General features: G+C 42.1%; 1 protein-coding gene across 1 annotated transcript; it reads right to left on the reverse strand.

Annotated features, from left to right (window-relative positions):
- Positions 1–13236: 13236 nt before the first annotated feature.
- LOC147445102 (methionine aminopeptidase 2B-like) lies at positions 13237–155893 on the reverse strand. Its single transcript, XM_086527581.1, has 12 exons — positions 155714–155893; positions 114881–115037; positions 44319–44355; positions 44114–44221; positions 43921–44020; positions 43663–43808; positions 43376–43467; positions 43219–43313; positions 43010–43106; positions 42355–42498; positions 42041–42258; positions 13237–14116 (listed from the first exon to the last, which is right to left on the reverse strand). The coding sequence occupies exons 1-12, from the start codon at positions 155813–155815 to the stop codon at positions 14006–14008; spliced, it is 1407 nt and encodes a 468-aa protein (XP_086383707.1). The 5' UTR covers positions 155816–155893; the 3' UTR covers positions 13237–14005.
- Between the last annotated feature and the right edge of the window lie 132465 nt (positions 155894–288358).

Here is a 288358-nt window from a genome sequence, read left to right on the forward strand (position 1 = left end):
AAAGCAATGGGATTTCAGCACGCTTTCATGCTTTCATGCTCGTTACTAGCACTTGCAATTATAGTGGTGCACCAGTTACCTCATTGCAAGCAGTAAACAAACGACCAGTCAGATAGGGAGTGAGCCATATTTTCGATGTGGACACTCTCCTCTTTGCCCGGCCGGTTGCAATGATGACTGCGCATCACGGCTGCGAATGAAGCGAATCGGTGAGGCAAGGGAGGCACGCCGCCGGATGTATGACGCTGCCGTCCGGGCATATGCAGCTTCCCACCGCACATCTCTACACAGCAATGACAGTGTGGTTGCTAATGCCACGTCGACCGGTGGCCACTTGGACTCTACAGTGAGAGAGAAACGTAGAGAGAGAGGGAGAGAGGGAGGAGGCAAGTTGGCAACTTATATGGGCGAGCAATCAGCAGGGGGGAAGAGGGTGAAAACTAGATTAAATGACACTGGTAACTTGGTAGCTATAGCGTCTTATAATAAATGCAGCTACTTGTGAGATAGACTCCAAGCAATGTCCTAATCCACAGCCTGCTCTGCACCGTCGCTATCAGCAAGACGTAGTCTCTATCACTTGCGCTCTTTCCCTCTCTCTCTCTCTCTCTCTCTCTCTCTCTCTCTCTCTCTCTCTCTCTCTCTCTAGCACCGTGCGCTGGCGCGCGCACCTTAAGGTAGTTCAAAACTTCAAGGGCAGGTTCTCTTCAACTTCTCTCTCTCTCTCTCTCTCTCTCTCTCTCTCTCTCTCTCTCTCTCTCTCTCTCTCTCTCAGTTTATGGCCATTCAGTGCAAGTTCAACCCTCCTCGTCTTTAGGTCTCTTGGGATAGTTTCCTACGACATTAAAATTCTCTTCTTTTTAGCTTTTCAATCACTCAAGTGTGGTAGATTGATTATGCCATTTCCCTCTTGAATAAAAGTCTTGAGTTCAACTCTCCTTGTCGATTCCGAAAAATGTGTCTCAACTTAAAATCGTGCCGTTTTCAATTTCAAAAATGTCGGTTGAGAGCAAGAGGAAAAGGAAAAATTCCGCCTCAAAATAGAGAAAAATAGTGCAAAAACCCAAAAAAGATAACCTAATTTGCTAAAATCTCTTGGCAAATTCAAGGAAACACATTTTGTATGTTTGAAAAAATGATTTTCACTGAACACTGGTGAGCATTTACAAGCCTAAATATGGTGCCTATGGCCATCAAGTCCCTAATAACTTTGCAAGGAAGTGACCCATTCATCCTTAGTCGGTTTGAGAGGATGGATGGGGTAATAAGTTTGTACTTTGGAGCCTCAGAAAGAATCTTATCTTAAGTAACCTCATCAAAGAAAACCATAATGTTGTGGGCCTGCTTCTTTTGCTTTCCCTTGCTTCATTTCTTCTACTTCTTCTTGCCCAATGCCGCCTCCTCCGTTCTTTTTTTCTCTTTCTACCGTTGCACGCTGACGTGCATTCTTGAAGGCAATTTAGATGGCAACCAAGTTGTTAGGAAATAAGACGTAGCTAAATAGATAATCGAGTAGATTGCTTAATGGAGAGAGACAGATTTATATACACGAGATTATAGAGTAGAGAGAGAGAGAGAGTACACACAATATACGTGGTTCACCCAATGTGGGCTACGTCCACGGGAAAGCAGCCACTCAATGGCTTTAGTACTTCAAAACAAGAAGTAGTTTACAAAGGGATTATACCCTTAATGGAGCTCCCGCCTTGCTTCACTCTCACCGCCTCACACTCACCTTGTTGCATCAACTTCACACTATGAAATGTGTGTAGAAATGGCCTCCTTTTATAGGCCAAAAGGGCTGCCCTCTCTTATGAGAGACAGCCATGTGTAGCCGCCCTTGTGCGAATATGTCCAAATCGGACCCTCCAATCCGCCCATGTGTGGCCGCCCTTGAGAAGACAAGTCCGCTTTTGAATTCGGCCACCGGCCACCGGCCATTGACTTCCGACCACCGGCCACCGGCCATTGACTTCCGACCACCGGCCAACCGACCGGTTGTTTTCTGACCACTTTCCGGCCGCCGGCCGGCCATAATATTCCGGCGAAAAAGAATATTCTGGCGAAAAAAAAGTCTCGGGGGCCTCCGCCCCCGAGGCCTTTAAAGTTGCCCCTGATTCTTGTCCGTGAAAATTTTGGTTTCCGGTGAGTGATTTTCCTTCACGCACGACGGCTTCTCCTCATAATGGGGGCCTTACAAATGTGCGCTTTTACCACAGAAAATTACAAGGGTAAATCAGGCTCCATACTTAACACAAGTGTTGCGGCAAAAAGGTTGCCGAACACACAAACCGCCATGAGAGCCTCTCTCTCTCTCTCTCTCTCTCTCTCTCTCTCTCTCTCTCTCTAGCACCACATGTCAACGTGCACCCTTGAAGGCAGTTATTTCAATTATGATGATGTCTTTCTAGAAAATTTTAGACATAGGACTCTATTAATTTTGATGGTTGTTTTTGTAAACTGATTAAAAAAGACATATATTGGTCAATTAAAGAAAAACATGATCTTATTATAACAAAAGAAGTCTTTCATAATTATTGGTGTTTGTTGGGCATGTGTCATGTAAAAAGGGTGCCCTTGTATGAAGATGACAACCTTGTAGTATGGGCAGGGCAAGATGACATGGAAGGGACGATTGGTGTATAAATGAACTAATGAGGTGCAATAAATTGCTATCAAATTGATGTGGCTAAGAGAAGGAAGGATGCACATGCTCTCAAGTATAAATGACAATCACGAGCCAAAAAACTAGACAAGAGAGTACTTACCTTACAAAAGGAACATAGGATGACTTGAGCATTAAGTAAAGATCTACAGCTCTTATTAGTCTACCAATCTTACTTCACGCTCAAACATGTGAAGCCCAAGTGAGAAAAATCCAAGCCAAAGAAGAGTAGAAGCAGAGGAGATTACAATTAGATAAATAGAGATTGAGCCAAAAGATAGTATTTTCAAATATTGTGTTACTTTTTTCAAAAGTAAACTTTGATCTTTTGGAATTTAGGAGGTAGTCTATCCATTGAAAGCTCTTTCTGTTGTAGTGCATTAATATATAACAAACAATAAATATATTGTTGATAATAAAATTTACTATATTGCGTACAAACACTTGCTCGGGTTTGTCTTTGCTCGAAAAAACTCGCTCGGTGCATGGTAAGACTCTTCAATTAACAACTTGGAAAAACTACATAGAAGGGAACATTTGCTATATTTAAAGGTGTTTACATTCAATTTCTCTCAATTTTGTAGATTTTCTCAATATCAACTTTAAAATTTGGAGGTAAACCTCAAACTTTGTAGGTGGGACTGTACTAAACCTAGGTTTTTTTCAAGCACCGGTGCATCTTTTCTATAATTAAAAAGACAGAGGTCGTTGGCCATATGCAAATATATAATTGCATTGCAAACATACATACATACATACATACATAGGTCACTTCATTTAATCAAATCTTCGCACGTTACATTTGGTAAAAAGGTTTTAAGGCATGATCTCACCCTTTTCGTGAACACAACATTCCATGTGTAAAGTGTCATTATCATGCTATGTTTCAATGGAAAAGTAACGGCATCTAAATTTGCATTGTAAGTTCATCACAAGCATTTAACAGAGTTTATTTATTTTCCAAACCTTGCAAAATTGGAGAAGTACAGAGTTACTAGATGTTGATAGGAACAAAAAATTTACAGACATAGATTACCAGATGATGAAGAAGAAGAAGAAGAAGAAGAAGATGATGAGAAATGCATTATGTGATCGTTTGTTGTGCCCATTAAATATGAGAAAACCGTACGTGTGTATGGTGAGGAGGTGGCACCATCCTCACCCACTTGTTATAAACCATAGGGAACATGCCCTTCCCCCGTATAATTGTTATCTCCTCCAATGTTGAATGGTCATGATTGGAGGGTCACTTTGATTTTGGATGTGAGTGATCTTGGTAAAAAGTCATAATCTTTGAAATTACATAAATGTGTCGAGTCATCCATCCTCAATCCAAGCTGGTCAAGCCACCACACTTGCAATCAACCATCCTTCAACTTTTCCAAGCCAGCTCTATAAGGCATCGTCATTTCTATCCTTACCTCTCTCATCACATGCAATGTACAAAACTATGAGCATATTTATGTGTAGTGTTGCAATAGCGAGCCTCGAATCCTTTCTCTTCACCATGCCTAGGCATTCACCCAGTCTTGTACAACAAACAAAAAATTAACACACTAGATGTATTTGTTTGCAACATCACACTTGTGCAATACCAAGCAATCCCTAGCATACCAATGCACCTCCTACAAGGACACTTAATTGGATATTCTACACCTTCGCTTCCTCCATAATGTGACATTGAATTATGTGCACCAACCTACCGCACCAAGTCCACACCCAATTATGTGTACTGCTCTGCGCAACAATTACCAATACATCCTCAAGTTTCCTGTTTGTTATACTCTCTCTCTCTCTCTCTCTCTCTCTCTCTCTCTCTCTCTCTCTCTCTCTCTCTCTCTCTCTCTCTCTCTCTCTCTCTCAATCAATCAATCGGCCCATTGTTGAGATACCAAGTTCAAATGGTACACCTGGATGACTTCTTGCTTACATTGTCATTGACATGAGGTAGTGGACATGCGAATCGTCGCTACTGATTCTACAACTTGACTCATCGACATGGTTTACCTACAATGGGTGATGGCCTCTTATCTTTTTGCTCACTGACTATCAATTTCACATTGATCATTGTACATAGTTCTTATTTTGTTGTATTTTCCACTTATATTCTGTAGAATTCATCATTCTAGTGAAGAAGAAGTAACAACTCAAGCTCCCTCCTTCTCTATCTCTTATCATGGTATCATAGCCTAGTTGTGGCTAAGGAGTTATGGGCAGCAAGCAAGAGCAATAGAAGAATCAATTGGGGGTAAGGGTGTTTTCATTCTCCTTCCTCGTTTTCATAGGTACTACACCCACCCTTGGGATTTTCAGGAGGCAGTTGCAACGATCTTTGATTTCGGTATTTATATGGGAGATCATGTGGCTCGAGGTTTTGTGTCATCTTTAGGAATGAACTTTTGCAAGTAGCTTTTGGTTTTGAGCACGCTTTGGTCTCTTCTCAAGATTTAGAGTGGGCTCAAGTGCAAGAATGCGAAGGTATGGTTTTCTATAGGTCTCCCACTTTGGTGTAGCACAAAGCTTGGCAGGTGATACAGTTTTCACAACTACTCTATAGTAGTGTGGAGTGATACATTGGGTGCATATACGCATAGTGTAGCCATAGATTGTGACAAATACATGCTACTATTGGGTTATGTGCAAAATTTTGATTTTCTTCAAAAAAATACATTGGGTGCATGTACACATAGTGTGGCCATAGGTTGTGGCAAATACATGATACTTTTGGGTTTTGTGCAAAATTTTGATTTTCTCCAAACAAATCAAACAATGATGGAATCAATGGTAATGTCAGTGAGAAGCTAACCAAGAACAACTTCCATGCTTAGAATTTTTGAATGACCAATTTCCTAATAGGTAAAGGTTATAGAGAGTACATCAAAGGTGAGCATGAAGATGCACCAATGTTTCTCGAGGAGAATCCTACTCCTCAGTAGGTGAAAGCATTCAAGCATTGGAACCAGGGAGCGCATAAGGTTAAATCAGCAGACTTTTCTTGTTTCAAAACGTTGTAAGTTGAAAAGCACTTCAAGCTCACAATGGAAATCCACACATCTACATTGGTGCTCTGCTTCGAGAATTTTGGCTGCATCCTATCCATTTTTGACAAAACAAAGATCGGCGACATCAAGATCCCATCCCCTTGATCTTGCATGTGTTGATGAGAAGAGTGATAATCAACAAAATCTTCTTTGAAAATTTGGCTTTCTTCAATGATGAGGGTGGTAGTTGGTTTATATACATGAATTCTTATCAAGGAGATTATCATCATCGTCGCCTTGTTGCTAAGGCAAGGGACATTTGGCTAACTTTGCCGTGGAGACATATGTAGGAGTAGAGGGTGAAGGTGCCACTGTTGCCATTGGAATGAGGGTTCAAAAGATGAGGAAGACGTAGCCGAAGATGTCATGGTGGGAGGGGAGGAGGCCATTGCGGAAGCTACTATTGACGACATAGAGAATATAAGTACCCACATCAACACACACAATTCCAATGGTTTGAAAGGGGAGATACCAAACCTGCAACTTTGTGTCCATGTTGTGACTCTAGTAGCAACTTCATCCACATTGTGTTAGCTTATGCGTTGTGTATGTTATCATCTTATATATGTTGTTGGGATGCTGATGCACGATGCGAAAAGAAATCAAAAGTTGCTTGCATTGGGACATTGCTAGAAGGTGTAACAACAAAGAATTAAAGCTGCCTCCAAAACCTTTTGTTGAGTTGGTGTCTGATAGTGTTTATCAACGGTTTCCATACTATCAATCTTTTGGCCGTTTTAAGAAAAAAAACATGATTGTACAATATGCCACTTCTCCTTAGGAGACATGGAAGAATTTGATCTCGCTAAATGTGACCAACAATAAAGCAATAAAGCTGCAATTGAAAATAGATCTCAACACTGTGGAGAAGATACGCATGTCCAAGAATGACTATGTGTTGAAGATAAATAACATATGTGAATCCCTCGGATCCAATGGTGCTACGATTGATGATGATGACAAGATGGAAGCATACTTGTGTGGTTTAGGGCCATCGTATAGGTAGTTCAAGACCTCTATTCACACTTGAGAAAACATTTTGAGTTTTCCACATCTTGCATCATCATTTATTGTGGAAGAGAAAACACAATTGAAGATTCATATTTACAAAATGCAGGTAAGATTGATGGGGTCTTCTACTACAACAACAAATGTAGAGATAGAGGACATGATGCAGACCAAGGAATTGGCCATGGTCGTGGAAATTAGGATCAAGGCAGTCAAAGAGACTGTGGAAATTTTCACAGCATTCATGTGCATAATAATATAGGGGATGTTGGAAGTAGTCAAGAAAGGCTACTTCGAGTGCGACTGTCCACAAACAAGGCAACAAAACAACCTTTGTAGGTACTATTAGAGGTATGGATGATCCAAAGACATTGTTCGTTATGCAGCTTGTGGTCAACATGATGTCTGCAAATGTATCAAGATATGGTGATAATGTATGGTATGTGGAAAAGTGCATCAAATCATAGACCAACCATGGCGAATGGTTTTGAGACATGCAAACCTTGGTCAATCTTGGTTATGTTGAAACTAGGGATGATACGGCTCTACTTGTTATGAGGATACTATTGGAGATCCTAAGTGGATCAAGCTATGGATGAAAATATCAAAGCTATGGATGAAAATATTACTGACCTTGATGCTAATGACACATGGGAGGCAGTGACATTGCCAAAAAATAAGAAAGTGATTGAAAGTAAGTAGGTCTGCAAGGTAAAACACGATGCAAATGGCACAATGAGTAAGCACAAGGCTAGATTAGTAGCCAAAGGTTATGCATAGACTTATGGAATTGATTATGAGGGGACTTTGAGCGTTGTATCTAAGATAGCTATTGTATGTACCATTATTGTAGTGGTCGTAGCAACAGATTGGGTGCTAAGTTGGATGAGAAGAATACATTACTTCACAATGACTTGCAAGAAGGGGTGTATATGGAGCAACCAAAGAGATATGAGGATGTGAGACATCTCCGATCTGTATGCAAGCTTAGAAAAGCACTTTATGGATTGAAACAAGCACCAAGAACTTGGCACAAGAGGATTGCAACCTATTCTCACTATTGGTTTTTATATGGCTGATGCAGATCACTCCTTGTATGTATGGGAGAATGAGGTAGGTAATGTGGTCATATGCATTTATGTGTGATCTGATTTTTGGTGGCAATCATGAGGTTGAAGTTGAGCATGTAGAGAGCATCTTGAGGCATGAGTTTGACATGAAGGATTTGGGTGAGCTACTCTACGTCTTGGGCATTGAGACTATACACACAATAGAGGACTCATGGCTATCCCATAGGCAATATGCATTGGATATGATGTTAAATTATGGTATGGTTGATTGGCCTATTCATATGCCCTTGAACCAAATTTTGAAGGTGTGAGCTGATGTGGGTAATGTGCTTGAGAATGCTACCACGTATAGGAAGACAGTGGGTTGATTAATCTACTTGACAATCTCACAGGTTGATCAATCTACTTGACAATCTCACAACCAGATTAAAGTTACACGGTTGGGTATAAAAGTCAATTTTTGTAGCTTCACTTGGATGCGATGAGGTGCACATTGCACTATTAAAGTGCTACCTTGGATTATGCACTCTGTTATGGGGCTTGCATGAAGCCCTAGTGTCCACCATGGAAAACTTATGGTACCTTGTAAGGGTGGGGAATGGGGGGTTTTATAAAAAAAGGCTAGATAAGCATATAAGTTAGGGATAGTCCCCCAATGATTTCCCTTCTAAACTTATGAGGAAAGGGGGTGGATACAAGTTCAATTGAAGGGGGGAGAGGGAGAGGGGGAGAAGAAGAGATAGAGATATATTGAAAAGAAAAATGTATACTCTCTATGACCAATATCTCATTTGATATAAATAGATAGTTTGATAAATATATTAGGTGCATAATATTTGTAATTTTTGTGTCCCTACTCACATGCTACCATCAAGGATTTTCTATGGAGTGCTTCTTCATTTTTTCCTCACTTATGGTCTTAAGAAGAATAAGAAGAATCCTATCAAGGTGTATTGTCAAAAACTAATTTTAGTTGTAATGTGTTTTGAAAAAACTACACAAAACCTTACATGTAAGATAGGGATATAATTATTTTTTCACTACACAGAATCCCTAAGGTCATGGAGGTATAGTTGCATGGTGACACGGATGCAAATTGGGCTGGTATATCTAATTGACAATTTACCTAGCGGGTTCATGTTTTCACTTGTGACTGTTGCTATCACATGGAACATCAAGAAGCAACCTATGATAGTTTTCCCGAGCATACAAGCAGAGTATGGGGGTGTTGCAATGGTTGCTTTTGAAATAGTATTGCTGAAGATGCTACTTGGAGAGTTGGGTGTATAGATTTAGAGGCCGCTTGTTATTTACTACGACAATCTTAGCACCATACAATTTGCGTAGAACCCAATTTTCCATGCGAGAATGACGCACATTGAGGTACACTATCACTTCATCAAAGATGGGGTCTTGGCTGGAGGCATTGACCCTAGGTACGTGAGGACAAATGAGAAAGTTATAAGCACCTTCACAGAGGCCCTGGGAGCAGAGAAGATGAGGTGATTTCAAGCTATGCTTGTACAAGAGATGATGTTGAGCTTGAAGGGGAGTGTTAAGATATCAAGCTTAACACCACTTGGATGACTTCTCACCTACATTATCGCTCGCACGAGGTAGAAAACACGAGGACCATTCGAGTAGTACTACAACTGGACTTCACGGGCATGGTCTACCTACCACAAGTATTTCCATTTCACTAAGTGGCGGTTTCACATTGACCCTTATATTTCTATTTCACTCACTGGCAGTTTCACATTGACCGTTGTACATAGTTCTTTTTATGTTGTATTTCCCACACATGTTTTATAAACCTATCATTGTTTTAAGTAGTAAAGAAGAAGAACCAGTAGCTTTGTACCTCAATCTCCATTATGTGCTCTCTTAGTAGTGTGGGCGTGTGCTTGCAAGGCTCAAGCTCTCTCCTTCTCTATCTCTTTCAACCCACGTCCTCAAAAACACTCATAAGAAACACCTACTCATCCCATGCGCTTGTTTGTCCTCCCTTTGTCCTGCATAATGCATTTTGGCTCGAAAATCTTTAACGCACACCCGCATACCACTATTTGCTAGCCACATTTTCACTACTCAGCAAGACCATGCACTCATGGTGGACTTTCCTACTACCTTGCATTGTTCTGCACCAACTTGTGATCCTCTCTATTGCTTTATAAGGATTCAATATTAGGCATATATGAGAATCAAAATATTCCAAAGAAATGCACTCCCCGACCTTGCGGTTTTTAGTGCATTAACATCTTGCATAATTCCCTTAAGGCGTAACCATGGGTTATTTGATTAAGTAAGAGTCCTTGACTCTACATCTATTGCACATAGTCCATACCGTCTAAACTCCGCAAGACAATAGCCTGAACAAAAACCTTAGCAAGAACTTTTGCAAGATCAAAGCTTTGCAAAGCATGTCATGATTGACACGTCATACCATTTTACTCATCACAAAGCACTACATCTACTTTCTGCAATGACAAATGATACCAATATTCAGGGCTAGAAAAATACATTTTCCACAAGCACAAAAAATAAAGAAAAACTTGAAATTCTTCTTATTTTTAGGTCAAAATTTGAAGCTTTCATGGGTATTTACACTAAGACTTGTGTAAATTTCTTGGATTTCTTCAAGGCAAGCTCAAAATCTAACTGAGATTTTACAATTTCAATCGGTTAAAATACATTGGACCATAGTTCTTTTCCTAACACTGCCAATATTCTCATTCCAAAGCAGTACATCTACTTTGTGAGGATTCCACACAAGTTTTCATCATCTTGTAATTTCATCTAGGCTTCTCTGCTTTGTGGATGCTGACTCTTCCTCATGTGTCAATCCACCAACAATTGCGGCGCTACAACTTCCAAGCGGCATTCCTAACTCTTTGATGTTTTTGAGTGCCATTCTTGATTGTCATGCATTTAACATTTTGTGTGTCCTCTTGCATGCCATCAGATGCATACATGTTTTTGATTAATGTATATGCATCCCATTTATCAAATTAAACTGTACACTCGATGGCAAATTTGTCCAAGCTCCACATTTCCCCATTTTTGACAAGTATCTAGAAGAGCACATTGAATCAAACAATAATTAGATATTGTTGTCTTTTTCCTTCCATAACTTTGCAAGTTTGCCTTGCAAGCCCACAATAACTTTTTGGGCTTTTGTGATGCCACTGCATTCGGCATACATGTTGTAGATAAAACAATATCTGGTTCTACAAGAGCCCTCGACTAGCAATCTCATGGTGAATTCCACCCGATGTCAACGTGTTGCACAATTCCATAAGCCATCAGGTTGCATGCATAGGTGATTGCATTTGAGAAACACAGTTTGCATCTACTCAAAAGAGCTCGAAGAATTCTTGGCATAACCATGTTGGACATTTCTTAGAGTCAACACGCTCCGAGAGATGACAAGTCACTAGCAAAAAAGAGGTTCTCTCCCTCTATGTCCTTTTGGTTCAACAAAAACATGTTCATTCTCGCAATTTTTGCTAGTGTGTAATAACAAGTTCTTTCCCTCGCTTTTTACATCATGGTGCATCTCACTCTACCACTTATCTCTCTCCTACTCTCTACCAATGTGATCACTGCTCAAGCATGGCACTTTTCCTAGAGTTGTTACTTATTTTTTTACCCTTTTTCTTTAAATTTCTATTGGAAAAAATTGGGCATGAAATTACTTCAAAACGGTATATAAAAATTGTGGTAATTAGAAATGCATGGGATTCTAAAATCTCTTTGTGGTGGGGGATTGTAGACCCTTTCTAGGAATTCAGGAGGCAACATCATGATGTGGTTTGTGAGGATATGTGTACAAAGTACTTGGCAGAGAAAACCAAATATCAAAGCATTGTTAGGTAATGGCATCATCATGATTGTTTCGACAACATGATAAAAAAATTCCAAGGTCTATCTAATAAAATAAAGGGTGCCGTATGTATATTGCCCATACTTGGAATTGAATGCATTTGAAGAGATGTAACAACTTCCATAGAAGGCTTGCAAATCACCTATATGCTATGAACAATGTGTTGCTCTGAAATATATGTATACTAGCATCATTCCATCTAAGTTCATGTATGTTGTCCTAGTCTTTCACGCTTGCCAATGATATGTTCGCTATTCTCTCGTATTACTAAACCCACAAAAAGCTACTCTCTCCTTTTCGGAAGTGCAGGGACTCCTAGTATTAGGAATTGACTTTGGGTTTCCAATATTGGTCTCGAGGAGAAATATAAAATGGTTACGTGTAATATCAAATGCTTCTCTTGATTTGGTAGATAAATGCAATAGTGATCAACATGGTTAACCAAGAATATAACAGTCAAACAAGAATCTTGATTCTTGAAGCCAAGAAAGATAGTGGCACGGACAATAGATGGTTCAAGCTCGTAGTTACGAAGTTCAAAGACAACCTTGCATAATTTACACCATAGTTCCACATTATGAACTTGCCACAAAGCCATTCTTTGTAAGTAATGAAAAGGCCGCTTTTCTATGATGAAGGATAAGGTGCTCACTTCCAATGGAGAGTCACAAGTATCCTCCAAGTTGGGCCCTTACCGTTTCAATAGGATGTCAATTAGTTCCGTTGTGTAACATGTCCTTAGTATACAATCTCAAAACCTTCTTCTTCAAGGATTTATAATTTCAGTTAAGTGATGGGAAATAGATTTCTTCATTAGAAATCCCAAATCCAAGGTCACAAATAGAGATTACTATTCATATGGGGGGGGGGGGGAGAGCCTCTAACCATCCCTAGCAATGATCAACACGGCTCTTAACATTTCAACACAAAAACTGTCCAAATCCTAAGGCAAGGCAAAAACCGCACAGGCTACCCACACCCACCAAACCAATTCCAAACCTGAATCACCCATCAAACACAAGAATAAACAAAAAAAGAACAAATAAACAAGCAAACATACAAGCGCACATACCTCAACCGCAAGCAATCATGCAAAACATACTCACCCCAAGCACACGTGTACAATCTTCTTGCGGTGGTGATGTCTTAAGCCTGTCGAGTTTTCTCTAACCCAATGGAGCCCATACCACTGGAAAAGTGATGGTTATAAGTTGCTAAACTCATGCAAAAACCACTGCCGTTTGAATGAACATGCAGCTCATAAACTAGGATTGCCACGAAAGCTATCAGTGTGCTTCATTTTCTTGACTCCCCAAAAAAATGATAGCAGCGCTTTGCAAGGGGTCCAATTACAGTAACAAAATCTGAGAGGAAAAACATCTAATATCTGCTATAGGTCACAAATCCTTCAAACCATGCATGTATTTGTCCCAAGCAGATTCCTTAAGCAGGCCAGCAGTAACAGAGTTTAAAATAGTAGTATTAGCGATTCAAGTATGCTGTGCTCACAGAAATGCAACAGTTAGTCTTCTTTGAGCCAGATTCCCAGTTGAGAAATAGATGAACGTATTAGGAGGCACCTTATGCAACCAAGCTATTAATTCTATACCAGCAGCAAAGAGCAATATTTCTATCGTCTCCACAGAGGGCAATCCCAACAATAAAAATCATACATAAATTTATCATAAATAAAACCTGATGACAATACTGAACCTTCTAATGCACAAAGACACACCGCTACATTTCGTTATGTCGATCCAACTCCTTGCTAGTCCAATGAGGATTGTTGCAGTTGCAATAAAAGAAGATAGCTATCCACCCAGCAGAGGAGAAGAGGCACCACCATTGGCTTATGCCCGTGTCTGTGGGTACTTGCAATCTACTGGTGACACAGAAATATATAAAGAGCTCCTGGAGTCTTAAGAGCTCAAGGGTTTGTAATCACTGAATATATAAAGAGCTCCTGGAGCATACTGTAAGCACTGGTTTAAGAGTTGCTAGCGTAAGACATTGATACAAAATCTGCTGATCACCACATTCCGTAAGCACTGGTTTAAGAGTTGCTAGCGTGAGACATTGAAACAAAATCCGCAGATTGAATTTTTCCACAGATGCATCACTGAATGACACTGATCATTAAACAGGCCAACCAAGATGAGTTTTTCCATAAGACTCAACTATATTTACAGTCCCCGCCACAATACAGCTCGTCACCTGCCCGATAACCTACAAATTCAGCCCAAATTTGCACTCAATCAGCAGGTGCAGTTAAGGACACAAGTCGTCAACTTTCTGACTTCCAGGTTCAGATTTCCCGTTGGAACTTGTTAGAAGTGCTTCAAAAGTCATCCCCTCTTGACAAGACTTCTTTACAAGTTGGTCGAAGATATATTGTATGTTCAAATTGGGCCACATAGCTTCCCTTGATATCACATAATGGAGGAATTCGCTGCAAAAATTGACAATTTCATCTCTCTCTCTCTCTCTCTCTCTCTCTCTCTCACAGACATTGGTTCTCTTTGAGGGGGGAGCCACTATGTGTCAGCATGTTTCTCCTGTAGTTCTTAGGAGGATGCCACATTTTCCTGGTCCAGAGAGAGCTCCCATGATCAGGTTAAGAGTGCAGATTTTACATTAGGATTCCTTTTGGATGAGGGAGGCTGTTTATGATACCATACACGAGATGAACTACTTTATGGATATCGGACACTATTGAGGGTGAGTAGGAGAGCTCCGTTTGCAAAGAAGTTTGACTATTCAATAGGTTTTGCATCACAGCAGATGTCGTGATATCTGAGCTCTTACTTGCACAGTTCTTTGCAGTTGGTCCATGGAGATTTCCAGATGTTTCTTTGAGGAAGGAGCCACTATGTGTCAGCATGTTTCTCTTGTAGTTCTTAGGAGGATGTCACATTTTCCTTGGTCTAGAGAGAGCTCCCATGATCAGGTTAAGAGTGTCGATTTTACATCAGGATTCCTTTTGGATGAGGGAGTCTGTTTATGTACCATATACGCGATGAACTACTTTATGGATATCGGACAGTTTCCAGATTTGTTTGAGAGTCATTTTAGTACGGCTATGGGGAAGTTGCCAATGTTGCTTGCTATCTGTACTCGCGCCAGATCTGCCTGGGCCGACAACAACAAAATTCCAGCTTATTGGGCCACATAGCTTCCCTTGAAATCACATAATGGAGGAATTGGCTGCAAATATTACCATACATGGGGTTTGGTATCATGCCTTGCATAACCCCGAAGACTGTTCCTGGCATATATTGCTCGTTCTAAGCGCATAACCAGCCATGCTCTGAAACACAAATCCGCCCTAGAAATATCCCAGATATACCGTGGGTGGTGAAAGAACTTGTTGCATAGTCTGGAAACTAGTTCCTTGTCCATTTAATGCAACATTTGGCTGAAAGGTCCTTTTGTCCACGAACAGGTGGTTAGGACGCCGATTCCACACGCTTTACCAGTTCAGCCAACCAACCTCAACTGACTACGCAACATGCGAGTGCTCCCTATCTCTCCCCTGTTAGGGTACCAGGGCTTGAGCCTCAACGGGCTCTGTTACATGTGAAAGTTGCCTTGTCTGTTGTGACACTGGTGGCGCTTGCAGAAATTCCATAAACCTAGGATTCTGCACCAACCGAGAAAACACATTCACAGCAACAACCAACTGTGTCCTGATCGCATCCTCGTCTAGTTGCCCAATCGTAAACCCTTGACCTTGTGGAGCATTCACATCAACAAAAGGTACAGACAAGGGTGGCCGCAAATTTTCGCCACACTCGAACACTAGAGGAGGAACAACCTGTTTGTCCTGTGAAGAGGAACCCTCTTCCTTGGTGTCATTCAATCTATCATCCATAGTATAATTCCAAGTTGCTGTGCTCTGTGTCCTCGCCAAAAACTGACCAAGTGTAAGGTGCAGCGGAATAAATGTTGTGCCCACCCGTGAGAGAAGTCATGTGCATCATGCAATATGGCTGGCCTGAGAGAGGGCAACACACATAGACGCTGACGAAAAAATAACAATCCATCACGAATGAGATAGTTGCTGGGCCCTTGGGAAGCAAGAGCCTGCAACCAATACTTACCAAACTCCGAATCTGCATACTGATTCTTCATGCTGTTAAAAGACTCACCCTGTATAGAAAATGTGGTTCTTGACTCAAGAGCCAAAATCTGTCCTTTGCGACTCAACGCATCTGCAATAGGGTTAGCTTTTCCAGGCACATACTCAATCAAACCTCCAAATTGCTCAAAAAATTGTGACCACCGCGCTTGGCGATCACTCCAATGTGCACTAGGCATAGACTGTAGCCACTTGAGGGCTTGATGATCTGTGCGCACTGTAAACTCTCTACCATACAAAAAATGCTTCCAATGCTTAAGAGAGTGAATGACAGACAAAAGTTCTTTATCATAAACTGAATAATTCTTTTCCGCACTATTGAGCTTCCGGCTAAAGAAAGCTACTGGGCGACCATGCTGCTGGAGCACAGCGCCTATGGCGACATTGCTAGCATCCGTCCATACCTCAAAGGGATCATCCCAAGAAGCAAGGATAAGACACGGAACTTCCGTCACCGCAACCTTGAGAGTTACGAAAGCCTCTCTGGCTGCCTCGGGCAAGTCTACGCGCTGACGGCGAGTCTTTACCCCTTTCAAAACATCAGTCATAGGTGCAGCAATGCGTGCAAAATTCTCTATGTGCGAACTATATGCTTGACATAACCCAAGAAAAGAACACACATCATATGTAGTTTTGGGCAATTCCCAATTACGAACCTATTCCACCTTCGCGGGGTCTAGCTTGACGCCTTCTGCAGAAATGATATAACCCAAATAAGTGACTTCAGTAAGAAAAAATTCAGACTTCTTATCTGCAATGTACAACTGACACTCATCCAAACGAGTTAGTACCCTTTCAACATCTCTTTCATGTTGTTCCCACGATGCAGAAAAAATGAGAATATCATCTAAAAAGATGAACACACATACACCTACCATGTCGCCGAAACGACCTACCATGAGACGATTGAATGTACCCACGGCTCCTGTCAATCCAAAAGGCATAACAATATACTCCCATTGCCCTCGCTCGGTGCGAAAGGCAGTCTTGAAAATATCGCCTTTGAATACCCGTACCTGATGGTATCCACTTTTGAGATCGAACTTGCTGAAAACCTTTGCCCCATTGAGCCTATCCAAGATATACTCAATGCGAGGCATCGGAAACTTGTTCTTGACGGTCATCTTGTTTAATGCCCTGTAATCAACACAAAAACGAGACGAACCATTCTTCTTGCGAACGAACAAAATAGGGGCAGCAAAAGGACTTACACTAGGACGTATGAATCCTCTAGCCACCAACTCCGTGAGTTGTCGTTCTAACTCTTCCTCCTGTGACTTGTTCAAACGGTAGGGAGCCTTACTGACCGGCTGCGCTCCCTCCATAAGCTCAATGCGATGGTCCTTCGGCCGCTCCGGTGGGAGACGAGGTGGAAGATCATCCTGCAAAAAGAGATGTTTAAATTTCGTAAACAACTCCGAATACTTACCTGGAGCCTGAATGCTCTGGGAAACTGGGACAGCATATATGAATGCCGCTTGTGCTCCTCGTCGTAATTCACGCTTTACCTGCACATGCGAGATGAGAGGCAAAGAATGCAAGCCCTCCTCAGCACGAATGATGAGGAGGGAATCTGTTTTGTCATGCAAAGTGAGAGTTAGAGCTTCCCAATCAACGAGAGGGTTCAGTTCACGAAACCACTTCCTGCCTAAAATCATATCACATCCTGAGAGAGGAGACACAAGAAATTTCCTACGAAAAGAAGCTTGCTGAACGGTAAACATCACATCAAGGCACTCCTTCGTGATGAGAGAGTCCATACCGGGAGCGAAGCCAGAAACCTCGATAGGAGATTTCTGACTAACCTCTAGGTGGGCTCTCTCAACAAGAGGGGGACTAATCACATCATGCATACTGCCTGGATCAAACAATATGATAAAACGCTGTCCTTTTACATGACCATAACACTTCATGAGAGATTCGTCAATGTGTGTGTCAGAGTCATGAGAAGATGCAGGTTGTGTTGTGACAGAGTTTGTGGTAGTTGTGGGTGCCTTTGGTTCTTTAGGTGGGATTGTCTTAGGACAGTTTTTCTTAATGTGACCCTTAATGTGACATTGAAAATATCTACCTTCTTTAGCATAAATCACTTGTTCTTCAGCCGTGATGTATCCTCCTATAATTCCTTGTGAAGCTTTTTCATCAGGGGTTAGCTTAGGTTTTGCAGGTGCTTTAGCTTTACCCTTAGATTCATTGTTAGAGTTCTTTTTCGAGGAATTAGATGAAGAAGGGCTAGAAGAATTACCATTCTTACCATTCTTTTCGTTCTTACCATTCTGTGTGTTCTGAGAATTCTGCGGGGTTCCTTGAGAAGTCTTGTTTTCCTTAGGCTTTCCTTTGTTGTGCTTCATCTCGTGGACGAGAGCAATTGCTACCGCTTTGTTGAGATCGATGGGATCGAGTACCTCGACATCATACTTGATATACTCGTCCAAGCCGTAAAGAAATGCCTCCTTGCGCTTCGCATCCGATTTGCGTAATTGAGTGCCAAGCTGCAAAACACGATTAGAGAAAGACATAACCGGCATATCATTTTGCTTGAGAGCTCGCCAATCGTCCTTAAATCGTGCAAGGTACTGAGGTGGCATAAACCGTGCCTTGAGCTTGTCTTGGAAATCAGCCCAACTAAAAGAGAGGGGCGTAAGATTGTCGGCTGCCTCTAGGTGCGCGGCTAGCTGTGCCTCTTGCCATGCCTGGTACCAATTTATGGCATCACCGGCAAGGTACATAGCTGCCGTCAAAACTTTGCTATTGCCTGTTTTCTTAGTTGTCGCAAAATAAGCATTAAATTGATGCAACCAAGAAAACAGTAGCATCCATCTTACCGTCATACTTACTGAAAGTCAACTTCTCTGTGACTGGATTGTGTGAATCCACATCGTGGCTTGCGCCACTTGACGAACTCCCACGATCTTTGGGTGGTTCGGTCTTCAAGGCGAGGAGTTGGGCAATAAATTCTTGATTGCGAAGCTCCCTTTGAGCTTCACCCTCTGCCTCCTTTTCTGCTTTTCGTTTATTTCGTTCAGCGCGCTCTCGTTCGAGAGCAAGCCGATTTTCTTCTTGTTGTGCGGCAAATCTTGCGTTTCTGTCGTCGCGCTCGTGGTCCTTGGTTGCTTGATCTGTGGAGCCATTCTTGCAATTCTGTCGTCGCGCTCACGGTCCTGAGCAAGGCGCTCATGTTCCTGAGCAAGTCGATTTTCTTCTTGTTTTGTAGCAAGTTTGTCGTTTCTTTCATCGCGCTCGCGTTCTAAAGCAAGGCGCTTGTCTTCTTGTCTATCCATCATGGCCATCGTTTGCTTCATCATTGCCTCCATAGGGTCTGGCGTAGATGGCGAAGGGGGAGGGTTGGAAAAATCTCCTGGTGGGGAAAATCCTTCGTCGCCTCTCTCATGCTCATCACCTGAATGCGAAGTATCCATGCCACTTCGGGTGACGATCATGCACTATGATCTTGGGGCCTGAAGCTCGCGAGGAACTTGGGTTCTTGAGGGTCTTGAGGTGGTTTGCTTATAAATTATCTTACCCAATTTGCCCTACTGAGTACCCAACAAAAGTCACTTAATAAATAAGTGAAAAATGTTAAATATAGCGAAAACTAGGCTAAAGTCACTTGAAAAATCCCAAAACTGTCTCTGATGGAATCTGATGGAAATGCTTATGCTTATGCTTATGCAACCAGAGGATATGCATCTACTCTAAGTGACTGGGCATGCACGGTCTACGAATAGACTCACAAAAGTGCCAGATCACTTCTAATCTAACTTGACTGGACTTGACGGAAACCCTGCTATGGTGTAGCTTGTCCACGGACACATAGGGTTGGGATGTGTCACGTGACACCAAGGCTCACTTCTTAAGGAAAAAAGTGACCTGTCCTGGCAATAGAACCATGAAACCGGCCCGTAGACTCGCTAGAGGGCGATAGACTTTAGCTTTCACCTGCATCTTTACTTGAACTTTACGACACAAAGCAACTCCACAAATAAACCTGTGATTAAAATTTAACACTGCAAACAAAAACGCAGCTTGGCAGCTAGAGTGCTTCCAAGCAGACATCAACACCTTGTAGGGCCCCAAAGACTGGCACCCCTTTCGGTATTTCTTTATTCCTATTGCAAATAGACGATTCAAACGCTTTCACCTAACTCTCACCAAGCTGTCCAAACCTGTCCATGGCTGTAATTGCAGGTTTTTGACCCAATTTCGCTAGCATAACGACTCAAAACCCCTGTAGGTCAAAAGTACGTACACGTCAAGGACACTTTCCCTTGCATTTTGGAAGGTTTCTGGTGAGCTGCAGGTCAATTTCAGCGTACTTTACTTCTGTGTTTTGTGACTGTCAAGTGCCCAAAACCCTGCAAACGCATCCCAAGGCTTTCCTGACGATTTCACCCTAAACCTGCAGAAAAACATAGCAGGCTGTAATTTTCACGCCTACGTGTGTTCCAAGTGCTCTCGCAATGGGATAGTTCCCCTCTAAATCCGACGATTTTCACACGAGACAACTCTCCGTTTTTGCAGTCTTTCCCGATGGAACCGTGCATACCTGTGGGGGATTAGCAATTAGCTAATCCAGTTCCTATACAGAAGGCTCTTGCCTTGGCAAACGCGCATAAAACCCCCATAATTGTACATGGTCATCTGAGAAGCCCAAGTTCCAACTAGTCTTCTCCCTTGTCTCATGTAGCACGATTATCTCCTCTCGTGCATCTCTCTCTCCCCTTTGCACATACGGTAGTGCCCCCCTAAATGACTTTGAAATGAGCCTAGCCACCCTTTTATTGCTCGGATTTCAGTGCCGATCGGCCCGACCATCTCGTGGCGACCTGCCCTTCACTGTTGCAGGTGAAACTCTAGACCATTAGCCGTTTCACACTGGCCACACAATGTCCAACCATTTGTGATTGCAAAAGAAGGGTCCCAAAAATTAAATAAAAATCAAGGGAAAAAAACCAACAACTAAGGTTAGTGGTTGCCACAGCCTCCTGACATCCACCCCAAGAGAGCATTGGCCCCAAACCTTAGCGCTCCTTTCGGTATTTCTTTATATTGCTTCAACTCAGTACAAGGTGGTACTCTGTCCTTTGCACTCCTACGCGGAGACGTGCCAGAGACCGAGCCCATGGCACATATTTAAAGGCCCTTGGTACATGAAAGCATATGGTCCCAAAAGCTGACATCCAAAGCTACTAGCGCAAATCACGGAAAACTTGGCGAAAACTTCCTCTACTGTTGCTTCTTCTTAGGGCTTGGGCCCCTCAATTGAGATCTGCATGTCGGCTAGGATTGGCACGTCATCAGTTTGTGACACTGGATCTTTCTCCTCTTCTTGCCCTTTCTTCCCTTGTCACTGGACTCGGAGGTCAAAGAACTATCAAAGCTATCAGAAGAAGATGATGACGAATTGAAAACATCCTCGAATCTCTCTCGTTTCTTTGCCTTCTTGACGGTTTGAAAAGTAGATCTCCGACCCAAGTAGCCTGGATAGTCTGTTGGTGGACTCTGCTTTCCTGGCGCCTTCTTGGTCTTCATGAGTTTGCTGACTTGTCGTTCTACTGCTTCTTTGAACTCATTGTTTGAGTACACCTCCTGAGCAGGAGTCCTAGGTGTGATCAACTTCTTCAGTGTTGACTTCAGAGGTGATTTGATGGCGCAGCGCCATATGCAATGCTCGGCCAAAAATCTTGCATACTGAGGATCCTTGGAGTACTGAAGCATCTGCTAGGAACAAGCGTCAACCTGCTGTTGCTACTGCATCTCCATCCTTTCGTACTCAATAGGTGGAGACGGTCCATACTGATCCGAATCTTCAGAAGATGGACAATGTCCGTTGGAATCTTCATTGTTCTTGCCTGAGCCGGAATGGTGGTCGGGTGCTACAATTTCCTCCTGGCGGGATTCGTCGACTCAATCCATGTGTGTTGTGAGTAAAGGGATCAAATCCTTCCTAGAAGAAGAATGGACTGAGCTATGAGACCACTATAACAAACTTAGACACCCCAAGTCGAGAATCTACAACAACACACGAGAGAAAATTGAAAGAACTGAACAAACTAAGAGAGACGACACGGCACAACGTAGTTCCACACCCAGAGAGATTGGCCCCAAAAATTGGCGCCCCTTTCAGTAGTTCTTTATTTTATTGCTTCACAAAGTACAATGTCCGAGGGTCCTTGTCTCGTTTGAGGGTCTTCGTCTTAGCAGTGATCCCAAGCGTATCTGCTTGAGAGAGGGGGCCTAGGCCTTTCAAAAGCAGTGTACATGAAAAGCTTTAAGTCTAAAAGCATCTGAGTTCCAAAAGCTAGCGCTAATGCTACCACCGCAAATCTCGGAAATTTGTACAGGTGCCATGTCAGCAGCCACCGCGAATCGTGGAACGTCCATACAACTCTGTCACGTTAGCATCTCCAGGCGATTTGGGGGTTCCAACTTTATTTTAACCTTTAGTGTCCCTCTAGGCCTTGTCGAACGGGAGCCCATAAGTTGGAACAACTTTAAAATCGTTGGTCTTTATTTTCAAGTTTCTCGGCAAGTTGGTAGCACTTCTCTGCATCTTTCAACAAGGCTCTAACCTCTTTGCGTTCGGAGTGTGTCCTTTAGGTTATGCCATGCCATCACTTTGTGACATAACCTATTTAGCAATCACATCCAAACGGCACTGATCTTTTCACGGATGTCTTGATCTAATAAATCTTGTTACTATCACAGATTTTGTCACGCGGACGGACACCACGTGCCAACGGAAAAGAACAGACTGAACAATTTTAAGCACTTCAAATAACAACTGAAATGAAAGAGATACACGACACACGAGACGGGGAGTGGTGGAGTTTCACCCCGAGAGAGCACTGGCCCCCAACCTTGGCTCCCCTTTCGGTATTTCTTTATATTGCTTTAATTGAGTACAACTCCCATGGCTCTGCTCTGCATCCCCCACAGGTCGACTGTCAGAGTGAGAGCCCATGGGCCATATTTAAAGGCCCTTGGCCTCTTAAAGCAGTTTACATGAAAAGTATTCAAGTTCCAAAAGCATCTGGCCTCCCAAAAGCAACCGGCACAAAATAAGGGATATTCGTACAGCCTGCCACGTCACGAGTTAGCAGCGTAAATCGTAGGATTCCGTATAGCTGCCACGTGGCACGGTTAGCGCAATTTGCGGGCAACCATACAGCTATCGCCACGTCATCAGTTCTCCACGCTATCTTCTTTGTACATGGGTTCAACTTTATTTATTGTCTTGGTGTCACTTGGGCCCCATCGGATGGGGTCTCTTAATTTGGTGGGAACTCTTCTTTAAAAATAGGTCACTTGGCAAGACTTGGTAAAACTTCTTCTGCTTCTCCTTAGGGTTTAGGTCTCTCGCTTGGAATCTACAGGTTGGCTCCGCTCTTCAGTGGCTTGACATGTCAGCAGTTTGTGACATATTCATATCCTTTCTTTTCACATTTCAATGAAGCAAACCATGCCCATGATTATCCGCACAAGATAGTACATGCACATAGCATGCAGTTCCCACAATCACACACTAGTTCACTCTGAACATCGTGTTTCCATCATTCAATCTAGCCATCTCATTCCGTCCACAACTCTTGATGCACCTAGATCACTGTGCACTCATCAATCCTTCCGGAACTCTTGATGCACTCACAACAGTATCCAGTCATCTCATCCACATCGACACCTTGATGCACTAGAATCTCATTCAGTTCACGTTCAGTTCTTAGTCACTTAGCCATCACATCCATAGCTCACTGATCTCTAAGAGATCTGTAGATGCACTAAGTTCGAATCATTCATCAGACAAAATGTTGCAGACATTTCATCTTTCTCTACATGTCTCTAACAATACACACATGAAAGAGCACATGTCTTCAATTCAATCAAGAAAATTTCCAATTCATTGCACATATTTTCATACAATCATTCCGCAAAATACTGTAAGCCCGTCAGTATCCCTAAATTCTCAAAGAGAAATTAGTGAGTTTATTCAATCTAAGCAATCTATGACAAAGGAGCAAAGGGGCTCCCCTCTTGTGCAGACCTCACCATCAGATTCAACCTGCTGATTCATCGGTAATTTTTGGCATAGACACTACTAGTGACCCAAAAGCTTCAAGGTACAACTCTCTCTAAAGAGACTTTGCGATGTTCTCCTCCATCCACTTGGCATCGAGGGCCAAAAAGTACCCTTGACCAAATTATCGGGTGGAACTAGCTTACCTTTCTATTCTTTTCCTTGTATCCTATGACCTGTTGGTAGCCCCGCTCGCCTCCCCTGTCCTTGGCACCACAATCTGGATCTTTGGAATTCTTTGATCCACCAGTTGACTCCCTTTATGTTCTTTTGTTGTGCCCTGGGACCTGTTGGTAACCTCCCTAGCCTCCCTTGTCCACTAGCACTTCAATCTCAATCGTCGGAATTCTCGGATGAACCATCAACTGATTCCCCTGCTTCTTCGAAACCCTTGGATGCACTATCATTTGATTCCCTTCCTTCTTTGAAATCCTCTGATGAACTTGCATCTGGTTCCCTTGGTTCGTCGGAACTCTCGACTGCACTATCATCTGATTCCCTTTCGTCTATGAAATCCTCTAATGAGCTGTCATCCGGTTCCCTTGGTTCATTCTCTTCACTAGTAGACTCTTGCCCGGTTGAGGTCGACACTAACCTGTACATAGGATAAGTCAATGAGCTGGCATGCATTTCAAAACCTTGCTTGGCATGTCCCATAAGCCTCTGGATAGAATTACGCTTTTGTTGCAAAGATTACTGTCGAATCTCTTTTGGCAAGCCATAGCAAAACCGCTCAATCTGGTCTGTCAAAGTAATCCTTCAAAACGAGGACACTCACAAATAAGTATCCCAAAACCTCTGGCAGTAGTCATCCAACCTATCTTTCTCAGTCATTCTCAAACGATGCCAAGCCGTGATGACATCTTCATATTCTTATGGTATCCAAGTTAACGTGAAAATTCTCTTGAATTTTACCCACGTTGTAGGTGCTTGTCTGCATAATAATAGAGTAGACCACCATGTCTGTGCATTTCCTTTTAGGTAAGATGCCGCCCTTTGCACCTTGGAGCGATCCAAAAACCAACCTCCCCTAAAGGCAACGTCAAACTGCTGTATGAACTCAAGCGCTCGATGGGCGTCTTGGTAGCTTGAAAACGTGTCAAACCTAACTACCTGAAGCTCTTCCTTGAACTCCTTGGTCTTCTTGTTCTTTCTCAGATGTCACGTGCGCACTTCACTTGCGCTACGTGGACATGCTTCTGCTACAGCCTAGCATGAGTCTTAGTTTAGGACCTGGAATGGCACCTTTGTGCGCCCCTAACAGGACGTGCATATCGAGGCCAGTCACAGTTGCATACCCTCTCTTGCACAGAAATAGCATTTTAGCATGTAGGTGTTTTGCTGCATGAGAACCATCTCTAAACTGGCAATTTATTATTAAGTGAATTTTCAGCCTATTTTTACAAGGTCGTGGGGCTGCCTTTTTGCCTGCTCAACCCAACCCTCCGCACCTATATAAGGAGCCCTATGGGCGCTAGTTGGACACAGAAGACGCACGGAAAGCAGAACACCAAGCGGGGCCGCATGACCTAGTAGAAGCCCAACGTTTTCTCAGCATGGCCAGCCCTTGAAGACCAGCGTTTTTCAGCCAAAAGACCACTGTTTTTCAGCCTTCATGATCAGCGCGTTTTTCAGCCAGAACGGCCAGCGTTTTTCACTTTGAAGACCCACAGATTTCAGCCCTAGCCTCGTCATTGGTTGCACTCCCTTGACCATCGGCATCCCTAGCAGCTTCCGGCATTCAGTCGTCGTCGACACAGTACCCCAGCACCCAGTACCCCTTGTGCCTTGGCTCGGCGTAAGGATCCACAGAACCTCGTCATCATCGTCGTGGGCATAGACCCATCAATACCCATCGTCGACACAAAACCCATCAATGCCCCGTCGTCGACATCATCATCGTCGACACAAAACCCATCAGTACCTCGTTGTCGTCGCCGTCGTCGACATAGAACCCATCAATACCTCGTCGTCATTGTCATCGTCGTCAACGCAGGACCCATCAGTACCACCTCGTCATCGTCGTCATCGACACAGAACTTATCAGTACCTCAACACCTGTCACGAGGACGTGGCAACTACTAATTACTGTCACCAGGACGTGGCAACTGCTAACTTTAGTTGTTGGTTTCTTTTCGATGATTTTTATTTGATTTTTGGGACCCTCTTTTTGAAGTAACAAATGGCCGGACATTGCGTGGCCAGAGTGAAACGACCGATGGTTGAGAGTTTCACCCGCAGTTGGGAAGGGCAAGTCGCTACAGGATGGTAGTAAAAGGGTGTCTAGGCTCAATTCCAAATCATTTTGGCCTCCTCGCTACACTTATAAGTCGGTGGGTACTAGGAATTAACTCTAAAGAGGCAAACTGGACACATGGAGGCTCCAGAGAGATTTGCCAGAAGCATCAGCAAGAGGGGGCGTCCAAATTGAGACAGGAGGCTGATTTGCAACTTATTGTGACTTATAGTGTGGGTGAGTAGTGGGTGCAGGTGATCACAGCTTTAATGGAAAGCTTGCCTTCTCCCTTGTCTCATGCAATGCGATGACTGGCTCTCGCATATCTCTCTCTCCCCTTTGGCACTATGGTAATGCCCCACTAGATGGGCTACTCAGTTGACTATGTACAGTTCTGTGGGTGTATGCACGTTTGCCAATGCAAGAGCCTTATGAACAGGAAGTGGATTAGCTAATTGCTAATCCCCCACATGTATGCACACTTCCATCGCGAATGATTGCGAAAATGGAGAGTTTTCTTGCATGAAAACTCGTCCATTTCAAAGGGGAACTCTTCCATTGCGTGCGGGAGCACGTGAGACACACGTAGGCGTGCTCGCTCCGCTCGAAACGGTCCAAAACAGAGAACTACAGCCTGCTGTGTTTTTCTGCAGGTTTAGGGTTTCGCACCTAAACTGCAGGGAATCGCCAGGGGAGCCTCGAAAATGCCTTGGGATGCGTGTACAGGGCTGTAGGCACCTAACAATGGCCCTGACATTGCAAACGAAGTTTGCCAATGATCGGTATAATGGCAACATCCTGTCCGGGTGCCGCTAGAACTGCCTTCGCCTATGGCCTCAGCGCGTCGGGCGTAATTCCAAGTTGAGCCGCCAATTCAAGTGAAAAAAAGTTGACCTTGGCTCCTCCATCAAAGAAAATGAGGGCTTCTTCATCTTTCACTTTGCCCCAAGTGTGGCAAAGTTTTGTACTTTCGTTCATTTGATCGGTTCGGGCCCCACGCAATATGGTACCAGTTTTGCTTTCATCTGCCTTTTCTGCCACGTTCCTCTGTTGCTCTAGAACTCTCTTGCCTGTCTTCAGTCTGTTCTTGTAGTGCCTTTTTGGGGCACTTTGCGGAGATGTGTCCAAATTCCCCGCCACCAAAACACTTCCCCTCTTTGAGATAGATAGCCCTTTCTCTAAGAGTCTATCGGGGACGTGTGTCTTTCTTTTCTTTGTCTTGGGAACTCTTTCTCTTTCTACTTTCATTGTGAGAAGTCTGTGGGTTCTCTCAGTCAAGATCTCATCAGTGGGGTAAGCCAAATTTCCGGAATGTATCACAAAACCCCGTTTCGCATGACTTATCAATTCTTGAATAGAATTCGACTTTTGTTCCAGGTGTAGTCTCGGATCGCTGTAGGGAGTCCCCAACAAAACCGCTCAATCTGTTCCTTAAAAGAGACCTTCATAAATGAAGAGGTTGGTAGAAAAGAGTTCCAAAATCTCTCGCAATAAGCATCAAAAGAATCTCCCTTGGTCATTCGAAGACGATTCCAAGCAGTTTGTATATCTCGTTCGTACTCACGAGTCAGGCAAGAAGAAAATAAAGAGTCTTTTAAATTTCAACCATTTAACTGGAGCTTCCTTCCTCAAAAGAAGAGTGGACCACCATGTTCGAGCATTTCCCTTGAAGAAAGAAGTAGCCCTCCGAATCTTGGAGTGCTCTGAGTAATGCTCTCCAGAGAATGAAGTGTCAAACTGCTAATGAAGGCCAAAGCCCTCGGAGCATCTCGGAACCCAGAAAAGGATTCAAACTTAGCCAAGTGTCCACTTCTTTGAATTCTTTTGTTTTCTTGCTCTAGTCTTCGAGGAAGTCATATTGGTTGGCTCAGTAGAAGTGCTTTTCAAGAGTGCTTGTCCATGTCTTTCTGCGAGTACAGGTTCCGCTTTTCTGCACTCGTCTGCCTTTTCGGCTTTCCTCCCTACATGAGAGGAGAAGTGATGGCCACACGCCATCTCGAGTAAATCTTATCAATCGGGTAATTCTTCAGGTGTTTCGCCAATCTCGGGTCCCTAGAGTACTTAATCAATTTGTTCACATATATGCCAATCTGCTGACGTTTGTACTCCTTTCTAGCAAACTTGTCTGAATTTTTTTTGCCAAAATCTTCTTTCTTTTCTTCAGTTCCCGCGCCAGATTTTCAACTTTTTCTTGCCTTCCCACTAAGAGGTGTCATCTCTGTCAGATTCTTCACGAGAACTCATGTGTAATCTGGGATTCTTTATGGCTTTATGCTTTGTAAGACAGAGCGACGAAGACGGGAGCGCGCCCGATGTGCGATGTATAAAGGGTGGGAGTGGTTAATAAGTCTGGGGTCGGGACACGAAGATTCTTTCTGAAAAGCTGTGCGCTGCAAAAAGGATCGGATCCTCCGTAGAAGAAGAATCTTTCTGTGCTCTGATACCACTGTAACAAACTTGGACATCCCAAGTCAAGATTCTATCACGACACAACAGAGATTCACTTCAAAACAGTTCACAATTTACACTTGAGTCGACACGGCCCGTTGTAGTTCCATGCCTAGAGATATTGGCCCCCAAAGACTGGTGCCCTTTTCGGTATTTCTTTTATTATTAATCTTTGTTCGAAGTACAAGAGAGTGGGTAGGTGCTCACTCTCAAACTCTGCGTCCAGATGCTCTGAGAAGTGAGGCCTTGCCCACTTATTTATTGGTACAAGGGATGCCTGAAAGAAGAGCCCCAAAAGCATTAAACTCAAAAGCTTCCAATTCAGAAGCATCTGTCTCAAAAGCTTTTTAAATTAAAGCATCCAATCCCAAAAGCTCGCGTAAATCAGCCAACAGATTTTCAAGAAATCCGTACGCACTGCCACGTCATCAAATCTGCGAATTCCGCCGCAAATCCTGGAAACCCGTACAGTGGCCACGTCAGCTTCCAGCGCATTATGCGGGGGTCTGTACTGCTGCCACGTGTCACTGTGTGTCCGGGGTCTGTGCCACGTCAGGGGTCTATGACAGTCTTTGGGGCCAAGAGGTGTCGGCGTCTGCTTGGTAGCGCTCTAGCTTCCAAGTCGTGTGTGTTTGAAGAGTCAATTCTCGTTACAGGTTTTTATTTGCAAAGTTTCTCTGTGTCCTAAAGTCTAAAGTAATGTTTCGGGTGAAAGCCAGAGTGCCCTACGGGCCGGTCTCATGGTTCCGTCGCCGGGACAAAATCACTTTTTCCTCAAGAAAGCCTCAGTCGGTTTGCGACGAAGACACAGAGTACAGGAACGCGGGATTACACTATGGCCGACAAAGGGAAAGTCATCATGGAAGAGGGTTCCTCTTCACAAGACAGGCAGGCAATTCCTACAGTGAGGTTGCGAGAGTTCACGCCCCGTCTGTCTGTACCTCTTGTTGATGTGAATGCTCCACCAGTGCAGGGCTTTATGACTAGGCAACTTGAAGTTGATGCGTTCAGGACTCACCTGGTTGCCTCTGTGAATGTGTTTTCTTGACTGGTGCAAAACACAAGGTTTATGGAGTTTTTGCAAATGCTACCAATGCCACTGCAGACAAGGCAACTCACACTGGCAGTAGAGCCCGATGAGGCACAAGCCCGAGTACTTCATGCGTCCCAACAGGATGGGGAGCACTCGCACGTTGCGGAGTCAGGGGCTCCAAGACAGGTTCCTTCCGTCCATGAACAGGTAGTTAGGACGCCAATTCCACAAGTTTTGCCAGTTCAACTTGCCACCTTTCAGAGTCCACATGTTGCACTAAATGGACAGGGAACCCGAAAGACTTTGGCTTTCACCCGAAACTTTACTTTAGACTTTAGGACATAGAGAAACTTTGCAAATAAAAACCTGTAACGAGAATTGACCCTTCAAGCACACACGGCTTGGAAGCTAGAGCACTACCAAGCAGACGCTGACACCTGTTGGTCCCAAAGACTGGCGTCTTTTTCGGTATTTTTGTTTTCGTAGTGCAAAAAAACGACCCGATCACTCCTAACTCCCACCAAGCTGTCCGGACCTGTCCATGGCTGTAATCGCAAGTTTTTGACCCAATTTCGCCAACATAACGACGCAAAATCCATGCAGGTCAAAAGTGCACGCCTAGAACGCTTTGCCCGATTCTGGACGCTTTACGATGTTTCGCCACTGTTAGGTGCCTACAGCCCTGTACACGCATCCCAAGGCCTTTTCGAGGCTCCCCTGGCGATTCCTTGCAGTTTAGGTGCGAAACCCTAAACCTGCATAAAAACATAGCAGGTTAAAATTCTCTGTTTTGGCCCATTTCGAGCGGAGCGAGCACGCCTACGCATGTCTTAGGTGCTCCCGCACGCAATGGGACAGTTCCCCTTTGAAACGGACGAGTTTTCACGCGAGAAAACTCTCTGTTTTCGCTATCATTCGTGATGGAACTATGTGTACGAGTGGGGGATTAGCAATTAGCTAATCCGATTCCTGTTCAGAAGGCTCTTGCCTTGGCAAACGCGCATAAACCCACAGAATTGTACATGGTCAACTGAGTAGCCCATCTAGTGGGGCATTACCATATGTGCCAAAGGGGAGAGAGCGATACGCGAGAGCCAGTCATCGCGTTGCATGAGACAAGGAAGAAGGCAAGATTTCCATTTAAGCTGTGATCACCTGCACCCACTACAGTGAGTTGCAAATAAGCCTCCTCTCTCAATTTGGGCACCCCCTCGTGCTGATGCTTCTGGCAAATCGCTCTGGAGCCGCCATGTGTCCAGTTTGCCTCTTTAGAGTTAATTCCTAGTACCCACCGACTTATAAGTGTAGTGAGGGGGCCTAAATTACTTTGAACTGAGCCTAGACACTGTTCTACTCCTTGGATTCCAGTGCTGACTGGCCAGTCCATCTCGTAGCGATCTGCCCTTCCCAACTGTGGGTGAAACTCTCGGCCATTTGTGACTTCAAAAAGAGGGTCTCAAAAACTAAATAAAAATCATTGAAAAGAACCAACAACTAAGGTTAGTAGTTGCCACGTCCTCGTGACAGTAATTAGCAGTTGCCACAACCTCGTGACATAGCCCCCTCTTGAAATCGCAAACGTTCTCGATTGCATACTATATATACATGCCAGTTATGATCTTGTGTTGTCAGCACGCTTTTATCATTGGATGTACCTGCAAGAAAGATCATGACACATAGATACAAATGACTTAATGAGACCTTCATACTTTTGTCATTTCCATCTATGATAGAAGTGAGCATAATACCTTTAACACTTGAAGAGCGATGCGCACTTCTATTGCACTGAATCCGTATGTACATTTGATGTGGTAGCTCCATCATTACCCCTGCACGTTGGGTTGGGACATACGTATGCTGTAACCCAAAGGCCTCAAGGTAAAGCTGCAATACAATTGGTGACTCTGACAATTCATGCTGTTCCATCCACTTTGCATCCATAGGTGGATAGTTTTTGAACTTCACCAAATAGCGTCTTGCAACCTGTCCCTTAACTTTTTTCTTTATGTGCCAAAATCTGCTCAGGTACCAAGATCTCATCAAGTTCATCGACTTTTGGCTGATCTTCCTGTGGCATCTATTCTGGCACATCACCCACAAAAGATCTTAAAAGACTCACGTGAAACGCATTATGAATTTTCCAAGCGTCAGGCAATTTCAGCATATAAGCAACATCACCGATCTCATCAAGCACTTGAAAATGTAAGGATTCTAGTTGCTAATCCTTGATCAATTACTTAAACTCATGATTAAGACTTGAGGAACTTGAACTGTACTCAGAAACAAGACTTAGAAGACTCTGTGTTGATTGATTGAATGAATGCCTGAAACTGAATACAATAGGCTCCTTATATAGGAGACAAAGAGACACAAATGAAAAGACACGTCTCCTGGTGAAGAGACATGACTTTAGACGTAAAGACACATCCTTTGGGCGAAGAGCTGCAACCATTGGGCGAAGAGTCGCACCCGTAGAGCGAAGGGGTGTGACCAGTCGTCAAAGGAGTGTGGCTTTTGGCGAAGAGGCACGTCTCTTGAGCGAAGGGTCGTGACCATCCAAGAGTAGGGATTCTCCTTGGCATGGCACTTTGGGTATCTGCAACTAGGAGTGTATGTAATACTGCAATATAGTCGCAATTGTGACATTCCCTCCCTCTTTAAATAAAACCCAGGGTAGTTGTAGAAACTCCGGGAGAAGGAAATGTATTGTTGTTGTGCTTCTGCATCCAAAGCTCTTTCTGTTAAGTCACATGTCATGGCACTGTTATTGACCATGACTATTTTGCCAAACTGAAAACTGATCATATGTGCAACTTGATAAGTGCCTTTGTCAAAGTCTTTTGTAACTTCGAGTTTTGTCCAATAAAATATTGAATCTGTATCTACTTCGAGTGAAATTATTGGTAAATTGACTTGAGTTTTCTGTTGAGTAAATTGACTTGAGTTTGGAAGCTGATGATCTTATTATTCCACTGCTGATGATCCTTTGGAAGCTTCATGTTTATGCTTTTGTTGCTGATGATTCCGATAAGAAGTTGGTTGCTTAGAACTATAGCATTTCCAAGAATATTCATGTTGAGACTTTTGTTGCTCGCATGAAGGTACTTTGTGTCTAGTTGTCTCTGAGAAATCATGCTTTGGGTGAGAAAATTTGAGTTCCGAAGCCTTTGGTATGAGTGGTTCTTCCTGATCGACCACTGAAGCGTCGGAAGAAGATGGTAGAGAAACTGCATGTGTAGTCCGGGAAGCAATTGGGTGACTCCGAGAAGAAGTTTGCGTCTACATTTGCTCCAAGTGAGTGTGAATTGATGCGAGGCTCCAGGAAAGTGCTGCCATCTGCGCTTTGAGAACTGCTATCGGGTCCTTAGGTATAATATGGTCGACGTCTTCTCCGGACATATTGACAGCTCATAGGGAATATCGTCCACGTAACTCAGTTACGTGATGAATGCGAAGCCTTTGAACCCATCTGGAGAATTGGCCATGGCACATTCACATGAGTTGCAGTTCCATCGTCGGCTGCTGAAATTTGATCACCAAGGGAAAGGGGGTGTCCACACGAGCGGGCAGTCCCCAGGAAATGTACAACATTGCCTTGATCTTCATTGTCTTCACCATCACTTTCATAAGAGGATGAGGATGAAGAAGATGGAGAGGAGGGTGTCCTCTTTCTCGCCTTTTTCTTCTCTTGCTTTTTGTCATCCCTCTTTGAAGTATGGTGTGGAGAAGTATGCGATGGTCTTCTCCGTTTGGGAGGCGATGGAGAGCGTTTAGCCTGCCGTCTTCGTGGAGCCATCTCCGTCGAGGTGGCGGGAGACTCACTTCTTTCTCGTTCCTTCGGTGGAGGCTCTTGAATTCTCCTTTGAGAAGGAGATGCGTCATCAAGGAGCAAATTTCTGAGCCCTTCATAGGGATCCTCTTCTTCTTCCTGAATCGGAGAGAGGCCTCTTTTGGAAGTCTCGCAAGGAGGCTTTCTAAGTGCTCTCTCGTCATGGTGGGGAGCTTGGAGAATCCCATGAGCACGAAGCTGCCGTTGCACTTCACTTTGGAGGGATGGATTGGCCATGGCTTGTTGAAGTCTAGAAACAAGATAGTTAACAAGCATCGGGGCATCATTAGTAGCTTCCTCATTAGCAAAATCAAAGTTATCAACATTAATTTCACTCTCTTTACTATTGTCAGCCATTCTAACAACTTTTTAGGTGTACTTTGGCACTTCAAGCCCTAGTTGCTACTCCTCTTTACCCCTTTAGAAAAAGCACTCAAGCTACTGTACCCGTGGCTCGAATACCATTAATTGCAAGGAATAGAAGAGAGGGTCGTTCAACACCAAAACAGCACCGGCTCCTGTCAAGCTTCTAATAGCTCAATAGTGGTTAAGCCGTAGGCAAGCCTCGTAGGACTCCACTATTAAGACCATAGCTCTCGACGGTGATGCCCCGTTAATTGCACAAAGGCAGCTGCACTGCAAGGCTGAAAAATCCCTATTCTACTTACTCACATGCAATTAATAGTACCAACCATTTATAGCTAGCTTGATGACCTCCCATCTTGAGCAAGAATAGAGAAACCTTGTGCTCTGATACCAATGTTACATTTAATGGTCTAGTAACTTGTGTGTAGCGGAAAATAGCATGAACATAGTGAGCATTTCATTAGAATAGCTTCCTAATGAGAATAACAAGAGTGCTTGGGTGGAGAGAGCAACAAAAAGCATAACACCTAGTTAGATAGCATAAACTATTCTTCAAGAGAGAGAAATTAAGCAATTGACAACAATTGAAGACTGGATTTGCATGGAGCCGGTCCCCCCTCCAAAAGGCTTTGTATTATGGTTTCTCCCATCAAGAGAGGCATTTTACAATACAATTCTTTGTGTTCCTTCAATACTAGCTAGTGCAATGAAGATGGAACTTTATGCACTAAGCAAAACACTTATCAAACACAACATCAATTCCCTCACGGTCTCAGACCCAAGACCTCACACACCTTCGAAGATGGTGAGAGCTAGCGGGGTATGAGAGTAGATTGAGAGGAAGGAGGAGTATTCTTACGAGAAAGATGTACATATCCTCACATAATCACTCATATTAGCATAGCTTAGCTTAGTAATTAGCATGGTAGAGGATATGAGCATGCATTGAAGCTTGGCTCTTGGTTGGATTTGCATCACAAAGCCAAGAGTTGTTGGTGTAGGCATCCCTTCTCACAAGGTTGGAGTAGATGGTAAGTTTTCCATTAAAGCTTGAGAAGGAGAGAAAGTCTTCTTTGCTTCACACATGAGATTGTGTGAGTGTGTGTGTGATAATGCCTTGCAAAAATCAGCCCCCTCTCTCTCTTGGTCGACCCCCCTTGCTAAATGCTCATGCTACAACCCTATTGGACCTCCCCAGGCCTAGCCAATAGAAATTAAGCAGCATAAGTGATAGCCTTCTGACATGTGTCCCCCTTTCCCCTTTTGTGAGAGCTTTAGGTAATTAATAAATGCAACTAAACTCTCATTGGACCCCTTTGCCTCCTGGCCAATAGGAATCAAGCAAGCCATTGGGCTGCTGAATGCTCATTGGTCCCCTTGGGAGACTGTCCAATAGTCTTCTAGAGAGCTTAATTCTTATTGGTTCTTTTATTAAGTGTTTTTAAATTAATTAAACTAGATTTACTCTAGCCTAATTCTCATTGGTCCACCTCCATGGCCATCTAGCTTAGGGAGCTGACATGTGTCCCTCTTTCCCCTTGTGTACAAACCAAGCTTGTGAGTGTGTGTGGGTGTTTCTCTCTCATCCCCTACTTCTTGGGCTCTCCCTTCTATGTAGGGCTTGACAAAGACTTTTTGCGACACACACAAAGCATCCAATTCCCCTAATGTTTGACCTTTGGACACAACCTTTGAATTTTGGAACCTTAGCATTTTGGAAGTCTTAATGGGCTGAACCTTAAGGTCTTTTGAGCCCATTGTTGCACATAGCTCTTTTGCAGATGGGCCCCCCTTTGGATCCCTACTGTGGCCGGTCTGCTAGCTTAACCAATATTCTAGCTTTTTCTCCCCTGTCACTTCCCCATATTAAATGATCAGTTTAACATGAGAAAATCATTTAGGAGAATTAGATATTGATTATTATGACAACATAACTACACATAGGGGAGAGAGAGAGCAGTGTGTGATGTGCAGATTATCACTCCTAGCACCACACTGTACATAGAGTGAAAACCTGTTGACAGGTTCTCAATGAGGCATCCCCCCAACATAAATCGAGTGCCCCCTCTTCTGCGCTTGACCTGTAATGCATCTGTGAACAGATAGATGCAAAAGGGGAAGATTTCCATGGCTGCCAAAAGCTGCGTATCGCTGAGAACGCAGCAAATCAGCCCTATAAACACGCATCTGATGCCTTCCAATGCTGAAAATGCTCCTTGGTCCTAGGTAAAGTCATGGGAAGCTCAAAAATGGAGAGAAATGGCTGAAAATCAGAGTTATTAGCCTCCAAAACTGCTCCAAAAAGTCAGTTACGTGTTCAGTTTTCCCAGACTTGGTAAATTGGCCAAAAAGTGCCACTTGGCACTCGTACATGCAATTTCCCCGCATTGGGCTTCCCGCTTAAAAATCTCTTAACTGGTGCTTCAGTTGACTTTGCAGCAGAGTAATAAAATGTTACCCTAATAAAATGTTACCCTTGTCATACCGGAGTGAATGACGCGAACACATTTCATGGCCCAAAATAGCAGTTCCCTAATTTTTAGGAGATGCTTCCGTTGGGCTCCCATTGGTCATCTGACCATCAATGCCCCCTGGGACCGCATCCAAAAATGCAATGTAGCCGAGCTGTCGGGTACTTTCCTTTGGTGACCCCACCTTGACATTGTACCTTTATTGAGTTCACTTCCTAGTATCCACCAACTTGCTAAGTGCGACGGGGGGACCTACATGATCTTGAACTGAGCCTAGGCATCCTTTTACTATACGAATTCTAGTACCGACCAACTTCCTGTCTGTGGGTGAAACTACCGTTCACATTGGCCATACAATGTCCAACCATTCACAACTTCAAAAAGAGGGTCTCAAAATTAAAACAAAAATCATTGGAAAGAAACCAACAACTAAGGTTAGCAATTGCCACGTCCTCGTGACAGTGGGACATGACTTTCTACCGTGACATTATGTCGCAATGGCCTAGTGACACAAAGTCTACCATGCATCTTCATAAAACCGTCTCTGAGCAGGTAGTGCTCATGACGTTGCCCATCTTGCAATTGTTCAAAGATCCTTGCAAAATCTTCATCAGTAGCATACTGTTCCTTCATGTCGTCAAGCTCATGATGATAAAGAATTGACACGGCTGAAATTTGTGGCTTCCTTGATAACGCATCAGCCACCACATTCTTCTTGCCTTCCACATGCATAAACTTGAAGTGGAACATAGAAAGAATGTTTGCCCATCGCATATGCTTTTTGGATAACTTTGACTATGTCAAGAAGTATTGCAAGGTCTGATGATTTGTCTAGACAACAAAATTAGCACCTAGCAGGTAGTTCTTCCAGCTAGAGAGTGCATGAATGACGGCCAAAATCTCTTTCTCGTAGATTTGCATAGTCTTCTCTGGCCCTTGCAAGATTCTTCTCTCATAAGCTACTACTACTTCCATTATGCATCAACACTGCTCCGATGCTATTGCCACACACGTCATGCCGCAAATGACTTCCTCAGATCTGGTAAAACAATTACGGTATCTGAAGTCAACTTTTCCTTTAAGAGACTGAAAGCTAAAATCTCTTTTTGGGTCCATCTGAAAGTGACCTCTTTCTTTTGGAAAGCGTGAAGAGGTGAAGCTATCTTTGCAAAATTCTTGATGAACCTTCTATAGTATGAGCACAATCCCAAGAAGCTTCGGACATTGTGCACAGCCTTTAAGTCTGGCCATGTCTTAATAGCTTCATCCTTTGCGGGATCCATTCGAACACCATCCTTTGACACTATGTGGCTAAGAAAGTGAATCTTCCAAGAAAAACTCACTTTTCTTAGGATTGAGATAAGTTTGTTACTGCGCAGCTCTTCGAACACAATGGTGAAGTGACGCCTATGCTCCTATTCATTCTTCGAATAGACTATCATGTCATCAAAGAATGTGCCAACAAACTTCTGATGCGAGCGGAAAATCCGGTCCATCATCCTATTGAACGTAGCAGGAGCATATGTAAGACCAAATGGCATCACTAGACCAGTCTCCTTTGTTCACAGCTTGTGGGGATACTACTAGAGACAGATATGCTAGACTAGCCCTTGAGTCTTCCAAACAGTTAGCTCTTCAGGGGGACACTTCATGCTGGTATGCATAGATGACATCATGGTTTCAGATGCATGGCTTCACCATGGTGGACAGGCTGCCCCCTTTTCATTACTCTCTTTAGACACCCTCGATGTCTCTTACACGGGTGGAGATTACTAGACTCATTCCTCAGGACCTGATCCAACTGGATACTAGGAGGACATGGATAGAGCCGCCACAGGAGTTGGGCATGAAGATGGCTTTCTATAGAGAGCACCTTCTCCACCTCACAGGAGATGGGTTTGTGATTCGAACCAGCTACATGGATACACATGTCTCATGGTTTGCGGTGTGCCATTGGTCAGATACACACATCCTCGCATCAGCTGGACTGGTAGATTTAGAGGGATATCAGCAGACAGCAGGATATGCCGCTTATGCCGCAACATTACATATGTCATTGCACAGTGTACTATGAGATTCGGGGCCGTTTCCACCGCTTATTCAGAGAGGGTTTCAGTCCCTTCTCTAGGGTCATGAGTTATGAGGATAAGAGATGTCTTGGGCTATATCTACTTGAGTTACACAGATATAGAGACCCTTTATTGGGGAGAGCTAGAGAGAGACAGTCCCAGAGACGGACTACAGATTTATTTTCACTAGAGCCAGAGGAGCAGTCATCACTGCAGAGCTCGGCCCACACTCATTCAACCACTACCAACACTGTCAATTTAGAGTATTAGAGTCAAAGGATCCCTCAATTTGAAGAGTCTCTGTAGCACTAAATACATATAAGCAAATCTGGTCTTTGAGGGTCACACCATATCAAGTGTACTGTGGCTCCTGAAGATAGCTAAAGCTTGATGTTTCTTGTGGAAAAAGGTGGTCATCTTAGTGGCATCTGTAACAATAGGCAATACCCAAGGCAACTTGCCTATATCCTCCATAAGTAAGTCAAGACAATGCGCAGCACATGGAGTCCAAGAAATCCGAGGGTAAGCTGCCTCGACCATTTCACCCATAAGTTTACAATTTGAGGCATTGTCAGTCACAACCTGTACCACATTATCCTTCCCAACCTCATCAATAGCTTTCTTGATGTGACCAAAGATAAACTCACCACTGATGTGCTCTCCGGCCATGCTGCATCCACAGCGCACAAGAAGTATGTGCCAAGACAAGACGACACAAGAATATTAATGATGTGCCGCCTACGAACATCACTCCAGCCATCTGATATGACAAGACGACACAAGAATATTAATGATGTGCCGCCTACGAACATCACTCCAGCCATCTGATATGATGGTGCACCCAAACTGCTGCCAACCGGCCTTGATCGGGACCAAAGCCTTATCTATCAAAGCCTTCTGCTCATCAAGCATTGTAGTGCGCATCTTCTTATACTCCACCCCTGACCATGAATCTGTGTGACCAACATCAGCTATAGCCCGGACCATCCTCTTCCATTGCTCAGTCCTCAAAACATTAAAGGAGATGTTGCACTCAATGAGAGTACGCGCAATCTCCATCTCAGCCACCTTTTGACGCTCCTTCACCCAAGAGAGAGAGTTCACACACGAAGGCAAGGTGCTTTGCCTACGTGCATCCATATCACCTCGATCTTCCTCCTCCTGCACAACTCGAGCCCTCTTTCTACTAGAACCAGCAGTGGGATGATCCTCTTGAACCTCGGAAGATGAACCACCAAAATCCCCAATAAGAGCATCATGAAGAGCATCCTGTGTGTGCTGGCTACCTGTATTTTTTTTTGGTGTTGGTACTTCGAGAAAATTCTCCGCAATCAGCTTGTCCCTAATATCCTGTGGAACCTTTTTGCACCCTCCACAATTGTTGGTCGTGCCAATGCCCGTCAGATGCTTGACGACACGAGAAATTGTACTCGTGAGCTCAAAATTACAGTACTTGCATTGCCATCGTCGAGTGCCGGAACCCGCCTGGCCTGGAGTGTTGATAATGCGGATGACATTGGTATGCTCCTTCCAGTACGGGTTGCATGGCTTAGGCATGATGAATCTGTCGCAAACAATAAGACACACGCGACATGAGTGAGACAAAGAGACAGAGAGACAGAGAGGGGGAGCCCCGGAGCCTGCAATAAGAACTTGGAGAAGAGAGAGAGAGAGAGAGAGAGAGAGAGAGAGAGAGAGAGAGAGAGAGAGAGAGAGAGAGAGAGAGAGAGACTTTACCTGCACAGTGACACTTTGTTTCTCTGCAGAGATAATTGACAGCGTTACTGGTTTTCTGCAACCCAATGCAAGCGCCTAAAAAATAAGGCCAAAAAACTCGTCGCCTGGGCCTAGCGAAACCCTCAGGCTGGAAAGGGGACAGAATTTTTTTAAAAAAAAAACCAGCACCATACGGATCGATCCGTGCGGTACGGATCCGTACAGATCACCCGTACGGTACGGAAAGGATCCGGACGTACGTGTTGATCCTACCTTGCTCTAACACTACTTGTTTTAAATCACTCAAAGCTAAAAATTGCATTATTTGGGTGTTTTTATGCCTCCCGTTCCGCGCCATTCCCGTTTGGACCCCTCCCCGTTCCCCTGTTCCGCAGGGAGGCCCGTCGCCGTTCCCGTTTTGCGTTCCGAGTAACTCTAGTCTACAAAGCCATGCAAAGCAATAGGGTAAGTGAGGGATCAAGAAATCTTGATCTTCTTTGACGACTGTGTCAAGGCCAACAATATTTTATCAAGGATGGCCACTTAGTTGGGAGAGATCCTGAGGAAATGGGACTGCCACACTGGCGGAGCCACAGAATGTGGTTGAAGTGACAACTTTGATAGGCAAACTCTATTTGCATGTTCAAGGGTATGTTCGATAGGAGAACTTTAACATCGTGCCTTCGAAGGGTGGTGATGTTTTCCTGGGGATGCTATGGCACCATAAGAACCATGTGATAGAGCATCCTCAAGCTCGAAAGATCATGTTAAAAAATGCAAGGACCTTGTCATTGATGTAAAGCTCAAAGGGAGGTGAAAATCATGTTAAAGAGGCTAAAGACCTTTTCATTGATGTGAAACTCAAAGATGAGTTTAGTGCCGTTGTATCTCCAACTGCAATAAAAAAAACACATATTTTTGCTTGATCTCTATTGGAGAGAGGAATCCAAATTTCATATGAGTGTACCTAATTCAGAGTCTGGGCGTTTGAATTTTCTCAAGTCTCATGAAGATTGATTTCGAAGAGTCTCGGCGAGATTCCTCTTCAGCAACCAGAGACCATATACTCAGGACTCTCGTCTAGCCCACCAGCACAGCAGGAAGAGTTATGAGCCAAGTGGACAAGCTTTTGGCCATGGGTTTTATCCAACCAGGTTCTTTTCTGTCGAAAAGACAGCCACGACATCCTCCGGATCGTATAAGTTTGTAGTAATGATTTATTGATCTTACCAAATGCTCTTGCAGCATTCACCAGGATAATGGACATGATGTTTTAGAGAGCACATGAAGTCTGAGGCACATACTTTGACCATATCATTGTTTTCTCCAAGTCCGAGACCGAGCATTGAGGGCATTAGCGTACGTATTACGGACATTGAAATGCCGAGGCTAGTTATCAATGGGAAGAAGAACGAGTTCTTCATGCGAGAGATACATTTCTTGGGACACCATATATCTCCTAAGGGTATTTGTATGGATCCAGCTAAGGTTGAGGCTGTTCGGAATTGCCCTCATTCGCGGAATGTGCATTAAGTGTGTAGATACAAGAGTATATGGACAAGATGCTTCATGCTTATGTTTTCCATTGTCAACCTTATTGGCAGTGTTACCTTCTGCAAATTGACCTCAATTACAACGATACTAAACACTCGCTACCCTACTATGCCTCTCCGTCTTTGCCTGCCCTTCTTGTCCCCTCTACAAAAAGGAAGAAAGCTCACATGAACATAGGAGAACTAACTTCCTTAGAAACAATACTCTACAGACCCCGCTGAGCAATAATATCTTAAGCTCCTGATAACAAAGAGGCAAACACATACTCTATCAAAACCTCACAAATCAAAACTCGAGCAAATAAAAGAGCCACAATACTTATACTTGCACTTGGACCATGCCCTCATAAAATCAAAAACTTGAGCAAATAAAAGAGCCCCAATATTTAAACTTGTGCTTGTCCTAACCAAATTGTTGTATCGAACTGTAAACCAGATACCTGAACAATCCCAGCATCACACAAGTTCTTCAATGCCATCAAGTATTTTGTTTCTCCAATATGGTCTAGATATCGACGGCAAAATGCCAAGGTAGAGAATTTTTTGTCAATGGTAGCAAGAAGTTGTTTTGCACGTGGCAGCCTTAATGGCACATGACCCACATCAAAATTCTTCATGTAATGACTGCACTCCAAGTCTTCCCTGACATAACCTTTACCTATTCGCATAAAGAGCACAAGAAGCGACATGAGCTTTCTTACAATCAATCCATGAGCCATTAAACTTCCAAAGGATACTTAATTTCAAAGCAGACCTGTAGATGCAAATGTCTCAATGGCAAAAAACTCCCCTTCCTCCATCTTTGTTTGTTCACCACCTTTAACAATTGGAACAGATTTCGATGCATGGATCTGATAGGGGCCAATACTGTGGCCATTCAAGTTCCTTACACTTTTCACTGCACAAGACCAAAACTTTGAAGATAACTGCTTAGCAGTGTTCAATGAATCATTCAAAGATATAACATCAGACTTACTGCCATTTGACGCTTCAAAACTAGGAAAACAAATACAGAGGATATTCAAGTTTCAAACACCCTTTACTGCACAACCTAAATGTTACAGAGAATCGGAGGACTCCAACAACATAATTAGCAGATTGTTATTATGCAGCCTTGGATAACTTCTTCAAGCTAACAGACAGACTTTTTCAATGAGCATAATTAGCAGATTGTTATTATGCAGCCTTGGATAACTTCTTCAAGCTAACAGACAGACTTTTTCAATGAACAGTAACATAAGGTTTCATGACCAGAGGTTTGTCTGGCAAGCTCTTAGTCTATCTGCAAACTTCCAATCAGTTGTGAATCTCACAAAATTGACTTTAAAATTTAAACAAATATTTGGAACTTGACCGAGCGAAAATGCAGAGCAGATAGCACTACATTTACCATCATTAAGCAAGCACACCTTGAAAATTTTTGCCATTTATCTCAACCTCATAGGACTCCATGACCTCTTGAATGGCCGCCCCAATATCCCCAAGCCTAACATCAATGCCTGCTTCCTGCAATCACAAATTATCATGAACAGCAGTGCAAAAACGAAAGCTCTTTGTCCATGAGTCCATCTACAATTTTAAGAACCCAAAAATTGCCACAGGGCAATAAAATTCATACTCGAATGCCTGTATTCGTGGCTTCTCTAGATGCTTCCAACAAAGGATCAAACATAGGATTGAATGCCACAGTGAAGGCACAGTCAATAATGCGACCTGCAACACAGTTTGGCCTTCAAGCTGCTAATAGATCCACATTTGAATATGTACTTAATTACCTTCTATGTGAGTTCCAAAATCAAGTTTCATCACATCATCATACTGAAGTACAGTTTTGTCCCCTCCATTGGGAGTCCAGTGAGCTGCAACCCTGTTGGGATCAACAGAAATTGAATGAGCCATTTTGGCTATTCGAGTAGCCAGTTTAAACAACGAAAACACAGTTGCTATGTGCTTCAGCTATTCAACAGGCCATATCTGACATCACAGTGCAACTCTATCGGTTGATTTAAAGATGTGTCTACATGTAAATTCTTAAAATCAGTCACTGCAAATTCATACTTACCAATTCAACGAGCAACCAGTAGGAAAGGCAATGCCAGCTCGCAGCCCATTTTCCGCAATCAGTTTGCGCACCATGTTTTCAAGTGTCTCACAAATATCAACCATGGCTAACCCTGGCTTTACATACTTTCTAATGTATTTCCTCACCTGCAAGTCATCACACAGAGAATGGATCCTCCCATCAAAAGCAAATGAATGCTGTTTTTTCAGGCGATAGATCTAGTAAAGCTTTAAATTATAAACCATAGCACAAGCCTACCTGTCTATGCACCTCTGCAGCTTGCCGCACATCATTATACAGAGGCTTTTCTAGCCTCTCTTGCTCTCTTTTTTCCTCTGAAGTCGTTCTCCACAAATTACTGCAGGCAACCAAACATAATTTTTTTTTGAGAGTGGGTTGGGCAGAAGTTTTGGAGACTGCAAGATGTTTTAATCAGCAACAACGAACATACTCATTTTTGTATTCTTGAACTTCTCCTTCAGGGAAGTCTCCAGAAGGGAAAAGATCCTTGACAGGTATTGATGATGGATCAGTCTGTTCCAGTGGTTCCTTTTTTTTCCTGTGAATTGTCAGATAACAGCATGTATTGAGTACCGATAGTTAATAAAGATAGTGCCAACCAGAGTGAAACAACAGACTACTTGGCTCAGTCTTACTTGTTTTTGCTCTTTTTCTTCTTCTTCTTTGTAGAATCTGCACACAAATTCCAAAACTTAAAATAACCGCACAAGCAGCTCAAAAATTAGAAAAAAAACAAACAAACAAACAAATTGTTTCATGTGGTGCTGATCATCCTCCATTTCACTGGGCTGTGCACATGTTACGAATAGGATCTCGCAGCAATACTAGAATACTAAATCCTGAATAAACTTGCTTATTTTGTTTGTTTGTGTGTGTGTGTGTGTGTATGTGTGTGTGTGTGTGTGTGTGTGTGTGTGAGAGAGAGAGAGAGAGAGAGAGAGAGAGAGAGAGAGAGAGAGATGAAATGAAATGAAATGTTATATTAACGTCTTCAAAAGGCCAAAGTGACCTATGAGACCAGGAAGTTGCAATTTGGTGGATCATATACAAAGTCAGAGTAACAAAATAACAACATAACAAAAAAAAAAACTATGGAACCCTAAGCCGCTCTATGTGAACTAAGCATGAACTAAGCAAAGTAAGCAGCTGGCTGGGATAGCTAAATAGCTAAATTACAACAGATCCAGCATCGGTAGCTAGCGAATCTTATCAATATCCTCCATGGTCAGTAGTCTGACCGCGTGTCGTGTATGCCTGGCCAAAGTGATCCGAATCCTCTGATGCAACCTCCGTTGATGCTGTGTAGTCCTCTGCAGTCGTGGGCGTCTAGATCTCCCCAACTCAATCGCTCAGTCCATCAGTGTGTCTCTGGTGCGAGACAAATGTGAGCTCTGCTGTGGTAGTAGCTCCTCCGGCTGTCCAGTGTCTGCTCTAAAGAAATCTGTGATCCGTCTCTGAGACTGGCTAGCCTCTCCTCTCATCACGCTCTCCCTATGTCTGCGCAGCTCGAGCAAAAACAAACCCAGGCATCTCTGATCTTCGTACCCCATAACTATGGAGAGTGGTCCAAAACCCTCACTCAACAAGCAATGGAAGCGACCTCTTATCTCGTAGTAGACAGGGCAGCAGCATGTGTGGTGCAACTCTGTCTCAGGCTCCATGTCACACAAGGGCCATGTCCTGGCCTCTGCTGGTACTCCGCTGTATCTCCTAGTCTCAATCCGCTGCTAGTGTGAAGATGTGCGTATCTGGCCAATAGTACATCATATCCCAGGAGACAGGTGGGTGTCCATGTATCTGGGTCTCATCACAAAACCGTCCTCTGTAAGTTGGCGAAGATGCTCTCTATAGAAAGCCATCTTCGTGCCAAGCTCCTGTGCTGGCTGTATCCATGTCCTCTTGGTGTCTAGCTAAGTCAAGTCTTGGCGGATGCCATGAGTTCTTTTACCTCTTCGTCCATATTATCTTTGTCTTTAAGGCCGCAAATTCTCACATGTAAAGCGCGCACACGTCTTCTTTGCTCCTTCTCTAGTGTACGATTAATAATAGTGGGTGTGGACGTGGACGTTATTTCCTTGCCTTTTCCTTTCTTGGCAACCTCGATCCATTTCTCGGCTTCATCCGCCTTCTGTTGAGTCTTTGTAATAACATCCACCCAAGAAGTCCTCATTTCTTTGTGCTACTCTTCTCCCTCTTTGAAAGCTTGTACTTGCTCCTTGATCGTGTTGAGTTCTTCTATTACTGAGGGTTGCATGTAAGGTGCAGCGGACGTGAATGTTGAACTTTGCTCAAGATGAGTGCTCCGAACTGTGCTCAAGGGTTCATTTTACTTACGAAAGGGAGAGCCTTTCGTTCCTTTAGTGAGAGAGTGCAATGGACACAAACAAAGTGGTGAACACTGTGAATGAAGGTGCTAAGATTGAGAGATAGAGAGAGAAGAATACGACACCAAGAATGTTGTCAAACCCTCCTCCAAAGGCCCCACTCTCTATGGCGAGAGCGGTCTACTATTGATTGCACAAATCTCTACAATGCTTGGACTTGCCGACGATGTCAAGGACGATGAGGATGACGACGAGACGGGCTGAAATCTGAAAATGCGAAGGGCTGAAATTTGCAAATCTTTATCTGCTAAATTCTGACTCTATGTCGATGACGACGATACGACGACGATGCGCTGAAATCGCAGACGCTGAAATCGCCGTTTTCCGGGCTGAATCTGCAAACTTCGCGGGATCTGACCGTGCGGTGAGGATCTGCTGCGGGAAGGTGAGATCTGCGAGGTTCGGGGGTCGTTCTGTTGTGCCTAAGTGCTGAAAACTGAAAACGCTGATGCCTTTAACTATTCCGTCGCGAAGGATTTGCAAAACTCTAGGATGGTACACTGATCCAAAAACGCTAGGGCTGAAAATGGGTCCTGCTTCAAAAACACTGTGAATCTGCTGGTGCAAACCACTAACGCTAGTGCTGATCTGTGTTCTGCTGCTTCCGGCTGATCTGCAATGCAAAGACGCCAGGCTGTTGGTCTTGTCCAAAAACGCTAGCTTTGCAGATGGCTGAAAACGCTAGGTCTTGGGGGTCCTGCTGAGAAGGTGCCTGTTGAACCGGAGTTCCTGCTGCCTCTTCTGCCAGAAAGTGCTAGTGCTAGGTTGCTATATATGCAAACTTAGCAAAATTGCCCTACCTAGTTCCCAACAAAAGTCGCTTAAAAATAATAAGTGAAAATTGACTAAAATAGGGAAAATAGGTCTATGCACTGTAAAAATGCTCCTGATGGTTTCTGATGGTACTGTTGATGATCATGTTGTGTGCAAGTAGAGGATATGCATCTATTCTAAGTGTCTGGACATGCACGGGAGACTCACAAAAGTGCCATATCACTTCCTATTCTAGACTGACTTGACTTGTCATGCTGTAGCTTGTCCACGGACACATAGGGTTAGATGTGTCACATGACATTGCAATTCTTCCTCTTCAAGTGTGTTTCTTGATCGTGCTTCAGTGAGATCCTTCTTGAGTGACGCAATCACCTCATCCTGACCCGTCACACGACCTTCCAATGCATTTATCTTGCTTTCTTGGATCAACGCGCATCCTTCGAGCATTTTTATTGTGCCCAATAGATTGCGGTTCATCTTGCTAATGGTTTCCGTCATTTCTTCTTTGCACTTTTGGATGGCATCCTGTAAGGAATCGATCTTATCATTCTGCTTCCTCATGCTTAATGGCCGCCAAAACTAGAGCCACTATGCGCACATATAGTTCCACATTATGAATACAATTTCTCCCGCATGAAGTATACATTTTCTTAATTTCTTTTTTTAATTTTTATTTGTTTCCTCTCTATGCGTGCAGGTTTTCCCTCTCTACGCTTTCTTTTCCTCCACTTTTTCTCTCTACGCACGGGGCAGCAAGGGGGGGGGGAGCGCGTGGTGGCAAGGGGAGCGCGGGGGGAGCAAGGGGAGCGCGAGGGGGGCGGGGGCTTGGAAGCTAGAATGCTCCGAGTAGACGCCGACAACCTGTAGGCCCCAAAATTGGCACCCCTTTTGTTATTTCTTTATACTTTGAGAGGGTAAATTACAAAGTACAGTCCTGCGAATCCTTTACCTGTATCCAACTAGATACCATCTGTTTTGGCCAAATTTCGGCAACATAACAACCCTAAAACTTGTGCGAAGCCAATTCCCCTGTTGGAACTCACTTTCACTGGCATAAACCCTCTGATTCCTGCCCAAAAACAGTAAATTCAGCATGCTGTATTTACTGGTTTTTGCCTTGCTTTCAGCCCCAAACAGTCCCCTAACTGTCCTCTGCCAGTGGGGCACTATTCCCAATGGTTCTGGCGTCCGTATGGCTGAAAAACAGTCAATTTACAACACATACACAACGCTGAAAACGCACCTGTACAGTGAGGTTATAACCCTCACCGGTGCCTGCTTTGGAGTAGCAGTTAGCTACCCCTGTTCCTGCTCAAGGAGGCTCTTGCCTCAGCACAAAAGCATGAAACCACACAGCTGTACATCAGTCAAATGAAGAGCCCTCTTGTGGGGCATCACATAACTGCACGTAGGGGAGAGAGAGAGCAGTGTGTAGTGTGCAGGTCATCACTCCTAGCACCACACTATACATAGAGAGGGAGTTGCATGCAAGCAAAAGAAAGGTGGTACACACACCGAAATGAGAATGAGGTAACTTGAATTTGTTCTGCTTAATACTTTACATATGACAATAGCGATGTGTACGTCGTATCCGGAGAATTCTGTGCACCCTTTCCTCGGGTTGTACCTCTTCGCCCTCAGCGCTCGCACCCTTTCTAGTGGAAGGCCATCACGATCGGACACTTTCCCAAGGGCAGGTTGCACCGCTTGGGCAACAAATTACCTGGAAGCACACCTTTTCCCAAGCAATGTCTGTTGGAACGAATTCTGCAAACGCTTGATTGATTCGTTGGCTGCCCCTTCGTACAACCTTTCGCTTGCTGATTACGTCAAATAAAAACCACATAAAAACCACACCAGCAGCGTAGAGTTTTTACATTAATCGATTGCCCTCAGTTTTAATGCCAACAGCCCCAAATTTTTTAAATGTCATGTAGCTCGCTCCTTCAACTCACGCAAAGATGCCTGCAAGGCAGCGATACCAAAAATTGTACGCCGCTCTCCCTCCCAGTGCTGGACTTCTAGGGCTTCTCTGAGCGCGAGCCACATGGCCAATGGAGAGTTCAACGTACCCATCCCATTCCTCTCGTACATAGACAAGATTCCCGCAGAGGTTCTGCAGGTACGCGAAGTGATAGTTGTCCCAAATTCTTCTACCCCAAAGTTGGAGTCTCTTCCCGAGGTGGAACCCGCTCCAAAAACAGTTCTTGCTCTCAAAGTATCAGTTCGTGATCTTATTCCAAGTTATCACTTACTTTCTATAAGCAGTCAATATAACTGGATCACAAGATGGCAACAACTCTATTCCACCCGAGGACCCGATAGCAATTCTCAAAGACCAGTTGGCCGCACTTTCCACAAGCCTCACAAAAATTCACACTCGCTTGGAGCAAATGCAGCAGCAAACCTCTTCCCGGAGTCATACTACTACTTCTCGGACTATTCATGCTGCTTCTCCGCCATCTTCTTTTTGAAGCTTCAGTGGTCGACCAAGAAGAACCACTCAAACCAAAGGCTTCGGAACTCAAAATTTCTCACCCAAAGCATAGTTTCTCAGAGACAACTAGACAGAAAGTACTTTCGTGTGAGCAGTAAAAGTCTCACCATGAATATTCTTGGAAATGTTACAGCTCTCAGCAACCAACTTCTTATTCGAGTCGTGCCCTACATTTAAGTCTTTCTTGTCTGATGGTGGTAAAGTTGAAGATTTATTCATCCTTTCCTTGTGCAAGAGGATTTTTCAAAGCTCTAAGAGGCAACAACTCTCTCAACCTCTCCCTTCTCAACCGGAAGCCTTAATACACGTTGAAACAGCTGAAGATTCAGAAGATTCTGGTTCTTGTGTGACAACAAAGAAGCACAAGACCCCTTCTTTGGCCGTGATCCAGGCAGAAAAACACACCTCGTCACCGCCCTTGCAGAATAAAGAGTCTCTCTCAGAACAGATACCAAATGCAGTGGTGAATGATAATTCTTCAAACTTGAAGACTCGAGTCCTTACCTTCAACGATGCATAGGATCAATCAGATGCAGACTCTTGCATCACGACTATAGTCGCTGCAATTGAATCTTTGGACACAGCTTGTTCCACAAGTAAACCTTTACGGATGGATATACCTTCAAACACTACTCTGTCTCAGTCTATGACATCCCTTCAGGAGGATTTTATTGTTTCAGACAAACCAATGGAATACCTTGCACATCTCCAACCAGTGGTCGTCACTCAACTGAAAACTTAAGTCAATTTACCAATAGTTTCACTTGATGCTGATAAAGATTCAATCTTTTCTTGGACAAGGCACGAAGTTACAAACGACTTTCACAAAGGCACTAATCAAGTTGCAAATATGATCAGTTTCAAATTTGGCAAAATAGTTGTGGTCAATAATAGTGCCATGATCAAAAGCCACACTCCTTCGACAGCTAGTCACACTCCTTCGCTCTACGCTTGCCACTCTTCGCCCCATGGTTGCAGCTCTTCGTCCAATGGTTGCAGCTCTTCGTCCAAAGGATGTGTCTATACGCCTAGAGTCATGTCTATTCTCCATGAGACGTCTTTTCATTTGTGACTCTTTGTCTCCTATAAAAGGACCCCATTGTACTCAGTTTCAATCAATCAATCAAACACAATCTCTTAAGTCTCTTGTCAGAGTTGTCTTTCTAGTTCTGTTCAGAAATATAGTAGACACATATGAAGTAATAGTACAGTTCTTCACATTATTATAGCTCTTCACAAGTACAACTATCGAGGAGAGCCACTGGGTGGGACATAAGAGTCAAAATAACTCCCACTTGCTTTTACACGTTTAAAATCCCTCAAATTTTGATAGCGGATAAGCTACAAAAGTCAACAACTACCACGTCAATTGCCATACCACCAGAAAGTGATGATGTGGCAAATCGAATAGCCAACAAGAGAGACACCCAACTATACGGTCCGAAAAAAGTGCCCGGAATCACGTCGGGATTTTCGATTGATTATTATTGCCAATCACGGGCTCACATGGCAGTCTGTAGGGCTTTCCGGCATTGGTTATGAAAGGAATTGACAGTGCATCCTTGCACAGTTGCAAAGAGACTCCTTGGCAATTGTACTCTATGATTGCTAATAAAAAAAGAAGTACCAAAAGGGGCGCCAGCGCGAAACTTTGGGATCGATACATCTGGGAGTTTTGAAGACTAGTTTTGAAGTTCAAGTCTTAAAAATTTCCAGTTTTGTTCATGTGTTGTTGTGCAATTATCGTCTTGTCACTGCCAAGCCAAACTCTACCGCTTCGTGTCACGACTACTTAGAGTTTTGAAGTTTAAGTTTTAAAAATTTCCAGTTCTATTCGTGTGTTGCTATAAGATTATCATCTTGCCAGTGCAATTACATACTATTTCTGGATAACTAGTCCATTGGTACACCTTGATGGGTTTGATGTGAATTGCCAAACTAAGGTGTGATGACTAGTGATTGACCTTTGAATAAGTGTAGTGTGAAATGTTGGTCCAGGAGGTGAAATCCAATAAGAATGCTGGATCAGGATGTAAAGAAGGTAGGACTAGCATAAAGTCAATGTGAAATGCTGAATCAATATCTATGCAAATATGATCTGTGCTGGTGAATGCTTCATGGGGTATGTCGGCCATATTGCATTGTGATGCATTGACAGGATGATTTGCATACATGCTCCCAATGATTAATAAACTATTAATTTATCCCTACAAGTGTAATTGGGGACAATTACTCCTCTTTTAAGGAGAGGAACGGAGGGCAGATCATCCTGTTGAATGCATTTGAATTTGCTTGCTGAATTTTTGCAGGAGTAGCTTGAGGAGCTTCTCAAAGAGTATCTAATGCTTGTGAAGCCTCAGGAGATGGAGGTGCTTGATAGGCGCCTAGGGGAGAATAGCTTCTAGTGCTCACCAATCCAAAATAGCAACAGGGAAACTGTCACGTGACACATCCAACCCTATGCGTCCGTGGACAAGCTACAGCATGACCAGGGTTCAGTTCAATCAAGTCAGTCTAGAATAGGCAGTGATCTGGCACTTTTGTGAGTCTGTTCGTAGACCGTGCATGTCCAAGCACTTAGATTAGATGCATTTCCTCTAGTTGCACACAGCATGACCATCAAAAGTCCATCAGAACCCATCATGAGCATTTTTATAGTGCATAGACCTATTTTTCCCATTTTTCACATATTATTTTTAAGTGACTTTTGTTGGGAACTGGGTAGAGAAATTTGCATAAGAGGAAACCAGAGCTAGCACTTTCTGGCAGAAGAGACAGCAGGAGCACCTTGCTCAACAGGCAACTTCTCAGCAAGACCCCCCACAGAGGCCTAGCGTTTTTGCAAGAGACAGCAGAACCTAGCGTTTTTGCATCAGATCAGCCAGCATTTTTGCACTTGCAGATTCTCGGCGATAGTAGACAGCAGATCAGCCCTAGCGTTATAGCAGATTCCCCACAGATAGCAGATTCCCAGTGTTAGCAGATTTCCACCGTAGGAACCAAATCAGCCCTAGCGTTTTTGGTTTGCAGATCAGCCTTGACGTTTTGCAAATCCATCGCGACAGATTCAGCCCTAGAACCAGCGTTTTCAGTTTTCAGCAGTCAGTTACCGCAGAAGAAGTCCTGAACCTCGCAGATCTCACCTTCCCGCAGCAGATCCTCGCCGCACGGTCAGATCCCGCGAAGTTTGCAGATTCAGCCCGGAAAACGCAGATTTCAGCATCTGCGTTCTCAGCGCGTCGTCGTTGCATCGTCGTCATCGACATAGAGTCAGAATTCAACACATAAAGATTTGCAGATTTCAGCCCTTAGCATTTTCAGATTTCAGCCCGTCTCGTCGTCATCCTCATCGTCGTCGACATCGTCAGTAAGTCCAAGCATTGTAAAGATTTGTGCAATCAATAGTAGACCGCTATCGCCATAGAGAGTGGGGCCTTCGGAGGAGGGTTTGACAACATTCTGGTGTCGTATTCTCTTCTCTCTATCTCTCAGTCTCATCACCTTCATTCACAGTGTTCACCACTTTGTTTGTGTCCATTGCACTCTCTCATTAAAGGAACGGAAGGCTCTCCCTTCTGTAGGTAAAAGGAACCCTTGCGCACAATTCGGAGCACTCATCTTGAGCAAAGTTCAACATTCACTTCCGCTACACCTAACAGGAACACACTAACCCTTCATGCAGAGCAGGAGACCAGGCAACTCTCTAAAACATAGCATATAGGGAATGTGGACACTTGGTGACACAGGCAAGGCTACTAGAGCTCATGCACGGCAGGTGCTGACATGTGCAAGGTAATTGGAGCTCATGCATGACGTGTGTCGACTCATGTAAGGAAATTGAACTTTCAGGCTCATGCACAGCAAGTGGTGACTCATGCAAGAAAAGTGGAGTTTGTGCATGGCAGGTGGTGGCTCATGCAAGGCAAAGTGGACACTAGGCCATCCATGCATCGCAGGTGGCCACACATGCAAGGTAAGTGCACCAGGCGAGCGCACACAAGAGTCTTCAGCACGAGCAACCCATTTTCAGCCATATCTTGCCATTTTCAGACAAGGGTGACTGCATGCGCGCGCGCGCGCGCACACACACACACACACACACACACACACACACACACACACACACACACACTAGTAGACGGGCAGAAAGCCACGTTTTCACACTTGCCCATTCCAAGATCCGTTAGAGGGTCTTTTTGCACTCTCTCTCTCTCCCGATTTGTTTTCTCATAAGCAGAGCACCGTATCTCTGAGAAGTCTTGTACTATTATATCATTGATAAAATAGAAAAATATTGAAATAGGTGCCTATTCAAGGGCTAGTGCTGTGTAGGAGAGGAACTCTACCTCGCCATCTCTCCCCATCCCATCTCTATCTCTTAGTCTTTCTATTATTCTGTCTCAAAATCTCTTGTACCTATTATATGTTAATTCTTTATTAGATTCATAGAGTTCTAGTGGCCTGAAGATTCAGTTCTTCTTATCCATTATTGCTTGGGCAGTAGACCAATCAGTTACACTGTGACTATCCACAATAGTCCAAACATCATCATGCCCACTCTGAATCTTGGAGAGATCAAAGATGAAGTCCATCGCTATAATCTATAACCGGCCAAAACACAATAGAGGATGGTACTAATTCAATCACCTGTTAATTTCACAAAGAGAATTGAGAAGAAGAGAGAACACAAATGCGCCCAGCAGCTAGAATCTCACTGCGCACACAAAGACTGACAACCTGGAGGCCCCAAAGACTAGCCCCCCTTTGGCTATTTCTTTATTCAATTGAAAACAAACGACCCCCACACTTAGACCAAACTCTCACCTAGTTGTCCAAAATTGTCAAGGGCAAAAATTGCAGGTTTTCAACCCCATTTGCGTAGCATAACGGCGCCAAAATCTATGTAGGTCAAAAGTACAAGCATAGGACGCATTCCCTTGCATTTTAGAAGATTCCCGGTGAGTTGTAAGTAGCTGTAATTTCCTGTTTTGGTCACTCACAGGTGCCCAAACTCCTGTATAAGCACCCCAAGGCTTCCCTGAAGCTTTCCAGGTGTTATCTTGCACAAACCCTAAAGCTGGAAATAAACGCAGCAAGCTAAAATTCTCTGTTTTGGATCGTTTTGAGCGGAGCAAACACGTTTTTGAGTGTTTTAAGAGCTTCCGTGCGCAATGGGACACTTCCCCTTTGATTTGGACGAGTTTTCATGCGAGAAAAATCTCTTGTTTCACAATCTATCGCGATGTAACTGTGCGTACGTAAGGGGGATTAGCAATTAGCTAATTTGATTCTTGTTCAGAAGGCTCTTGCCTTGGTAAACGCGCATAAAACCACAAGACTGTACACAGTCATTAGAGGAGCCCAACTAGTGGGGCATTAACATATGTGTAAGGGGGGGAGAGATGCACGAGAGCGGAATCATCACACTACATGAGACAAGGGAAAAGGCAAGCTTTCCATTAAAGCCGTGAACCAGAAAATCCACTCACAAATGAAAAAGCAGCCTCCACTCTCATATTTGGGCGCCCTCAATTGGGAAGAGACCTTCTAGAATGTGTGTTGACTAGCAGGTTGATCTCTTACTGACGTGTGTCCACTACGCCCCTTATGGTTCAGTTTCCTAACCCCTCCCAACTTGTAAAGTTGTCAGTGACTGCAGCGTGGCCCAAATTCTATGTAACATTCAATCACTGATTGACCGACCTAGATTCGCCATGTGAGAATCCCGTTTGGCTGCAGTTGTTTCACATTAGCCATGCAATGTCCAATTGCACCTTTTCAAGGGTTCTGGGGAAAAAGAAGTAAATAAAATGTGTAATATATATTTAGAGAAGGCAACAACAAAAACACGCCTCCTCGTTATATACTCTTTTCATAGTCAATCTCGAATCAGTAAGGGTTGAAGGAGTCTTGTCACTTTGTGTCTATCATACTTCACTTTCTAACATGGTAAACAAGTACGCACAAACTCATCCACATCCTTCTTGAGCACGTGGCCAATAGAAGTATTGCTCGACACCTCTTCAGTATCGCCTTTGTGCCCAACAAAAGGAGGATTGTGACATTCCATCAACACCTTCTACCTTCACACACAACATTGTCTTTGACATCGAAAACCCTTCCTAAAGAAAATATCCTGAAACTGTCTCCTCTTTCTCTACCCTGTCAAGATCTTACCAGAATCCGGGTCTATAGCATATTGCTCCCGCATTGTATGAAATTCCTGACGATGCAGCGGACATATGTTGCTTGCAAGACAATGCACATGCCACTATATTATTCTCTCCCTTCAATCTAGAAATGAAATTGTGACAAAATGTTCCCCCGTCTCATATGTTTATCTAAAAGCTTATTCTCCGTCAAGAAGTATTGTAAACTCTAATGATCCGTGTATACTGTAGTAAAGTCTACACTGACCAAGCAATGCCGCTAGTAAGTCAAAGTATAAATGACTACTAAGGGCTCTGTTTCATTGCATTAAGACCACTCCCAAACTTATTCAACAAGCGTCACAGTAAACCTCAAAAGATTTTGGCAAGTCTGGTAGCTTCAATGAAATTGTGACAAAATGTTCCCCCATCTCATATGTTTATCTAAAAGCTTATTTTGCGACAAGAAGTATTGTAAACTCTAATGATCCATGTATACTGTAGTAAAGTCTGCACTGACCAAGCAATGCCGCCACTAAGTCAAAGTATAAATGACTACTAAGGGCTCCGTTTCATTGCATTAAGACCACTCCCAAACTTCTTCAACAAGCGTCATAGTAAACCTCAAAAGATTTTTGCAAGTCTGGTAACTTCAACCTTGGCCCGTAGTCAACTTCTCCTCAAGTCTCTCAAAAGCTATAATCAGTAAAGGTCCCCAAGTGACTGGCACCCCTTTCTAAATCAAGGTATGCAATGCCGAAGCAATATCCGCAAATAATCAAATGAACCGCATGCAGTAAGAGAAAAATCCCAAAAAGCTTCTTTACATCATGTAATTTCCTCAAAGAAGGCCAATCTCAAATAGCCGCCACCTTAGCCTACTCCATACTAACACCTTTGGATGAAACAATGTCTCAAAAAGTGTACCTCTAATAAAAAGAAGTCACTTTTCTTCCTATCAATAACCAATCTATGTTCTTGCAAGGCTTTGAATACTTGCAAAAATGCTCTCGATGTTCTTCGGATTTGGAGAAAACAATGATTGTCGACGAAAAATATTCACACGAGTTGTCTATGCTCTCTAAAGATCTGATCGGTCAGCCGGTTGAATTTGCAAAATCATTGTAGATGCTACAAGCTTTGACACTCCAAGCGAGGAATCAATAGCAACACATGAACAGAAACTTCAAAATCACTAAACTTTAGTAGAGATGGAGAGAGTCGACACGGCGTGGCGGACTTCCGTGCCCAGAAGCACTGGCCCCAAAGATCGGCACCCCGTTTGGTATTTCTTTATAATTCCTCACAGCAAAGTACAACTTGCAAGGGTTCTCCGCTCTCAGACTCTGCGTCCAGATGCTCTGCAAAGTGAGAGGTCCAAGGGCTCTTTTAAATTTACAAGGGATGCCCAAGAGCAGAGCCCCAAAAGCATCAATTCAAAAAGCACTAAACCCCAAAAGCTAGTGCTGAAAGTTGCAAAAGCTACCAACGTAATTTGCCAGAATTCATACAGCATGTAACGTCAGCACAGCAAGGCAATTTCTAGAATTCCGTACACTTTGCCACGCAAGCTGTCCGTACAGCCCTGTCACATCAGCAGTGTTTTATGAGTGTCCGCCAGAGTTCAAGCCTTTTGAGTTTTCTTTAAGGGTTGCATGTCATCACTTTGTAACATTCCCCCCTCTTGAAAGAACTATAATCACCCTCGATTACGCCTACAAAAAACAATCAAAGGAGAGAAACTTTCTTCAGTAGAGACTGACTCTATGTACTCACGCACTAGACTACATGTAACAATATCGGTCTTTGTAAATAATAAGTTTATTTACTAGAAAAATAATTATTCTGTAAATAATAAATTTATTTGAGAGAAATAGTTATCTAAATAGTTGTGTGCACATCAAAATAGAACTAGTAGTTCTAGGGACTAAGGTGTGCCTAAATGCGTTTGCTCCGTTTTTGTGCTCGTAAAGATTCTCCCTTAGTAATAAAGATATTCTCTTTATGGAGGGGGGACCAAAAGATTGTGCTCATAAAGATTCTCCCTTAGTAATAAAGATATTCTCTTTATGGAGGGGGGACCAACCCATCTTTTGGTCCCCAATGATGTGTCAAACATTTCCCTCACTTCTCAGTTTTCTTGAATATATGAATTTCATTTAAATGTTAGTTTACGCTTCCGTCCATGTGACAGTGGTATCAGAGCAAGGTCGTCTCTCTCTTTCTTAAGAGACTGACAACTCTTGGCAGACTGCAAAAATGGAAGGACGTGAGATAGAGTTCACTCTCCTCCATAAGCAGGCGGCACAGTTGCACAAAGCTAAAGATAGACAACTACAAAGATCAAGAATCTTTCTTATTAGCTTTACTTGAGGGATGTGATCATTGATGTAATCTTGGGAATGCCTTGGCACTACAAGATGCATCCCTGATTATGTTCAGAAAACCCTGTCCTTTGATCATAAAAGAAAGCATTATGTTATAACTGTTGATACAAGTGATTGGCGTATTCTCATCGCCAACCACATTGCAATTAAGAAGGAAATGAAAAAGTGTGTTTCAACGTACTTAATTTTTGCAAGAGAGAGAGATGTGTCTTCTTCACACTTTCTCCCTCGTTAGAGCAAAATAGAATTTAGTTGTTAGAAGCATAGTCACATGGGGACAGGGATGGGTCTCGGGGACATGACAGGTCCGGGGGACGGAGACGTGGCAAAACAGGGAAGGGAGGATGTCACAAGACGGGCACCATGTGCCAATAGAAAAGAACAGACTGAACAGACTTTAAGCACTTCAATAACAACTGAACTGAGAGAGATAGACGACACGGGGAGTGGCGAAGCTCCACCCCAGAGAGTATTGGCCCCAAACCTTGGCGCCCCTTTCGGTATTTCTTTTTATTACTTGAACTCAGTATAGTGCCGGTACTCGCGCTCTGCACCTTCACACTGAAGAGTGCCAAAGACTGAACCCTCTGCACTTATTTCTGCACTTATTTAAAGGCCCTTGGCCTTGAAAAGCAGTTTACATGAAAAGCTTGAAACTCAAAAGCAATTGGTTCAAAAACAGGTGCCCAAAAGCTGCCAACGCAAAAGCTAAAATCCGTAGAGCTCTGCCACGTCAACAGTCAACGTAAAACGCGAAAATCCGTACAACTCTGCCACGTCAGCAGGCCAACGCAAAATCCAGAAATATGTACTTCTCTGCCACGTCAACAGGCCAGCACAAAATCCGGAAATCCATACTTCTCTGCGTCATCTGCTGGTTACGCGTGTGAGTGGGTCCAGCTTTATTTTAATGCCTTAATGTCCTCTGGCCCCCATCGAACGGGGTCCCAAAAGTTGGAGGAACTTCTTCTTTAAAAATAGGCCACTCGGCAAAACTTTGTAAGTCAATAAATTATAAAACTTCTTCAGCTGCTTCTGCTTCTTCATTTAGGGTTTAGGCCCCTCGGCCAGGATCTGCAGGTTGGCTCTGTTTTTCAGTGGCTTGATACATCAGCAGTTTGTGACATCCCCCCTTCTTGAAAGAAAATAATCGTCCGCGATTACAGCATATCTGCAAAACAACTCAAGTTAGCTCAAAAATTTCCGAGGGTCATTCCAAGGGACAATCAATTTTCTCATTCCAAATCGGAGCTCTTGATTTCCTAGGTCGTTGGCTTCCCAGAAGAATCTCATCCAATAAGGAATCACATTCCAGATCGGGACTCTTGATATCCTGGGTCGTTGACTTCCCAGAAGTATCCCATCCAATAAGAAATATTCAATGGGTGGCACATCACACTGCAACACAAATGCTCACATATGCATATTACAAGACATAGAAACATAAAGTCGCCGATAAACACCCCCTCCGCAACTAACCATCTAGGTCCGGAGTCCTGTGAAACCCCAAAACCGCGAAACGGTCAAAACGTTTCGACGAAACGAGCAAAACGAGTTGATTTTTTTTTTGGCTCCCTTTTGACCAGTTGACCTCAAACCACCCGTTTGGGGATTTTTTAAGCCATGTACAAAGGCTGTCTCATGATTCAAGTTCACTCTTGACTCAGTCTCACATCTGGATTTTGGTATTTCACATGTCTTGACAGGTGAAATTGTATGTATATTCAATGTATAATTATAGATATATACATGTAAAATGAAACCTGTGTTTTGCTTTCTTTGAGCTCCGAAACGAAACGTTTCAAAAACCTTGAAACCCCGAAACACACGAAACCCCGAAACGTTTCATGTCACACTGGCTCCGGACCATGAGCTGTTCAACGACTCCCTCGTCACTCCTCCCAGAATTACCTCAAAAGGTCCGGGCCATGAGATATAGAGGGCTTTTACAACCAAACGTCCCCCAGACCGCAGCCTGGTGCTCAAAGTAACAACTACTCAAGATTCTTAATACTCCCCTCGTAAATAACCATCCAGGTCCGGGCCAGAGAATATGCTTGATGAGGAACAACCCGAAGTGGAAGAATTGGATGAGATCCTTGTTCCTGAACAAATATTGGCACATAAAGAAAGAAAGGTTAGAGGAAAGGTTGCAAGACGCTATTTAGTGAAGTTCAAGAATTATCCATCGTTGGATGCCAAATGGATGGAAGAGTCTGAATTGGTTGATTCACCTCAGCTATTGCAATTGTATCTTGAAGCCTTTCAGATGGAACCCACAGTGACTTGATGTAGCCTTTTTGGAGCAAGGCAAGAGCATGGTTCATGTTGCTCAATAGAGTAGTTTATCAATTGTATCTACTCTTTCCATACAGAATTTAGCTAGAGAAGTTTGTGCTCGAGCGTACACTAGAAGACTTATATGCTTGATATATGTGTCGTAGCCAGGTTGGTGGGATTGTTTAATCGTCCAACGCTACATTGCCGGTAGCATGTATTATTGGCATGCAAGCCAGGTCGCTTGCAGTATTTCAAGGGTGGGGTGTGTCACCAGGAGGTGTATTTTTCCTGTTGCCTTCCGTAAATAAGTACTATAAATTTTATTTATTGTTATTTCTACTTGTTTTCCCCGGAACCCTTGAAAAGGTGCAAGTGGACATTGCATGGCCAGTGTGAAACGGTCGTGGCCGAATAGGTTTCTCACATCGGGAGTCTGGGTTGGTCAGTCTGGGACTAGTCGGGCAAGTTAGCACTGAATTTTGATGAGTATGGAAGCCTCTGTGCGCCAAATGAAGTCTGGGCCACTCGGAAAGTCACCTATAACTTTATAAGTCAGTGGGAACTAGGGAATTAACTCAAAGGGGCAAACTGGACACTTGGCAAGAGGAGAGCAGCCTAGCAAGAGGAGGCACCCATTTGAGGCTGGGGACTGGTTTTTGACTCGTAAGTGACCTACAGTGTGTGTGTGAGTAGTGGGTGCACGTCTACAGCTCTAATGGAAAGCTTGCCTTCTCCTCTGTCTCATGTAGCACAATGACCTGCTCTCGTGCATCTCTCTCTTCCCTTTGGCATATATGGTAATGCCCCACTAGTTGGGCTACTCAGATGAACATGTATAGTTCTGGGGGTTTATGCGCGTTTGCCAAGGCAAGAGCCTTCTGAACAAGAACCGGATTCGCTAATTGCTAATCCCCCACAGGTACGCACAATTCCGTCGCGAAAGATTGCGAGTTTTGAGATTTTTCTCACGTGAAAACTCGTCTAATTCACAGGAGAACTGTCCCATTGCGTGCGGGAGCCCTTGGGACACGCGTAGGCGTGTTTGCTCCGCTAAAAACGATCCGAAACAGGGAATTACAGCCTGCTGTGTTTTTCTGCAGGTTTAGGGTTTTGCACCTAAACTGCCAGGGAACACCAGGGGAGCCTTGTGAGAGCCTTGGGATGCGTGTACAGGCTTTTGGGCACCCGATAGTGTAAAACAGAGAATTACATCCCGCTGAATTTCTGTGACAGCTCACCAGAAAGCTTCCAGATAGCGAGGGAATCCGCCCTAGACAGCAACTGTTGACCTACAGGGGTTTTGCGCCATTATGCTACTGAAATCAGGTCGGAAACCTGCGTTTTCAGCCCTCGCCAGGTTTGGACAGCTTTATGACAACGTGTACTATGTGGTCGGATCGTCTACCTTAAATTGAATAAAGGGGCGCCAATCTTTGGGGCCTACACGGTGTCGGTCTCGTGTGAGTAGTGACATTCTAGTCGCTAGACGCAACTATGTTCTCTTTCCTTCTCAGTGCTCTGTGTAAAGTTAACAGGTAATTGAAATAGTACCGCCCTCTACGTTGTACAGGCCGGTTATATGGTTTTATTAACGGGATAGTCACTTTTTCTTCAAAAAGTGCAACGTGGATTGTTGTGGGTGAAAGCAAAACACAGAGCTTGTCGTTATGGCAGAGAAGAGAGACAAAGTACCTGAAGAGGGATCTTCCTCACATGGCACAGAGAAAGTTCCTTCAACTCTTCAAGAAGAGGATAGGTTGTTTAGAGCTCAACTGCGTTGCTGCATGGACATGTTTCAGCAGTTGGCTAACAACCCAAGGATGCAGGAGTTCTTACAAGCTCCGACACACGGTTTTTAGCCTCCTACACAGAGCATGACTGAGCCGTTGCAGGAAAAGGAGATTTCCAATGCGCAAAAAGACTCATGATGCTCGAGGAAAATCCCATGTGGTTGAGCAACTAGCGGTGTCCAATGATCCAAAGCAACTTGCTTTAGCTAGATAGGAACCGTTTGTGAATGGTCAAGGGACTAACGAACAGGCTATGCATCAGACCCTTTCATTACCTAATACCTATCCTAGTTATATTGGAGGTGGTTCAGTGTTTCAAGCTATGGCTCGACCTTCCACAGGTTATATGCCAGGAAATGTGTTCGAGACAATGCAAACAGGCATGGGTAACCCTATGTACGCAAACATGGGTGTTCAACCAGGTTTTCAGGGTGCCTATGGCCAATTTCGAGTGCCAGGAACACAATTTGGTATGGCTGGTTTTTCGCAGTTATACGTACAAAATGCAGATACGACATGTAAAACAGTTGATGCGAGTGCTGGAATGAACAATCATGGAGTACCACTGTTACAGGCACCTGTTTATGATAATGTGGCTCCTTTGAGTCAGCCTAAGGATTACAAGGAAGGTGGGCAGGAAGTGAAGTTTGAAACTTTCAGAGGAACTTAGGATCAATTGAAGGCTTTGACCTTCATACAGCAGTTCGATGCAGCGTATGAAGGAAACTTCACGGAATCTTCAGAGATACGCAAGGCTACCACTTACTTGAAAGGAAATGCGCTTCAATGGTGGACCGCATTGTTGAACCAGGGTCAAGCCCCAACAACGTGGGTCCAATTCAAACAGCTTTTTGCGCCTACATGGTTGACAAACACTTTTGAAGTGGATGCGATGACAGAATGGCACGAGCTGAATGCTAAACAGTGTGCAAATATGGAAGAGTACAATAAACAGTTTTGGGCCACACTGTTGCCAGTCACCTCTTATAGGTTTGTGCCATTGTCAGAACAGATTGAGAAGTACTGTTGCGGATTGCCCAAGAAAATCACGGACTACTGCACAAAGATTACTGTCATGAATATGTTTCAGTTGATAGAGAATGCAAGAGTGGCCAGCAATCTGTCAAAGGGAGATTCCAATGGATTTAATAGCCACAAGAAAGGGTCCCAAGGTAAACAGTTTTCAGCCAAGGGCAATGTTGCAGCAAAGCCTTCTGACCCTCCCATAAAGAAGCCCTCCACTGAAGAAGTTGATACGTCCAGGAAGCAGTCTAAGTCTTCTTCGGAACGAGGACAAGGACAAAAAAGGCATTTTTCTGGCAAAACCTTGGAAGAAAGGAAAGCTACATTTGTGAAGAGGAAGGACATTTTGCAAATGAATGCCCACAGAAGAAGTCACAGGATAAGGATGACAAGTCAGACCATAAAGGGAAGAAGCCAAAGCCAAGTGCAGGACTTGTTCCAAATTTGGTTGGAGACCAGCCAAACACAGATGCCACGGAGCTGTGCAAAGCTTGGGGCAAAGTTAGAGATCAGACAGTGCTGGTTTTCTTTGATCCAGGAGCCCGTGCAAATTTCATATCACCAGAATTGGCATCAAAGTTGGGCATTCGTGCAGAGGAGATGGGTATGACAGGGGAAGCAGGTTTGGCATGCCCAGGTCATTCAGAGCCAGTTACTCCCATTTTGAGGAAGCTTCGTCTACACATTCAGAGCTATGTGGATGTGGAACATATTCATATTATGCCACTTGAGGGCTGTGATGTCTTATTGGGTATCCCATGGTGTTACAGGTTACATGCTATGGTGGATACTTGCAACAAAAAGATTACCCTTGTACATAGAGGAAAGACTCATGTCCTTGATGTAAAGCTTAAAGGCGAGTCTGTTCGAGTTGTTTGTGCTTCTGCTATTTCATCTGTAATAAAGAATCATCTTTCTGCGTACTTGATCTTTGCAAAAGAAGTACCTGAAGTTGTATCTAATTTGTCTACCTTAGATAAAGACAGGTCAACTTTTTTGAGTGGTTTCAGTGATTGTTTTTCGGACTCTTTGCCAGGGGAATTACCTCCTGAGAGACCTGAGGATCATACCATAGATCTTGTACCAGGTTCTAGTCCACCGAATAGACCACCATACAGGGTGTCAGTCATATGTGCGCAGTGACATTCTAGTCGCTGGACGCAACTGTGTTCTCTTTCCTTCTCAGTGCTCTGTGTAAAGTTAACAGGTAATTGAAATAGTACCGCCCTCTATGTTGTACAGGCCGGTTATATGGTTCCATTGCCGGGAACACCATCTCACTAGTTGGAAACACTATCGGCTAGCGGCTGATTTTGTTGTCCAAACAGATCATCAAACCTTGCGATATTTTCTCACACGAACGAAGTTGTCTGAGAAGCACATGCGATGGGGAAACATCTTGTCAATGTTCCATTTTCAGATTGTGCATGTGCAAGGGAAAAAGAACGTGGTGGCTAATGCTTTGTCACGAAAGCCCCAAATTTTTAGCCCTGTCAATTCCGTACCATTGTGAACTAGACGAAATGAAGACACAATATGTTGAAGATTCAGATTTTGCAAGGATTTATGACCACCTTCTTGATGGCCAACATCATGAGCACTATATGCTTAAGAATGACTTTCTCATGATGCATCGAAAGTTATGCGTTACTAAACAGTTACGGCCAAAGATTTTGATGGAAAGTCACCACCTTATGCTGGGTATCGTGGAATTGATGCGACAGTGAAAGGGGTTGAGGCATTCTTCTACTGGCCAGCTTTGCGTCAAGATGTTGACACATTTGTAAGATCACGCTTAGTTTGCCAAAAAGTCAAATATGACAGACAAAAGCAATCAGGATTGTTGCAGCCATTGCCGATCCCTAATAGGCCATGGGAAAGCATAGCGATGGACTTTATCTTTGATCTTCTGAAGACGCAAACAGGCAATGATGGGATTTGGACTATCATTTGTAGGTTCAGTAAGCAGGCCCATTTCATTCCTGTGAGGAAGAAGATAAAGCCAGAACACATGGTCAAGATATTCATGAGCAATATCTTTAAATATCACGGGATGCCTCAATCAATTGTCAGTGACAGGGATCCACGTATGACGAGTCTTTTCTGGAACGCATTGTTTGAGAACATGGGCACTACGGTAAAGTTCTCTTCTTCGTTTCATCCTCAAACTGATGGGCAGTCAGAAGAGGCAAATCCTATTGTCCTAGATCTGCTCAAATGTTATGTGTCAGAGCACAAGGCAACTTGAGAACACCATCTCCCATTTGTTGAATATGCTTACAATAACACGTGCATACGTCAAGAGGTAAGGCACCATTTGAGATAGTGGAAGGAGGAAAGAAAGTCCCACCCATTTTGCAGACTAAGGACAAGATATTTGAGGCGGACAAGTATGTGCAAGATATGGATGAAACATACAGGAAGATAAAGATTGCTCTTAAGAAGACTCAGGCTAAGCAAAAGAAGCTGTTGATCATCACCGTCTGAACTCGTATTTTCACTTGGTGATTGGGTGCTTTTGCGCTTTGAAAAGGCCAGGTTAAGGAAAAGGAAAGGCAAGGAACGTTTGTTTCCTAAGCTCAGTATGCGATAATATGGTCCTTCTCAGATTTCAGAAAAGATCAGCGATGTAGTTTACAGGTTGAAGCTACCAGAAGGCTTGAAAATACATAATGCTTTTCATGTCAGCCTTCTAAGACCCTTTGTTGGTGATGTGCTAGAGAATATGCTTGATGAGGAACAACCCAAAGTGGAAGAATTGGATGAGATCCTTGTTCCTGAACAGATATTGGCACATAAAGAAAGAAAGGTTAGAAGAAAGGTTGCAAGACGCTATTTGGTGAAGTTCAAGAACTATCCATCGTTGGATGCCAAATGGATGGAAGAGTCTGAATTGCTTGATTCACCTCAGCTATTGCAATTGTATCTTGAAGCCTTTCAGATGGAACCACAGTGACTTGATGTAACCTTTTTGGAGCAAGGCAAGAGCATGGTTCATGATGCTCAACAAGGTAGTTAAGCAATTGTATCTACTCTTTCCATACAGAATTTAGCTAGAGAAGTTTGTGCTCGAGCGTACACTAGAAGACTTCTATGCTTGATATATGTGTCGTAGCCAGGTTGGTGGGATTTTTTAATCGTCCAACGCTACATTTCCGGAAGCATGTATATGTTGGATTCCCATCATAGAATATATGTGATATCAGAGATATTCGCATGTATTATTGTCATGCAAGCGAGGTCGCTTGCAGTATTTCAAGGGTGTGGTGTGTCACCAGGAGGTGTATTTTTCCTGTTGCCTTTCATAAATAAGTACTAGATATTTTTATTTATTGTTATTTCTACTTGTTTTCCCCGGAACCCTTGAAAAGGTGAAAGTGGACATTGCATGGCCAATGTGAAACGGCCGTGGCCGAATAGGTTTCTCACATCGAGAGTCTGGGTCGATCAGTCTGGGACTAGTCGGGCCAGTTAGCACTGAATTCTGATGAGTTTGGAAGCCTGTGTGTGCCAAATGAAGTCTGGGCCACTCGGAAAGTCACCTATAACTTTATAAGTCAGTGGGAACTAGGGAATTAACTCAAAGGGGCAAATTGGACACTTGGCAGGAGGAGAGCAGCCTGTAGGACACCTCAGCAAGAGGAGACGCCCATTTGAGGCTGGGAGCTGGTTTCTGACTCATAAGTGACCTACACTGTGTGTGTGAGTAGTGGGTGCACGTCTACAGCTTTAATGGAAAGCTTGCCTTCTCCTCTGTCTCATGTAGCGCGATGACTTGCTCTCGTGCATCCCTCTCCCCTTTGGCACATATGGTAATGCCCCACTAGTTGGGCTACTCAGATAAACATGTACAGTTCTGGGGGTTTATGCGCGTTTGCCAAGGCAAGAGCCTTTTGAACAAGAACCGGATTAGCTAATTGCTAATCCCTCACAAGTACGCACACTTCCGTCGCGATTGGAGAGTTTTCTCGCGTGAAAACTCGTCCAATTCACAGGAGAACTGTCCCATTGCGTGTGGGAGCCCTTGGGACACGCGTAGGTGTTCGCTCCGCTAAAAACGATCCGAAACAGGGAATTACAGCCTGCTGTGTTTTTCTGCACGTTTAAGGTTTCGCACCTAAACTGCAAGGGAGCACCAGGGGAGCCTCGTGAGAGCCTTGGGATGTGTGTACAGGCTTTAGGGCACCCGGTAGTAAAAAACAAAGAATTACAGCCCGCTGAATTTCTGTGACAGCTCACCAGAAAGCTTCCAGATAGCGAGGGAATCCGCCCTAGACAGGTACTTTTGACCTATAGGGGTTTTTGAGCCGTTATGCTGCCAAAATCAGGTCGGAAACCTGCGTTTTCAGCCCTCGCCAGGTTTGGACAGCTTTGTGACAGCATGTACTAAGTGGTCGGATCGTCTACCTTAAATTGAATAAAGAAATACCGAAAGGGGCGCCAATCTTTGGGGCCTACAGGGTGTCGGTCTCGTGTGCGCAGTGACATTCTAGTCGCTGGACGCAACTGTGTTCTCTTTCCTTCTCAGTGCTCTGTGTAAAGTTAACAAGTAATTGAAATAGTACCGTCCTCTACGTTGTACAGGCCGGTTATAGTTTGGTATGTCAAAAAGTGAAATATAACAGATATCAACTCTAAGGCAAGCTTCAGCCACTCCCATGTGCCTAACATGCCATGGGAAAGTATTGCCATGGATTTTATCACGAATCTTCCTTAATCAAAGAATAGAAATGATGCAATCTGGACTATTATAGACACATTCAGTAAGCAAGGCTCAAGCACATTTCCTTCCAATTAGGAAAACAATCAAAGCTGATCACATGGCTAGACTATTTCTACCTCAATTTTTTTAACATCATGGAATGTCAAAAAGTATTATCAACGATAGAGATCCTCGCATGACTAGTTTATTTTGGCAAGCACTATTTGAGAATTTGGGAACTAAGCTTGATTTTTCATCAATTTATCATCCACAATCAGATTGTCAAAGCAAAATCGCTAATGCCACTGTTTTAGACATTCTCAAGTGCTATTTTTTAGAAAGACAATCTCAATGGGAACAGTACTTACCATTTACTGAGTTTGCGTACAATAATACCATGCATTTCTCAACTGGTAAAGCTCCCTTCGAAATTATCTATAAGAAGCCACTTTTACTTCTATTTAGTCAAGTTTAAAAATAACAACCCCTTTAGATGCAAAGTGGATGACTCAGTCAGATCTCAAGGATTACCCAGACATCTTACACGGTTATGTTGACGCTCTACATTGAGGTCAACTATTTAGAACCAAGAGGGATGTGACAATATCAGTCTTTGTAAATAATTTATTTATTTACAAGAATATACTCATTTTGTAAATAATATATTTATTTACCAAAAATAATTATCTAATTAGTTGTGTGCACATCAGAATAAAACTAGTAGTTCTAGGGCCTCATGTGTGCCTAAATGCAAGCTAGAACACCTCAGGGAGACCCTAGCAGAAAATACCCCTAGTCATTGGGAAATCGGGCCTTCAAAAGAGGTAGACAGTAGCCTCAAATTTTAGGCTCAGAAAAATTGCACGGGTCGATGCGTGCACATGAATGAGACGGGGTCCTTAGAACAGTAATCCTAAGGCCTCCTATTTTTAATAAAGCCTTAGGATTCGCAAGTTAAATTAACTTTAACTATTTGTGCTCGGGCAATTGGCCAAACAAGTGTGAACAGGTAATGCAAGAGAAGTGCTAGTGCGGGATTGTGTTGAGGAACCTTTGATGTTCCCGTGGGAACAATTAATGTTAACATTTGTGAGTTAGTTGCACATTGTTTAACTGACTTGGGAACTTTTAATATTTGAAAGTTTAAGGGTTTTAAAGTTTAAAAGGTAAGTGTGCCAAGTAGCACACTTACTCATGAAATCTTTTTCTTTCTCTCTCCCTCATCTTCTAGCGTCCCCTTCTCTTCCTCTTGTCTATTTGAGAGCAGCACCCCTCCCTCTTGGGAGGTTGGCAGTGCTCCAAGAGGTCAAGATACTTTGATTGCGAGACGAGGCAAGAACAAAGAAATGTGAGTGTGCTCTACGCGATGGAGGCTAGAGCTCTCCATTAGAGCTTGGGAGCAGCCTCTTGTGACATGTGGTAGCTCTGAGCTCCCATTGTCTAGAACAAGGGCTCTCACAAACATAGCCACCTTCTTGACAAGTTTTGTCGCGAGAAGTTGGAGAAAACGCTCTCTTCCTAGAGTGTAGTGGTTGTAATTTCTCTGTTTTCAGCCGGCGGTTTTCAATAGAGCACTCATAGAATTTCAGTTTTCTCTATTTATCCTACACATACACAAAGTTTGGGGCAATTCCATCACAAAAAGAGGCCTCCATTTCAACATTAGAACGTGCACATGTAAGAATTTCAGGTTATGTGCACAAAATTATAGCGAGCGTATGCTTGTTTTCTCTCTTGTGTTCAATGCATGAATGATTAAGTATGAAGGGCAAAAGTTAGCGGAAGATAGACTCTTTGCTATGAGAGCTTCCAAGAAAGGTTTTTGGAAGATGAGACTCTCGTATATAGGAGCTTCCAAGGGTATTCTAGAAGGTAGACTCTTTTAATTAAGAACTTCCAAAAGGTCTCACAAAAGAGGAGAAATCCTCTTAGAAGATAGAGAGTGGGTACACTTTCTCAGTCGGTAGCAAGAATAGAACAAGAAAGAATTGAGGACGGGCGTTTGCCCCGTTCCTATGCTCGTAAAGATTCTCCCTTAGTTATAAAGATATTCTCTTTACGGGGGGGGGGACCAGCCCATCATCTGGTCCCCAATGATGTGTCAAACTTTTCCCTCACTTCTCGATTCTCTTGAGTATATGAATTTCATTTAAATGTTGTAACAAACTTGGACACTCCAAGTCAAGATTCTACCGCGACACAGCAGAGATTTACTTCAAAACAATTCACAGTTCACAGTTGATTCGACACGGCCCGACAGAATTCCGTGCCTAGAGATATTGGCCCCTGAGACTGGCGCCCCTTTCGGTATTTCTTTTTGTATTAATCTGTGTTCAAAGTACAAGAGAGTGGGAGGGGTCTCACTCTCAGACTCTGCGTGCAATGCTCTGAGTTGTGAGGCGTTGCCCACCAATTTAAAGATTACAAGGGATGCCCAAAAGCATAAATAAAGCAACTTTCCCCAAAAAGCCTCTAGAATTTTTGCATAGATTTCAGCTGGCACAAAAGACGGAATTCCGTACAGCTGCCGTACGCATTGCCACGTCACCCTGCTTTTCCGCATTCTATGCCGCAAATTGCAGGTCTCCGTACATTACTGCCACGTCAGCACTGCAGCACGTTTTCCGGGTTTCTACAACCAGTCAGCCAAGGTGTGTGTGTTCTGCTGCCCAAATGGCCATGCCACGTCACCGGTTTGTGACATACCCCCCTCTTGAAAGCATTGTAATCGCCCTTGACTACGCCTGCAAAACAAACAGAAGCCATAAACTGTCTTAGCAGACACTGACTGTTAGTACCGATGCACTAGGAACACACATCTAGCACATGTACCAATCGACACTCACATCACAGGACATCACATGACAAATCACATTCAAAATTCAATCGGATCTCAGACCATGATTAATCTGCAACGTATTTAGTAATCGCATCTAGATCCACTCAAGACCTCATAGATGCCCGATTAACTAATCCTTATTGCAATCACGTCTATCGAGATCGTATCAGACCAAAATGCTGCAGTCATTTCGTCTAACAGTTCCTGCACTTAGACAAGTCAAGAACAAATCAATATCATATTATCGGGAATTCCAATTCATAAAGTCATACAACAGAATACTGTCATCTTAGAGATCCCTGAAACTCAAGGAGACATCAATGACTTTAGTAATAAAAATCGGGGCAATCTGTTGACAAAGGAGTGGAGCGACTCCCCTCTTGTGCATACCCGCTGCACCAAATTCCGCCCAGCTGAGTTCAAGGTTCAATTTGGAATAGACTATGCTAAACCAAATGCTTCAAGGTAAAGGTTCACAATCTGAGGAGTATCTGCCAGGTCCTCTTGCTCCATCCACTTCGCATCCAATGCGGGACAGTTCTTAAATTTAACCAAGAACCGCCTTATCATTTTACCTTTTACCTTTCTATCTTTATGTGCCAAAATTTGTTCTAGGACGAGTATCTCCTCGTTTTCCTCCACTTCGGGTTGCTCATCTAGCTCCCCATCATCGGGCACATCGCCTTTAAAAGGCTACAGGAGGCTGACATGAAAAGCATTGTGAATCCTCCAAGTATCGGGCAGCTTCAGTCTATAGGAGACATCATTTATCTTTTCGGAAATCCGGAAAGGTCCATAGCTTTGGAGAAGGCCGCCCCTTTCCCTTTTTCTTTCTCAGGCGTGCCTTCTCAAAACGTAAGAGCACCCAATCGTTCTCCTTTAATTTCAAATCGCGACGATGTCAATCTGCTGCCTTTTTGTGTCTTTCTTGAGATTTTTGCAAAGCCTCCCGGACCTTGGCAAAAGCCGTGTCCAAGTCTCGTGTGTACTCGTCGGCTTCAAAAATCTTCTCTTTCGTGCTTAGGAAGGGTGGAACCTTCGTAGCACCTTCAATAATCTCAAATGGCGCCTTCCCCGTCGAAAAGTGAATCGTGTTATTGTAGGCAAATTCCACCAAAGGCAAATACTTTTCCCATTTGAGTCTTCTGATCCGAGATGTAAGACTTCAATAAATCTAGTACGATTGAATTTGCAATTTCCGATTGCCCATTGTCTGCGGGTGGAAAGATGACGAAAACTGCAACCGCGTGCCAATGTTTTCCCAAATAGCCTTCCAAAACAAACTCGTGAATCTGGGGTCTCTGTCAGAGACAACTGTCTCAGGCATGCCATGTAATCTGAAGATCTGGGCCACAAACAGTCTCGCTAAGTGATCCGGCTTGACTGTCTTCTTCACTGGAATGAAATGAGCTTGCTTGCTAAATCTGTCAATAACAGTCCAGATACCATCGTGCCCACTTTGTGTTCTCGGAAGATAAAAAATGCAATCCATTGCAATACTTTCCCAAGGGCGGGTGGGTATGGGTAAAGGCTGTAATAATCCCTGTGCTTTATGCCTGTCAAACTTGACCTTCTGGCATACCAAGCAACTGCGTACAAAATCGTCCACGTCCTCCTTGAGTCTCGGCCAAAAGAAGTATCTCTCTACACCTTTCAGATGCCGTGGTGACCCGTAAATGGTAGACAATTATATTCGGTTAGAACCTTTTCCCTCAACGGCTGTGTAACGCACAACATCGTTTTCTTCATTAAGTAGCCATCCCGAATGGAGTATCCCACTACTACCTCCCCAATCCGTATCCGAGTGAAAATATCTGCAAAATCTGTATTTGTGGCAACCATATCCTCGAAGCTCCTATGATGTATCACAGAAATAGCCAGAACCAACGACTTCCGGGTCAAAGCATACGCCACCAAGTTCTTTTGTCCCTGCAAATGGACAATCTGGAAGTGAAACTGTGATAAGATGTTCGCCCACCGCATCTGCTTTTCCGATAGCTGCTTTTGTGACAAGAAGTAGCATAAACTCTGGTGATCTGTGAAGACCATAAAATCGGCTCCGAGTAGGTAATGTCGCCACTGAGTAAGAGCATGGATAACCGCCAAAAGCTCTTTCTCATATATCTGTGCTATCAATTCTCGCCTTGAGAACAATCGGTTCTCGTAGGCAATGACATGGCAATCGACCACAAGCATCACAATATACTTCAAATGACTTCTACAAATCTACAAAGTCAAAACTGGTCCTGTAGTCAATTTCTCGTAGGCAATCGACCACAAGCATCACAATATACTTCAAATGACTTCTGTAAATCCGGCAAAGTCAAAATTGGTCCTCTAGTGAATTTCTCTTTCAATGTCTAAAAGGCAGTCACCTCTGTGGGTCCCCACGCGAAAGGGACTCCTTTCTGTGTCAAGATATGCAAAGGGGAAGCCACCTCTAGAAACTTTCTAATGAACCGCCGGTAGTAAGAACATAAGCCAAAGAAGCTTCGAACTTCATGGACATTCTTCAAATTGGGCCAATCACGGATATAGTCTCTATCTTGGCCGGGTCCATCTGCACTCCTACTACTGAGATAATGTGTCCCAAAAAGTGTATCTCGGGCTCGGTTCACACGGTAAGGTGGCCGGTTCGGTGGTGTGCTTCTAGGTATTAAATCAATGGTATGATCCTCAGGATGAGCTTATAGCAACTCGCCTAGCAGGCCTTCTAAAAAGCAATCGGTATGAGTGTTGAGAAAATCTTGGCGTTCTCTATCCAGGTCAAAACATATTTGACCTTCAATCATCATTCAGTTCTCTCCAGAAAATCGAGTAAAGAAACTCAATTTTATCAAGTACAATCTCTGTGCCCTTCATTTGTCAAAGTCGCTTTCTCAGCCCGATAGTCAACCACGGCATTGTTCTTGTCGAGCAGGACGTCACAACCTCCCAAGGGAATTATGTAGAAGTCCTCATGCCCTTAAACACCCCTGGCATTGCAAACGGAGTTTTCCAATGATCGGTGTAATGGCAACATCTCGTCCGGGTGCCAGTAGAACTACGTCCGCCAGTGGCCTCAGCCTGCCAGGCGTAATGCTAAATCGCCGCCAATTCAAGTGAAAAGAAGTTGGTCTTGGCTCCTCCATCAAATAAAATGAGGGCTTCCTGATCTTTCACCTTTGCCCTAAATGCGGCAAAGTTTTGTATTTTCATTCATCTAATTCGGTTCGGGCCCCACGCAATGTGGTACCAATTTTTGCTTTCATCTGCCTTTTCTGCCACGTTCCTCAGCTGCTTTCGAACTCTCTAACCTTTCATCATCCTGTTCTTTTAGCGCCTGTTTAGGGCACTTCACGAAGATGTGTCCTGTTTCCCCGCATCCAAAACACTTCCCCTCTTCGATGTAGCTGGCTCTTTCTCGAGGGGGTCGTGCATCCTTATCTTTCTGATCTTGGGGACTCTTCTTCTTTCTACTTTCATTGTTAGAAGTCTGTTCTGTTCTTTGCGTCATGATGTCATCTGTGGGGTAAGTCAAACTGCCTGAGTGTATGGCAAAGCCCCGTTTCGCATGACTCATCAGTTCTTGAATAGAATCTGACTTTTGCTCTAAGCAATGATCTCGGATCTCCGTAGGAAGTCCCAGGGTAAACCACTCAAACTGTTCTTTAAACAAGATCTTCTTAAATGAAGAAGCGGGCAGAAAAGAGCTCCAAGTTCTCTCGCAATATGCGTCCAAGATATCGTTCTTGGTCATCCGGAGATGATTCCAAGCAGTTCGTATGTCACGTTCGTACTCCCAAGTCAACCAAGAAGAAATAAAAAGCCTCTTAAATTTTAGTCATTTAATTGGCGCTTTCTTGTTCAATAGAAGAGTGGACCACCATGTTCGAGCATTTCCCTTGAAGTAAGAGGTAGCCCTCCGAATCTTGGAGTGCTCAGAGTAATGCCCTCCTGGGAAAGCTATATCAAACTGCTGTATGAAGGCCAAAGCCCTCGAAGCATTCGGAATCCAAAAAAAGTGTCAAATTTAATTGACTATCCACCTTCTTTAAATTCTCGAACTTTCTTGCTTTTATTCTCCAAAAAGTCATACTGGTTGGCTTTATAGAAATTCTTCTTATTTGCATAAAATCTGTGATCATCGAAGTCCGAACTGTCTGAAGACGAGTCCTCTGTAGAACAGTCAAAAACTTGGCGAAACTTAGGATTCTTTGCCTTTTTCTGGCCCTTTCCAAAGCTTTGCTTTTTGCTTCGCTTTTTCCCTTTCCTGTCTTCTTCGCTCGAGTCAGAACAGCTAGTAGGACTGTCAGATGAAGAAGAAGAACTGGATACTCCTTCAAATCTGACACGCTTATATATATATATATATATATATATATGTATGTATGTATGTATGTATATGTATGTATATGTATGTATGTATGTATATCTATATGTATGTATGTATATATGTGTGTGTGTGTGTGTGTATATATATATATATATATATATATATATATATATATATATATATATATACATATGTATACATATATGTATATATATATATATATATATATATATATGTATATATGTATATATGTATGTATATATGTATATATGTATCTATATATGTATATATGTATATATATATATATATATATATGTTTTCTTGCCGAGGCAAAAGCAGATTGACGACCCAAATAACCTGGAAACTCAGTTCCTTTCTTCTGCTTTTTGTCGTGCTTTTTGGCTTTGTTGGTTGCGTCAAAAAGCTGGGTAATCCGTGTATCAACCACCTTTTCTAATTCTTGCTCTGTAAACATCATCGGAGTAGGAGGTTTCTTGAGTGCCGATTTGACACCGACCTAAGGGCTGAAATCTGCAATCTTTTATCTGTTGTTCAAAAACGCAAATGGGCTGAAATCTGTTGTTGTTGAAAACGCTATGGAAAACGCTGATTTTGCTGGTCTTTAGGGCTGAAAATCTGCATCTATTGTGGGGCTGAAAACTGATGTTCTTTGGGCTGAATCTGCTGGTCTTTTAGGGCTGAATTTGCAGTTGCTTCATTGCTGCAAAACTCTGCATGGCTGAGGTTGTATCTGCTGAAAACGCTAGGCCAGAAGGGAGGGCGATCTGGGAAATCTGGAAAACGCTAGGTATGGAGATCTGCTTGCAGTGGAGATCTGCTGAAAAACGCCAAGCACTGAGAGGGCTGGGCAATGAGGGATCAAAAACGCTAGGAGACTCTGGAGGTGGAATCGCCTAGCGTTGGGAGTCTTGCTTGAGGGGTTCTTGCTTGAGAAGTTGCCTGTTGAGCGGTGGAGCTCCTGCTGCCTCTTTTGCCATTTAGTGCTAGTCTAGGTTTGCTTATATACAAACTTACTCAATTTGCCCTACCTACTTTCAACAAAAGTGACTTATAAATAATAAGTGAAAAATGTCAAAAATAGGTAAAATAGGCTAAATGCAATGGAAAATTCCCCTGAAGGATTTTGATGGGAATGCTTATGATCATGCTGTGTGCAACCAGAGGATATGCATCTACACTAAGTGACTGGGCATGCACGGTCTACGAATAGACTCACAAAAGTGCCAGATCACTTCTAATCTAGAAAGACTGAATTGACTGAACCCTTGTCGTGCTGTAGCTTGTCCACGGACACATAGGGTTGGATGTGTCACGTGACAGAAGTTTTCTAGAGGAGGTTGTCTAGTAAGTTTTTGTTTCACGAAGCATAATTGGATTTCCTTTAGTAGACCGCAAAAGTATATTTCCATTTTTTCTTGAAAGACACTTTCCAAAAAGAAGCAACCAATAGGAAAGTATTTCATTATCCCTAACTACAAGTAGAAAGGGTATCTTTCTTGTTTATTCTCAGGAGGTTCCATGACGTCAAAACATTCGCCTCAAACTGGGGAGTCAATCGAATAGACGAACATAGCCTTTTGAACTTGACTCACTTTTGTGGCGCTTTTCCATGCATTAAAAGCATAGACCACTATGTCTTACATTCTCTTTGAGGTGGGCTGCCGTCTTTTAAACCTTGAAGGCTTCAGTAAAGTTGCCTGCTAAGAAAGCGGTGAGGAACTAACGAATATAAGTCAAGACCTTTTGAACCTTGCAAGCTTCAATAAAGTTGCCTCCTAAGAAAGCGGTGAGGAACTATTGAATAAAAGACAGAACCTTGTGAGTATCCTTGTGGCCCGAAAAGTTGTCAAACTTGACACTTTGACCAGCATCCTTGAATTATTGTAAGGTGCAGCGGAAGTGAATGTTGAACTTTGCTCAAGATGAGTGCTCCAAACTGTGCTCAAGGGTTCCTTTTACTTACGGAAGGGAGAGCCTTCCATTCCTTTAGTGAGAGAGTGCAATGGACTTAAACAAAGTGGATACACACTGTGAATGAAGGTGCTGAGACTGAGAGATAGAGAGAGAAGAGAATACGACACCACAGATGTTGTAAAACCCTCCTCCGAAGACCCCACTCTCTATGGCGAGAGCAGTCTACTTATGATTGCACAAATCTCTACAATGCTTGGACTTGCCGACGATGTCGACAATGATGAGGATGACGACGAGACGGGCTGAAATCTGAGAATGCTAAGGGCTGAAATCTGCAAATCTTTATCTGCTGAATTCTGACTATATGTCGGTGACGATGTCGATGATGATGATGCGACGACGACGCACTGAAAACGCAGATGCTGAAATCTGCGTTTTCCGGGCTGAAACTGCAAACTTCGCGGAATCTGACCGTGCGGCGAGGATCTGCTACGGGAAGGTGAGATCTGCGAGGTTCGGGACTTCTACTGTGGAGTCTGACCGCTGAAAATTGAAAACGCTGGTGCTTGTGTTGGTTCCGTCGCGATAGATCTGCAAAACGCTGAAATGCCTGGCAGATGCAAAACGCTAGGGCTGAAAATGGTATAGCTGTGGGTAATCTGCTAACGCTGGGAGTCTTCTGCTATTGCCAATCCAAAAATGCTGGCTGATCTGGTCCAGCAACGCCAGCCTTCTGCTGTGATGCAAAAACGCTAGGCCTCTTGGGGGTTCTGCTGAGAAGTTGCCTGTTAAGCGTGTGCTCCTGTTGCCTCTTCTGCCAGAAAGTGCTAGCTCTAGGTTTGCTTGTATACAAACTTAGCAAAATTGCCCTACCTACTTTCCAACAAAAGTCACTTAAAAATAATAAGTGAGAAATGTCAAAAATAGGGAAAATAGGTTTAATGCACTGGAAAATTTTCTAATGGATTCGGATGAATTCTGATGGGAATGCTGATGATCATGTTGTGTACAACCGGAGGATATGCATCTAATCTAAGTGACTGGTCATGCACGATCTGCGAACAGACTCACAAACGTGCTAGATCACTTCCTATTCTAGACTGACTTGACTGAACTGAACCCTTGTCATGCTGTAGCTTGTCCACGGACACATAGGGTTGAATGTGTCGCGTGACATCCCCTCCTTTTCAAAGTGAGGTATTGGTACCGAACTGTACGGCGTCGAGGGAGATCGCCAATATCATCCGGAGTCCTGGAAGGGACTCTTCGCCGGCACACTCTGATGTGTGGGTCATGCGGTACTTGAACTTCATAAAGGTCTGCAACGCTTGCTTCTTTGGGCTGCGCCGAAAGCGACACAAAGTCTTCTGTAGTTCCTTCAATGCTTCTATTTTGTCTATGGACATAGGTCCATCTTCTTCAAGAATCTCCGATGTTGAAAATTCCTGAAACCACTTCCAACACAAAAACATGAACATACCTATTCCATGTAAAGTGAATGGAAAATTACTAACTCTTCTATAGAGCCTGTGCATGCAATGTAGATGAACATAGAGACAGAATATCAAACCGTTCATCAAACACACGCAAACAATGAGATCGAATCTTGTCTTTTTGATCTAAATCAATCAACTGTGGCAAATCACAATGGAAATGCCGATGCTTGATGCTCAATCTTTCTTGTGCTCTTTCTACGACTGTGGCATGCTAAGGAAGATACATAGAATGTGAATTCCTTGAATGCAAACTTTTCAGCTTTTTATGAGAAATCCGCATACATCCATGCTCATTCATGAATGAAACGTGCTCAACGTACAATATGTCATGCCTAGGAAAAGGGATCACATAAAGACGCTAACTAAAATACAGGAAACGATCACAAATGAAACACTCGAACAATGCGTGCTGACAAATCATTCGAACATATAGTACTTCCTGTAAGGGTTCTTTGGACCTAAGCTCGAGAGCCAAGATCGGTTCGTCGTGTTTGATTGAATCTTCCTGTGGGGGTGCTGTGGACCTCGACTCGAAAGCCAAGATCGATTCTTCGTGATTGATCGAATCTGCAACGAGGTTAGCTTCACTAGAAAAAGCATCAACTAAACCATCATTCTTGTGAACAATCACATCATCGTCATGCAAACCATCATGCTTGTGAGAAATCACATCTTGATCATCATGCAAATCATCATGCTTGTCATTCAAATCACCATGCATATCCTGTGTGTCATGCTTCGAAGAAGAAGAGACTAAGAGTCTCCTTTTTCCGAATCTCTTCAATCTTCGCCTGCACATTAGAAATGAGAGAGAAAGAATGAACAACGTTCTTGCGATCCAATTCTGTTTTTCTTTCTGCGTACTTGCGATCAAATTCTTTGGCCTCCAAGCGTAATTGCTCGCGCTCACGCTCCATGGCTACCATTCTTGCTTCGTGCCACGTTGTCATCATGTCCATCATCGTCTTGCACCAAGCCTCCATAGGATCTGGTGCAATCCTTGGCGTAGATGGGGAAGGGGGAGGGTCAAAAAAACCTCCTGGTGGAGACAATTCTTCTTCGCCACTCCCATGCTCACCACCTCCAAGCGAAGTATCCATTCCGCTTCGAGTGATGACCATCTACTGAAGTCGTGGGTTCTTGTGGGTTCTTGTGGTCTTGGGTTCTTAAGTTCACGAGGAACTTGGGTTATTGGGGGTCTTGGTTCTTGCGTTCTTAAGGGTCTTGAGGTTCTTGAGTTCTTGCGGTCCTTCCGGTTCTTCTTTCGCTTGCAATCTGTGTTAGAGAAGGATCTTCTCTTCACCTCTTCACCCGAGTTCTGCTCTTTTCCGTGGGCTCACCCCTTGGCGGCCTTGCGCTCACACCAAGGTTGCTTTTTCCCACCTCACGTCGATTGGCCAGCCGCTAAGTGCACGGTCCGCTCTCAATGAGTGAAAAGAGGCCCAAGGGAAGGCTGGACAAGCCCTTCTTTCTTGGATTTCCTGTCACTCTTCAAAACACGATTAGGAATCGACACGCCCAAGAGGTCTTGGGTTACGTGCGACCGCAACAAGCAAAAAAAAATTATGTGGTTCTTGTGGTTCTTTCCTTGAGTGATACAGAACACTGCCAAAGCTCTGATACCAATGTAAGGTGTAGCGGAATGAATGTTGAACTTTGCTCAAGATGAGTGCTCCGAACTATGCTCAAGGGTTCCTTTTCCTTACAGAAGGGAGAGCCTTCTGTTCCTTTAGTGAGAGAGTGCACTGGACACAAACAAAGTGGATACACATTGTGAATGAAGGTGCTGAGACTGAGAGATAGAGAGAGAAGAGAATACGACACCAGAGACGTTGTAAAACCCTCCTCCGAAGGCCCCACTCTCTATGGAGAGAGCGGTCTACTTATGATTGCACAAATCTCTACAATGCTTGGACTTGCGGACGATGTCGACAACGATGAGGATGACGATGAGACGGGCTGAAATCTAAGAATGCTAAGGGCTGAAATCTGCAAATCTTTATCTGCTGAATTCTGACTCTATGTCGGTGACGATGTTGATGACGACAATGTGACAACACGCTGAAAACGCAGATGCTGAAATCTGCGTTTTCCGGGCTGAAACTGCAAACTTCACGGAATCTGACCGTTCGGCGAGGATCTGCTGCGGGAAGGTGAGATCTGCGAGGTTCGGGACTTCTACTGCGGAGTCTGACCGCTGAAAACTGAAAACGCTTGTGCTTGTGTTGGTTCTGTCGCGATAGATCTGCAAAACGCTAGGGCTGAAAATGGTCTGGCTGTGGGTAATCTGCTAACGCTGGGAGTCTTCTCCTTCTTGTTGTCGCCAAGCTGTTGCCAATGAAAAAACGCTGGTTGATCTGGTCCAAAAATGCCAGCCTTCTGCTGTGATGCAAAAACGCTAGGCCTCTTGGGGGTTCTGCTGAGAAGTTGCCTGTTGAGCGTGTGCTCCTGCTGCCTCTTCTGCCAGAAAGTGCTAGCGCTAGGTTTGCTTATATACAAACTTAGCAAAATTGCCCTACCTACTTTCCAACAAAAGTCACTTAAAAATAATAAGTGAAAAATGTCAAAAATAGGAAAAATAGGTTTAATGCACTGGAAAATTTCCCTAATGGATACTGATGAATTCTGATGGGAATGTTGATGATCATGCTGTGTGCAACCGGAGGATATGCATCTAATCTAAGTGACTGGTCATGCACGGTCTGCGAACAGACTCACAAAAGTGCCAGATCACTTCCTATTCTAGACTGACTTGACTGAACTGAACCCTTGTCATGTTGTAGTTTGTCCACGGACACACAGGGTTGGATGTGTCACGTGACGATTCTTTATTGTCCTTTCTCCGTCCCAAGTTGTCGTACTTCGGTTCCCCAATCAAGTGATTTCTCTTTTTGCCAAAAGTGGTTCCAAAGGTGTAAGAGTCATCAATCATCATCAAAGTTGTCAGAAGGCCTATCTGTGTCTGAACCGCGTGATTTCTTGTGGTCCTGTTTTTATTTGCTTTTCCGGTATTTTTGCTTCCTCTACTTCCGCCTTTCTTCCTCACTGCAACTAGAACTAGAAAGAGGAGGACGACGACGACAACTCGAGTAGTACTCATTGTGAACACGTGGGCGCCAAATCCTTGAAAGTTATTTGTCGATCGAGAGAGCCAAGAATCTGAATTGATTGATTCACCTCAGTTATTGCAAACATATCTTGAAGCCTTTCAAATGAAACCCATAGAGACTTGATTTTAGCTCTATGGAGCATTGTGAGAGCATGGTTCATGATGCTCAAAGGAGTAGTTAAGCAATTGTTATCTACTATTTCCATACAAAATTTGAGTGCACAAGTTTGCACTTGAGAGTGAACCAAAAGACTTCTATGTTTGATATATGTGTGGTAGCAAGGTTGGTGGGATTGTTTAATTGTCCAACGCTACATTTCCGGAAGCATGTATATCTTTGACTCCCATCATAGAGTATATGTGATAGCAAGAGATATAAGCATGTATTATCGGCATGCAAGTGTGTCATGTGCACATCTAACCCTATGTGCATGTGGACAAGTTGTTCCTACTCCTAGGCTTTAGGTAGCCTAGGAAGTGTTATGGCACCCTTGTGAGCATGTAGGCAAGCCGTGCATGTCCAAGCACTTGAATAGTTGCATACCCTCTGATTGCACAACCCAGGATCATTAGCATCATTAGCATTTTCAACCGCATGACACAGTTTGCAGTTGTATGTGAACACCCCTTATAAAGTCATTTGATAATAATTGACTTTATTAATTAATCCAAATCGTGGGAGCAAGGAGGAGGCTGCTCGACCCATATCTTGGGAGCTAAAAAAGGGAACCAAGGGCGCCAGCAAAGAGCAGAAGAAGGCTGAGACACAAGCACGCAGGCACCCAGCAAACCGGCAGCACCTCAGGCATCTCCTCTCCAGAACCCAGCCTAGCGTTTTGCATCAGCAAGACCTACGTTTTCAGCCCATTAGACCAGCGTTTTCAGATCAGCCCTCAGATCCTTGCCGCAATTCACCGATTGTTGCAGATCTACCAGTACTCAGTTTTCAGCCATAAACAACCAATGTTTTGGCAGCTTCAGCCTCAAATAGCCAACGTCTTTGCATCCTCAGCCTTGCTTGCATTGGCGATTGCAGATCAGCCCCGTAGAACCACCGCAATTGCTGATCTCCGGCAGAACACATAGCGTTTTCAGATTTCAGCCCTTTGACAACGCCGTCGGCGTCGTCGTCGTCAAGTAACACAGCATCTAGAATCATTGTACCAGACTTTGTGCAATCTAAAGCAAATACCTTTCTAGCAATAGAGAGGGGGGCCCTTGGAGGGGGGTTTGGGACCCCATCTGGTGTCGTCTCTTCTCTCTCTCTCTCTAGCACTCTCTTGCACTCTCACTCACAGTTTGCATTCCACTCTCTTGTTTTCGTCATTGCACATTCTCTCATTAAGTCAAGGAAGGCTCTCCCTTCTCGTCATAAAGGAACCTTGAGCACCCACTGATCACTCATCTTGAGCCATACACCATCATTCACTTCCGCTGCACACTACATTGGTATCAGAGCTCTTTGGCAGCATTCGGTATCATCACTCAAGGAAAGAACCACAAGAATTTATTTTTATTTTTTTTGCTGGTTGTGGTTGCACGTAACGAAAGACCGCTTGGCGTGTTGATCCCTAATCTGTGCTTTTGAAGAGTGGCAAGTAACCCAAAAAAGAAGGGCTTGTCCAGTCTCCCCTGGTTCCTCTTTTCCACTCATTGAAAACGGACCTTGCACTTAGCGGCAGGCCAATCGACGGGAGGTGGGAAAAAGAAACCTTGATGTGAGCGCAAGGCCGCTAAGGGGTGCACCCGTAGGAAGGAGTTGAGAATGGGTAAGAGCAAAGCCTTCTTAAACACAGGTCGCAAGCCAAGAATCCCGAGTACTCAAGAACCCATAGAACCCCAAGTACTCAAGAACCCGAAGAACCCCAAGTACCAGGGTTAGACAACTTCCTGGTGTCGTATTCTTCTCTCTCTATCTCTCAGTCTCAGCACCTTCATTCACAGTGTTTATCCACTTTGTTTGTGATATATTGCACTCTCTCATTAAAGAACGGAAGGCTCTCCCTTCCCTAAGTAAAAGGAACCTTGAGCACAACAAAGTTCAACATTCACTTCCGTTGCACCTTACAGAGTGGAGTTGGAGAAGAGGAAGTTTCTACACCAGGAGGATTGTTCCCCGATCCTCACCCATCCCCATCTACGCCACGGATTGCACCAAACCCTATGGAGGCTTTGGTCAAGACAATGATGGAGATGATGCTACGACAAGAGGCTCACGTGCCGCCATATCGAGATCGTGAAGAAAGAAGGGCACCTATGGAGCTCAAGTATCAGCAAGCACGCGAGGCTCAACGCATAGCGGCCGAAGAGATACGAGCCGCTATGGAGTTAGAGCGAGAGGCGCAAAGAGACCAATGCATGCAGTAGTTGGTCCTACAGCTACTCTCCTCGCAGACCAAGCCACTCAAGGAGATTGGCGAGTCATCCAGTAGCACAGGTAGAGGCGAAGATTCCAACAATCCAGTCACTGAGAAGATGAGTATGATGGTAAGATGAATGCATCTGTGATTCACTCTTGGTTGCATCAATTTAATGCTTACTTTGCGATTAACAAGAAAACCAGCAACAATAAAGTGTTGACTGCTGCCATGTATCTAGCAGGTGATGCCATGAATTGGTATCAAGCTTGGCAGGAGTCACAGTTGGCTGAGCATCTTGAGCATGCCGAGGAAGGCATACCCTCTCTTTCAGTTGGGGCCACTTCCAAGACAAGCTCAAGACTCGCTTCATGGCAACGCATTACCTCGATCAATTAAAAGAAGATTGGCGTGGTCTTAAGCAAAATGGATCCCCTGTTATGTCTTTTTCTAACTGTGTTTTGCAGATTGGCGTTCAATTGTGTAAGTCGGATGAGCATCGCAAGGAGGTTTTTTCTTTGGGTTAGACGAGCGCATCAAGTTTGATGTGCAAGCTTTCAACCCTAAGAACTATATGTCACAAGACACATCCAACCCTATGTGTCCGTGGACAAGCTACAGCACGACAGGGGTTCAGTCAGTCTAGATTTAGAAGTGATCTGGCACTTTTGTGAGTCTGTTCGCAGACCGTGCATGCCCAGGCACTTAATGTAGATGCATATCCTCTGGTTGCACACAGCATGATCATAAGCATTCCCATCAGAATCCTTCAGGGGAATTTTCTAGTGCATTTAGCCTATTTTCCCTATTTTTGACATTTTCACTTATTATTTTTAAGTGACTTTTGTTGGAAAGTAGGTAGGGCAAATTGAGTAAGTTTGTATATAAGCAAACCTAGACTAGCACTAAATGGCAGAAGAGGCAGCAGGAGCACAACGCTCAACAGGCACCTTCTCAGCAGAAACCCCCCCAAGAGACCTAGCCTTTTTGGAGCAGAGCCAAGACCTAGCGTTTTCATCACCAGATCAGCCAGCGATTTGCTTTGCAGATTCTGGCGACAGCAGAACCTCAGATCAACCTAACGTTTTGCATATTGCAGAGCAACCAGCGATAGCAACAGAATTTCAGCCCTAGCGTTTTTGGTTTGCAGATCAGCCCCGGCGTTTTAAGGATTTACCGCGACGGAACATCAAGGAACATCAGCGTTTTCAGTTTTCGGCAGTTAGCACCCACAGATCAAGTCCCGAACATCGCAGATCTCACCTTCTTGTAGATTTCAGCCCATAGCGTTTTTGGACAACAAATAAAAGATTGCAGATTTCAGCCCTTAGGTCGGTCTCGTCATCCCCGTCGTCGTCGTCGTCGTCGTCGTCGACATAGCCTAGACTTGCATCAATCACATGCATTCAGTTTGTACCAGTTTGTGCAATCATAAGTAGACCACTCTCGCCGACAAGAGTGGGGCCTTCGGACGAGGGTTTTACAACATCTCTGATGTCGTATCTCTCTTCTCTCTATATCTCTCAGTCTCATACACTTGCACGCACAGTGTCCATTCACTTTGTTTGTGATCATAGCATTCTCTCATTAAGAACGCAAGGCTCTCCCTTCCATAAGAACAAAAGGAACCTTGAGCACAGTTCGGAGCACTCATCTTGAGCAAAGCGCAAACATTCATTCCGTTGCACCTACATTGGTATCAGAGCTTTGGCAGTGTTCTGTATCACTCAAGGAAAGAACCACAAGAACCACAGAAATTTTTTTTGCTTGTTGAGGTCGCACGAACCCAAGTTTGCTTGGGCGTGTCGATTCCTGATCGTGTTTTTGAAGAGTGATAGGAATCCCAGGAAAGAAGGGCTTGTCCAGCCTCCCCTTGTGCCTCTTTTCACTCATTGAGAACGGACCGTGCACTTAGCGTCCGGCCAATCGACGTGAGGTGGGAAAAAGCAACCTTGGTGTGAGCGCAAGACCGCAAAGAGGTGCGCCCGCGGAAAAGAGCAGAACTCGGGTGAAGAGAAGATCCTTCTCTAACACAGATTGCAAGCGAAAGAAGAACCTCAAGAACTCAAGACCCCCAAGAACCCAACAACCCAAGACCCACAAAAACCCCAAGTTCCTCGTGAACTTAAGAACCCAAGACCCACAAGAACCCAAGACTTTAGTGGATGGTCATCACTCGAAGCGGAGTAATGAGCATGAGAGAGGCGAAGAAGAATTTTCCCCACCAGGAGGTTTTTCCGACCCTCCCTTCCCTATCTACGACAAGGATTGCACTAACTCCTATGGAGACTTTGGACCAAATGTTTATGGAAAGGAAGTTAGAACGCGAAGCAAGAAATGCAGAAAGAATGGCAGAATTTGATCGTGAATGCAAAGAAAGAAAAGCAAAAATGGATCGCAGACACGCAGAAAGCAAAGTGGAAAGAAAGGTAGCCATAGAGCGTAAGCAAGAGTTCTAGTGACTCTTTTCTCAAGTTCAGGCACAGATGCAAGAGATTTGGGGAAAGGAGACTCTCTCAGTCTCTGCCAAAGCATGACACACATGATTTGCATGATGATTTGAATGACAATGATTTGCATGATGATTTGGATGACAATGAGAAGCATGATGATTTGCATGATCAAGATGTGATTTCTCACAAACATGATGATTTGCATGAAGATGACGTGATTGTTCACAAGGATAATGAGTTAGTTGATGCTTTTTCTAGCGAAGCTAACCTCGTTGCAGATTCGATCAATCACGAAGGATCGATCATGGCTCTCGAGCCTAGGTCTAGAGAACACTTTCAGGAAGTACTATGTGTTCGCATGATTAGTCAGCACGCATTGTACGAGTGTTTCATTCGTGATCGTTTCCTGTATTTTCGTCAACGTCTTTATGTGATCCCTTTTACTAGGCATGACATATTGTACGTTGAGCACGTTTCACTCATGAATGAGCACAAATGCATGGGGATTGTTCATGAAAAGCTGAAAAGTATGCATTCAAGGAAGTCGCATTCCATGTCTCTTCCTTGACATGACACATTTGTAGAAAGAGCACATGAAAGTATGAGCACCAAGCATGGGCATTTTCGTTGCGAATTGCCACAATTGATTGCTTTAGATCATAGGAGAAAGATTCAATCTTATTGTTTGCGTATGTGTGGTGAACGGTTTAGCACTCTGTCTCTTTGTTCATCTACATTGCATGCACAGTCTTCGAGCAAGACAATATTTTTTCCACTCACTTTACATGGAATAGGTATGTTCATGGTTTTGTGTTGAAAGTGGTTTCAGGAATTTTCAGCCATGGAGATTCTTGAAGAAGAAAGAAGCATGACTATGAACGAAGTTGAAGCATTGAAGGATCCACAGAGGACTTTGTGTCGCTTTTGGCGCGGCCCAAAGAAGAAGGCATTGCAGACCTTTATGAAGTTCAAGTACCGCACGACCCACACATCAGAGTGGGCCGGTGAAGAGTCCCTTCCAGGATTCCGGATGCTATTGGCGATCTCCCTCGACGCCATACAATTCGGTACCAGTACCTCACTTTAAAAAGGAGGGGATGTCATGTGACACATCCAACCCTATGTGTCCGTGGACAAGCTACAGCATGACAGGGATTCAGTCAGTCCAGTCAGTCTAGATTTAGAAGTGATCTGACACTTTTGTGAGTCTGTTCGCAGACCGTGCATGCCCGGGCACTTAGTGTAGATGCATATCCTCTGGTTGCACACAGCATGATCATAAGCATTCCCATCAAAATCCATCAGAAACCTTTAGGGGAATTTTCCAGTGCATTTAGCCTATTTTTGACATTTTTCACTTATTATTTTTAAGTGACTTTTGTTGGAAAGTAGGTAGGGCAAATTGAGTAAGTTTGTATATAAGCAAACCTAGACTAGCACTAAATGGCAGAAGAGGCAGCAGGAGCTCCACGCTCAACAGGCACCTTCTCAGCAGAATCCCCCCCAAGAGACCTAGCGTTTTTGGAGCAGAGCCAAGACCTAGCGTTTTTATCACCAGATCAGCCAGCAATTTGCTTTGTAGATTCTGGCGACAGCAGAACCTCAGATCAGCCTAGCGTTTTGCATATTGCAGAGCAACCAGCGACAGCAACAGAATTTCAGCCCTAGCGTTTTTGGTTTGCAGATCAGCCCCAGCGTTTTGCATATTTACAGCGACGGAACATCAAGGAACATCAGCGTTTTCAGTTTTCAGCAGTTAGCACCCGCAGATCAAGTCCCGAACCTCGCAGATCTCACCTTCCTACAGTAGTTCCTCGCCGCACGGTCAGTTTCTGCAAGGTTTACAGTTTCAGCCCGGAAAACACAGATTTCAGCATCTGCGTTCTCAGCGTGTCGTCGTCGCATCGTCGTCATCGACATAGAGTCAAAATTCAGCAGATAGAAGATTTGCAGATTTCAATCCATAGCGTTTTTGGACAGCAGATAAAAGATTGCAGATTTCAGCCCTTAGGTCGGTCTCGTCATCCCCGTCGTCGTTGTTGACATAGCCTAGACTTGCATCAGTCAATGCATTCAGTTTGTACCAATTTGTGCAATCATAAGTAGACCACTCTCGCTGACGAGAGTTGAGGCTTCGGAGGAGGGTTTTACAACGTCGCTGGTGTCGTATCTCTCTTCTCTCGCTATCTCTCAATCTCATACACTTGCACGCACAGTGTCCATTCACTTTGTTTGTGATCATAGCATTCTCTCATTAAGAACGGAAGTCTCTCCCTTCCATAAGAACAAAAGGAACCTTGAGCACAGTTCGGAGCACTCATCTTGAGCAAAGCGCAAACATTCATTCCGCTGCACCTGACACTATAATGACATCGTCAGAATTGGCTTAGCACAAGAAATGAAGCACAACAAAGGCAAGCCGAAGGAGAACAAGTCGAGTACTTCTAAAGACCAACCAAATGGTAAGCACGGTAAGACCATTGGTAAGCATGACGGTAATTCTTCTTCTCAATCTTCTTCTACACCTAGAGCACATAATTCTCACAATGATGATAAAGGAAAGGTTAAAACTCAGGAGACCCCTAAGTTGACACCTAATGAAAAATCTGCTCAAGGAATCGTAGGAGGTACGTTAACTCTTGAAGAACGAGCCGAATATACACGCAACAAAAGATGTTTTAAGTGTCACACTAGAGGTCACATTAAACGAGATTGTCCTAAGGAAGCACCTAAAGAACCCACACAAGAACCCACAGAATCCTTATCATCTATGAATGCACTCAGTGAGAACACTAATGTGTCTGAAGTTTCTCATGATCATGTAGATGAGTCTCTCATGCAGTGTTATGGTCATGTGAATAGTACCCGCATTGTGATCTTGTTTGATTCGGGTAGCATGCATGATGTGATTAGTGACTCTCTCGTGAAGAGCGCACGTTTAGAGGCTCTTCCCATAGATCCCATTGTGATCTTTGGTTTTGCTCCTGGCATGCACTCTTCTTTCACGCATGAATGTCTTGTTATGACAGTGTTAGTTAAAAATGTCGGTTTTTATCATAGATTTGGGGTTCTCCACTCAAAGGATGTGATTTGATTTTTGGCCTTAAGTGGTTTAAAGGTTATAATCCATGCATTGATTGGAGAGAAAACACTCTCTCTGTCACACAGTTGAAGGAGCACCTCTCGTGGTCCTTCGTTGTGACAAGAACATTCCATCTTTGCCACTAGTCTCTCACACTCATGATTCGAAAGAGGATAAAACATGTAGTATGATTGTTTCTCTCAGTTCACAATCCCATAGTCTAGAAAAGCATAAGTCATTGCTTGAAAAGAACTCTCTTGCTATCATGTCTTCTCCAAAGCACGACACGCGTTTTTTGCATCATAGAGATGTGATTGTTCGTAAGGATCATCAAGTCTTCAAGTTGCTCTAGTCTATACCGAGTACACCTTGGGGTTACCGTCTAGCTAGATGGTTCCACTCTTGTGAGCAATTTGGTGGTTTGGATGATGATGTTTCTAGCAAAGCTAACCACATTGCAGATACGATCAGTCACACAGGACCGATCTTGATTCTCAAGTCAAGGTCCAAAGACCCATTCAAAAAGTATTTTTCTTCACATGACTAGTCAATACGCAATTGTTCGAGTTCCTCATTTGTGACGGTCTCTTGTATTTTTGTCACCGTCTTTATGTGTTCCCTTTTCGCAAGCATGTCGTATTGCACGACGCACATGATTCACACATGGATGAGCACAGATGTATGCAAATCACTCTCAAAAAGAAAGAAAACTTGCTTTCAAGGAATTCACAATGTCTCACAATTGTCCGTTTTGTCAATCGCTTTTGCATGTTCATTCCTTGGCATGATGCAATCACATAAAAAGCATTTCCATTGTGATTTGCCACAGTTGATAGGTTTAGGACGACAAGTATTTGGTGAACGGTTGGACACTCCATCACATTTGGATCTCAGTTTTGGCATGTATTTGGTGAACGGTTGGACACTCCATCACGTTGTTCATTTGCATTGCATGTATAGTCATTAGTCTTTTTCCCGTCACTCCACATGGAACGGATATGTTTATGGTTTTGTGTTTCAAGTGGTTTCAAGGATATTCCTCAGTAGAGATTCTTGAAGAAGGTGAACCACGCGACCATAGAACGAACTTAGAGCATTGGAGTTGTAGCAGGTCATTCTGTGTCGCTTTCGACCCGGCCCAAAGAAGCACGCATTGCAGACTTTCATGAAGTTCAAGTATCGCTTGACCCACGTAGCAAAGTGGTCCGACGAGGAGCGCTTCGAGGATCCCAAGAGTTCTTGGCGAACTCTACGGACGCCTTCAGCTCGGTACCAGTACCTCACCTTGAAAAGGGGGGATGTCACATGCACATCTAACCCTATGTGCATGTGGACAAGCTGTTCCTACTTATAGGGTTTAGGTTGCCTAGGAAGTGTTCTGGCACCCTTGTGAGCCTGCACGCAGGCCATGCATGTCCAGGCACTTAAGAGTAGTTGCATACCCTCTAATTGCACAACCCAGGATCATTAGCATCATGAGCATTTTCAACCGTATGACACAGTTTGCAGTTGCATGTGAACACCCCTTATAAAGTCATTTGATGATAAGTGACTTTACTAATTAATCCAAATCGTGGGAGCAAGGAGGAGGCTACTCGACCGTTTTCAGCCATAAACAGCCAGCGTTATTGCAGATTCAGCCTTAGATAGCCAACGTTTTTGCATCCTCATCCTTGCTTGCATTGATGGTTACAGATCAGCGCCGTAGTTGCTGATCTCCAACAAAACACATAGCGTTTCCATATTTCAGCCCTTTGACAACGTCGTGGTCGTGGTCGTGGTCGTCAAGTACCACAGCATCTAGAAGCATTGTACTAAACTTTGTGCAATCTAAAGCAAATACCCTCTAGCAATAGAGAGGGGGACACTTGGAGGGGGGTTTGGGACCCCATTTGGTATCCTCTCTCTCTCTCTCTCTCTCTCTCTCTCTCTCTCTCTCTCTCTCTCTCTCTTGCACTCTCACTACAGTTTGCATTCCACTCTCTTGTTTTGGTCATTGTTGTCCCCAGGAGGTGTATTTTTCCTGTTGCCTTCCGTAAATAAGTACTAGATATTTTTATTTATTTTATTTTTACTTGTTTTCCCCGGAACCCTTGAAAAGGTGCAAGTGGATATTGCATGGCCAGTGTGAAACAGCTGCGGCCGAATAGGTTTCTCACAGCGGGAGTCTGGGTCGGTCAGTCTGGGACTGGTCGGGCCAATTAGCGCTGAATTCTGATGAGTATGGATGCCTATGTGCACCAAATGAAGTCTGGGCCACTCGGAAAGTCACTTATAACTTTATAAGTCAATGGGAACTAGAGAATTAACTCAGAAGGGGCAAACTGGACACATGGCGGCTCCACGCAGTTTTGCCACTTCCAGCATGAAGAGGGGGTGCCCAATTTGAGAGAGGAGGCTGATTTTTGAACAAAAGTGACCTACAGTGTGTGTGTGAGTAGTGGGTGCAGGTCTACAGCTTTAATGGAAAGCTTGCCTTCTCCTCTGTCTCATGTAGCGCGATGACTTGCTCTCGTGCATCTCTCTCTCCCCTTTGGCACATATGGTAATGCCCCACTAGTTGGGCTATTCAGATGAACATGTACAATTCTGGGGGTTTATGCGCGTTTGCCAAGGTAAGAGCCTTCTAAACAGGAACCGGATTAGCTAATTGCTCATTCCCCACAGGTACGCACAGTTCCATCGCAAAAGATTGCGAGTTCGGAGAGTTTTCTCGCGTGAAAACTCGTCCAATTCACAGGGGAACTATCCCATTGCCTGCGGGAGCCCTTGGGACACGCATAGGCGTGTTCGCTCCACTAAAAACGATCCGAAACAGCGTATTACAGCCTGCTGTGTTTTTTTGCAGGTTTAGGGTTTCGCACCTAAACTGCAAGGGAACCCCGGGGGAGCCTCGTGAGAGCCTTGGGATGCGTGTACAGGCTTTTCGGCACCCCGCAGTGAAAAACAGGGAATTACAGCCCGCTGAATTTCTGTGACAGCTCACCAGAAAGCTTCCAGATAGCCAGGGAGTCCGTCCTAGACAGGTGCTTTTGACCTACAAGGGTTTTTGCGCCGTTATGCTGCCAAAATCAAGTCGAAAACCTGCATTTTCAGCCCTCGCCAGGTTTGGACAGCTTTGTGAAAGCTTGTGCTAAGTGGTCGGATCGTCTACCTTAATTTGAATAAAGGAATACCGAAAGGGGCGCCAGTCTTTGGGGCCTACAGGGTGTCGGTCTCGTGTACGCAGTGACATTCTAGTCGCTGGACACAACTGTGTTCTCTTCCCTTCTCAGTGCTCTGTGTAAAGTTAACAGGTAATTGAAATAGTACCGTCCTCTACATTGTACAGGCTGGTTATATGGTTCCATCGACGGGATAGTCACTTATTCTTCAAAAAGTGTAGCGTGGATTCTTGTGGGTGAAAGCAACGCAGAGCTTGTCGATATGGCAGAGAAGAGAGACCAAGTACCTGAAGAGGGATCTTCCTCACATGGCACAGAGAAAATTCCTTCAACTCTTCAAGAAGAGGACAAGTTGTTTAGAACTCAATTGCGTTGCTGTATGGACATGTTTCAGCAGTTGGCTAACAACCCAAGGATGCAGGAGTTCTTACAGGCTCCAACACAGGGTTTTCAACCTCCTACACAGGGCATGACTGAGCTGTTGCAATAAAAGGAGATTTCCAATGCGCAGAGGACTCATAATGCTCGAGGGAAAGCCCATGTGGTTGAGCAACTAGCGGTGTCCAATGATCCAAAGCAACTTGCTTTAGCTGGACAGGAACCGTTTGTGAATGGTCAAGGGAGTAATGAACACGCTATGCATCAGACCCTTCCATTACCTATTACTTATCCTGGTTATTTTGGAGGTGGTTCAGTGTTTCAAGCTATGGCTGGACCTTCCACAGGTTATATGCCAGGGAATGTGTTCGGGACAATGCAAACAGGCATGGGTGTTGGGTTCAAGCCCTCGGTCAGTTATCTGAAGTGTCTAGCCTATGGGAAATTCCCTTTATGGAGCATGCAGGTGACTTCACTTGGACTCCGAGTTATGCATGGCAAGGCTACCCTTTATATGTAAGGCTATAGATCAATTAAAAATAGCGTTTTTACATGTGTGTCGAGATCTCTCTTCTCATCTCGTTCTTCTTCTTCCTCTGCACGCTGCACCTCTAGCCATGGATCCTCACCGCTTGCATCCTCCATAGCCGCTACGACCCAACAGCTGGTATCAGAGCCTTGGCGGCCTCGGATGGACCTGGCTTGCGAGAACCGTCGCCTCTAGAAGCGAGGAAAAGCTTAACGCTAGCAAGGGAAGGTTTCGACACAACCGGAAGCTGTAGATAGGCAGGCAAGGACTGCAGCCCAAGGTTTGGCAGTAAACCAAAAACTCCATTTTTGGTAGCTAACTTTTTTTGACCTACACCCTATCTGTTCAAGGGGGGGTTATTGATCTAGCACCAAGTTATGGATACACCAGAAATCCTTTGGTTGTGAGAAAACCTAAAACTCACGGTTGACGAGTACACCAAAAACTCGAGGTATCATGAGTTGCTTGTCCAGTTCTGGCTTGAGGGGGGGATTGTTGGGTTCAAGCCCTCGGTCAGTTATCTTAAGTGTCTAGCCTATGGGAAATTCCCTTTATGGAGCATGCAGGTGACTTCACTTGGACTCCAAGTTATGCATGGCAAGGCTACCCTTTATACCTCTGCACGCTGCACCTCTAGCCATGGATCCTCACCGCTTGCATCCTCCATAGCCGCTGCGACCCAACAATGGGTAACCCTATGTACGCGAACATGGGTGTCCAACCAGGTTTTCAGGGTGCCTACGGCCAGTTTCGAGTGCTTGGAACACAATTTGGTATGGCTGGTTTTTCGCAGCCATACGTACAAAATGCAGATACGACAGGTAAAACAGTTGATGCGAGTGCTGGAATGAACAATCATGGAGCACCACTCTTACAGGCACCTGTTTATGATAATGTGGCTCCTATGAGTCAGCTGAAGGATTACAAAGAAGGTGGGCAGGGAGTGAAGTTTGAAACTTTCAGAGGAACTGAGCACCAATTGAAGGCTTTGACCTTCATACAGCAGTTCGATGCAGCGTATGAAGGAAACTTCACGGAATCTTCAAAGATACGCAAGGCTGCCACTTACTTGAAAGGAAATGCGCTTCAATGGTGGACCGCATTGTTGAACCAGGGTCAAGCCCCAACAACGTGGGTCCAATTCAAACAGCTTTTTGCGCCTACATGGTTGACAAACACTTTTGAAGTGGATGCGATGACAGAATGGCACGAGTTGAATGCTAAACAGTGTGCAAATATGGAAGAGTACAATAAACAGTTTTGGGCCACACTGTTGCCAGTCACCTCTTACAGGTTTGTGCCATTGTCAGAACAGATTGAGAAGTACTGTTGCGGATTTCCCAAGAAAATCACGGACTACTACACAAAGATTACTGTCATGAATATGTTTCAGTTGATAGAGAATGCAAGAGTGGCCAGCAATCTGTCGAAGGGAGATTTCGATGGATTTAATAGCCACAAGAAAGGGGCCCAAGGCAAACAGTTTTCAACGAAGGGCAATGTTGCAGCAAAGCCTTCTGAGCCTCTCACAAAGAAGCCCTCCACTGAAGAAGGTGATACGTCCAAGAAGCAGTCTAAGTCTTCTTCGAGACAAGGACAAGGACAAAAGAGGCATTTTTCTGGCAAAACTTTTGAAGAACGGAAAGCTCTAAGGGAGGCCAAGAAATGCTACATTTGTGAACAGGAAGGACATTTTGCAAATGAATGCCCACAGAAGAAGTCACAGGATAAGGATGACAAGTCAGACCATAAAGGGAAGAAGCCAAAGCCAAGTGCAGGACTTGTTCTAGATTTGGTTGGAGACCAGCCAAACACAGATGCCACAGAGCTGTGCAGAGCTTGGGGCAAAGTTAGAGACCAGACAGTGCTGGTTTTCTTTGATCCAGGAGCCCGTACAAATTTCATATCACCAGAATTGGCATCAAAGTTGGGCATTCGTGCAGAGAAGATGGGTATGACAGGGGAAGCAGGTTTGGCATGCCTAGGTTATTCACAGCCCGTTACTCCCATTTTCGGGAAGCTTCGTCTGCACATTCAGAGCTATGTGGATGCGGAAGAATTTCATATTATGCCACTTGAGGGCTGTGATGTGTTACTGGGTATCCCATGGTGTTACAGGTTGCATGCTATGGTGGATACTTATAACAAAAAGATTACCCTTGTACATAGAGGAAAGACTCATGTACTTGATGTAAAGCTTAAAGGCGAAACTGTTCCAGTTGTTTCTGCTTCTACTATTTCATCTGTGATAAAGAATCATCTTTCTGCGTACTTGATCTTCGCAAAAGAAGTACCTCAAGTTGTATCTAATTTGTCTACCTTAGATAAATACAGGTCAATTTTTTTGAGTGGTTTCAGTGATTGTTTTTCGGACTCTTTGCCAAGGGAGTTACCTCCTGAGAGACCTGAGGATCATACCATAGATCTTGTGCCAGGTTCTAGTCCACCGAATAGACCACCATACAGGGTTAGTGCAGCACAGCAGAAAGAGATTATGGGTCAGGTCAACGAGCTTTTAGAGAAGGGGCTGATTCAGCCCAGTTCATCCCCTTTTTGTTCGCCTGTACTCTTAGTGTAGAAGAAGGATGGTTCATGGCGCATGTCATTGACTATCGCGCCTTGAATAAGAATACCATCAAGAACAGGTTCCCCATACCGAGGATAGATGCCATTCTTGATCGGCTTGAGGGAGTGTCATTGTTTACAAGAATAGACCTAAAGAGTAGGTATCATCAGATACGCATTAGGCCAGAAGATGTCCATAAGACTGCGTTCAGGACAACATTTGGTCTCTATGAGTTTCTTGTTATGCCATTTGGTCTCACAAATGCTCCTGCCACGTTTAATAGAATGATGGACAGAATTTTTAGACCACATAGAAACTTCGTGGGTACCTTTTTTGATGACATGATTGTCTATTCGAAGTCTGAAGAGGAGCATAGGGATCACTTGACCGCAGTTTTCAATGAGTTACGTACGAACAGGCTACTCATTAATGCGAAGAAGAGTGAATTCTTTTTGCAAGAGATTCACTTCCTTGGGCACATTGTTTCAAAGGATGGGGTACGCATGGATCCCGCTAAAGTGGAAGCAATTAGGTCATGGCCAGACTTGAAGTCCGTACATGACATTCGAAGCTTTCTAGGCTTATGTTCCTACTACAGGAGGTTCATCCGAAATTTTGCTGAGATTGCTTCTCCACTCCATGCACTACAAGGAAAAGGAGTTACTTTCAAGTGGATAGCCAAGGAAATTTTAGCGTTCAAACACTTGAAACAGAAGCTGACTTCAGATCCGGTAATCATTTTGTCAGATCTTTTGAAACCTTTTGTGGTTCAGTGTGATGCGTGTGGCCATAGTCTTGGTGCAGTTCTAATGCAGAATGGCCGAGTAGTCGCATATGAGAGCAGAATTCTTTTGAAGACTGAAAGGAACTTGCAAGTCTATGAGAAAGAATTGTTGGCAGTAATTCATGCTCTCACTAGTTGGAAACAATATCTACTAGGGGCTGATTTTGTTGTCCAAACGGATCATCAAACCTTGCGATATTTTCTCACACAGACGAAGTTGTCTCAAAAGCACATGCGATGGGCAAACATCTTGTCAATGTTCCATTTTCAGATTGTGCATGTGCAAGGGAAAAAGAACGTGGTGGCTGATGCGTTGTCACGAAAGCCCCAAATTTCAGCAGTGTCAATTCCGTACCATTGTGAACTAGACGAAATGAAGACCAGCTTGTCGATGGGCAACATCATGAGCACTACATGCTTAAGAATGACTTTCTCATGATGCATGGAAAGTTATGCGTTACTAAACAGTTACAGCCAAAGATTTTGATGGAAAGTCATGCACCACCTTATGCTGGGCACCATGGAATTGATGCGACAGTGAAAGGGGTTGAGGCATTCTTCTATTGGCCAGCTTTGCGTCAACATGTTGACACATTTGTAAGATCATGCTTAGTATGCAAGGATCTATGACCAGCTTGTTGATGGGCAACATCATGAGCACTATATGCTTAAGAATGACTTTTTGTCACCACGAGATGTATTTTTCCTGTTGCCTTCCGTAAATAAGTATTAGATATATTTATTTTATTTTTACTTGTTTGTCCCAAAACCCTTGAAAAGGTGCAAGTGGACATTGCATGGCCAGTGTGAAACGGTTGGAGCCAAATGGGTTTCTCACATCGGGGATCTAGGTCGGTCAGACAGGGACTGCCTGGGCCAGTTAGCACTGAATTCTGATGAGTATGGAAGCTCGTGTGCGCCAAACTGGAATTTGGGCCACTCGTCAAGTCACTGCAACTTTATAAGTTGAAAGGGGCCACTAAATTAACCCACATTGTAGATGGTGGTCAAATGGTAGTCTTCAATGATGGTCAGGAGACCGATAGGGACGCCATGGAAGCAACTCCTAAAATTTAGGGAACTGCTATTTTTGACCGGAAAATGTGTTCGCGTCATTAGCTCTAGAATGACAAGGGGAACATTCTATTGCTCTGCTGCCAAGTCAACTGACGCACCAGTTGAGATATTTTTAGCAGGGAAAGCCCAAACTCGGAAACTGGGCGACGTGTCAGCCTGTGAGCCATTCTGCCACTCTGGGAGGCAAAAACGAGCTGCATATCAACAAAGGGGGCGCCATTTTCAGCCTCAGGTGGATTGTAGCAGGTACAGAAGCTATGGAATGCTTACCTTGCCCTCTATGTACAGTATGGTGACGGGAGTGATGCCCCGCACGCTACATACTGCTCTCTTTCTCCCCTACATACAGTATGTAAAACCCCACTAGTGGGCTTCTCATTTGACCTATGTACAGTTCTGGGGGTTTATGCGCGTTTGCCAAGGTAAGAGCCTTCTAAACAGGAACCGGATTAGCTAATTGCTAATCCCCCACAGGTACGCACAGTTCCATCACGAAAGATTGCGAGTTTGGAGAGTTTTCTTGCGTGAAAACTCGTCCAATTCACAGGGGAACTGTCCCATTGCGTGAGGGAGCCCTTGGGACACGCGTAGGCGTGTTCGCTCCGCTAAAAACGATCCGAAACAGGGAATTACAGCCTGCTGTGTTTTTCTGCAGGTTTAGGGTTTCGCACCTAAACTGCAAGGGAACATCGGGGGAGCCTCGTGAGAGCATTGGGATGCGTGTACAGGCTTTTGGGCTCCCGGCAGTGAAAAACAGAGAATTACAGCCCGCTGAATTTCTGTGACAGCTCACCAGAAAGCTTCCAGATATCGAGGGAATCCGTCCTAGACAAGTGTTTTTGACCTACAGGGGTTTTTGCGCCGTTATGCTGTCGAAATCCGGTCGAAAACCTGCGTTTTCAGCCCTCGCCAGGTTTGGACAGCTTTGTGAAAGCTTGTGCTAAGTGGTCGGATCGTCTACCTTAATTTGAATAAAGAAATACCAAAAGGGGCGCCAGTCTTTGGGGCCTACAGGGTGTCGGTCTCGTGTGCGCAGTGACATTCTAGTCGCTGGACGCAACTGTGTTCTCTTCCCTTCTCAATGCTCTGTGTAAAGTTAACAGGTAATTGAAATAGTACCGCCCTCTACGTTGTACGGGCCGGTTATATGGTTCCATCGACGGGATAGTCACTTTTTCTTCAAAAAGTGCAGCGTGGATTGTTGTGGGTGAAAGCAACACAGAGGTTGTCGATATGGCAGAGAAGAGAGACCAAGTACCTGAAGAGGGATCTTCCTCACATGGCACAGAGAAAATTCAACTCTTCAAGAAGAGGACAGGTTGTTTAGAACTCAACTACGTTGTTGCATGGACATGTTTCAGCAATTGGCTAACAACCCAAGGATGCAGGAATTCTTACAGGCTCCGACACAGGGTTTTCAGCCTCCTACACAGGGCATGACTAAGCCATTGCAGGAAAAGGAGATTTCCAATGCGCAGAGGACTCATGATGCTCAAGGGAAAGCCCATGTGGTTGAGCAACTAGCGGTGTCCAATGATCCAAAGCAACTTGCTTCAGCTGGACAGGAACCGTTTGTGAATGGTCAAGGGAGCAATGAACAAGCTATGCGTCAGACCCTTCCATTATCTAATACTTATCCAGGTTATTTTGGAGGTGGTTCAATGTTTCAAGCTATGGTTGGACCTTCCACAGGTTATATGCCAGGGAATGTGTTCGGGACAATGCAAACAGGCATGGGTAACCCTATGTACTCGAACATGGGTGTCCAACCAGGTTTTCAGGGTGCCTATGGCCAGTTTCGAGTGCCTAGAACACAATTTGGTATGGCTGGTTTTTCGCAGCCATACGTACAAAATGAAGATATGACAGGGAAAACAGTTGATGCGAGTGCTGGAATGAACACTCATGGAGCACCACTATTACAGGCACCTGTTTATGATAATGTGGCTCCTTTGAGTCAGCCTAAGGATTACAAGGAAGGTGGGCAGGGAGTGAAGTTTGAAACTTTCAGAGCAACTGAGGACCAATTAAAGGCTTTGACCTTTATACAGCAGTTCGATGCGGCTTATGCTGGAGGCAACTTCACGGAATCTTCAAAGATACGCAAGGCTGCAACTTTCTTGAAAGGGAATGCGCTTCAATGGTGGACCGCATTGTTGAACCAAGGTCAAGCCCCAACAACATGGGTCCAATTCAAACAGCTTTTTGCGCCTGCATGGTTGACAAACACTTTTGAAGTGGATGTGATGACAGAATGGCACGAGTTGAATGCTAAACAGTGTGCGAATTTGGAAGAGTACAATAAACAGTTTTAGACCGCACTGTTGCCAATCACCTCTTACAGGTTTGTGCCATTGTCAGAACAGATTGAGAAGTACTGTTGCGGATTGCCCAAGAAAATCAGGGACTACTGCACAAAGACTACTGTCATGAATATGTTTCAGTTGATAGAGAATGCAAGAGTGGCCAGCAATCTGTCGAAGGGAGATTCCGATGGATTTAATAGCCACAAGAGAGGGTCCCAGGGCAAACAGTTTTCAGCCAAGGGCAATGTTGCAGCAAAGCCTTCTGAGCCTCCCGCAAAGAAGCCCTCCACTGAAGAAGGTGATACGTCCAAGAAGCAGTCTAAGTCTTCTTCGGGACGAGGACGAGGACAAAAGAGGCATTTTTCTGGCAAAACTTTTGAAGAACAGAAAGCTCTTAGGGAGGCCAAGAAATGCTACATTTGTGAACAGGAAGGACACTTTGCAAATGAGTGCCCACAGAAGAAGTCACGGGATAAGGATGACAAGTCAGACCATAAAGGGAAGAAGCCAAAGCCGAGTGCAGGACTTGTTTCAGATTTGGTTGGAGATCAGCCAAACACAGATGCCACGGAGCTGTGCAGAGCTTGGGGCAAAGTTAGAGACCAGACACTGCTTGTTTTCTTTGATCCAGGAGCCCGTGCAAATTTCATATCATCAGAATTGGCATCAGAGTTGGGCATTCGTGCAAAGGAGATGGGTATGACAGGCGAAGCAGGTTTGGCATGCCCAGGTCATTCAGAGCCTGTTACTCCCATTCTGGGAAACCTTCGTCTACACATTCAGAGCTATGTGGATGCGGAAGAATTTCATATTATGCCGCTTGAGGGCTGTGATGTGTTATTGGGTATCCCATGGTGTTACAGGTTGCATGCTATGGTGGATACTTACAACAAAAAGATTACCCTTGTACATAGAGGAAAGACTCATGTCCTTGATGTAAAGCTTAAAGGCGAGTCTGTTCCAGTTGTTTCTGCTTCTACTATTTCATCTGTAATAAAGAATCATCTTTCTGCGTACTTGATCTTCGCAAAAGAAGTACCTCAAGTTGTATCTAATTTGTCTACCTTAGATAAAGACGGGTCAACTTTTTTGAGTGGTTTCAATGATTGTTTTTCGGACTCTTTGCCAAGGGAGTTACCTCCTGAGAGACCTGAGGATCATACCATAGATCTTGTGCCAGGTTCTAGTCCACCGAATAGACCACCATACAGGGTTAGTGCAGCACAGCAGAAAGAGATTATGGGTCAGGTCAACGAGCTTTTAGAGAAGGGGCTGATTCAGCCCAGTTCATCCCCTTTTTGTTCGCCTGTACTCTTAGTGCAGAAGAAGGATGGTTCATGGCGCATGTGCATTGACTATCGCGCCTTGAATAAGAATACTATCAAGAACAGGTTCCCCATACCGAGGATAGATGACATTCTTGATAAGCTTGAGGGAGCGTCATTGTTTACAAGAATAGACCTAAAGAGCGGGTATCATCAGATACGCATTAGACCAGAAGATGTCCATAAGACTGCGTTCAGGACAACATTTGGTCTCTATGAGTTTCTTGTCATGCCATTTGGTCTCACAAATGCTCCTGCCACGTTTAATAGAATGATGGACAGAATTTTTAGACCACATAGAAACTTCGTGGGTACCTTTTTTGATGACATGATTGTCTATTCGAAGTCTGAAGAGGAGCATAGGGATCACTTGACCGCAGTTTTCAATGAGTTACGTACGAACAGGCTACTCATTAATGCGAAGAAGAGTGACTTCTTTTTGCAAGAGATTCACTTCCTTGGGCACATTGTTTCAAAGGATGGGGTACGCATGGATCCCGCTAAAGTGGAAGCAATTAGGTCATGGCCAGACTTGAAGTCCGTACATGACATTCGAAGCTTTCTAGGCTTATGTTCCTACTACAGGAGGTTCATCCGAAATTTTGCTGAGATTGCTTCTCCACTCCATGCACTGCAAGGAAAAGGAGTTACTTTCAAGTGGACAACCAAGGAAATTTTAGCGTTCAAACACTTGAAACAGAAGCTGACTTCAGATCCGGTAATTATTTTGCCAGATCTTTCTAAACCTTTTGTGGTTCAATGTGATGTGTGTGGCCATAGTCTTGGTGCAGTTCTAATGCAGAATGGCCGAGTAGTCGCATATGAGAGCAGAATTCTTTTGAAGACTGAAAGGAGCTTGCAAGTCTATGAGAAAGAATTGCTGGCAGTAATTCATGCTCTCACTAGTTGGAAACACTATTTGCTAGGGGCTGATTTTGTTGTCCAAACGGATCATCAAACCTTGCGATATTTTCTTACACAAACGAAGTTGTCTAAGAAGCACATGCGATGGACAAACATCTTGTCAATGTTCCATTTTCAGATTGTGCATGTGCAAGGGAAAAAGAACGTGGTGGCTGATGCGTTGTCACGAAAGCCCCAAATTTCAGCAGTGTCAATTCCGTACCATTGTAAACTAGACGAAATGAAGACACAATATGCTGAAGATTCAGATTTTGCAAGGATCTATGACCAGCTTGTTGATGGGCAACATCATGAGCACTATATGCTTAAGAATGACTTTCTCATGATGCATGGAAAGTTATGCGTTACTAAACAGTTACGGCCAAAGATTTTGATGGAAAGTCATGCTCCACCTTATGCTGGGCATCGTGGAATTGATGCGACAGTGAAAGGGGTTGAGGCATTCTTCTATTGGCCAGTTTTGCATCAAGATGTTGACACATTTGTAAGATCATGCTTAGTATGCCAAAAAGTCAAATTTGACAGACAAAAGCAACAGGGATTGTTGCAGCCATTGCCGATCCCTGATAGGCCATGGGAAAGTATAGCAATGGACTTTATCTTTGACCTTCCAAGGACGCAAACAGGAAATAATGGGATTTGGAATATCATTTGTAGGTTCAGTAAGCAGGCCCATTTCATTCCTGTTAGGAAGAAGATAAAGCCAGAACACATGGTCAAGATATTCATGAGCAATATCTTTAAATATCATGGGATGCCTCAGTCAATTGTCAGTGATAGGGATCCACGTATGACGAGTCTTTTCTGGAAGGCATTGTTTGAGAACATGGGCACTACGCTCAAGTTCTCTTCTTCGTTTCATCCGCAAACTGATGAACAGTCACAAAAGGCAAATTCTACTGTCTTGGACCTACTCAAATGTTATGTCTCAGAGCACAAGGCAACTTGGGCACACCATCTCCCATTGGTTGAATATGCTTACAATAACACTGTGCATACATCAACAGGTAAGGCACCATTTGAGATAGTGGAAGGAGGAAAGAAAGTCCCACCCATTTTGCAGACTAAGGACAAGATATTTGAGGCAGACAAGTATGTGCAAGATATGGATGAAACATACAGGAAGATAAAGATTGCTCTTGAGAAGACTCAGGCTACGCAAAAGAAAGCTGCTGATCGTCACCGTCGTGAACTTGTATTTTCACTTGGTGATTGGGTACTTTTGCGCTTTGAAAAGGCCAGGTTAAAGAAAAGGAAAGGCAAGGAACGCTTGTTTCCTAAGCTCAGTATGCGATATTATGGTCCTTTTCAGATTTCAGAAAAGATCAGCGATGTAGCTTACAGGTTAAAGCTACCAGAAGGCTGGAAAATACATAATGCTTTTCATGTCAGCCTTCTAAGACCCTTTGTTGGTGATGTGCCAGAGAATATGCTTGATGAGGAACAACCCGAAGTGGAAGAATTGGATGAAATCCTTGTTCCTAAACAAATATTTGCACATAAAGAAAGAAAGGTTAGAAGAAAGGTTGCAAGACGCTATTTGGTGAAGTTCAAGAACTATCCATCGTTGGATGCCAAATGGATGGAAGAGTCTGAATTGCTGGATTCACCTCAGCTATGGCAATTGTATCTTGAAGCCTTTCAGATGGAACCCACAGTGACTTAATGTAGCCTTTTTGGAGCAAGGCAAGAGCATGGTTCATGATGCTCAAGAGAGTAGTTAAGCAATTGTATCTACTCTTTCCATACAGAATTTAGCTAGAGAAATTTGTGCTTCAGAGTACACTAGAAGGCTTCTATGCTTGATATATGTGTCGTAGCCAGGTTGGTGGGATTGTTTAATCGTCCAACGCTACATTTCCGGAAGCATGTATATCTTGGATTCCCATCATAGAATATGTGTGATATCAACAGATACCGCATGTATTATTGGCATGCAAGCAAGGTCGCTTGCAGTATTTCAAGGGTGGGGTGTGTCACCAGGAGGTGTATTTTTCCTGTTGCCTTCCGTAAATAAGTATTAGATATATTTATTTTATTTTTACTTGTTTGTCCTAAAACCCTTGAAAAGGTGCAAGTGGACATTGCATGGCCAGTGGGAAACGGCTGCAACCAAATGGGTTTCTCACATCGGGGATCTAGGTCGGTCAGACAGGGACTGCCCGGGCCAGTTAGCACTGAATTCTGATGAGTATGGAAGCTCGTGTGCGCCAAACTGGAATTTGGGCCACTCGTCAAGTCACTGCAACTTTATAAGTTGAAAGGGGCCACTAAATTAACCCACATTGTAGATGGTGGTCAAATGGTAGTCTTCAATGATGGTCAAGAGACCGATAGGGACGCCATGGAAGCATCTCCTAAAATTTAGGGAACTGCTATTTTTGACCGGAAAATGTGTTCGCGTCATTAGCTCTAGAATGACAAGGGGAACATTCTATTGCTCTGCTGCCAAGTCAACTGACGCACCAGTTGAGATATTTTTAGCAGGGAAAGCCCAAACTCGGAAACTGGGCGACGTGTCAGCCTGTGAGCCATTCTGCCACTCTGGGAGGCAAAAACGAGCTGCATATCAACAAAGGGGGCGCCATTTTCAGCCTCAGGTGGATTGTAGCAGGTACAGAAGCTATGGAATGCTTACCTTGCCCTCTATGTACAGTATGGTGACGGGAGTGATGCCCCGCACGCTACATACTGCTCTCTTTCTCCCCTACATACAGTATGTAAAACCCCACTAGTGGGCTTCTCATTTGACCTATGTACAGTTCTGGGGGTTTATGCGCGTTTGCCAAGGTAAGAGCCTTCTAAACAGGAACCGGATTAGCTAATTGCTAATCCCCCACAGGTACGCACAGTTCCATCACGAAAGATTGCGAGTTTGGAGAGTTTTCTTGCGTGAAAACTCGTCCAATTCACAGGGGAACTGTCCCATTGCGTGAGGGAGCCCTTGGGACACGCGTAGGCGTGTTCGCTCCGCTAAAAACGATCCGAAACAGGGAATTACAGCCTGCTGTGTTTTTCTGCAGGTTTAGGGTTTCGCACCTAAACTGCAAGGGAACATCGGGGGAGCCTCGTGAGAGCATTGGGATGCGTGTACAGGCTTTTGGGCTCCCGGCAGTGAAAAACAGAGAATTACAGCCCGCTGAATTTCTGTGACAGCTCACCAGAAAGCTTCCAGATATCGAGGGAATCCGTCCTAGACAAGTGTTTTTGACCTACAGGGGTTTTTGCGCCGTTATGCTGTCGAAATCCGGTCGAAAACCTGCGTTTTCAGCCCTCGCCAGGTTTGGACAGCTTTGTGAAAGCTTGTGCTAAGTGGTCGGATCGTCTACCTTAATTTGAATAAAGAAATACCAAAAGGGGCGCCAGTCTTTGGGGCCTACAGGGTGTCGGTCTCGTGTGCGCAGTGACATTCTAGTCGCTGGACGCAACTGTGTTCTCTTCCCTTCTCAATGCTCTGTGTAAAGTTAACAGGTAATTGAAATAGTACCGCCCTCTACGTTGTACGGGCCGGTTATACTTTCTCATGATGCATGGAAAGTTATGCGTTACTAAACAGTTACGGCCAAAGATTTCGATGGAAAGTCATGCTCCACCTTATGCTGGGCACAAGGCACAAGGTAACTTGGGAACACCATCTTCCATTGGTTGAATATGCTTACAATAACACTGTGCATACGTCAACAGGTAAGGCACCATTTGAGATAGTGGAAGGAGGGAAGAAAGTCCCACCCATTTTGCAGACTAAGGACAAGATTTTTGAGGCAGACAAGTATGTGCAAGATATGGATGAAACATACAAGAAGATAAAGATTGCTCTTGAGAAGACTCAGGCTAAGCAAAACAAAGCTGTTGATCGTCACCGTCGTGAACTTGTATTTTCACTTGGTGATTGGGTACTTTTGCGCTTTGAAAAGGCCAGGTTAAAGAAAAGGAAAGGCAAGGAACGCTTGTTTCCTAAGCTCAGTATGCGATATTATGGTCCTTTTCAAATTTCAGAAAAGATCAGCGATGTAGCTTACAGGTTAAAGCTACCAGAAGGCTGGAAAATACATAATGCTTTTCATGTCAGCCTTCTAAGACCCTTTGTTGGTGATGTGCCAGAGAATATGCTTGATGAAGAACAACCCGAAGTGGAAGAATTGGATGAAATCCTTGTTCCTAAACAAATATTTGCACATAAAGAAAGAAAGGTTAGAAGAAAGGTTACAAGACGCTATTTGGTGAAGTTCAAGAACTATCCATCGTTGGATGCCAAATGGATGGAAGAGTCTGAATTGCTGGATTCACCTCAGCTATTGCAATTGTATCTTGAAGCCTTTCAGATGGAACCCACAGTGACTTGATGTAGCCTTTTTGGAGCAAGGCAAGAGCATGGTTCATGATGCTCAAGAGAGTAGTTAAGCAATTGTATCTACTCTTTCCATACAGAATTTAGCTAGAGAAATTTGTGCTTCAGAGTACACTAGAAGGCTTCTATGCTTGATATATGTGTCGTAGCCAGGTTGGTGGGATTGTTTAATCGTCCAACGCTACATTTCCGGAAGCATGTATATCTTGGATTCCCATCATAGAATATGTGTGATATCAACAGATACCGCATGTATTATTGGCATGCAAGCAAGGTCGCTTGCAGTATTTCAAGGGTGGGGTGTGTCACCAGGAGGTGTATTTTTCTTGTTGCCTTCCGTAAATAAGTACTAGATATTTGTATCTATTTTATTTTTACTTGTTTTTCCCAGAACCCTTGAAAAGGTGCAAGTGGACATTGCATGGCCAATGTGAAACGGCTGCGGCCGAATAGGTTTCTCACAGCGGGAGTCTGGGTCGGTCGGTCTGAGTATGGAAGCCTGTGTGCGCCGAATGAAGTTTGGGCCACTCGGAAAGTCACTTGTAACTTTATAAGTCAGTGGGAACTAGAGAATTAACTCAAATGTTGTGTGTCAGAGCACAAGGCAACATGGGAACACCATCTTCCATTGGTTGAATATGCTTACAATAACACTAAGCATACGTCAACAACTAAGGCACCATTTGTGATAGTGGAAGGAGGGAAGAAAGTCCCGCCTATTTTGCAGACTAAGGACAAGATTTTTGAGGCAGACAAGTATGTGCAAGAATGGATGAAACATACAGGAAGATAAAGATTGCTTTTGAGAAGACTCAGGAAAGCTGTTGATCGTCACTGTCGTAAACTTGTATTTTCACTTGGTGATTGGGTGCTTTTGCGCTTTGAAAAGGCCAGGTTAAAGAAAAGGAAAGGCAAGGGACGCTTGTTTCCTAAGCTTAGTATGCGATACTATGGTCCTTTTCAGATTTCAGAAAAGATCAGCGATGTAGCTTACAGGTTAAAGCTACCAGAAGGCTGGAAAATACATAATGCTTTTCATATCAGCCTTCTAAGACCCTTTGTTGGTGATGTGCCAGAGAATATGCTTGATGAGGAACAACCCGAAGTGGAAGAATTGGATGAAATCCTTGTTCCTAAACAAATATTTGCACATAAAGAAAGAAAGGTTGCAAGACGCTATTTGGTGAAGTTCAAGAACTATCCATCGTTGGATGCCAAATGGATGGAAGCGTTTGAATTGCTTGATTCACCTCAGCTATTGCAATTGTATCTTGAAGCCTTTCAGATGGAACCCACAGTGACCTGATGTAGCCTTTTTGGAGCAAGGCAAGAGCATGGTTCATGATGCTCAAGAGAGTAGTTAAGCAATTGTATCTACTCTTTCCATACAGAATATAGCTAGAGAAGTTTGTGCTTCAGAGTACACTAGAAGGCTTCTATGCTTGATATATGTGTCATAGCCAGGTTGGTGGGATTGTTTAATCGTCCAACGCTACATTTCCGGAGGCATGTATATCTTGGATTCCCATCATAGAATATGTGTGATATCAACAGATACCGCATGTATTATTGGCATGCAAGCGAGGTCGCTTGCAGTATTTCAAGGGTGCGGTGTGTCACCAAGAGGTGTATTTTTCCTGTTGCCTTCCGTAAATAAGTACTAGATATTTTTATTTATTTTATTTTTACTTGTTTTCCCCGGAACCCTTGAAAAGGTGCAAGTGGACATTGCATGGCCAATGTGAAACGGCTGCGGCCGAATGGGTTTCTCACAGCGGGAGTCTAGGTCGATCAACTGAGTATGGAAGCGTGTGTGCGCCGAATGAAGTCTAGGCCACTCGGAAAGTCACTTATAACTTTATAAGTCAATGGGAACTAGAGAATTAACTCAAATGTTGTGTGTCAGAGCACAAGGCAACATGGGAACACCATCTTCCATTGGTTGAATATGCTTACAATAACACTGTGCATACGTCAATAGGTAAGGCACCATTTGAGATAGTGGAAGGAGGGAAATAAGTCCCGCCCATTTTGCAGACTAAGGACAAGATTTTTGAGGCAGACAAGTATGTGCAAGATATGGATGAAACATACAAGAAGATAAAGATTGCTCTTGAGAAGACTCAGGCTAAGCAAAAGAAAGCTGTTGATCGTCACCGTCGTGAACTTGTATTTTCACTTGGTGATTGGGTGCTTTTGCGCTTTGAAAAGGCCAGGTTAAGGAAAAGGAAAGGCAAGGAACGCTTGTTTCCTAAGCTTAGTATGCGATATTATGGTCCTTTTCAGATTTCAGAAAAGATCAGCGATGTAGCTTACAGGTTAAAGCTACCAGAAGGCTGGAAAATACATAATGCTTTTCATGTCAGCCTTCTAAGACCCTTTGTTGGTGATGTGCCAGAGAATATGCTTGATGAGGAACAAGCCGAAGTGGAAGAATTGGATGAAATCCTTGTTCCTAAACAAATATTTGCACATAAAGAAAGAAAGGTTAGAAGAAAGGTTGCAAGACGCTATTTGGTGAAGTTCAAGAACTATCCATCATTGGATGCCAAATGGATGGAAGAGTCTGAATTGCTTGATTCACCTCAGCTATCGCAATTGTATCTTGAAGCCTTTCAGATGGAACCCACAGTGACTTGATGTAGCCTTTGTGGAGCAAGGCAAGAGCATGGTTCATGATGCTCAAGAGAGTAGTTAAGCAATTGTATCTACTCTTTCCTTACAGAATTTAGCTAGAGAAGTTTGTGCTTCAGAGTACACTAGAAGGCTTCTATGCTTGATATATGTGTTGTAGCCAGGTTGGTGGGATTGTTTAATCGTCCAACGCTGCATTTCGGGAAGCATGTATATCTTGGATTCCCATCATAGAATATGTGTGATATCAACAGATACCGCATGTATTATTGGCATGCCAGCGAGGTCGCTTGCAGTATTTCAAGGGTGGGGTGTGTCACCAGGAGGTGTATTTTTCCTGTTGTCTTCCGTAAATAAGTACTAGATATTTTTATTTATTTTATTTTTATTTGTTTTCCCCGGAACCCTTGAAAAGGCGCAAGTGGACATTGCATGGCCAATGTGAAACGGCTGCGGCCGAATAGGTTTCTCACAGCGGGAGTCTGGGTCGTTCGGTCTGAGTATGGAAGCCTGTGTGCGCCGAATGAAGTCTGGGCCACTCGGAAAGTCACTTACAACTTTATAAGTCAGTGGGAACTAGAGAATTAACTCAAATGTTATGTGTCAGAGCACAAGGCAACATGGGAACACCATCTTCCATTGGTTGAATATGCTTACACTAACATTGTGCATACGTCAACAGGTAAGGCACCATTTGAGATAGTGGAAGGAGGGAAGAAAGTCCCGCCGATTTTGCAGACTAAGGACAAGATTTTTGAGGCAGACAAGTATGTGCAAGATATGGATGAAACATACAGGGAGATAAAGATTGCTCTTGAGAAGACTCAGGCTAAGCAAAAGAAAGCTGCTGATCGTCCCCGTCGTGAACTTGTATTTTCACTTGGTGATTGGGTGCTTTTGCGCTTTGAAAAGGCCAGGTTAAGGAAAAGGAAAGGCAAAGAACGCTTGTTTCCTAAGCTTAGTATGCGATATTATGGTCCTTTTCAGATTTCAGAAAAGATCAGGGATGTAGCTTACAGGTTAAAGCTACCAGAAGGCTGGAAAATACATAATGCTTTTCATGTCAGCCTTCTAAGGCCCTTTGTTGGTGATGTGCCAGAGAATATGCTTAATGAGGAACAACCCGAAGTGGAAGAATTCGATGAAATCCTTGTTCCTGAACAAACATTGGCACATAAAGAAAGAAAGGTTAGAAGAAAGGTTGGAAGAATTGGATGAAATCCTTGTTCCTGAACAAATATTGGCACATAAAGAAAGAAAGGTTAGAAGAAAGGTTGCAAGACGCTATTTGGTGAAGTTCAAGAACTATCCATCTTTGGATGCCAAATGGATAGAAGAGTCTGAATTGCTCGATTCACCTCAGCTATTGCAATTGTATCTTGAAGCCTTTCAGATGGAACCCACAGTGACTTGATGTAGCCTTTGTGGAGCAAGGCAACAGCATGGTTCATGATGCTCAAGAGAGTAGTTAAGCAATTGTATCTACTCTTTCCATACAGAATTTAGCTAGAGAAGTTTGTGCTCAAGAGTACACTAGAAGGCTTCTATGCTTGATATATGTGTCGTAGCCAGGTTGGTGGGATTGTTTAATCATCCAACGCTACATTTCCGGAAGCAGGTATATCTTGGATTCCAATCATAGAATATGTGTGATATCAACAGATACCGCATGTATTATTGGCATGCAAGCGAGGTCGCTTGCAGTATTTCAAGGGTGGGGTGTGTCACCAGGAGGTGTATTTTTCCTATTGCCTTCCGTAAATAAGTACTAGATATTTTTATTTATTTTATTTTTACTTGTTTTCCCCGGAACCCTTGAAAAGGTGCAAGTGGACATTGCATGGCCAATGTGAAACGGCTGCGGCCGAATAGGTTTCTCACAGCGGGAGTTTGGGTCGGTCAGTCTAGGACTGGTCTGGCCAGTTAGCACTGAATTCTGATGAGTATGGAAGCCTGTGTGCGCCAAATGAAGTCTGGGCCACTCGGAAAGTCGCTTATAACTTTATAAGTCAGTGGGAACTAGAGAATTAACTCAGAAGGGGCAAACTGGACACATGGCGGCTCCACGCAGTTTTGCCACTTCCAACATGAAAAGGGGGCGCCCAATTTGAGAGAGGAGGCTGATTTTTGAACACAAGTGACCTACAGTGTGTGTGTGTGTGTGTGTGAGTAGTGGGTGCAGGTCTACAGCTTTAATGGAAAGCTTGCCTTCTCCTCTGTCTCATGTAGCACGATGACTTGCTCTCGTGCATCTCTCTCCCCCCTTTGGCACATATGGTAATGGCCCACTAGTTGGGTTACTGAGATGAACATGTACAGTTCTGGGGGTTTATGCGCGTTTGAAAAGGCAAGAGCCTTCTGAACAGGAACCGGATTAGCTGATTGCTAATCCCCCACAGGTACGTACACTTCCATCGCGAAAGATTGCGAGTTCGGAGAGTTTTCTCGCGTGAAAACTCGTCCAATTCACAGGGGAAATGTCCCATTGCGTGCGGGAGCCCTTGGGACACGCGTAGGCGTGTTCGCTCCGCTAAAAACGATCCGAAACAGCGAATTACAGCCTGCTGTGTTTTTCTGTAGGTTTAGGGTTTCGCACCTAAACTGCAAGGGAACATTGGGGGAGCCTTGTGAGAGCCTTCGGATGCGTGTACAGGCTTTTGGGCACCCGATAGTGAAAAACAGGGAATTACAGCCCGCTGAATTTCTGTGACAGCTCACCAGAAAGCTTCCAGATAGCGAGGGAATCCGTCCTAGACAGGTGCTTTTGACCTGCAGGGGTTTTTGCACCGTTATGCTGCCAAAATCAGGTCGAAAACCTGCGTTTTCAGCCCTCGCCAGGTTCGGACAGCTTTGTGAAAGCTTGTGCTAAGTGGTCGGATCGTCTACCTTAATTTGAATAAAGAAATACCGAAAGGGGCGCCAGTCTTTGGGGCCTACAGGGTGTCGGTCTCGTGTGCGCAGTGACATTCTAGTCGCTGGACGCAACTGTGTTCTCTTCCCTTCTCAGTGCTCTGTGTAAAGTTAACAGGTAATTGAAATAGTACCGCCCTCTACATTGTACAGGCCGGTTATAATTGCACATTAAGTCAAGGAATGCTCTCCCTTCCCGTCAGTAAAGGAACCTTGAGCACCCATTGATCACTCATCTTGAGCCATACACCATCATTCACTTCCGTTGCACACTACAAAGCGACTTTGCTTGTAGTATTTCAAGGGTTGGGTATGTCACCAAGAGGGATATTTTTCCAGTTTCCTTCTCTAAATATGTATTAACATATTTTTGTTTATTTTATTTTTGCTTCTTTTTCCCCAAAACCCTTGAAAAGGTGCAAGTGGACATTGCATGGCCATTGTGAAACGGCTACAGCCAAACAAGTTTCTCACATCAGGAATCTAGATCGATCAAACGATGACTCATGGGGCTAGTTAGCACTAGATTTTGATGAGTATGGAAGCATGTGTGCACCTAAATGGAATTTGGGCCACGCGGCAAGTCACTCATAACTTTATAAGTTTGGAGGAGTTAGGAAACTAAACCATAAGGGGCATAGTGGACACATGTCAATAGCAGAGCAACCCACTAGACAACACACACTCCGGAAGCTCTTTCCGAACTTGGGGACGTCCAAAAGAGGGTGGGGGGCTGATTTTCATTTTTGTGAGTGGATTTTCAAGTTCACACCTTAAATGGAAAGCTTTCCTTCTCCCTTGTCTCATGTAGCGCAATGATTCCACTCTCGTGCATCCCCCCCCCCCCCCCTTACAATTATGGTAATGCCCCACTAGTTGGGCTCCTCAGATGACCGTACTATCTTGTGGATTTTATGCACTTTTGCCAAGGCAAGAACCTTCTCAACAAGAACCGGATTAGCTAATTGCCAAACCCCCACAGGCATGCACAATTCCATCACGAAAGAATGCAAAACAAGAGAGTTTCTCGCATGAAAACTCGCCCAAATCAAAAGGGAAGTGTTCCATTGCATGTGGGAGCTCCTAAGACACTCATAGACGTGTTTGCTCCACTCAAAACGATCCAAAACAGAGAATTTCAGCTTGCAGCGTTTATTTGCAAGTTTAAGATTTCGTACTTTAACTGTAAAATAACACCTAGGAAGCTTCGGGAAAGCCTTGGGGTGGTTATACAAGAGTTTGGTGTCAATGACCAAATAGTGAATAACAGCATGAAGAAAATTTACTTACAGCTCACCGGAAAGCTTCTAAAATGCACGGGAATCCATCTTAGACTTGTACTTTTGACCTAGAGAGATTTTGGCGCCGTTGTGCTGCCAAATTTGGTTCGAAAACCTGCAATTTTAGCCCTTGACAGGTTTGGACAGCTTGGTGGGAGTTTAAATTAAGTGTTCATTTGTTTTCAATTGAATTAAAAAATACAAAAAGGGGCGCGAGTCTACGGGACCTACAGGGTGTCGGTCTTTGTGTGCGCAGTGACAATCTAGTTGATGGACGCATCTAAGTTCTCTCTTCTTCTCAATCCTCTGTGTGAAATAAACAGGTAATTGAATTAGTACCACCCTCTAGTGTGTACTTGCCGGTTATAAATATTCCCTCCAAGATGCTGGAGCCACCCATCCTATGATGAGTCATGAACAACAATATTGTTGTATCATCTTCATGCGCCTTTGATGATAAATTTGGCACATTAAATGGGCCTCCTCCCCTAATGGCTGCCCATCCTCTTCATAACTAACTTTTCAGTATCAAACACTTTTTGACTTCAATAAACACATGCAAATACACAACTTTTTGATGAACAAGTCTGTGCCCCTAACGAACCTTCATAAACCCCATTTTGCACATGATATGCTCCTTGAGTTAATGACATCCACTTCGTCAGCCTAGGCGTGGGACTTGTTACTTGAATCATTTAAGCACCTCACATGACCCTCTTTGAAATAGAACGTAAATGTTGGTTTACAAGGAGTTTTGCCATTGAATGGATTGGTCAAATCAGTAACATGTACCAAGCCCTTAACTAGAATATTGATAATCTAGCAAATGAAGGTTGTCCTCTACATAGCAGTAGCGGTTATCAAAGTTCAAACAGCACAAATCGATAAAGTAGAATTGTTTTTAAAAATGAATGGCAGTGTTAGCTATTTAGCACCTCTACTGTATGTATTTTGTGAGGATCATCTTTATGTCCCTTTGTTTTACCAAGTTGACCTTCCAAGAAGAAGGATGCTTCTCTCTTATAACACCCTTTAGTTATGTATTAATAACCTTCTTGAAAAAGCGTTGCAAGCGTAGCACCCATAAAGTGTATAAAAATCTTCACAAAACAGCTTCTTTGTGCAGGAAGTTGACATTAAATACACCATACCAAGCAAAAGGTAAGCTTATGTACAGGCCTAGGACTAATCAAGGATAAAGTTACTTCCAAAAGGACTAGAATACATTCAATTTATTTATGGTAGATAATTCTGAAGCGCCCAAAAAAAAAAAAAAAACTGGTACAATTTATATGACATCAAATATACGGCATCTCTTGCAAGTACTTAAACAAATTGGAAGTCTTTCTCAATGAAGCCTATCAATTGAGTTACTTGTTCGACAATACAAATCACTGTACCTGCAGTTGCATCCCCAGCTTCCAAATCATCCTCATCGTCTTCAAGAGTGGTTGCACTTTCCGTCACTCCATTCGACACAGCATTAATTTGAACAGCCTCCTCAACAGGGCTAGCTTTCTTTTTTTTCTTCTTCTTTTTTTTTGCCTGTACAGTCTCCTGAAATCATGGACAATAGTTCACGGAGCAGAAAGAAAGACTCCTGATGCTGTTAAATCATTTCAACCCTCAAAACCAGAATCCGTTAACTTAAACAAGACAAAAACCCTCTAAAAAGGCCCTCAGTCCAAATAGAACAGCATTGTTTATAGCACACAAAACTATTAAGTGGTTTTCAATCCATTCAAACATTTAACAACCTAAACTTTTCCCTTGTAAAAGATATCTGGCATATAACATCTCACTTGTATCCAGGTAGATGTGGCATACATTGACAAGCCCCATCTCACAATATATATATGACCTCTCCCATGCTCATTGCAAATCAAGCCTAAGGCCAAACAGAAGGACCAGTAAAATATTTGCCGAGCTGACTTGCACATTCAAAAGGCCAATTTCCAATTTTTCCAGTGGGCAGGGCATGGCTACTCATCCACTAACACCTTCATCTTAGAACTCCCTTGGCTTCTTTTGCAACCTCCGTGCACAAAAGCTAACATAGTACCTTTTAACCAAAAGAAAAAAAAATATTACCACAAAACAAGGTGTAAGACTTGAGGAAAGTCTTTGAACAAATTAAACCCCACACAGCACTTTTGGCATCTCTGCAATGCAGGCTAATCACACCCTGAAAGTGGTAAACAATGCGCAAACTCCCCAATGGTAAATACTTATCCCACTGAGACTTATTTTCAAACAAATAACACTTTGACAAGTCTAAAACCATTGAGTTGGGTATCTCAAACTATCCATGGGTCTGTGGATGAAGCAAATATGAGAATTTGAGCAACATTCTCACACATTGCTCTCCAAAACAAACTATAAATCAAGAGTCTCTATCTGACACAATAGATTTAGGCATCCCATGCAACTGAAAGATGGACAAACAGCTTTGCCAAACAATCGGCCTTTACTTTCTCTTCAGTAGTACAAAATGAGTCTGCCTGCTAAACCTATCCACAATAGTGCTATGGAACTCCACCACTGCATAGCAATATCTTTGAGAAAACCGGCAGCTTGAGAGATCTTTAATTCTTATGTGGAGTTCCCCACGGCATCAATGTTGTCAACCTGATGAAGGAACTGTAAAGCTTTCTTTCTATCTTTCACACTTGGAGAGGTGCAATAGATCCACCATCCTTGAAGTCCTTTGGCTGATTTGGTGCAAATCCAAGATAGGGATAGTAGGGATATGCATACTGACTCCAACCATTGTATCCAGTGGACGGTGGGGAAGGTCGTGCCATCGGCGGAGGCAGAGGCGGTTGCATGGTGTAAACATCAGATGGCTGCACCATATTTCTGAGAACTCCCCCAATTGGAATAGAGGATTGAGTAGGTTGTCGGTTAGAAGCCCTTGTGCTTTCTCCTACTAGAGGAGGAACAGCCTCCTAACGCAATAGAGGAGGTAACATGTAGTTCAAAAACTACCAAAAGCTCTACTAAATCTCGAGATTCTGTTGAGGATACCTCCAGAGGTATAGAGGCGACACTCAAGGGTCTTGAGATATACTTCTAAGGCCACAGCTCAAGAAGGACGTTGAAGAGTTTGTGCGTACTTGTTTGGTATATCAGATAGCGAAGTACGATAGGCAGAGAGCAACGGGACTCCTCAATCCTTTACCGATGTTAGGTGCAGCGGAATGATTGTTTACGCTTTGCTCAAGATGAGTGCTCCGAATTGTGCTCAAGGTTCCTTTTAGTTCTTATGGAAGGGAGAGCCTTCCGTTCTTTAATGGAAAGTGCTATGATCACGAACAAAGTGAATGGACAATGTGCGTGCAAGTGAATGAGACTGAGAGATAGAGAGAGAAGAGAGATACGACACCAGAGACGTTGTAAAACCCTCCTCCGAAGGCCCCACTCTCGTCGGCGAGAGTGGTCTACTTATTGATTGCACAAAGTGGTACAATGACGATGCAATGGACTGATGCAACCTGGGACTATGCCGATGACGTCGACGGTGATGACGAAGTCAACCTAAGGGCTGAAATCTGCAATCTTTCTACTACTGTCCAAAATCGCTATGGGCTGAAATCTGCTAATCTTCTATCTGCTGAATTCTGACTCTATGTCGGTGACGATGTCGATGACGATGATGCGACGACGACGCACTGAAAACGTAGCTGCTGAAGTCTGCGTTTTCCGGGCTGAAACTGTAAACCTTGCGGAAACTGACCGTGCGGCGAGGAACTGCTGCGGGAGGGTGAGATCTGCGAGGTTCGGGACTTGATCTGTGATATCTAACTGCTGAAAACTGAAAACGCTGATCCTAGGGCTGATTCTGTCACGATAGATCTGCAAAACGCTGAGGTTGCTGGCAGATGCAAAAACGCTAGGGCTGAAAATGGAGTTTTTGTCGCCGGGATTCTGCAAATGCAAAAACGCTAGGCTGATCTGCTGTGGTCTTGTCGCCGTGGCTCTGCAAATGCAAAACGCTGGCTGATCTGTGGTCTTCTAATGCTTGCTGAAAACGCTGAACCAACTACTGCATTTACGGCTGAAAACCAAAAACGCTGCTGCATCTGCTAGCGTTAGAGAAAACGCTGAGGTCCTGGGGGTGATGGCGATGCATTCACAGATGAAAACGCCAGGCTCGCTGATGGATCTGGTAGCGCTATCAAAACGCTAGGAATGGGGAGGTACTGCTGAGGATGTCCAAAAATGCCAGGGCTTGGAGAGGGAATCTGCAAACGCTAGGGTTGATGGGTTCTTGCTGAGAAGGTGCCTGTTGAGCGTGGAGCTCCTTCTGCCAGAAAGTGCTAACTTGGGTTTGCTTATATATTAACTTAGCAAAATTGCCCTACCTACTTTTGTTGGAAAGTCACTTAAAAATAATAAGTGAAAAATGTCAAAAATAGGAAAAATAGGCTAAAATCACTGGAAAATTCCCCTAACTGATTCTAATGAATTCTGATGGGAATTCTGATGATCATGCTATGTGCAACCAGAGGATATGCATCTATGCTAAGTGACTGGGCATGCACGGTCTACGAATAGACTCACAAAAGTGCCAGATCACTTCTAGTCTAGACTAACTGGACTGACTGAACCTTGATCATGCTGTAGCTTGTCCACGGACACATAGGGTTGGATGTGTCATGTGACATCCCCTCCTTTTCAAAGTGAGGTACTGGTACCGAACTGTATGGCGTCGGGGAGATCGCCAATAGCATCCGGAATCCAGGAAGGGACGCTTCGCCGGCCCACTCTGATGTGTGGGTCGTGCGGTACTTGAACTTCATAAAGGTCTGCAACGCTTGCTTCTTTGGGCCGCGCCGAAAGCGACACAAAGTCATCTTCAATGCTTCAACTTCGTCGAGAGTCATGCTTCCTTCTTCTTCAAGAATCTCCATGGCTGAAAATTCCTGAAGCCATTTCCAACACAAAAACATGAACATATCCATTCCATGTAAAGTGACTGGAAAAAATCTCGTCTTCCTCAAAGACTGTGCATGCAATGTAGATGAACCAATAGACGGAGTGACAACCCGTTCATCAAACACAGTCAAACAATGAGATCGAATCTTTCTCTTTTGTTCTAAAGCAATCAACTGTAACGGAAATGCCCATGCTTAGTGCTCATACTTTCATGTGCTCGTTCGGAAACTGTGTCATGCCAAGGAAGAGACATAGAATGTGACTTCCTGACATACATACTTTTCAACTTTTCATGAAAAATTTGCATACATTCGTGCTCACCCATGAGAGAAACGTGCTCAACATACAATATGTCATTCCTAGGAAAAGGGATCACATAAAGATGCTGACTAAAATACAGAAAACGATCACGAATGAAACATTCGAATAATGCGTGCGTATCAATCATGCGAACACATAATACTTCCTGTGAGGGTTCTTTGGACCTAGGCTCGAGAGCCAAGATCGGTTCTTCCTGAATGCTCGAATCGTCCTGTGGGGGTTCTTTGGACCTCGACTCGAAAGCCAAGATCGGTTCTTCGTGATTCATCGAATCTACAACGAGGTTAGCTTCGCTAGAAAAAGCATCCACCAACACATCATTTCTGTGAACAATCACATCATCTTCATGCAACTCATCATGCTCGTGAGAAATCACGTCTTGATCATGCAAATCATCATGCTTGTCATTGTCATCCAAATCATCATGCTTAGCAATATCATTCAAATCAATGTCATTCAAATCATCAAGCAAATCATTGTCGTTCAAAACATCATGCAAGTCATTGTCAATCAAATCATCATCATGCTTCACACAATCATGCAAATCCTGTGTATCATGCGTTGGAGAAGAAGAGACTGAGAGAGTCTCCTTTTCCCGAATCTCTTGCAGCTGTGCCTGAGCTTGAGAAACGAGTTGCAAGAACTCTTTCATGTGTTGGTCGCTCATTCCTTTGACGACGGCTGCAATTCTTTCTATGTCTGCGCTCCATTTCTGCTTTTCTTTCTGCTCTTCTTTTTGCGTTTCTTGCTTCGCGTTCTAAATTCCTTTTCATAAACATCTGCTCCAACTCCTCCATCGGAGTTAGTGCAATCGGTGTCGTAGATAGGGAAGGGTCAGAAAAACCTCCTGGTGGGAAAAATTATTCTTCACCTCTCTCATGCTCATCACCTCCAAGCGAAGTATCCATTCCGCTTCGAGATGACCATTCTGCAATCGTGGGTTCTTGTGGTCTTGGGTTCTTAAGTTCACGAGGAACTTGGGTTCTTGGGGGTCTTGGTTCTTGAGGTTCTTGATGTTTTCTTTCGCTTGCAAATCGCGTTTAAGAAGGATCTTCTCTTCACCCGAGTTCTACTCTTTTCTACGGGCGCACCCCTTGGCGGCCTTGCGCTCACACCAAGGTTGCTTTTTTCCCCCTCACGTCGATTGGCCGGCCGCTAAGTGCACGGTCCGCTCTCAATGAGTAAAAAGAGACACAAGGGAAGGTTGGACAAGCCCTTCTTTCTTGGGTTTCCTGTCACTCTTCAAAAACACGATTAGGAATCGACACGCCTAAGCGAACTTGGGTTCGTGCGACCGCAACAAGCAAAAAAAAATTCTTATGATTCTTGTGGTTCTCTCCTTGAGTGATATAGAACACTGCCAAAGCTCTGATACCAATGTTAGGTGCAACGGAGTGATTGTTTGCGCTTTGCTCAAGATGAGTGCTCCAAACTGTGCTCAAGGTTCCTTTTAGTTCTTATGGAAGGGAGAGCCTTCCGTTCTTTAATGGGAAGTGCTATGACCATGAACAAAGTGAATGGACAATGTGCGTGCAAGTGAATGAGACTGAGAGATAGAGAGAGAAGAGAGATACGACACCAGAGACGTTGTAAAACCCTCCTCCGAAGGCCCCACTCTCGTCGGCGAGAGTGGTCTACTTATTGATTGCACAAAGTGGTACAATGACGATGCAATGGACTGATGCAACCTGAGACTATGCCGATGACGACGACAGTGATGACGAAGTCAACCTAAGGGCTGAAATCTGCAATCTTTCTACTGCTGTCCAAAATCGCTATGGGCTGAAATCTGCTAATCTTCTATCTGCTGTATTCTGACTCTATGTCGGTGACAATGTCGATGACGACGATGCGACAACGACGCACTGAAAACGCAGCTGCTGAAATCTGCGTTTTCCGGGCTGAAACTGCAAACCTTGCGGAAACTGACCGTGCGGCGAGGAACTGCTGCGGGAGGGTGAGATCTGCGAGGTTCGGGACTTGATCTGCAATGTCTGACTGCTGAAAACTGAAAACACTGATCCTAGGGCTGATTTTGTCGCGATAGATCTGCAAAACGCTGAGGTTGCTGGCAGATGCAAAAACGCTAGGCTGATCTGCTGTGGTCTTGTCGCCGTGGCTCTGCAAATGCAAAACGCTAGCTGATCTGTGGTCTTCTAATGCTTGCTGAAAACACTGAACCAACTGCTGCATTTACGACTGAAAACCAAAACGCTGCTGCATCTGCTAGCGTTAGTGAAAACGCTGAGGTCCTGGGGGTGATGGCGATGCATTCAAAGATGAAAACGCTAGGCTTGCTGATGGATCTGGTAGCGCTATCAAAACGCTAGGAATGGGGAGGTACTGCTGAGGATTGTCCAAAAACGCCAGGGCTTGGAGAGGGAATCTGCAAACGCTAGGGTTAATGGGTTCTTACTGAGAAGGTGTCTGTTGAGCGTGGAGCTCCTGCTGCCTCTTCTGCCAGAAAGTGCTAACTTGGGTTTGCTTATATATTAACTTAGCAAAATTGCCCTACCTACTTTTGTTGGAAAGTCACTTAAAAATAATAAGTGAAAAATGTCAAAAATAGGGAAAATAGGCTAAAATCACTGGAAAATTCTCCTAACTGATGGATTCTGATGGGAATTCTAATGATCATGCTATGTGCAACCAGAGGATATGCATCTATGCTAAGTGACTGGGCATACACGGTCTACGAATAGACTCACAAAAGTGCCAGATCACTTCTAATCTAGACTAATTGGACTGACTGAACCCTGATCATGCTGTAGCTTGTCCACGGACACATAGGGTTGGATGTGTCACGTGACAGATTCTAGACCATGGGAGAGTATAGCAATGGACCCTTTTTTATCTTCCCAAGACTTAGAGTGGGCATGTTGGCATTTGGTACCAAGTCGCACGATCCAAGGACTTGGCAAGCTTTCAAGAATATTTTCGCCCGGAGCCACATGACATCCTACTTTGAAGTACAGCTTTTGGCAGATTGGGGTAACTTGAAACCATGGAAGACTACAACCAAAGTTTCCTCGACCTTTACCTTCCAGTGTCTTTCTTCAAGGTAATTGTCACAATGTAAGATACAACGGAAGTGTGAGAATTATATGTACTAATCCTTTATTAAGTACTTAAACTCATGATTAAGACTTAAGAAACTGAACTAAACTCAAAGAAAGACTCAGAAGACTCTCTGTTTTGATTGATTGAAGTGTGAAACAAGGGCTCCTTATATAGGAGACGAAGAGACACAAATGAAAAGACACATCTCTTGGTGAAGAGACATGACTTTAGATGTAAAGACACATCCTTTCAGTGAAGAGCTGCAACCATTGGGCGAAGAGTCGCACCCGTAGAGCGAAGGGGTGTGACCAGTCGTTGAAGGAGTGTGGCTTTTGGTGAAGAGGCACGTCTTTTGGGCGAAGGGGTGTGACCATCCAAGCGTAGGGGTTCTGGTTGGCATGGCACTTCGCATATCTGCATCAATGAGTAACTATGTAATTTAACTAAGTCACAAACGTAACATTCCCTCCCTCTTAAAATAAAACCCATGTGTCCAATGAAAGTCTGTCGTTTGTCGAAGAATTCTTGGAGGAGGTGAGGGTATTGTTGCATTTCTTCGTGACGACTGGTTCCCGCTCGCTGCTGCTGTTTCCCCTTCGCTGCGCCATCGCCCCCCTTCCCCCCCCCCCCCCCCAGCGCTGCCCGCCTGCCCTCTCTACCCCCCCGCCAGCCCTCGCTGCCCCCCTTGTTGCCCTGCTTGTCCGCGCGCTGCCCCACCCCTGCTGTAGCAGCTCGCGACACTGCCGCTGCTGCAACCCTGCCCGCCCCTGCCGCCCGATGCCGACCCCCTGTTGCAGCCGCTCCCACCATTGCCGCCCCCGCCCGCTGCTGCTAGCGCTCCCGCATTAGCCGTCCCCGCCCGTTGCCCCCCCCCCCCCCCCCCCCCCCCCCCAAGTTGCCTGCTCTTTTTCCTCCGAGTTGCATCCTGCAAATCGGTACATTCAGCATTGACTCCGTTTTGGGGCAGTGCTTTGCGTGCCTAGTTGCAGATTCCGCCCGCCATCCTCTTCTTACGCCACAGCAGTAGACACAAATGGAGGCTCCAGCTTCGCCACAGAGGGACTCACCTGAAGCCCCCTCGCCCGACCCCGCTGAGCCCACCATTCGACTTGCTCTTTCGCCGACAGAGCAAGCGAGCCTTGCCACAGAGGTAGAGCGTTTGCAGGCGACTTAGGTCATTTGCAAGGTTCTCGGCACCCGACCTAGCAGAGGAGAGCTGCGAGACCTTCTCCAGGCCCGCCTTCTCGCAGAGGTGGGCAAGATCTTGGATGTCCAGATTCTCGGACGGGGGTACTACCAGATCGAGTTCGAGACCTCCGAGATGGCCTCCAAGGTCATAGCTATGAGTCCACTGGCCATCCGAGCATCACGCGCCCACTTTCGACAGTGGCGACATGGTTTTGACCCGACTTCGGATGTGCTAGTAGAGGAGGCAGACATCCCCATCTCAGTCTGCTTTCCGGGTTTACGGAGGGAGTACCTTCCACTTCTCTCCAGGATTGGCTCCGCCATTGGACTGTCCTGGAGACACCTCGTACGGCAGCATCAGTAGCTGCCAAGGCGGCTGGCATCCCTTCAGTTCGAGTTTTGGTCAGGGATACCCACACGCTCCCGAAGGTCATCCTTCTGCCTCGGGTGAGTGGGGGTTGGTTTAGACAGAGTGTGGAGTACTCGGGTCTCCCGAACCAGTGCTTCATTTGCAGACAGATGGGCCACCTAGCGAAGGCCTATCCACGGAGGAGGCCACGACCTGCACCTCAGCCTCAGCCCCAGCCTGCAAAGGCTGGGCCGCAGCCCACAGCCAACGGCACAGCGCACAGATTCAGAGCCACCCTCCGAGCCTGGGGCTCCAGCGGAGAAGGGGTGGCAGCAGGCCCGTGGCCGTCGACGCCAGGGGCCACAGCGACAGCCTGGCACTCAGAGTGGCCCTCAGGTGCCTACTCAACAGCAGTGGGTTCCCACGGGGAACCGCTTTGGTCCTCTTGAGCAGGAGGAGCCACCTACGCCAGCCTCCACCTCCGCTTCACCCTCGCCAGCCGCCCCACCTTCAGAGTTCCCCTCCTCCTCCTCATCCTCCCCCCCGCCCTCTGCTCCCGTCCACTCCCCACCTCGCCCCCCTGCCTCTGTCGCCCCACCCCGCTTCTCTTCCTCTCCGTCCCCCCCCCCCCCCCCCCCCCCCCAGCTCCTTCTCCCCCTCCTCCTGCTTCAGTACCACAGTCGACTCAGGAGACCGGTCCCTCGCGGCGGCTAGGAGATCTCTTGGCAACGCTTTTGCCACGAGTCGCCTAGCGAGAGAGGGTCAGCCCTTCTTGCGGACCCCTCTGTAGATTCAAACATCTTCCCTTGCAGCTATCCCTCGTGGTCTGACGAGCATTGACCTCCGACGCAGCTGGGATTTCTTCGATTACGGGTTCACTCGCTTTCTCGGCGATTCCGCAGCAGACCACGAGGTAGCCTGCTTCAGGGTCCATGCTTTGTTCCTCGCCGCTAGGGGGACAGAGGCCTTGGACTCAACAGTTGGTTTCTCCTTCCCCCTCTGTGGGGTAGGACCGAGACAGAGTGGTCCCTCGACTCAGTGGTGGGATGGTTGCATACACAGGTTCTCGAGTTCTCTCACCACATGGGAGAACTTGGAGTTACAGATTTGCTGCAGACTTTGTGGCCACTGGCCAAGTTTGCGGTGATACCCCCAGACTCAGCAGGATGTAGACACATTGTGGTGTACTTTTTTGCTGATACGCAGTGTTTGCCTTGCTATGTATACATTCATGAGGACTCCTGGACAGAGGAGGTTGCTTTACGCACGGCTCGCTCTACTTGGGCTTGGGCTAGGCACTCACTGCAGTCTTGCCTATCTAGAGGACGCTCGGATGCGGATTACTCCCCATCCAAGCCAGCCTCGAAGATAGCCCGTCTTGCTGCTGCTAGAGCATCTGTTCTCTCTCGCTCCCCATGAGGATCGTCTCGTGGAACGTGCAGGGACTAGGTGGGCCCCAGTTTCAGCGCAACAACGGGGCCGATTGCGGCAGGAGCTTCAGCGTTGCCTTGTGGGAGGAGAGATTGATCTCCTTATGCTTCAGGAGCACCATTTGTCTGAGAGCCGCATTCGGCGATGTGGTCAGATTTTGCGTGGACGATATGATACCTTTTGGTCAGCTGCTTTTGGACCTAGAGGCATCCAAGGTGGGGTATGTATGACTATTGCGGACTCATTACAGCAGGCCACTGTGGGTAGAGGGATTATTGTGCTAGGCAGGGCTCAGTGGATTACTATGCAGGTTCAGGGTGGCCTTGTGGGCTTCCTGAACATCTATGCGCCCAATGTGGCGAGTGCTCGTATAGAGTTTTGGTCACAGATTGTTGAGTCTTTGCCACAGGTTGACCATTGGTGTGTAGGAGGGGACTTCAACATGTTGGAGGACCCTTCTGACAGGATCGGAGGCAGCCATGCTACTGTGCATGGAGTCGAGTTAGCAGCTTGGGAGAGGTTGTGTATGACTTTGAGGGTCTCGGATACATGGCAGCATTCTGGCTTTGTGAGGCCTCCAGAGAGTCTTGCTTTCTCTAGATCGGACCGCAGAGTGGGAGGAGTGAATCTATCGCGGATAGATCGCTTCTACACTAGTGACCACTTTAGTGACTTGGGGGGATCAGTGGGCATCCTGGCAGGGATATCCTTCTCGGACCATGCACCAGTGATCCTCACAGTGGCAGACAGGCAGAGGAGTGGGAGCACGATGCTTCGCATCCCAGAGCGGGTCTTGTTGGACTCAGCACTCAGAGAGAGGGTAGAGGCTCTCTGGACAGAGGGCATGGACAGCCAGGCTCTACCTGCAGACAGAGTGGCCTTAGGCCTAGCTCAGCTTAGCCACTTTTTTCTCCAGGAGTCTCTGGCTCGACGGCAGCGAGAGAGGAGCAGCAGCGTCTCAGACGAGGCATTGCTTCACTACAAAGGATGCAAGAGCAGCATCCAGACAGTCCATGGTTGGAGGAGCAGTTACAGCAGGCTCGACAGGAGCTTGCTTGCACAGAGGAGAGGCGTCATGAGTTTGCCTTTCACCAACAGGCATCTCAGTGGACTCAAGTGGGTGACAGAGTGACAGGTGCTTTTTTTGAGACAATGGGACCTCGGCACTCGCATGCCAAGGTCAATCAGTTGAGGAGACCCGATGGGTCAGTTGTTTGAGAGCCCGAGGATATGCGTGCAGTTGCTACTGACTTTTACCGTGAGTTACTGTCGGCTGAGCCCCAGTCAGAGCGACAGGATGCATGCAGGGGGCAGGTTTGGGCACAGATGCCTTGTCTTGTGACTGAGGAGATGCGCCAGAGGCTAGAGATGCCTCCTTAGCTTGAGGAGCTGTACACAGCTCTTAGGGCCCTTCCTCGTGGTAGCTGTCCAGGTGAGGATGGGCTGACTCCCAGCTTTTTCTTGGAGTATTGGGACCTGCTTGGCCCAGATCTTTGTAGTGCCTTTCAGTACATTCTGCACACAGGCGTGATGCCGGATAGCGTGAGTGAGGGCCTCATTTACCTCATTCCAAAGGAGGGTGGCTCCTTGGACGAGATTCGACAGTGGCGTCCCATCACCATCCTCAACTCAGCCTACAAAATTCTTGCCAAGGCTTTGAGTTTGAGGATTCAGCCACTTTTGGAGAGCCTTATACATGGGACTCAGACAGGTTTTGTCAAGGAACGTAGTATCCTTGACAACATCTTCACTTTCTGGGAGGCTTCTGCCCTGGCACGGCTCCGTGGGGAGGACCTTGTGATTCTTCTTCTCGGTTTTGAGAAGGCATACGACAGAGTTGACTGGGACTTTCTAGAGGGCACTCTACGCAGGATGGGCTTCTCGGATGCTTGGATCAGAGGGGTGTCAGCTTTGTACAGACAGGCTCACAGTCGGGTGCTTTTGGCAGGAGGTAGAGGTGAGCGCTTCATGCTCACACGATCGGTCAGACGGGGTTGTCCTCTTGCCCCCTTTCTCTTTCTGTTCTATGCGGAGGCAATGAGCAGATTTTTGGTGTCACAGCAGGTTGGTCTGAGGGGCTTAGCACTCCCTATACGGGGGGATGAGCTTCTGGACGCTGAGTTTGCCGACGACTCGGCCTTGTACTTAGAGGGCTAGGAGGCCAATCTACACAAATGTGAGCAGGCTTTCGAGACCTTCTGTTGTGCATCGGGCACACTGATCAACTGGAGAAAGACAGTGGCTTTCTCGGTTGGCAGTGCTCCTGTGCCAGATTGGATGCCAGGAGAGGGTTTCAGGTGGATTCCCCCAGGGACTGCAGTTCGGTACTTGGGTTGTCAGGTTGGTTTGGACTTGTCCCCCGAGCAGCAGATTGCTCCTCTTCTCCTGTCCATCAGGAGAAAGCTGTTGCATTGGAGCTCAACACGACTTTCGTTGGCTGGTAGAGTAGTAGTTGCAAACCAGGTGCTGTTGGCGACTATGTGGTACATCACTTCTTGCTGGATCTTCTCGAGTTCTTGTCTCAGCCAGGTTGAGAGGCTGATCAGGAACTTCCTTTGGTCAGGTCGTGACACTCTGATTGCCCGAGCCAAGGTGGCTTGGTCGGTCATCACACTTCCTTGTTCTCAGGGAGGGCTTGGGATCATTGATCCAGCATAGCAGAGCAGAGCCCTTCTTGGGAAGTTCGTCGTCAGAGGACTTCTTCCAGGCGAGGAGCCCTGGAAGGAGTTCTTGCTGCAGAGGCTTCGTGCCAGGAGGCCCTTGGCAACCTTCGACCAGATGGATCTTTACAGAGTTGCGCCGAGTTGGTTTGAGCAGGAGACTAGAGGACCGTTTCGTTGTGAGTTTGCTTCGATCTTGGGAGCTCTTACGGCGTGGCCTAGAGCAGAGACAGCCGACGTGCACGGAGGAGCGCCTACGGCAGCCCCTCGTCTGGAACCCCATGGTTAGCACTCAGAGAGGCCACTTGGTTGGGAGTCGGCCTCATGTTTCTTGGGGTCCCATGGCAGCAGGTCCAGCGCGCTCTCTAGGTGACTGGCTAGAGTTCACAGGTTTGTCAGAGGAGGTGCAGGGTTTCCAGCTATAGGGCATGAGAGGGGTGCAGAGCATGTGTCAGGACATCTCAGAGTCAGTTCCAGTTGAGTGGCTCACGCCTCTCGAGCCAGTAGCACCCAGGTGGATGGGAGCCTTCACGCGACTGGAGGTTCTCATTTCAGTCAGGGCCTGCTCAGAGACTGTCCCAGTCCTGTTCTTCGAGCTTCAGGGTGGGGGACGATTACAACGAGTTGCAATAGAGGCCCCGCAGGTAGCAGAGTGCTGTTTCCAGAGGATCCGAGTTGTGGGCATCTATGGGAGGAATTGCGTCATAGACCCTGACCCAGCAGCTCTTGAGACTAGACACTGGAGGCTATGGGCTTGGGAGTGTTGTCCACTGGCACGAGTACAGTGGGATCCTGGTGAGTGGCTATGGAGGGACCCCCTCTCTTCTGCAGACAACCCAGGAGTCCCCTTCTTTCAGTACACTGTTCGGCTTGGACGTCATATACTTGCAGCACAGAGAGAGGCCCGCCCCGCTGCAGCACGTCATTGGCAGGAGGAGGGCCTCACAGTCGAGTTCTTGGCAACCTTTTGGCAGAGGCTGTGGGACTCCAGACAGCCGAGGCGCGTCACTTTGTTTCAGTGGTTGGTTGCACACAGAGCCACGGCAGTAGGGAGTTGGCTTGTGCATGGTGGTCTCTCGGCCGCATGTGCAGCCTGTGACCAGTTGATGGAGAGTCAGCGTCATTGTCTTTGGGACTGTCCCTCAGCCCAGCAGGTGTGGCTACGAGTTCTTCGGCTGATGCCTGCTCTCTCCACGGCTCAACAGTACACTTGGGGGGCAGCGGCCTGGTCCACACTCACCGGCCCGGCACTTCAGTTTGAGCTATCTTCCACCAGCAAGATGATAGTGATGCAGGGGGGGCGACCTACACTCCAGCCTGCTACAGAGCTTACTCCACAGGAGTGGTGCAGTGAGAGAGAGGAGTGTTGGGAGCTCATCAGTGGCCTGACACTGTGGTTCATCTGGCGGGCCCGCTGTTTCCGCATCTTTGAGGCTCGCCCTGTGCCACCAGCAGAGACTGTTCGTGACTTTTGGCTAGAGCTGATCCATACTCTCAGAGGACAGCTTGAGGGACTACAGGGTAGCTCTGACCGCATGCGGGAGCGCCGCGAGGCTTTCCTTCGTCTCTGGCGCCCTGGGCCTTTTTACACCATAGTCCAGGGGGTGCTCAGATGGCACTACTGTCCACTTGTGTGGCTCTTCCCTCCTCCCATCTCTTGATTTAGCCTCATTGTATATATGCTGTTTTTTTTCATTGGGAGAGTCTCCCCATCAAGCGTGTTGTAGCCCTCTCTTGCAGAGGAGGATGTAGCCCTATGGGCAGTTTTCATTAACTAATAGAAGGATCTCTTTCTCGGAAAAAAAAAAATTGTTGCATTTCTTCATCACTTTGCCAAGTAGAATCTGACTCATCCAAGTCCATCCACTTAACAAGAAACTTGGTTATGATCTTTTGTCTTGTTTCTTTTCTACAAACGTTGAGAATCTTTTCTGGGACAAGAACGACGTGTTCATCTTCAATTTCTCGCACATAGAAAGATAAGTCTTCAACAACAGGCGAATCTCCTTGAATATACTGTTTGAGCCAGGAAATGTGAAAAGTAGGATGAATTTTTCCCCATGAAGGCGAAAGTTCCAAATTGTAGCTAAGAACTGAATTCTTCTTGATGATCTTGAAAGGTCCATAGAAGCGAGGTCGCCATTTTGGGAAGACTGACTTCAATGTTTTGTAGCAATGAGGTGCTACATACAATAAAACCAAGTCACCTTCTTTGGATTCTGCATATCGACGATGCTTATTTGCCTGCTTCTGATAACTTTGTTGAACATGTAGCAATTTATCTCGAATCTGTAGAAGGACATCTTGCATTTCTTGAACCAATTGATCTGCTAAAGCTACTTTGTGTTGAAGAACAAAGTTCGTAGGCACAAGAGGAGTATGTCCATATGCTGCTTGAAATGGTGTCATTTGAGTTACCAAATGAGGAGAGTTATTATAAGCAAACTCTACAAGTGGCAAATAATCCTCCCAAGATGCTAATCGAGTCTGAATGTAATGTCGAAGCATCTCTTCTAAAATTTGGTTCACTCGTTCTGTTTGACCATCTGTTTGAGGATGGTAGGCTGAACTGAACAATAGATTGGTGCCAAGAGACTTAAATAAAGATGTCCAGTAAACTTTGAATCTCGATCAAACATGATGGATTTTGGTAATCCATGCAATCTGAAAATATTTTGGACGAACAGTGTTGCAACATCCGGGGCAGAAACTATTTTCTTGCAAGGGATAAAATGCGCCATTTTGGAAAATCGATCAACTACCACAAGAATTTGAGCATTGCCTTTAGGTGATCGAGGGAAAGTGGTAATAAAATCCATGCTGATACTTTCCCATCTTTCGTTAGGCACGGGTAAAGGTTGAAGTAAACGTTGAGGTAACTGTCGAGAAGCTTTCATAATCTGACATGAGTGACAAGCTTTCACAAACTTCATAACATCTGCTTGCATCTGCGGCCAAAAATATGTTGCTGACAAAATCCGATATGTTTTGTTAACTCCAGGATGTGCAGCAAAAGGTACTTCATGATGTTCCTGTATCAAAATCTTCCTCAAAGATCCTTTGTGTGGAACACAAATACGATCATTATAGTAGAATAACTTATCCACAATTGTATATGCTGCAAACATATTCATCTGTGAAGGAGTGGGACTTAGAGATTTGAGGGCTTGAAAAACATCTCCAAAGTCTTTATCTGTCAAATATTCATTCTTGAACCATGCAGGAATTTCCATCTGCACATTTGTTATGGCAATATTTGTTGCGTGAGGCATGCGGCTCAAAGCATCTACGACCACATTTTGTAGACCAGGCGTATACTGAATCACCATGTGAAAATTTGCCAAAAATTCAACCCATCTTCCTTGACGAGGATTCATCACTAGTTGAGTAAAAATATACGTCAAAGACTAATGATCTGTTTTAACCATTGAATCTGCGCCAAGAAGGTAAGTATGTAATGTAACTAAGTCACAAACGTGACAGGAAGTGAATGTTGACTTTGCTCAAGATGAGTGCTCCGAATTGTGCTCAAGGGTTCCTTTTACTTACAGAAGGGAGAGCCTTCTGTTCCTTTAGTCAAAAAATGCAATGATCACAAACAAAGTGAATGACACTGTGAATGAAGGTACTAAGACTGAGAGAGAGAGAGAGAGAGAGAGAGAGAGAGAGAGAGAGAAGAATACGACACCAGACGGTCCTCAAACCCTCCTCCAAGGGCCCCTCTCTCGATGGCGAGAGAGGTCTATGCTATTGATTGCACAAATCTGGTACAATGGTGTTGATGCAAAGTACTTGATGATATGATGCAATGATAGTCTAAGTCGATGATGACGGCAACGATGTCGCTGTAGGCTAGAAAACGCTACTGAATCTGGCTAAAAAACGCTACTCTTGTAGGCTGAAAACGCTACTGCTGTGGATTGAAAACGTTGGACTATCTGGCTTAAAAACGCTGGTGTAGATAGCAGAAACACTGGCCCTCGACGCTTGTGCTCTCTTGGTTTCTTCTGCTTCTATTGAGTGACTGCTAGGTTTCTTTTATAGTAACTTAGCTACCCAGTTTTCCAACAAAACTCACTTATTAAGTAATAAGTGAAAAATGGATAAATTGGGAAAATGGGTTCTCTGCACTGTAAAATGCTCATGATGGGTACTGATGTCATGCTGATGATCATGATGTGTGCAACCAGAGGATATGCAACTACTCTAAGTGCCTGGACATGCACGGCTTGCACACAGGCTCACAAAGGTGCCAGAACACTTCCTAAGCTGACTTGAACCCTAGACCTGAGATAGCTTGTCCACATGCACATAGAGGGAGTGCACCAGCAACTCTTGGAATCCTATGAAGAACACTTCGCCAGCCCACTATGATGCGTGGGTTGTGCGATACTTGAACTTCATGAAGGTCTGCAATGCTTGCTTCTTTGGGCCGCGCCGAAAGCGACAAAGTGATATGTGGCGGCTTCAATGCTCCAACTGCGTCTATGGACGCAGGTCCACCTTCTTCAAGAATCTCAGAGGAGGAAAATTCCTAAAACCATTTCCAACACAAAATCATAATCATACCCATTCCATGTAGAGTAACTGGAAAAATACTATTCTTCCTAAATGACTATTCTTCCTAAATGACAATGCATGCAATGCAGATGAACAAAGTGACGCAGTGTCAAACCGCTAATCAAACACACGCAAAAAGTGGGATCGAATCTTGACTTGTTGACCTAAACCTATCAATTGTGGCAAATCACAATGGAAATGCCGATGCTTGATGGACAATCTTTCTTGTGCTCTTGCTAAGATTGTGTTATGCCAAGGAAGAGACATGTAAAAGCGATTGACAAAACGGACAATCGGTAAACAATGTGTATTCCTTGAATGAAAACTTTTTTCCTTTTCGTGAGTGATCCGCATACATCCTGCTCATCCGTGCGTGAATCATGTGCATCGTACAATACGGCATTGCCTATGAAAAGGGAACACATAAAGACGGTGACGAAAATACAAGAAACCGTCACGAATGAGAAACTCGAACAATGCGTGCTGACTAATCATGCGAACACACAATACTTCCTGAGTGGGTTCTTTGGACCTAGACTCGAGAGCCAAGATTAGTTTTGCGTGATTGATCGTATTTGTAATGAGGTTAGCTTCACTAGAAAAAGCATCATCTAAACCATCATCCTTCTGAACAATCACATCTCTATCATGCAAAACATGTGTGTCATGCTTTGGAAAAGGAATGACTGAGACAGTCTCCTTTTTTTTTTCTTTTTCTTTTTCGTGTTCCGTTTCATGTGTCTTGTCATGTTCTTTGTCATGCAACAAATCATGCTTCTCTAGAATGAGAATACGTGTTTTATCCTCGTCCAAAACATGAGTGAGAGATTAGTGACATAGATGGAGTCTTAGTGTCACATTGAAGAACCACGAGAGGTGCTCCTTCAACTGCGAGACTGAGAGTGTTTTCTTTCCAACAAACTTGTGGATTATGACCTTTAAAGTAAGTTTAAACCACTTAATGCCAAAAATCAAATCGTATCCTGAGAGAGGAGAAATCACAAACTTTCGACGAAAACGGACATTTTGAATGGACACGGTCACATCAAGACATTCATGCATAAAAGAAGAATGCATGCCGGGAGTAAACCCAGAGGCCGCAATGGAATCAATGGGTCGAGCTTCTAGACGTGTACTCTTCACGAGAGAGTCGCTAATCACATCATGCATACTACCAGAATCAAAGAAGACCACAATGCGTTGACCATTCACATAACCATAACAATGCATGAGAGATGCATCAGCATGATCGTGAGAAACTTGGGACACGTTTGTGTGCTCTCCGATTGCATTAATAGAAGATGTGAATTATGTGGGTTCTTTAGGACCTAGGTGCGTTCTTAGGACAATCTCGTCTTGTGTGACCCTTAGTGTGACATTGATAACATCGACCTACATTAGTATAAATGACTTGTTCTTCTGTCATTATGTATCCTCCTAGAATTCCTTGTGCAGCATTTTCATACGGGGTTAGCTTAGGTGTAGCAGGTGTTTTAGCTTTACCCTTAGATTCATTTTGAGAGTTCTTTTCCGAAGGATTAGAGGAAGATTGGCTAGAAGAGTTACCGTTCTGACCATTCTTACCGTTCTGTGAGTTTTGAGGAGTCTGAGAGGTACTCTGACAAGACTTGTTCTCCTTAGGCTTTCCTTTGTTGTGCTTCATCTCCTGTGAGAGAGCAATTGCTACCGCCTTGTTGAGATCCACAGGGTCGAAGACTTTTACATCAAACTTCATATACTCGTCCAACCCGGAAAGGAATGCCTCTTTGCGTTCATCATCCGCTTTGCGTAATTGAATGCCGAGCTGTAAAACACGGTTAGAGAAAGACATGACTGGCATACCATTTTGCTTGAGATTGTGCCAATCGTCTTTCAAGCACACTAACTACTGAGGTGACATAAACCGCGCCTTGAGCTTGTCTTGAAAGTAGGCCCAATTGAAGAAAAGGGGCATGCCTTCTTCGGCTTCCTCTAGGTGCGTAGTCAACTGTGCCTCTTGCCATGCGTGATTAACAAACTTGGACACTCCAAGTCGAGAATCTACCACGACACCACAATAATTCACTTCAAAACAGTTCACAGTTCACAATTGATTCGACACTGGCCCGGCGGAGTTCCGTGCCTAGAGATATTGGCCCCAAAGACTAGCGCCCCTTTCGGTATTTTCGTTTTGTATTAATCAGCAACTCAAAATACAAGCAAGTAGTCGGGACTCACTCTAAGACTCTGCGTCCAGATGCTCTAAGAAGTGAGAGCCCAAACTACCAATTTAAAGAGTTTACAAGGGATGCTAAAAGCAGAGCCCAAAAGTTTCGAAATTTAAAAGCACTTTAAATATAAAGCTCTATCTCTCTCTCTTGCTTAGTGGAAAATAAAGCAAGCCCCAAAAAGCTTCAACGTAGGATTTTCAGCCAATATCGCGTGGCCAAAAATCCGCCCTCAGCTTCCTTAAAAAGAGGGCGTCCATACATGCTGCCACGTGTCATCCATTCCGCAATTTCCAGGTTCTGCGCCGCATTTTGCAGGGGCTGTGCCACGTCATCTTTTTACCTGTCCACCGGGACTATCCCAGGCCAAAGGGAATGTGTGAGTGTACTGCGTGTAACGGACTTGGACACTCCAAGTCAAGAATCTACCGCGACAGCACCAAATAACCACTTCAAAACAGTTCACAATTCACAATTTATTCGACACTGGCCCAGCGGAGTTCCGTGCCTAGAGATATTGGCCCCAAAGACCGGCGCCCATTTCGGTATTTCTTTTTGTATTAATCTGAGTTCAAAGTACAAGAGTGCGGGCAGGCGCTCACACTCAGACTCTGCATCCAAATGCTCTGAGTTGTGAGAGGCCAGCCCGCTTATTTAAAAGTACAAGGGATGCCAAAAGCAGAGCCCCAAAAGCTTCAAAAGCTGAAAAATTAAAAGCTTATGTTTTTTTCTCTCTCAAGTTCTCTCTCTGGGAAGTGAGGCCCCCACCGCGCAGCCCCTGCACCCCCTGTAGCTGCCCACGCGCCACCCCTGTGGCTGCCTGCGCGCTGCTGCTGCTCTCACCCACTGCTGCTGTTTCATCCCCTGCGCGCGCCACTGCTGCGGCTGCGGCTGCTGCTGCTGCTGCTGCACCCGTGTGGCTGACCTGCTGCAATTGCACAGTGCCAAGAGTGTAGCACCTGCCGCTGCCTCACTGCACCAGGCCTGCTGTCTCACTGCTACATGTAGCCACTGCCGCATGATTCCCCACCTATGCAATCAGCGCACATTAATCAAAGGGTATCCAGAAGCGGTCGAACAGTGAGCTCATCGCCTTTTAAATCAATGCCGAAGGACACGCCCCCCAAGGATTCAAGGGACACGACGATCACATGTACTACACAAGACATTTGGGGACTGCTACTGTCTATCCAAGAACAGATACGACAATAGAATGAGGTTATTTCATGCCAAAATGAAGACATCAAGAACCTAACACTACACAACCAAGAGTTGGATCATACCATTGCACTGCAAGCTCTGAAGCTTCAACAACAAGAAGACACCCTGAAAACACTGCAAACTCAAGTACTGGAACAAGGCAGTCACATAACACAGGTCACCAATAATGCAATCGATGCACCCGAGGGGTCTCCTCCATCTTGGGCACAGATAGTGAAACAAGAGAGGACCATGGGACACAAGACAGGAGAGATGTATACGTATGAGAGTATGTATACGCATGAGGATTCTACCGAATACAAGGAAAGGGAGAAAAGATCCCAAAACATTGTGATACGAGGCATGCCAGAACCTGAGGGGGAAACAGTCATGTCATTGAACGTAGATGTTACCACCCTGTTAGCAAAAAAGCTTGATATGCAAGATGCAGGGGTATATGGGGCATATAGAGTGGGTCAGAAGAAGACTGATGCTCATAGGGCAGTTTTATGCACAATGTTGGATGCTCACAAAAGGGCCATAATTTTGGAAACTGCACGCCTCTACTTGAAAGGCACTCAATACTATATAAGTGAAGATAGAACACCGACACAACAGGCAGCAAGACGGAAAGCATATGAGGAATGCCTCAAGGAGAAAAAACCAGCATCACCGCCTAAAAATGCATAGGGGCACGCGACCCATGGGATCACGACCATACAGGTTACAAGCTAGAATTGTAGAGGTTTCCCATGGCATAAGGGAGAAGGGCTGGTGGATATTCCACCACAAGCTGACATACTCTTCCTATTGGAAACATGGGAACAAAACACATGCAGGCTGCCAGACATTAGTGGATATATCAAGCACTCCGTATGGTGGAATGGTACCAAAATGCGAGGACAAGGAGGTGTAGCTGTAATGTATAAGGAAGAGCTTCAAACTATGGTTGAGGTATGCAAGATCGATGACCACAAGCGCTATATATGGGTTAAGGTTTGCTCATCACAAGGATTGATCTTTGTTGCAGGATGCTATATCCCGCATCGAGAGTCACCTTTTTATGACACAAACCAGCTATCCAAAAATGACCCCTTTGCTGACCTATGTACAGACATTGCAATGTATGCACAAGAGGGAGCAGTTGTCCTTCTTGGGGATTTGAATGCCCGGATTGGAAACACACAGGTACAATTGACAGACCATTCAATGCACCGTGCGGATGAGAATGGGGAACTTATACTTGGTTCTATGTGGGATAGATGTTCAAGTGATAACATCATGAATGCACAGGGGTCAGCCATGATAAGTATGATGAACTCAATGCAGCTTGTAGCCATGAATGGTGCGGATAAGTTCGTACACTCTGGATCATACACTTGCTACACGGCAAATCATGGGAGGAGTACAAATGATTATAGCCTTGGTGAGATACGATGCATTGGACTTGGTCCATAGTTTTGAAGTGGGTAGCAGGCTACCGACCTCCGACCATACCCCAATTCATATATGCCTACACACGCCCAGTATGCCTATTGTCAACACAATGAATACACCGAATTGGTCATACAAAATGCAACTCACAAAGAAAGAGGACTATGCTAGTCTCTTAGATAGCTTACTGTTTGACCGGAACATGCCTTGTGACATTGAAGAGATGTGGAAGATCTTCCGACATGCAATGGAGGAAGCGGCAAAAATTACTATGGGCAAGTATCAAAATGGTAAACAGACTAGGAAGGGTTTACCTCATAATCCTTGGTTTGATGCAGAATGCGAGGAGGCCAAACGCAAGATGAGAGGCTTAGCACAACACTCAACTGAATGGGAATGGGCTGCTAGAGAATACAATACACTCAAGAGGAAAAAGAGACGCATGTATGAACTCTCAAAAGAACAACTAGACCTCAGCAGGTTCAAGAAAGAGCCAAAGAAGGCTTGGCGTAACATGAAGGGGAAGAAAGGGGATGTGATGGGAGATTTCAGCCTAAACGAAATGTATGCTTATGTACAAACTTTGTATGCCCCGTCGGGGACTCAAGAGGCGATATACACAGGGGCTCAGGCCGAACATCCAAAGCCCATCACCTTCTAGGCAGTCATTAAAGGCCTCTAAAGCCTGGCGAATGGGAAAGCAGCTGACACATTACATCTTACCTTTGAAATGCTGAAATGGTCAGGTATTGAGGCTAAGAAATGGATACACCATATGATGAATCAAGCAATCAACCAATACTTACCCCAAGATTGGCAAGAAAACTGGGTGAAAACGCTCTTTAAAGGAGGTGACCACAATTTGCTCACTAATTATCGCACCATCATGGTGAGCTCATGTATGGCAAAACTATTCGGAAGCATTACTGAGAAAGATCTTAGCACATGGGCTGAAAAAAAAGAATTACAAGAGTAAATTTCTCACATCCAATCTCGTAGAAGACATACGGAAATGGTTCTCTAGATGGAATGTGGGAGACCATGTGGACATGCACATAGAGGAAGGCACTGAACATGAGCATGGGTTGAATTTTGACAGAAGCATACTTGAAGCCCTACACACTAGATGGAGTACAACAGTACACAGGTCCAAATTTGAATACTACGGCAAACACATCAATACACGATATTGGGAGACGTACAAGACTGGGGACACCCAGATGCATATCAGGACACCTATGTCCCACCAGGCAAGACGGGCCATTACTTTGATGCGGACCCGATCACACATGCTCAAGATTGAAACGGGAGGGTGGTTGAATATTAAGGAAAATAGAAGGACATGCACACAATGCAATTTAAACAAAGTGGAAAGCGAGGCCCATGTCACCATCGAGTGCCCAGCATACGCACACATCCGTGCTGATTTCCCATTGCTATTGCAAGGAGATGTCACCTTTGAGGAGCTTCTCTCTCGGACACACCCCTCCCCAGTAGCTTTAGGCATCTACTTTGCCAAAGTATTGGATCATCACACAACACTAACACACAAGAAAGCTACTAGCCCACTACCCCCTCTAAACACATGAGGGGAGCCTCTTGTAGATTTTTTTTGTGGTCCCATGGGTCATTTTGGCCCCCCGAGGACGTAAATACAACATCATCATCATCTCTCTTGTCCTACAAATAAAGCAAAAGAGTTCTCCTTCTCTCTCTTTCAATTTGCGTAGAAAAAGCAAGGCCAAAAAACTGCCAAAAAGCAAAAACTGCCGCAGCCCTTCGCTTCCGCAAATTCCGCCGCAAAACGCGGGCTGCCACGTCAGCATTGTATGGAATGCCTGCCACGCCAACATGTAGTGTACTTTTCGGGAATTCCAACCACGTCAAGCCTTTCGGCGGGTCCATTTGCCAGGGAAAGTGTGTGTGTGTATGGGCAGCCACGTCACCAGTTTGTGACATACCCCCTCTTGAAATCATTGTAATCGCCCTCGATTACGCCTGCAAAACTAACAGAGGCCATAAACTGTCTTAGCAGACACTGACTGTTAGTACCTACGCACTAGGAGCACACATCTAGCACATGTACCAATCGACAGTCACATCACACGACATCACTCGACATCACAGGACATCACATGACATTCAACATTCATTCAGATCTTAGACCATGATGTATCGGCAATGCAGTTAGCAATCGCATCTAGATCCACTCAGGAATCTCATAGATGCCCGATTGACTAACCCCTATTGCAACCATGTCTATTCGAGATCAATTAGACCAAAATGCTGCAGTCATTTCGTCTATCAGTTCCTGCACTTAAAAACAAGTCAAGAAAAAATCAGTTTCATATTCAAGAATTCTATTTCATAAAGTCATACAGCAGAATACCGTCAGCTCTCAGTATCCCTGAAGCTCAAAGAGACATCAGTGACTCTAGTATTCAAAAATCAAGGCATCTACTGACAAAGGAGCGGAGTAACTCCCCTCTTGTGCATCCCACTGCACCAGATCTGCGGCCAAGCTGAATTATGGGTTCCATTAGGAGTAGACTATACTAAACCAAATGCTTCAAGGTAAAGGTTCACAATCTGAGTATCTACTAGGTCCTCCTCCTCCATCCACTTCGCATCCAATGCAGGATAGTCCTTGAATTTAACCAAGAACAGCCTTCTTACTTTACCCTTATTCTTTGTGTCCTTATGTGCCGAAATCTCTTCAGGAACAAGGATCTCCTCGTTTTCCTCCACTTCGGGTTGCTCATCGGGCTCCCCATCATCAGGCACATCACCTTTAAAAGGTTTCAAGAGACTCACATGGAATGCATTGTGAATCCTCCAAGTGTCAGGCAGTTTCAGTCGGAAGGAGACATCATTGATCTTTTCGGAGATCTAGAAAGGTCCGTAGTATCTCATACTAAGCTTTGGAAAAAGCCTCTCCTCTCTCTTTTTCTTTCTCAAGCATGCCTTCTCAAAACATAAGAGCAGCAAATTATCCTCCTTCGATTTCAAATCGCGACGATGGCAATTTGCTGACTTTTTCTGTCGTTCTTGAGATTTCTGCAAAGCCTCGCAGACCTTGGCAAAAGCCATGTCCAAGTCGCGTGTGTACTCGGCTCGGCGGCTTCAAAAATCATATCTTTCGTGCTTAGGAAGGGTGGAACCTTCGCAACACCTTCAACAATCTCAAATGGCGCCTTCCCCATCGAAGAGTGTATCGTGTTGTTGTAGGCAAATTCCACCAAAGGTAGATACTTTTTTTTTTTCCCATTGAGACTGCTGATCCAAGATATAAGACTTCAATAAATCTAAAACCGCTGAATTGGCAAATCTCAAATTGCCCATCAATCTGCGGGTGAAAAGATGACGAGAACTGCAACCGCGTGCCAATGTTCTCCCAAATTGCCTTCCAAAACAAACTCGTAAATCTGGGTCCCCTGTCTGAGACAATCGTCTCAGGCATGCCATGTAACCTGAAAATCTGGGCCACAAACAATCTCGCTAAGTGATCCGGCTTGACTCTTTTCTTCATTGGAATGAAATGAGCCTATTTGCTAAATCTGTCAATAACAGTCCAGATACCATCGTGACCACTCTGTGTTCTCGGGAGATCAAAAATGAAATCCATTGCAATACTTTCCCAAGGGTGGGTGGGTATGGGTAAAGGCTGTAACAATCCCTGTGCTTTATGCCCGTCAAACTTGACCTTCTCGCATACCAAGCAACTGCGCACAAACTCGTCCACATCCTTCTTGAGTCTCGGCCAAAAGAAGTATCTCTCTGCCGCTTTCATGGTGGTAGCAATGCCGCGATGACTCGTAAAAGGCGGACAGTGGCATTCAATCATAACCTTTTCCCTCAACGGCTGTGTAACGCACAACATGGTTTTCCTCATCAAGTACCCATCCCGAATGGAATATCCCGAGTACTGTCTCTCCATCCCATATCCGTGTGAAAACGTCTGCAAAATCTGGATCTGTGGCATACTGGTCGACCATATCCTCGAAGCTCCTATGATGTATCGCGGACATAGCTAGAACCAACATCTTCCGAGACAAAGCATCTGCCACCAAATTCTTTTGTCCATGCACATGGACAATCTAGAAGCGAAACTGTGACAAGATGTTCGCCCACCGCATCTGCGTTTCCGATAGCTGCTTCTGTGACAAGAAGTAGCGTAAACTCTGATGGCCTGTAAAGACAGTAAAATCCGCTCCGAGTAGGTAATGACGCCATTGAGTAAGAGCATGGATAACCGCCAAAAGCTCTTTCTTATAAATCTGTGATGTCAATTCCGGCCTTGAGAACAATCGGCTCTCGTAAGCAATGACATGGCCTTCTTGCATTAAGACCGCACCCAGACTACGACCACAAGCATCACAATATACTTCAAATGACTTCTGCAAGTCCGGCAAAGTCAAAACTGGTCCCGTAGACAATTTCTCTTTCAATGTTTGAAAGGCAGTCACCTCTATGGATTCCCACGAGAAAGGGACTCCTTTCTGTGTCAAGATATGCAAAGGGGAAGTAACCTCTGTAAACTTTCGAATGAACCGCTTGTAGTACGAACACAATCCCAAGAAGCTTCTAACTTCATGGACATTCTTCAAATCGGGCCAATCACGGATAGTCTCTATCTTGGCCGGATCCACTTGCACTCCTGTTACTGACACAATGCGTCCCAAAAAGTGTATCTCTGGTAGGAAAAATTACTTTTCTTTGCATTAATCACCAACTTGTGATCTCGTAATGCCTGAAAGACCTGAAGCAGATGATCTCTATGTTCTGCCTCATTCTTGGAGAAAACAATGATATCGTCAAAGAAAGTGCCAACAAATAGCCTGTACTCACAAAAAATCTTGTCCATCATCCGGTTAAATGTCGTAGGAGCATTGGTTAAGCCAAAAGGCATCACCAAAAACTCAAATAACCCAAAAGTCGTCCGAGAGGCTGTCTTGTAGACGTCTCCCCGCGCGATTCGAATCGGATGATATCCACTCTTCAAATCAATCCTGCTAAAACACGAGGATCCCTGTAATCTGTCGAGTATATCATCGATCCTCGGAATCGGAAATCTGTTCTTGATGGTGATTTTATTGAGAGCTCTATAATCGATGCACATTCTCCAAGATCCGTCTTTCTTCAAAACCAGCAACACGGGAGAGCAATACGGTGAAGTACTAGGTTGAACAAGACCCTTTTCCAAGAGGTCTTTCACTTGGTTCTAATCTTTTCATTATGGGCTCAGCTCACACGGTAAGGTGGCCGGTTCGGTGGTGTGCTTCCAGGTATCAGATCAATGGTATGATCTTCAGGACGAGCAGGTGGTAACTCGCCTAGCAGGCCCTCTGAGAAGCAATCGGCATGAGAGTAGAGAAAATCTTGGCGTTCTTTATCAAGCTCAGACATATTTGTCCTATCCTCATCACTCAACTCTTTCATAAAGATCGAGTAAACAAACAGACTGGATTTCATTAACTTTAAAATGGCCGAAGCCGATACAATCGGGACAGACTCGCCCTTAAGTTTAATATCAAGTACAATGGTTCTGCCCTTCTTTGCAGTCAATGTCGCTTTCCTCGCCCGATAATCGACCGCGGCGTTGTTCTTGTGGTACCAAGGAATTCCCAAGAGAACATCACAACCTTCCAAAGGCATTATGTAAAAGTCCTCATGCCCCAAATACCCCTGACAATGCAACCGAAGTTTGCCAATGACAATGTAATGGCTGCGTCTCTACCGGGTGCCGCTAGAACTGCCTCTGCAAGTGGTCCCATCCGATCGGGTGTGATCTCGAGCCGCGCCGCCAATTCCAGTGAAATGAAGTTGGCCTTGGCTCCTCCATCAAAGAAGATCGGGCTTCTTGGTCTTTCACTTTGCCCCAACCTCGGCAAAGTTCTGTACTCTTGTCCACCATGCTGGGATCGGTACCCACACAATCTGGAACCACTCCTGTTTTCATCTTGCCTTTTCTTCCACGTTCCTCAGCTGCTCTCGAACTCTCAGGCCTTTTGTCGTCCTTGTCATTCTGTCCTTTTTGTGCCTTCTTAGGGCACTTCGCGGAGATATGTCCAGTTTCCTCGCATCCAAAGCACTTCCCTTCCTTGATGTAGCGAGCCCGCTCCTGAGGAGTAAGCTTGGGTCATGCATCTTTCTTTTCTGGGTTGCTCTTCCTCTTTCTACCTTCATTTGTCGAAGTCTGTTCGGCTCTTTGTGTCATGATCTCATCGGTGGGGTAGGTCAAACTGCCAGAGTGAATGGCAAAACCCCATTTCGCATGACTCATCAACTCCTAAATGGAAGCTCACTTCTGTTCCAAGCAGTGATCTCGGATCTCTGTAGGTAGACCCAAGGTAAACCGCTCAATCTGTTCCTTGAACGGGATCTTCTTAAATGAAGAGGCAGGTAGAAAAGAGCTCCAGATCTCTCGCAATAAGCGTCCACTGTATCCTTCTTGGTCATCCGAAGATGGTTCCAAGCAGTTCGTATATCGATTTCATACTCTCGAGTCAGCCAAGAAGAAATAAAAAGCCTCTTGAATTTCAGCCATTTAACTGGCGCAGTCTTGTTTAATAGAAGCGTGGACCACCAAGTTCGAACATTCCCCTTAAAGTAACAGGGAGCTCTCCGAATCTTAGAGTGCTCTGAGTAACGCCCTCCCGCGAAAGTGATGTCAAACTGCTGTACAATAGACAAAGCCTTTGAAGCATCTCTATAACCAGAAAAAGTGTCAAATTTAATTGACTGTCCACCTTCCTTAAACTCTCGAACTTTCTTGCTTTTATCTTCCAGATAGTCATACTGGTTGGCTTTATAAAAATTCTTCTTCTTTGCATAAAAGTTGTTGTCGTCAGAGTCTGAACTGTCTGTAGACGAGTCCTCTATAGAACTGTCACTCACGGAATAAGATTTAGACTTCTTCGTCTTTTTCTTGCCCTTTCCGAAGCGTTGCTTTTTGCTTCGCTTTTTGCCTTTTCGGTCTTCTTCGCTCGAGTCGGATGAGCTAGAAGAACTATCAGAAGAAGAAGAAGAAGAAGAACTGGGTACTCCTTCAAATTCAACACGCTTCTTCTGTTTTCTTGCCTTTTCAAAGGTAGACTGACGACCCAAATAACCCGGGAAGTCAACACCTTTCTTCTGCTTTTTGCCGTGCTTTTATAGCTGTGTTCTGCGCGTCACAAAGTTGAGCAATCCATGCATCAACCACCTCTTCTAATTCTTTCTCTGTATACTTCTTGGGAGTAGGAGGTTTCTTGAGAGTGGGTTTTCGGGGTGGTTTTGTGGTTTTCTGCCACTGCGTGTGCACCTCCCTCAAAGAGGTCTTGCTCATATATTTTGCCATTTTCTAGTCCTTGGCAAAACTAAGCATCATCTCTGTTGCGTCGTCGATCAATCGTTGACGCTCCATCTCTCGACGCTCCACCTAAGTAGGCCGAGGCGGGCCATACTCCTTGCCTGAATCGTCGTTGTGATCCCTTCCCGCATCTCCGGATACAGAGGGAGTCGACTGATCTGTGCCTGGAGCCAATGGTGCCGCGGAAAAAAAAAATTGGGATCGGATTTCCCGTGGAAGAGAAATCGGTCGTGCTCTGATACCACTGTAACGTACTTGGACACTCCAAGTCAAGAATCTACCGCGATAGCACCAAATAACCACTTCAAAACAGTTTACAGTTCACAATTTATTCGACACTGGCCCGGCGGAGTTCCGTGCCTAGAGATATTGGCCCCAAAGACTGGCGCCCCTTTTGGTATTTCTTTTTGTATTAATTTGAGTTCAAAGTACAAGAGTGCGGGCAGGCGCTCACACTCAGACTCTGCGTCCAGATGCTCTGAGTTGTAAGAGGCCAGCCCGCTTATTTAAAAGTACAAGGGATGCCAAAAGCAGAGCCCCAAAAGCTTCAAAAGCTGAAAAATTAAAAGCTTATGCTTTTTTCTCTCTCAAGCTCTCTCTCTCTTGCCCTAAAAATAAAGCAAAAGAGTTCTCCTTCTCTCTCTTTCAATTTGCGTAGAAAAAGCAAGGCCAAAAAGCAAAAACTGCCGCAGCCCTTTGCTTCCGCAAATTCCGCCGCAAAACGCGGGCTGCCATGTCAGCATTGTACGGAATTCCTACCCTGTCAGCATGTAGCGTACTTTTCGGAAATTCCTGCCACGTCAACCTTTCGGCGGGTCCATTTGCCAGGGAAAGTGTGTGTATGGGCAGCCACGTCACCAGTTTGTGACACGTGATACCAATTAATGGCATCACCGGCAAGATACATGGTTGCCTTCAAAACTTTGCTATTTCCTGTTTTCTTAGTTGTCGCAAAGTAAGCATTAAATTGATGCAACCAAGAATGAATAACATTAGCATCCATCTTACTGTCATACTTACTGAAAGTCAACTTCTCGTGACGGGGTTGTTGGAATCCGCTTCTCGACTTGTGCTACCTGATGATTTGCCCACGTCCTTGAGTGGCTCGGACTTCGAGGTGAGTACCTGTAGGACCAACTCTTGCATGCGTTAGTCTCTTTGCGCCTCACGTTCTAATTCCAAGGCCGCTATGTGTTGGGCTTCGCCTGCTTGCTCATGCTTGAGCTCAATAGCTGCCTTTCTTTCTTCGGCCGCCAAGCGCGCTTGCTCACGCTCACGCTCCAAGGCTGCCTTTCTTTCTTTGGCCGCCAAGCGCGCTTGCTCACGCTCACACTTTTAAGGCTTCCTTTCTTTTTTCGCGGTCGCGATCCAAGGCGGCGTGTTGCGCCTTGTTGTAGCATCATGTCCATCATCGTCTTGACCAAAGCCTCCATAGGGTTTGGCACAACCCATGGCGTAGATGGGGAAGGGGGAGGGTCGGAAAATCCTCCTGGTGGGGAAAATTCTTCTTCACCACATCACCTTCACGCAAAGTATCCATTCCGCTTCGGGTGATGACCATACACTGCGATCTGGGGTACTTAAGTTCGCGAGGAACTTTGGGTCTTGAGGTTCTTGGGTTCTTGAGGTTCTTGCGTTCTTGAGATTCTTAAGGTTCTTAAGTTCTTTAGCTGGCAATCGGTGTTTAAGAAGGCTTTTCTCTTACCCGAGCTCGACTCTTCCCTGCGGACGCACCCCTTGGCGGCCTTGAGCTCACACCAAAGTTGCTTTTTCCCACCTCACATCGATTGGCCAGCCGCTAAGTGCACAGACCGCTCTGAATGAGTGAGAAGAGGAACAAGGGGAAGCTGGACAAGCCCTTCGTTCTTGGATTACCTGGCACTCTTCAAAAAACACGATTAGTAATTGACACGCCCAAGTGGACTTGGGTTACGTGCGACCGCAACAAGCAAAAAATTTCTTGTGGTTCTTTCCTTGTGTGATACAGAACACTGCCAAAGCTCTGATACCAATGTAAGGTACAACGGAAGTGAATGTTGATTTTGCTCGAGATGAGTGCTCCGAATTGTGCTCAAGGGTTCCTTTTACTTATGGAAGGGAGAGCCTTCCGTTCCTTTAGTCAGAAAATGTAATGATCACAAACAAAGCGAATGACACTGTGAATGAAGGTGTTGAGACTGTGAGAGAGAGAGAGAGAGAGAAGAATACCACACCATACGGTTTTCAAACCCTCCTCCAAGGGCCCCTCTCTCGATGGCGTGAGAGGTCTATGCTATTGATTGCACAAATCTGGTACAATGGTGTTGATGCAAAGTACTTGATGCTATGATGCAATGATAGTCTAAGTCGATGATGACGGCGACGACGAAGGCGACGAAGGCGATGACGACTGGTGGCTAAAACTGACGCTCTCCGGCTGAAAACGCCGTCTTCAGAGGGCTGAAAACACTGTCGCTGTAGGCTGGAAAACGCTGCTGAATCTGGGCTAAAAAATGCTACTGCTGTAGGCTGAAAACGCTATTGGGCTGAAAACGCTATTGTTGTGGGCTGAGATCGCTGGACTATCTGGCTGAAAAACGCTGGACTGGCTGGCTGAAAAACGCTGGTGTAGTATAGACAGCAGAAACACTGGCGCTGAATGTTGAAAACTCTAGCGACGAAGGGGCTGATGGTACTTGCTGAAAATGTTGGGTCTTGCTAAGGGTTCTTGCTGAGGAGAAACGCTAGAGGGCCTGCAGCAGAGGTTGCCTGTGCTCTCTTGGTTTCTTCTGCTTCTACTAAGTGACTGCCAGGTTTCTTTTATAGTAACTTAGCTACCCAGTTTTCCAACAAAAGTCACTTATTAAGTAATAAGTGAAAAATGGATAAATTGGGAAAATGGGTTCTGTGCACTGTAAAATGCTCATGATGGGTACTAAATGTCATGCTGATGATCATGTTGTGTGCAACCAGAGGATATGCAACTACTCTAAGTGCCTGGACATGCACAGCCTGCGCACAGGCTCACAAAGGCGCCAGAACACTTCCCTAAGCTGACCTAAACCCTAAACCTGAGATAGCTTGTCCACATGCACATAGGGTTAGATGTGCACGTGACACACAAAATGATGGCATCGCAATATTGCTCGGACAGAGCACAAATGATGTGGCAGCAGGCGATATGGACAGGTACTGCAAATTGCGCTGATTGCTGCTGACGTGGCTGCCGTACGAAGGTCTGCAAAAAGCACTAACATGCTGACGTGGCTACTGTACGCATTTCCACCTTTTGCACTGGCTCCTTTTTGGGACACCTTTTGGGACATTTGCTTTTGAGTTTAACTGCTTTTGGGGCATCCCTTGTAAGAATAAATAGACCCTAGGGGCCTCACTCTGCAAAGCATCTGGACACAGAGTCTGAGAGAGAAGGCATTGCGGGTGTTGTACTTTGCTCAAGCATTAATATAAAAATAAATACCAAAAGGGGCGCCAGCTTTTGGGGCCAATACCTCTGGGCACGGAACTATGCGGGGCCGTGTCGACTCCAATTATTGAAGTGTGATAAAGTTGTGAAGTATTTTAAGTGATTCTCTCGTGTGTTGTGTTGTGGTGTCCAAGTCTGTAATAGTGGTATCAGAGCACAGTCGATTTCTCTTCTACCAGGAAATCCGATCTTACCGCAACACACATGGATTCAAAAGACGAATCCCGCAAGAATCAAGCGAACCCACCCGACAACTCCGAATTGGGTGGAAGTACAGAAAATCCGAATGGATCAGCAGATCAAGAGTACGTGCCTCCACGGCCTACGGAGTATCATCAATTGATGGAGATGCAGTGTCAACAGCAGGTTGATGATTGTGCAAAGCAGATGCTTCAGTTTGCAAAGGATCCCCAATATGCTAAGTTTTTTATCCGGCACTCGATCGATGAGGTGCATTCCCATTGGGAGAAAGTCATCGACTCCCCAATAAAGTCAGCCCTCAAGAAACCTCCTGTCCCACGGATGTTTATTTAAGATGAACTTGAGGACGTTGTCAAAAGACGAGTAAACCAGCTTTTGGGGGGCAAAGAAGAAGCAAATGAAGAAACGCAACAAGGGAACTGATTACCCTGGTTATTTGGGCCGAAAATCCTCTTTTGCGAATGCAAAAAAACAGAAGAAGCATGTACACTTCGAAGGATAGTCCAGTTCGTCCTCATCTTCTTCTAGCAGCTCGAACAGCTCATCCTCTTCTGACTCGAGTGATGAGGATGAAAAGAGCAAGAAACGACGAAAAAACTGGAGATTTGGAAAGAACAAGAAGGCGGCCAAGAAAAGCGGATCCCGACACTTTTTTCACAGTTCGAATGAGGATTCATTCTCTTCTGAGAGTTCGGACTCCAATGACCATACGTTTTATTCAAGAAGGAAGCACTTCTACAGAGCCAACCAATATGATGGACAAAAAGACCAAGGAATTCAAAGAGGGTAGACAGGCAGTAAAGTTTGAAACCTTTTCAGGGTTTCGAAATGCTCCTAAGGCTTTAGCCTTTATTCAATAGTTTGACATAGCATTTTCTAGAGGCCGCTATACAGAGCATTCCAAGCTTAGACGGGCAGCATCGTTTTTGAAAGGCAATGGACGGACATGGTAGTCCACTCTTCTGTTAAGAAAAGAATCACCGACAAAGTGGCCGAAGTTCAAGAGACTCTTTATTTCTTCGTGGCTCACTCAAGAATACGAACAAGACGTGAAACTGATTGGAATCATCTTCGGATGGTCAAAGCAGAAACTTTGGATACTTACTATGAGAGATTTTGGATGTTTTTCTACCTGCTTCATTCTTTAAGAAGATCAGTTTCAAGTAGCAAATCGAGCGATTCTGTTGTGGACTGCCCAAAGAGATACAAGACTACTGCTTGTTACAGAAATCTCAGTCCATACAGCAATTGATGGGACATGCTAAGCAAGGCTTTGCTATGCATTCAAGTAACTTGACTTATCCATCAGACGAACCTTCAACAAGTCATAACAGAAGCAGACGACAGAAAGATACACGACCTCGACTGACAGAAGAACAGAAAGACCGATATTTCAAAGCATGTAATTGTTTTGAATGTGGAGAAGAAGGACATATATCTGCATTGTGCCCCAAAAAGGCATAAAAGTAAGAATGACTGACAGATTGAAAATAGAACTGGGCGAGGAGATACTCGTTCGAGAACAGATATTAGATAGAAAATTATAAATGAAACTGGCATTAGTTTGCTTTGTGAATTTATGAATGAATAGTTTTGAAGTAGAGCTTTTTGAAGATGACTTTGATTTACGTATGAAACTAATGTTCTATGAAAGATCCTGCTATTTGTGAACACATAACAGGATCGAGAATGAGATGATGATGAATCTGGAGCAACGACAGCTCTAGAATGAACCTGATAACGATAAGAATCATGAATTTTGAATCATGATCAAAGATTGAATGGAATTGCCGTGAGCGCGTCAAGAGTTCTCGAGGGATGAGATGGCCACACAGCTAGGACTAAATGATTGAAACACTCAGTTCAGTAAGAACTCAGTGTTTGATTGATGGATTGGAATTCTCGGAAATGATTACTGGCACATGATTGTGTTTGAGTGCAAATGGAATGATTGACAAAATGACTGCAGCATTTCGGTCTCGAGAAAGCTATGGACATGATCGCAATATAGGATTAGTTGATCCGACATCAATGAGGTCCGGTGCGGGTCTGAATGCGATTGCTAAACGTTGCCAAAAATCTTGGCCAAAAATCATGGTCCTAGATCTAAATGGATTCTATGTGATATGACTTGAATGTGATGTGATGTGACTGTCGTCTTTGTACAAGTGCTGGATTTGTGTCGTCTAGTGCGTCGGTACTTAAGAGTCAATGTCTATTGAACTGGTTTATGGCTTATGTTTGATTTTGTAGGCGTAATCGATGGCGATTACAATTCTTTATGTCACGATTGTAACTAAGTTACATCATGTATACTTGCTCATGGATGCAGATACGCGAAGTGCCATGCCAAGGAGGAACCCTACGCTTGGATGGTCACAAACCTTCGCACAAGAGACATGCCTCTTCACCAAAAGCCACACTCCTTCGACGATTGGTCACACCCCTTCGCTCTACGGGTGCGACTCTTCGCCCAATGGTTGCAACTCTTCGTCCAAAGGATGTGTCTCTACACCTAGAGTCATGTCTATTCACCATGAGATGTGTCTTTTCATTTGTGACTCTTCATCTCCTATACTCAGTTTCAAATCAATCAAACACAGTCTTTTAAGTTTTATCTCTGAGTCAAGTTCAAGTTTCTTAAGTCTTAATCATGAGTTTAAGTACTTAAGGATTAGTAACTAGAATTCTCACAGTGGTATCAGAGCAAAAAAATTCCCGAAACCGAAGGTTGTGAGTCTCTCACCCTCGCCTCTACCCTATCCTCCCTTCTTCCCCTTACCGGAGTTGTATGGAAGCCGACGTTCGATGGTACACAAGGAGGACGAGCTGTCCGATGAGGTAATTCTATTTTCCCCCTATCTGTAACACATAAATTATACAGATATCGGGTGGCATGGAGTACCCACAAAGTGTGCGGGAATTAAGTGTTGGAGATCGATTCACGCACCTCTTTGGCGGGATGTGTCTCTTCGTCCCGGGTCCATGCCCCTTGATGTGAGCGGCCACCACCTTGCGGCGGCTGCACCTCGCACCTCTGCGCTAGTACAATTTTCCCCAAGGCACACACCTTCTTGGCGCCTCCATAGCGTTTCAGCATTTCAATTCTTACGCTGGAAATTTTTACGATGGCAGCCAGCCTCAGTTTCGCTTTGCAAATTACCTTATTAAAATTTTTACAAATTGGCCAGCCAATTCGCTACAGTGTGGACACCTTCAAAATCCCAAAACCATTAAAAAAATTAACCCAACCACTCCAGCAAATGGCCCCTTTTCACGATCTGCAGTGTGGGTGCTCTCCGCCAACCAGTTCGAATGTTCTTCAGCATTTCTCCAACGCTAAAGCTTCTGGCAGCCTCCTTTTGTGCGCACGATGGCTAACAACGGACTCCCTACACTTACTCTCTACATCTCGTACATAGACGAGGTCCCGGAAGAACTCTTGCCGGAAAATCCCCCTTCTGCACACGACGTGATCGTCATTCCCGATACTCCATCACCAAATACAGCACCTGTCAGGTTGCAGAGCCAAACCCTGAAACGAAATATATCCGCATTTTCGATTCTCTTGAACCAATTGCTGCTCCCGAACCGGTACCTGCTCCAGAACCGGTACCCGTTCCTGCACCTCAGGTTGTGCCGGTCCCACTGGATTACTTGATTTACGTCACCCATCGACACACAACTCAGTTACAAGTGTGGGTGGTGTGGCACATCTTCCTCACGTGCGAGCCTCGACATCTTCAGCATTTCGAGTTTATCCTTGGGCAGTACCCCCATCTCGCCTATTCCCTGACAGAGTGCAGAGTGGACGCAGTTAACCATATTATTTCGCTCCAACCCTTGGTGCATGTTCATAACGAGCTCCTAGTCCCAGATTACACGTCGTTATCTTCAGCCCCGGCAGAAACACCTCCCATCGACGAGGTTGAAGATCTAGAATCCGATCTGGGTTCCGATTTTCTGGCAGAGCTTGGTTGGTGAGGCCTCGGCAACGGCATCACCTGTCTATCTTCCCCACTTTTCTCCAACTTCTCCTCGTTATTCGCTCTGAGGTTGGAAAATGTCAACGTCCCAGGATGAAGATGGTCACGTCACAACTCCTTGCCCTTCTTAAAGCTCAAATGGAAGCTCTGCAACAGCCTTTCACGACAAGTCTTGCTTCCATTAACACTCATTTGGAGCAGATGCAGCAGACACACACATCTTCTCAAGGAAACCCTACGGCTGCCCCATCTTCAGAAGCATCGATCAATGGACAAGAAGAAGAACCAGATCCTACAGCAGAGGTAGATAATCGTGAATTACAACTTCTTTACAAAATCTTTAATTCGGCACAAAAAAAGAAATTGGATGTTAAGCTGCCCAAACCATACAATGGTCGCCACGACAAGCACGTGCTGGACCAATGGTTGTTTAAGATGGACGTCTACTTGTCCAACACGGATTTGGTAGAAAGCAAGAAGGTTGCACTTGCCAGTTCAATGTTAAAAGATACAACATTCCTTTGGTGGCAACGACGAGTTGCTGATGGGAAACACACCCCTTCATGGGATAAATTCCGACGCTCTGTTCGTAAAGCATTGAGCCTGCTAATGCGGATTTTCATGCCCGGTCCGCTCTCCGCCGCCGGAGCCAAACATGTTCCTTGGCCACATATATCACAGAGTTCCAAAGGCTAACTCTAGAGATAGAGACTCTCAGCCCCTCCGACAAACTACACGGTTTCATCGACGGGCTTGAACCAAACTTGAAGGACGATGTACAGAAGTTTAACCCTACTACACTGGATGCTACAATTGCCTATGTGGAGTGGCTTGGAGACAATCGACGTCCAACACGGACCTTGTTTTCTGGTGATCGGTCTTCAACCAGTGGTCGCTTCTTACAGCGGGGTCACAGAAGCAACTTTAACCCTCCTCAACGCTTCTCACAAACTTTTCAATCTTCTGGACAACAATTTTCCAAGCAACAGTCTTTTCGGCCCCGCTTCTCTAGACAAGCAACAGCTTCAAATGTCGGATCCTCTTCCAATAACCTTAACCGTAATCGAGGACAATCACGGCCAAATCGCAACCGCAATGGCTGCCGATTCCGACGAGATGTCCCAGCAGGGCAACCAACCTTGTCATCGGCTCCCTCCACCTCTCAGCACAACCGCACAGGGTTATGCACAATTTGTGATGGTCCGCACAAGTGCTACGACTACCCGAAGTGCCCCAATCCTTCCAACATTTGGCAAAATTCAAATATGGAGCCATGTACAGATACAGAACAATGTCCTCCTCGTGTGATGGACAAAGGCAAATAGGCTATTCGTGCAATTCACGTTTCCAAGGTGGTCAGCGCTTTGATGCTTAATGCTCACAATCGCGCCTCGGTTCCTATTGATCTTTCCAACCAAGTTCTCAGTCTTCTTGGTTTCATTGGTAAACATCCAATCAATGTGCTTGTGGATAGTGGATGCTCTACAAATTTCGTAAGCACTTCGTTAGTGAGCAAGCTTCGCTTACAACCCAACACAGTTTGGAGACCTTTCAAGTGGAACTTGCAGATGGTTTATTTTTTGAGTGCAATAGAAAGCTTCAACAATTACAGTTCCAGATTCAGGATTACCAGGATCAATTGAATTTTTCAGTGATGCCATTATCACATTATGATATGATTCTTGGTCAATTGTCGTTGTACCAGCATTATCCTGTCATCAGCTTTCGAGATCATTCCATTCGGCTTTATCATGATCATCGTAAAGTGGAACTCCGTGATCTTATTACTACAAAGCCTATTACATTGGTCTCAGCTTTACACGTTAAGCGTCTGGTACGCAAGCGTGATTGTGCAACGGCCTTGGTTATGTTGCACGAAAAGGAAGCAGAAATAGAAGACAAATCAACATCCTCAACATCAACCACTGCTTACTTGCGACAACCCTTCTTTCAACCATTTTTAGACTTGTTTCTTGATGAGCTCCCAACCACACTGCCTCCTCCTCGTCCTGTGGATCACGCCATTGATTTAATTCCAGGACAACCTCCACCAATTCAAGCCCCTTATCGAGTTTCGTATTCAGAATCTCAAGAAATACAGCGGCAATTGGAACAGTTATTGGATAAGGGTCACATTCATCCTAGCAAAAGTCCTTTTGGAGCCCCAGTTTTATTGGTCAAGAAAAAAGATGGTTCTATGCGCCTTTGCATTATCGTTCTCTCAATAAGCTGACGATCAAAAACAAATTTCCTTTGCCTCGCATCAACGAACTCTTTGATCAGTTATTGGGTTTCAAGGTGTTTTCAAAGATTGATCTAAAGTCGGGTTATCACCAGATTCGCATTCGAATTAGAGATGAGTACAAAACAGCTTTTGGTACAAAATACGGCCATTATGAGTTTCTAGTCAAACCTTTTGGGTTAACCAATGCCCCAGCTACCTTTATGACTTTGATGAACGAGATTTTTGGCTCTCATTTGAATAAATTTGTGATCGTGTATCTCGACGATTCGTCTTCAGCAAAACCATGGCAGAGCACAAAGAACACTTGCAGATTGTTTTTGAGATATTACTTACAAATATGTTGTACATTAACAAGAAAAAGAGCGAGTTTTTTAAGGATCACGTGGAGTACCTTAGACATGCGATTTCTTCGACAAGCATTGCAGTGGACCCCACAAAAATTTAGGTCATTGTAGATTGGCCTCTCCCTCTCACTATTTCAGATCTGGGTTCTTTCTTGGGTCTTGCAATTTTTTATCACACCAAAGTTCACAAGTTTTCGGATATTGCTTCTCTTTTGACAGAATTGACAAAGAAGGATAAGCTGCATTGGACTCCTAAAGCAGACAAATCGTTCAATGATATCAAGCATACTTTGACAACCACACCTGTCTTAGTAATAGTAGATCCTACCCAACCATTTGAAGTAATGACAGATGCTTCTGATCGAGCGTCTGGTGGCGTTCTTATGCAAAATGATCGTGTCATAGCTTTTGACAGTCGGAAACTTTCAGCGATTCAGATGCGATATCCATTGTATGACAAGGAATTTTTGGCTATCATACATGCTTATTACACTTGGAAACATTACCTTCTTGGCGCAGATTCAATGGTTAAAACAGACCATCTATCTTTTACGTATATTTTCTCTCAACCAATGACGAATCCTTGTCAAGGAAGATGGGTTGAATTTTTGGCAAATTTCCATATGATGATTCAATATGTGTTCGGTCTTCTAAATGTGGTCGCAGATGCTTTGAGCCGCACACCTCAAGCAACAAATTACGTCATAAGTGATACACAGATGGAAATTCTTGCGTGTTTCAAGCATGAATATTTAACAAATCGAGACTTTGGAGAGGCTTTCCGAGCTCTCAAGTCGTCTTGTCCAACTCCTGCAGAGGTGAACATGTTTGCAGCTTATACAATTGTGGATGAGTTGTTGTATTATGCTGATCATATTTGTGTACCTCACAATACACAATTGAGGAAGATTTTGATACAAGAACATCACGAAGTCCCTTTTGCTGCACACTCTAGGGTTAACAAAACATATCGGCTTCTGTCAACAACGTATTTTTGGCCACAGATGCAATCCAATGTGATCAAGTTTGCAAAGGCTTGTCACTCATGTAAGATCGTGAAAGCTTCTCGACAGGTTCCTCAAGGTCTACTTCAACCGTTGCCAGTACCTAAAGAAAGATAGGAAAGTATCACCACTTTGCCTCGCTCATCTAAAGGCAATGCTCAAATTTTTATGGTCACCTGTGATGACATCCTTATAAGAAGGGTAGCTAGCAACAAAATCCAAAGTGCTTAACCCACACAAAATCTCTCTCTCTCTCTCTCTCTCTCTCTCACATTCATAAAGCAAACTTACTCCCTGCTGTGGGTCATCGGAAGGCTTGAGATTCTGGAGCTGCTCGTCGCGGATGCTCACATCCTCCAGCGCCTCTGCCACTGTATCGTGAGTCCCCGCCATGCTTCGAAGTTTAATGGACTTTGCTGATGTGGCTTTGAGAGGATCGAGAGATAGCACTTGTTCCTACGCGACGACCTCTTCTTCATGTGCATAGGTTCATAAAAAAGTCTCCTTGGTCGGTTGTTTCTACGGGATGCTAAGGCCCCTGTCACACACAGGCAGCGGACAAGGCCAAAAAGGACTCATTTGGGTGCACTGTGTGTCACACAGGGCGGACATCCTCTAAGATTTTTCTTTTCGCAGCCACTGTCTTCAAACGTGCTTAGTCCAAGTGCTTATGAAGGGACACGTGAAGCGCTCACCTTCCCACAACTACTTTTGCAAATGTCAGCCATTTAGCATAGATGGGTGAGGGGTTCGCCCTTGTTCATTTTGCAAAGTAGGAGACACCTTCTCAAGAGTTGTTATGAGCGGCTCTCGACCATTGTTTTGATCCTTGATGTGGCCGTCCACTAGTCTTGTAAAGGTAAATCTTCCACCCAAACTTTGAGAGAAAGGGCTTAATAACCAAAAAACATAAAAATCCAAGAAAAATGTAATGGGGGTTTGCAAAAAGCTTAGAGATAAAAGACCACATGTTAGCTGCTCAGCTAACAGGAACATCCTTTTTACCTAATGAGCCATCTATTTTTTATAACAAAACTTCATTTATTAAATGCAAGAACCACAACACCAAAGGAAAGAAAACATCTTAGAAATTTACAAGTCTTCCCCCACCCAAGAGATCACCACAAAGGCAAAGAAACACTTGTCCAAGCATGGATTTATGGCACAAGCCAACCAATCCACTTGAGGAAAGAAGCCTCTCCCTTCACAAAAATCCTTTTCTCAAACTACAATTTTAAGTATACATAGCCTACAACACAAGTAGGCCACAATTCATCCTAAATGAAACTGCCTGCAAGCTTCCATAACCTATGCATTGCTGGAAACTGGCCATATCTCCCAAACCGCAACTCCAAATGGAGTTCCTTAAGGCTTCCAAAAATATTTTCAAATTTTTCAACAAAAGTTCTGAACATCATATATTGTCAAATTGCATGCAGCTATGAACAAAATTGAGGTGAACAACAAGCTTTCCTGAGAAGACTAGGTGTAGAGAGAGCTAGGCAAGAGCAAAAACAAACATAGAAGAGCATGTAGAAGCCCCAACGACCCAAAACCTGAAGCTTTGCTGAACTTTTTTGAGTTTTAACCTGAGTTTTACTTATATACAATTACCACCTCAAACAGCACACAGAGAGGCACTTAAAGTAACCCGATAATTGGTTCTACATTAGTGACTTGCATTGCATGTACATGTGCTTGTAAAACAAGCTAAAAAGACCACAATAAATGAATCCCACACTCCTGTTAGACAGGAGATGTCATGTCCATATGTACAAATTTAAAGAATACAGGATGTCAAAAAAACGTACAACATAGTTTGCCACACCCCAAGCCTACTAGATCATTCATGATCAATAATAGAAAAGAGAACCTGTAAACCCAGTGATGGAGTATTCATTTCATCTTCATAATCAACCAAATGATCAAAAATTCCTTCAAAGGAAGACTCATCCTTAACCATAGTCGTTGGTCTTGCAAAGTACTTCTTCAATCTGTAGCAATTCACATGCACTTTATGTGGAGTACCATACAAGTCATCAAGTTGATAAGTTCCATTCAAAAAACTTTCTAGAGCCAAGAAAGGACCTTGTCACTTAATTTGATTTATTTTTTTTAAGAGCTATCAAGCTTGCTATTGTAGCGAAGAACCCTATGTCAGCGTGCATTGTACGCTAAGAGGAGCAAGGGTGAATGTGATAGATCCCATCCGTAAGGTCTACATAAAAGTTATATATTTTCAACTTTCAACAAAACAAAGAAACTTAAGCAGTTTACAATTTTCAACGGTTGAAAATATATTCACTATAGGAGAATTTTTGCGCTCAGCTTGTTTGCTAACTTTAAGAGAACTAGCTCAAGAATGTTCAACCCCTACTACTATCTTTGGGGTGAGACATGGACAAGAGACATGACAATAGAGAATCAAAAGAAGAAGATGAGAATATAAATACAAGTATATCTTTGGGGTTAGACATGGAAGAGAGAGACAACAATAGAGAACCAAAAGAAGAAGATGAGAATATACAATACAAGTATGATGAGAGGATGAGCTCTAGATGAGTCATATAGTCTTTTGATTATCTCAAATCAAAACAAAAGTAACTTAATGTACTAAAAAATCATAGTACAAGCAATGGTTTATGTACTTGTATAGTGGAGCTCCATACCATTTAAGGATAATCCAAGCTATCCATCTAGTTGTATAGTGGAGCTCCATACCATTTAAGGATAATCCAAGCTATCCGTCTAGTTTTCTCCCCTACAAACAAAGAAAATCTCACTTTACTATGAGTGACCTAGTACACCACCTATTCCAACATGGATGATAAAGGTCACTTTGCCTTCGTCCATTAGACTGTACCTTGAGTCAAGACAAGGGTCCGGTGGGCTAGAAGCTAATTTCCAAGGGAAAAGTGGTATGCATTCCTTGCATGCAAGCAAATGCAAGTGGATTGAAGATTATTGGTGTAAATACATTACCTTAAAATTTGACATACAAAGTGCTTTCAATTGGATTGTTACAAAATCCTTATTTAAACAAATGAGTGTCAGCTTTCTCATACTAAGCATGAAGAGACTACTTCAACCCATATAAATCTTTCTTGCATTTTCACACTTTTATTTCTTGTCCTTTCTTGACAAAACCGTGAAGTTTTATTACATATGCTTCCCAAAATATATCACGATTCATGAAAGTAGTAACAATGTCTGATTAATTTCTAACTTTCTAAATTTATTTTCCATCTTAAATTGGTCACTTAAGTGTAGGAAGAATTAAAGAGAGCAAGTAAATTTAGTTAAGTGCCTAAGAGTTAATTCAATCAAAGGCTTGGTACCAAAGAAAAAAAGTCTATAAAAGAGCAAGGACAATTTCTAGTTAGTTACCTCAGTCAAAGGTATAGATCAAGAGAGGATATTTTTATCACGGGCAACCTTGATCAAAGGTACAGGACAAAGGGGGTTGATTAGATCAATTAATGAGTCTAAAAATAGAATCTAGATATGTCAATTTCAAGTAATAAAATTTACATTTTAGACTCTAAGTATGAAGCTTGGGAAGTCTTGGGATAGTATTAAAATTTTCCAAAAATAGATTAAATTTAACAGGTCTAAATTTAGCAAAATTTGAGACCAGTGTTGAAGCACCTCCAAAAGACTCTGCTAAGAGTTTGCACAGGATGTCAATCTCATGAGCCCAAGGGCAAGTTTTACCTTTACCAAAGTGTCCAATTTAGCAGGTCCCAAATTAGTAGATTGACTCTAGTCCAGGTCAGCTTCATACAGCCTCCATAGGTACACAGGTCTTGCAAATGAGTTAGTCAATTTAAAGGTAGGACTATTTTTTTAAGGGAAAACCAAAATACTAAGATTATATCAGCCCTTCCATTATTAGAAAGTTGACTCTAGTCCTTCTTTTCCAAGTTTTGCTAGCACACATGTCCAAAATAGCTTCCAAATGCTTAATTGATAATTAGGGCAAGTGTGTATGTGTTTTAGTCTTGCAAAAGTCAAAATATGAGGAGGGAGGGTGAGCTTTTCAAGTATTAAATAATGTAGAAGTGTCCAAGCATGCACCAAGTTTTCCCTTAGGTCCTTTCATTTGATTGGTGCATGCACTAGGCACCCAATTTTGGGCTTTTGGCAAGTGGGGGGGGAAGGGATAAAAGAGAATAGCTCGTGGGGTTTTTGCTCTCTCTTTCAAGTGCCCGAGTTGATAGAGCAATCTCTCTCTCTCTCTCTCTCTCTCTCTCTCTCTCTCTCTCTCTCTCTCTCTCTCTCTCTCTCTCTCTCTCTCTCTCTCTCTCTCTCTCTCTCTCTCAAGCTCAAGAGGTGACCATCTTGCTCAAGAACTTGGCTATGGATGCAAATACAGGCACGTAGATGCTTGAAAGATCTTCTTCTTCTCTACTATTCCAGATATGCTTAAAGCTTTCTCATAGAGTAAGCATACTAAAAATTTCTCTCTTTGCTTAAAAAGTATTTCACTTCACCCTCATCTTCCTCCATCCCTGCAGTTCTTTCTCCCCCATAGGGTGTTTAGGGCTTGGAAAGGAGAGTGGTTACACCATGTGCTAACTAAGTAATTGATTGAATCATGAAGCTTTTCATCTTCATTAGCTCAAAGAAATCTCTACAAGAGCACAAGTATGTATTGTAATCAAAGCTCTCTTTGAGAGAAATATAATACAAAGACCATTTTGGAGGGAGGATTGGCTCCAAGCAATTGCGGTCCTCTTTAAGTCGTTGATCTTAATTGTTTCTTTGTTTTCATGTGTAAATGATGCTATTAACTCAGCCTTGCACTACCTACAGATCTCCTCTAAAGAATACTCTTAAGGGAAACACTCTCTTTTCACCAATTAATTCTGTTGTGGTTGAATGAAGAATTGGATTCTCTGACATTGGTATCAAAGCTATTGGTTTCTCTTTTCTTACCTAAGAAGAGAGGTCCTTGAGTAATCTATGAAAGTTTGGAGTTGTTCATTGCGATAGCATAACTGGAACATGGATTTATTATCTATATTGGCATGCCTATTTAAGGGGGGTTCGTGGTACACCATTGGGAAATAAGGTCTTAGTAATGGAGTCCTTTTAGAATTACCTATGGCTTAACCATTACTGAGCTATTAGCAAGCTTGGGAGGAACTGGTGTCAACTTAGCAATGTTAAATTGTCTCCACTAATCGTTGCAATTAACAATATTCTAAACCATGTGCTGGATACTTGAGTGCTAATCTTCAAGGGTTGAGAGAAGTAGAAACTAAGTTTTTGAAGGTGTCAAGAAAAGAGCTAGAATACACATAAAGGAACACTAATCATGGCACAACATAGCCAAGAGAGTAGGATTAATATTGACAACTTGAATTCAACACATGATGTAACCATTGATAGTGGTCAAAGAATTATCAACTATCTTGTTGGCAAGCTTCCCAAAAAGAGGAGACTATGTGGGTTATGAAGAGGAAATATAGGAAGAACCTTCACAAAAAGCTATCAAAGAAGATGCATCATGTCAATAACTTTCAAAGGAGACGTATGGTAGTGATACTACCATTACCTCTAAAAGTGATGCATCCCCAAGAAGGCAGAGAGCAAAGCAGTCACCAAGTCCTATCAAGAAGAAGAAGTCATCAATCACCCCATCCCATACTAATCCTAAGAAGGAGGAAGACAACCCAAGAAGGAGGAAGCAAAAAAATCAATCAATCACCATCTTCTTCTTCCTCCTCCTCTTCATCACCACAATCTTTCTATGATGAGAGTAGCAACTCTTCATCAAAGAAAGACAAAGGGAGAGGTAAACAAAGTAGCTATGCAACATGCACGAGGTCTTGCAAGCTTAAGAAGTTAAAAAAGGAAGGAAAGAACATCACTTTCCTTACCTATGATGGTATCTTTGGATCAACTGACAAAGTGTTGGCTTTTATCCAACAATTTGATGCGACTTTTGCAGATGAAGATTTCTTGGAATCTTCAAAGCTATGAAATTTTTCTATATATTTTCTAAAATCAACCCATCAATTGTGGGCAATTCTTCACCCCAATGTAAGCTCCAAAAGCGTGGAATGTTTTGAGGATTGCAATCATAAAGAAACTTCTCGCAAGTGATGCCAAAGATAAAGTCCCGATGGAATGACAAAGTTTGGAGATGGCACTATATGAGTCTATTCAAAAGTATGTGGATAAGTTTTGGGAGTTACATCTTAGAGCCATTGTCTCCAAGAAGATAGACTTTACAAAACAAAAACAACAATTTTGTGCCGATGTAACTGAGGAAATGAGCGAGTATGTTAACTCACAAAGACATAAAACCATCTTGGCTCGCATACATCATAGGATGGTCACCTCAAGGATTCACTTCCATCAAGGAAGTAAGAAGGGTTCCTAACCTGTGGAAGCCAAGGAGCAAAATGAGCCAAAGGGGAAGAATAATGTTGCGTAAAACTCTTCCAAATCTCCTAATAACAAGTACAACTCATTCAAGATTGGGGAAATAATTACTTGTATTTGAAGCAAGTGGGATCAATCACAAGGGTTAATCTAAAAGATCACACTTATAGAGGTGTAATGAAAACACCCATTCAAGATTTTGACTCGGTCTCTTCGGCTGAATCAAAGCTTTTGTCTTAAAGCAAAGGTGAAGGACAAAGACGACAAAGGTAAAAGTAAGATGTCACTGGAAGAGATAGAGCATTATTGTAAGGATAACAAGTGCTTCAAGTGTGGGGAGGAAGGACATGTTTCACGTGTATGTTTTAAGAGAAGTGAACATAATGACCCTTCTAGAACAACTATGGTGGAAGCTCTAAAAGAGGAAGGCCATTACAAAGGATCACCGCTCTCTTATGCTTGGGGAAAACTAAGAGAGCATTTTATGCACTCATACTCCTTCATCTTGGCTCCACCCATAAGTTTTTCTCTTCCAAGCTAGCTACTAAGCTAGAAAATACATGATTTTGAGATGGGAAATGTTGTAAAATTTGATGAAGCTTTTAAAGGGTAAGAGGTCTTAGTCACTCCATTGATTGGGAAGCTAAGGCTCCATGTACAAAGGTATGTACATAAAAAAGATTTATCTTATCTCCCCACTCAAAGATGGAGGATTATATGTCTTGATATGCTTCTTAAGCTCAGGATGTGGGCCTCAAATAAACCTCAAAATTTTTGAAATTCATCATGACCATCAAGCTTGATAATTAGATCCCAATAATGAGATATATATTATATTAATGTTTTATGATGAGTCATAGAATATCCCAATGGTCCAATTTTAATCCTCCTCATTAGTGTAAAGGAACATCTTATGGAACGAGGTTTCAAAATCAATCCACCTTTGAGGGACTTGCCCTCAAAAGAGACATCTTTGTGTATATGACATCCACCATTCATGGGACTTGCCCTCCAAAGAGATACTTGTTTGCAGTACCTTAACTGGATCATGAGTGCATCTCAAGTGATGAAGACGCCCTTACTTATTATCAAGGAAAGTACTAAATGAATCCTTGTTGTGGTCTTTCTCCCTCTTTCCAAAAAAATAAGTGGTTTAGTATTTCTTTAATATTTCATCTACCTCTTTTAGGGTGAGAGAGTTCAATGAATCTTGTCTAGTTCCCTGCTCAATGGCTATGTCGCTTGTGTTAACTAGTGGCAACATTATAGAACTGGTGGCAGCTTGTTGATTTATAAAGTTCACAAGTAATTCAATGAGAGGTGTGAAAATTATAGTGATTGTATTGATTTGAAGATCATTGCTTTTGTGCATGTTTGCAACAATTTGAACTCATTTAAATCAAGCAGCTTGATTTGATCCTTCGTAGTGGTATCCTATTTTGTACTCTCCATATGGGTATCCAAGAAGTGCACATGCTCAAAATTGAATGTGCTATGAGAGGAACATTTGAAGCCATAATTTATGTGCTAAGTGCAAAATTTAGAGACTTTACCTCAAAATTCTTTGTAGGTAGTTGAGAGTTGCATTGGTATCAACAAAAAATGGTTTCCAATTGTCAGAGGATCTAATATTTCATGCAACCACAAAACATAATTAATTTGTGAAACGAGAGTGTGTGCCTTAAGAATATTCTTTAGAGGAGATCTGTAGGTAGTGCAAGCTGAGTCATAGCATCATTTACACATTAAAATAGTCATGAAACATAACTTGAAGTGAAAGAAACAAATTAAGATTGACAACTTATAGAGGAAAGGATTTGCTTTAAGTCGGTCCCCCCTCCAAAAGGTCTTTTGTATTATAATTCTCTCAAAGAGTGCTTTGATTCCAATACATACTTGTGCTCTTGCAGAGATTTCTTTGAACCAATGAAGATGAAAAGCTTCATGATTCAATTAGTTGCTTAGTTAGCGCAAGGTGTAACCACTCTCTTTCTCAAGCCCTAAACACAATAGCGGGGAGAAAGAACTGCGGGGAAGGAGGAAGATGAGGTAAAGGGAAGTTATTTTTTAGAAAAGAGAGAGTGATTCCTAGTATTCTTACTCTATGAGAAAGCTTTAAGCATGTCTATAATAGTAGAGAAGAAGAAGAAGATTGTTCATGTATCTACTTCCTTGGATTTGCATCCATAGCCAAGTTCTTGAGCAAGATGGCCACCTCTTGAGCTCCCATGAGAGCATGAGAGAGAGAGAGAGAGAGAGAGAGAGAGAGAGAGAGAGAGAGAGAGAGCTTTCTTGGCTAACTTGGGCACTTGAAAGAGAGAAAAAAACCCAATTTTCCATGAGCTACTCTTGTTTATCCCTTCCCCCACTTGCCAAAAGCCCAAAATTTAGGGCCTAGTGCATGGACAAATCAAATGAAAGGACCTAAGGGGCAACTTGGTGCATGCTTTGACACTTGTACTTCATTCCATACTTGAATAACTCACCCCCCTCCTTATCTTTTGACTTGAGCAATACTAGAACACAATTGCCCTTATTACCAATTAAGCATTTGGAGGCTACTTTGGACATGTGTCCTGGCCAAACTTGGAGAAGAAGGACTAGAGTCAACTTTCTAAAAACGGAAGGTTTGATCTAACCTTAGTCTTTTTTCCTTTTTCTTTCAATAATTAAAAACCATAGTCCTGCCTTTAAATTGACTAGCTCATGTGCAATACCTTTGCACTATCCTATGGAGGTCGTATGAAGCTGACCTTGACTAGAGTCAACCTGTTAATTTAGGGCCTACTAAATTAGGATAAACTCTAGCAAAGATAAAACTTACCCTTGGGCTCTTGAGCTTCACCTCCTGTGCAAATCCTTAGCACAGTCCTTTGGAGGCGCTTCGAAGCTAGTCCCAAAATCTGCTAAATTAGATTATTTTTGGCAAATTTTAATATTACCCTAAGACTTCTCAAGCTTCATACTTAGACTCTAAATGTAAATTTCATTACTTGAAATTTACATAGCTAGATTCTATTTTTAGACTCATTTAATTGCTCCAATCAACCCCCTTTGTCTTGTACCTTTGATCAATGTTACTCATGATAAGATTATCCTCTCTTGATCTGTACCTTTGATTGAGGTAACTAAATAGCAAGTATCTTTGCTCTTTTATAGACTTTTTTTCTTTGGTCCCAAGCATTTGATTGAATTAACGCTTAAGCATCCAATAAACTTCACTTGTTCTCTTTTATTTTTCCCACACTTAAGAGGCCAATTTAAGGTAGAAAATACTTTTAGAAAGTTAGAAATTATTTTCATGATATTTTCTCTCCCTTGAAATCATAGTCATCCTTGAGTATGGAGTAGGCAAAATAAAGTCATACTAGTCCTTTTACTTTGGGTAGAGGAACCCTTTTTACCCGTCGACATCCTTCCACAATAGTGACTAATTCCACTCGGTGCTTTGGAAGACTTAGTTGTCGTAAGCATGTCCTAGATTAGCCCTTACATGTTCCAGTGTAGATTGGAAAAATCTACTTGGCACTTGAGAGACCGAGCTAGAGCAAGCTTGTAATCTACTTAGCCACTAATCTTCTTCCATAGTAGATTGGAAAAGTCTACTTGGTGCTTGAGAGAAACATGTCTGTCGCTGCAAGCACAATTCATTGTATGCGTACACTTAAAAATTTATAAACACTTAAAAAGAAATCTTAGAGTCAAAACAAGACAAAGTTCTTTATGAAAACACGTTTATTTGTACTTGGTTCTTACCTTTGACATGGCTCATTGTAAGCATTTACAAGGTTTACATTATCTATCAACTTGATGCATTGCATCGTAAACATCCGCAGATAGTATGCACAATGTGAGAGGATCAACTATACAAAATTAGAATCTCTCATGCAATTGGCCACTAGAGGCAGTTCCCATAGCTAAGGCTCTTAGTTTAGCCTATGTACAATACATCAATCGGATTGCAAAATATGGTGGCTATGTACAAAGTATCATTCCAAAATTGTCAAGATAACATTAGACAAAAATATTATGGCTGCAAATAATGTGACTGCTCTACAAGCCTCCGCTGCTATCTCCAATCTACAATAAATCAGTCACATGTTAACCATAAGAATAGTAAATCAATAAAAATGAAAATATAGCTATCCTGATTATGTGCTAATGCTAAATAGCAACACGGTGATTCTTGAGGCATCGCTAAGTCATCACACAGGAGGGCGAACAGTATCATAACAATCTCTCAAGTTATTCAATAGAGAGCTTGTTATTACCTTTGTAGAATCCCTTTCCTCTTCTTATTAGTGTTGCTATTATTCATACTCTTGAAATTTGCATCATATTTCATCCTCCTCGAGGCTTATCCTCCTTAACGATTATCTTGCTTCTCAAGAAACTTGTGTATAAAATTTTTAAAAGGATAAAAGATCTTTGAGGCTAAGATAGTCGATGGATAATTTGTTATATGTTGTTTTGCCTTATGCAAAATAAGCAATAAAAAAAAGCTTTTGTCTCTTGGCTCTCTCAAATTCTTTATTGGAGAGAGTTCCTCTTGGCCCCCTCAAGCTTCTTTGATGACCCTACAATCATAGAAATGAACTTTCTTTGATTTCCATCCATGAAGTGTTTTTAGAAACATGCAAGGTGTGTTGTGGTTTGTATAGTGGCTTATCCTCCATAGGATCATCATAAACTTGTGATTGAACTATAACGTCTTCAAGTATATGGGTGTTATCTTCGGAGCACCATGGTTTGATCACATGGATGCCACTATGAAGTTTCCTAAAAGACAAGTTCTCTTTTCTTATAGAGACAGTGATGTTGCACTTGATGTAAATAGTGCGGGTAGCACTATACTTGTATAGAATCAATCTTTTGAAAACGTAATGAAAAGTTTGTTTTCTTGTTACATTGTTGTTATCAAAGAGTCTAAGGAAGATGCATGTGTTCTTAAAAAGACAAGAAGTGAAACTAAAAAGGAGCCCGTTTAAACTTCTACCTGGTAGTTCACCTCCTAATAAGACTCCTTATCAAGTCTCATGGGCTCAACAAGAGGAGATTATGAGGCAAGTAAACGAGCCTCTAGAAAAAGGGATGGTAAGGTCTAGGTCATCTCCATTAAGGCGATAGTTCTATTTGCACCAAAGAAAGATGGTAATTGTGTGTGGACTAATGTGCACTTAATAGGATAACCATAAAGAATAGATTTCATGTTCCCAAGATAGAGGATCTATTTGATAAGTTACAAGGGTCTACCTACTTTAGGGGTATATATCTCAAAATTGGTTATCATCAAATAAGAATTGTGCCTGAAGATATTCATAAGACGGACTTTCATACAACATTTGGCCTATATGAATATCTAGTAAGCCCAAACCTTAATCAAATGATAGAGAAGCTCATTGGACCTCATCAACGATTCATAGGAGACATTATCATCCACTCCAAGTCTATGGAAGAACATAAGCAACATCTCCAAGTAATATTTCAAGTTTTGAGAGATAATAAGCTTTATGTCAATCAAAAGAAAAGTGATTTTTCCTTAAAAGAGATTTAATATCTAGGTCATATTGTCTCTCAAGCAAGGATTTGGATGGACCCCAAAAAATTGGCGGTAATAAATGGATGGCTTATACCAATGAAATTACAAATCTTTATAGGTATATGTGCATATTATATACACTTCATAAAAATAAATCATCCATAGCAGGACCATTGCATGATTTAAGTTAAAACAAACATTAGATTTGCATAGATTGCAAAAGAGAATGAATCTTTTGAAAGCCTTAATGCAAAGCTTATTTCTAAACCATTACTAATATTATCTGATTTCTCAAAATCTTTTGAAGTCCAATGTGATGCTTCTAGACATTGCCTTGGAGTTGTGTTGTTTCAAGAAGGGCATGCCATATCATATGAAAGTAGGATATTGAATGAACAAGAAAATAATCTAGGAAAATATAAAGAGCTATTAGCTATTATGCATACCTTAGATGCATGGAAGCATTATCTCATAGATACTCCATTTATTTTGCATACTGATCATCAAAGTCTTAAGTATTTTATGACGCAAAGGAGAATTTATAATACAAAAGTCTTTTGGAGGGGGGACCGGCTCCAAGTAAATCCGGTTGTCAACTGTTGTCAACTAATTTGAGTGACAAGCAAATGAGGTGAGTAAATTTCCTTTCTCAATTTATATTTTATATTGCTCACATAGTTGGTAAGCACAACCAAGTGATTGATGTACTAAACAAGGACATTTTATACCAGTCAAAAAGACTATTAAAGCACACCATATGACAACTCTCTTCATATCACAGGTCTTTAAGTATCATGGCTTACCAGCATCTATAGTATTTGATAGAGATCCAAGAATGACTAATAATTTTTGGAAAGATCTGTTTGAGAATCTGGGAGCTAAGTTGAATTTCTCCTCGGCTTTTCACCCACAAACAAATGGCCAAAGTGAAATAGCAAACTTGGCCATTATTGATCTACTTAAAGCCTATGTTATGAAGGTAGACCAAAGAGATCAATGGGAAAAATATTTACCCTTAGTGGAGTATTCCTACAATAACATTGTCCATAATTCTACATAAAAGGAACTTTTTGCAATTATTGAAGGAAGACCCAAAGATTTTTGCTACTGGTGAGTACAATAGAGACCTTAAAAAATCTTTAAATATGATTAAGAAAGCTATATCCATCACACAATAAAAGCAAAAGGTTGCTACTGGTAAGCATAGAAGGGCTTTGCCCTTCAAATAAAATGATTGGGTATTACTCAAATTTCCCAAAGAATGCCTAAGACATACAACAGGCAAAGGGGAAACAAGGATACCCAACATGTCATCAAAAATATTATGCTAAGTTAGCAAAAGATATTATGGCCCATTTCAAATTCTTAAGCTAATAAATGAATCGGCTTATAAGTTAAGGTTACCTAGCACTTGGATCATTCATAATGCCTTTCATGTGGGCCCTTTAAAACCTTATATGAGCAAGCCACCCAAATAAGTAGCAAATGAAGATCCACCAAAGTTTAAAGGTCAACAAGAGATCCTACAGCCAAAGAGAATCCTACAACATGAAGACAAGGGTTTGAGAAGTGGTAAGACTATCCGACGATATCTTAAGCTTAAGAATTATCCTTTTGAAGATACAAGGTGTGCGAGACCTCTGCCTTACCGCACTTTGGCATATAGTGCTTCATCAAATATCCCTTGTTTAGAGTGGACTCTATGTATTGTGGGAACATGGATGTGAACCCATTGTTATACTTATCCATGAACCTAAAGGTAGGCATTGATCCATCTTCCCTTCTGAAGATGTACACAATTTTACTATCCTGTAAGGTCATTGGTTTTGCATTTTTTACCCATAACATCTCTTTCAAGTCCACATTTTCCCAATAATAGATCCCTAAGCTCTCATTGTTAGTCTTTAATCATCTTATAATTCTAGAGTTCACTAACTTGTAGTCCAAGAGTCCAATGGAAGGTGGTGCTTCCATAATGTGGCCTCGCTAGGTTTCAAGATTTCTCATAGGTTTCCCCATTTGTCCACAAAGTCAAGATTTTTGATGATCACATATATAGTCCCCTTAGGGTCCATATAAGACTTCCCTTGCTCATTGGTTCAAACCTCTGCTTTCAATTCAATCTCATGATCATCAATCTGCACACATGGTCTATCCTCTATATTCAAGTATATAAAGGCCCCATGAATGTTTTGCTTCAGGAAGGTCAAGATATAATGGTACAACATAGGGTTACCAGATCTTGCTAACCCCGAAGATGTTCTTGAAGACATTTTTGAACTAGTGTCTGAATAAGTGTCTTGCACTTCTCCTGCAATGGGAGGTAGTCTATCTCCTTGATGCACACACTCTTTAGTGGATGCTCTGCTCAGATTATCTCCTAAGGTGCCAATATTTCCTAACAACCTACCACATCTCAAGTTCATAAAGCTTCAAAATCAAGTGCCAAATACTTCAAACTTGGGATAAGCGTTCCTTGACCGAGTCAATGTCCTCTTGAGTTTTCCCTTGTCCTTTCCTAGCAAAAGCTTTAATTCTTGAACATTAGTACTTCAAGTCGTATGTGATTCCACAAATATCAATTTGAAGTCAAAATATGCTTTATCTTGCCAATTAGTGCTTACTGAGAAATTCACGGGTCAAATTTTTCCAAATAAGGGTTTTCTATCTTTAGCATACTGAATATAGAAGTGCCACTATTATGGGTCCAACTGAGAGTTTCCAGTCCTAAATGATTTCTTATGTTTATCCAAGGTCACCCATATGAAAAAGATGAAAAAATCACTTTCTGGGGTGAAACCCTATATTAGGTGTGTTGAAGATAAATTTGATGTTCTTTGCACTTTTGGTGTTACCCATAGTTTATACACACTATTTGCTTACTATTTGGAACTCACTTGTGAAGTGTTTCAGTTTTTGGACACACACACCCCTTTATATCCCTCTTCCCTAATGGAGATGGTTTCTATTTGGATCATTTCTATTAGGGTTAGTTTAGTTAGCCCCAATAGTCCAAATAATACCAACTTTGGTAAAACTTGTCTATACATGGTGTTCAAGCTCCTAGGCAAGTCAATTTTCCAATTGTATCATCCCTAATTGGGATCTATTTGTAGGCACATCTAATATAGAGGTACCCTTTTTCCATGAAGTTTCCCCAATTTTTTGCTTGGTATGCCGCCCTTGAGTTATCTAGAGGTTCTTGGTGTGTTAAGGTCTTGTCATTATGCCCATATCAGAGAGATGCATCTTTGGCTCACTGATTATGGGCCTTGAGCAGATTCAAATTTTTGAGAGAAATTGTGTATCAAATGCAATCTTGACTAGTGTGGGTGAAATCATTGTTCTAATATAAAATTCCCCCCCTTTTTTCCATGGTGTACTCATTTTCGACTAAGTATTAGTGTTACCAGTCTCAAGGATACCTTACCAACTCATCCCCACCAATCTTCTGCTATCAAGGTCCTCAATGAGTACCCCACTCCTAGTACCTTTCTATAATGTAGAAATCAAAAGGTCAATCACTCTAGTTAACCTAGAGGAAGTAAGGATTTTTTCCAATAACAGCTTTGGGTTTTTCTCTAGTCTAGGTTACCTTGTCCCTAGCAGTAATGCCAAAATGTCGATCGGCTTCCAAGTCTCACCATATCAATGGTAGCAACGCAAGAACCACGGACATAAATATGTCAATCTATGGGGTGCATGGATGCTACAAGAGATATCAAATCTCTCGAAAAACCCAATCCTAAGTGCTCTCTTTCTTAATTGTCTCAATGTGTGTCGAACATCGAAAACTAGTCCACTTGGTCGCAAGTCTCTCGCAATGATTTAGAATAGCTACTAGTTTCCAATATGACTCAAACTTAATACACTAATTGGATAGGTCATAACAGACATGGCCACGCTCAAAAACGTTAGTTTTAACACTTGGGCAAAATCGTGCCACTTATAAACAACAAATTTTTTTGAGTCGGTTTTGATACCGGAAACATCCTTGTATGTAGCAAATGAGGGAGAAACGAGAGAAAGCAGACGTAGGAAGTAGACAGTACTATCTGACACTCACTTTCATTATCCAAAACTTGAAAAAGCTCTACAAAAAGTTGGCTTTTATACCTTAGTCAAGGTTTTGAAATGAAACCCTAACTCACTTAAGAGGTGGAATGAGTCTACTTTTGTGATTTAATTGAAGATAATTACATATTGGAAGCTCTTGGCCCCATTCTACAACTTTACAATTTTGAAGGAATATTTGTTACAAAGAATATTTGGACTTGACCGGGTTTTCTTGATTGAAAATTGGGTGAAAAGTGCAAAAATTAAGCTCATGTTAGCTTGCTACTATAACAACCAACTTACTCTTACACAAAGATTGACAAGATAGAGACATAATCAAAACATGCACACATAGCAAAAGGTAGGAGATAGAGTAAGTAAGGGAATTTGCAAATCATAGGCCTAAGTCCAATCCCCAAGTGCATGGCACACCCTTTGTTTGCACTTGAGTACTTAATTTTTAATTAAAAAAAATATGGGTGCCAAAAATAGGCCCCTCCAAGCCCAAAAGAGAGGGCAAAAAGGCCTATGCTGGGATTTTTTTTTTGTTGAAAATAGACTATTTTAACTCAAAAGAGAGGTGGGTAAATTAATTTTCAACTGTCTTTTTCCCACCCCTCTCCTCTCTCTCTAAATTTTAAGGTGGGTAACTTAATTTTTTTAAAAAAATTCCCACCCCTCTCCTCTCTTACATATAAACCACTCTCTCTCACTTATATTTCATTAAAGGAAGCACTTTTGAGTCCCCCACCAAAAAAGAAAAATTTTCACTTTCTCTCATTGCACTCTCTCTCTAAAATATGAGCCATCTCTCTCTCTCTCTCTCTCTCTCTCTCTCTCTCTCTCTCTCTCTCTCTCTCTCTTCCCACTCCAACTCCAAGTGAGAGCAATGGAAACCTCCATTACCTCTGTGTGCAGCAACATTTCTCTCTCTAAAACACTCATGATCAACAATTTGAATTCAAAGGGGATTAAGCTGCACTCTCTCTCTTTCTTCCCTCCACAACATAATTCCTTTCTCATATCTTTGAGTACTCTCCGTTTCTGCCCTCCATAGCCAGTTTCCTCCTCTACTTCTAACAGTCACCATTACACCTTCTCTCTCTACTTTGCTTGATTAGCTAACACAAATGTCATTCAATCCCCTTCCACTACAAGAAATTACTAATAAGCCAAAATGATATCGATTAAATGTTGATTTGGAGCAGGAGTATGCTTCTATGTGACTTGGTACATCTAATCTCAATGTTGCAGATAAGCTATGGAACATTGGATGCAAGGTGATTAATCAACTTATGGGTTGATGTTCATATTTACCCTAGTGATCCAATGACCAATGCATCACCACCCTTTCAGAATGTCACAGAGCTACTGCATTTTGTAGAAGATGGAAGAGACGGCTTGTTTGGCTATTTGTTTAAGATTGTGATCAGCTTTCGTCAATGAAAGAGAAGCAAGAAAATAGCTCTTTGCTGCATATTCGACGTTGCAAGAGAAGTACATGAAGGACATTCGACAAGTCAATAGAGAGGAATCCAATGAGAAGACAAAGCAGCTGAACGATGAGATAGCGAAGCTTAATCAAAAAGTAGAGCAGCCAAAAATGAGCAAGAGTATCAATTAGGCAATTACGTTCAATTACAACACGTTGCATGTAATATGCACAGGATAATTAATCAACTCACACGTGTTCCCCTGGGACCACATTCATAAGCGCAAGAGACAATAGATGTCTATGTTATCTTCAAGTGGTGGAGCTCAAAAGAAACGTATCCGTCAAACTAGGTAAGGGTAAGAATGCAAGATTTTGATTTCTTACATTTTCTACATGTTGTTATAACTTCATTTCAATATGCAGGAATTTGGCTCGAATGATAATGGCAACTAATTTCGATGCTCAAAGGATAGAACATACTCTACTGCAACATATCATCAAGCCAAAGGAGTTGGTGGAGCTATTGGATGATCCATCCAATGCTGGCATTGCCAAAGTTTTGCGCCAAAAGTATTTCATGAACTGAAGAGCATTGTGTCACCTCAGGAGATAATGGAGGTGTGTGACAATGCAGGAATAAGTTTCAAGGCCTATGTAGCTTTGTACTAAATTCTCACACTAGGACCTAGGGCAAAAGGACTATTTAGGTTGTTGCCAACACCTTACAGTGTCAGCGTTGCAAGAGAATGCGCCAATAACGATGTTGCAAGCTTGTTAGGTGGATTTCAATATGTGGAGGATGTCATGCCATTAGAAGACAGCAAATCTTTCCGCTACAACGAGTTCAACAATGTGTACGTTGACTTGTTGAAGCTCCAGGAGTCAATGATCATATTTTTTAGGTTGCCACAAGGAGGGTGTGATATGGAAGTTATATTTGTTATGAATCTTGATGAGTGCCATATTGTCAAAGATCAATGGCTCAAAAGGGTAAGTTTACACTAATGAACAGGGCCTTGGTGGGTATCGATGTCGAGCTAAATGTTTCTGAGAAGGGAAAAACGTATTTAAGTGTTCAATCGGAGAAGAATACTTGATGATTGATAGTTTTTCATCTCCCGTATGAGACACATGAGTCCTTGAAATGGTATTTCAATCATGCACCAATCGTTGATATCATTCGACAACAACAGGAAGGACAAAGATTGTAGGTTTCATGTTTGAGTACGTTCCAAGTTGAGTTGCATTTGGTAGGAGACTTGAAAACTCTCAAGTGTATGTTGGGCTACAAGCAAGGTGCCATGACCCTCTCTCCATGCATTTATTGTTTCCACAGTAAAGTCTCCATGGGAATTGAGGGCAAGGGTACAAAGGCCAGTAAGTTAAAGGGTGGTAAGGGAAAGGGTGGCAAAGTTGCAATCAAGTCTATGAAAGGTGTGCCCACTACACAAATAGTGAGTAAATCACTACAACAATGGTAAATCAAGGTATCCTCAATTGTGACCAAAGTGTGCCTCCTAATCCAGACATGGACGATCCAAATTGGGATCCTATTCTACCAATTCCACTAATAAATGTGCATCTGTGCACCCTTCATGCATGTCTATAAATTTTTGACAAGTTTCTAATGCTCTATATTAATTATGCTTTGAATATGGAGCCTATAGAAAGAAGAGAAGAGTGTATAAGAGAACTCAAGGCTATTCTATCGAGTGTTTGTCTACATGGTGGTGCAGCTGAGCTATCAAAGGTCAAGAAGGCATCTCAAAGTACACAAGATTGCCCTAATAAAATATATATATGGGTGGTAGTAAAGCTAGGCATTTGCTTTTAGACTATTCTAACTACCAAAGTCTCACTGAGTTTTAGTTGTGGAAAACGTGTGTGACATTATTCTCGTTTGCTTGAAAAGGCAAAGCTAACTCCTGATGAGATATTCACCTTGAATTTTGTAATCAATAGTTTCACATCGCAAATGGTTGATGCCTGAGGGGAAACACACATAACACATTACATGGTGGGTTGAAGACTTGATCTCTATATTCAAAATGCATCTGTGATTGAACTAAAGTTTTTTTTTTCTCAACACGTTCTTTTTGCACATGGTGCACTTTAGCTCCCTATGGTTCTTTGGGCATCTGGAGTAGCCAAGCAATGGAGCACTCACACTATCAGGCAAAAGTAGTGTATTTCAAAAATACACGTAATGGAGGTGGAAGGAAAAGAAGCAATGCCCTACATGAGATGTTCAATTGGTTCTACAAAGTTTTAGGGGAGAGAGAGAGAGAGAGGAAGAATAATAGATTAGAAAGAAGTTTGAAATGCTGAATAGAGAAAGTGGTAAGCGTGAGTTGATCACAATCATATCATGCTTCGAGTGCAAAAGATTGATTTTGGTGATGGTTAGAGACAAAGCGAAAAAATGGTAGGCGTTGGATAGAAAACTAATTAATTTTTGACACTGACCATTTCTATTGTAAACATGCATTGTAATGCCAAGTGATTTCTTGACGCCCCAATTAGTGGTTTCGTGCGTGAAGTTTTGTCTATTTTGGAGTTTTTATTTTATTTTTATTAGTTTTATAATTTTTTAATTTTCTAAAAACTTTAAGTACTATATAAGTCAAAACTGATAACTTGAAGTTCATTTCTCATTTGCTGTAGGATGGGTGTCTAACCTCACTTCTATCTTATTGCAGACATAGCGAAAACCACGAATATAATTGTCAATCCATGGGATGAAGCTGACTCGACTAGTGCATAGAGGCTACAAGAGATTGTCAATCTCTTGGAAAACAACAAACAACTTGCATCTAACTCAGGCTACACTCAAATGACATAAATCACCAAAAGCTAATCGCTCATCGGCAAACAAATCACAACCGTTACAATATCAAACGACATCCAAACGTTACGAAACTTCTAGGACATGTTTATAAGACCTAAGCACACATGCTTATGGTCTCAAAAATCTCACTTTAGGTCAAGTGCAAAAATCGCGATTATTAACAACAGTGAGTTTTTGACGTAGTCGTTTTCGATCTAGAATGCATCTAAATGCTTAGCAATGGTGCCCCAATATCCCGCCTATACTTATTTTATGATTTTGAAGCTTAAATTCCTATTTATGATGAAATTAAGCCGTGGGTCGGTTAGCAATGCCAAGAGCTACGGAATACCATAAAAAGCTTACGTCAATGCGTAGAGCTCTTACCTGCGGTTGCAACGCAACAGACGACACTGCAATGTGACAAACGGGAAGGGAGTAGGGAGCGTGAGAAGGAGAGAAGTGAGTGCCGTTAGCTCACCCTGTGTTTCTATTGTCCAAAACTTATCAAAAACTTACAAAATTTGGCTTTTATACCTTAGCCAAGGTCTTTGTGGTCAAAACTAATAATCTGGGAGCTCTAACTAAAGACAGGTTGATACAATCTGGAAGCTTGTAGCCCTGACTCATCAATTATATTGTTTATCTGAAAAGTAGGAGTTACAATATTCCCGATTCATCAAAATAATAAGTCTTTTTACAATGAAAGCTCCGAAAAAAATCAGGTACTCAACAACCTAGGAGTGTTATTGATGTAGCCAAACTCAAGAGGTGCACACAAGGTCTTAAGGAGACACATGGCTTCTTGAGCACACCACTAGAACGGAAGAATCATGGAGTTCAAGCAAACCCAAGATGAAAAGCGGCTTGCAAAGGTGCAACATATGTATGTCGCTTCACAACTAAAGCTAGAGACATCATTGGCTCCATCAAGGTTTCCTACAAACTGTAATTTCACTCCTCTATCAAGTTTCTAGATTTTTTTTATTTTTTATTTTTAATGTATGTATTGCTTTTGATGACCGTAAGATTTTCATTGCTTGTTCATGTTTGTAAATGTTCTTCCTTCTGATTTTGTAGAGTGGGAGCTAGTAGAGTCCTTCACAAAAACCTTTGAGCCATCCACACCGACCTTGGCAAGTTGCTCTATGTTGGTTGTCCATCCTTTAAGCTTGCCTCACGGGATTTTTTTATTTTATAGCCATACTTATGTCACACCTAGGCAAAATGGCTATGATAATCTTTCTCCGATTCAATCACCAACCTTGCAGAGTTTGGAATGTTCTAAGTTAGACAATGCCTTGATAGCAACAACCAAAAGGAGAATCAAGGTGGATGTGGATGTAGCAATGAAGTGCACCTATGGTTCCCACAAAGCAATAGTAAAATGATTTATGTCTCTTCATGTGTTGGTGTATATCCTTTGATTGCAGAGTGTTCATAGGACACCAAAAATGTGGACTTGCAAAGGGGGGAGTGTGATGAATGGCCTCCTTGCAATTGATGGCAGACCAAGGTGGTCAACCGCTAGGGAGATAGAATGAAGTGCTCTGTATTTGTTGAGAATGTGGTGTTTAGGTACCATATTGCATAGCAAAACTTGTCAATGGTCTTTCCCTACAAAAGATGGAAGCTGACGATGGAAGAATAAGAGGCACTAGACTTTGATGTTGGTGCCAGAGAATTAGCTGACCTACAAATATGCCTCCATGATGATGCAATGCATGAAATCTTTGTGAATAATGACTGGCATCTCAATCATCTCAATCTTTGTGAATAATGATTGGCATCTCAATCATCTTTGCGAGTATCTCAATCTCATCTATACCTTGTGAAGGGGATCGGGGAGCACCACAGACGGAGAGTGAGAGAGAGAGAAGGAGACACACACACAATGTGGGTGGGGAGACTCAAAAGAGTGAGCAGCCCCCCATACACTTATGCTATGTATAAGGTATACAAGTCAAGGGGCGCCCAGACTTTGGGCGGCCAGGCAAAGCACAGACGCCTATACCCCAACAACCTCCCACTTAAAGGCGACTGTGCCTTTAAGCAAGAGAACCTAGTCTAAAGACTACAAAAGATGAGAGAAAACCGCTCTTAACCGATGCCCACTGGCTGGCTGTGATCGTGTGCATCCGGCTGTCCTGCTCCCGTGTAAGTCCATACACCACCAGACGTACCGCACACGTACTGCAAGTATGTACGCAATACCTGCATATCTCCCTCGTGCACTATGCCATCATCAGTCAACAAACGACTGACAACCCCAACTGCAAATGCTCCCACTGTAGCTGCGATATCTGGTCTCAAGATCAGCATCTCATACATGAGACCATCGAATGCCGATGCAATGCTAGCGGGCCCTGCTAGCTCTACAGAGCATGCATCAACATATATATCCCTGGCAATAGGCATCTCTGACTGACAAGGCGTGTCAGCCACATGCATCTCCTGACTGTCCACAAAAGACGCATCAACCTGTCGTGCAACCTCAGAGCAAACCAGCTGCTCTAGATGTCTGCTGGAAGACATATCCTGCACAACTATATCCCCATGCTCACTGTCAAGCATAGAAAGGAATGATTGCATAATCGCTGACATCTCAGCCTCCTCTGCAATCATCCACTGCAAACATGACCACTCAATCTGCTGTGACTCACTAGAGCTCTCATGCTCTAACTCCATATGCATAGACTCTTGCACAACGTCCTCCTGTCGTGACTCACTAGAGCAAGACCGCTCTACCTGTCTATCCTGCATAGAAGTATCTCGCACAACTGACTCTCTGCTTTGCTCGGTCACTAGCAAAGCATGCATGTATGACTCTGTCACCTCTCTGCAAAACTATGGCAAACAATGCTCGAGATCACAAGACTCTCCCACCTGAGAGCAAACCATTGTCTCAAGCAAAGAAAGATACACAACTCCTCACTCTTGCGAGAGTGGATACAAAAAACACAAAACTGTGTCCAAACTGACAAAACCTGTCAAAGTGAGAGTAAACACTCGATCACAAACTATGGCGAGAATCTGGGAAAAATCCGACAGAATTTCCCCTGAAAACTGAGCAAAAAACTCAAGTACAATCTCTACCATAAACCATAACACTACTCAATGCCAATGAGTAGAAATGCTAAAATGGCTCCACATTTTCACATACAATGGCAATCCGCACTCAACGTACATCAACGGAGTGACCGTGCATGAGCAAGCGCCAAAAGATTTGCAATCCGAAAACTTGATCAATGCGAAAACAATGCTCTCAAGAGAGCTCACTGGCACTTGAAAGTGCTTGCCAAAATGCATGTATAATGGGCATCAACCATGCGCCATAACCATATGCAAACCATCCGCAAAGACCATGAATCCAAGCACAAAATCACTGCCAAAGTATCCTGTGAAAACCAGTGAAAGAAGCTCCACCTGTGTGCTCCAAAAACCTACGTCTCTCAAGAGACCGCTTCGGTGGTGTGTAAACGCCTCCGTACTTCGTTGCCCAAGTCTACCAAAAAACCCTCAAACCACAAGCTTAACACAAGCTGCAATTGCATCTTCAGCTCAGAATTTATGCACTCAACTTCAAGCATCTCCCGTGCTTCCAAAAGTGCATCAAACTCGCACACAATGAGACAACAGAAAATATGGAATTTCTGTATACAATCAGTCTGAGCTGAATATCAGCAAAACGGTGAAGAATTTGCAAAAAGTTTCTTCTGCAAAGTTGTAGACCACGTCGAAACGGATGGGCACAAGGGACAAAATTCTCAGATCTGCATTCTACAAGGAGAAAAACGAATCTGAAAACAGTGCTGCTACGCACACAGTTTTAGGGCAGCACCTTCACTTACACACAATCTTCCACACTCTTTTCTGAGCTTTCACAAGAGCATACATCACTCTCAACTGAGCTCACAAGCTCCCATTGCATTCTCACAGCAAGTCTTCTGCTTTCTTAATCTCTCTACCATCGAGAGAGAGCGAGCTATCGCCTCGAAGCTCTCAAAGCCGTCGTGCTCTCCGCGGTCACCATAGCTCTGATACCAATTGAAGGGGATCGGGGAGCACCACAGACGGAGAGTGAGAGAAAGAGAAGGAGACACACACACAATGTGGGTGGGGAGACTCAAAAGAGTGAGCAGCCCCCTATACACTTATGCTATGTATAAGGTATACAAGTCAGTGGGCGCCCAGACTCTGGGCGGTCGGGCAAGGCACAGACGCCTATACCCCAACACCTTGCCCAAGCAATACCTCTTTGTAATCAATGAAAAGGTTGTTCATTCTAAGGGCTTTCTGTGTGAGTACATTGCGTTTTCGTGATGTATTTTTGTAAAAACTTGTAATAACTAATGCGGATTTTTCTCCCATTAATGAATACGGTGTTTTGAATCTCGTCTCTGAGCATACTTGTTCATTTTCAATTTATTCAAGATTTTGATTGAAATGTGCAATTTCATTGATTTGGAACGCAAATGTATCTTTTGATGCTTTGTCGTATGATTTTGTTAAAAACTATAGTGTTAAGCTACTTTGACGTAGTGCTTTTTAAATAGTGACTCACTGCTGTTAATAATCGTGATTTTTGTACTTGACCTAAAGTGAGATTTGAGACCATAAGCATGTGTGCTTAGGTCTTATAAACATGTCCTAGAAGTTTCCTAATGTTTGCATGTAGTTTGATGCTGTAACGGTTGTGATTTGTTTGCCGATGAGCGACTAGCTTTTGGTGATTTATGTCATTTGAGTGTAGCCTGTGTTAGATGCGAGTTGTTTGTTGTTTCCAAGAGATTGACAATCTCTTGTAGCCTCTATGCACTAGTCGAGTGAGCTTCCTTCCATGGATTGACAATTATATTTGTGGTTCTCGCTATGTCTGCAATAAGATAGGAGTGAGGTTAGACACCCGTCCCACATTTGACACCGCTACCGGGGATCGAAGAGACCTAAACTAGGAAAAAACACGAGGCTATCATGAAGTTATCCTTTAACTTCCTCTAGGATCACCTAGAGTCAAAACTTGCTTCTTAAAAACCGCATAGCTTAAGATTGTTGTCGTTTGCTCTGTAGAGGTAGCTTGGAAGTAGGGTGTACTTGCTAAGTACCTTTTAGGACTGTAGGATTGTAGAATTAGATTATAATTTTGAGAATGGTTGATGGACGAGACAAGAATTAAGATCAAGACTCATAAAACCATAAAAAACAAGAAAACGAGTGTTTGTGGACACTTTCCACAACCCCATTGTAGTAGAATCTAGGAGTAGGATAAGTAGAATCCGAGGTGGATCTCAGAACATTGCTCTCTCCAAAAGAATCAATTGTGAATTGTTTATGTGAAGTTGCAGAATTTCAGGTCTACGGCTATAAATAGCACCAGAAGACTGTCCACCATTGAATCCAACTGGAGAGTATGCTTTATAAGTTGTATGAACCAGTAGGTAAGCCTAAGGACACATTTAAGGTAAAATTTCAAGAGTTTGCAAAAAATCAGATTATTTACTTTTTCTTGATATTTTAAGCCAAATTAAGTTTTGACTTGACTTAGAGACTTAAAATAGCTCATAAAAAGACTGTCCACACTGAAAAAGTTGAAAAAAGTGCTCATTTTAGGCCTAGTGTAAATAATCACGATTATTTACTTTCAACTCAAAAGTGGCCAAGGTTGATACCAGAGATTCTATGCATGTGTACACACATCTTTTGTAAAGGCCCATAGAATTTGGATCATCAAACTGACCAAAAACTTGGTAAAAGTTGAATTCTGTACTGATTGTCAAGAACTTGAGTGTAAATTGGGAAAACTTTGTTCAAACTCAATGAAACTTGACTCATAGGCTTATATTGAAGTGTTAAAACAAGTGTACATGCTTAGATGACCAAAAAGATGCAAAAATTTACCAGAAGTAAATAATCGCGATTATTTACATCTGTGACATTTTTCAACTTTTTTTACCAACCCAGCATACAAGTGGTTTTAGCATGTTATATTAAGTCCACAAATCAAATTTGGTAAGATTTGGATCATTGAAGTGAAAATTGTGGCCAAATTTGCAAAGTCAGTCTGCAGACACAAGACTGTTTACCATTTGAACATGAATTATCCAAACTTGATGAAACTTGGCTAGGGAGTTTAAGTTGAGCTGCTTAACCAATCTGTGTCAAGATTGTGGCAAAAACTTGCATAAAAATAGTAGAAGTTATTTACATCTGTTACAAAATTGGACATTTTTGTACATTTGAGTATACCACAAGGTCAAGCATATCAAGTAGACCACACAAATTAAATTTGGTAAAATTGTGATCACAAAAGTGAGATTTAAGCCAGATTGAAAACTGAGTCTGCGGACACGAAACAGTTGATAACTTGAACAAATTTTGTTCAACCTCAGTCAAACTTGTCCACGGACCTTAACAAGTTGCATACTTGGCAAATCAAGCCAAAAAGTGTAAAAATTTGAGAAAAATAAATCATCGTGATTATTTACTTTTGATACATAGAGACACCATTTTAAACTTTTGAGCTTATACAGTGTTGGACCAACATAATACAAGGCCACTGGGCAATTTTGGGTTCAATTAGATCCAAATTAGTACATGTCACTCAATTTCCAGGTTGCAAATTAGCCTTTGGCTTTTTGCAAAAGTAGAATATGAAAGTCTCAATTGTTGACTCACTTAGCTCAATTCTAAGAGATACACATAGACTAGTCACAATAGCTAGCAAAAATTGTACAATCTCTGTGAAAGAATAGCTAACTTGATAAAAACCGATACAGGAATAAGGTTGCAGACAAGGAATTGAAAGCTTGATAGGAGTTGCAATCACGTTAATTGGAAGAAGCTGATACAAGTCAATCCAACGGTAGGTACTCTATCCAGGGCTTCACAAGTCTATATGAACCTTAGATCTGGTTGTATACTAGCAAACCAAGGCATATTTGGAGAGACTACTAGCAGAGTATCCACTGAAGAGTATGTGAATCAAGGCAAGCACTTGGACGCTATCTTTGAAGAAGTCTCAGACAATTTTTTAGAATCAACCTCTGAAATGTCTTCCTATTCGACTCATTCAAAAACCGAAACGACAGTGCGGTATAAGCATATACTCACCCTTTAAAAGACTAATCGTCGTGGAGCTCAGGTTTACCTGGATCCTAATGAAGAGTATGCTATTCACATTGATGACTATGACATAGAGTTTGAAGAGGAAATCATGGCAAACAAACAAGGAAAAATGTATTTGGATAAAAATAGAACTCAGTATTTACAAGTTGAAAACCCTGACGTGATAGACAAATGGGGGTTAGAAGTAAATACCTAGTAATTCCAGGTATGGCAGCAAAAGAAGGACCATCGAGTTTAGAATTTGAGGGATACGATCAAGTTGATTTGAAGCCTTTGAAACGGCTTAGTACAAATAATCCTAGGATCGGAGTCTATTGTTGGGAGAATAGAAATGTCAAAGATCTTCTATGGACTTCTCATGCCAAATCAGGACAGTTAACATCCATGAAGATCATCTATATCTTCAAAATCAAAGACAAAGATTCGGAGGATCTACCAACCTACCTATTTAAGGATTGTTATAGCAATAACTTTGTTATGATGAGTCCTGAGGAGGTGGAAAAAACCAAATACAAAGGGTACTCCATAAGGGATTGGATATTGGGCCAAGGACCAGAACCTATTCCAAGAGATGAACTCTGCGAGAGATCTTTGAGAGTAATGTTCAAAAGCGAGAAACTACCTCATCACAAAGAAAACCGGGTGACACTAAAGCCAATCCAGGGCTACTTGAGTCACTATGTTCAACAGACTGGTTTGAAGGACTCGGAACATGACTAACTGCCAGGAGACCGGGAGTTGAACCAAATAGACGTGTCAGACCAGCTAATTTTCAAAAATGGGTCAAAAAATATAGTGGATCTGGGATCCATATGACCACTTAGCAAGCTTTAAGCAAGTTCTAAGAGCAGAATGCATATTTGATTTCCATACTCAATTCGAGGGATTTGGAATGACATTAGAAGCAAATGCACTAACATGGTTCCAAAACATTCCACCAAGGTCAATCATGGACTTAAGCACATTAGCTCAAGGATTTGTACCTGCATGTGCCAAAACGGGGATCAAACATAATATTGTAGCTCAAATCTATAACTTCAAACAGAAACAAGGTGAGTCTATTAGGAATTGTGCAACTAGGAATGAAACAATACATTGCAAGAAAGACTAGTATCATTGTTTCTAGAGGGACTGCTAAAAAAAGAACTTCATGCTATATTGTATAGTAAGAAGCATGTGACCTTAGAAGAGTGTGTGTCAGATGTTATTGACTTATGAGAAAATTGTGATATTTTCAATGAAGAAGATGTCCCTAAGGATAATCAAAGCGAGAAAACAACATCCACCAAACCAGCAATAGTGGGAATGGCTGTTGTAGCACCGCTTACATCCATAAAAGACATGCTCAAAAGGATGAATGAAATGATGAATAACAAGCAAAAAACACCTATGAGGGGACCAGGGCAATGGATACCTCAACAGGGACAACCAATTAGGCCGAAAAGATGGTGTGCAATCGATGGAAAATGGACCAACCATGACACCAATGAGTGCTATTACCGATCGAAGTATGATGGAAATGTTCAATACGTGTCTATGAGACCACAAGGACAATCCATGTATAGATATCAGCCTAATATGGCCCCAGCTCAAAGACCACAGATGGGTATGGAAAGACCTCAACCCGTGTTGGGTCAACAACATCTATATACGGGACATAATGCAGTGCCTGTAAAGTACATGCATTGAGAGGGAATCATAGATGAAAAAGCTCTAGTGCCTGTTACACCCTATGCTGAGCCTAGTCCATCTACAGTAATGATAGAAGGAGATTGGTATAATTCACATCCCCCACCAATGGAAGACCTTGTGACTTATACTACACCAGAGCTTGCACCGATGTACTATATAGCTAATCAAGGTGTTAGACCTCCGATGGTAAGACCCATGATTAAACCAAGAACTAGGAGTTTGTTGGGTTAAAGGCCCGTGTGCCCGGCTGCCCGTTGTTCAGCCGCCCATGTACAACCATTCATTTACTCATTCATAATAACTATACTCATAACTACACATTGTAGTGTGAGTACCGCCCCGCCACACACTGTGTCTATCTCCTTCTTCGTGTTGGCTCTCTGTGTGTGTGCTCTCCGATCCCAACAAGTGGTATCAGAGCTTGGTAGTGAGAGCATTGAGAGCTTCATCATCATTGTTGAGTGTGTTGAAACTTGCTGCTGTTTCATTGCCGTTTTTCGGTTTCGCGCACGTGCGCATTTCTAAAGAGCAGAAGGTTTTTCTGAGCTTGGCATTGGAAGGTTCAGCACTCCGCGAGTATTTTCACCAGGCGTCCAGGTGTTTAACCCCCCTTTCGGAGCCATTCGTGCCATCAGAAATCCCATCCGAGCTACAGACTAGGAGCTGCGTTTTTCAGCTCTCTTTGGTAGTTTTCTGCTGCCAGAGCTTCCATAGCCATTACAGGTGCCATTGTTGTAGTGTCTTCCACTTACATGAGCCCACAGCTCATTTGAGAGTGTGTAGCCTCTTCTTGGAGTGGCCTCATACACACAGAAAGAGTGGGAGTTTTGGCGACATTGTCTTCTTCGACTACAGGTACAGGTACAGGTACAGGTACGGGTACAGGTTACAGGTTACAGGGAGCTTTGGATACAGGTCTCTTCTGTGGTTGCAAAACATGTATTTTGACTGTGGGACAGCCATGTGTATGGTTGTGGTTTGAGTGGGAGCTTCTACTCTTCTCGGCAGTCTGTTTATGCGTGTTCTTGAGCTACAGGTTTACATCATCTATGTATGTTGATGGATGTGGATATGGCAGTTTGACAGACACTCTTTATGCATGATATTGTGGAGATTTGGTTCACTTATACATAGAGCGGGTTTGCTCTTGCTTGCAGTGTTGCGGTTTGAGTACGGATAGGTACTTGGTTGACAGTAGAGATTGGACTTCGTTGAGCTTGTGCATTGGTTATATGCTCACTTGGATCCATTTATGCTCACGGATTTGTGTAAGCTTGGTCAGCTTATGTCTCTATTGTGGTTATTCAGACATGGAGTATGTTTATGCCTCTATGACAGCTCATTGTTGATGCATTTTGTGGCACGGTTTGCCTAGGCCGGTTGAATTACAGGTGTCACGGGTTTATGCATTTGTTTGTGGATTTCTACGTACGTTTTTTTGACCATATTATGGGCTGATTTATACTCTATGCGTTTGCTCTTTGATTGAGCAGTAGGTGTTGTCAGATTTGCAACACTACTTTGTTGTGGTAGTTTGTTGGTTGGTTACAGGTTTCTCATTGTTGCATTCTTGTTGTAATGGGCACTAAAGAGGACACAGTTTTCAATATTGAGAAGTTGGATGGTGCTAACTTCTCATATTGGAAAGATCAGATTTGGGATGTCTTGGTGCAGAAGAAACAGATTCGACCTCTAAAGTTGCAGGGAGTTAAGCCAGAGAACATGGAGAGGGATGATTGGGAGGAGTTGGATGAGATGTGCAGGTCTACCATTAGGCTTTCCCTTTCAAAGTCTGTTTATTACAATGTGAAAGATGCACAGGGTGGAGCTTATGAGCTATGGCAGCGGATTTGCGATATGTATGATAAGCATTCGGCTGCTTCTATGGTGTATTGGATTAAAAAGCTTATTGATTTGCGAATGGAGGAAGGTGCTTCCATGAATGCGCATTTGAATGAGTTCAATACAATTTTCAGCCAACTTGCTACGCAGGAAATTACGTTTGAGGAAAATGTAAAAGCTATGTTTTTACTTGTCACGTTGCCTGAGTCATGGGACACATTTAGGACAGCCATAAGTAACTCGGTTCCTGCGAATGAGTTGACAAGTACTAATGTGGAGTCTAGTCTTCTCACGGAAGAGATTAATCGAAAGAATAATGCAGGTAGTAAGTCTTCTAGTGCAATGGTTGTCAGAGGCAGGACTATGGACAAGTATAAGTCCAACAGGGGTAAATCTAGAAGCAAGTCCCGTGCAGGCACAAGTAAAAAGGATGTGGAATGTTTTCATTGTGGTAGAAAAGGCCATTTCAAAAAGGATTGCTACAAGTGGAAAAGGGAAAATGGAGATGGTAAGAAGAAAGACCATGATGCTAAGGACAAGCCTAAATCCAATGTCAAGATTGAGGAGTTAAATGCAACACAGGGAGAGTGTAGCTCTCAAGATGACCATGTATGTGCTCCGACTAGTGCTACTAGTGAAGAGCTTGGTGATGTGTTGCTTGCATCCTATTTTGATGACGCTTTTCTTCTCACTCATGAGCGTAGTATGCCTATGGATTGGGTCATTGACAGTGGTGCTTCTTTTCACGTTACGCCTCATAGGTCGTGGTTTCATGACTATGATGCTTCGAGCACAGGTACTGTCAGGATTGCCGATGGGCGTTCTATGCAGATTCATGGCATTGGGGATATTCATTTGGCTATGCCAAACTCTACTACGTTTGTCTTGCAGCGTGTGCGTCATGTGCCAGCTCTTGCAAAAAGCTTGATTAGTGTGGGTCAGTTGGATTCACTTGGTTTCAATGTATCTTTTGGTGATGGAGGTTGGAAGATCACTAAGGGCAGCCTTGTTTTGGTTAAAGGTGCTAAGAGGAATACGATGTATTCCCTTTGTGTAGCTAGTGTGGCTGATCACATTGTGGGGATCACTGAGCAACCTCCTGCTTCTTTATGGCATCAGCGTTTGGGGCATATGTCACTAAAAGGTTTGAAGTTGTTGGCACGTGCGGATTACATTCCCATTTCAGATTTTGGTGGTTTTGAGTTTTGTGAGCATTGCCTTTATGGTCGACATGCTCGATCTTCTCATAAGAAAAGTGTTCCACACAGATCTTTTGAAAAGCTAGCTTTGGTGCATAGTGATGTATGTGGGCCGATGCCCAATGCTTCTCTTGGAGGTGCTATGTACTTTGTTACGTTCATTGATGATGCTAGCAGGAAGGTATGGGCATACCCCATTCGTAAGAAGGATATGGTGTTTGATATATTTAAGCAATGGTTGGCTCTTGTTGAGAACCAATCAGGTTGTAAGTTGAAGTGCTTACGTACGGACAATGGGGGTGAATTTATGTCTCATGCTTTCACAACATTATGTGTTGAGAACGTATACGACGCGAGCTTAGTGCTCCCTATACACCTCCTCAAAATGGTGTGGCAGAGCGCATGAACAGGACTATACAGGAAAAAGTCCGTAGTATGCTTTCTATGGCTGGTTTGTCAAATGGATTTTGGGCTGAAGCTGTTGCCACTTCTGTGCATTTGATAAATCGTTCACCTAGTGTTCCTTTGGGCTTCAAAGTGCCTGAAGAGGTATGGACAGGTTTGACACCTTCGTATGGTCACCTTTGTGTTTTTGGCTGTGAAGCTTATGTACATGTACCTAAGGCAAAACGCAGCAAATTGGATCCAAAGAGCAAGAGATGTATCTTCTTGGGTTATGGTAGCTCTGGTGAGATGGGTTATCGATTGTGGGATCCTATTGACAGGAAGATTTTGCGCAGCCATGATGTTGTTTTTCATGAGGACTCTATGTATAGAGCATCACCGCGAACGGTTGAGGTTCGGCGTGTGATATTTGAGGAGGATGGACATCGGTATGATGGTCCCATGGCTGCTCGTGGGCAGCCCATTGACCCTCAAGTGGGAGATCAGCCCTTGTTGGGAGATCATGTAGATGTGGGACAGCCAGATGCATCTCCTGCACAGTCTTTGAGGCGTTCAGAGCGGCGTGGAAGACAGCCTCAGCGTTTTGTGCCTTCTATGGATTATGTATTGTTGACTGATTTCGGGGAGCCATCATGTTATGATGAGGCCATGTCTAGTGTTGACAAGCTCAAGTGGGAGCAGGCTATGCAGTCAGAGATGGATTCGTTGATCCAAAATGAAACGTGGGAGCTTACTCCTTTGCCAAAGGGTAAGAAGGCACTACCATGCAAGTGGGTTTACAAGATAAAACTGTGTTCAATGGATGCAAAGCCTAGGTACAAAGCAAGGCTTGTGGCTAAAGGATTCAAGCAACAGAAGGGCATTGATTTTGACAAGATCTTCTCCCCAGTGGTGAAGATGTCTACTTTGCGTATGTTGTTTGCTTTGGTAGCTACAGAAGACATGGAGTTGAAGCAAATGGATGTAAAAACAGCTTTCTTACATCCGGACTTGCACGAGGATTTGTACATGGACCAACCAAGTGGGTTTGTTATTCATGGTTCAAAGAAGATGGTATGCCGGCTTCTTAAGACCTTGTATGGGCTGAAGCAATCATCTCGTGAATGGTATCGTAAGTTTGATGCATTCATGAGTTCATTGGGCTATGTACGCAGTTATGAGGACCCATGCCTCTATACTCGCAAGGCTGCAGATGGTAGTCTTATTGTTTTGGTTTTGTATGTGGATGACATGCTGATCGCAGGGAAGTGTATTTCTGATGTGGATGCCTTGAAACATAGGCTACATGAGACCTTTTCCATGAAGGATCTTGGGGATGCCAGTCATATTTTGGGTATGCGGATCACTCGTGATCGTTCTCGCAAGATGCTCTTTCTTAGTCAGAAAGAGTACATTGACAGGGTGCTTGAGCGTTTTCATATGGAAGGGGGGAAGGCCATTAGTACCCCGTTGCCTCCATATGTAAAACTCAGCCATGATGACTGCCCTCAGACAGATTTGGAGACTACAGAGATGTCTCAGATTCCCTATGCGTCAGCTGTTGGTTCCTTGATGTATGCCATGGTGGCTACGCGTCCAGATCTTGCTCATGCAGTTGGTGTGGTTAGCAGGTACATGTCTAACCCGGGCAAGCGTCATTGGGATGCAGTGAGAGGTATTCTCAAATACTTGAGAGGGACTTCAGAGTTGTCCCTATGTTATGGTGAGAAGGATATGTCTGTTTGAGGATATACAGATTCAGACTATGCAGGGTCAGTGGACTCGAGGAAGTCTACTAGCGGCTATGTGTTCACAGTTGCAGGTGGACCGGTTTCGTGGGCATCACGTTTACAGCCATGCGTTGCTTTGAGCACTACAGAGGCTGAATATATGGCTGCCACTGAGGCTGCCAAGGAGGCCGTATGGCTCTCACGACTAGTGGGAGATCTTGGTATGGCTTGTGATGCTCCGATTCTACATTGTGATAGCCAGAGTGCCATAGCATTGGCACGGAATCCTGTCTTCCATGCGAAGACAAAGCACATTGAGGTGAGGTATCACTTCATACGAGAGGTGCTAGAGGACAAGCGCATAGAGCTTGTCAAGGTACACACTTACGATAACCCTGCTGATCTACTCACGAAGTCGTTAGCCTCACAGCGGTTTGCACACTGCAGATCGCTGATGGGTATGGCTTGACTTCTTTTGCTGTACTTTGGCCACTTTAAAGGCACACTGCCTTTAAGTGGGAGATTGTTGGGTTAAAGGCCCGTGTGCCCGGCTGCCCGTTGTTCAGCCGCCCATGTACAGCCATTCATTTACTCATTCATAATAACTATACTCATAACTACACATTGTAGTGTGAGTACCGCCCCGCCACACACTGTGTCTATCTCCTTCTTCGTGTTGGCTCTCTGTGTGTGTGCTCTCCGATCCCAACAGAGTTGTCATAACTGTGGTGCAAATGATCACTGGAAAAATGAACGCCCAAAGCCTGACAAGAACATTAAGCCAGTTGAAGCTTTTAGTATGCAATGTTGCAAAAAGTAAGGACACTTCCCTAAAGATTCTCCAAAAAATCCTTTAAATAAGGGTAAAACAGTAGTGAACGTAGTCCAAGTGATACCTAGTAGCTCATCCGAGAGTGAACCTATTGTTCCAATCAAGGTAATCACTAGAGCCCAAGCTAAGAAAAACAAACATAACTCCTCTGATGATTCGGAGAATACTAAAATTTCCTCTCAAAAGACCAAGAGAAGCAGAAGCAAAAGGTATGAGATGAGTAAACAAAAACAAAGGGCTGAAATCAAGGAGAAAGCAAAGAAACTATTCCACAAAAAAGTGAAAGAAACTGGAAGTGAAATCAAGGAAAACACCGTGAAATCTGGAGGATCAATTTTGATAGATAAAATTTTTGAGCCAATTAATGTAGCCTTGGAAGCTTACCAAGCGGGACTTCAAGCAGGCCAAAACATGGAAAACAAATGGAAAAACTATCCTTCTCCAGATATGGAAGCAACTAAGCTTGAAGCTTATCAACATTTGGTAAGAATTACTCAAGAGATGCTGGAAAAACAAAAACCCAAGCTCGAGAGTATGACAAAACCTGAGGAGCTTGTGGTAGGAACCGATAAAGAGAAATCTGAAGTGGTGGTAGAACCCCACCTTGAAACTAAAGAGCCAGAACTCATAGTGCCTACCAGTGAAGAAGCCTTAGATAGAATTCCATTTGTAGAAGAAGACTTGCCAAGACACTTATGGGAAAAAGTTAGAGAGATTAATGATGGGAGCCTAACTCTGAAGTCAGCTCCTATAGAGGAAGTTTGGTTAGACAATCTACCTCCTGATATGGACATGATGGGAGCCCAACTCTGAAGTCAGCTCCTATAGAGGAAGTTTGGTTAGACAATCTACCTCTTGATATGGACATGGATGTACAATCCTTGTATGGGGATTGAGGCTCTAAAGCTTTAGGAATGTCTAAACCATTGACTTTGAAAACATTACCCTTGTACTTGGAAGATAACGAAGATGAATCCAATGTGTGTAAAACCACTCAGATAAAAAAAGCGAAACAGACCCTAGAGGTAGACAACATCCATTCAACCATGTCTACACCCATTCAATGCACTCTTACTTTAGGAGAACTATTAAAAATCAGACCATATTTATGGAATGATCTATAGAAAACTCTATAGAAGGTGGGGATAATAGGGCTAATCACAAAAAAAATTGGGAAAACTGAAACATGAAATGGATAACAAAGAGATTCAATCCGTTGCAATGAACAAAGTTGGAGAATACTATGAAGGGGAAGAAGGAAACACAACCCTTCCAATGAGATATAGGGATATAGAAACCATGGCAATACTCGATAGTGGAGCAGGCATAGCCATAGCCACGAAAGTAGTATGAGAACCATAGGGGCAACCAGCCATTAGACAAACTCGAATGAAATTGTAATTGGTTGATGGACACATCGAAAGACCCTTAGGACTGCTTGAAAAAGTGATAGTTAATTAATGTGGAATTGATTATCAACACACTTTTGCAATAGTGGACTTTGGAAACAAACTCAATTATGAAATCATTTTGGGAAGACCTTTCATGCGACAAGTACAACTCATCCAGGATAGGGAAAACAATTATCTGTACTTGAAGCAAGTGGGATCAATAACAAGGGTTAATATAAAAGATCATACTTATAGAGATGTCATGAAAATGCCCATACAAGAATTTGACTCAGTCTCTTCGACTGAAACTAAGCTTCCGTCTTGGTTGAGCAAAGACACACCTATTTGGATGTGCGGAGCCTCAGAAAATGGGAGCTTAAAACGAGAAGAATGTATCTTAGAAAGGGATTGCACAGATGAAACCTATGTACCTGAACCCTTTCCAGAGCATTTGTTTGAGCCATTTGAGTGTACTCCAATTATAGCAACAATGAATGTATGTGTAAATACGTTTATGCCTACTTAATTTTGCAATGAGGACGGCTATGACATAATTCTCATACAAATGATCTCAACCCTTCACATTGAAGACGAAATTCAAGAATCCAAGGACTTGATGAAGGCTCCACAAGTCTTTTTAGACCTCTACTATGATGCAACATATGAGTTAGAATAACATTCAGCTACCTCAGATGATTCGAGGTCGGAAAAGGAACATGTGAGAGCTAAACTACTCATGAAAGGAGGGGAGGAAAAGTTTTTTGACTTTCCAAACCAGAAACCGAGAAGACAAAAATGGTATAGAAGAAAAAGAGACACTAGAAACTTGAAATGTAGACCTATGCCGTCAGTCTCCAGTAGAACACTGTTTTCGATACAGATAGATGCACATGATTGTGTCAAGGACAAAATCATTGGTAGATATCCTTTAAACGTAAAGCAGGAAATATTGAAAACAATGAGAAAAACAAGAAACGAAACTCAAGCAAAACCTAAATACTAGGACAAGGATTCAACCATGACACGATTTGAACGAAGAAAGAAGTATCAAGAGTTGAAAAAATCTCTAAAGGAGATATATATAACTGGAATGGAAACCACTTAGGAGGAAGCTAAAGATGTAATGAGTGTTCCATCCTATTACAAGAAATATACTCTCCAAGACCAAAAAATCATTGTCGAACAACCTGTTAGGGAACTACAAAAACAGAGCGAGTCCTACGAAGGACCTGAAAACGCAAAAAGATAGATCTGGCCGAACCAGGAGAAGAGCCTAGACCTTCCTACATTGCAAACAACATGACAAAAGAAGAAGAAGAGCTTTTGTTAAGCTTACTGAAAGAGTACCGAGATATCTTTCCTCGGTCTTATAAGGATATCAAGGTTGTTGATCCAGAAATCTGTCAACATACCATACCTATGAGATGATGCGAAACCAAGCAGACAAAGGCCATACGCTTATAGCGAGACATTTGCCAAGAAGAAAGAAGAGATAGAAAAGCTAAAGGAAGCCGCATTCATTTATGAAATCGAACACACGGATTGGGTGTCTCCAATTATGGTAGTACCCAGGAAAAATGAAAAATTATGTGTGTGTGTGTGTGTGTGTGTGTGAATCTCAAGAAAGTAACTCTCTCTCTCTCTCTCTCTCTCTCTCTCTCTCACACACACACACACACACACACACACACACACACACACACACACACACACACACACACACACACACACACACACACACACTCACACACACAATGCTGCTTCTTTTTCTTGCGGTAAAAAAATGGCTCATGAGATTGTGAATATTTTTCCAAGTATAAAAAAGCTTATTCTTCAAGTCTTTGAAAATCAATTGCTACATGAAGAGATGGGATGGCCATGGGCATGGACATGGCACGTTATTGAAGACCAATATACACATGGACCGGTCGTATCGAGGAATTCGACCGATGGACATATATTTCTTTGTCAAGATTAAGTTCTGTTGGAATTTAGGGTTGCAGAGAAACACACACAGCTTGGAGAAGACGAAGGAAGCTCAAGGCACACAATAGAGAGTGTATTACGTAGTGTGCAATGGAAAGATAGATAGCCCTAGAGTGATGGGCGTATATACAATGCATGGGGGAAAAAACCTCCTAAAGAGGGAAAAAATGCCCCGGCAGTCCTAGTGTGTTCACACACATCACTACCACATGTATATGGTAACAAATCCCCCCTGGAGTGATGCGGTGAACGAGAGCTGGCACATGAGTAAAGGGAAGTGCCATGCCCTGAGGACATGATCAGTCCACAAAGGGGAGTAAGCCCAAAGCTTTGCGGAAAGCTTGAAGCTTCTCACGAGACAATGCCTTTGTGAAAAGATCTGCAAGGTTGTCTTGTGTTGGCACATAAGCCAAGCTGATCTCTCCTGTTGAGAGCCTCTCCCTGACATAGTGGTAATGCACCTCAATGTGCTTTGTGCAAGCATGAAAAACTGGGTTCCTCGCAACTGCCAATGCGCTCTGACTGTCAGTGTAGATATAGTTGGCAGTGTCCTGTCCAACACCCAAATCAGCCATAAGGCGTCTGAGACATACACACTCAACTGTAGCTGTGAAGACTTCCCTGTACTCAGTCTCACAACTCGAAGTGACCACAGTAGGTTTCTTCTTGCTCAACCATGATATACATGAACTGCCAAGCATGAAACAAAAACCACTTGTGGACACTCGCGTGTCAAAACAACCAGCCCAATCTGAGTCCAAAAAACCATGTAAAGTCTGGCGGCAATGATCCCTCCTTGGGATAAAACAAGCCAAGATATAAAGTGCCACTAAGGTAGCGGAAAATCCTCTTGACAGCCTGCCAATGCTTAGACCCTGGGCTATGCATAAATCTGCTGACTGTGAGACTACAAACTAAATATCTAGCGTCGTATTGCATACATAAATGAGGCAGCCAACAGCAGTTTGGTAAAGAGTGACATCAGCAGGATCACCAGCATCATGTAGACTCAACTTCAAACCTGTTTCCATGGGAGTGGCAATAGGTTTGCAATCCTCAAGTCCAAACTTACACAGCAATGTCTCTATGTAACTTTTCTGACATAAGGAAATACCACCATCACACTGCTTAAACTGTATACCCAAGTAATGATGCAACAGCCCCAAATCTTTCATCTTGAAAGTAGCATTCTAATCATCCTTAAATTCAGCAATATGTCTCTCATTTGGTCCAGTGATCAGCAAATCATCGACATAAAGAACCACATTGAGAAGTACATCACCCTCACGCTTTACATATAACATGCTTTCTATTGGACTGTTACAAAAGCCTCATTTAACCAAATGAGTGTCAGCTTTCTCATGCTAAGCACGAGGAGATTGCTTCAACCCATACAAAGCCTTCTTACATCTGCACACTTTGTCCTCTTGGCCTTTTATGACAAAACCGCGAGGCTGCGTTACATAAACTTCCTCAAATATGTCACCATTCAAGAAAGCAGTAACAATGTTTGATTGATGTATATCCCAACCAAAATGAGCTACCAATGCACATAGAAAACGCACAGTAGTCATACGACAAGTGGGAGCAAAAGTCTCTTCATAATCTATGCCTTTTTACTGTGCATAACCCTTTGCAATAAGTCGATCCTTATGGCGATCGATCTCACCATCCGGCTTGCGTTTCAACTTGTAAACCCACTTCATACCAATTGCCTTTTTGCCAGGAGGCAAATCACATAAAGTCCATGTGTCATTTTCTATAAGTGCATCATATTCTGATTGCATGGCAGCCATCCAATTTTTTGAATTCTGTGCTTCATCAAAGGACAGAGGCTCCTCAACATCATGTAAACGAGACACAGCCAAAGCATAACAATCTGATGCATAAGATGCATGGCGAGAGCCTGAACGAGTACGACTAGACAAAGGTGCATCCAATTTACTGTCACGCAAAGTGTGCACCAGCCATTTTGGCATACCTCTAGCCTGCTCATTTTCAGCCCTTTCCTCATCAAGTACATCATGTACATCTACATCAGTAATAGGCTGGTCTACAATATTTTCAGAAACCCCCATAGGCTGTACATTTTCCTCATTGGAACTTACATTTGTATTTCCACCACTGAAAAGAGGCAACAAAGTATCATAAATGTCTTGTGAGCTTACGTTACTGTCTCTAGTACATGACACCAAGGGCTGGACAGAATCGTCCACAAACACTACATCCCGTGAAACCAAAATACGTTTTGTTTGCAGATGATGCAACCTGTAACCTTTGCTTTTAGCACTATAACCAACAAAAATACATTTGACAGCCTTATCATCGAATTTTCTGTGTTGTGTTTGTGGCACCAAAGCATATGCCAAACAGCCAAAAACACGCATGTGCTCAATAGAAGGCTTTCTATCATGCCATGCTTCATATGGAGTAATAGACTGCAAAGCTTTCGTAGGACACCGGTTAAGTACATAAGTGGCACACATGATGGCCTCAACCCAAAAAGAATGCGGCAAAGCTTGACTTTTGACCATACATCGTGCCATTTCCGTCAGTGACCTGTTTTTCCTCTGAGCAACACCATTTTGCTGAGGCGTATAAGGCACTGTACATTGGTGTTTTATCCCACGACTAGCCAGAAATGCATTAAATTCATGAGACATATACTTCCCCCCTCGATCGGAATGGAGGGTGCCCATAGTACATTTCGAGACATTTTCAGCCATAGCCACAAATTGTTTGAAGCACATAAAAACTTCGGACTTCGCTTTAAGCGGGAATACCCATGAATGCCTGGAGTAATCATCAATGAAAGTCACGAAGTACAGGTAATTGCCCAAGGACGGAGTTTGCATGGGCCCACAAACATCACTATGCACAAGCTGCAACCTGCATGTGGCCCGAACTGAACCATCCTTTGGAAACTTAGAACGCTGCATCTTACCCAAAATACAGCCTTCACAAACATGTTTGACAGGTGCTTCAAGAGGCGGCAAAGAAGCAACCATATCAGATTGCTGCAAACGCAGCAAACTGGCAAAATTCAGATGACCAAAACGTGCATGCCAAAGTTTTGCATCTAAAATAGCCCTTGAATCTGCAACAGCATTTGAATTTTTTTTTTCCACGCTTGTCATACAAAGTGAGCTTATATAGCCCACGGCACAAAAGGCCAGATGCAACAATTTCATCACCAAAACTGAGATCATGAACTGTACATATGTCATCCACAAATTTGACTACAAGTCCAAGTCTAGCAAGTGCAGATACAGACAAGAGATTGTTCTTGATCCCAGGTACATAAAGTGCATCAAAAAGTGTGAAAGAACTGCCATTAGCAGCAGTAAGCAAAATCTTTCCAACTCCCTGAACTGGATAAGAGCATTGTTGGCACAAGTGACTGAATTCCCATGGGGGACAGACTCGAGAGAGGTAAACAATTCACGATGTGAGGTAATGTGCTTTGTAGCACCACTGTCGAAATACCACACATGTGAATCTGCAGCACAACTGACAAGCATGCATCATGGACAACAGGATTGTAAGTGCACTCTGCGCTAAAAGCCCATTCTGCATCAACATCAGCATCACAGTCTCCTTTCACAGAAGACTCAACAATGGCTGCATTTGTAGTGGAACCACCCACTTTCTTCTTAGCCTCTTTGGCCTTCAACTTAGGACACGACTTGATCAAGTGATCATTAGCTTTACAATAATGGCAACGCATCTTCTTTCCCTTATCACCATAATTTCCAGACGAATTGCTGCCAGCAGAAGCATTAGGAACAAAATTTTTGCCACTCGCAGCAGAACCATAAGAAGTGGCTGCATTACTATTATCACCCTTTCTTTGAGAAGCAATAAAAGCCTGTTCAACTACACGCTACCTAGTCTTGTTTTTTCTAGAAAGTGACTCTTGCAACAGCAATGGGCATAATGTATCAAACTTGAAAACTTCAGGATTTCCTCGGGTCATCAGCCTCCAAGTACTAGCAAAAGTCTGGTAGGAATCTGGTAAGGCATCAAGAACAGTCTGCACAAGGGAATTGTCTGAAATGACTTCACCTGCAGAAATAAGTTGCTCATTGATATCCTTGACACTAGCAAGGAAAGTGTCCATATCATCTTCCTCATGCATAATCTTCGACTCCAGCTCTTTACGCAGCAAAGCAATTTTAGCCTCATTGCGGCTTGCATAAAGACCTGCTAGAATATCCCAAGCCTGTTTTGCAGATTTTACTGAACGGATGTGAGGAACAATGGTGCGCTTCACAGAAAACGCAATCAATGCATGAGCCTGCGCATCCTTTACATCCCAACGAGCTTGTTCTGCCGTAGGCAAAACAACTCTAACAACAGCAATCCTTGCAGCAAGACCTGCAACATCCTCAACATCGCCTACATCCTCAGAACCAGGACGTACATCAATGCCCTGCACAATGTTCCAGACGCCCTTTGACACAAGAACATGTTGCATCATATAAGACCACATAGGGTAGTTCTTCCCATCCAACCTGTCCTCAGCAGCAAACATCTTGAACACATCTGTGTTGTTGTTGTCAGCCATGGTAAATGCTGCACCTGATGTGAAAACTGCCCAAAAATAGGAGAAACGGAGCGGGAACAACACATGCTATATAGCACAAACCGTAGAAGACTATAAGGCACCTGTTATGCAGAAAACGACACTGACAAAAATTCTGCACAAAATGACGAAATAGCCTGTGCAGTACTACCTGTAGTGGAAACGGAGGCCGAAATGAGCTCGCCAAAGCTCACTGAAATCGGAGAAAGTGAGCAAGCATGTACTGGAGCAGCTGGCGATTAAGCCCGGGAGGACGTAACGTGCTCTGATACCAATTGTTGGAATTTAGGGTTGCAGAGAAACACACACAGCTTGGAGAAGACGAAGGAAGCTCAAGACACACAATAGAGAGTGTATTACTTAGTGTACAATGGAAAGATAGATAGCCCTAGAGTGATGGACATATATACAATGCACGGAGGGAAAAACCTCCTAAAGAGGGAAAAAATACCCCGACGGTTCTAGTGTGTTCACACACATCACTACCACATGTATATGGTAACAAGTTCATCATGTTGAAGCAAGACCTTGGGTTGATTCGGCACTATAAAATTTATTTAAGTTGGACACAAATAATAGATTTGAGAGAAGTGTGTAGACATCCAGACGTATATTTGGATCCTATTGAAATAGCACGATTGAGAGTGGTACTTCATTATATTCCTCAAGCTTTTTGGCAATATATGATGTGACATATAATTCAGCTTCCTTGATATTGTTGTGTTGTTACTTATTGCTCAAAATCTCCCATATGTGTGTGTGTGTGTGTCCCCTCTATGTGATTTTATCGTGTGAGTTTCATGAAGGAGGGGTAGAGTAACGTGTAAGTACTTGAAAAGAAGAAAACAACCAACACTCTTTAAACAAAAGTGAATATCACACCCACCTATGCCATCATTTACCATTTATAAAATGCACCCATGCAGCTTGGTACTTTTATTCATTTGTTCAACAGATGCCCTCTAATCTCATCCAGGCGTCACAACCTTGGAATTGAGTTCCTCCACCCTCTAGGGTAAAGGGGCCAACTAGAGGCCACCTAAGAGGAAACACACACTCCGGAAAGCACGCTAAATAGAATCGAGTGCTTAGAGGCTCAAAATGAAGATCGAGATCGTCTCTACCAGCAGCAAAAATCTGGAATCAAGTTGCATTTATACAGGCGAAGAACGCTCGCACAATATTTTTTATGTGTATAAAAAGTGGGTGTAAATAGGAAACCAGAATGGGGGGGCATTTAGAGCCATTGTGCCAACAAGGCTTGAACCCAAGATCTAATGGCCACGATTGCAAGTTGGCTACATTGTCCACCCCAACTCTCACCCATTTGTGTCTCACAATGGGTCCGAAAGTGCACAAAAAAACTGGCCCCGACAGTCCTCCTAAAGGGGGGTGGTTTTTTATTGGCCCCTTTATCCTAAAAGGAAATAGGGGAAATTGAACCTCATGAAACAAGACGTCTATCGCCATTGGCCAGTCCCCGTAACCAACAAACCAAGCATGAGATCTTGCCATACAATGCAACCCCATCAATAATAAAAAAGTCCTTGTGTGTCTTGTTCGTGTGCTCGTTGCGTTATCGACACCTGCTCATTCCCTCTTGCTTGCACGGAACACGACACATGATTGTTATCTCCCCTCGCTTCTCCTTACCAACAGCCATCTCTCGTCATGAACTCCCTACTGCTCTCCCATCGCAGCCTTCCAGGATCATCGCGGTGCTTCTAGGCTGCCTTGTGGGAGATTCTGCTTATTAAGGCATTATACATGATTGGATCCCCCCCCTCCCCCCCCCTTGTCTATACCCCCCCCCCCCCTTACTCCTTTTGGTGTCAGGCTCCAGCTAATGAAAAACACACAAAAACAATGAATAGATTTGTCTTTGTGACACCGCAGGCGGTGGTCACCTTTATTGACACACTAATTTTTTTTTCGAGTTACTTATAAAATACTCCGGCAATATCCCACCCACAAAAGCAAAAAATAAAATCCACGTCGACAACCTCTGCAACGTCCTCCTCCCATCAAAGGCTACGCACATGAGATTTACAAAACACAGACAATGGTTCAGCCAAGAATTCAGGAGGCTGCCGCAGAAGCCCCTTCACGCACATGATGTACGTCGACTCCATGGAAATCTCTCTCTCCTTATGTTGCTTAGCGACTAAATTTCCCAGGCCGCAGCGGCTAACTGTGTAGCAAGCCCTACTTAAACGCATTTGACGCAGCGGTGTTAAGATTCCTGCCACGTCACTGTTTTTAGCCGCAGCGGTGGACTTTGAGGCTCATGTGCGCACCCTTTCAGCGAACACTGATCAGCTGACTGCGAAAAAACAGTCCACGCAGACTCCGACCCCGACCGCCCCCCCCCCCCCCCCCCCCCCCCCCCCCCCCCCCCCCCCCCCCCCCCCCCCCCCCCCCCCCTTCTTTTGTCGAGCTGCTCTCTCTACCTGCGATACGTCTCCACGCCACCTTTGATGCCCGTCACCTCCCGACACACACCCCCTGACCCTAGAGAGAGAGAGAGAGAGAGAGAGAGAGAGAGAGAGAGATCCTAAACACCTTAATAAGGAAGGCTTATCGTTGTTCACCTAATTGAAACTTGCGTTTGTGCTCATTGCTTAGAAATTAGTATTCAAGGATGAAGAAATAATGCTATTTTTACATCTCACTCAGACAGGCACACTTTCAATGAGAGTGAAGTGGGAAGAATCCCATTCACACAAGACGGCAGGGGCAAGAAATTTCACAAAAAGCATCTTCAAAGTTTTACATTTCTCATATCGTTTACAATTATATTAGCTCGTAGACAAATTTACCTCACTTCAGTCAATAAGGAGAAATTAGCTTGATATTTCTATGTTATTGAAGGTGAAAATAGATTTGATAGTAAACTTGCAAGTGGGCCTCGGTTGGAGCCTTGAGGGCATTGTAGCTTGAGGGCTGCCAAGAGAACCATGATGTGATTCTTGTCCATAGTAAGAAGTGTAAGGGACTACATGATGGACCTCCTCATAGAAGCGGCAGGACATTTTGCTTGCTGCTCTGATACGATGTGAGATGCACAAGACCCCACAGGGGGAGGGGCTGTAAAGCCATAGACAGAGTTAGCAGAGAAGGGGACATTGGCAAGAAGCAATTCTGTATGTATTCATCAAGAGGTGTAGATTATCTCTACTACGATGACGAGGATTCAGGTAAGCCACATGGCATAACTTAATGATGGGTTGGTTGATGGCAGGTGAGGAGCGCACTCCGGGTGGCAGGCAAAAAGGTAGGGTAAGAGGTGAAAGGCACGTTGTGTGTGTGTGTGTGTGTGTGTGTGTGTGTGAGAGAGAGAGAGAGAGAGAGAGAGAGAGAGAGAGTGAGTGAGGCAGGTCTAGAAATGTAGAGGCAACTCCTACGCAGCCTCTCTCTCTCTCTCTCTCTCTCTCTCTCTCTCTCTCTGCCCTAGCAACTGTGTTGCCTGATCAATTGGAATTTGCTACCAATGCGCGCTGCCACATAGAGAGAACTTTGACGTGCTGAACCTTAAAGGGATTCTACAACTATCATTCGCTGTCTACAACTACCTACATTAGCAGGGAGATGCTTTTGTCTGAGAGAGTGTGCACGCGCACGTGTGTGTGTGTGTGTGAGAGAGAGAGAGAGAGAGAGATGAAATAAAACAAAACGAGCTGTTATATTAACGTGTTCTAAAGGCCATATTGACCTATGAGACCAAAGAGTTACATCATGGTGAATCTAATACAAGGTCTCGGTAAAAGGAAAGAAACTAACTAAACAAAAACACTACTAGAGCTATACAATGTGGGTATGAAGAGTATGAGAGGTGCATATACAAAAAGTGGGTGTGTATCTCATAGAATAGTGTTGAGTGTACATTTTAGAGCACTTACCCCTAGCTACAACACGGACACAAAGTTGCAAGTTTGGTATCTCCCCTTTCAAACCATTGGAGTTGTGTATGGTGATGTGGGCACTTATATTCTCTATGTCATCAATAGTTGCTTCCCCAAAGGCATTCTCGACTCCCACCATGACATCTTCGGCTACGTCTTCCTTATCTTTTGAACCCTCATTCTCCTCCCCCTTCTCAAATATGCTCTCATCGCCATGAACGCCAACAACAATGGCAACAATGGCATCTTCACCCTCTACTCCTACATTTGTCACCACAACAAAGTTAGCCAAATGCCCCCTGGCTAGCAATAGGGCGACTGATGATGATAACCTCCTTGATAAGAATTCATGTATATACACCAACTACCACCCTCGTCATTGCGTCAAAATAAAGTAATTGCTTGAAGAAAGCCAATTTTTCAAGAAGATCTTGTTGATTATCACTCTTCTCGTCAACACATGCAAGATCAACGGGATGGGATCTTGATGTCGCTGATCTTTGTTTTGTTAAAAATGGATAGGATGTAGCCAAAATTCTCGAAGCAGAGCACCAATGTAGATGTGTGGATTTCCATTAAGCTTGAAGTGATTTTCAGCTTACAACGTTTTGAACTGTGAGAAATATAAAGAAAAGGATTGTTATAGTCAAGAGGACGACACATCCTCTAAGCACAATGATTTACAAATGAGTGATTCCATTGCAAAACCATCGGCACCTATCGATCAAGAAAAGTTTATCGACAAAATGGTCAAGAAATTAGATCCTCTTGTAAATTCTGATCCAAGGGAGCTTAAGTAGTGCAAAATTGAGAGAAATTGGACAAACCATACAAGAGAAGAGTGTTGCTATAGCATGGAATACGCTAAGGAGAGGTATATACAACCTTTTCTAGTAGCACCTACTCCACCTAGATATGCTATGAAGAATGCGCCAGGACCAATAGGAGTTTCAAGGACACAGCATGTCTTAGGACAAGAACCTCTGTGGCTAGGTGCTAGAATGCCTATAGACATGAGATACACGCCGATGATGGAAGCATCTAAGCACTAGTACCAGCTATAATGTATTATAACAACCAAGCCAAATCCTGGTCATAATCATTAGTTCTACATGTAAAGCCAAGTGCAAGTTCAAATCAAGCCAAATTTTGTGAGGAGGCTATGAATAGAGAGTACGAGCTAAGGGTTATTATTTATTTAAAAAAAAAGGTATAACCCCTAGCTAGTCAAAGATGCAATTTTTTCAAATCTGAAGCCATGATAGCCAATTACATACCCTGTACATCATATTGTATATGAAATTTGGGGACAAATGGAAAATGATAGCTCATAGATGGTCATCTATAGCAAATGATGTCGGATAAAGCTCTTTTGAAGCAAGTTACTAACTTGGGGAATTAATTGGGGTTTGTCAGGCTTTAATGAAGTCATGTATCAAGTTGAAGTAGTATAATGATTTACACATCACACAAAAGCTAAAAGTGGCAAATGCGACTTTGATCACCTTGATGCAGGAACAAAGGAGTCACCAATGAAGAAGAGCAAACACAGAAGTAATCGAAGGATCTCAAAAGATTATCCTTGATGAGGTGGATCAAATGCTGGACATGGGTCTTAAACCTCAAATCAGAAGAATTATCTCCCATATTCGGCCTGACAGACAGACTTTGCATTGGAATGCAACTTCGCCTAAATAAGTTGAAGATTTACTGGATCGTTTCATGGATGCGAAGGACATACAGTTGGTCATCAATTATGAGTTTCTTGAATCATGTGAAGACTATGTACGTCGGATTGGACAAAAAGGACGAGCTCGTGTAAAGACTACAGTCTACAGTTTCTCTACGACAACAAAACGACAACAAAGACCACACCGACATCGACAACCAGGTCATCTCAGGGACGGCATGAACATGGAGGGGGGGAATGTTGATGGCTGGGTCAACAACACGACATAACTCAACAAAGCCTTACTTTATGAGAGTTATGGAATGCGAGGGATTATGGTTATAAACATCATTTGTAATAAGTAGGTAGTCTAGTTGCAGAAGGCGGGGTGCAATGCCACTTCCAGATTGTAAATACTAAGCCGTTTGACCCCTCAAAATCTATTTTTGGTTAACCTAAGGTAGCCTTAGTATATAAGGTACCTAGGTCACTTTTGTAAATAACTTTATCATAATCACAGTTTTAAGTTTCCGTCGACTGTGTGTGAGGGAGGAAGAGAGAGAGCATGAGCTTCATCCTGATGCAACTCCCCACTCATTCATCATGTTGTAGATCCATCTGCTTCATTGCGCTAGCCTCGACAAGAGCTACGCAACAATGCCAAGCATTCCTCGCGGAACGGAGCGAACGCGCTCGCACATCTATGAGCTATTTGCTGCAATAAGTATATCAAACGATGTCTATTTTCTACGTGCAAGTAGTCATTAGAATCTTAGCGACATAAGATATGCAAAGGTACTCATAGATTTTAGTTTCGGGCACTTTCTCAGAATTTTGCTGTCTTTATACGCGTTTTTCGTAGATGGCTTTAGAGCTAGGGTTTTGAGTGTAGAGGCTTTGGGACAGGTGTATCCTAGTGAGGGGATGGTGTTTCTTAAGTTTCATATGATTCTGGTATGATTGTGAGTTTCCTTCCGTTTGTGTGTATGTGGCTTGGGTGGTGTAGTTGAGAGCAGTGAGATTCTAGATTGTGGTTTAGTTGGCCTTCCAAAGTGTTGTATGTGTAGGATGGTCTCAGCCTCACAAGCTAAAGAGATTTCCTCCATGTGCCTATCATGTCATCTATGTCCTCGATTGACATTATGTTGATCTAGGTTGTGCTGCATGCACTTTATGGGTGGTGTGATTCACTCCCGCAACATACCCCCTTCTTGAAATCGCAAACGTCCTTGATTGCATGCCATATATACATGCCATTGATGATCTTTTGTTGTTAGCATGCTTTTATCATTGCATGTACCTGCAAGAAAGTTCATAACACATAGATACAAATGACTTGATGAGACCTTCATACTTTTGTCATTTCCATCTATGATAGAAGTGAGCATAATACCTTTAACACTTGAAGAGTGATGCACACTTCTATTGCACTAAATCCGTATGTACATTTGATATACTAGCTCTATCATTACCCCTCCTTTGAACACAAATTTGGGTTGGGCCTTACATAGGAGGCTGTAACCCAAAGGCCTCAAGGTAAAGCTGCAATACATTTGGTGACTCTGACAATTCATACTCTTCCATCCACTTTGCATCCATAGGTGGATAGTTCTTGAACTTCACCAAATAACGTCTTGCAACTTGTCCCTTAACTTTTTTTTTTCTTTATGTGCCAAAATTTTCTTAGGTACCAAGATCTCATGAAGTTCATTGACTTAAATGGCCCACAACAGCATGGTGAAAGTTTAGCAACTTTTCCCATCTTCATAATTTTTGAATGCTCCGAAACTTTGAGGAAAATCTTGTCTCCTTCAAAAGTAGCAAGATGACGATGCTCATCTGCATACTTCTTATATCAATCTTGAGCTTACTTAACATTCTGTCGAGCAACTTGAAGCATATCAAAATGGTCTTGGAGAAAATCCTTTTTTTTGTTGTATCTTCTCCTTAGCCAACCCCACCGTAACGGGTGATCTAGGTTGAAAACCATATAAAAGCATAAATGGACTAAACCCTCTAGTCACATGCTTTGAACTATTATAAGAAAATTCCAATATAGGCAAGTAGTCTTCCCAATTGGTTTGCTTCTTGCTAATGTACGCTCGTAGCATATCCTCTAGCACTTGATTAACTCTTTCGGTTTGACCATCTGTTTCTAGATGATCAGCCGTACTAAGATTAAGTGTAGTTTCCAACTTTTGAAACACAGCTCTCCAAAAGTGATTATCGAACTTTCAATCTCTGTCACCCTAATGATACCAGCTGGAAGACCGTAGAGTCTATATATATGCTCTACAAATAGTCATGCTAATTTTGGCGTCTTAAGCGTAGTCTTAGTGGGAATGAATCGACCCATCTTTGCTAGATGGTCTACAATTACCCATATCACAATTTGTAGTAGGTAGTCCTACTATAAAATCCATAGAGATACTCTCCCACTTACCTTGTGGAATCTCTAAAGGATGTAAAAGGCCACCTACCTCGAGGCGCTCTGCCTTGTTAACTTGGCACTGTTGGTAGTTTAGTACGTACTCTTGAACATCATGATGTAGGCCTGGCCAATGAAATTTCCATCAAACTAAGGCATCCATCTTACGAATACCTGGATGACCAGCACTTGGACTATCATGACACTCAATTAATATTTGGTGTCTAGTGTCTGAGTCCTTTGGCACACAAGTCCGTTTGAGTAGTAAACCATTTAATACTCTCATGGTTAAAAACTACTTCAAACTCGGCACCATATAAATAGTGTCGCCACTTTCATAAAGCATAAATTATGGCATAGAGCTCTCTCTCATAGACATAATAATTTTGTTGAGCTCTATCAAACTTTTTACTTTTAAAGGCTATAGGTCTTCCCTCGTTGAGAAGTACCGCACCAATTGCTTTATCACTAGCATCAATCTCTACCACAAACGGCTTAAGTGGGTCAACGATTGCTAGGATGGGAGCGGGAGCAGTGGCTAAAACTACCTTGAGTTGTTCAAAACTGCGTTGTTGGGCTTCTTCCCAAGAAAAGGTCTTACGTTTTGCTTTAAGTTGATCCTTCATAGGAACAATGATTTTGACATAATCATGGATATATTGTCGATAAAATCCAGCCATGCCTAAGAAGATTTGAAGCTCGTCAACTGTGTTGGGATGTGGCCATCAAAGAATGGCAGTGACCTTGTTAGTGTCCATTTTGATGCCAGAATAAGAGATCACATGACCGAGGTAATGTATCTCTATTTTAAAGAAATCGCACTTGCTTTGCTTAGCATACAGAGCGTGAATTCGTAGCTGTTCTTTGAACACTAATCGTAAGTGTTCTATGTGTTCATCTTCACTCTTACTGTAAATGAGAATGTCATCAAGGAAAACCACAACAAATTTTACAAGATAGGGATGTAAGACACTATCCATGAGTGTCATAAATGTAGCTGGAGCATTTATTAAACCAAAAGGCATAACAAAAATGCTCGAATTGTGTTCTAAAGGAAGTTTTAGAGATATCTTCCAAAAGAATACGCACATGGTGGTATCCTAAACAAAGATCTATCTTTGTATAGTATCTTGCCCCATGGAGTTGATCAAACAAATTATCCACTCGAGGCAAAGGATACTTGTTCTTGATGGTTATGGCGTTTAATCCATGATAATCTATGCACATGCGCATAGTACCATCTTTCTTTTTTACCAATAGAATTGGTGATGCCCAAGGCGAAGTGCTAGGTCTAATGAAACCATGGGTGAGGTAGTCAGCCAAATGACTCTCAACCTCCTTGGCCTCACTAGCAGTCATACGATAAGGTGGTTTACTCACCGGTTTAGTGCTCGACAAGACATCTATGCCATGTTGCACATCATGTGTAGGGGGTAAACCCGATGGTAAATCACTTGAAAATACATTACTATACTCTGTGTGAGTAAGTGAGTTAGCTTTTGCCGTGCAAAAGGAGAAAGTAAACTAGAGCTATACTAAGATGGAGAATCTTATAATTCCTATAATGTTTGTTTTACAATAGTTGCTCAATAGAATTAGAATGGAGAGCACTTTGCTCTTTAGAATTGTTAACACTTTGCTTATCATTAAAGTTCATTGCACTTTGCATACCATAACTAGAATTCACAACACTTTGCTCTTGAGAATTCCCAAAACTTGGAGACAAGCAGTAACACAAAAAGACTTTATTTATTAAATCTGCATTCTATAATAGAAAGCTCCACTTTACATATAAGAGGTGTAGATGGTATATTTTTCTCACCAAGCAAAAGCACATGTTTACCATTGGCCATAAAGGATAGGAGTTGTGTTCATAACTAGTGTGTAATGTGTTTTCTGAACCATGTAGCCACTCTCATCCTAAAACTACATCAGCACGGTCCATGTTCATAACTTGAAAGTCAAGGGTCTTAACCCCTTGAACAACCGTGTCCCATACTTCTTTATCATTTCCAGACATCTGCTCTACCACATACTTGTGGGAGCAGGGAGTCTGTGTAAGATTCAATTTGTTGACTAGCTTATAGTTCAAGAAGTTATGAGTTGCACCATCATCCACTAAAATACGAACACGTTGTCCGTTCATAGTGCCATGCATGCGAATCAACTCATGGGGGCCAAAGGTGGGATGCCACATTGAAGCAGGCACACAACACTTGTGATTTTCTTCCATATGAAGAACCTCTACATCACAATATTTAGGAGATGAATCTAATGTGAGGCGTTGCACCATGTGCATGGCCTTTTCTTTGCCTTGCAAAAGAGGACAATCCTTCTTGTTATGTTGGTACGAAAGACATCTGAAACACAAATTGTGTTTCTTTGCACGCTCAAAATCAACAGTGCTGAGAGACCCACGTGGAGTATCGCGCCTCTTGTGGGCGTGGAGAGGTAGATTGTCTCTTATTCCTCTTGGAACATGTGGGAGATCTACCTCGCCATTGGCTCTTAGCCACATTGCTCTTAGAAAAATTATTCTTAGAGTAGGGAACATTTTCTTTCCTCTCTTGGTCATCATCATATCTTTGGGCATGACCGATGGCTTCTTCCAAAGTTTTTGGATGTTGGGTATTGACATGAAGATGATAGTCTTTGTCAAGGCCCCTATTAAAACCCTGTATCTTTTGGAATTCATCTAGACCTTCTAGTTTTAATATGATTTTCCGATTCTTGGAAAGGTATTGAGTGAGAGAGAGGCCAGACATGCGGCATGCATCCCATGCTAACCAATCCTTATCCTCTTCATTGGAGTCCAAAAACTCTTTGGAAAAGAAGCTTGAAAAGGTATTGAGTGAGAGAGAGGCCAGACATGCGGCATGCATCCCATGCTAACCAATCCTTATCCTCTTCATTGGAGTCCAAAAACTCTTTGGAAAAGAAGCTTGAAACGCAACACAAGACGGAGGACGAGTATTTATTGGACATGTCATCCACCACTTATAGGTCTTTCCTTTAAGAGATAAACTTGTTTCCACAGATGTCTTTATATATGAGGTGTGTCTCAATTGATGAATATCACTCCATTTGTGTAAGAACGTATTGACCACATCCTTGTTGCGATCACGCTCTTCTTCGTGAAATTCAGGAATGGTGATATTCTTAAGCAATGCATTGCTACCTTCTACACCTTCTGAACTACTTGTCTCTTGGACTCTTTGAGTCGTGCGAGCTTGGGTTCCTTGAACTGTGCCAATTGAGGCTCCTTGAGCCGTCTTTGAATTCATAAATTTCACAAGTAGCTTAGTAGAATTTGTTACATTTGCATTTAGTGTAGAGAGGTTGCATTCAAGTATGCTTTGGTGATTTTCCAAAGTCTTGAAAGCAGCCATACCTACAAGGCCATGATCTCCTAGATCATCATCGTCAGGCGTATTTTAAATTCGATAGCACCTGTGGTGTCCGGATTTTGATGTACATGCTTAAAATCAAAAGTGTGTGTAGGTGGAATATCCTCGCTGGCCATGGTAAACACACACTAATGTAGAGAGAGAAAAGAAAACGTCAACTTGTACCTTGTAAAGCTTGAAGTCTTTGTGTTTTTTTATGTTTGACAACTTTTGTGCTGCATGCAAACCTCGCCTTGCAAAAATTGTAGCGCTTCACGTGTTGTTCGTCGTAAGAAAGCCAGATGTAGCAATTTGCACCATAAACATCCTCCAAAACAAGGAAAGTCACACTAAGTAGTCTGCACTATAGTAGCTACCATAAGCTATAGCAGTCACCGATAGATTGCACAGACCACCACCGGATGGTGTCTTGTCAGTAGGTAGGGTAACTTAAGATGAGGGGAAAGCCAGACTCACTAGTATGCATTGTGAAGGGCCTCTGAGAAGAGGTATGGTTAGACCAAGCTATCTGCACCATAATCATGCTGCAGCAGTAGGGAAGCTAGATTGAGCAGTCTTACTGTGAATAATCTCTGAGAAGAGGAAAGGCCATACCAACTTGTATGCACCATCTTGCCTGTATCTCCTACCTCCAATCCTCCGATGTCAACCAAAACAGAATACGCACCAACTACGTCATCAAACTGCATCTCGGTGGAGCTCTCAAAGTGAATGAGCTAGGAGTGGTGTGTTGCCCACGTCGGGGGATAAGTCTACTGTAAGGTTACTGAGGGTGATTGTAAGCAACTCTGAAGGTAGCAATCCAATGGATTAGGAGTGTAGAAAATCAAATGCACTACCATCCAAGCCAAGCTCCGAGTGACTCCAATGTAGGTGCAGAATGATGCTTGATCTCCCGCATCTTGCCTGTAAACTCTCTAAGAGAGTTCAAAGCACTGAAGTCCCACTCCAGTCTATAGATCGAAGCAATGAACCTGTTCAAGAAGAGATCCAAGACTCCCTAAGTCCATGCAGATGCTCCTGTGTAAACAAGTGATCTGACGTGTCGAGGTCAAGTGGTAAGTGTCTGTCCACCCAAGATGGTGGTGTCTTCTCTGGGAATGTCGGAATCCCATATGCCATGAGCATGGCCATATCTCATGTGAGCTCCTCTAATGAGTGCATAGATGTGTTTATAGCAAACCACAAGTCACCAAACCCTTTGGAATGCGCAACCACCGAATGATGGTTGGAATGAATGGATCTCCCAAGGATCAAGGAATAGGATCTCACGTCACCGTAGAAGGTACCATCTCCAAAGTTGTAGCAGTCCACTAAGAGACCACATGGACCACCACCAGATGGTGTCTTGGTAGGAGGCAACTTCATCCTCTGTGAAAAAACACAAGCCATGTGGCTATTGTCCACCCAAAAACGCAATTGCGAGGTGATGAAAACATTGCTGTCCATCGATTTTCAGTGTGCTCGTACACTCCCGACAGGGTTCGGAGCGGTACAAAGGGTTTGGGAATCAAAGTAGCAACCCAAAGTGGGCTGGAAACAAAGAAAACAGAAAGTATGTATGGCTGAAATCTATAGCAGATGAAGAGGAATCTCACCAGCAAGGCACCATATACAAATGATGAAAGTGGGTACCCCCTTGGCCCTACAAATAGGTGCCCAAGGGAAGGTAGGGCAAGGCCTGATAAAAATCCCCACTACCCAAAAGAAAATTGATATATGGAAATATATGAGGACGCCCGGACAAGGTGGGAGGCGGGCCCCAAACTTGGGCGGTCGGACTAGAACCTAGACTATGGGTGGCCAACCCAGAGACATACTAGCCATACAAGTATGCTATAGACCTGTGAAGTAGCAGAGTACTGTAAGTCTAACTAAACGCGCTAGGTTGCTGATGTGGTTGATCGTATGGATTTCCGTAATTTGTGTTGGCTGAGATTGAGCACCTGCTTTTGGTTTGAAGGCTTTCATGTAACTGGTTTTCTAGGCCTAGAGCCTTTAAATAAGTCCTTTGGGTCTTCTCTAGCTGAGTGTGTGTTGATGAATTAGTGAGAAGAGACAACCCAAGGGCACCTGTACTTTGCTCAATTACCAATACAAAAAGAAATCCCAAAAGGGGCACCAGTCTTTGGGGTCAATCTCTCTGGGCATGGAACTGCATCGGGCCGTGTCGACTCGAATCGAACTGTGATTTTATTATGAAGTGTTTGAAGTGATTATCTCTCTCGTGTCGCGACATATTCCATACTTGGGGTGTCCAAGTTTATTACATTGCAGAGCATGATATTTTCTTTCTCAACAACCCTTGACCAACAATATGATCATGAATTCTTTTGCCCATATTAGTGTACTACAGAATGGCACATGCGTTCAAGTTGAAAGGATAACTGATTTCATCCATGCTTTCTTTGATCAACCCCTAACTAACAATATCATTGTAAATTCTTTTGCTTGGATCTGCATCTTAAGTGGTGCCACACGCCTTCTAGATGCAAGCATAAGTGATTGCATCTAGAGAGATGCCCTCGCTTTGCATCCACTGAAAAGAACCCAGTGCTTGATCACCTTGCCCTTGTTAGGCATATTGTGCAATCAATGAAGTCCAAGAGACAACGTGCTGGACACGTAGCTCCTCAAGCACTTTCTTTGCTTTCTAAAGTGCACCACATTTGATATACATGTGAATTGAGGCATTGGCCTCACTTTTCATCCTTTGAAAATAGCTTAGGGCTTCTTGGGACAGCCCATGATTTGCATATCCTGAAATGAGAACACTCCAACACAGGGCATCTTGGACAGGCATACATGTTAACCAAGGCATTGCCAAGCACGATGTTTTCTTTCAACAGCTCCTGACTAACAATACAATCGTGAGTTCTTTGGCCATATCAGTGCCTTGTGTAGTACCACATGCCTTCAAGATAAAAGTGTAGGTTATTTCATCTATGTTTTCTTTTAGCAACCCGTGTGACTCACAATATGATCTTTAATTCTTTTGTCCTGATCAACATCTTGAGTGGTGCCACACGTCTTCAAGATGCAAATGTAAGTGATTGCATCTGGAGAGATATCCTTGCTTTGCATCCTCTTAAAAGAGCCCTGAGCTTCCTGGCCTTGCCCTTGTTAGACATATCCTGCAAACATCAAGAGGGTTAGACCAAGTAGAGAGAGAGTTGGCATTTTTAGTCTAACTCTCTTTGCTACACACACACACACACACACACACACACACACACACACACACACACACACACACACACACACACACACACACACACACACACACACACACACACACACACACCCAACTTATGTGTTGAGAAAGAACTCCATCTCCTTCTCCAAGCATTGAGAAGTAGAGGCCTACACCAACAACTCTTGGCTATGGAATGAAAATCTAACCAAGCTTCAATGGCATGCTCATCTCCTCTACCATGCTAATTACTAAGCTAAGCTATGCTATTAGAGTGATTATGTGAGGAGAATACTTCTTTCTCATAAGATACATCTTCTTCCTCTCAATCTTTCCTCATTCCCTACTAGTTCTCACCATTTTTGAAGGTGTGTGAGGTCTAGGGAGGCTAGGGACAATAGGTGTGTTTTTCAAGCATAATTTTGTGCATGAAGCTTCCATCTTCATTGCACCAATGAGTTTTGTGAAGGAACACAAAGATTGTATTGTACAAAAGTCTCCTTTGATGGGAGAAGCTATAATACAAAGCCTTTTTGGAGGGGGGACCGACTCCATGTAAATCCGATCCTCAACTGTTGTCAATCATTTTATTTCTCTCTCTCTCTCTCTCTCTCTCTCTTTTCAAGTATTGTCCATGCTAAACTAGCTAGGTGTAAATTGCTATGTTGCTTTCTCAAACTAAGTACTCTCTCTATGCTCGTTAGGAACTTGTTCTTAATGAAATGCTCACTATGTCATCAATTTCCGCTACACACAAGTTACTAATGGATTAAATGTTACATTGGTATTAGAGCTATTGGTTTCTCTTTTCTTGCTCAAGAAGAGAGGTCCTCAAGCTTGCTGCAAATGGTTGGCTTTATTAATTGCAAAAGAGTAAGTAGAATAGGGATGTTTCATCCTTGAAGCACGCATGCTTTATGAAGTTAACAGGGTTACCGTCGAGAGCTATGGTCTTAATAATGGAGTCCTACGGGGCTTTCCTATGGCTTAACCATTATTGAGCTATTAGGAGCTTGACACGAACCGTTGTTGTCTTGGCACTATATGTTGATAGATTTGATTTTGCTAATGAAAGAGCAACTAATGATTCCCCTATGCTTGTAAAATATCTTGTTTCTAGGATTCAACAAGCACTGGGCAATCCATCCCTCCAAGGTGAAGTGCTACAGCAATTGCGCATCCATGGTATTCTCCAAACTCCCCACCAAGAAGAGAGAGTACCTAGGAAGGCTCTTAGTGAGACTTCCAAACAAGGATTCTCTCCGATAAGGAAAGAAGAGGAGGATCTGTATGAAGGGCTCAAAAACTTACTACTCGATGAGGCATCTCCTTCCCAAAGGAGAACCCAAGTTTCAACGGTAGAGCCTTCACTGAAAGAACGAGAAAGAAGCGAGTCTCCTGCCACCTCGACGAAAATGGCTCCACGAAGACGGGGGGGGGGGGGGGGGGGGGGAATGCTCTCCAACACCCCCTAAATAGAGAAGACCATCGCATACACCTCTACACCATAATTCAAAGAGGGAAGAGAGAAAACAAGAGAAGAAAAAGGAGAGAAAGATGTCACCCTCTTCTCCATCTTCCTCATCCTCTTCCTCTTCTGAAACAAGTGATGGTGCAGAAAAGGAGGAACAAGGGAAGAAAAAGGCGAGAAAGAGGTCACCCTCTTCTCCATACTCCTCATCATCTTCCTCTTCTGAAGAAAGTGATGGTGCAGCTCTCAAACCGCCCAAGAGAAGAGGCCATAAGAAATCCTATGCCACCTGAAAAAGGTCGGCCAAACTCAAAAAGTTCAAAGAGGGAGGAAAGAACATCTCTTTCCTTACCTACAATGGCACCTTTGGTACTACGGACAAAGTCTTGGCCTTTATCCAACAATTCGATGCAGCGTTTGGAGATGAGGGCTTCACGGAGTCCTCTAAGCTACGTCATGTAGCTATGCATTTTTGACAGTCGGCCAGGCAATGGTGGTCTAGCCTATGAGCAAACGATGAAGCTCCATGAACATGGAAAGATTTAAGAGCTTCCATCATGAAGGAGTTTTTGCCTAGCGATGCCAAAGATAAAGTACTCATCGAATGCCACTGTATACAAAAAGATGGATTTTGGAGAGAAAAAACAACAATTTTGTGCGGGTTTATCTGAGGATATGGTAGAGTATGTTAACTCCCAAAGGCCTTGTACCATATCTGCAATTGAACCTCTTCCAGGAAGCTCACCGCCTAATAAACCTCCTTATCAAGTTTCTCAAGCTCAACAAGAGGAGATTATGCGGCAAGTGCATGATTTGGTTGAGAAAGGCATGGTTAGGCCTAGCTCATCTCCATTTTGTTCACCAGTGATTAGTGCAAAAGAAAGATGGCACATATCGTATGTGTGTCGACTATAGAGCACTAAATAGGATCACTATCAAGAATAGGTTTCCCGTTCCATGGGTAGAAGACCTATTTGATAAGCTACAGGGATCGACCTACCTCAATAGTGGCTACCATCAAATATGATAGTTGATCAAGACATTATAAGGACCGCATTTTGCACTACATTTGGTCTTTATGAGTACATTGTCATGCCTTTTGGCTTGACCAATGCACCAGCCACCTTTAACTGCATGATGGAGAAGCTATTGGGGCCTCACCAAACCTTTATCGGAGTGTTCTTTGATGATATAATCATCTACTCTAATTCATTAGCTGAACACAAGCAACATCTCCAAGTAATATTTCAAGTTTTATGAGAGAATAAACTTTATATTAATCGAAAGAAAAATGATTTTTTCTTACAAGAGATTCAGTATTTAGGTCACATTATTTCTAAGGATGGCATCCAAATGGGTCCATTAAAGCTAGAGGTAATAAAAGGATGGCCTAATCCAAGGAATCTGCATGAACTAAGAAGCTTTATAGGTATGTGTGCATACTATAGATGCTTCATAGAAAAGTTCTCACAAATCGTGGGACCATTACATGACCTAACAAAGAAAAGTGTTGGGTATATATGGTCCACCAAGGAGAACAATGCTTTCAAAAAGCTTAAAAAGAAGCTTATCTCTCAACCTGTGCTTACACTACTGGATCTCAAAGCCATTTGAGGTCCAATGCGACGCCTATGGTGATTTTCTTGGAGCTCTTTTGCTCCAAGAAGGGGATGCCATAGCCTATGAAAGTTGAAGGTTCGACCCTGTTGAGCAAGCTATAGGTATATATGAGAAGGAACTCTTAGCAATTCTACATGCTCTAAACTCATGGAAGCACTATTTATTGGGGACTCCTTTCGCTCTGCAGATGGATCACCAAAGCCTTAAGTACTTCATGACACAGACCAAACTCTTCGACAAACAAATGAGGTGGGAAAATTTCCTTTTGCAATTCCATTTTCATATTGCTCACATTGCTGGCAAGCATAATCAAGTAGCTGATGCACTCTCAAGATGACTGAGAGTGAATGCGGTATCCATAGCAACTCACAATGATCTATCTTCTATGATAGATGAGTACGCTATCGATCCCAATTTCAGAGATGTGATTTCAGCCCTTGCACTAGGGAAGAAGGAAGAACCATTTACCCTACAAGATGGTTATCTTTTCTATGGCAACAGGCTATGCACGTTACCAACCCACTACATGAGAAAGTAATGTATGAATCTCGTGCTCCTCCTTATGCGGGGCAGAGAGGGATTCAATCTACCCTAAAAGGGATAGAAACATACTTCTATTGGCCTTCCATGAAAACAAACATACAAGAGTATGTTTCAAAATGTGTGGTATGCCAAAAGACGAAGTTTGATAGAGGGAAGCAACTTGGATTTCTTCAACCTTTGCCAAACCCTAATTTACCGTGGGAGAGCATATCCATGGATTTTATCTTTAGATTGCCCAAGTCTGTCCATGGGAATACAGGAATATGGGCGATAGTAGACAAGTTTACCAAACAAGCACATTTCATACCTGTAAAAAAGACTATCAAGGCCCATCAAATGGCAACCCTCTTTATATCACAAATCCTTAAGTACCATAGCTTGCCAATGTCTATAGTGTCGGACAGAGATCCTAGAATGACCAGTAATTTTTGGAAGGGTCTCTTTGAAAATTTAGGTACAAGTCTAAACTTCTCTTCGGCCTATCATCCGCAAACATGGCTAGTGTGAAATAGGTAACCTAAAAATTCTTGATTTACTAAAATTAGATCAAAAGTCCCAATGGGAGAAGTACTTACCTTTAGTGGAGTATGCTTACAATAACACTGTACATACTTCCATAGGAAAAGCACCTTTTGAGGTGATAGAGGGAAGATAAAAAAGTCCCCTGCTAATCAAGGTACATGGGAAGATCATCGTTGCAGATGAATGTAGCCGAGACCTACAAGAATCTTTTCAAAAGATTAAGGATGCTATTTCCATCTCTCAACAAAGGCAAAAGGTTGCTGCTGATAAGCACATAAGAGCTCTAGCCTTTAAACAAAATGATTGGGTCTTGCTTAAGTTTCCCAAGGCTCGATTAAGGCACACAACGGGCAAGAATCCTATGGGACACCAATAGTACTATGCTAAGTTAGCAAAAAGGTACTATGGTCCCTTTCATATTCTTAGGCCAATCAATGAGATGGCCTATTAACTCAAGTTGCCTAGCCATTGGTTCATACACAATGCTTTCCACGTGAGCCTACCAAAGCCTTAGAAAGGAGAGCCACCTCAAGAAGCAACCATTGAAGACCCACCGGAGATCGAGGACCAAGAAGAGGGGTTGCAGCCCGAGTCCATTCTCTGACATGAAGACAAGGTATTGAGAGGTGGTAAGACTATCCGATGATATCTTATCAAGTTTAAAAATTATCCTTTTGAAGATGCTAGATGGATGCAATGCATGCAATTAAAGGATAACCTAAACCTTTTCAATGCTTACAATGATTTCCTAGAGTAAGCAAATGTAAATACGTATAAATGAACAAAGTTTTTGTTTTATAAGACTCTCTTTTCTTTATTATGCACAAATGTTAATCAGTATGCATGTTTAGAATCATGTTTGTGGAGACGACACCCCCAAACACCAAGTAGAGTTTGCCACTCTACTATGGAAGATTTATACGGACTAATGTGCAGGCATGTTTGCGGCAGCTAAGGCTCTCAACCACCAAATGGACTAATCATCTATTGTAGAATGTTGTTGTAGGGTGAAAATAGGGATCCTCTACCCCCTAGCAAATGGACTAATGATTAGGCTTTATCTTCTCTACTTCATAGTCAAGGATGATTATGATTTCAAGAGAGAGGTAATGTCATAAAAACTAATATCTAATTCTCCCAAATGATTTTCTCATGGTAAAAAATCATTTAATATGGGGAAGTACCAGGGGAGTAAAAGCTAGAATATTGGTAAGGCTGCTAGATCGATCTCAGCAGGGATCCAAAGGAGATAAAATAGGGATCCAAAGGGGGGGCAGTTTTCAAAAGAGCAATGTACATCATTAGAGCTTAAAAGACCTAAGGTTCAGCTCCATTAAGACCTCCATAGGCTAAGGCTCCAAAAATTAACTAAAAAGTCCAATGGCCAAAGGTGGGAAAATTGGATGGTTATGGGAAGACTAAAAAAGTCTTCCCACATCCCTAGGAAGGAGGGGGCGAGGCCTAATGATAGGGGATGAGAGAGAAACACACACACACACATTCCCAAGCTCTCCCCAAAGGGAAGAATGTTCGACACATGGCAGGCTCCTAGGCCAGTTGCCCCCAATTCTCCCTCAAATCCTACTGGATGGCCATAGAGGTGGCCACACCAATGAGAATTAGGCTAGAGTAAAATTAGTCTAATCAATTTAAAAATGCTTGATAAAAGAACCAATAGAAATTAAGCTCCCTAGAAGACTATTGGACAGTCTACCAAGGGGTCCAATGAGCATCCCGCAGCCCAATGGCTTGCTTGATTCCTATTGGCCAGAAGACTAAAAGGTCCAATGAGAGTTTAAATAAATTATTTAATTTCCTAAAGCTCTCACAAAAGGGGAGGGGGGACACATGTCACAAGGCTATCAATTATGCTTCTAATTTGTGATTGGCTAAGCTTTGGAGGAGCCAATGGGAAGCCAGCAAGAGCAAAAAGCAAGAGGGATCGACCAAGTAGAGAGAGAGTTGGCATTTTTAGTCTAACTCTCTTTGCTACACACACACACACAACTTATGTGTTGAGTAGGAACTCCATCTCCTTCTCCAAGGATTGAGAAGTAGAGGCATACACCAACAACTTTTGGCTATGGAATGCAAATCCAACCAAGAGACAACCTTCAATGGCATGCTCATCTCCTCTACCATGCTAATTTTACTAAGCTAAGCTATGCTATTAGAGTGATCATGTGAGGAGAATACTTCTTTCTCATAAGATACATCTTCTTCCTCTCAATCTTTCCTCATTCCCTGCTAGCTCTCACCATTTTTGAAGGTGTGTGAGGTCTTGGGACTGAGGCTAGGGACACTAGGTGTGTTTTTCAAGCATGATTTGGTGCATGAAGCTTCCATCTTCATTGCACCAATGAGATTTGTCAAGATTGTATTGTACAAAAGTCTCCTTTGATGGGAGAAGCTATAATACAAAGCCTTTTTGGAGGGGGGACCGGTTCCATGTAAATCCGGTCCTCAAATGTTGTCAATTGTTCTGTTTCTCTCTCTTTTCAAATATTGTCGATGCTAAACTAGCTAGGTGTAAATTTCCATGTTGCTTTCTCAAACTAAGTACTCTCTCTATGCTTGTTAGGAACTTGTTCTTAATGAAATGCTCACTATGTTATCAATTTCCGCTACACACAAGTTACTAGTGCATTAAATGTTACACTCTCTCTCTCTCTCTCTCTCTCTCTCTCTCTCTCTCTCTCTCTCTCTCTCTGGAAATAAAAGGAACCATCTTACATGCTAAGTAGCAATCATCAATGCAAGGAAAGAAGTCAAGATTTGTGGAAGTGTAAAGTCTATATCTTCACCATTTCAATTCCGATGCACCAGACACAAATGATTCATGATCATATTGTTAGTGAGGGGTTGTTGAAAGAAAATTTTGTGCTTGACAATGCCCCGGTCGACACATATGCAAAAGTTTTCTAGTTTAGAAATCACAAAAAGTGCTTGAGGAGCTGCTTGTCCCATATGCCCTCTCTTGCAGTGTTTTGATTGTGGAATATTCCCAAAAGAGGCAGTGTTGGGAAGCTTTGGGCTATTTTCAAGGATGCAAAGTGAGACTATCTCTCCATATGAAATTACCTACGCTTGTATTTTGAAGGCATGTGTCACTATGCAAGACATTGATATCGGGAAAAGAATTCATAATGATATTTTTAGTAAAGGGCTCTTGAAAGAAAACGTAATGTTTTGCAATGCCTTGGTCGATATGTATGTCAAATGTGTACTTTAGAAAGCACAAACAATGCTTAAGGAGCTACTTGTTTGAGATGTTGTCTTGTGGAATTCATTGATTGCAGGGTATGTCTAACAGGGCAAGGCTAGAAGATCATGGCTCTTTTAAGAGGATGCAAAGGGAGGGAATCTCTCCAGATGCAATCAATTATGCTTGCATCTTGAAGGCATGTGGCACAACTCTTGATGCTAATCCAGGCAAAAGAATTCACTATGATATTGTTAGTCAGGGATGTTGAAAGAACACATAGACAAAATCACCCTCGCTTTCGTCTTAAATGCATGTGGCACCATGCAAGACATTGTTAGTCAGGGATGTTGAAAGAACACATAGACAAAATCACCCTCGCTTTCGTCTTAAATGCATGTGGCACCATGCAAGACATTGATATGGGCAAAAGAATTCACGATCATATTGTTAGTCAAGGGATATTGAAAGAAAACATCCTGCTTGGCAATGCCCTCTCTTGGAGATTTTTGATATGCCCATTGCCCAATAGGGGCTAGCCAGGAAGCCGTGGGCTGTTTTCAGAGGATGCAAAATGAGGGAATATCTTCAAATGCAATGAAGTACACTTGCATTATGAAGGCATCTAGCACTATGCAAGTCAAAGATATGGGAAAAAGAATTCATGATGATATTGCTAGTTAGGGATAGTTGAAAGAAAACTTCGTGCTTGGCAATGCCTTGCTCGACATGTATGCCAAATGTGGTGCACTTTAGAAATCATAAATGTGCTTGAGGAGCTACTTTGTCCCAGATGTTGTCTCTTGAAATTCATTGAGGGCAAGATATGCCAAAAATGGAGGCAAAGCAAGGAAGCTCTGGGTTGTTTTTAGAAAATGCAAAGCGAGGGCATCTCTCCACATGCAATCACTTACACTTGCATCGTGAAGGCGAGGAAGCTCTGGGATGATTTAAGCGGATGCAAAGAAGGGAATCTCTCTACATGGATTCACTTACGCTTGCATCTTGAAGGCATGTGGCACCACTCAAGATACCAATCCGGGCAAAAGAATTCACGACGATGTTGTTAGTCAAGGGGTGCTCAAAGAAAACATAAATGAAATCACCTACGCTTTTGTCTTGTGCACATGTGGTGCTACACAATACACTATTATGGGCAAAATTATTCACGATCTTATTGTTAGGCAAGCGCTGTCGAAAGAAAGCATCGTGCTTTGCAATGGCTTGGTAAACATATCTACCAAAATTGTCTACTTGAGAAATAACAAAAACTCCTTGAGGAATTGCATGTCCCGTATTGTGGGATATGCCCAAGAGGGAACAACAAGGAAACTCTAGGCTGTTTTTAGAGGATGCAAAGTAAGGCCATCTCTCCATATGCAATTACCTATGCTTGCATTTTGAAGGCATGTGGCACTACGGAAGACACTAATATGGGCAAAAGAATTCACGATGATATTGTTAGTCAGGGGTTGTTGGAAGAAAAAATCGTGCTTGGCAAAGCACTGGAAGTGCTTTAAGAGCTACTTGTCCACCAGGATGTTGTCTCTTGGAATTAATTGATTCCAAGATATGCAACCGGGGCCAAGGCCATGAAGCTCTAGGTTGGTTTTAGCGGATGCAAAGCAATGGATCTCTCCACATGCAATCACTTACGCTTGCATCTTGAAGGCATGTCGAACCACTCAAGATGCTTATCTGAGCAAAAGAATTCACAACAACATTGTTACCCTCGGGCTCTTGAGAGAAAACGTCGTGCTTGCCAATACCTTGGTCGACATATATGCCAAATGTGGTGTACTTCAGAAAGCACAAAAAGTGCTTGAGGAGCAACTTGTTGGCATTTTGGCACTCGGCCGCGAGCAACTACTCGGATCATCAATTCAGCCCTGCATTTTCAGATTTCAGTCCTTTTCCTCACCAAGAGCATGCCTGAATCTGTCTCGCCGCTAGCGTTTCCGCTACATCCCATTTAACCTCTCCTCGGCCATTTTCTTGCCGCATCAAGTGCCCCTATTGCTTCCCATCATCTGCTTCATCAATATCTGTGTTTTCAACCTACTTTACACGACAAATTGGTTGCATTTTTGCAGCCAGCTTTAAGCCCTTGTTTCCTCTTACATCGGGAGCGGAAATCAGCCCCACATCTATCCCTTGTCAACCCCTCATTGAGATGCATCCAAAGGTGCATCAAATCAGCTTGGAGGTTCTTCATTTTGAAGAGTTACTGCTGTAATATTCCACATTCGAGTCAGTAGGGTATACACTTAAGTATTGCATGTGTGTATATTCCATTTACACAATCAAAAGAAAATTTCACATTGACAAATGTGTGGGGGACCTTGAAAGGGTTGGTCGTGACTCCATCGGGTGTCATTCTCCTTCTCTCTTTCTCTCTCTCTCTCTCTCTCTCTCTTTGTGTGTGTGTGTGTGTGTGTGTGCAGACCTTTCTCTCTCTCTCTCTCTCTCTCTCTCTCTCTCTCTCTCTCTCTCATTCCCTCTCTTTAGGGAAATAAAAGGAACCATCACACAATTGAGTAGCAATCATCAATGCAAGGAAAGAAGTCAAGATTTAAAGGAAGTGTAAAGTCTAGATCTTCACCATTTCAATTTTACTACAACAAATACAAAAGAATTCACGCTCATATTGTTAGTGAGGGGTTGTTGAAAGAAAACTTCTTGCTTGACAATGACTTGGTCCACATTTATGTCAAATGTCGTCTACTTGAGAAATCACAAAAAGTGCTTGAGGAGCTACTTGTCCCGTATACCCTCTCTTGAAGTGTTCTGATTGTGGGATATGCTGTCACAAGGACGTGGCAACTGCTAACCTTAATTGTTGGTTTCTTTCCCTTGATTTTTGTTTAATTTTTGGGACTCTCTTTTTAAAGTTGCAAATGGTCGGACATTGTATGGCTAGTGTGAAATGGCGAACGGTCTAGAGTTTCATCCGTAGACGGGAAGGCCTTGTCGCCCCACAAGTTGGTTGGGCCGATCGACACTGGAATCTGAGCAGGTAAAGTATGTCTAGGCTCTACTCAAAGTTTGAAGAGAAGATCGCCCAATAACTGGGCTACATTGCATTTTTGGATGTGGTGGCGATAGATGGTCAGATGATCAGTGGAAGTGCCATGGAAGCATCTCCTAAAATTTAGGAAATTGCTATTTTGGGCCATGAAATTTATTCGCGTCATTAGCTCCAAAATGACAAGTGGAAATTTTATTATTGTGCCGCTAAGTCAGCTGAGTAGCCGATTGAGATATTTTTAGATCGAAAGGTACAAAACGGCCATTTGGCACATTTTTGGGCTAAGCGTCTTAGCTATTCTAGGTACTACTCAAGCTGGAAGAGTTGAGCATATTTATGTTGTGTCGCTCATGCTGGGAGGGTCGTTGAAGGTAAAGTTGTCTTGCAAGGTTGATATACTTTAGGATTTACTTTAGCTTTACCCTTTTCCGTAATGGTTGGCAATTTCTTCTCCGCATGGATTTGAGAAGCTTCATGGAGTCTTACTGTTGTCGTTGTTGAAGTTTTTGATTGTTGTCAAAAGAAGATGTCCCTCCAGCTTTCTGTCAGGACTAGGCTCTCCTTGATGTGATGGGATTCAATTATGTGGAAAGTATCCTTGTACTCCCCAGTACTCAACTTGAGTATGGCTTCTACCATGCCAAAGCTAGGAATTTGCATTTTTGAACTTGTGTACATGATCTCCTCTAGCTCGGTGATTGGAAGCTTTCCCATCACAATCCATGTTCCATAAGTCATTAGATTCTTTGTCGCTTTTGGATCTATCATAGCTGAACATGTGATTTTGAGTCCTGTTTCTCTACATATGCTAAATTTGATCATCATAGAAGACAATTGATCTTCTTCCTTATCCCTGTTGTTCTTTTGATCTTGTGTTTGCTGCACATTTGACGTTGAACTTGAAAACTTTGCTTCTTCATCTTCTTTCATTTGAACTCTTTCTGAAGTTGGCTTCTTTGAAACAGCTTTTGTCGATACTTCAGGTATGTCAATAATGACATATTCTCCTAGTTGCTCTACTTCCTTCGTTTTCACTTTTGCCTCATGCTCCAAGTCGTAGCCATTTGTCTCACCATTTCTGCTTTCACACTCACAAACCTCGTTAGCTTCCTTCAACACCTTTATTGTAAATAAGGGAGTTATATCAAAGCCATCTTCACCGTAAAATTTGGTTATGGTTACCTCATTTACACAAACATCAAGAGTCACCAGTATTTGATCCCATCCAAAGGGTTCAAATAACTCTTTTGGGAATGGTTCCTTAATGTAAGCTTCACCTTCTATTGAACGCTCTAGGATGCAATCTTCCTTTCTAAGACTTCCACACTCTGAAGTCCACACACCCAAATATGCACTTTTCTTTGCAACCAAGCAGGTACATCCTTTTCCTCTTCAGTTGTGGAGTGTAATTCTTCCCACCAGGGTTCACTCTACATCTCTATAACTATGATCTTTGACACTAATCTTTGTAGTGACCTCTTTGTGCCTCAAGTAGATATAGTCATAGACCCAGTCTTGTACCACTTTGAGTTGACGCATGAATGGTCTGCCCAATATGATGTCAAAATTGATGCTCTTGTCAAAATTCATTATGGAAAAGGTGTGCTCATACTCTATGCCACACGAGGATACAATGATTTGTTCTAATTTTCCAATTGGTTTCTTCACGTATCCATCCGCTAATTGCAATTTCAGTCGAGTATTCGTAAGAGCAGGCTTTTCCCATTCTTTTCATATTTCTTTGATTGCAATGGAAATTCCTGCTCCACTATCTAATATAGCAACCATCTTTACTCCTTTGTACTAAAGTGGTAAGGTGGTGTTTCCTTCTTCTCCTTCCCAGTAGTCACCCACCTTATTTACATGTACTGGTTTTGTCTGTGGCTTCTTAGGCGAGGTGTCATCCATGTTTTTGTCTGCAAGGTGGTCATGTGAAGGGATTTTCAACCCCATGTTTTTCAGGTTTTTGCCCATTTGGCCCCATAGATGCGGTCTAATTTTTAGTAGCTCTGAGAGATAAAGTGTGCATTGTATATGAGAAGACATCAATTCATGCAATCTCTTGGTATTCATCATTTTTGGTGTGGATTTCCATTGAGAAGGTACCATTTTAACCTTCGATTTTGTTTTGAGTTCTCCTATGCAAGATGGCAAAGTCTGTAGAGAGCGTGGTTTGCTCTGTTCAGATGCGACAGACCTGGCATCCCCATATAAATATCTTATATCCCTTGGGAAAAATTCGTGATCCATGTTTATCTCAGGGATAAATGCTGATTGTAAAGTATCACTACCATCTTTTTGGTTTCTGATCGTTCCCATAAGGATTGTGGCCACGGTTCTTCTACCTCCGGAATTGGCATCATTGCTTGTGAGCCCACCCAATATGTGGTATTGGCTACCTCCCTTGTATGTAAAGGTGCCTCAACTCTTGGATCTTCCTGATCTTTGTTTACAATACCATGGCTTTCCAATTCTTGGATTTTTTTGCGGATTAGCACCTCCCTTTCTGGAGCATCTGGAACATGTGGTTCCATAAGAGCTTTGGCTGCTTGGATAAGCTCCTTGCACATTTGCAACCTCTCTTTTTCATACCCTGGATGAGGATATGTCAGCCATCTATCCTCTTGGGTTTGATTGGGTTTTAGCCTAGCTTCATAGGCCTTCAAAATTGCATCTACAGGTTCAAAGACTTTGTCGACCAAGACTGAACCACCTGAGTTAGTCTTTGACTCTTTAGCTCCCTTTGCATTTTTCTTGCTTTCTTGCTCTCGTCTAAGCTCTTCTCTTGTTTGATTCAATTGTGTTTCCAAAGCAACTTTCTCTTGTAGCCTTTTTGCTTTCATTTTGTTTCGTTTGGCTTCCCATTGTTTTCTTTCTATTCTCATCGATAAGTTTTTGATTTTTGTTTGAACAGGCAATGTGGCTTCCTCCCCAAAGATTTATTTTTTAGCAGCTTCTTGTGCTTGAGCTCGAGCCATCACGTTTAAAGGAATGGTGGGTTATACCTCGGATCCGCTTGAAGAAGGCATCATGCCTACAACATTCATTGTTGCTTTCCCTTTGTAGTTTGGATTTTTAGCACAGTGTTGGCGTAGATGGTCTCTCCCACAACCATCACAGAATACAAATAATTTCATTTGTGGACCCTTGTTTGGACAACTTCATGCTCAATGATCACCTCCACACTCATAGCATGGACCTTCTTGTTTCATAATTGGTGATCCAGCCAATGATTTTCTTGCCTGGTAAGAATATTCTTTGACCTATACTCTTGATTGGCTATGAACATGAGTGTATTTGCATCCATGGAGTACTGTTTTTTCACGGGTTGCGGCACATGTGTTGGCTGAGTGTAGTTGACTACTACTCTACCATCATCCAAAAGATGCGGTTGCTACCCTAGCATTTGTTGCATCTTTGGTTGAGTGCTACACCATGGAGTGGGATGATCCCATCCACAAGTATTACATCTCCTCAAATGAGGTTGTTGTACATTCAAGTTTTGTTTTTAGCATTGGTTTATTCTTCTAATCACCTCCTTGACCACTTGGCCAAATCTTGGCATCGTAGGATTTTGAACATCTTGCTTTGTGGTGGGTTCGCTCTTCAGAGCAGAGGCTCTACTAGTCGCGTTGTCAGTATCTTCAGTCACCTCTCCATAGGCCTTGCAATTGTCAACTAGATATAGAGCTTCTCTAGTGACTTGGTCAAACGTCGTGCATCCTTTCAAATGTAGGTCCTTTTTGAGAATCTCATTTTTAAAGCCCTCAATGAAGAGAACTGATAATCTCTCATCTTCCGGTAACTCTCTCACATGACATCTTTCTATGTATAGTTTGAAGCAAAGCAGAGCTTCCTTCACTTTTGCGTTTTCTTTTTGTTTGAATGCGTAGATTTGGAACAGTGTGTTGTACTCGATTCCCTTTTTGAGAACACTTCTGTGAATTCTTGTAAGAGTTGTGCTATGTTTGGAAAATAGTATATGTTTAGTGGTTGCAACCACGTCAAGGATGTTCCCTCCAATGTCAACCCAAATCCCTCATACTGAGTATAGAAATCTGCAATTTGTTCAGCTCTCAAAACTTGTTTGAAGAGTGAGCCATGAGCATATGGATCCCCTTACCCATTGTATTTTGTTTTAACACATTGGGCTACTTGATATGGTCTTAATTGTTGTGGTTTAATCACCAATCTAACCAATTTGTGGTCTCATGGTAAGATGTCTCTCATGATCTCCTCTCACCTTGGATAAAATCCTGGTGGAATCCGTCTCTATTGGGTGTTCTTGCATCGTATTTGGCTGGAAGTAAGTAGAGACCGGAGTACCCTTGTATTGTTCTAAGTCAATTGGATTGACAAGTTTGTACTCCCTTCCATACTTATCTACCATCAAAACGTGCACTCCATGGACATCTGTATATGTGAATGCATAGAGGTTCTTGTGGGCGGTCATCTCTCTAGCATTGGGTTCTACACACTTGTAAATGGTTTGTTGATCAGAGGATGCCTCTCCTCTATGTATTGTCCCAATCCCCCTGTTGTTGGCATTGTAGCGTTTTTCATGTCTCTGAGTGGAGTAGAAAACCCTGGTGGTGGTTGATTTATCATGGTTAAGTCTCTCTCAAGACTCTCAAGATAGTCTCTTACAAGCCCACTTTGGCTTAGTACAACTTATCCCTTTTTGCCCTTGGTAAGGTCTCTCAAAAGTCAGGAACCTATAACTCTTTTGGTCTCTGGAAATTGGTCTTGGGATACCATAAAAGTTTGGAACTAGGACACCTAGAAAAATTCAGCTCTATAAATTTACCTGGAATTAGGAATTCAAAAACTCAGGTGTGTCCTATTGCCCACAAGCTATCTTCCTAGCTATACCTGACTCAATTTGGAGTTGTCTATCAAAAGTTAGAGCAATTTTGGTGAACTGCACTTGAAACAGTACTCAAAACAGTTTCAAGACCAGAACACAGGAACTTTGGCTTGTATCTTGGCCTCCCGAAGGTATTTTTAGCTCAAACTTGAGTTTTGGGATGTCCTCAAATATGTTTACAAGATCACCAAGTTAGATACCCCCACCATGCTGAGGTACATGGATCGCAATCCATGTTCCTCTGTCAAATTTTACCTCCAAATTTTCCCAAATTTTGATAGTGTGTAGACAAGGCCATATGCATACTATATACCAATTTTCAACAAATTCTGAGGTTGAGGTACATGGATCGCAATCCATGTTCAACGACATATGGACTTGATCTCTTAGGAGTTTGTTCGTGACTATGTCCACAAGCTAAATCTCAAATATTTTTGGATTTGGACTTGGTTTGATAGGTCAAATAGCCAACACTAGGTCTGCATAGCAGTTTTCAGTCTGTCACCTGTTTTGCTTCCTTTTGGCCCAAAGTTGCTCAAATTTTTCCAAAATTGGACTTGGGTATATATTTTCTTGTGTATGTACTACTAATCTAGAAAGTTTCCGGTCAAGCTGTCACTATGGGTACATGGATCGTGATCCATGTTTGGAGCTCAAATGAACTTTTTTTGGTACCATCAAAATCAACATGATTAGGGGGTCCTATGGTATCAATTTTTTTGAAAATGGACCTCTGGATTGAAAGTTAGGTCAATTCTGACACTTTGTCATAGTACTTGGCAGTTCAAGGCTTTTGGTTTGGTTTTTGATATCCAAATTAAGTTTAAAAAGACCACTAGATTCCTTGTGATGTGCTCTAGCTATGGTTCAAATTTGATATCAATCTGTGACAGAGGAACATGGATCGTGATCAATGTACCTTTGTGCCAGATGGTAATGAAACTTGACTCATAGCTTGCCCTTGGTCCACTGATCCCTGCTATATGGTTTTTGTGTGATTTGGACTTGTTTAGGACAAGAAAAAGTCAATCCCTAGGTCTGTTTTAGGGTTCTCACCTTTACACTATTTTTGGCTCTTTTCACCCACTTTTTGAATTTTTCTGACAATGCTTCTTTGGGGACTTTTGTTCACAACGGTCTCTGCTACAGGCTGGAAAAGTTGTTGTCCAAAAATTTCTCAGGGGTACATGGATCACGATCCATGTTCCACCACTTTTGGATCTGAATTTTGGTGTGCTGATAGCTTGTGATGTTTGTAGCTTGCTCCACAAAGAATTTTTTAATTTGGAGCAATGTTGCCCAAGCAAAGCTGACTTCTACAGTTTGTTGTGGCAGTTTTGACAATGTTCTATTTTGGCTCTTTTGACCACTTTTTACAACTTTTTTGCATATGGTTCTTATGGGAAAGTTGTTCCAAATGGTACCAGCTGTCTACTGCTCAAATCTCAGCCAAAATGTTTTGATGAGGTAGATGGGTCGTGATCCATGTTTAACCTCATTTTGACATGAAACTTGGTCATCTATTAGTCCATGTATGGTGAAACTCTTCCCCAAATCTTTCTGAATTTGGACAACTTTTTTCTAGTCAAAAGTGAGTATTTATGTCTGCTTTGCGGTTTTTGACTAGTTTCTGTATTTGGCTATTTTGACCAACTTTTTTCAAGTTTTTGCTTTGGACCCTTTTAGCAAAGTTGTTCCACTAGTTATGTACTTGTCAAATATCAGCCCCAAATGTCAAAAGGTACATGGATCGCGATCGATGTTTGACAACATATTTTCATGAATTTTGTGCTACTAGTTCTCTACTCCTTATAGAAGCCAAATCTCACACCTTTTTGAATTTGGATCCCAAAAAGTTGAAAAAACCCAACTTGTGTGTCTACATTGCTTGTGTTGCTGTTTTTGCCCTAACAGTCAATTCTAATGTGATTTTTGAGTTTTTCTTTCAAGAAAATTAGATCAGAGCAGTGTCCCACTAATGTATAGTGTAATTGATTACTTTTCACCAAAAATGTTCTCTAGGGTACATGGATCTCGATCCATGTTCCTCCACAGAATCTAAACTTTCCAAATTGCTTCTAGAGAGCATGTTGATGCCCTTGATCCACAAATTTTTGAATTTGGATCACTTTTGAGTTCTCTACCATCAAATTTTTACAATTTCAGAGTTATGATTATTTCGGCCAAAATATGGTTTTCACCCATTTTTCCCTCTATGTTTTAGCCCAAATTTGATGGTGGTAACCTACTAAGTACTGAAATGAAACATGAAACAAAAACAAACAGAACGGTACAAAATAAAGTCAAAACAAAAAACGAAACAGCACTTTGAAAGCATAGAGAAAATCGAAGAATGAAATGCTTTTGGCTATCTCACTCACAACCCTCTTTACCTATCAAGAATAGATCTAGCAAGTCCTTGACTTCTAGACTCTACCAAGCACTAAACCCTGTGTCTAGCTGCTTCACTGCTAAACTGTAAATGGAATGGAAGACAAATGTTCTAAAAAGGACGCTCTAAATATGCACTAGGTCACTCACCATCTAAGGATCATATCCCGGCAAAGGCGCCAATGTTAGCGGGTCGTCGCGAGACATAGCTTTTTGGTACTAACATAATGTTAATACTTAGGGAAGTGACTCGGATGGGGCACGGAGATTCTTTGAGATCGTCAATCTCAAGCAGTGAACCTAACAAGCCAACACAACAACTCAACAAGCGAATCAATTACTCAATGATCAGGGAAATATGCCTATGCCCTTTCTCACAGCTCTAGGTCATCACGCCATTTTGGCAATCCGTGAGATATGTATATATATATATATATATATATATATATATATATATATATATATATATATACTGATGAGGTCTTTTTATTTCACATTTCATTTCACTGTCTCACATGGCTTGCCGTTTCTTGCATTCTATAACTCTATTCTAGTTGATATTTGGGGAAGTCTCTTTTATTAACGGCCAAGTTTCCTCCTCACAAGTAAGCAAACCAAAAATACCAGCAAAAATTTAAAATTTGCATATTTTTAAACTATTTTCTCACATATTTCACTGCTGGGAGGGTCGATTGCCGAAATGGATTTTTGCTATTATTCAGTAGTCCATTATCTATATTCTTTATAATGGAGTTTGAAAAATCAGAGGAAGGAGAGGGCCTCCATGCGTTGTTTTTTGGTTAGTTTGCATGGCATGTTGGATCAACGCCAAAATTGAGTTGTTGAGTCCCTATCGGGTCGTCCTTCTTACCATAGACGCATTAAAGAGCCTTTGACAATTAAGTGAAGTAGTTCAGATTCTATGCGATTCCATCCTTTTTCAATGACCTGCAATAGTCAAGATTGTACGCTAGTTGTCAGCCTATGTGTGTGTGTATATGTGCGTGCATGCATGTGTGTGTGTGTGTGTGTGTGTGAGAGAGAGAGAGAGAGAGAGAGAGAGAGAGAGAGAGAGAGAGAGAGAGAGAGAGAGAGAAAAGAGAAGAGAGACCACATAGACTATGTAAATCACTTTTTTTGACAATGTGTAGACTATAGTAGTCAAAATTGTGTGTGTGTGTGTGTGTGTGTGTGTGTGTGTGTGTGAGAGAGAGAGAGAGAGAGAGAGAGAGAGAGCTCTTCCACTAGCAAGTAGATAGAGAAAGAGTTAGGTGGGTCATTCGGATCAAAACTAAGACCTTGATCAGGATAGCTACTAATGATCATGTAGAGGCGAACATGGGACAAGTCAGTGTCCATTGGTGGGGAGTGCTTGGTAGTAGAAGATGGGTGCTCAAGGCAATAGGTGTGCATGGGTTTGTTTGAGACACTAAGATTTTGGTCTGGTAGCAAGAGAGTAAAGAGCTAATGGCTTAGGTGGAGCAGTTTTAGCCTATATATATATATATATATATATATATATATATATATATATATATATATATATATATGTGTGTGTGTGTGTGTGTGTGTGTGTGTGTATGTAAATATAAATATAAATATATATATCTGTGTGTAAGTGTGTATATATGTATCTATAGAATTCACTAGGATTATGCAAGGTGAAGCTTCACTTTAACATTCTAAGACAATAGAATGCAAAAAAAAGGCAATAAAAGTCAAGATATGTCAAGGTGTGAATAAAAGGTGAAAGAAAAAAGTCCATTTACAATTTTAAAATTAAAATAACATTTAAGGTAAGTCTCAATCATCACCGGAAACATTGAAAGTATGTATAACCCAACTCTCCTCTGAGGCTTCTTTTAGAAAGCCAAAAACTTAGTACTCTGTCTCTATTTATAATATTTTTAGTACTTGGGAAGGCCATGGACTTTCACTTCGGTCCTCAACTTTCAAAGGTGACCACTCACTACTTTTTCTTTCTAAAGCCATTTGAAGGGTGGCTTTACTTTGCATTTTGAAGGCCATGAAGTACTTCCCTCCATGTGTCATCTAAGCTATGGTCATGTGAGGCCTAGTTGCCTATTACATCAAGCCAATAACTTTCGATAGCGTGTAGCTTTTCACTAGCTTACTATGCCTAAAAGATCATAATTTTTAAACCATGCCGGTTTTTGCCGGTCAATCTTCTGTGTGTGTGTGTGTGTGTGTGTGTGTGTCCCCTGTTCGCACCACACTCTCCCTCACTACCTGATGCTCCCTATGATGTTTTGAACTATCATCTCTGCATTAGTTAAAGCTGTCAAGACTTATAGTAGACAACTAAGCTTTGTGTGACCTGTTAGGAAATAGGACATAGCTAAGTAGATATTAGAGTAGTTTACTTAATGGAGAGAGAAAATTTTTCACACACGAGAGATTATAGAGAGAGAGAGATTGTGTGTGTGTGTGTGTGTGTGTGTGTGAGAGAGAGAGAGAGAGAGAGAGAGAGAGAGAGAGAGAGAGAGAGAGCACAACATGCGTGGTTCACCCAATATGGGCTACGTCCATGGGAAAGCAGCCACTCAATGGATTTAGTGCTTCAAAACAAGAAGTAGATTACAAAGGGATTATACCCTTTTGGAGCTCCCACCTTGCTTCACTCTCGTCACCTCTTGTTGCATCAACTTCACAATGCTTCACATCTTCAATCCATTTTTGTGTGTAGAAAAGGCCTCCGTTTATAGGCCAAAAGGGCTGCCCTCTCTCATGAGAGGCAGCCGTGTGTAGCGGCCCTTATGTAGACAAGTCCAAGTTGAATTCTCCCATGCATCCATGTGTGGTCGCCCTTGAGAATACAAGTCCGATTTGAAATCGTTCACCCGCCAACAGGCCGTTTTATGACTACATTTCAACCGCCGTCCGGCCATAATATTCCAGCAAAAAGGAATATTTTGGCAAAGCCCAAAGCTCAAGACTGGGCCGTGAAAATTTTTGTTTTTTGGTGAGTGATTTTTCTTTACGCATGATGTCTTCTCCTCATAATGAGGCCTTACAAATTGTGTTTTTAATACAAAAAATTACAAGGGGTAAATCAAGCTCCATACTTAACATGACCATGCCCTAATGAACCTCCCTTTGTAGGCTTGCACGAACCTTCCATGCCCTAAAAGATCTCCAACCTTAGTGCTCAAAGCTCAATAGCTGCACGCATGTATCCATGTTTTGTCTGTGTGTGTGTGTGTGGTGTGAGAGAGAGAGAGAGAGAGAGAGAGAGAGAGAGAGAGAGAGAGAGAGAGAGAGAGAGAGAGAGAGAGAGAGAGAATAAGCATTGGTCTTACAATCAGCAATTGACAAAGTGATGATCAATATAATCCAAAATTGAGAATCGGGAATGAACATCGACATGCTTACCTGTCATCTTGGAAAGGCCATGGTTGTTGGCCATTGGGGCCAAACAAGATTGGGAAAGGAGTTTTTTTGCCTTGCTAGTTTGAGAAAATGGAGGAAAAAAAGTGCTTGACCTAAAGACTAGAGAGAGTCACTTTCATCTACAGGTTGAGGTGATAAATAAGATTCAAGAACCAGCTATGAGTATGAGACGGAGTCGACTTATGATGAAGGATGTTGAAGAAGAGAAGAGTGACAAAGACTTGCTGAAGCTGGACACAGATTTGTTGTCACGATAGATTCCACCAAGCCAAGTGAAAGTATGCACGCTCTAGTTTGTAGTCTAGAGGTTAAAGAGCTTGAAGATATGTTGGGGGCAACTCTTGGCTAATTTTTAAGGTCTTTATGCTACATTTCTTGCTCTTTCCTTTGGGTTGTCTTAGAATTCAAAGGGAAATCTCAAAATTCTTAGGTGGGATTGCACTAAACCTAGGTTTTTTCAAGCGCTTAAAGGCAAATTAGAATTTTCTTTAGGGACGAGCTTGAAGATATGTTGGCGGCAACTCTTAGCTATTTTTTAAGGTCTTTATGCTACATTTCTTGCTCTTTCCTTTGGGTTGTCTTAGAATTCAAAGGGAAATCTGTGTGTGTGTCCCTTTGTCATGCTTGATGAGGAGGTTCTTGAGAAGCTTCCCTTGCATGGGGGATAAGGTGCTTGAGTCAAAAAGAGACCCTAAAAAGGAGGGGGAAAGCCCCAAAGTTAGGGGAATCTTTGACTTAATCTTTGTATAGTTTGAAACATGCAACATAGAGGCTTGCATATTGGATGCAATTGATCTTGGAAACAATTGTGAATCTTTGGAGAGAGTGACACATTGAGGAAAACAAGAGTGAGAGAACCATAGCAGTAGTGACAATTCAAGTGGGTTGTAACGTCCCCGGCCGTCTAAGATCGATGTGACTGGGAGAGTTGAACACATCCACTCCGACTCTGCAATGCAAAGCGGAGGAATGATCAAGTGAGCTGTCCTAACTCTACGTATCCTTTAGCGAGGTCACCCTAAAAGGGGTTGCTTAATCGTTTTGGAATCGTAAATAACTAGGACCCTTAGTTCATAGACTGACACTTTTTTCCTCATTGAGTGTGAGGCACAGCCGTCAATCGATCCCCTAAGGTTAGGACTTAGTTCTACGTTATCTATCATCATTTAAGTCCACATTCATGAAAAACACCCAACTTATCAGGTCCACCCATCCGACAATTGGTTCTAGAACAATCCCTGCTTTCCACCCCACACACACCCCTGTCTTTGTTTCCTAATTACTACCACACTGTATAACATTTACAAGCAATTCCTTAATTAATTCCTCACACGATTTTCCTTTTGACAGTAATATTTTCAAACATCACCAAGACAGTCTTTCTGTAGAATATTTCTACTACAAACAACCAACTTATTAGACTTGACGGTTGATCCTTCAACAACACAATTTCCCTCTACACCAACAGAGCCTTTGTATAAAGGTTTTCTCATTCATAATCAATCATTCAGTTTAGGGCAACAACCCTCTTCGAGTACCAACGCGGCATCATGCACCAACACGGTATTGCGCAACAATGTGGCATGGGCACCAAACCGCATCGCGCACCAATGCGGCATCGCGCAACAACGTGGCATGGACACCAACCTGCATCGCACACCAACGCGGCATGGGCACCAACCCGCATCGCACACCAACGCGACATCAAGTTGCTATCCAATTGATTCAGTCTCTATTCAAATGTAATCTAACTCTTCTTCACCCAAACTTGACACTTAACATCAAACAAAATTCCTACCTACATTTCTATTAAAAGCATGCGTTTTGGTCTATACCACCAGTGTTTTCCTTATGGTTTCCTAAGCTCCACTAGGTCATGCTTATCTATGATGCATAAAACTTAAAATTGTTGGTATCTAGTTTGGATTTATGGCAATGTTCTGCTGCGGTGGTTGATTCTCCTCGTCTACTAGATAGAGCATGGCTTGGGCCAGCTCCGTTATTGTTCTTCTTTATGACTTTAGGGACCATTACCCAACTCAATAGAATTAGTGGGAAAAAGAAGTTCCTTGTGCTAAGCGTGAGTCCAAGGCTAAGTTCAGTCAAAACATCTAGTAATTTAATAACTTAATTTTTCTAGGATTTGGTGGACCTATTTGTCCCAGAATTCAAGTGAAAAGTCGACTTTTATATGTAATTTAGCAAAAAATTATTTATTAGAAATTATGCATGCATATAAAAATCACAGGAAAATTTCCAAAGATGAAAAAAGTTTTAAGAATTTTTGTAGGAATATAAAAAAAATTCAAATGGTAATTGCTAATTTTTCCCTAATTTTACTAGGCTAAAATTACCCATTTCTAGAGTAATTTGTATTTATTTCTACCTAAAAGTATTATTTTAGGATAAAAATTATCTTTAAAAATTCAATAAAAAATCACACTCATTTTTCCTTATGCAAATTTTTTTAAAAAAATTATAAAATCACTGATGTAATTTTTTTTATTAGATACGCACTTAATTGTTAATCAATTAATAATTAACTGACGATTAGAAAATTCTATAATATTATATGATTTTATAGTATACTATTACTAATTTACTGAATATAATGACCTATGGAATATTATGTGTAATTTCTTTGATGATACTTGCTCATTTAGGCCCATGCATGCAAATATAAGGTAGGTATGGGTGCGTAATGAGCATGCAGGTGAGATGTCTATGAAATTAAGAGAAGCATGTCATTCCTAAAGTCTTCATGCACGCAAAAATCATACATGCAAGAGTTGCATGCTACCTAGTATCAAGGAACACAAGAATTTCTAGAGAGAGAAAATTTATGGATTTTGAAGAGAGAGACTGTTTTCCTAAGCGTACAAGAGTATGTGTAAACGTTGAATTTAACATTCTATTACCTTTGGTATCCCGCTTTGCAAGTTTCACGGTGTCGATCGTAGTTCGTCACTTCGTCGTGCCTCTCGTTGCCTCGTGTGAACCTTCTCTAACTCCACAAGTGAGTGTGTGCACACAAATACGTGACTGAATTTCAGTAGAGTCTCCTCATCCTGAAGAGCTCTCTGAGCATACAATGTGTGTTGTGAGGGGACTGGGGGTCTTTATATAAGGTAGGGGAGGCTCCATGCAGACTGGAGTGAACTCCAGGTGGTGGGAGGCCTGCAAGAGGGGATGCACAACCATATGTATAAGTAGACAACAAAAGTAATGATAACTATGCATCCCGCAAATAGTGCAACAAAATCTTACAACTACGTAAATCTGCACCTATAAGCATGTAGATCATGTAACTAGTGACTATTATAAATTGTATGTAGTAGACTTGTGATTGAAATATACGTTGATAAAAAATCAATAAAGTAAATGCAATAACCTGTTAGTCACTACGAGCATACCAAAACACTCACTCCTACGAGAGTAGATATATGAACACTAATTCGTGTCCAAAAGTAATAGAACCTATGAAAGTGAGAGTAAATACTCGAGCAGTGTCAAAGTAGGAGTCCACTTGACCACTAAAATGTTAGAGAGTAAATCCATGAATACATAAGATTATGGCAAGAATCTAGGAAAAATCAGGTAGAGTTTTCCCTATAATTTGAGCAAAATCTCAAATAAAACTCAGCCAAAACAAGTGGAATACACAAAAGTGCCAACCAGGCTATATGCATAAATAGAGACTCAATCTCTCATCCATAGATGTCATATACCAAGTGAAATCCGATTATAATGCTCTCAAATCCCATGGAGAGAAGCAAGATAAATTGTGGAATCAAAAATACATAAACCTATCAGAGAGAAAACTGTCTTATGTCACAAATGCACATAGGGCATACATGAACCAAGGGCATGAAAATGGAGCTCACTCTTGCATCAGTGGCTCTGTAGCCTATACACCTATGTATCTGGAAATTTGAGCTATAACTAGCTTGCTATGTATCTACATATGTCGTACATGACAATTAAAGCAAACAAATCTGTGCACAAATCTCTATGAAATTCCACAAGTGAATACATTATATCCATAATCATAAGCACAAATCAAAATTTCTCTTGCAATACATGGAGAGAACAAGATCCACTTATATAGCACTCCTTGCCAGTTTACTTGTCACCACCCGTAATGTCAATGCATAAATCCCCGCCTTCGAGCAATGGGTTGCTATTGCAAAAATTTTAGAGGTCAAAATTAGACCAAAAAAACATCACCATTGCATATGGAGAGTTCCAAAACCTTAGTTTACACCCTGACCTTGCATAAATTGCATTCCAAATGCAAAAGTTATGCAAAAAACATTGTTTTGGAGCCCGAAAAATTGACTTACAGAAATGAAAATTTGCATTCCTCCTGCAAGTGTGGCTACAAAAAAGAAAAAGCCTACACACCTATAATACACACTCTCCTCAAGCTTGGAAACATCTCTCAAGCTTGCATGAGCTCAGATATGGCGGTTGCTTACCAACCCCAAGCTCTCATTGCAAGCGAGCTCAACATATTCACAAGCTTTCATGCATGTGGAGATGATGTCGATGCCATGGCGCTTGAGCTCTAATACTAATTGAAGAGTGCATGGATGCGTGTGTGCATGCGAGGAAGGGGGAGAAGCAAGAGCATAGTGTGTAGGTGGAGAAAATGGAGCAGCATGCTCTATCTCATTATTCTTCTATGTATATAAAGAATAGGAGGTTGGTGAAGTCCATGGGCGGTCAGACACTGGATGTTCGGCCCATGGAAAAGGCACGTTTTCCTTTAATCCCAACAAGTCTTAGTTATTTGAATGGAATAAATCCCAAGGTCTCACCTCCATCCTTTGAATCTCTTACTCTTTTTCATAGATGGTTAGACCAATCCTCTACCACAAGCAAAATCCCTTCAATGTCAAGCAGAATTAGAGTTGTCTCCTCATTAGATTTCTCTTCAGGTAATTCCACAATAGGTTCCATTTCTATTTTTAGATTATTTTTGGTTCTCTAACCTTTCTTGAACTACTTGGACCTTGCTTTTGTAGTTCCAACAAATTTTGGATATTTTCACTAGTTTTTGGAAGGCTTATAGCTTTGCAATTTCAAGATTTGGATATGGATATTCTTTCCACTTTTTTTCCAAGTTTTGTTTAACTTGCAACCTTACTTAATATGCTTCCAAAGAAGCATTTATAGGCTCAAAGACTTTGTCCATGGATTTGCTTAAGTGCTATATCTCTAATCAAAAATCTGAGTGGGAGAAATATTTGTCGTTGGTGGAGTTTGCTTACAACAACACTGTTTATATTCTACTGTGAAGTCTCCATTTGAGATAGTCAAGGGTGGCAAGAAGGTTCCACCTATCTTTGCTACCAAGGATACAATCTTTCAAGCATATCACTTTGTATAGGATTTGGACATTGCTTTGGGAAAGGTCAAGGAGGTTTTGCAAAAGCCTTAGGACAAGCACAAGAAGGTAGCAGATAAGCATCAATGCAACTTGCATTTGAAGGAAGGAAGTGCTCGAGTTGTGAAGCATGCCGGTCCTTTCAAATTGAGAATCCGATCCCAAATGTGCAAGGATTGGGTGCTTCTATGTTCTGAGAAGGCTAGATTGTGAAAAATGAAGAGTAAAGAGCTGATTTCTCCAAAGCTGAGTATGAGATACTATGGACTCTTCCAAATTCTCCAAGAGAATCAAGGACATCTCTTTCAAACTAAAGTTGCAAGATCATTGAAGGATTCACCATGCATTCCACATGAGTCTACATAGACCTTTCACATGTTGAGTGTCGAATGATTTACAACCATAGGGGCAATCAAAGGTATAAAAGCTTAAAAGAATTCTTCAACCAGAGGAGATTTTAGCGCATAAGGACATATAGGTGAATGGAAATCTGGTCCATAGATATTTCATCAAGTTCAAGAAATTCCCTACTCTTGATGCAAAATGGATGCAAGAGGAGGACTTGGCAAATACTCCTCAGATAGAGCTTTTCCTAGTAGCTAATGCAGAAGCACATTGAGCTTTAGCATTTAAGCTTGGTGTACACATTCTACACAAGAGGGGAGCCACTTCATTTTCTTGTCAAACAGATCAACCCAGATTTCATAACATCAGTCAGTCAGCAGCAATCAACAACAGTGTGATTTCCAGATGCCAACGTGGTAGGCCGTATGGACAGTGGTGTGGTAGATTTTACGTTAATACTTTTGAAAGCTTTTCAAGGGTTAATTGTAAAGCAGAAGCCATGGTTTTTCAAGTGGGTGCTTTTTGGCCACCACAAGAGATATAAATGTGGGGCCCAACCAACCCTCTCAAGGGCCCCCCACATCGTTGCTGATGTGGTATTTTCTTTCTATTGCAGTGATACTTGTATGCAAGAATCTCTAGACTCTGAAAATGGGGAAGATGGCACTGATAACTTTCTGTGAAGAAGAACCTCTGGGGATGATATGAATGGACGAGGCTACGACTCGATGGAGAGGCCGGGAGTAGCACCAATGGGGAATTTCCATGTTGAATTTTGCTTCAGCAATGGGAGAGGCAAACCTAGCTGAAATCAGGTCTGAATTGGAGAATGTGGATGGCTCTAGATGATAGCCTCAATGTATAAAGAACTGGTTGAGTATGTGCAGACAATGGATGGGTTGTAGGAGGACTTCAAGGGGCAGCTGAGGGTAGCTTCAGAAGTAGCTCCCAAGGGGCTTCAATGGGCAGCCTAGCCATGGAATCTGAGGGTGATGGGGCTGAGATAGAATCGCAACAAGTAGAGGTAGAAAACACATCCAATTGGGGGCATCCAGTTGCAAAAAAATGCTCATGTATATGGATCATGAACAGACGAGGTTAATGGGACGTTGGGTAGTGAAATGCAAGCCTCTTCTACATAGGGCCAAAATTGTCAGGAAGAATATGGTCTACAATTGTGCATCACATCCATTTAATTTAGTAACTACAAATTGACGAGTGAATTGAAATTGTTGAATTTCAAGATCCACGTTGTGACATGCAAGAGAAATAGAATAATTTATTCCCTTCGAGAACCTCATCACCGGGTATGTGGGAATAGGAGTAGATGGGAGATGGACATGTGTCATCACAGCCTCACTAATGATGTCTTGTGTGCTACCAACAATTCAATGAACTTTTGACCTTTAATTTCACCATAACATTGGATGAGTGCATCATGTGGGAGGGTCCGCTTGTGCTTAGCTTCTGGCTCTACCGTCAAGGTGTTTACCTTAGCACACCCATAAAAAAAAGTCATCACAGCCTCACTAATGATTTCCTGTGTGCTACAAAAAACTCAATGAACTTTTGACCTTTAATTTCACCATAACATTGGATGAGTGCATCATGAGGGAGGGTCCGCTTGTGCTTAGCTTCTAGCTCTACCGTCAAAGTGTTTACCTTAGCACACCCATAGAAAAAAGTTGATCATTTATTAGGGAGTGGCCTCACTTGTAGATTCCTCTTTCTTTGGAAAATCTCTTTTCATGTGACCTACTATGTGACATCGAAAGCACCTTTTTTCTTATGCATAGAGTGCTTGTTCTTCCTTAGACAATGTACCACTTAAATTTCCTTGATATGAGTTCTTATCAGGTGCGAGTTTAGGTTTGTCTACTTTTCTTCTTCCTTTATTCCTTGGAGATTCAGGAGGAGACCAATTTCTCTCACAACTACCACTTGATGTAGCAACTAAAAATACTCTGATAGCTACGTGTTGTAATTCTACCTTTTCTCCACCATATTCTTTCCATCACATAGGTGCGCTGACTTTTTTGATGGCGTCAATGTGCCAAGGATCACCAAACATACCAACCCTATTTGCATAGTCAATGTGTTGATGAAATGCATCTTTTCTCCCTTTGGCCCTAAGAGTTGCATGCAAACAACTTCAAAACCACACATCACTTCATGTAGGATTATTCATGGAGATGAGATTTTGGATATAAAGCATATGATGTGCTGTGCAATGGAGTGTACATTTATGCCCATCAAGATTTTGTGCATGAAACCAGAAATGTTTTATCTCTACTAGTGTAGCCTTGAAAGTCCTTGAGATTTTCAATGGCTTTTGACATATACCAATATACCTTCCCAAAGACAAAAGAATCTTTATTCACCAAGTGCAGCAAGTCTACAAAGGGTTTAGTAACATTGACAACCTTTTCCACATTTCTCCAAAACACTAGAGAATTGACGAGTTGATGGACCCTTAATGTTGTAGCTTGGTAGTTGGGATATTTGATAAGCCATGCATCCCATCACCTGTCGGCAACTGTCTCCACCAGCGCATGTCGAATATCTTTCAGTGTTGACAACACATAATATGCGGTAGCAAAGCGAGTCACACAAAATATTTGTAATGCATTGTTTGGAGACTTTGTTTTGAATAGAGCATATGAAAATTGACGCTCTCTAATGAATTTTACTATTGTGTTTGCTTTGAACAAAGTAGTATTTATTTTGTCAACTTTGACAATGTCTTTCAGAAGCAAATTGATAGTATGTGCACCGCATGGTACCCATGTTAATTCTGAGTACTTTTCTTGAATTGCAAGACATACACCATTGTAATTAGCAACATTGTTGATGATGATGGTTGTTACTTCCTTGGCCCTCCAGCTTTTGATATGAAATGCTCATAGATCTTTGAAAGAAAGGAAATAGTTTTTTCTTTCAAGTACGTGTCAATGTATCCAAAAATATTGACCCTCATGGACAAATCAACATCATATTGTTTAAGGATTCTTTTGACAATTGGTCCATCCATTCAAAGCTATATTACACCCAAAGGTAGGAACATATTCCAACACTGCACGTTTGAACGTTCTTTCTACCTCATTTTTGATTTTGTCAACATACTCTATTGGGAATTTTATTACAATCCAACATCACAAATACTTTTTTGGCGGTGCTCATTAATTCATCTTTGAAGATAGGGTTGCACACTACATTGAATGGAATACCACATGCAAGAAATGCTTGCATCCACTTCAAATGCAACATGTATAATCACTGTTTATCAAAATATTGATGGAGTGTTTGATCCGTAGATATCCCTCCTCCAATTCCATAGGTACAATTTATCTTTGAATTAGATGCATTATTAGACAAACCTACTTTAAAGGAGTTGTACCGTGCACTTCAGTGTGGGAACAAAGATTAGGGAGATTATACTCTCTATTCTCAGTGCACATCGGATCCCTCTCCTCATTTGTAGTAGGTTCTTCTTCATCCATTATATCTGATCTTCCTAGAGTATGATCGCTTCTGCTTGCCCCTTTACTTTTGCTCACAAGGATAGCATTTACCTTTCATGCATAATCCAAAATTCTTTCATATATGTCTTGTGGAGGTAAGGTACAAGGCTTGACATTGCCTAGAACTTTGAACAAATGCTCTTTGATCCTCATAACATTGCCATTAAACAAATGGTGAGACTTTCACTTCAATCGAGATGCAATTTGTCCTGGCACTATTTCATGCACGTACGTCCACTCATGACCACGAACCATGTTGCACGAAAGAGATCTATAAAAAATAGACGATTACAATTTGTAAGTTGATCCTTCTATCAATCACACATGAAGTACACAATTTATTTTTTTGATTATGTTAAAAATTGATGGTACGTAGTCAAACGTATCCAACAACATTTTTTTATTGTACGCACACAGAATTCACTGTTTATATGTTTGGATTAAATTTTACATCCTTTACACCTAAAAATGATAAGAATCGTACCCTAAACAATATTTCGCCTCATCGGACCATCTCGAAGTGTGAGCTTAATACTCTAACTCAACGCAATGGTTACTAACAATCAATTTTGGATTGTAGCGACATTATCATAATTGTTTACAAATCACGTTTGTAAAAAGAATCTGTATTGATCATTGCATATCTTCCTGAAAGTGTGAGCAACTACTCTAGCACAACAAAATGATAACATCATTGTAAAGCACTTATAGCAGTACAAGATAAACATCAAGTACGACAAAGAAACTTTAATTAGAAATATTTTCAAAAGTGTGAACAACTACTCTAACACAACAAGGTGATAACATTATCGTAATTGAAGTACTTCTAACCGTACAAGGTAAACATCAAGTACGGTAAAAAAGCTTCAATTAAAAACTTGGTCAAACTTCTTCCATGTGTGAGTATATCACTCTAACACAAAGACTTAAAGAAAATCCTAATTCTATATTTATTTTGAAGTGTGAGATAAACTAAAAAAAAAGCAAAATGAATGATTAAAACCTATATAAATGTATGGAATATATAGCATAATAACACAAAAGCTTAAACACAAGATAATATCACAACCTACATCTGAGAAAAAAAATCATAAACATTACTTTATATCCCGTGCAGGTCCATAGTCGAGTAAACTATCTCATCATTAGAGCAAAAACTCTAAGCCTGTAAATTTTGTAAGTAAATTCTTAATCTAAGTGAAACAACTGATTATCTCCAGTGCGAGTAACCACTTTTACTCTAGCACAATGGTAAATAATCACTATTTATGATATGTACCTATCTTCAAGTGTGAGTTATACTCCAATAAAATGATAGATGGTTACAAAACCTAATCTTCTCCTCTTTAAGTGTGAGAAAAGTCCAACACAGAAAGAACACAATTCTAATTTTTAAGACTATTAAAAAATATTCAATTTAAAAACTAACAACAAAAAAAAACTCTACTACAAATTATAATAATTTAAATTTAAGTTTATCATTAAAACAAAATTTAATAAATAATTAAAATTTATATTTTTTTAGTTATTAAAAATTTTCACGTTTTTTTAAAGGAGAAGAGGATTACTTTTTTCAAACAATTTGATACTTGAATGTGTAAAATGTTGTTGGGGGGCACCGATGGTTGCATATATAAACTCTTCACTTCGATCGAAGTTTTTCTTTGATCAAGTTTTTCTTCGATCAAAGTGCACAAAAATAATATGGAGAGCCCAGTGATGTGTCATCGTATAATACGATCATTTTATTTGATCAAATATATTATATAGTCATAAATTGCATATAATATGTTTACCGTTTAACATATAATGCAACTTAGATTGTGAATGGCTCCAAAACCAAGATTATGCTTGTGAAAACTCTCAACAAAGAGAAGCCATGCATAGTGTATAATAAAGAGCCACTTAAAGTGGTGGAGAGTTTCGAGGACGTTGGTCTTGAGGTTCCATCCAATGATAAATGAAAGGATTGTGCTATGTGATGTTTAAAAGCCAAGAAGAGAGCCTACTATGCATTTGAGAACATGTGAAATGGGAAAGATATTAAATGTTGGCCTCTCAAGAAATACTTCTTTGACACCTTGATCACTCTGGTTCTTCTTTATGGAGTTGAAGTATGGGTGGTAGCATCTCCAAGTCTACTTAGAAAGAGTTGAGAATATCCAAAAGTGTTTTCTCACAAACTTTATCCAAGTCAAGATGCAAACACCATACATGTTCTTACTTCTTGAGTCCGGATCACTTCCTATTGAGATTATGGGTATGGAGAGAGTTGTGGAGTACATGCTTAAGATACAGAAAAGCCTTTACATTGAATTCCTAGAATTGCATGGGAAGCAATTAAAAAGGTCCAAAAGAGACACAAAAGCAAAATATTAAGTTCAGGATGGATGCAAGATATCAAGAAGTGGTTGGGGAGATAGAATGCATTACACTTGCTGCATGATTCCTCAAGAGACTCCATAGTGACTGAGACTTTTCTACACTACCAATGTATCAAAGATTGGGAGAAATCTTGAGGTTCACGCTTCATACACTACACGACATATGTTGCCCCAAATTTCAAAACCATCTTCTTCTCCAAACAAGGGAGGCGCACCCGCTCGTACATGCTTGAGCCCATCCCCTTTAGTGCAATAAGCATTATTGCCTCTATCCAGCTCAACTCTCATTTGCTATGATGTGTGATAGGGTGTTGGGGCACCGATGAGGAGTCTCATTGACTGTGCACTTGATGCCCTCAACACATTTGTGAGTCTTGAGTATCAGACCCTACTTGAGTGCTCAGCTTTTGATCACATTAGAGCTGGCTTTTCCCACGTTTTCTGACATGATCTTTCCCTACACACATTCCTCTCCCAACCACGATGTGGACTCTCAATTGTGATGCTCATCTCCACAATTGTCAACATCAAGAGTCGCTTATCAGCTCCAAATACCTCACTCAATGTGTATCTTTTGGTCCCATAGGTCATATTTGAACTTCAAGGACAATATTGGAATGTGTATGTGTGTGTGTGTGTGTGTGTGTTAGAGTAGTTAGATATAAATGATTTTATTGTGCGATTGAGATGGGGGAGAGAGGAGGGGGAGCCTAGAGAGGTGTGTGCCAGGAAGAAGGGCATTGCCATATTATTTTTCATCAGTTCTATAACATCTTCAAAACAAGGATGAGTTAGGTGGCTAAGAAGGCATAATATTTTGAAACAGCTTCAGCCTCTTGTTTTAGTATTTGTTATATGAAACAAACTTATCTCTTGGTAGAATGCATCACAGGTGCTGCATCAGGTTGTCATTGCAAGTCTTGTTGATAACGTAGAGGTAGGTGCCTTGGTCACCATGGACGAAAAGGTTTGGGTCTCTGTTGATATGAATGTATCTTATACATCTTCAACTCATATAAATGTAAGCAGTACTACATGAAATTTGATTGCCTATTTTGTGCGTGCGCACGCGCGTTATGTGTTTAAAAAAAAAAAAACTAATACTTATACACAAAAGAACATAACAATTCAAAAGACACTTGGCTTTGGACGAGGGACAAGGAGTAGTACAAAACCGACTCAATCTTTGATTCATTTTTCTACATTAATGTGAGAATGAGGTATCATTCTAGTGTTTTTGGAGTGCACTTTATTTGTGAGATTTTAATTTCATGCTTTTGTAATTGTTTCATTTTTTTGGTTTTTACCATCATTTAGGTGCAAAAAAGATGGGTTGTAATGGCTCTCTCTCACCTTTGTTACATTGCAACTCAACCCAAGCCTCTAGACATCTAGACCTTTTGTAACATCACAATATCAAATCAACACTCAATAATATTTTCTAAGGAAAAAACATAGCACATAGCTTAACTTCATAACAATGTACTTGACTTGAACAAAAATGTGGAGGTGGATAGTGTGTAATCATCATAAGGATGGGTTAAGATTACATGGATCTCCAAAAATGATCCGGGAGACAAGGTAGGCTCGTGGATTGTCTTTTTTCAAGAGTCCCCTAACATGAAATATTTTTTTAAGAAGCTCGTGACTAAGACTCTTCTCTTGCATGATACCAACTACATAAATATTGCTCATCAACACACATATTGTAAATAGTGTGCAATTTCATGATGTAAAGTTTCAAGTAATAGGGTAAGCAATAGACAAAAGGTATGATAAGAAAGGGAGCAATGAGAGAGAAGGAAAGGGAGCCGAAGCTGTAATTTCTTCATTGGAAGTTAACTTTCAAGAGAAGGTTAAGGTTAGCCATAGTTTTAGTTTCAAGGGTTGAGGAAAGATTTGAGATAGAAGGAAGGTGTGAAAGCCCCAAAGCATAGGGACTGAAAGGCAGGTTGTGGCATAGCTAGGAGAGAAAATTCACTGAGAGGGATTTCAAGGAAAGAAATTCACTGAACAAGTTAGAAAGGAGAGCAGGTGGCATTGAGTGGGGTAGTAGGGCTAGAAGAAGAGCCCTCCCTATGTGAGTTTATGGGTAGGTTATTACCCATTCCATTGAGCAAGGTAGAGGTACCGTAGTCTCAATGTAGACGAAGAGGTTTTTGGAGGTTTGCAAAAGTTATACATGAAGCCAAGCATGGCTAGGCTAGGTTATGGTAACTTTGGAATTGACCCTACAACCTTAGTTTATGCTTCATTTAGCAAGAGGCAAACCAAACTATGCTAAGATTGAAGCAAGGTGAGCTGTTGGATGTCAATGTGTAAGGCAGAAGAAAGGACTCAGAAATCCAAAATAGAAGAAGGCAGAGTCTAATAGGGCCCTCTATGTTTAGTCAAAATATTTGACCGCTTTGTTAGTGGATAATAGAGCACAACCTTTCCTTGTAGGGGCTACCTCCACCCCATGGATGTCATCATGCCATTTCTTTATACACTCAAAGGTGATTCTCTTGGATTGATATATATCCTTGCACACTCTCACCATTAAGACACAATGACATAACCATTTCTCAAATGCATGGGCACACAAGTACTAATGTAATTCTTGAACAAAAAAGATATGTTGCCATTAGTGTCCAACCACAATGCTCTTGTTGATTGGCTTCACGTTTGATAGGTATTTGAACATTTCAATGGCTAACCAGATTCCATTTTTATAAAACATAAATAATGATATGTTCATAAAAATGAAACTAATATTTGAATTTATATTATCAAGAGAAATTTTTGTAAGTTAGACCAAATCATGCACTACTAGCTTCCTGATCCAATATCGATATCATCTGTTTACAAAAATATTGTAATGTTTCTTTGGATGGGTGACAATTGTATAGCGCATACAAAACTTCACAGTAGCTATTGTAGGCCATTTGAAGAGCCCAAATGGTTCTTAAAAAGTTGAGTTGATATTTAAGCGATTGTATATTTTATTTCAATGTTTGTAGTTTGCTCGCAGGAAAATACATTGTGTGCCTACCGTCTGCTACCACTTCATCCGTACTTTTATTGTCAGATTTATCATGACAGCTCCAATTGACTTTGTGTACTTGGAAACCATGGCCTTGGCCTCAATTTCATGGTGGACAAAGCAACATCAGAGTAAACAAACTCTTTAGCAAGTCATCACTAACTGAAATCAAGTAGATACAACACCATTGTTGAAGCTACAATTCACCTATGAAAATTGAAAAAAAAAAAAACACACACACACATATCACTATCTGCTATGTTTTGCCTTTTTTTAGACTTGGCCCTATTAACACACACACAAACACATACACGCACAGACACACACACACATGTCACATAAAGATACATCTACTGCTTATTTCACTCCTTTATACATGCAACTCAAATTTGTTAACATGACCCTGCTAACATATATTTTTTCTATATTGACCTTACCCTAACCTAGATTAACTAGGAAACCCATACTATGGTTAGTGAAACCTACATATACGTTTTCACCTACTTAGATTTGATATTACCCTCGGGCTTACCCTTGTACAAAACCCACCCTAATGAACTCCTAGAGAGTATGTGCAGGGAACAAACCCTAGGATATTTTTTCATGGGGTGTTATTACATAATTAAACGTGGCCTTATGAAGACGCTTTGTGATGATCATCAACCTACCCCTACCCCCAATGCTCTACGGAATATTCAATTGCCTTCACTCTCTCAGACACTCTCTCACCCACACCCTTCCACCATTACAACTTGCTTATGAGATCTATAGGTGCTAATCATGGCTTGCCGTCTTGGGCACTGTACGGATCTCATCAGCATACTTTGTGAGGGTCTCTGTCCGACTACCGGTGGTGGCTCCCCTATGTAAAGGTGAGCAAAGCTCTTCCCCCTCCCTTAGCCTTGATTGTGTAGTGTGTGCATGGGAAAGAGAGGTTGAGGGCATCTCATTGACAAGCATATTGTGGGAGTAAAGTGTGTGCATACTTGCCTCCATGGAGATGGTTGAGCATGACATGGCCTCTGAAGTTGATGCCTTCCCCTGATTTGGGTTCTTTGTCTGCAATGTACGCCATGATCTTTGGTTTACTATCACCATTAGCATTTATTGTGGTTTTTGTTAAAAAAAATGCTCTACTAGTTGTTAATTAATTGCGTTCATTCTTCTCTTGGGATGTGATCTCTGTCGCTTGACTATGCATTTTAGAAGTTGAGTCCACTTGTTATTGGGTTTTCGGCTTGATGGCCTGGCTTGCGTTGAAGCAGGGCTGGTGATTGTAATTCTTTTTGGAAATTTTTAATATATTCTACTCACTTTGTGAGTTTTGCTAATAAAAAAAAAGGATTTGAAGGGGCTCCATATGTGTTGACTCCTCAAGGCGCTCTGACTGTGCTTGAGGCTTTATGTACATTCCTATTTGTGTTAATACAACACTTTAACTCACAATTGTAGGGCCAAAAAAAAAGATAAGATTTGAAGTACTCCATATTCTGCCAAAAGACTGGCAAAGAAGTTCAATGCCCATCTAAAATGCTACTCTTGCAAACAATTTTGTCGGAGCCTTTGCTCTCGCAACCTACTTCAAAGGCCACTACCACTCTCCGCTTGACCAACACACATTCCCTATGTTATTAATACGTACAAATTTGGTGAAGGCTTTTGCTAAAAATGTCCCATTGGCATTTTCAACTCTCTCTCTCTCTCTCTCTCTCTCTCCTCTCTCTCTCTCTTTGCTCATTATTGAATCCACTGTAAGCTCATAGGGTAATGCTATGATTCCATTTCCACATGCTATTTTTAGCTTGTGACTTGAGATAGCATCAAGGCCATGATACATGTAGTGTACCAAAAGAGTTTAACCTTGTTTGCAAGTTTGTAGTCGCATTGAGTTGTTCTTACTCCGTGCTGCTTGTGAACTCTCTCTCTCTCTCTCTCTCTCTCACACACACACACACACACACACACACACACACAAAACACCACCACCTAAAAGCACAGAGTTTTGGCGACATGAGTACTGTCCAACCCTTTAAGTTGCTATCATAGGTAATTGACGCACTTCAAGCTATTGCTATCATTCATGCATGCACTATGAAATTTGCAAGATGAGGTCCAATAAGACGTATATCCCATGCACAGACATGAGGTGGCACCAGGGCCAGCAAATGTACAACCAAGTGTACATGCACTGAAGGTCTCATGAAACCATTAGTACATGAGTTTTTTCTCAATAGAAATTAGAATGGCCCTTTCACATCTCCCCTCCCTCCCCCTCTCACTCACTCTCTCTCTCTCTCTCTCTCACACACACACACACAGTCGGCAACACCACGAAGTTCCAATCTGATAATAGAAATATAATCTTATAAAGCCAACAACTAAAGAAAAAAGTAGATTTTGTTGTATTGTCTTAATTCAAAAAAATAGAAAACATAGGTTAATTAAGTCCATCCCAAATTTTGGGGTTCAAAAAACCTAATACTTTTAACTATACACATAACTTTTTCAAAAGAGTTTGAAAGCTAAACAAGTTGATTTTTACATAAAGAGTTATTCACCAAAAAATACATAGTTTCACACATTCTTAAAAATTTCAATGCATATTGTAAATGAAGTATTATTTGCATGGTTATATAAATAGTATGTCAATAGATAAACTCACTTTGAAAAAAAATGAATGCAACTTTGGACACCGTATTTGAAATGACATGATGTCATTTTCTTCAACACCTTTAAGTCTTTCTTAGACACATATGAAACAATTGGAAATGAACAATGGATATACTAAGTCCCTTAGCCGCCAAGAAGGTGAAAATTCACTATGGTCTACATAAGGTTATTGAGAAGAAATTCATAAAAGGAGGCTTCTTTGTGACAGAGAAAAATAGAAAGTGACACTAGTATTTTAAACCATGTGGTATCACATTAAAATATTATATTTTTTGAAAAAAGAATGACAATGAATTATTTAGTTTATAATATATTTCAAAAGCATAAAAAATAATGCTTGAAACAATACTCAATGTCCCTCTTTAAAGAGAGAGGTACACAAATGTCAAAACACCCTCTCATAAATGTATAAAAGAAATAATTAAAAAAAGTTCATTATCATTAACTTGTCACGTGACACTAATATGCAAGCTTTATCCAATGGTCTAGAGATGCACCTAAAATTCAACCCTTTACTAGAAACTACTTATGTAGTCCAAACAAGTGAAAGGGTCACGGTGGCTTTCTTAAAAAATAAGAAAGTGATAAAGTCATTAGGTTGAGTTTAACTAGAATCAGTGTTCGTGAAAGGATTGCCACAGTTTAGCCTTGAGCCAGTTGAAAATCGAGAGTAGCCGGTTGTAAACAGTTTAGCCTTGAGTTAGTTGAAAATCGAGACAGTGAAATATGTGAGAAAATAGTTCAAAAATCTTGCAAATTTTAAATTTATGTTATTATTTCCGGTTCGCTTCTTTGTGAAGTGGAAACTCAATCGACATCCGCTTAATAAAAGAGTCTTTCTCAAATATTGACTAGAATTAATTTTTAGAATGCAAGAAAAGTCAAGCCATGTGAAGTTGTGAAATAAAAAGAATTCATCAATATGTGTGTGTATCTATAGAATCTACTAGAATTAAGCAAGGTAAAGCTTCACTTTAACATTCTAAAACGATAGAATGCAAGAAAAATCAAGACATGTCACGATGTGAAATAAAAAATCCATTTACTATTTTAAAATTAAAATAACATTTAAGATAAATCTCAATCATCACTGCAAACATTGAAAGTATGCCTAACCCAACTCTCTTCTAAGTGTTCTTTTAGAAAGCCAACAACTCTCCCCTCATGATTCTTTTAGAAAGCCAAAAATAAGACTCGATAAATTTGTTTGCTAAAAACTCATTCACCTTGTTAGAGCTTTGCAAGGCTTCTTCCTTGGAGCATTGAAATCCTCATCTGGGTTATTTAATTGAAAAGAATTATGTTAGCTCAACCTTTTCACATGTAGATTTGTGTTCATTTTTATGTGTAGCTAGTATGTGACCGGCACGTTGCTGCAACCAAGAATGGCAATTGGAGATCTCTCTCTCTCTCTCTCTCTCTCTCTCTCACACACACACACACACACACACACACACACACACACACACACACACACACACACGGAGTCATATATAGGTAGGTGTGTGTGTGTGCGCTCGCCCACATGTGAGAAGAATAGAACTATAGTCCTTGGAATCATTCTAACAAGATAGCAATGTGTAGCTATGCCTTATCTCTCTCTCTCTCTCTCTCTCTCTCTCTCTCTCTCTCATATTAGATCTTGAGATCAAGATCCATTGAGTATATCTCTACTATCTCTTTTTCCACCTTCCCCCCCCCCCCCCCCCCCCCCCCCCCCCCTTTTCTTGATTCTTTTGAGTTGAGGAATTGTTGGATCTCTCTCTCTCTCTCTCTCTCTCTCTCTCTCTCTCTCTCTCTCTCTCTCTCTCTCTCTCTCTCTCTCTCTCTCTCTCTCTCTCTCTCTGTGAAACCCTAGACCCGCATCTTTTTCCCTCCCAGGCTCAAGGGCGGGCCTGTGGAGGGGCGTTAAGCCCTCAAGGTAGCCTGCTCTAACTAGAAACAGAGCTGCACTACAGCTCACGTGTTCGCTGTCTCAACCTGTACGACGTGTTGGCTCGACCTGCGAGCTACGAGGACCTACAACTTTCTCTTGCTCTCTCTCACTCTCTCTTTCTCTCTCTCAATATGTAGGTTGGCTCCGCTGGTGGTTCAGTACATCGCTCTACTGGTGGTTCAGTACACAAGCTGGAACCACTTGCAATTCCATCTCAGTGGGCGCGCCAACAATAGAAGGTGTTGCATTGGTTTCAGCCGCCAACAACAAATAGTGAGAAGATTAGAGAGAAAGAAAGGTTTTGTCAGGCAGGCAAAGATTAAACTCTTTGAGCCTTAGGTCTTTTAGACAGGGTTCACACAAAAAAGGCCATCACAGCCAAACATTTCTTTCGGTACTCCAATCTCCAACACAAGCAAGAGTTTCTTAGCAATGGCAACTGCGCCAAAGAAGGACTCCGTCGCTCGACAAGAAGCACGGATTACAGATCTGGAGGCTAAAGTTCAATAACTCATCGAGGAGAACAAAAAGCTGAAGGAACGCTTACATAAACTTGAGGAAGGGAAAGAAGTAGAGAGCCAAGCTTTTCTTGGCTCTTTGCTTCCTTTGCTTGCAAAAGCATGGGAAGTCAAATCTCCCTTCGTCGAGAGTGTCATCGAAGTCCAAAAGAAAGCTCACAAGGAAGCCCATGAAAATATTGACACCAAAATTCAAGCTGCCCTACAAGAGTGCCGACTGCAAGAATCTCTTGCCCTCAAGATCCGGATTGGGGAGCTCTCTCTCTCTCTCTCTTGCTCTCTCTCTCTTAATGAGCACATGGAGTGTTTTTAGCCAAACGGTTGCAAGCGACTCATCCTTCACACGACTTTTAATAAATTCAAACTGCCCATATTTCCTTGTTCATCAACCAATGACAATGTACCAGATTCTACCAACTTGCTTTTGTTGGGCCATGTTATCAAGACCATGACTTGTCAATAGATAGGCTTGTCATGACCCTCTATTGGTTGAAGCAAGATAGGTTTTGGTTGGTGCCATGCTCCGGGGTCACTTTTGAAGGGCTACTAGGTTGCCTAGGGAAGTCTCTCTCTCTCTCTCTCTCTCTCTCTCTATATATATATATATATATATATATATATATATATATATATATATGTGTGTGTGTGTGTGTGTGTGTATATGTATATATATATATATATATATATATATATATATATATATATATATATATATACATCAATTCTAGATTGACTTGTTGGTCAATATATTTTGTATGCCTCAAATGATGCCATAAGCATGCTATACTCTCTCTCTCTCTCTCTCTCACACACACACACACACACACTCACACACTCACACACACACACAAAGTCTTGAGTTCAAGAATTTCTCGCTAGATTTTCAATGTTCCTTTGGCTTGTTCCTATGCTGTCAAAGATTATGTTCTCTCTCTCTCTATCTATCTTTGTCTCTCTCTCTCTCTCTCTCTCTCTCTCACTCTCTCTCTCTCTCTCTCTCTCTCTCTCACACACACACACACACACACACACACACACACACACACACACACACACACACATATGTGGCATGCATGGTCTTGTTCAAGAATCTCTTCAAGGATAAAGAGACTAGTCTCTCTTCCTAAAAAAATTCACGTGTAGGATTTCTTACAATGTATTACCTCTTTCTGTCTATAGAATTCCTAAGAGACTCTCCTTGTCTCTATTTAAAGCTATAGATTTAATCCATCATGTTATATTTGATTCTCAAATTTAAAACACTACTGGCTCTTTCTGTTTTATTAATATGAATCTCTTCAAATTCCTAGCCCGAAAACAAAAAACTCCAGTTTTCCACCTCGTTCCCACACACACTGCTCTGCTTCGACCCAGAGTTTGTCCTGCAACGTGTGAATAAGCACCCTCACATAGTAGTTCAAGGCTCTGCCCTGCCACTTGTTTACTGCCGTTGCAGGGTTTTCTAAACCCCTTGAGAGGTTGTGATGCACTATAAAGAGACCAACTAGCTCGTGCCTTGCTGTAAACATGCTACCTGGTTCGTCTCCTACTCCAGATTTCTCATTCACGTGCTTGGCACTGTGAGTCCCTTCCTCTGCCAATAGCCCAGCAATGCCAACACTCCTTTGGAAACTCGTCAGCAACCTGTCAATCCTCCCATTTCCATCTTCCCCAAGAATTGCTTTGCACCCCCTTACTCTGCCTGCGCCACATCCTCTATATCAATCAGCACATGAGAGACTTTAACGTTGTTGCAACAATGCTATGAGGCCTCAAACATTTATCCTATTTGACAAGAGAGAGAGAGAGAGAGAGAGAGAGAGAGAGAGAGAGAGAGAGAGAGAGAGTCTTGAAAGGCCTCAAAGATCTATTTGTCAACGAGAGCGAGATGCGCCCTGCATTGTTGTAGCAAAAGAGACCTACACAGAGAGAAAATCTGATTCAATTTAAGAGAAGGCCTCCACGTGGCCTCACCTTCATCCCCTCTCTAATGTGACCTCTATAAGCGAGACCTTTTCTTTAACCCATGCAAAGTCGAAAAGTGTGACTTGTCATTTTTCCTTTCCTACCTCAAAGGATCTCTATAGATTCCACTCAGCAAAACGCTTTGGCCCACATACGATACTAGCTAGTATGTTTAGATTTGTAATGGATCGTAGCACCATGGTTTGGAACCAAGTTAATGTGTTTCCCTCAAGTATCATTATAAATCCCTCAAATTGAGTATGAAAATCAAGTATTCTTTTTAGTATAAGAACGTGCTTTAAAGCTTGTCAAAATGATTCTAAGGATCCTCATTCCCATCATACTTTTTCATCTATTTTTAAAAATTGACTGGATTTACTCTTTGACCATGATTCTCACGTGAGGTCCCATATCAAGGTTCCCAAATAGATCCACAGCCTTGTTGTAGCCTTAGCCTTGTTGTAGCCTTAGTATGACTCGATTCTCTTCCACTAGAGATGTCTTTTCCCCCATTGATTTCATCCATTAGAATGAAATTTCTAGTATCATCAACCCTTGAGTGCTCATGTTTTGTTCCTTGCTCAATAGTTCTACTTTTAGACAAATATTGAGTTTGATTGAATTTCCTCAAAGATCTTTTAATTGGTAACCAATGCTTTATCACGAAACCTTGGTACTTGGCTTGGTCAATGTTATATGGAGACATGATCTTAAAGTTCTTGTTGCATCAGTCACTAAACAAGTATAAGGGTAATTTTGCATCCCCCTTCTCTCTAAGCTTGAACCTATAGATGATCAGGTAGCTAACTTGGCTTAGCACGGGGTGTCCAAAGAAATTCCTATTCATGATCCTAGATTCTTCCTGGTCATATCCTTCAAACTATAATGGTCATGGTAATTCAAGTAGTGTCTTTGTGATAATCTCAATTATTACCTCTTGTCCTCTTGGTCTATATAGGAGTCTCCTTGTTTGTTTGCCAAACCTTCTCCTCAAACACTATGTGGTGGTAATCATGGCAATGTGATAAAAAATACCCTTTCTTTACACCTGACAAAATAATCATGATTATTTTGTTAAGCCCTTAAAACTAAGCTTTTCCACATACTTGCAATCTTAGTGTACTATGTTGGTCTTTTGTAGGTCAACGATCCAATTTTGTGTTCTGAAATTGTTTCAATCTCTAGTTTTTACTAGTTTTACTTGTTCCATACTAGTTTGGTTGCTTGACCAAGTTCTAGTGATCCAAATTTGTTGAGATTTTTCTTGCACCGTATGTAGGGCTTCTATAAGCTGACTGTATCAAGAATTGTGCAAAAATGCCCCAAAACAGGTCAGATAAAAATAATTGTGATTATTTTCTTTCTACTTAAAAACTAACTTTTAAACTCATTGAAGTGTTCACCATGCCTATTCAGAGTAGTTTGGTTCAATTTGAAATATTTTGGATGGGTGAGAGAACCAGTTCCTCTCTAGATAGACTTTGAACTCCCTTTTCTAGCATATGGACCAGATTTTGGATGAAACTTGTTGTTGATATATGTGCTGCTTATGGCTAATTCAACCAAGTTCTAGCAAGGGATACACTCAAAGGTCAATTTTGGCCTCTAAAAAATTTGTGATTTAATTTTTTAAAGCAAATTTTGACATGAATCTCGCTCACATGCTTGTCATGTGCCTTCTACAAATCCCAAATTGAAACAATTTTGATCAAATTTTAGAAACTAGACTATCTAGTAGATTTTGGATACTAACATTGGCCTACTGCTCATATATGACATTCAAACTAGCAATCATCATGTTCTAGATATCTACATCCCAAGTGTTCCTTTTTGAGCCAAAAGGAAAATAATCACTATTTTTTCTTTGGGCTGAAAATACAATTTTTGGTCACAAAAGGGCAAGGGGACACTTGTTATAGTATTTAGCACCTTTATCAACCTCAAATGTGTATCAAACATTAAAAGCTAGTTGCAAAAATACAAGCCTAACATGACAATTTCATACAATTAACAAGCACAAATTGCACCCAAAGTCAGTAGAAAAATATTAGAGCCCCAATCCTACGATTTACACTCCAAATAACCTCCAAAAAAAATCACAATTATTTACAATAGTAGGTGACTTTTGACCTAATTGTTTTGGTACTTTTTTAGCTTGGTAGCTCCTTCTCATTGTTCCCAATCCACTCGATGATTAGTTTTTTATTTGACCCCTAATTCATGAGTTATGGTCATATTAAGAGAGGGATTATGATTCATGAAAACTTATAATTGTTGCAGAATTCTTACTTCTAATTGTAGAGTCTTCACTTGCGAGTGTAGAGCAAGTCTTAGAGTTGAGAAAGCACACTGCACAAGGGTGATGGTAGACACAAGGCTTAGCAGTTCACGAACATGCTCATTGCATTATCCAAAAAATTGTGGTCAAAATTACAAAAATGGCATTTATACTTTAGCCTTAAGATTGAGCATGGCTTGAGAACCTAATTTTGCAAAATCTAAGAGCTGGAGGATAATTTGATACAACTTGAAATCTTGTTGTCTCTCCTCAATTGGCTCACAACCATGTACATCCGAATGAATATAATTGAAAAAAAAACCACAATTATTTACTCTAGGACCCCCCAACTTTGGTCAAATCATCTTTTTGGTATTGAATAAGTGGTTAATAAATGTAGCGAATCTATGGTTCAAGTTTGGTCTTTTAACGCTTCTATTACAAACAACTTTCTACCCAAGGGCTTTGTATACGCTCTATCTTGCTAGGGTTTTTTCAACTCCCTCTTATGAGTGTTCATGACAAAACATCTTCTTTGCAAGCTTTGTGTGCCTCTCATATATAATAGGTGTAAGTGTCCTTGAGTGGCGGCAATAGACCTCCAAAGTACTCGCACACAAAGCTCTCTCTCTTACAAAATATTTCATGGCAAAATGTGGGAACTTATAACAAAGCCGCATAGATTGGCAAGGGAAGGTTAGTGTTAGCTTGGGTGCTAATAGTTGAGGTGTTGCAAATCCTTATGTAGTCTTTCTCAATGCCCCAACAAGGTACATTGTCAAGTGCTTTACGAGTTGCAATGAATCTATGATTCAGTTTGGTTCAATTTGGTCTACTAGGGCTCCTATTACGGACGATTTTTACCTGAGAGCTTTGTATATGCCCTTTCTTGCTACGGTTTTTCTTGACCCGTCTTGCAAGTTTTCATGACAAAACTTCTTCATTGCAGTGTTAGAGATGCCCTCTCATATCTTCTAATAGGCTAAGTGGGAGTATGCTCGGTGGTGGCGATAATAGACCTTTCAAGTACTCATACACAATGCTCTCTCTCTCTTTCTCTCTCACACACAAGGACAAGTGGATACGTACTTTGGGTCCAGAATGGCTTTTTTCCCAAACTTACCCAATCAGGCCTTCTAATCATCATTTGACTGAAAAATTAGCCCGTTTGGGAGCTGGATGCTTGAATTATGTCTATTTTGTATTTTCAGCCCTTGCTAGCTAGAAATAGACTTTTCGTCAACATCGTGTAAATTATTTGAAACTTGTCCACCTTATCATTGAGATCACTCTCATGGTTCTAGATTTCTGATATGATATTCCATGCCATTTATTATTTAGTTTGACCAATTATTAGGAAAAAGAAAAGAAACATGAATAAAAATCCATAAACATTTTTGCTTTGCATGCCTTGATATGCCACCCAATCTTTTAATGAAGTGGTCATTAATTGTGCCACCGGATCATCACTATGAGTAGACACTATCATTACCAACGGCTCCAAGTCCATTTGAACCAACAATAGGCAAAGTAACTTATCCACCATGAAATACTTCCTCGACCAAAATCCATTCACTGGAATTGGAAGAAGATTTCCTAACAAGTCTATCAATTTCAACGCATTTGGGACTGCACTTTCAGACACCCAAAATGCTCCAAACCATCTTAAATTTAGCTTTCCTAGGAGTTTTCGCAGCTTGGTTTTGAATAGTAGGACCAAATCACCCTTTTTTTCACATGTCTGTCTATCTGGGCTTTTCTACGTAATTGTAATTCTTGACTGACATAAAAATTCCACAACCTACTTTCCTCTAGATCTGCCGATGCCTTCATGCGGTAGGCTAAGGAGTCCTTTGGAATCAATTTTTTGTAGCAATCATACGAAGATTGGGCACCACATGCTCAATTAGAGTTATAGCCTCCAATCGGAAAAGCCATCCCGAATGGTGTCAAACCTGTTTTGATTTTGAAGACAGTTTTATAAGCCCACAAGGCACTAGGGAGCATTTTCTACTATTGAACTTACTCTGTAGTGGCTATTCAAATCCTTGGTCAATCAAGTGCAAGTTCCAAAGCAATCTATAGGTGTCATTGTTAAGGTCGTAGATCTTTTGTGTGTTTGTCATGTATATCATTTTGCATGATGTGTTACTTGAATGCAAGCCGCCATAGATCTACAAAATCAAAGCAAACTTAAGTAGCATATTTAAAGAATCATTAAAGTGACCACCTTATTTTTATACGAAAATTTAAACTTACGCAAATTTTCTTGGCCATCCACACTGAGGAGCACGAGCAATCTAGTAAAAGTGAAAAAGGTTGTAAGAAAAGATAGACTTTTTGGTATTGAACAAATATTAAACAATGAGTTTGTAGAGGGTAAGGCATTTAAGGCAGTGAACATTGATTTTGTTAGAGCTATTACGTTTTAGCCGCCCGCTCTGATTCGTTAGAGGCCGAGGGTAGGCCTACACATCGAGCTATTCTTCAACCAGCTCTGATTCATGCGGATGGCCACACCCACATCCTTTGGAGGAAGATTTCTCCTAAGGATTCAATGATTAAGCATGTTGTTTTATACAGAGTCTACGAATATATTTCGCTTTTGTTTCCTTTCCAAAATGGTAAACTGCTATGGAGTTTACCAATTTAATTCTTTTTAAGCTTCTTTGAAGCCATCCGCATTGATGCAGATGGCTAGACACTGCTTGTGGGATTGTCTATTCTTTGAGAAACTTGGAGCAAATCAACACACTAAATGTCATTGCTATTTATAAGGGAAAACTACCAAATTACCCGTGTAAATTTGTGAAAATTCCCAAAATACCCCTTAAAAAAATAAAGAAATCCGGCCAAACATTCCCAGAATGCCCTTCAATTTTGCCAAGATTCCCAAATATCCCTAATTAACCTCGCAAACATCTATAAATACATTTATTTTTTGCAACTCTTCGTAGGAAGATTGGTTCTCCTCAATAGAAGATAATAGACCTAGAATTTAAGATGGTATTGAGAGCTCTTTTGATGAAATCATTCTTCATTTTTGAACATAGATGCCTCTATTTGTGAGCTCATTGGTGAATAATTTTGTCTAAGATGCTAAAAAATAGATTTCCATTGTCATATAAAATTAGACTATGGAAAAATTGGGGCAAATCCATCCCAAAATGCTTCAATGGTACGTTGGGGATATTTGAAATTTGAGGGGTATTTTGGAAATTTCCACAAATTATAGATAATTTCTCGTATTTTTAATGTTTATGGTAATTCAATGATGATATTTCCTCCATTACATAGATTGTAGCAATCTTTGCTAACTGAAATAGCTACATATAGAGAAATAATGCTCCATTAATATTCGTTTGAGAGTATTCAAAGATTTAGGCATGCTGGTAATCCTTTGATAGTGCAGTCCATCATCTCTAGGATTTTTTATTTGTTTACAACCATTATCTCTCAAAAGAGGAAAGAAAGGAGAAGGCTAGACATGCAATGCTCAAGTAATCTTGAGAGCAATGATCAAATTAGCATTGTCTCTGCAACTAATCTAACTGAAGGCTTGGATACTCAAATGAAGGAATGCAAAGATTAGAGCTAGGAATATGATCCATTCACAAGGTGGACAAGTCTCTTGCACCGTAGGAGGCATGCCTTCAAATAGTGCCGCGTGTCATTTGAGATGAAGTTAATGTAGCTACTGACACAAGAAATGAGGACATATTACAAAAGACACACATCTTTAGTCGTTTTGAGTACCCTCCAATACCATTATGTCAGTTAATACCATATGCAAGAGAACGAGGTCTCATAGATGATGGGAGTTGTCTTAAGTCTGTCTTTTGTAGTGTGTCCTCTCCCATAGGGGAGAGACCATATTACAAATGGCATGAATCTTTATCTATTTCGAGTGCCCTCCAATACCATTATGTGGGTTAATACCATACGAAAGAGTACAAGATCTTAGAGATGATGTGAGTGGTCTTAAGCCCACCTTTTCCAAAGACAGATACATGCAAAGAAAAAGGGGCATTCGATTACCTAACCACTCTTCATGATGCTCTCACAGAGAGAAAGATTCTTTGGGTTTCTTTGTTGGAGTCTGAAAAAATCATGTGGTCAACTTATGGTGTAAATAGGAAACAATTGGTTCCACATGTAAGTGTGCATATACCTTGCATGCTTAGGTTTTGGATTGAAAAATTTGTTATAATCTAACGAAAAGAATTTGCAACAAACTTTATGTTCCAAAGGTATATGCTCAAGGCAAGGGTTGATAATATGTTGTTTAATAAAGCAGGAATACGTGTGGCATGGGAAGCAAACTTTACATTCTTAGATCTTTCATTTGGTGGCACACAAATTGGCCACATGGTGAGGCTGGAGTGGGATGCACTGTTAGAAGATCATGTTTGTAGTGGTTTGCACCTTTCCGCTTCGACGCTTGTGACTCGGGATGGTGGCTAATTATTTCATCATTATCAAGTAATTCTTGTTCTAAAAAGTTACTCATTTTCGTGTGGCAAAGGTGATGTTGTTGGGTGGGTGGAGAATTATTGTCATTTATCAGGACTTGGTGATTGCTCGTCACATAATGGTTCAACACTTTAGTCCCTATGGCTATCTTTGATTGGTAGGGTGATAATAATAAGGTAATTATTTTTTTCCTTGAATGTCACTTGGATCAATAGCGATCAATGTAAGTTTTATACTGTGATATTATTGCTATGTTTGTAGTGTGACTCATCTATGCTCTTCATGGCACATAGAAGAGGTTTGAGCTCGTATACCTTTATTACAAAGAGAAAACCACTTTTCCAAACCTTGGAGATGTAACCTCTTAATATATCTATGGGACACCACATGCCTAGTTTGTCTCCAGCCTGTCCCCTTCGAGAGCAAAGAGGGACACTTCAGAGGAGCCATAGTTTCTTGGTTTGTTTTGTGGAGCTATTGTGTAATAATGGAGGTGTGTGCCTTGAGTTTGGTTTTGGTATGGTACCCATCCTCATACTTTGTTTGGCTTTAGTTCATGCTTGCACATCCATAGATCTAGATGAGTGCTTGATTGCCTGGGGATTGCCTCTCATGTGCAACCTTTGATCTGACAAGAAAGTGGCCTAAAAACGGGGAATCCATTTCTTGGGATGTGGACAAAGAGATCGATGTGACTAAAACCGTCAACCCATATGAAGACTAGTGAGGACTTCACTCTTGTTATGTCATTATGTTTTGCTTTCTAAACATAGTTTGGCTTGTTGGATGCTACTTGTTGGTGGACATATGATATTTCATTTTGATCAGTTGGCTTTTATTAACTTTATGGTATAATGAGCTTCTTTATGTCGTGGATTTTGTTTGAATTTTGTTTTGGCTTTCATGGAAGTGTATTTCCATCTTGCGATGAAGTAGTGGCAAGATAGATCACTTTTGACATGAGTTACGATTATCACATGGAGGATCAACATCAAAGACATATAATGTGTTCATTGATGATAATTGTGAATCTAGCTAGTCACATTTGTTGCAATGTATAAGGATTATGAATTCAACATGTTTTACAATGTGCTAAGACTATATCTTAGCTTTTACATGATGCTTTTGTGAGGATATATAAAGACATTTGTTTTGATTTGAGGTTTCATTTTGTGGCTACCTTAAGTAAAGGTCACTAAAATGTGTAAGCATTGCTAGTGTGGATTTGCATGGAATGATGACACACTTAGGAATTTGTCTTGTAGTCCTCTCTCTCTCTCTCTCTCTCTCTCTCTCTCTCTCTCTCTCTCTCTCTCTCTCTCTCTCTCTCTCTCTCTCTCTAGGGGACCGTTTGCTCGATTTTTATCTTGCTCAAAAATGTTCGCTCTCCCTTTGGTAAGACTCTACCTATACTTGCATCTCCAAGTCTCAAAATAGCATCTCTAGGCATGCTATCTCACATCCTACAACTATTGTACCCCTGTACTCTACCTCTATGCTCGACAACGCTACAATGGATACTTCTTGTTGCTCCATGTCACAACAATACTCCCAAAAGAAAACATATACTTGTTGGTAGATTCTCAATCCAAAGCACTACCAACCTAATCTGATTCTATGAATCCATACACATGTATCTCTGCAGTACTCGCATCATAGAAGAGAGAAAACTCCAATGTATCTCTTGCATACATCAATGTAAGTATCATGCAATCCAAGTGTGGCTTCCTTGGAAGCTTCATAAACTGACTCACTAGATCAATAACAATGCTTAAATGTGGTCGTGAGATCATCATGTATATCAAGATGCTCACCATCTTTTGGTACATTGTAGCATCCTCCAATGCTTCTATGTCATCATCTTGAAGCTTCAAATTCTAATTCAAAGGTGTGAAAATAGGCTTACAAATAGACATACCATATTTTGAAAGCATATCCTGTTGATGAAGCAGTAAAACCTAGGGAGGATGTTGCCTTGCATACATGGCGTGGAGAGAGAGAGAGAGAGAGAGAGAGAGAGAGAGAGAGAGAGAGAGAGAGAGAGAGAGAGAGAGAGAGAGAGAGAGAGAGAGAGAGAGAGAGAGAGAGAGAGAGTCGATACAGTATTGTAAAAGAAACACTCACGCTATGCTTCATTAATAGTTTGTAAAAAACAAAACTTAGACTATATGGCAATACTTGCCATGCAAATTCAAAAGGTAACTAAAGGTTTATCTACATGTTGTAAGCAGTGTTCCCACAGGCAGATGCCATTGACTCTGGACTTGAATACCCAAAACCCCCCCCCTCAAGCCCAAACCACTGACTCTGGACTTGATACAGACCATGGCAGAGTCCAATCACCTGAAACTATGAGTAGAAGTCCCCCCCTTGACAATAACATAGGTGTCTGTGTGCACTTCCCTCAAGCAACTATCAGTGTGAGACATACTAGAACTCGACCAAACAACAAAAGGGTGGTCTTACCACTTTTATTTGTGACAGTGTCTATAAACCGTACATTTTATTGACAAATGACTGGCATAAAGGAAACATAAAGACAAACTGAAAACTACAGGACATCACTTTCTATGAGAAGCATTGGTGCTTCACCATCTTCATCACCTTCAACCATGTTGATCTGTCACTTGTTATTCTTAAAGCATTAATCTAAAGGATGATTGGTCTTTCCACAGTGGGTGCAAGGATTTTTGCTGAAACAATCCTTGGTTTGATGATTGTTGCGTCCACATATCGCACAAGGTCTAGTGCTAGTAGTAGGCCTGGTTGAAGTTGCAGGTCTAATTGAAGTGCAACTACGAGCTACATATGCAGTCGGTACGAAAGAGATAATTCGTGGTACTCGTTTCTCTTCTTTCTGCAATGAGTTAACAATACCATCCAAAGAAGGAAGAGGATCCTTCTCCTTTAAAATAGTGACAATTTGACAAAATTTTGTAGGTAGGCTATTTAGAAAAACGGCTATAAGATTTTCATCTCGGACAGGAGCTTCAACATAAATTAGCTGAGTGCGGATGATTTTCAGTCTATTAGCTAAAGCCGCAATATTTTCATCTTCACGCATTGAAAGAGAATACAACTCCATTTTAAGGCTCATTTTGGAGTCTTTGGCTTTAGGACCAAACACTTTCTCTAGTTCCATCCAAGCAGCATTTGCAGATTGCATGTCATCCAGATAATCAATAAAATCATCTTTGAGAGATGTCAGAATAATACCTAATGCTTGCTAGTCCTTGTGTTGTTGCTCGGCAAATAACGCTCTGGTAACTGCAGTCGATGTACCAGCTTTGTCAGTTGACAGAGGCTGAACAACACTCCACCCCTTTACTTTAATTTTCCAGGTGTGGAAGCCAAATCCATTAAATTTATCGATTTTCGGTGCCATGTTGAAGTCTTTAGAAGCTGAAAGGTTTGGCAAGATTCGACTTGTAGTAGAATTCAAAGCCAATAAATTTTTGCAGTTCCAAAGCAAGTAGTATGTCCCCAAAGAACAAAAATGGATGTTGATGCTTTAGAACATGGCTAATACCATGTTATGTTAATTTACTATTTTTGAGTTTTCAAAATTTCAAGCCAATAGTATTGAACACCGAGCACAGATACCATAGAAGGTGTAAGCCCTTGCAAGGGTGGGAATACCCACTTTGCTTGAAAAATTTCAATGGGTGGCCACTTTATTACTGTGTGAAAATGAAAACCCAAAACCAATATGGCGAGCTCTGGCTCTGTCTGCCGACTATGCTTATGGCATGTGGTTCTGTGTAGCTTATAGAGGCCGAGTTGGAGGTTCCTACAATGTCGAAGGTTGTCCTTCAGCCCATGGTGAAGCTTTCAATGCTGGCTATGAACGGATTGAAACAGGCCGTCATGGTCATGTCCCCCTCTACAAGTGACTGCTCCCGTGAAGCTTCTCGAGCACAAGCCCTCGAGGCTCTGCTACCAAGTGTTGATGAAGTAGTGGAGCCTAGGGAGGATGCTGCCTTGCATACATGGCGTGGAGGGTGCATAGAGAGAGAGAGAGAGAGAGAGAGAGAGAGAGAGAGAGAGAGAGAGAGAGAGAGAGAGAGAGAGAGAGAGAGAGAGAGAGAGAGAGAGAGAGAGAGGGAGAGTCTCGATACAGTATTGCAAAAGAAACACTCACGTTATGCTTCATTAAGATTTTGTAAAAAACAAAACTTACACTATATGGAAATATTTGCCATGCAAACTCAAAAGGTAACTTAAGGTTTATTTGCATGCTGTAAGCAGTGCTCTCGCTGGCAGATGCCTCTGAAACCGGGCTTGAATACCCAACATATCCACCCCATACTTGCACTACAACAGTCATATGTCGTGCTCGGTGTGTATTACCTCAAATGCTAGGAAGCAGCACAAATCAGCCAAATCTTTCATGTCAAATTAATTCCTCAAAAGAGCCTTAACATACTCTACATCATCTAAACTATCACCTCCAATAATAAAATTATCTACATAACTTGCAATGACAACAATCCCAGCTTCTATTTTTTGCACATACAATGAATGATCTGCATCAACCATACAAAAATTAATAGTGATAAGATACTAAGCTATCTTATCATGCCATGCATGGAGGGATTGCTTTACCTCATACAAATATTTTCAAAGTTTGCACACATAATTTGTGTGATCTGTCTCCTCATAACTTGGTGTCTGCTCCATATTAACTTCTCTTACAAATTACCATGCAAAAAGGCATTCTTGACATCCATTTGATGTAAAAACGAACCCTTTGTAGTGTCCACTGCAACAACAACTCTAACAACTACCATTTTTGGAAACAAGAGTGCAAACGTTTTCTCATAATATATCCCATATGTTTGCACATATCCCTTGGCCACAAGTCTAGCCTTGTAACTGCTCACACTACCATCGTTGTTATGCTCGTGTACACCCATCTATGTCCAATAGGCTTCTTGCTTTTAGGCAATGACACCAGCTCCCATGTCTTGTTTCCATACAAGGCATCCATTTCCTCATTCATAGACTCTTGCCATTTTACATTTTCAGCTGCCCCATCAAAACATGTAGGCTCAATATCTTGTGCAAATTTTTCCTTTGGCATATCCAATATCTACTCAAAATTAGAGAGGACTATTGTCTTGACATTATTGTAGAGTCTTGTGAGGTTTCAAAAGATTTTATTAACACTGAAGAAGAGTCTCAAAAAGGGTTTTTGGCAATTGATTTACAAACTTCTAGTCACTCTTTCTTGAAGGCCACTGATGCTTTTGCTCTACATTTGAGAAGAGTTGAAGAACAAAAGTATACCCTCATCAAGGATGAGTATTCTGAGGCGAGGCTAGTGGAGTTGGGGATAGAAAAATTTGGAAAAAGCTTTCAATTAAATATCAAAGATGGAGACAATACTATCAAAGAGACATCTAGGTCTTTCAATCCAGGTCTTGAGCATGATGAATTGCAAAAGGTAAAATCCTATTGAAAAGATAATTAATTTCTAATTTGTTTATTTGTTATTTAGAAAATTTATGCTCACTTTGTAGATTGCTTTTTGACAAAGACAACTTTCTTGGAAGAGCAAGAGGTTCAAGGGGGGTATGTAAGGATACTTCAAGGAAGGACATTGTTGCCCTCATGCACTACTTTCTCAAAAATTGATAAAGTGTGCTTTTCATGGCCTATACTCTATTACCACTTTTTGCACTGAAGGTTCTTTCAAGGTTCGTGGGATACAATCCTCTACAAATAAATTCCAATGGGGTTTGTTGATTGAGAAAGCAACTTCCCATAGAATGTCTAGTCTTGCTCCAGGTTTCAATTCTTCCAAATAGGATCTTTCTTATGCTATTCAAGTTAATCAAGTGCAACAAAAGAGAAGGATATTAATCTACTTGGTGAGTACAATAGAAGAAAGTTCCTTAGGTACATAAGGGACTCATGCCTGAAAGCAATGTAAAGAGACTAAAAAATTAATGTGTTGCAAGACAAAATTTCATATGTACTTTTGTATATCTTGACAATAGAGTACAATAGAAGAAAGTTCCTTAGGTACATAAGGGACTCATGCCTGAAAGCAATGTAAAGAGACTAAAAAATTAATGTGTTGCAAGACAAAATTTCATATGTACTTTTGTATATCTTGACAAACTTCAATTTTTTGTCAATGTTAGTAGATTTTATCATTTGAACTTGGAACTTTGTCTACTTCAAGTAATTTTTAATTCACTTTCTCTCTTCATTCTTTGCAGTTGTCTTCTATAGAACCAATTCAATAGTTCTTCAAGAGCATTGCTTCTTATTTAACCCCCTCCTTTTCTTGTACATTTGAAGAATGAAGCACGCTTGGTAATGTGATTTCTCTACTCCTTATGTATTCTATGTAGAAAGGGATTCTTCTTTTGCAAAACATGGTCCATGCAAATAGAGAATATGATGTAAAATTTAAAGAGTTAAAAATTGTGTTTATTAAATATACTACCGCTATCAAAATATTACCAAGTAATAAGTAATATCCTTTACTTTTCAATTACTTGTAATTAATAATATTAAAAACTTTATTGCTTTCTTGAATGTAGTTATAACTGCTTGCCATGTTGGAATCTTGAAGTATTGATCAACCCTCTTCCAAAATTCCATTCTTTTGTTGGCAATAGCTAGTGTACTCTTCACACTTGTGGTTATAAGGCAAAGTTATTTCTAGCAGTTCCACACTGCATTTACCTATCTATTGTCATGGTTGCTAAGAAATCTCCTAGATTTAGCTTCATTGAAACATCGTGAAGAAACCCACCTCTTTCTTTAAAAAGATGTGGATCTTTCTTCAAATGTACTTGTCCACCATGGAAGCCCATCCCTGTTAGCAAATCTTCACATTTTTCTATGAAATCATCTATAAGTTTAATTGGTTTTATTGAATATGCATAATCTAAATGCTTGCAGTTCCCATACTTCTATGCAATAAAGACAAGGATATTTTATATGGGCACCTCTATATATACATTTTAAAACTTTTAAATCAACACTCAAGTGCCACTCAATTGTGAAGACACCAACGAATCAACACAAAGAAGTTCACTTTCAAAATGACTCTCTATAATACTTAGAATATTTGTTTGTGAAAAAATCTATTTAAATGTGTCATGTCTTTTGATTGGCACGTGGGTAGATCCAATCCACCATAACTCCATTTTAGATTGAGATTTGTAAGCTGGGATATCTCTCTTACCTTGATTGTAATCTAGGGATTTGTTTATCAATGAAATACTAGTCAATTTCATTCATTTCATAATGTGAACTGTAGCAATATGAACTTTCTAACATGCATCCAAATATCATTTATTGTATTGTACTAAAAATTGATTTCTTCTTTTGTTTCTCATATGGCATGTTTCCTTGAATGTGATAATAGTCACCAAAGTGTTTTGGTATTTTCTTATACAATAAAAGACTTACTTTTCCTTTAGTATATAAGTCTTGGGTAACCCAAATGCTTCAATTTTATAATATCATAAAACTTGAGACCAAATGCATGAAATAGCTATGTATCTCTTTCTGCTCACTCCAATTGTTGGATGAATTAAAACATTAATATCTTTTAGTAATTTTTGAAAAACAAATTTATTAATATTTTTATATTTTGGTATTTTGAGAAGTTTCAAAATGTTTGATATATTCATTATCTCATTTATAAATCCCATCCTCTACTTAGCATTAGACATCATAACACCTGAAATCTTAGCTACATGATCTCTAGCTAGTTTCAACCTTCTTTTACTTCGTTCTAAACCATCTATTAGATTGTTAACATGTTTCATTTATTTTACTCTTGATCTCAATCCAATGGGTGTTTCTTTAAGTGATTGTAAATGCGCATTCACTTGTGTGAGTAATGCTATTTGTTTTTCAAGTTCTTTGATTTGTGTTTCATTCAAACATAACATGCCTTCTAAATAAGAAATATATTGAACATGATGATTTTGTGATCGATAAATCCTAAGCAATACCCTAATAAATCATTAACTGCATCTCCAATAAATCTCATTGTCATGAATAGAATAAAATGGTGGGTCTAATGAATAAAATGCTTCCATATGTCCATAGATCTATATGCTTTTTTTCCTCATTACGAAGTTTGTTTGCCTCAATTGCATCTTTGAGATACATTTGGTTTACACTTCTAGTGATTGCATACTTCTGATTAAGATTAATATACATATCAAATATATTATTACTAACACTTATTTAATCTTGTGAAATGCAATAGTTTACATTTTAAGAATAGTAAATGACAGTGCCAGAATGGCTAGAGCTGTTGGAATTAGGGTTGCAGTAAAATACACACAGCTTGGAGATGATGAATGAAGCTCAAGGCACACAACAGAGAGTGTATTACTTAGTGTGCAATGGAAGGCCAAAATAATATCACTTTGGTTATCACACATAAGAGGTGTACTTGATCAAGGAGGATGATCAATGTCTTTAAGCACTTGGCATAGCCATGCAAAATTGTGAGCTGTCAAAGATGCACCTATGTACTCAAACTTTGTAGTGGAAATTGTAGCACAATGCTACGTTTTTCTTGCCCAAGAGACTAAGCAACCATTGATAAAGAAATAATTACCACTTGTTGACCACATGGATAAGTGAGAGTTTGCTTAATTTGCATGTGAATAACCCACAACAACAAGAGAACTCTTAGAAGCAAGGTTGCCTTGGTGGAAGACAGTCGAGTCCATTCTCTATTGGTCCCTTTAAGTATTTTACAGCATGTTTTGCTATTGACCAATTATTGAGAGACAAAGAAGCAAGACACTAACCAAGACAATTTTTTGTAAAGAGATTATCCGGTCTTGTTTTCAACCCCACAAAGTCTAGTCAACCAACATGATTTGCATAAGGCTAGTATAGAGCTAACAAATCATCATTTGAAGTGGATGCAATACTTTTGGTAGAAGTGACAAGACAAGGAGTCTTTGTTGAATGAGCATTTTTCAAACCAAGCTTTTACACCATGTCCTAAATAAAGTTTGTTTGTCAAAGTAGAAAATACCCTCATTGAGCATGTAAAGGAAAAATATCAAGCCATTTTGATCATAAATAGAAAGTTTCTAATTTTGGTAGTTTTTCCACCTCTAATGAGCTAGTGATTAATATATTGATGTAACATTTTCAAAAATGAGATCTTCACTTTTTTTGTCACTTTCATCCAAAAATAGTAAGTTTTGAGGTGCTTGCATCCACCTAGGCACGAGCGTCTCGTCTAAATCTACCCCATCCTGAATTTCCATAAAAGTAGATATATCAAGTGCATGCAAGTATATCAAGTGTATGCAAGTATATCAAGTGTATGTTAAATATATCAACTGTATGCATCTGACACCTTAGCTTTTCATTCTCAAGCTCGTCTTTTAATAGAAACTTTCAGAATTGAATTCTAATGAGTTAAGCTCACTTTAGCTAATTAATTCTTATCCTAATGTTAGTAGTTACTTCATAGCCTAAGGTATGTATGTGTATGCATGTTCATGGACATGTATGTGCATGTGTACGCATGTCCATGGTGGATGCCCATGGATGACCCATAGCCATGGACCCATCTCTTATGGAATAATTGACTATGAGCATGGGGGGACTACACGAGGTGTATCACCTAATGTGGCATGAGAGGACACCTCTAAGGGGTAAGTGGCGAGCTTGTGACACATCCACACACACATATAACAAGAGGGGAAAAGTAGGGAGGTATGGGAAATACTTGGTCAACAAGGGATTTCCAAAACTCTATATAAAGAGCAATTCACACACACAAAAAGGACACACTTGAAGACAGGGACACTCTGTTGTTGTAGCTACTCATTGGTGAAACTTATACAAGGCCTTCAGGGATAAAAAACTCTTAGGCACAATCTGGTAATGGAAATTTGTTGCATCGATTTACTTCTACATCTATATTCTCTCATCAAAATTATTACTACCATTCTTACTATTATCTATCTAAAGCTCGCTGATGACAACAGAAACTGTACTTCTTATAGATCTAATCTATGATTCCTCAAGGTTCTTGCAAGATGGAAATAAACCAAATCAAATGTGTTACTTGCATAATCATAGTCGTGATACTTGTTATGCATTCAATTGTGTCGTTATGTACATGAGTCTTGTTTAATTTGCATTAAAATTTGAGAGATGGAATTAAATCCAATCATCAACTACGTGACATAAGAGGATTGCATGATCATAGTATGCATTAAGTTTGCCAAATTTATATTTTGGTCATACATAAATGCATGATAATGTGATTAATGTATGGGTTATAATGCATGTATGGATCATAACACGTGTTTATCATATGACTATGGTAGGATTAAGCAAGCATATGTTTTTGGACTGATGTGTGGAATAACCATACATTTTTGGAAGATTCTTTATACTGTAGTTTACAAATTCTCAAGTTAAGTTAAGTATCTAGTAGTGGGAGTGGCACCCAAAAGAACTCGTTATGGTGGATCACACAATCATGAGGCCGGAACGAGTGATGGGAAGGGCAAAGGAAAGGCCCCATTGACTAAAGAAGTGTCATTTATCTCACAAAGTGATGTCATTGCCCAATATAAGGTAGGAATTTTTTTGTTCATTGCATCATGGGTAATGAGGAAGGAGAAATTACCTAAACATTGGGTCATCTGCAATTTGAAACCACATCAATTGAACTTGTTAATTTTCTTAAGTTTGAACTAATAGGAAGGAATTGTTTGAGGATATACTGTTTGAAATAGGAAAGATATGTTTCCCTAGGAAGAACTCTCTCAACCTTAGTTCATTTTATTCCAATATTGATTGAGTAAGAACTCTCCTTTGATCACACAGAGAGGTATTTTGCGTTTCAATGCAGGAGCCATGCATTTCTATGCATAAAGTTGATCCATTTCTATGAGACAACTTGGTTTATTTCAATAAACATATAAAGTGCCATACTGGAGAGTTACTCTAAGAGGTGTAGTCCACTATTGGTTGTATGGGCAGCCAGTGACAATGGATGGAGTAAATATCTTCCGAAAGAAGTTTCTATGATTTTGGAGTATTGTTTATTTAAGGTTTGGAGTATTGGAAGGAAGTAATATTGTATGTCGAGTTTTTATCTAGGAAAGATTTTCTTGCTACCGATTTGATAATGTTTGAAGGGTTGTACTAACAAACTTGTGATGGGAACCTGAAAAAGGAATTGTGTGTGAACAATCATGTGGTAGTAATTAGAAGATAAGCAAAAAGTGTGAGTGCGGGGGTGGAAAGCGGGGATTGGCTCAAGTTGCCAGTCAAGGATGGGTGGCTCAATTAGCCGAGAAACTCTCACTCTCTCTTGTTAGGAGAAGAAAATTTAGAGACTCACTGTGCCAAGAGTCGAGAAGTCCCAAATATACCTGCCCCTAAAAGCTATGGGAAAAAAGGTATTTGGATTTTCTCTCTTTTGGAAGGTGAGAATTAGGGACATATAAAATTCTTGTGTTAGTTCATGCTTTCCCTACGAGATAGGGCTAAGAGCCCTATTCAATGGTTCATATATAGGTATGTTAGGACTCATTCATTTAAAAGCCAGCACAATCTAATGTGAAATACAAACATTCACATCAAAGCTAAGTTGTCAAGGTCAAAACCTATAGTGTATAAGGAACAAAACTAACTTTAGGAAGATAAACTACTTGAATCATGTCCACCTATAGGCACTTGTAGGATTGACCAAGAGATAAGTGCTTGTTTATTTATAATTTCCAATCAATCAACAATTGCTGCTTCAAGTTGAGAATTATCCTTGAGAGCCAACACATTGTCCCCTTCTTCAATCCATAGAGTGTTGAGATAAAGGTAGATATACCTTTACTTGGGACGTATGCATCATGTCTTGACCATTGACTTACTGACCCTATTCTTTCTACATAAAAGGATAAGGGGTCTCACTTATTTAGTAGCGAGTACTTTCTACATAAAAGGATAAGGGGTCTCACTCATTTAGTAGTGAGTACTCCACCCCCACATAGTCTATCATTTTGCATTCACTACATGCATATGTGCACTACAAAGTTTCCACATTGGTATACTCTACAATTGGTACAAAGCATAGGGGAAGTGATGACAATGATCGTGACATTGCATCATAGAGAGTAAAGCAAAAGTAGGAACAAGATTTTTGAAATCTTGTTTTTGCCATTTTTGGGTTTTGAAACATAGTTTTTTTAATATGTTTAATATACAGAGCTAGATAGATGCAATCTAGGAGTTCAGATTAAGATTTTGGCATGCTCTAAATGCTGAAATATTGATTAAAATTATAGCAAGTGCAGTAGCACATTTATTCTACACTTTTAGGTTAAAAAAACTATTTTTGGCATATCTCTCACACTCAAGATCAAATCTATAGAGTTAGGAGTTCATGCCATGGTTCCTCAATGTTTGGGATGCATCAATGATATCAAGGTTTTGAATTTTGTTGCAACAATGTGTAATTCTTCAACGCTTGATAATTGGAGTCTTACAATGCAGAGCATTATGTCGTTTGCATCTTGGGATATGTAAAGACACACTATGGTGCTATTTGAGAAATGATTTACCTTGCATTTGTGTATACAAGTGTTGATTTTTTATGTGTCTTTTGGATTGATCTACATTTGGATGCACTTTTGTGCACATTAAGATTGTATAGGATTTCAGAGAGGTTTGTAGTACTTGGTTTAGTGCTTTGTAATTATGTATTCATATATGGATATAGATTGAGTTGTTTAAAGCTCATAAGTGATAGATTCATAAGTGTATAGGTATTTTGGATAGGTGGAGTAGTCCAAAGAGCCACTCATGTGGGAGTGAGCTAGTTTGCTATGGTTTTGGTGTATGTATGCCCTATGTAACTTTCTGCATGTGACAATTTGTCTTGGATAGGTTTTACACGCTTTGAATTGATCTATAGGTTATGCTGCTTCTCTTAATGGGTTTTGGAGAGTGTTTTGATTTGATTTTACTTGGTGTATGACATCTACAAATGTGAGATTGAGTCTCTTTATATGGGCATAGCCTAGTTGGCTTCATAGCTTGTATGTATGCCAATTTTGGTGAAATTTTACAAATTTGAAGAAAAAAGAAGCCTTTTTTTTAAGATTATTGCCATACATTGTATGTATGTGTAGTATACTCTTCAATAGTGTAGTGATTAAGTGTTACTCCCACTTTGACATTGATTGAGTTTTGACTCTCAGTTTGATAGGTAGTGTCACTTTCAAGCCTGGTGTTGTGTTCATGTATCCACTCTTTTAGGAATCAAATTTATGTATACTCATTCTGGCTATATCCTACACATAGTCATGGTTTAGAGGCTCTACATGTTTATAAGTACAAATTTTCTACAATTGTCAGATTTTGCAGGCATTTTATAAGGGATGTATTTTGAGCATTGTGTTTTCTCACTACTTGCACATGTAGATATGCATTTTATGCTTGGTTGAGCGTTTTTTATCTCGGCATTGAGCTCACTTGCTTTAGTGATGCTATTTGTGCTTGCATATCTCTTGTTTGCACTTGATTACATACACTTTTTCATTGATTTTGGTAGAGGTTGGACACTGTTTTTTGTTATCTTTTGGTAGAGCCATACATTGATTTACCAAGTGTATATGCAATTATAGAATTGATGTATTGATCAGGTTTATGGATAATGGTCAAGGTGATCTCCCATTTTGGGATGTTTGATTCAATTAATGATTGATATTTTGATTAAGATTTTGCTCAATTTATAGGTAAGACTCTACCCAATTTCTCGACTAGTTTTTGGTTTTATTGCCATACACCTTTGATGCATACATGTATTCACTAGTTTGACATCTTTTGACACTATGTGTGATGAATCAATAGTGACAACTCATGAGAGATGATGGTGTCATTCTTGCCAATTTTTGCAATGCTGGCATTGTGGTTACATAGGGCACACAAGGCTACATTGCCTCCAATGCATGAGGTAGTGGTAGTAATGTATGCAAGATGTAGAGATAATTTAGACACATGCCAAAGAGTAATTGAGTATGCCAATGATGGTGTGTCATGTTTTCCTCTAGCGCTCCTCTTGCTATTATTAGTTCAAGAGAGGTGGCACTTCCTCCTAGTAGTTACTAGATGGAGATGCGGTCATCCATCTCACATCATGTCATGAGTGGTTTAGTATCTTCTCTAGTGGGAGTCTTTGTTGTGTGTACCTTTCTAATGGATTAACGTACGACATCATGGGAGCAAGAGATGCATGTTTTCCATTGCCCATTTGTGCATTTTTATGATATGACATGTGCATTATGTTTTTAAGATTGCATAGACTTTTATCTTAGTGAGATTCTTGAGAGATGTTGGATATTCAACACTACTAAGAGGGCAATCATTTTGCATGCAATTCGGTTCTCTATTGATTGCATGAGGAGCTAGGAGCTACATTGTTTACCCACTACATGTTTTTCAAGTTTGAGACAATATAGTCTTGATTAAACCACTAATGTGTGATGAGCAAGAGATGAAAAATATCTCATTTGCAGATGATCTTGAGTATGCTCAGAAGTTCGAACATTCATCTATTGAAGACATGTTAGTGGATTGTCTAGATCCAAAGGTAGAGCGTGATTTCTCTTGTGAGCCACAACAGGATGTTGTGCAGGACATATCTTCGTATATAGAGGTAGAGTGGCATAGCTCTAGTGAGCAACAACAAGAAATTTTCTAAGATACCTATGTAGATATAGAGAAACATTGCTCTAGTGTAAGCCATTGTGGCAATTCCATTTAAAATATAAATGGATTCTATATCATCTCTCTTTTGTAATTAATAATTAAATTTATTTTTTAATACAAGAGACATTCTCTCTATGAAGATTTGAAAGTGTGTTAATGTGTTCGATTATGAGAGCTTTGAGGTTTTCAAATGTGAAGCAATTTATAGGTGAGATTACCTTTGAAAATGAGTTTTTAGGGTTGGATTCTATTGAAAAATTCTTAGGGAACTTCTCAAACATCTTTGTTAGTAGTTTATGCTAAACTTATTATGTATTTGGGCTTACAAAAATACCCTAGCTTGAAGTAGCACTTACTTCAATCATGTTGGCAACAACCCTATCCACAACGTCGAAAGAATCCAATATTGATGAACAATTTGAGGCTTGATGTCCTCATACATTAAGGACAAAAACACTTGAAAAAGGGTCCTTCTTTGTTAATCACTTGATTAAGCCATGGCAAAATAGAATATTGACACATGTACAAGAATATGAAATTCTTATCTTCTCTAACTTTTGTTTTTCTTGGCTAGTTTTGGTGAAAGAAGTTTGGATGATTTTCTATTTTCTTGAAAAACACCAAATATATGGATTTTTTATCATGTTGGCAACAACCCTATCCACAATGTCAAAACAATCCAATTTTGATGAGCAATTTGAGGCTTGATGTCCTCATACATTAGGGCCAAAAACACTAGAAAAGGGGTCCTTTTTTGTTAATCACTTGATTAAGCCATGGAAATATAGAATATTGACACATGTACAAGAATATGAAATTCTTATCTTCTCTAACTTTTGTTTTTCTTGGCTAGTTTTGGTGGAAGACGTTCGGATGATCTTCTATTTTCTTGGAAAACACCAAATCATATGGATTTGAATATTGAAGTTTGAGCACAAATTGCAAGGATAGATTTTATGTTTTTGAGAACTCAAAATCATTTGAAATAAGAATATTATGGTGCACACAGATACAAAATATTTTTGTGAACACTAAAAATCAAAATATTAATGATGAAACATGGAGTAAAGACATTACCTTCTATGTTTTGAAATGTTTAGTTTTCATGACACATTCTCCTTCTCATATTTCTTTTTTGAGTTTCAATGGCTTCTTCTCGTTGTCCTTCTAACATCATAACATTTTGGGCTCATTTCAACCTTTGTTTCGACTACTCCTTTTGTGCAAGTTTTCTAACAATGTAATTTTTTGCAAAACAGGCATTGTGTAAGCTTCTATGGTTGTGCTACATAGCACAGATAATTTCCATACATGTTTTCTTCTAATTGGGAAATTTCTCCACATCATGTGCAATGACTTACCATGGCTAATAGCAATGATGCTTTTTGTATGTTGTCTACTAAAATGACAAAATGGATGGAGATAACTATCCATTATGGGCATACATGATGCATCATTTTCTTGTTGCAACGGAAATTTGGAACATTGTGTAGAGTTTTGATGTAAGACCAGGTTGTGAGGTCCCCAACCCAAAAGTTTCGGGCGACTTGATAGATAGCCTTCCTTTATTCTCAAGTTCCGTTGTTGACGACACCCTACTCTGTTTCCACAAAACAGAGATACAAGCAACAGAAGAGAGGAAGTCCTCTATCCGTCGCGTGATCGTGGTTGTAAGGGTCATACGCCATAGGCCAGTTCAATAATCAAGGGATTTCAATCGAATCTAATTCCTATATCATAAATATAAAATCCCTTTGACATATTTAGAATTCATAAACAATGACTTTTTCTCCACGTTTAAGAGGCACGACTGCCATTCATAAACCTTAAATATGATATGAGACTTAGTCTAAACTAAATAGTAGTTTTGTGAAAAGTATCCAACTAATCAGGTCCACCCGTCTGTAGACATAGATCTGTTTGGATACTAGTCTCCCACTTTCTACACCACACTCACCCACTCCACTTACTTTTTAATTACTACCACATTATTTTAAATATACAAACAATGTTCCTTTATTAATTTTGGACATAGGTTCTTTCATACAGCTCTTCTAACATCGCCAAAACAATTCAAACGAAACCTAATGAAGACAATCTTAATTTTTAATAGTTGAAAAAAGAGTTTTCCAACGAATCGCAAATTATGCAACTTTTTCAATTGCTAGCTGCAAGGGCATCTCGCTAATTGCAAGGCATCTTGCTAACCGCGAGGGATAAAAAGAGAGTCGATAACCTCAACTTAATTTTTGCTAACCACGGGATCATCTCGCTAACTGCAAGGCATCTTGCTACCCACAAGGAACAAAAGATATTCTATCAACAATTCTTCTCTTTAAATAATTCTTCAAACATGATCAACCAACTCTTAAAATCAAACAGTAATAAGTTATCAAAGAATAATAGTTTATCAAGCAATAACAATTTATCAAACAATGACAATTTATCAAGCAAATCTTTCACTATTCTACAAAATCATATGCTTGTTTCTTGTGATACAATCACGTTTCTTGGATGGTTTAAGAAAAATTCCTAAACTTGACTTACCAAGTCAGCATGTATAATGATGCAAAATTATAAATTTATCTTACCGGATTAGCAACGTGTTTGACTACCTTCCATGTTGGAGGTTGGGCGGCTTCATCTTCTTTGGAAATTGATACCTCTGCTTGAGCTACAACTGGAGTAGTTGATACCTTCTTGTATACCTTCCTTGGAGGAGGAATGGCAAGAGCGTCCTTGGAGTTTTGTGTCACTCGCTTTGGGGCCATCGTATTGAGATAGAGAAGAGGAAAATCTTTGCCGTAAAAAGCAAAGATTTGGCTTTTTTGCTTGTCGAGAAGATGGGGGGGGGAGAGAGAGAGAGAGAGAGAGAGAGAGAGAGAGAGAGAGAGAGAGAGAGAGAGAGAGAGAACTCAACACTTCGAGGGACAACACGATGATGGTAGAGATGGAGTTGGAGATGGAGATGGGTTGGGGTAAGAGCTTGATGGTGAGATCTTGAGGGAGAGAATATACCTCCGGTGTCAAGGCAAAAGAGATTCTGATTTTGAGAACTTCTGTGTGTGTGTCTTCAAAGTGAGGGAAGAGGGGCCTTTATTTAGGCTCTCAAGAGCCAAAAGAACAAGCTAAGCATAGCGAAAAGCAGAGAGATAAGTGTTACCATATACATGTTGTAGTGATGTGTGTAAACACACATAGGACTGCCGGGGTATTTTTTCCCTCTTTAGGAGGTTTATTCCCTTGTGCATTATATATACGCCTATCATTCTAGGGCTATCCATCTTTCCATTGCACACTAAGTAATATGCTCTCTGTTGTGTGCTTTGAGCTTCCTTCGTCTTCTCCAAGATGTGTGTGTTTTCTTGCAATCCTAATTCCAAAAATTGGTATAAGAGCAAGTTGCATCTTCTGGGGCTAAGTCGCCAGTAGCTCCAGCAACGCCTGCTCATTTTGGCCTCCGTTTCCACTACAAGTAGTATTGCACAGGCTATTTTTTTATTATGTGCATAAATTTTGTCAGTGTCGTTGTTTGCATAACAGGTCGTTACGGTCTTCTACAGTTTGTGCTATATAGCACGTGTTGTTCTCGCTTTCTTTCTCCTATTTTTGAGAAATTTTCACATCACGTGCAACATTTACCATGGTTGAGAACAACACAAATGTGTTCAAGATGTTTGCTGCTGAGGACAAATTGGATGGGGACAATTACCCTATGTGGGCTTACATTATGCAACATGTGCTTGTGTGAAAGGGTGTTTGGAACATTGTGCACGGCATTCATATGCATCTTGGTTCTGAGGATATAGGCAATGTTGAGGATGTTGCAGGTCTTGCTGCAAGGATTGCTATTGTTAGAGTTGTTTTGCCTACAACTGAGCAAGCTCGTTGGGATGTAAAGGATACGACTGAGCAAGCTCGTTGGGATGTAAAGGATACACCATTAACTTTCACATTTGTTCGGAAATGTTTTCAAAACAGGCTTGGGATATTCTGGCTGGTCTTTATGCAAGTCGCAATGAGGCAAAAATTGCATTGCTTTGTAAAGTGCTGGAGTCAAAGATTATGCATGAGGAAGATGATATGGACACTTTCCTTGTTGGTGTCAAGGATATCAATGAGCAACTTATTTATGTAGGAGAAGTCATTTTAGATAGTTCCCTTGTGCAGATTATTCTTGATGCCTTGCCAGATTCTTACCAGACTTTTGCTAGTACTTGGAGACTTATGACCCAAGGAAATCTTGAAGTTGTCAAGTTTGATGCATTATGCACATTTTTGTTGCAAAAATTGCTTTCCAAAAAAAAAAGACTAGACAACGTGCAATTGAACAGGACTTTATTGCTGCTCAAAGAAAAGTTGGTAACTGTAATGCAATCACTTCTCATGGTTCTTTTGCGAGTGGAAAATCACATGTTCCTAATTCTTTTGCTGATAGAAATTCGTTTAGAAATTTTGGTGGTAAGGGAAAAAAGAAGATGCATTGCCATTATTGTAAATCTAATGATCGCTTGATTAGGTTGTGTCCTAAGTTAAAGGACAAAGAGGCTAAGAAGAAAGAGGGTGGTTCCACTACAAATGCAGCTATTGTTGAGTCTTCTGTAAAAGGAGACTGTGATGTTGATGTTGATGCAAAATGCACTTTTAGTGCAGAGTGTACCTATAATCTTGTTGTCCATGATGCATGCATGTCAGTTGCTGCAGATTCACACGTGTGATATTTTGATGGTGGTGCTACAAAGCACATTACCTCACATTGTGATTTGTTCACCTCTCTCAAGTCTGTCCCTCATGGGAATTCAGTCACTTGTGCCAACAATGCCTCTTATCCGCTTCAGGGAGCTGGAAAGATTGTGCTTATGGCTATAAATGGTAGTTCTTTCACACTTGTTGATGCACTTTATGTACCTGGGATCAAGAAGAATCTTTTGGCCGTTTTTGCACTTGTTAGACTTGGACTTGTAGTCAAATTTGTGGATGACAAATGTACGGTACATGATCTCAGTTTTGATGATGAAATTGTTTCATCTGGCATATTATGTCGTGGGCTGTATAAGATCACTTTGTACGAAAATAATGGGCAAAATTTTGCAAATGCAGTTGTGGATTCTAAGGCTATTTTAGATGCAAAACTTTGGTATGCACGTTTTGGGCATCTGAATTTTGTCAGTTTGCTGCGCTTGCAGAAATTTGGTATGATTGCTTCTTTGCCGCCTCTTGAAGCACCTGTCAAACATGTTTGTGAAGGCTATATTTTGGGTAAGATGCAGCATTTGAAGTCTCCAAAGGATGGTTCAGTTAGGGCCACATGTAGGTTACAGCTTGTGCATAGTGATGTTTGTGGGCCCATGCAAACTCCATCCTTGGGCAATTACCTTTACTTTGTGACTTTCATTGACGATTTCTCTAGGCATCCATAGGTGTATCCGCTTAAAGCAAAGTCCAAAATTTTTATGTGCTTCAAACCATTTTTGGCTATGGTTGAAAATGTCTCAAAATGTACTATGGACACCCTCCGTTCCGATCGAGGGAGGAAGTATATGTCTCATGAATTTAATGCATTTTTGGCTAGTTGTGGGATAAAACACCAATGTACAACACCTTATACGCCTCAGCAAAATAGTGTTTCTGAGAGGAAAAACGGGTCACTTATAGAAAGGCACGATGTATGGTCAAAAGTAAAGCTTTGCCACATTTGTTTTGGCTTGAGGCCATCTTGTGTGCCACTTATGTACTAAACATGTGTCCTAATTTTTTTTTGAAGTCTATTATTCCATATGAAACATGGCATGAAAGAAAGCCTTTTATTGAGCACATGCGTGTTTTTGGCTGTTAGGCATATGCTTTGGTGCCACAAACACAATGCAAAACGATGATAAGGCAGAAAAATGAATTTTGGTTGGTAACAGTGCTGAAAGCAAAGGTTACAGCTTGTATCATCCACAAACAAATCATATTCTGGTTTCATAGGATGTTGTGTTTGTGGAAGATTTTGTTCAGACCTTGCCGTCGTGTACTAGAGAAAGTAATGTAAGCTCATAGGACATTCATGACACTTTGTTGCCTCTTTTCAGTGGCAAAAGTTTGAATCTAATTCCAATGAGGAAAATGTACAGCCTGTGGGGGTTTTTGAAAATGTTACAGATCAGCCTATTATTAATGCAAATATACATGATGTACTTGGTGAGGAAAGGGATGAAAATGAGCAGACTAGAGGTATGCCAAAATGGTTGGTGCATACATTGCGTGATAGTAAATTGGATGCGCCTTTGTATAGTCGCACTCGTTCAGGCTTTTGCCATGCATATTATGCATCAGATTGTTATGCTTTGGCTATGTCTAGCTTACATGATGTTGAGGAACCTCTATCTTTTGATGAAGCACAGAATTCAAAAAATTGGATGGCTGCCATGCAATCAAAATATGATGCACTTATAGAAAATAACACATGGAATTTATGTGATTTGCCTCTTGGCAAAAGGCCATTGGTATGAAGTGGGTTTACAAGTTGAAACACCAGCCGAATGGGTGAGATTGATTGCTATAAGGCTCGACTTGTTGCAAAGGGTTATGCACAACAAAAAGGCATAGATTATGAAGAGACTTTTGCTCCCACTTGTTATATGGCTACTCTGCATTTTCTATGTGCATTGGCAGCTCATTTTGGTTGGGATGTACATCAATCAGACATGGTTATTGATTTCTTGAATAGTGACATATTTGAGGAAGTAACGCAACCTCGCGGTTTTGTCAAGAAAGGATAAGAGGATTAGGTGTGCAAATGTAACAAAGCTTTGTACGGGTTGAATCAATCTCCTCGTGCTTGGTATGAGAAGGATGACACTCATTTGGTCAAACGAGGCTTTTGTAATAGTCCAACAGAAAGCACATTGTATGTAAAGCGTGAGGATGATGTACTTCTCATTGCAATTCTTTATGTGGATGATTTGCTGACCACTGGACCAAATGAGAGACATATTTCTAAATTTAAGGCTGATTTGAATGCCACTTTCAAGATGAAAGATTTGGTGTTGTTGCATCATTACTTAGGTATACAATTTAAGCAATGTGATGGTGGTATTGCCTTGTGTCAAAAAAGTTACATAGAGACATTTCTATGTAACTTTGGACTTCAGGATTGCAAACCTATTGCCACTCCCATGGTAACAGGTTTGAAATTGAGTCTTCATGATGCTGGTGATGCTGCAAATGTCATTCTTTACCAAACTGCTATTGGATGCCTCATTTATGTATGCAACACGAGGCAAAATATTCAATTTGCAATCTTATAGCCCAGGGTCTAAGCATTGGCAAGCTGTCAAGAGGATTTTTTGCTACTTGAGTGACACTTTACATCTTGGCTTGTTTTATCCCAAGGGGGCATCACTGTCGCCATACTTACATGCTTTTTCAGACTCAAATTCGGCTAATTGTTTTGACACTTGAGTGTCCACAAGTGGTTTTGGTTTCATGCTTGACAGTTCTTGTATATCATGGTTAAGCAAGAAGCAACCTACTGTGGCCACTTCTAGTTGTAAGGCTGAGTACAAGGCAATCTTCACAACTATAGTTGAGTGTATGGCTCAGACACCTTATGTAGTTGATTTGGGTGTTGGATATGATACTGCAACACTATCTACACTGACATATAAAGCACATTGACAATTGCAAGGAACCCAGTTTTTCATGCTCACACAAAGCACATTGAGGTGCATTACCACTATGTCAGGGAGAGACTCACTCTTAACAGAAGAGATCAGCTTGGCTTATGTGCCTACACACGACAACTTTGTAGATCTTTTCACAAAGGCATTGTCTTGTGAAAAGTTTGAAGCTTTCCACAAAGATTTGGGCTTACTCCCCTTTGTGGACTGATCATATCCTCAGGGCATGGCAATTCTCTTTACTCTATGTGCCCACTCTTGTTCACTACATCACTCCAGGGGGGATTTGTTACCATACACATGTGGTAGTTATGTGTGTGAACACACATAGGACCGCCGGGGCATTTTTTCCCTCTTTAGAAGGTTTTCTTCCCCATGCATTATATATATTCCCATCATTCTAGGGCTATCCATCTTTCAACTGCATACTAGTAATACACTCTTTGTTGTGTGCTTTGAGCTTCCTTCGTCTTCTCCAAGCTGTATGTGTTTTCTTGCAACCCTAATTTCAACAATAAGTTTGTGCGTGTTCGTGACCTTTTTTAGCGGGAACGTATTTTAATACACGATTTTGAGACTCTAATTTTGGAGAAGGTTGGATTCCAAGAAAGAAGACTCTAATATTGATTTACTTTCTTTGCCTTCCTAAAAATACTTCTTCTTTCCTAAAAACACTCTTTCTTTCTTAAAAGTACCCCTTTCCTAAAATTACTCTCTCCTTCATAAAATTACTCCTTCTTACTTAAGAGTCAACTCTTATCTTTAGATATAGTTTTGAGGCTTAAGTTTTCCATATCAACCTATTGTTTCCAAGTGAATAAGGGCCATAATTAATAGTTCCAAAGTCCAATTTTCAATCCGATTATTTGATAAAAATCTCTATGACTTAACAAAATGAAAACCTTAAACACTTTTGCAAAAAGAATAAAAAAATTTTATATTAAAAAATGTTGGATACATTACAATCTCCCAAGAAAAAGTGAGGATAGTCCTACTCACATTACCAGCTCGTCCACCATTATGTCCAAAAGGCTGGTGTCCTTAGTCTACTTCAATTGCTACTGCTACTCTATTAGTTAGACATGGATAATTGTTCCGATAATTTCCCAACTCTCCACATTCAAAGCATCAAACATCCAAGCATGGAGGGTTTTGCATATTACCGTTATTATAAGCTCTTTGTGGTTGTCTATCATTGAAGCTTTAATTATGTTCAATTCTTCTTGTAATCCCTTGCTCTTTCATTAAAGGTTTAGCTTGTAGTAAAGCATCTTGTATAATCGTAGGTTTCAGGGCTTCCAATCGTGAGCTAAATGGTTCTCTTAAACCTTGGCAAAAACGGATCACCTGCTACTCTATGGTCATTGATGGAGCGCAACACCTAAGCCTTACAAACTTTGAGTAGTACTCTTCTAGGGATAGATTGTATTGTTTTAATCTAAAGAACTCATTCATCTTTATCGCTTCATGGACAGGAGGTAAGTATCTTTTCTCCACTGTTTGTTTGATTTCCCACCAGCTCTAGGAGTTCTCCAATACTTCCATGTCACAACAATGTTGTTTCCACCATAATTTCTCTTCTCTCGAGAGGTAAAACAAACCTAGCATCACTTGATTTGCAGGTGTGGTCCTTGCAGTAGAGAAGTAATCATCCATAGCTTCAATCCATACTTCTGTATCTTTCTCAATATGAACACCCTCTCCTTTAAAAGAAGGCGGTTGTATTTGTTTGAGAAACAATTTTTTTCCTTAATTTCTATGTAAATAGCATCGTTCTGAAGGTTCTCCAATATGTGAGTATTTAGAGGATCTCCTCAGTGTACGTATATATTAACATCAACGTTTATAACAACCCAGAACACTAAGGTAATTTCCAAAATTAAACTTATATAGTCCATTAAAACTCTCACACTTAACCAATCATGACTTATCCAGTCTATCGAAACTCAGTTACATGACTTAACCAATCATGACTTATTCAATCCATTAAAACTCAATCACATGATTTAACCAGTCATGACTTATCTCAATCACATCTTGACCAGTCATGGATTATTCAATCCACCAAAAACTCTCTTACATGACTTAACCAGTCAAACAATTTTTTTGAAGAAAAACAACTCAATCTCCTATTCATAAAGACATCAAAATGTCACATAGGGACCTATAAAAATCCCTTAATGAGAAAATATACTAGAGGTTTCAACCATAATAGTGATACCCACAATGATCAACATGTTGTAATATCTCTATGAGTCGGGTAATGGGTATAGAAAACGGTACACACAATGAAGCTCGGGGTAACCAATAAAACCTTTTAACATAAAGCTCCAATACCAATTGTGAGGTTCCCGATCCGGAAGATTGGGACGATTTGATAGATGGCCTTCCTTTATTCTCAAGTTATATTGACAACACCATACTACGTTTCCACAAAGTAGAGATACAAGAAACAAAAGAAAGGAAGTCCTCTATCCATCGTGATTGTGGCTGTAAGGGTCATACACCACAGGCCATGTCAATAATCAAGGGATGTCAATCAGAGCTAATTCCTAAATCACAAAGGTAAAATCCCATTGACATATTTAGAATCCATAAACAACGCTTTTTTCCCAAGTTTATGAGGCACGACCGCCATTCATAAGCTCTAAATATAATATGAGACTTAGTTTAAATTAACTAATAGTTGTGACAAGTACACAACTAATCGGGTCCACTCGTTCATAGACATAGATCCATTAGGATACTAGTCTCCCACTTTCCACACCAAACTCACCTGTTCCTCTTGTTTTCTAATCAGTACCACATTGTTTTACATATACAAAGAGTGTTCCTTTATTAATTTTGGACACAGGATCTTTCATATAGCCCTTCAAACATCATTAAAACAATTGAAACAAGGCCTAATGAAGGTAGTTTTATATTTTAATACATTTTTTTTCCAATTTCTTATAAGTTTGCCGCTATCGATGGACTTTCTCTATCTAACCAACAGAGCTTTTGCAAAGGATTTACTTATTCACTAATTGCAAATTGCGCAACTTTTTCAATTGCTAATTGCAAGGGCATCTTGCGACTCATGAGGGATAAAAAAAGAACCGATAACCTCAGCTTAATCTCCACTAACCACGGGATCATCTCGCTAACCACGAGATGCCTCGCTAATCTTGTGGTTAGCGAGATGTCTCTCTAACCACGAGACATCTCGCTAACGCAAGGCATCTTGTTAAATGCAAGGAACAAAAGGTATTCTTTCAAAAATTCTTCTCTTTAAATGATTCTTCAAAGATGACCAGCCAACTCTCAATATCAAACAGTAACATGTTATCAAACAGTAACATGTTATCAAACAGTAATAGTTTATCAAA

The sequence above is a fragment of the Adiantum capillus-veneris genome, chromosome 13 (genome assembly GCF_014529385.1).
Source record: "Adiantum capillus-veneris isolate H3 chromosome 13, ASM1452938v2, whole genome shotgun sequence".
NCBI lineage: Eukaryota > Viridiplantae > Streptophyta > Polypodiopsida > Polypodiales > Pteridaceae > Adiantum > Adiantum capillus-veneris.

Coding starts and splice junctions, on each gene's coding strand:
- LOC147445102 (XM_086527581.1), bottom strand. CDS start 155,815: ATGGCGGGGACTCACGATACAGTGGCAGAGGCGCTGGAGGATGTGAGC. Junction 115,038..155,713: donor CCGATGACCCACAGCAGGGA/GTAAGTTTGCTT, acceptor CCATGATTTCAG/GAGACTGTACAGGCAAAAAA. Junction 43,314..43,375: donor TTTTGGAACTCACATAGAAG/GTAATTAAGTAC, acceptor ACTGTGTTGCAG/GTCGCATTATTGACTGTGCC.